The sequence below is a fragment of the Aquarana catesbeiana genome, linkage group LG01, assembly GCF_042186555.1.
Source record: "Aquarana catesbeiana isolate 2022-GZ linkage group LG01, ASM4218655v1, whole genome shotgun sequence".
Taxonomy (NCBI): domain Eukaryota; kingdom Metazoa; phylum Chordata; class Amphibia; order Anura; family Ranidae; genus Aquarana; species Aquarana catesbeiana.
This window is the reverse complement of record NC_133324.1, coordinates 611,820,796-612,109,153: the sequence shown is the minus strand read 5'-3', so window position 1 is coordinate 612,109,153 and position 288,358 is coordinate 611,820,796. Positions and strand designations below refer to the sequence as shown.

Sequence of the window (288,358 nt, the reverse complement as noted above, 5' to 3'; positions counted from 1 at the left end):
ACTGAACATATTAAATACCATATTTATCGGTGTATAACACGCGCCGGTGTATAACACGCACCCCAAGTTTAGGAGGGAATTTTAAGGAAAAAACTTTTAGGAGGGAGATTTAAGGAAAAAAACCTCACATTTAAATACCCATCAATGCAGCCCTGTCAGTGTCAATCTGCAGCCTTGCAGCCTTGTCCGTGTCATTTGCAGCCTTGCAGCCTTATCAGTGTCCATCTGCAGCCTTGTCCATCATTGCATCCTTGTCAGTGTCAATTGCAGCCTTGCCCCTGTGTCATTTGCAGACAGTCTGTACACTGTCAGTACCTTGCCATTTAAAAATGGCGCCGCCGAGATACAGAGGATATACAGGATGTCCTGTATATCTCGGCGGCGCTCGGCCGCTCTTGGTGGCTTTCGTCGGCCCTCGGCCGCTCCCGGCTGTTCTCGGTGGCTTTCGCCAGCTCACGCGGGACTGGGAGAGGTGCCGAGAGCGGGCGAAAGCCGCCGAGAGCGGCCAAAAGCCGCCGAGAGGCTCACAATCAGCGGGGGATCAGCATATAACATGCACCCACGATTTTCCCCTGATTTTAAGGGGAAAAAAGTGCGTGTTATACGCCGATAAATATGGTATGAATATAAATATATATATATATATATATATATATATACGTATACAGTATCTCACAAAAGTGAGTACACCGCTCACATATTTGTAAATATTTTATTATATCTTTTGATGTGACAACACTGAAGAAATGACACTTTTATACAATGTAAAGTAGTGAGTGTACAGCTTGTATAACAGTGTAAATTTGCTGACCCCTCAAAATAACTCAACACACAGCCATTAATGTCTAAACCGCCGGCAAAAAAAGTGAGTACACCCCTAAGTGAAAATGTCCAAATTGGGCACAAAGTGTCAATATTTTGTGTGGCCACCATTATTTTCCAGCACTGAATTAACCCTCTTGGGCATGGAGTTCACCAGAGCTTCACAGGTTGCCACTGGAGTCCTCTTCCACTCCTTCTGGACGACATCATGGAGCTGGTGGATGTTAGAGACCTTACGCTCCTCCACCTTCCATTTGAGGATGCCCCACAGATGCTTACTAGGGATGAGGTCTGGAGACATACTTGACCAGTCCATCACCTTTACCCTCAGCTTCTTTAGCAAGGCAGTGGTCGTCTTGGAGGCGTGTTTGGGGTCGTTATCATATTGGAATACTGCCCTGCGGCCCAGTCTCTGAAAGTAGGGGATCATGCTCTGGCTTCAGTATGTCACAGTCATAGGCGTGCGCACGGGGTGTGCCGGGTGTGCCTGGGCACACCCTAATCACCCCGTGCTGTCTCCAGAGATTTGCCCCAAAATGCTGCATCCAAGATAGTGTGTGGCCCGCGCTGCCTGTGAAACAGTTTCACAGGCAGCAGATCGTGAGAATTGCCAGAGCTGATCAGTGTATGAAACTGTCAGATAATGACACTGCATGCAGGAAGTGAGACCAGCTGTCTTAATGTCAGGGTGATGTCGGGGGTGGGCGGGACTGAACGGCCATCAAACACCAGCCAATGGGATGGGGTCTGGGCGGGCCGCTACATTTACGTGGCCCCGCCCCCTCTCTAAAGCAGCTCAAACATTGGCTGGTGTTTATAGCACTTGGTCCCGCCCACCCCCGACATCGCGGCTCAGTTGTAAGTCATCACAACTCAGCCGTGATGTCGGGGGTGGGCGGGACCAAGCGCCAACACCAGCCAATGATTGGGCTGCTTCAGAGAGAGGGCGGAGCCATAGAAATGTAGCGGCACGCCCAGACCTATCCTATTGGCTGCTGTTTGGTAACTGTTCCGTCCTGCCCACCACCAGCATCACCGCTGACTTTTAACAGCTGGTCTCTCCCCCTGCATGCAGTGTCATTATCTGACAGTTTCATACACTGATCAGCTCTGGCAATTCTCACGATCTCCTGAATGTGAAACTCCCCCTCTCCCCTATCTGTGCCACCCAATGCTGCCTATCAGTGCCAACCAATGATGCCAATCAATCAGTGCCAACCAATGCTGCCAATCAGTGCCAACCAATGCTGCCAGTGCCAACCAATGCTGCCAATCAGTGCCAACCAGTACTGCCTATCCATGCCAGTGCTGCTTATCAGTGCTAACCAATTCTGCCTATCAGTGCCAACCAGTGCTGTCTATCAGTGCAAACCAGTGCTGCCTATCAGTGCCAACCAATGCTGCCAATCAGTGCCAACCAATGCTGCCAATCAGTGCCAACCAATGCTGCCAATCAGTGCCAACCAGTACTGCCAATCAGTGCCAACCAGTACTGCCTATCCATGCCAGTGCTGCTTATCAGTGCCAACCAATTCTGCCTTTCAGTGCCAACCAGTGCAAACCAGTGCTGCCTATCAGTGCAAATCAGTGCTGATTATTAGTGCCGACCAATGCTGCCTATTAGTGCCAGTGTTGCTTATCAGTGCCAGTGCCAACCAATGCTGCCTATCAGTGCCAGTGCTGCTTATCAGTGCCAACCAGTGCTGCCTATCCGTGCCAGAGCTGCTTATCAGTGCCAACCAATTCTGCCTATCAGTGCCAACCAGTGCCAACCAATGCTGCTTATCAGTGCCAACCAATGCTGCCTATTAGTGCCAACCAATGCTGCCTATCAGTGGCAACCAGTCCCAGTCAGTGCACCCTATCAGTGCCAACCAATGCTGTAAATCAGTGCCAACCAATGCTGTCAATCAGTGTCAACCAATGCTGCCTATCAGTGCAGCAAATCAGAGCCTATCAGTGGCCATAAGTGCTACCAATCAGTGCCAATCAGTGCTGACAATAAGCGCCCATCAGTGCCGCCCATCAGTGCCACCTATCAGTGCTGCCTATCATTGCCACCTATCAGTGCACATCAGTGCTACCAATTAGTGCCCATCAATGCTGCCAATCAGTGCAGCCTATTAGTGCCCATCAGTGCTGCCTATCAGTGCCCATCAGTGCTGCCTTAGCAGGGATGGTGGAAACCCCTCTTCAGATAATTGCAATACAAATTACCTTAAAGTGCAACAACTTTTTAGTTGGGAGGTTCACACCATTATAGGACTTTGGAATTTTTATTTTTTAGAGTGATTTTTTAGAGTGTTACACTTAATTGTATATGTTTTAGTTACGGTTATAATGTGAATGATTGCACTTGAAGTTAATTTCCCACCACCCCTGCTAAGTCCATGTCTTTATGGACCTTGCTTTGTGCACTGGTGGGCAGTCATGTTGGAACAGGAAGGGGAGATCCCCAAACTGTTCTCACAAAGTTGGGAGCATGAAATTGTCCAAAATGTCTTGGTATGCTGACGACAGAAGAGTTCCCTTTACGGCACTAAGGTGCCAAGCCCAACCCCTGAATAACAACCCCACACCATAATCCCCCCTCCACCAAATGATTTGGACCAGTGCACAAAGCAAGATCCGTAAAGACATGGATGAGCGAGTTTGGGGTAGAGGAACTTGACTGACCTGCACAGAGTCCTGACCTCAAAAAATGCCCTTCTGGAAGAATGGTCAAACATTCCCATAGACACACTCCTAAACCTTGTGGACGGCCTTCCCAGAAGAGTTGAAGCTGTTATAGCTGCAAAGGGTGGGCCAACTCTATATTGAACCCTACGGACTAAGACTGGGATGTCATTAAAGGTCATGTGTGTGTAAAGGCAGGTGTCCCAATACTTTTGACTATATATATATATATATACACACGTATGTGTGCTTGAGCTTTCGGTGCACACCCTAATGTAATAGGCTGCGCACGCCTATGGTCACAGTACATGTTGGCATTCATGGTTCCCTCAATGAACTGTAACTCTCCAGTGCCAGCAGCACTCATGCAGCCTCAGACCATGACACTCCCACCACCATGCTTGACTGTAGGCAAGACACACTTGTCTTTGTACTCCTCACCTGGTTACTGCGACACACGCTTGACACCATCTGAAACAAATACGTTTATCTTGGTCTCATCAGACCACAGGACATGGTTCCAGTAATCCATGACCTTAGTCTGTTTGTCTTCAGTAAACTGTTTGCGGGCTTTCTTGTGCATCATCTTTAAAAGAGGCTTCCTTCTGGGACGACAGCCATGCAGACCAATTTGATGCAGTATGCTGCGTATAATCTGAGCATTGACAGGCTGACCCCCCACCCCTTCAACCTCTGCAGCAATGCTGGCAGCACTTATACCTCTATTTCTCAAAGACAACTTCTGGATATGACTCTGAGCACGTGCACTCAACTTCTTTGGTCAACCATGTCGAGGCCTGTTCTGAGTGGAAACTGTCTTGTTAAACCTCTGTATGGTATTGGCCACCATTCTGCAGCTCATTTTTAGGGTCTTGGCAATCTTCTTATAGTCTAGGCCATCTTTATGTAGAGCAACAATTCTTTTTTCAGATCCTCAGAGAGTTCTTTGCCATGAGCTACCATGTTGAACTTCCAGTGACCAGTATGAGAGAGTGAGAACGATAACACCAAATTTAACACACCTGCTCCCCATTCACACCTGAGACCTTGTAAACACTAACGAGTCACATGACACCGGGGAGGGAAAATGGCTAATTGGGCCCCATGTGGACATTTTCACTTAGGGGTGTACTCACTTTTGTTGCCAGCGGTTTAGACATTAATGGCTGTGTGTTGAGTTATTTTGACAGGACAGCAAATTTACACTGTTATACAAGCTGTACACTCACTACTTTACATTGTAGCAAAGTGTCATTTCTTCAGTGTTGTCACATAAAATATTTACAAAAATGTGAGGGGTGTACTCACTTTTGTGAGATACTGTATATACACACACACACACACACACACACTTTTTTTATTTTTGAGGTTGGGGTTGAATCTTGTGCGAGTTCCCACGCTGTTTTTCCCAGGACTTGACCCCTGTGTTCAGGTACATGGTACCCCTACTCATTTACCAAAAATAACTGTCAAAGCTAATAAAAACACAACAACAGTTTTTGACAAGTCCTTTATTAAAAATAAAAACACTGACCCGAAAGAAAAAAAAAAAAAAACACCACCTGACGAAACACGACTGTTCCCCACCAGGAAGACAGTCGAATGACAGGTAAACATAAGAGCGGGGGTTACCCAGTGATATAACTGGGTGAACCCACCCCATGTCTACCTCTCATTGGGGGAGTGTCATTATGTGGCAGGATCTCCTGGTGACATCACTGGGTAACCCGTCTCCATGTTTATCTGTCCTTTGGGAATGACACTCGCCCAATAAAAGGTGGACATGGGGGCTCGCCTCTCATCACAGGGTAACCTCTGCCCCTATGTTTACCTGTCAATCGGCTTTGTCAGTCGTGTTCGATGGGCAGCGTTTTTTTTGTTTTGTTTTGTTCTGGTCAGAGTTTTTTTTAATAAAGGTCTTGTCAAAAACTGTTGTTATTAACTCTTTAAAGTGGTGTTCCACCCAAAAAAAAATGCATGAATGTGCCTAAAAAAAAAAAATAAAAAAAATTTGGAAATTTTTTTTTTTAACTCACCTCTGAATGCCTGTTGCTAGGGGTACTCTCGTAGTCTGCCTCTTTCAGTGCCTGGGCTGGTGACATCACTTCCCCTCGGAACAGGAAGGGCTCAGCTCTGCTCCCTCCCTCTTATCAATCATCTGGGACACATTACAGGTCCCAGATGACTGAGTGGCCAATCACGGCGCCGCTAATGCATGTGCAGTAGGTGCCCGGCTGTGAAGGCACAGCCCGGCGCCCACAATTGCAATTCCGTCGCCGCCGAACGGAGAGGGGGGGGGATGAGCAGGGCTTCTATCCCCCGCATCGCTGAACCGTAGGACAGATAGGTGTCCGATTATTAAAAGTCAACAGCTGCAGTATTTCTAGCTGCTGACTTTTAATTTTTTTCTTAAATGGGAACTCCTCTTTAACCACTTTTTGGTGAATGAGTATGTACATCTGAGTGTTTGAATGCATACAGGGAAGGATGAGCAGCCTTGTATGCAAACTGCCACTCATTCGTCCCTGTATGCATGCAAACCTTCAGAAGTATGGTGATACGTGTACAGCTACAGCCTTCTGTCGATTTGTACAGGTGGATTAGAGGCCCGGACTGGGACAAAAAATAGCCCATGCCATGTTAACTGGCCCCTTCCACACTCTCCACCCTGATGGTTCCCTGGGAGAGGGGAGGGGGGAACCCGGCAGAGGTGCAGAGGGTGAGGGGGACTGAGAAAGAGCACAGGGAAGAACCTTGAGAACACGGGGTGGGGCAAGAGCACAGGGGGGCTGGAGTGCACTGTGGAGGGAGGCGGAGAAAATGGGGGGGCGGAGAGCACAGGGGAGAGGCAGAGAACACAGGGAGGAAGAGGAGAGCACAAGGGGGCCAGAGAGCACAAGGGGAGGGGGGTTGGAGAGCACAGGGAGAAGCAAAAACGTGGGGTGGGGCGGAGAGCACAGAGCGGGCAGGAGAGCACGGGGGGGCAGAGAGCACAGGGGGAGGCGGAGATCACGGGGGGGGGCTAAAGAACACTGGGGTAGAGGCGAAGGGCATAGGGGGCAGCGGAGAGCATGGAGGGAGGTGGAGAGCACAGGGGGGAGGCAGAGATCACTGCGGGGCTGGATAGCACTGGGGGGGCTGCAGAGAGCACTGGGGGAAAGGCGGAGGGCACAGGGGGGCAGCGGAGAGCATGGGGGGGTGGAGAGCACAGGGGGAGGTAGAGAGCACAGGGGGGCTGGAGAGCACTGGGGGGAGAGGCGGAGGGCACAGGGGGGCAGCGGTGAGCATGGGAGGAGGTGGAGAGCACAGGGGTGAGGTGGAGAGCACGGAGGGAGGTGGAGATCACAGGGGGGAGGTGGAGAGCACAGGGGGAGGTGGAGAGCACAGGGGGAGGTGGAGAGCACTGAGGGAGAGGCGAAGGGGGGAGGTGGAGAGCACAGGAGGGGGTGGAGAGCACTGGTGGGGCTAGAGGGCACAGGGAGGGGGGCTGGAAAGCACTGGGGGGGCAGCAGGATAGGAGGAGCGGCGGGGGTGGCTGCATATAGAAGACTCATTCTCTCCACCTTCCTCCCGTAGTCTCTGAAAACCTGTGAGAGGGAAAGGAGCAGAAGCAGGTATTCAGAGACTTTGGCAGGAAGATGGAGAGAATGATTCTTCTATATGCAGCCACCCCCACCGCTCCTCCTATCCAAGTTACAGGGGGCTGCACTCACGTTCTCTCTGATCCGGCTCCATGGTGTCTGCAGCAGGTGTCTCCTCTAGCAACTCCCTCTTTGTGGTCACGCCTCCTGGCACAGACGGCTGAACTACACTGGCGGCCGCGGAGAGACCAAAGGTGTCTCCTCTAGCTCCTCCCCCTTCAGGTTTTCGTTCCCCTGGTGCCGATGGCTGAGCTAAACTGGGAACCGGGCGGCCGCGGAGAGTCCTGGTGAGCGGCGGGCTCAAAGAGCAGCCCAGCTGCCTTGGGCCCACAAGCAAATGCGGCCCCGGCCCACCGGGCAAGTGCCTGGGTTGCCCTATGGCCAATCCATGCCTGGATGGATATATGCAAGCACTACTGGGCACTTCCCAGCTACCTAAACACATGCCTCTTCATGCAGTAGGGACCCTATGTCCAATGTCAATAAGCCCTCAGAAAGATAATTAGTCCTTTAGCACACTGATACCAGTCTGGACACTATATTAATTTATGTTTTTTTTTACAGTCCATGCCCTCAAGGAGCTTACAATCTAAGGTCCCTATCTAACATACAAACATGAGCCACTTTTAGACAGGAGACAATTCACCTTGCAACTTGTCCTTGGTATGGATGAGCTCAGGCGAGTTCGCAACACGTGGAGTTGCAAACACGCCTAAGCTCATCCTTAGTCTTTGGAATGGGGGGTAAAACTAGGGTAGCTGGAAGAAACCAACACAAGTGCAAAAAGAACATGTAAACTCCATGTAGATTGTGTCCTAGCTGGAATTCAGACTGGGGACCCAGAGCTGCAAGGCAGAAGTGCTAACTGCAACTGTAGCTTTGCAGTAACAAAGAATTTTAGGGTTTCAGTGGAACAGGATAACTCATGTACTTCAGGACTGTTGGCAGCAAACACACCCTTCTTGCCACTGTTATATGTGGAGACAGCCTGCTTGTAACACAATGCAATGTTATAGAGACCTTACTACTACAAAACAGCACCATCTGCTGGTCAACGAAGGCCTTGTACACAGACAGTTTAGGAGCAATGTAAAAGAGCAAGCAGTTGCAATATTTTTGTAACGTTTACAGCAGCTTTGTTGAAGCTTTTCAAGCAATCTCTACCTCCGGTTTGTGGATATTAAACACAGATCTTAACGGGGGTGCTAGTTATCATTTTAAGCAGGCTTCTACAGGATTTCAAGAAGAAATGAAACTTACTAAAAGGTTGTTGAAGTCTCCTAGTAGCCATTCTTAAGTGACAACCTTCTAATTAACATATGCTTAATTATCCACAACTTTAACACAATTGGGCGCCTTAAAGGATAAGAAGGTGCAAATCAGTGTTCTTTGGCCCCATAACCCGACAATTCTTTGTTTTGGCAGGAGGTTTTGGCATGATTACAACACAAGTTTCAGAAATAAGAAGGTAAGTAACTTGTACACAATATCTTTATTTCTTCAATATAATAACTAAGAATGAAAGTTTTAAGAAAAAATCCTCTTTTTAACCAAGTAAATATGAATATAGCATACTCATATTTTGCCACCTGCTTTTTGAAACAGCAGGTGGTGCTTTAGACTTCCTCTCAAATATAAAAAACTCTGTTTGCTTCTTTGATGGAAGAACATAAAAACAATGCAGGGTACACCAATTGGGTTTAGTTTATAAGATTTTGTATAATAGTTTGTATGTAGAATAATGCCTCAATTTAGGTAGTTAAGAAAGTAGGGCCGGGTACCATCATCCTTGAAGTTAGGATAGTGGAAAGGGGTGTGTCAGGGGCTACTCCAAAAATATTGCCCCACGGCACGGTCGCTGTACTGACACACACACTGCTTCAATATTTGTCTGTTTAAACTGTTTCCTCTTGTTGCATATCATATTGTCAGGCATTACTTGCCATGGGATTAACAGCGGCCTAAGGTGACCCCCCCCCCCCCAGCGGCGACATGAGTCTCTCCATTAGGAGGAGGGCCCCCAATCTGTGGTTGCCCTCCCCTTCTCCCCTTGATGACGGCCTTTGGCCGTTCTGCATGTGAGGGTTACGCACGTACGCATCTTGCGCATGCACAGTGGGCGAGATGGACCCGGTGATGTCAGACGCCAGCGTCAGCCTGGTGCGTCTTGACGTCGGCCGGGTTGGAGGCTCTAAAAGGGTGCTTTGGGCGACCCTCATTCAGATGGCTGCCACCTGGGGATAGACTCTTTCACAGGCATCTAAAGGCAAGATGGATTTGTTCAGATTTGTCATCCCAATGCGAGATCGCTCCGGCTGCCGCTTAGATCAGCCATTGGCACCTGTGTTTTTATGACAGGAAGCCTTTGGCTTGGGCACCTGCTGATATTTTATGTGGCCTATGGCCTATGATGTGGACCAAAAGTCCATATCTTCATATGTACTCACCACACTTGTCTTTAGCCTAACGGCTACAGGGGACCTATTGCTGGCTACACCGGATCACTGAACATCGCTTCTTACATACAAGTCTACCTGCCTGTGCCTTTGGAATATGGCTGTGGTTTGAGTCCTGCATTGACCCCCGGGTGTTACACTACTTGAATGCTATCTATTGGGTAGGTTCGTTTTTTGATTGGGTCAATATTTTTCCTGTATTTCCCACTTTCTTTCCTCCCCCCATCCTCTTCCCCCTTCCTTCCCTTTCCTCCCCTCCTTCCCTATCCTTTTCCCTCTTCCTCCCCCCTTCCCCCTTCCCTCCCCTTTTTTTCCCTCCCCCCTCCCCCTTTCTTCCCTCCTTTCCTTTCCAACCCCCCCTTCCCCTTCCCCCCTTCTCTACCCTCCCCCCCCCTTTTTTTATCCTCTCCTCTCTTTCCTCCCCTCCCCCCCCCCCCACATCTTTTTCCCCCTTCCCCACTGGTCTTGTGTTTGTTCCCGTTCCATAGACTATATAGACCCACATTAGAATATCTTCTATATTCTTTGATTTCAGTTATTGCACTTACTAGTGCCTCCCGTGTTGTCCGCGGGGGGATTACCCGTATAGGGTGACTTTAATTGTGTCATCTGGTGCCCAACCTGGGCTTTCACTGGTAAGCTATGCTTGACACTAACACTCCAAAATTATTTTATTTACTGTATTTTTGCTTTTTTTAATTGTTTTCAATATTTGTGATTATGTAATTATGAGACTGTATTTTTCTATAGATGTTTATGGTCGATTCCTCCTGAAGAAGCGAATTATGTAGTGAAACATGTAGATAATTCCATCTGGACCTACATCTTTACTCCCCATTTACCAGTGGGGTTTACCTGTTCTTTCTGAACCACCTGTAACTGTATGCAATAATCATTCTATGTACTGTTGTACTTAATGGTTTATATTGATGTCTTTTCTTTAATAAATTTATATTTTTGTATCTACCTTGTCCAAATCCCTGGGTACCCAGATAGTCCACAACACTTTGTTGTCTTGAGACAATATTTTTGGAGTAGCCCCTGACACACCCCTTTCCACTAATAGTTTGTATGTAAATCTTTATAAGATTCACATACAAACATGGCAATGCACTCACAATTAAACAGAATAGCAAGCTTTGGATTGGTACTGTGAAGAGCTCACCAGATCATGGCCAACATCAAGGCTCCTTCAGTCTGAAGCACAACATTCACACTCACAACCTGGCATGGATATCACAGGTCCTGCACATAAGTCTTACTGCTCCACGTATGTAGCTCCACCCTCTTCAACAACTGCTGTAGGTCACTGATCTTGATAAACCTCTCCTTCTTTAAAAGGGATTGTAAACCCTTGTGTTTTTTCACCTTAACGCATCCTATGCATTAAGGTGAAAAAACACCTGGCAGTCACCGGCCCCCCAGCCACCCATTTTACTTACCTGAGCCCTGGAAATTCACCTGGTGAAGATGCGCTCTTCCTTTGCCCGGGGTTCTCGGGTCTTGATTGGATAGATTGATAGCAGCGCAGCCATTGGCACCCGCTGCTGTCAATCAAATCCAATGACGCGGGTGTTGGGGGCCGAGTTCCGCATTCGTGTCTATGGACGCAAATGCTGGACTTGGGAGCACCCCCACAAGGTAACCCCCCAGGGGTGCGCTTCTCCTAGGGAGTTATCTGATAAGAAGAGGAGTAGGGAGAGCCGCCAAAGGAACCCCAGAAGTCGTGCTCAGGGCCACTTTGTGCAAAACGAACTACACAGGGGAGGTAAGTATGACATGTTTGTTATTTAAAAAAAAAACGCGAACCTTTACAATCGCTTTAACTCTTAAAAAGTTGTTGACTCATTTATATTTTTCTATACATTTAACCATTCTCGTCTGGGCCAATTTTTTTTAATTTTTCACACACACGTTAAAATTAGAATTTTTGCTAGAAAATTACTCAGGACTAAACATTCTATATCTTCTGAAAGCAGAGGCACTGGAGAATAAAATGTTGGCTGGTTGCAATTTTTAATGTCTCACAATATTTGCGCAGCTGTTTATCAAACACATATTTTCAGGAAAAATAAACTGTAAAATGAATTTTAGTGCATAAAAACACAATATAATCCACATTTTTTAGTATATTATTAAAAATAGGTTTTCATTGAGTAAACAGATATCAAACATGTCAAGATTCAAAATTGTGCACCCATGAAATGGTGAAAAACTACAGTACCAAAATGTTTTTACAGGCAACATTTTTTCATAGGTATAAGGTTATCAATTTATACAAACCCATGAATTTTGGCTCTATGGCACATTTGTGGGCCAATCACTGTTTACATACACACGCGGGACCTATGCATTTGCGTGTTTGCAAGGGGGGGTGCATTTACATTTCTGTATTAATATTTTTCTTTATTTTATTACAATTTGATTTTTTTTTTTTTACACTTAACTTTGTGGCTATCACAAGAGGGCTAACAAGCCTAATGTGATAGCATGGGCAGGTGACAGGTACTCTTTATGGAGACATCAGGGGTCTCTTAGACCCCCATGCCCCCCCCCCCAGCCCCCACTCCAGATAATCAAGCACAAATCATTGTTTCCAAGGTCAGAGATAAAATTAGGGTACAGATATTCCTTGTTCTTGTTCTCTCTCTGTCTGGCCTGTTTACTGTGGCCCTGGGCTCCCTGGAGGAACGGGAGAGCCTGGGAACCAATGCGGCGATCACTTTTGCTGTATAGCTGATTGCTAGCTGAAACAAATTTGACCACTTCAAGTCCAGGACATTTTTAAACTGCCTAAGAACATGAAATGGTTAATATAATTAAAATCATTTTTCTGTTTCATTCTGAAGAAACAATACTATAACTGTCCAAAACTTAAAATGTATCTGTGCTATGTTGCGGTGCTTAAAGCAGAACTCAACTGCTCCTGCATAACCACCTCCACCCCTCTTTTGCACTGCCATTTTAAAAAAATGGCATATGCGAAGATCAGTGCTGGTTTATTCCAGGCATTTGGGGGCTTGTAGAGACCGACGGCACATCTGCTCACGCACATTGGGTTTCCCATGCATGCGCACAAATGCCACCAGCTTCTATAAATGGGCACTAAAGTGCTCCGCATGCGTACATGCTGCAGCTTAGTAACACACTGCCTCCTGGGATAGCTGTGATGTGGCAATCTCAGGAGGAGGCAGGGCCTGGCCCAGACTGTAAACCCAGAAGTGCTGTCCAGCAACCCAAAGATAGCAATACATTATTTGAATGAGTTAAGTTCAATGTCAAATGGCAGTCCTCTATGTAATTTTAAATTAATGCCAGTAGTGTAGTGTTTCTTTTTACAGCACTTGGTCAAATCATGCAGGAAATTCTCACACATTTTATGCTGAAACATTTTTTTAGCAAGTGCATTGAAACCTATCCCAATATCTAGGATACAAAACTAGATAAAGATCTTTAGTAAAATTGCAGATCTCAATGACATCCTCACAAAGGCCCCTTTCACACTGGGTGCGTAGGCGGTAAAGCGCCGCTATTTTTGGCGGCGCTTTACCGTCAATTTCGCTGCGCGCTTTTACCCCCCCGCTAGTGGCCGAGAAAAGGTTAAAACCAGCCGAGAAAGGGTTAAAACCACCCACAAAGCGCTGCTGCAGCAGCGCTTTGCCGGCGGTATAGCCGCGCTGCCCATTGATTTCAATGGACAGGAGCGGTGGAGGAGCGATATACACACCGCTCCTTCACCGCTCCAAAGATGCTGCTAGCAGGATTTTTTTTAGCGTCCTGCCAGTGCACCGCTCCAGCGTGAAAGCCCAAGGGCTTTCACATTGGAGAGACAGGAGCGGCTCTTTCAGGGCGCTTTGCAAGAGCTATTTTTAGCGCTGTAGTGCCTGCAAAGCGCCCCAGTGTGAAAGGGGTCTAAGAGAAACATTTTAGCATATGTACACATACGTGCCGAGTTTTTCAGCCCATTTTTTCGGCTGAAACACCCCCCCCACTCCCCCACCGGCCTATACTCGAGTAAGCCGTACCTTTCATTACTGAAACAGCGTGTATCTCATTTAAAGTCCCAAACCCCTTTGCTATTATGCCTTTCATTACTAAAACAGCGTGTCTCCCGCTGTGTTATGCAGTCTGTTCGGCCGTCTATTGTAACAAAGCCCCGCCTCCTCCTCATCTGTGATAGAGGAACACTGATACAATGCTGGGAAACTGTATCAGTGTTCCTCTACCACAGACGAGGAGGAGGCGGGGCTTTGTTACAATAGACGGCCGAACAGACTGCATAACACAGCGGGAGACACGCTGTTTTAGTAATGAAAGGCATAATAGCAAAGGGGTTTGGGACTTTAAATGAGGCAGATGATTAATGGTCAGATACAGAGTTGATTTATTCAAATGGTAAATCGTCTTTTAATACTTTTTTACATTTCTTGTAATGTGACATGTTTACCATTTGAATAAATCAACTCTGTATCTTACCATTGATGATCTGCCTCATTTAAAGTCCCAAACCCCTTTGCTATTGTATCGAATTAGGGATGGAGGCCTGTGTTCACATGGGCTTCATTTAAAGTCCCAAACTTTTGTTTTGATAGTAATGAAAGGTACGGCTGCAGATTGGCACAGTGAGACTAAAGACGGGCACAATTAGGCTGCAAATGGTCACAGTGAGACTGCAAATGGGCACAATTAAACTGCAAATGGGCACAATTAGACTGCAAATGGGCACAGTGAGACTGCAAATGGGCACAGTGAGACTGCAAATGGGCACAGTGAGACTGCAAATGGGCACAATTAGACTGCAAATGGGCACAGTGAGGCTGCAGATGGGCATTGTTTACCCAGTAGCTGCTGCATTTTCCCACCCTAGGCCTATTCTCGAGTCAATATGTTTTCCCATTTTTTTTGTGGTAAAATTAGGTGCCTCGGCTTATATTCGGGTCGGCCTATACTCAAGTATATACGGTAAATCATGAAAAAGATGAACAGACATCAAACTGCTTTATACTGTATAAATTATACTCTATGACGTATATTTTAGGATAGCTATTTTTTAATTCAGGGCTATTTGCAATCCCTCTCCCTCTCTATCAATGACTATGCTTTTCTAAATGACATGGCCTAGACTAGGCCAGATTATTTTTCATTTAATTTGAGCCAATGGACCATGCACTACTACATATGCAAGGATTTTCCTTCACAGGTTATAAAAGAAAGCCTGCAAGGATACAGGATCTCCATTAGATCCAGCGAGCGCAGCCTTATCTGGGGAATAAACATACGGTGCCACATCTCGCATACATAGATCCAAAAATTAGAAAGTATGACAGTTCTATTCATGGAGTGATGCAACTTTACATTCTCTAGCACTCAAGTAGCATCAAAGAAGCATCAAAGTAGTGCAGGAACCCTTATGTGTCCAAAGTCGCATGTTAGGGTTAAGGCTAAGGGTAATGATTAAGGTTAGGGTTAAGGTTAGCAGTAAGGGTTAGGGTAAGCCCTTAACCCTAACATGCCACTTTGGTTACATTAAGGTTCCTGCACTAATTTGATGTGACTTTGATGCTACTTGAGTTCCAGATAGTGTAAAGTCACATCAATGTCGCACTCCATGAACAGAACTGTCATACTTCCCTATTAGCAAAAAACAAACAAATGCAAAATGCATCAAAAACGTTTCAAAACGCATGTTCAAAAACGCACTGAAAAACATGACAGAAAGCACATCAACTGCAACCTGCATAGAAATGAACCTTACCTTACCCTTTGGAAAAAAAAAAACGAAACAGTTTAGAACGCACAGATGTGAACTAGATTCATAGGAAATCATGTTAAATGAACTGTAGTGTGTTTCTGGAAAACACACTAAAAACCACATTGTGTGAACCAAGGGTAAGGCCTCTTTCACACGGACTGTCCGTTCAGGTCCACCTGTCAGTTTTTTAGGCGGACCTGAATGGACACTCCATGGAGGTCTATGGAGCGTCGGATGTCAGCGGTGACATGTTCGCTGACATCCGACCTGCTCCAATCCGAAAAAGTGTAACGGAGGAAAAACCTACTTTTCCATCCGTGATCGGATCGGGTGACCACGGACTCTACGGTCCGTCATCACCCGATCCCCCATAGGGGAGAGTGGCACTCTGACAGGTCCATCGCTGCACAGTGTGCAGCGACGGACCTGTCATCTTCCTGCTCAGCGGGGATCGGCGGAGCGATCCCCGCTGAGCAAGCGGATGTTCACGGGGCGGATCATCACTGGTCCGCCCCGTGTGAAAGAGCCCTAAGCGTATTACAGTGCAAATGGGTGCGAGTCATTGTGGCCAAGTGTATATGCTGTTGTTGGTCAGGTTATATTTTATATGGACAATGGTTTTTATGAGTTGTACTTGTCCTTGTTGTATGGCCATCTGGTGATGTTGCACCTGTTTCGGCTTTGGTCTCCTTCCTGTATGATCCAGTGTTTCAAAGCCATTCCCCACTTTAGGTTAGGAAGTAGTTGGAACCACTCATGCCTTGGTAGTGACTTGGAGTGTGTGACATATCTATGATCTCATATGTTCTTAGGAATGTGGTAATACTCAATGTAAAGATGTGGCTAATGTTATATATTTTATATAATTACACAGGTTCTGTAGCTACCCTGTTTCCCCGAAAATAAGATCTAGCGTGATTGTCGGTGATGGCTGCAATATAAGCCCTACCCCCCAAATAAGCCCTAGTTAAAGTCCTTGTAGGTCTTCTTTTCAGGGTAGGGCTTAGTTTCGGGGAAACAGGGTAGGGCTTATTTGGGGGGTAGGGCTTATATTGCAGCCATCACCAACAAGCACGCTAGGTCTTATTTTTGGGGAAACAGGGTAGTAATGTGGAGGAAGAGCAAGTTACTTTACTATAGATATCCTTAAAGCATAATGCTTAGCTAGTTTTCTAAACAGATGCTAGATGGCGCTATTGCAGCATGATTGTCTGCTCTTTTGGAAACTCTTGATTATTTTAAGTTTTATCTATCCCTGCCTGACTCTTCTTTATATTTTAAGCTGGTCTAAAATAAAGAATCAGTGAGTATATTTTCAGAATCTTCCAAAATATAGCCCAATAATGGACAAACTGTGTTGCATCAGGTAATGTGCAATCTGAATAAATTTGTAAAAAGTAGGCCTTGGCCAGGACTGTGATTATTAACACACACATAAACAATAAGGTTTTCACATAGAGTGAGCGATATAGTCATCAGAGAAATAATGAACCCATGTTTGTTCTGATTTTTTAAGGCTGAGAGAAATCCAGAGGCTGGGATGAAAGCGTTCATTGGTGTTATATGATTGCTTTCATTGTTCCTAAAAATTATACGGGTGTACTCAATATTTTGCAAACAACAATGCCATGTAAGTACCCAAAGAAACCATATTTCAGCAGCTTCAACAAGTGAATTATGGTTTAGATTTGCTGTTCATGTTTGCTACACTTTGCACATACAAGAAACTATGAACAAAATGTTTGCCTTTGTTAGAAACATGTTGCTCACAGAGAGCAAAAACAATAGCATCTTTGAAACATTTCAGGCTAAATGAAAAGGACACTGTTCACTTGAGAATGGGCACGACACCAAGACCCCCAGCAGGGGGGGTTTCCAGCGATAAGCTGCAGGAGGCAGCCTCGTTAAAAGCAATTGGAGACTGCAAGCTCCCATAGCTAATCATGGCAGCTCAGACATAATCGCTCATGCAGCAATCACCTGTGAGTGATCACCCTTGGATACAGACTATCTTTGAATGGGGCTGCCTCCCACAGCTAATAAATGCAAACATCCACTGGGGCTCTCACACATAATCAGTGTCAGGCCCATTCACAAATGTGAATGTGGCCTGAAAAGGAACCAGACAGTTCCTATCAGGAAACCCGCTCGTCTGAATGCTGTTCCAACGTACCACAAACGACGCATGCTCTGAAGCAAGTACAAGGCGGAAGCTATTGGCTACTGGCTATTGCACTTCCTTTTTCTAGTCCCGTCATACGTGTTGTACGTCACCGCATTCTGGACGGTCGGACTTTGGTGTGACCGTGTGTATGCAAGACTGCTTGAGCGGAATTCCGTCGGAGTTCCGCCGGAGAAACCTTCGGAGTTTATTCCAATGGCAAAACCGGTCGTGTGTACAGGGCATTAGTAGCTGAGACTATCAGTAAGAGCATTGTTGTTAGTCATATATTGAAAAAGTACGAATGATATAATATCAAAATGTCAAAATGGTGAACCCACATAAAAGACATATATCTCAAAAAACTAAATTACTTTATATAGTCTTTGTGCCCATAATTTAGTGTACATAAACTAAAAATGCTAACAATTCCTTGTGAGTATTCCTTCTAACCCTTGAATCATGTACCTATTATTATTATTATTATTATTCATTTATTAATATACACTCGTCGGCCACTCTATAAGGTACACCTGTTCAATTGCTTGGTATAACACAAATTGCTAATCAGCCAATCACATGGCAGCAACTCAATGCATTTAGTTATCTAGATGTGGTGAAGACGACTTGCTGAAGTTCAAACTGAGCATCTGAATGGGGAAGAAAGGGGATTTAAGTGACTTTGAACGTGGCACGGTTATTGGTGCCAGCGGGGCTGGTCTGAGTATTTCAAAAACTGCTGATCTACTGGGATTTTCAGGCACAACCATCTCTAGGGTTTACAGAGAATGATCAGAAAAAGAGAAAATATCCAGTGAGCGGCAGTTGTGTGGACGAAAATGCCTTGTTGATGTCAGAGGTCAGAGGAGAAAGGGCAGATTGGTTTGAGATGATAGAAAGGCAACATTAACTCAAATAACCACCCTTTACAACCAAGGTATGCAGAATACCATCTCTGAAACCACAACACATCGAACCTTGAAGCAGAAGGGCTACAGCAGCAGAAGACCACACCGGGTGTCACTCCTGTCTGCTACTGTAGGAACAAGAAACTGAGGATGTGCAGCCGACAAATCTGCAGCAACTGCCTGATGCTATCATGTCAATATGGACCAAAATCTCTGAGGAATGTTTCCAACACCTTGTTGAATCCATGCCACAAAGAATTAAGGTGGTTCTGAAAGCAAAAGGGGGTCCAACTCGGTATTAGCCAGGTGTACCTCATAAAGTGGTTGGTGAGTGTACATACCTCCCAACTTTTCAAGATGGGACCAAGGAACACCTATTAGCAAAAGTTTGTAGGGAAAGGCAACCCCCCCCCCCCTGCCATTTCCCCTTAAAGGAGAATTATACAAAAAAAATAAATAAATAAAAGGATTAGTTAAACCCCAAATTATTTCTTTTTTCCCACTACTATTCCTTTATATTGGCTTTTGAAATTTACAAATGCATCAATTTAGAAATTGGAAGAAAGGTTTAGCTCCGGGAAACACTTTTTAATAGATAAAAAGTGAATTTTATATACAACTATATAGATCAGACCAAAATGAGGGACAAATGAGGAGGATTGAGGAACATTGCTCCTATAGCAATAACTCTCGGTGGAGCTGCTGATTTAAGCGGGCTTGTTACCTTCACTCTCCTTCCCTCTGTTTCACCGGCACCGGGTCTAGGGTTCCGTTGAGTTTACCTCTGGACGACACACGCACCAACACTTGAGTACGTTTTCAATGCTTTATTAAACAATTTACTCAGGAAGTAGCAGGAAAGAGGCAGAAAGGAAACTGTAGAAGAAACTCAAATATCTTCTTGTAGGGTTCTTTACAAATACGTCCTCCAACCGAGTCACCAGGCCCCTCTCCAGACCAGCACGTTGCATGATCCTTCCCTGACGGATTCTCCCCTGGGATCTCCTCGGTTGTCCAGCTTCTTCACATGGGATAGACAGCTCAGGACCATTCCTCGGCCGCTGTGGTAGGCCCCAGACAAGCTTCTGGGCCCACCCCTGCGCCGCAGCAACGTGGGCCTCCGGAACGGAACCCTCTAACGCATACCTGTCGGTCAGGAGGGCCAGCAGGTGGCTGTAAAATGAACCCCAAAATATGGCGTCTGGCCCATATATACCCTCGCCCAGAATGCAACTCGGAGGACCACCTCCACCGAGTTGTCTCCGGGACAGAAGAGCATCCATACGATTCGACACGTTGCCTTTCCAACACTAACCAGTGATAACAGCGACACCCACCGGTCAGCATGGAAACACACACAACGTCAGCCAAGCTGGAACAGAGGCAAACCTAACCTTCTTAACGAACAAATTACTAAATTTACCTAACATATGGTAGATTGCAAATCTACCAGCTCTACACTCCAAATCAGGGACAGTCCCTCGAAATTAGGGACAGTTGGGAGGTATGATGTGTATAATTCTTTCAATTCTTCATTGGTAATGGCATGTGTTGTAAGAGGTACCTTCTATTATGACCACTAGATGGGGGTTTTGATTTGTTTGCTGATTGTAATATAGCAGTGGCAATGAGGTCTTATAATTTCACATTTTTACATTCATGCCGTTATAGAACATTGCGGGATGTGAAATTTACAACTTAAGTCTGTTTTTAGCCTTTGTTTTGTGGGCTTTTGTTATTACTAAGGACAATGTGAAAGTGAGGGTGGGAAGCTAAGGGTGGAAAAGGCATATAAAAAGATCAAAATCATAGGATTGCGCTAATCAAACAAACGTGATAAATTCTGATTGAAATTAATAAACAGTCCACAAGTGTTGTAATAATATATTCCTGGTGTCGATCTCCACCATCCACCACCTTGTAGGGATCTTAAACATCAGTGCCTCCACCAACAGCTGAAAAACTAGCTTACCAGCTCCTGTGGACCCCTCATTACAGGGGGTCGTTAGTACTTGTGGCTGTAGCCCAGCCAAGGCCTTTTTCCAAATCAAATTACTCTCCTGCACAGGATCACCACTTGGCACTGTGTTACATGTAAGGATTTCTTATTCCTGCAGCGTTGTTGTGTGGTCACATGATCTTTCTCTGTTCTGTGGCATCTTCATACATCAGCTACCCAGCTTTCCTCATTCTTTAACATCCAGAAATGCACTAGTGTTTCACCCTCTCCCAATGTGACACCTACATCCTTTCGATAAAGTCCATGTGACAAAATACATTGAGGAAGTGATATCAGACGCCAAACTGGAAGTGGGATATCCACCATATTGCATAATTTGTCCTCCATATGCATTGCTTTTCCTGTATGTAAAATTTTGGCTGAATTTTAAGAGAATACTGAACTATGAGCTTTGCCTTTGGTTTTTCCTGTGACATCTTTTGGGAACAATTAAGGGCGTTGGTGGAGGCTCAAGAGCAGACTTGAAGGAGAAGAGAAGTGCCTGGGGACCCTTGAGATCCAGGAGCTTTATTGTCTGGTGAAAGTTAATTTGCATGCAGTGCATTGCATGTTGGTGAAGTGGATTCGTGGGAAGATTTATCTGCACCTTATTTGGTTTACTGGTTATTAAAGCTGTTGCATAATATATTTATGTAAGCATATTTGCATATTTATGATTTTGTTGTAAGCATTACTACGCTGTGGATATGGTTTCTTTGTTTCCGTTATTATACATCTTGGCATGACCCAGGATACAGATGAATGATTAGAAGGGGGATCTGGGAGAAGGAGAGACATTTGATTAATGTGTTATTTTGCATCATGCGTTATATGACAAATTAATCCCTAAGGATCTTATTAACTGATGAGAGTCTATTTTATTTGGTTTACAGCACAGAGGGCATATTAAAGGACTGGAAGAAATACTATCAAGAAGATGTGACAATTTTTAAATTATGTACACTATATTATGGACATAAGGACTATATAAAACATTTTTTGTTGGTTTGAGATATACAGTGCATCCAGAAAGTATTCACAACACTTCACTTTGAAGTCCAAGGAATTGTCTGTAGACCTCTGAGACAGGATTGTATCGAGACACAGATCTGGGGAAGGGTACAGAAACATTTCTGCAGCATTGAAGGTCCCAATGAGCACAGTGGCCTCCATCATCCGTAAATGGAAGAAGTTTGGAACCACCAGGACCCTTCCTAGAGCAGGCCGCCTGGCCAAATTGAGTGATCGGGGGAGAAGGGCCTTAGTCAGTTAGGTGACCAAGAACCCGATGGTCACTCTGACAGAGCTCCAGCGTTTCTCTGTGGAGAGAGGAGAACCTTCCAGAAGAACAACTATCTCTGCAGCACTCCACCAATCAGGCCTGTATGGTAGAGTGGCCAGATGGAAGCCACTCCTCAGTAAAAGGCACATGACAGCTCACCTGGAGTTTGCCAAAACTCACCTGAAGGACTCTCAGACCATGCAAAACAAAATTCTCAGGTCTGATGAAATAAAGATTGAACTCTTTGGCCTGAATAGCAAGCATCGTGTCTGGAGGAAACCTGGCACCGCTCATCACCTGGTCAATACCATCCCTACAGTGAAGCATGGTGGTGGCAGCATCATGCTGTGGGCATGTTTTTCAGCAGCAGGAACTGGGAGACTAGTCAGGATCGAGGGAAAGATGAATACAGCAATGTACAGAGACACCCTTGATGAAAACCTGCTCCAGAGGGCTCTGGATCTCAGGCTGGGGCGAAGTTTGATCTTTCAACAAGACAACGACCCTGAGCACACAGTCAAGATAACAAAGGAGTGGCTACGGGACAACTCTGTGAATGTCCTTGAGTTGCCCAGCCAGAGCCCAGACTTGAACCCGATTGAACATCTCTGGAGAGATCGGAAAATTACTGTGCACCGAGGCTCCCCATCAAACCTGATGGAGCTTGAGAGGTCCTGCAAAGAAGAATGGGAGAAACTGCCCAAAAATAGTTGTGCCAAACTTGTAGCATCATACTCCAAAAGACTTGAGGCTGTAATTGGTGCCAAAGGTGCTTCAACAAAGTATTGAGCAAAGGCTGTGAATACTTATGGACATGGGATTTTTTTATTTTTAATAAATTTGCAAAGATTTCAAACAAACTTTTTTCACGTTGTCATTATGGAATATTGTTTGGAGAATTTTGAGGAAAATAATGAATTTAATCCATTTTGGAACAAGGCTGTAACGTAACAAAATGTGGAAAACGTGAAGCACTGTGAATTCTTTCCAGATGCACTGTATGTTTTTTATATGGGTTCACTGTTTTGATATTTTAGCACTGGTACTTTTTTAATCATATGTATTTATTTGTAATATTATTGGGCAGCAGTCCTTGTGGCGGTAAGGTGGTTGTTCACTCCATCATGCAGTAACCCAGCGGTTTATTTGGAAACTTCCCTGTTGGGATCATATGCGGACCTGAGCGATCTAGTATTTAGAGGACCTGATCCAATCCCAATATCACTACCTCGATGAATACTACAATCATGGTTTGGAGACAGATAACTAAATTTATAGGAGGGCCCGATTCAGTTTCTCTACACACACGACACTCCCTCTCTTCCCCATCTCTGTACTGTTTAGGGGCGGCCCATCCATTAAGGGCACAAGGGCGCCGCCTCCCCTACCCCATGCATCCGGCCCCTTTTAGACGGCTGTTTTTTGTTTTTTTTGAAGCACCAATTAGAGCCATAGGCTTCAAAATAGGGTGGACTCCAGGTGCAGACCATTGCGCTCGGTGCCCACCCAGGTGTGTTAGAATAGCGAATTAATATTCACTATTCTCACACTGAATTGCCTCTCTCTTGTTTCCCACAGCGTGCCAGTACAAATAGCGAGATGACACAAGATGTAAAGTTTTTTTTTTTTTTTTTTTTTTTTTTTTTACAAGAAGAAATGTATTCAGCATAACAAGACGTAAAGTTTACTCTAATGCCCCGTACACACGGTCAGACATTGATCGGACATTCCGACAACAAAATCCATGGTTTTTTTCCAATGGATGTTGGCTCAAACTTGTCTTGCATACACATGGTCACACAAAGTTGTCGGAAAAAACGATCGTTCTAAACGCGGTGACGTAAATCACGTATGTCGGGACTATAAACAAGGCAGTAGCCAATAGCTTTCTTCTCTTAATTTACTCTGAGCATGCGTGGGACTTTGTACGTCGGATTTGTGTACACACGATCGGAATTTCCGACAACAGATTTTGTTGTCAGAAAATTTTATAGCCTGCTCTCAAACTTTGTGTGTCGGAAATTTCGATGGAAAATGTGTGATGGAGCCCACACACGGTCGGAATTTCCAACAACAAGGTCCTCTCACACATTTTCCGTTGGAAAATCCTATCGTGTGTACAGGGCATTAGGATGAAGGACAAAGGCAGGATCATCCAGGTATTATTCAACACAGGCAGCACCGAATAAAATAGCAATGTTACAAAGCGTATTATTTTGCTTTAAAAAGGCAGTAACATCTTTTTTTTTTTTTACAAACACTTTAAATCCTTTGCATCCTGGGCATTTTTTTAATTTTTCACATACATGTTAAAATTAGCATTTTTTGCTAACAAATTACTTAGAACCCACAATAAAAGTGTAAAGGCCCTGTAGAATACAATAGTGGCAGTTGCAGTTTTTTATGTTGCATGATATTTCCACAACTGTTTAGTAAATGCATTTTTTTAGGGAAAATATTAATACACACAAAGACTTTATAATAACCATTTTTGATAAATAAACAAGGGTCTGCAATGAGTAAAATACCAATAAATCAGAAACCAAACGTGTCAAGATTTATAATTGTGCGCTCCCTTGAAACTTTGAAAACCTGCGGTCCCTTTAAGGCCTTATGCACGTTATAAAAACGCTAGTAGCTTTAGCTGTAGAATGCCACTTTTGCAGTGGTTTTGCATTAGCGTTTTTTTAGCGTTTGCAGGTCATGGCTGGTGAGTAGAGCTTGAAAGTTAGGTGCTGTGATCATATTACCAGAGTGCCATAGAAATGTGACAGATGAAATGGCCAACTAAAATACATTTGTATTAAATTTTTCATTTTTTTTTTTTTACTGACAGAGCCTCAAAATATGGCATTCCTAGCAAGATCTCCAAGCACCAGTCCCAAGTACCCACCGCTGCCTGTCAAGAAGCTGGAAGTAGAGATTAACAAAAGAATTGCAGATAATAATCCATTCCTGGAAGAGTTTAATGCAAGTCTTAAAAATCTCTCCACGTAAACCGTACTGGACCAGTTCAAAAGCAAGCTCACTTGTGCAAGAATTGCCTTATGTGTAAGGATACCCCAGTGAATAGACCCATTTAAAATGGATGTCTCAGTTTTTTGGTTGTAAAGGGCAGAGTTGATCCCCACAAAGCTTCTCTGGAGCCCTGGTGGAAATATCGTAGCATACCTTTGGAATACCACTCACGGTCTTAGGCTGGCCATAGATTATGCAGGTTTCCTTCAACCACAGGTTGAAGGAAAGAAAGTCGCTCGATTCCCACATCAACACAGTTTGTGTTGACAGGGGAATCCCTCCCACTGCACTATTCTATTCTGACAGCAGGAGGTTTTCCCTCTGTCAGAATACGATCGCTGCTGGCAGCTATAGCCACCAGCAGTGATCACAAAAAAAGAAAATAGGCTGGTTGTGCTGAAATTGATCTATAGATAAACATCTTGCCAACCAGCTTGCCTTTAGATGGATTGAAATTCGTCCAGTTCCTGCTGAACCTTTAGCGTTATGCCCTGTACACACGACCATTTTTCCCGCCGGAATAAACTCTAAAGTTTTTTCCGATGAAATTCCGCTCAAGCTGTCTTGCATAAACACGGTCACACCAAATTCCGACCGTCCAGAACGCGGTGACGTTCAATACGTAGGACGGGACTAGAAAACGGAAGTTCAATAGCCGGTAGCCAATAGCTACTGACTTTTTCTGTCGGACATTCCGCTCATGTGTACACGGCATTACTTTTTAAAGTCCAACTTTTATGTTACACCCATATTTAGGCTGCTACATGAAATATGGTCACAGTCCCCCATGACCAAACTACCTCCCCCCCTTAATCCAGGGATCTTTCTCCCTGCAGGCTCCTGGTGTTTTTTGAATTTCGTGTGGGTGTGCATGGCTCTGCCTGCAGAGCCGCCTAATTCATTCACAGAGATATGTGAATGGAGAGACTTCAAGTTCAAATCTACCACTGCAGCAGAGGGACTCCTAGATCTCCATTGAGCACAAGTATTGTAGCATTATCATTGATAATTCCTTCAGCCCTGCAACTGAAGGTCTATACCTGACCTGTGAGTAAAGAGATAGTCTATGGTTGCAATGCTTTTCAGACTCCAATGCAGAAAATTAAAGCGTATCACATAGCGTCACGCAAATGGGTAATCACAGATTCTCTTTATTAGGCACAGCCTAGGTTTAAAGTTAAAGATCAAGTTTTTATCTCGATCTGTAACCTTTAACCTGTAAATCTTTGATTCCCTATGTATGCCGCTATGTGATACTATACTGGAAGAATGGCTATGAGGAGCTGGTTGCGACCACCGTATATCTGCACTGAAGTTACTTTGAGTCGAGCAGCAGTGAGTGTTTTCTTACATAAAGAAAATTAAAGTGGTTTTAAACCCAAAACCCAAAATGTATTATATTGCAGCTCACCAATGATTAGATGTAGTGGCTAAATTAGATTTATTTTTTTAGGCTTTTTTCCCCCCCTGTTTTTTTTTACCTAGTGATCTGCCAGTAACACAAATGTACTAGGAGTCCCTCTACTCTGGATAAATGAGCACAGGGGCACATTTGGACAGCAACATTGTTAATCTGGGGGGAGGGGATCATTAGATGGACTTGCAGATTTAGATTTAGACACTAACAAACACCATTTTACATAAATAAAAGCTGCCTATTGTAGGCACCCCTGTCAGTGGTAAATGGTTCGGCTCATCCCTCTGATATATCTGCAAGAAAGATTGTTCTTTTGAAAAACAGACTTAGTGGCCATATTAGCAGATGAAAATAGAAGAAAGAGAGCCTGAAAAAAAAAACAAAAAACTAATAGAACCATCTAAGACTTGGTAAGCTGAAATACTGTATAATAAATGTATGCTTTTGGATTTAAATGAGAATTATAGGCTTTGTTTTTTTCCAAGAATCATACTTACCTAGTTGGATGCAGCATCAGTCTGACGCTGCATCTGTCCCCCACTGGCTCTAAGACTGAGAACCGAGCGATCAAACACTGCTGATTGCTCGGTTCTCAGAGCTCCGTGAGCAGAGAGCTGGTGACTGTCAGTCACCGCTTTCTGCTCTGCCCCTCCCTGTGCTCACTGGAGCGCTGGGCTGTGGAGGGGATGGGAGCGAATGCCTCAGGCTCTCAGCGGCTTGCTGAGAGGCTGAACCAGGTGTTGGTCCAGGGTTGTGGGTGGATCCGACCATATTGTCGAGATCTTTTCTCGGCCTGAACCAGCTCTGTGATTTCAGCCGACAGCAGCCTTCAGCCCTCTGTCTGCTAAAAACGGGTCACAAGCATGTAGAATGAACTGCACTCCTGTAATCCACAAATGAGCTTTGGTTCAACTTCTCCTTTAATATCACTTTAATTAATGCTAATTTTTTAACCACTTTAGTACTGCGCTATAGCCAAAAGCACTACATACACTGACAATCAGGCCATATCTCCCAACCATCCCGGATCTGGCCTGGAGTCCTGGAGCCCAGTGCAGAAACAAGTTCCAGCACTGGGCTCCACTCAGTAGTATTATCCTCAATGGGTGCAATGTGTGCTCTCACACGTAGCACCAAGTGAGGATTCCTGTCAGAAGAGTTTTCCGGAAATCTCTGCTCCCTCACCCCCTTCAATGCAGTCATTGGTTGCTACGACCGCCGACGTCCTAGCAACCAATGACATACTTTGCAGGCCACCTCCTAGCTCTACTCCTGCTTCCTGTCTCTCAGCGCCTCGCTCCTGGTAAGAAGAGTCCTTAAGCCCTGCACTTTTCAGCTTATCACACAGAAGCACTCCACCAGCTTCTGTGTGCTAGCGCCAGGCACCAACGGCATTTGCCCCACATTTGCTGGTGGGTGATGTCATGATTTGCATGGTTATGGACACGCCACTCCCTTTGCTTCTCCTAACTATGAGGATGCTGCATTTTGTTGCTATCTTCTGATGATAGACTATGAACAATTCCTCCTCTGGCCTGGATCACTTTATATATCTTTAAAACTATAGTCCACCCTGTTTTTTTTTTTTTTTTTCAGTACAAGAGCCTCTCTGATTGCACAAGGTGGAGATTGCAACATCAGCTATACATCTCCCCACCTCCTCCACCTTGTTCTTTCAGAGAATACCTTCTATCTTTATTTCTTTTTTTAAAGACACATTTCCTTTTAAAACAGTGTTTGCAGTCATTATTCAGACTCAGGCTGGGTTCATACTAGCCGCGACTCACAGTAGGGTGTCCAGTGCGTGTCTGTTCACTGTTTCAGGTGCAAAGGAGGTCTGAATTTTTGGCTGAATTTGCACCTGAAATGAACCAGAAGACCTACAGGACACTTCTGCACTTCGGACGACAGCCACCCTGGAGGTGGGTGAACCGGCTCCATTGAAAGCCAGTCGCACTCGCCTGTCATGTGAAACCCGCATCCAATTCGCGTAAGTGTTACCCTACTAATGAACCCACTAATGTGACAGCATGTTAATGCATTTAAATGATGATAAATGATTAGCCTTCTGTTCACTTTTTTTTTTCATTGTCTGAAGTCTCTATTTTCGTGTGACTGTACAGCCACATTTTTTGGTGTACGCTCCAGCATGCTAGTATTTCTATATGTAGGCTCTGACAGCCTGCCCTATCCAAGCTACATGTGAAGCTGCCTCAAAAGAAGAGAATAACGAAAAGAACAGATATGTCAACACACTGCCCTGCAAGTGCTCAGTTCTCATCCACATTGTGCATAGTCATTTCTGAAAGAAAAACCGACCACCTGACAATACTTACATGTATACTTTTATATATAGTAGGCTTTATTCATTAAAAAAAGTTATTCTTTTCAAGTGCAATAACTAATTGCAACTAATCAGAATCTAACGAAACGCATCAGTCAAGGCTCTTCGTTCCTACATTGCTTTTATATTTTATACATTTTTTATGTGATCACTTTTTATACTACTGTACATTGGTTGGTTCCAATAAATCTACCCTTTTGATCTGCACCATCGGAGCATTCTATATTTTTTTTCTCCCATACCTTTTAGTTTCACGAGAGATTTGGATGTTCCCATTGGATGTGTCGTTTTTTCAGTCCGGTGGATATCAGTACAGCCGTTCCAGTCTAGAGGAGATATCTTTGGAGATCTGGGGCCCATATTACCACCTGGGAGAACCATTCATCTGGATTTCTAAGCCTGTTTGATTCGGTGTCATTGGCATTCAAATCCATCTGCTCCGGTAAGAGTGTTTACACCAGGGCTGTGTTTTGGCCTAGGCCCCATCAAACGCAGTCACTGTGCCCATATATCTTTGGAGATCTGGGGCCCATATTACCACCTGGGAGAACCATTCATCTGGATTTCTAAGCCTGTTTGATTCGGTGTCATTGGCATTCAAATCCATCTGCTCCGGTAAGAGTGTTTACACCAGGGCTGTGTTTTGGCCTAGGCCAACAAGGCCTAGGCCTAGGGCGGCACTTTGCGGGGGGCGGCGTGTGTCACTCGCGTCCCCCATAAGCAACAGGTGACAGGTGGAGCCTTAAGCTCCGCCTACCCTCCCCTGCACTGCTTTCCTGCAGTGAATCGTCTCCTCGGCCCTGGGGCTGTGACGTCAGGAGGAGAGAGAGGAGCACGAGGGAAACCCCCAGGACAGCAGGTACAATGATTTAATAAAGTATATCAGTATTATGGGCACTGGCAGCATTTGATGGGCACAGTGGCTGCATTTGATGGGCACAGTGGCTGCGTTTGAGAGCACAGTGGCTGCGTTTGAGGGCACAGTGGCTGCGTTTGATGGGGCACAGTGGCTGCGTTTGATGGGGCACAGTGGCTGCGTTTGATGGGGCACAGTGGCTGCGTTTGATGGGGCACAGTGGCTGCGTTTGATGGGGCACAGTGGCTGCGTTTGATGGGGCACAGTGGCTGCATTTGATGGGCACAGTGGCTGCATTTGATGGGCACAGTGACTGCGTTTGATGGGCACAGTGACTGCGTTTGATGGGGCACAGTGAGACACCCCCCCCCCCCCCCCCCCCCCGTGATAGCATTAAAACTCAGCAGCTAAAAATACTGTAGCTGCTGACTTTTAATAGTAGGACACTTACCTGTCCAGGGATCCAGCGATGTCGACACCTCAGCCGATTTTCGGATTGGCTCTCGGGTTTTGCCACTATCATTCATGGTAAGGGAAACCGACCGGTTCCCTACTGCACATGTGCGAAGCGCGTTGCACTTTCTGAATGGCCCAGCGGAGGAAGGAGGAGGGGGGGCAAACTTCAGAGGGGACAGCGCAGTCTCCCGGAAGTGGGGAAGGGTACCTGTCAGAAACAGGTACCCGTTCCCCCCTGAAAGGTGCCAAATGAGCCTAAAGAGGAAGGGGTGTTGTTTACAGATGATAGGGTGGGTCTTAAACAGGAAGGGGTGTGGCCTCAGCAGGATGGGGTGGGTCGTATTTAAATTAGGGGGGTGCATGCGTTTAGTCAGGCCTAGGGCAGCACAAAACCTAAATACACCACTGGTTTACACCTTCCTCACTTCAGGAGTTATTATCAGACGAATTACATGTCGGAAGATTTCCTTACTTCCATTGGATTTGTCACCTATTTCATTGTTTGGATTTGATTATTTTTATATGTTTTCTCACATATATATTGCACTGGGTTAATACCCATTTATCACTGAACTTTGTTAGTCCACACATATGTGTTTTATATACATATACAGTTTTAGCGCTGCATTTTTCACTTCATCCTATTGGAATCTTAGTCACATTCTTGTGTAGCTGCTTGCCGATTTATTCCATTGGGTTAGCGCAGTTATATCAATTGCACTTATTTACTGCCCATATACTACCCTAGCCTATCTATATACTACCCTGCCCCTTGGAATTGAACCTAATGGTATTTCAAATAATTTTGCATATAGACAAGGTGCATGTTGCATGTAAAGCTAACTTTCTGGCAAATGTAATTTTAGGTTTAATTATCAAGATATAAAATGATGAATGTGGGCTTTTGGTGGGCATGATTTTTTTTTTTTGGGGGGGGGGGGGGGGTCGGGAAGCATTCCATTCTTGAACCCAGGTAGCACAATGCCTTGGCCAAGCCTTGCATGGAGTCATAATCAATGTGGAACTAAAGGCAAATCGTGAGGAAGTAAGTAAGATTATAGCCCCTGACATTTTTTCTTTTGCCAGCTGCATCCCTTTGGGGAGATTTCCTTTCACTTCCTGTCCCATAGCCAAAACAAGAAGAACGAGAGAATACTTGGTTGTCACTAGGGTCAACATAACTAATATCCCCCATGGGAAGATTTCTCCTCTATTCCTGCTCTGGTGACAACTCATAATTTGGTATTGTCTTTCAATTTAATGCTCAGGGACAACAGTAAACGTGACAAATAGAGAAGGTGAATCTTCCCAATGGTGACACAGACAGCAATAAAAACCGGAATAGTGTTCTAATCCCTCTCCACTCTATCCAAAACTAAAAAAAGCATGTTTCCCCTTTAGTTATACTTTAATGCAATGCTTTCAGTTTTGTATGTATAGCAAAAACATATATTTTTTGTGTTTTGGATAGAGTAGGGAAGATTCCTTTTGCATTTTCATTGTTGCTAGTGTGCCCACTGTTTGGACTCTGGAACCTCTTTTTCTATCCTGGTGACCACTGAAAAAGTGAAAGTATGCAATGTGAAATCAAAAAAGTGTACAATTGTCACCAGACGAAGAAGTGAGGGGGAATCTTCCAATAGGGACCCACAGTATGTTCTCGTGACAGCTGTCTAAAAGAGGAACTCCCATCACGTTGAAGAGATTTCCCCTCACTTCTTTACATATCTAGGACAGGAGTAAAGAAAAATCTTTCCAATAGGATACAGCAAAAATTAACCTGACAGGGGTCTAATCCCCCTACTCTATCCAAACCAAATAAAAAATATATAATGCATATTCGCTTTTATTAACAATAGACATAGAGGCCTTAATTGTCCTTCTTCCGAAGTCCACCATTATTAGGGCCTCTGGGTCCATGCTGTAGTGCCTCAGGAAGGTGTATGTAATGACCAGCTTACTGCCTTGTAGATGATCTCCACGGACACTCTCACATGAACTGCCCAGGAAGTAAAGACAGACCTCATGGAGTGAGCTTGTACCACTCCCAGAGGATCTCGCCCAGCCCTGTACAATCTCTGGATGGCCTTGATTATCCAGGGCGATGAGGCCCTAAATTAAGCAGTGGTTTCAAAGTAGGGGTTCAAGACTTAAGGAACATCCAGTTCCTACAGGCTGGGATCTGTCTCTGCGAGGAAAGATGGAGCCACCCATTCCTTGGTAAGATGAAAGTCAGTGTTTAAAGGGGTTGTAAACCCTCGTGTGTGAAAAACCTCTTGTAGTGCACCAGCCCCCCAGAGCCCCCCTTTTCCTTACCTGAGTCCGATCGTTCCTGCGCCGGGGATGAGCACACCCGCTGCAGCCGGTGTCTGGGGTCCTGATTGGCAGCCATTGGCTCCCGCTGCTGTCAACCAAATCCAATGACGCTGGAGCCGGGGGGCAGAGCCGACTCCTGCTGTCTGTGTCAATGGACGCAGCAGCAGGACACGGGCGCGTGCCCGCACGGGTGCCCCGAGGGAGAGCGCTTCTACGATGGGTCCAGGAGCGCCGCTGAGGGAACCCAGAAAAGGAGGATCGGGGCCACTTTGTGCAAAACCAAATGCACAGAAGAGGTAAGTATGACATGTTATTTTTTTTTTAAAAACTGAACCTTTAGTTATCCTTTAAGTATGGCCCAGTTTGGCAAAAGAACACGACATAAGGTTCTGTTGCCCCCAGAACTTGCAGTTAAAATACTCTGCCTCTTGATGTTATGGCCCCTGAAAATACAGCTTTCTGTCGGTGCAAAAGGACCAGTAATAAATAACACTGGGGAGTATTTGGGTAACATTTGGACTGCAAGTGTCAAATTCTCACCTTGCAGCAAAGACTGTGAACTTGTCCAAGATTTCAGAATGAATATTATTAGTTGACAAATCCTGGGAACCTTGCAGAGTATTTCTGGTGAACAGCCTAGCTTCTGTAATCCTTGCCATTTAACTTCCAGGCTGCTAAGGCCAGATGAGGATGGAGTGTTTCCCCTTGAGACAACAGATGAGGAGTTACTGACAGCCGAAGAGGCGGGCATACACTGAAAATCATTACAAGTGCAAACCACGGTCTGCGGGGCCAGTAAGGAATAAATGTGACGACTGTAAGATTACTTACAGATTCTTCAGGAACTTCATGATTAGCAGAAGAGGAGGGAATGCGTATGCCATATTGCAGTTCCAAGGATGTGCAAGAGCGTCTTCTCCCTCTGCCATTGGGTGAGGGTGGCGAGAGAGAAATCTGGGCACTTTGAAATTGGTTGGGAATGGAAACAGATCTGGTTGGACTGGAGAGAGGCCCAAACCTGACTAATCTGGATAAAGGTCAGGGATCTGGGAGGAGTCTGGAAAGTCATTCCGCCTTGATGTTTTGAGGCCCTGGAAGATTCAGTGCACAAAGTTCCTGTAGGTTCCATTTGGCGAAGATCATACTTGGATCTACCTCTCTTAGGAAGACATGCTGTGTGTTCCCCCTTGTCTCTGTATGTATGACACTGCTGTATTATCCATGCTCAGACTGACTGGGCAACCCCAAATGTGCCGCAACATCACAATCAGTGCCATGAGTGCTGCACAGACATCCAGCACGTTGGAGACTATGCCTTCTGTTGGGAAGCTCCAAGTTAGGGAGGACGGATTGTGCTGCCACGCTGTTGCTTGGAGTGCTGTCTCTATAACACTGCATACTACTTTGGCTTGCATTAAATGGCTAGTAAATTCAGACAGGCAGTCCTGTGCTACTTGTCTGAGAGTCAGCAGGTCTCAACCCTGCTCAAAGTCCCTGTCCCTGGAGAGGTCCTAGAGGCAGTTTTTACAGACAAAGTTGCCTGGCATGTGGTCCACTCCACCCACTTTTTCCCTTTAGGTTGCTCAGGAGTGCATAAGTATTTGTGTTTACAAGAGCTTTTGTGGTATATCAGATGGGACTTGCTTGGGCTGGCAGAGGCACTGTCCCTCATCGATCTGTCATGTTGAGCTGATGACCTCTTCAATTTTCTTGACTGAGAGTGAGAGCAGCCCAGACTTAAAGGCAAAAAACACAAGACCATGCTTATGAACAAAACACACTCTTTTTTCTTTGGATTTTCCTACTTACTATCTGGTGCTCCTTACCTGAGCACATGGAGGTCTTGGTCATGTGGCTGAAGACGCCTATTGGAGCAGGGTTCCAGAAAGCTGTGCAGGAAAGAAAGCTTAAAGACACTTAACAAAACTTAAAGTCATCCAGCCTGTTCTAGGTTAGAGACGCGCATTCGTGTGCCCAATGCTAACCCACTTTGTCATTGGCTACAGCAGGATTTTGACAGTAGGTCCTGGCCAGTGATTTATAGCTGAGACATGCTGATCAGCTGTAGCCAATCACAGCACAAAGTCCTGTGTTTACAAACACCGTGCTCCATACTGGCTATTGCTTCGCAGGGAGAAAAAAAACAGCCAGATCTGTTAGTAAAAGCAGCACATGTTACACACATGACACTTGTTAGGCACACAGTTAACCCCTTCATGCCCCTTGATATTAACTCAGCCATTGCCATTAACCTCTTCCCGCCCAAGGTACGTCATATGACGTCCTTGACTTTGTGCGGGTATATCTGAATGATGCCTGCAGCTACAAGCATCATTCAGATATCGGCTTTTTCAGCCGGCGATTCCCTACACCATAAGAATGATTATAGTGGCTGTTCCGCTGCTTGATCATTCTTATGGGCAGCATGCTTCTACCGTCTCACCGCTTCCATCAGTGAGTCGGAGACAGGATCCGCCGGCCCCGGATGGTGACCATAGAGATTTCCGGCGGACCAGATGGCGCCGCCTCGGCTGGGAAGCCGAGATCGTTTTATTTATTTTTTTTAATTCAGGCTTCCCAGCCTAGAGGTGAGATATGAGGTCCCACCCTCATATGAAAATGGTGTTCAAACCACACATGTGAGGTATCGCCACGAATGTTAGAGCGAGAGCAATAATTCTAGCCCTAGACCTCCTCTGTAACTCAAAGCATGTAACCAGTAAAAAAATGCAAAGTGTTGCCTATGGGAATTTTTAAGTACTGAAAATTGGCACCATTCCACAAGCGTGTACAATTTTGAAGCGTGACATGTTAGGTATCTATTTACTCGGCATAACTTCATCTTTCACATTATGCAAAAAAATTGGGCTAACTTTAATGTTTTGTTTGTTTTTGTTTTTTTAAGCATGAAGCAGTTTTTTTTTTCCAAAAAAAGCGCATTTGAAAAATTTCTGCGCAAATACCGCAAGATATGCGAATATGCAAGATAAAAATGTATGTAAAATGATCTATGTAATTTTCTAGCAAAAAAGATGATGAATTTTACATGTAGGAGAGAAATGTCAGAATTGGCCTGGATGGGAAGTGGTAAATATAGTGTACGCTATACTGTATTTTAGCTAATCAGTGTATTAGTGTCACTATTAATGTCAGTGTCAGTTAAGCCAGCCATAGATGGTTAGAATCTTGCCCAGTTTAGCAGGGACCAGCTAGGATTTTGAACCATCTATGGGCAAGCGGATTGTACCCAAGTAATAGATCGACTTGGCTACAACCAGCCTGTTCGAATTTTACATGCGATTATCGTTTCAAGGAGGAGTCTGGGGAGGGGCCAGGGGTGAGGTTGGGGTGGGCCTTAAAGGGACCCCATCAGGTAGGCTGTACGGGGCCCCATGATTTATTCGGCTTCGCTTCAAAAATATATCCCATGTAGCTTTAGTGGTGCTTCAAAGCATCTTCAAAGCCTCCATAGAAGTCTATGTCAAAGCTCGCTTGAAGCCCCACTAAAGCCCCACCCAAGCTTCATCGAAGCCCCACCAAAGGCTCATCGAAGTCCCATCGAAGATCCACCAAAGCCTCATTGTAACCCCACCAAAGCCTCATCGAAGCACCAAGCAAAAGCAAGCGTAAACTAGCCCTTACACTTGCTTCTGCTTCAATACACATTATGGCTAGTTTACGCTTGCTTCAAAACAAGACTTCGGACACGCTTTGTTTAAGTTCTCTGAACGCCAGTCAAAAAATCTCATGCCACTAAATAAAATGGTTAGCTTACAGTCCTGTTTACACTTTGCTTTTGCTTTGCTTCGAAAAATTATACCCCATGTAGCTTTAGTTGTGCTTCAAAGTGTCTTCAAAGCCTCCATAGAAATCTATGGGAAAGCTCGCTTGAAGCCTCACTGAAGCCTCATTGAAGCCTCACTAAAGCCCCACCAAAGCCCCACCAAAGGCTCATCAAAGCCTCACCGAAGCCCCACCGAAGCCTCACCGAAGCCCCACCGAAGCCTCACCAAAGCCCCACCGAAGCCTCACCAAAGCCCCACCGAAGCCTCACCGAAGCCTCACCGAAGCCCCACCGAAGCCTCACCGAAGCCCCACCGAAGCCTCATCGAAGCACCAAGCAAAAGCAAGATGTAAACAGGACTGTAAGGTAACCATTTTATTTATTGACAAGGACTTTGAATGACGTTCAGAGAGCTTTAACGAAGCGTGTCTGAAGCCATGTTTTGAAGCAAGTGTAAACTAGCCCTTAGCCCAGGTTCACACTGAGCTGCGGGAATGAAGCCGTGCGAGTTCAGCTGAACTGGTACGATTTCACTCCCGCATGTCAGTCCCGATTTCGGCCTTGATTTCAGAGGCATCTGTGCAGGTTTCTGCACAGATGTCAATGTAAATCGCACCCCAAAATCGCAAAAAGCAGTACAGAAACTACTTTTTGAAATGCAGCGTCGCACCGATTAGGACGGTGCCCTTGCCGGCAATCGCCGCCGATTTGGCATGTGATTTGACATGTCAAATCGCAGGTCAAATCGTACCAATGTGAACCAGAGCTTAACACAGAAAAAGGCAGACATGTCATATTTTTTTCAAACATGCTGAGCTAAGATGGGAATGAACAAATCTTTATTATAGTGAACTACGACACATGAATTTTTGCATGCATTAAATACAACAGTATCAATTAGCCCAGGTATTATAACATAGTAACAAATTAACATAATCAGTCTAATAGCACGCACATGACATCTAGTGGTGAAGTGAGTAAACCAGTTCAACATATAAAACAAATTCTGTATAAATAACAAGAGGAAAAGTAGGAAAATAAGGGGAGAAAAGAGAAAAAGAAAAACAAAACATACGACAGATAATGAACAAGGTCCATCTAAACTTGTAAAAGGCAACTGTATCAGAGCTGGCAAAACTGAGGATGAGGTCAAATGAGTCACTGGAATAGGGAATGGGCATAAAGCTAGGTTCACATCTATGCGGTTTCCCTGCGGCGGCATTTGTGCAGGCATAGCATCCCATTCATTTGAATGGGCTGCTGTACTTGCAGGAAATGCAGGGAAAAGGTCCCTGAACCTTTACTAAAATTGCAGCCGCACAGAAACACTATGGTGCTATGCATTTCCACGCACAGGAAAACGTGCTGCACTTTCCAATGCATAAGGGTGCAATTAAGAATTAAGGCTATCCTCACACGTCTGCTAAACAGCACATTTTTTGGTGCGGGAACGTCTCGCACCTGCAGATGTGTGAACCTAGCCTAACTCTAATATTACTCATAGAAATAAGATGAGTAACAATGTGCTTTCCTTGTTTTTTTTTTTTTGTTTGTTTTAAATGTAAATTTATATAAAACTTCCCACTTAGGGTCGGTTCACACTGGGGCGACTTGGGATCCGACTTGTACGCCCTCAAGTCGCCCCAAGTCGCCCCAAGTCGCTTTGCATTTAGATTATCATGGTAGGCAATGGGAGCGTCTTAATTGACACTACTGAAGTCGCTCCGACTTCAGAAAAAATTCCTGTACTACTTCTATCCGACTTGTACCCATTCAACTCAATGTAAGTCGCCTGCAAGTCTGATCTCTCAAGCGACTTTGCAGAGAAAACCCTTCCCTCCTCCCTCCCTCCCAGAGAGGTGATTGGCCACAGGCGAAGTCGCCTGTCATGGAGGCGACTTCAAGTCGCCTCGTAATTTGCCGAAGTCGCGCTGAAGTCGCGCTAAAGTCGCGCTGAAGTCGCGGTACAAAGTCGCGCTAAAGTCGTGTTGCCCATGTGTGAACCGACCCTTACAGAGCCTCCTAAAGACACCCCCCCTACTTATGCAAGTTCAATTCTCCATACTGGGAGGAACCTTTTATCTCTGTAGCAAGTATCAAAATATTGGGCCATATTTGTAGGTTTGTTATTTCTGATATACCTGTACAACCCCAATTCCAAAAGGAAGCTGTGTAAAATCTACATAAAAACATAATAAAATTAATTGCAAATCTCACAAATCCATATTTTATTCACAATAGAGAGCAAACAACATATCAAATGTTTAAGTGTTTGAAAAAAAGTGGGGACAGGGCCAAGTATACCACGATGTAGCATCCCTTCTTCGTTTAACAACACTCTGTAAACATTTGGGAACTGAGAAGACCGTTGACAGTTACTGGAGTTTTGGAAGAGGAATGTTGTCCCATTCTTGCCTGATACAGGATTCTAACTGCTCAACAGTCTTCTTTTTTTTATCAAGAGATTATTGGTCTGGACTGCAGGCAGGCCAGACAATACTTTGTCCCATGTGAACAGAGATTTCTCCAGATTCTTGTAATCTCTTAATGATGTTATGTACTCTAGATGATGATGCCGTATATACTTGAGTATAAGTCGAGATTTTCAGACTTTTTTTTTAGGCTGAAAGTGCCCCCCTCGACTTATACTCGAGTCACCGCCGTCTGCCTACATGATCAGCGTGTCATGCAGGCAGACGGCGGCCAGTGTGTGATAATAAAGTTCGGAGGCTATTCCAGCTTTCAAAAGTCGCGCCTCCTCCTTGTCTGTGATAGGCTGAACACTCCATTTCCCAGCAGTGAGTGTACAGCCTATCACGGACATTCTCTCATCCTCATCCCTGGTATGAGAATGAGAGAATGTCCGTGATAGGCTGACCGCTGACTGCTAAGTGTTCTGCCTATCACAGACGAGGAGGAGGTGCGGCTTTTGAACAGTGGAATGGCCGCCGTACTGTATTATCATACGCTGATCGGAGGATGGAGATCGCCACACGGAGGTTGCACAGGACACAGGTCACATACACATGTACAGGACACATGCACATACACAGGACACAGGACACAGGACACATGTACAGGACACATGTACAGGACACATGCACATGTACTGACACAGGGACACAGGACACATGCACATGTACAGGACACAGGACACAGGCACATGTACAGGATACAGGTAGGCTGCACAGGACACATGCACAGGACACAGGGAGGCATGCAGCTGCAGATGGGCATTGTTGACCCTCTTTTTCCACTTACAGTAGCTGCTGCATTTCTCACCCTCGTCTTATACTCGGGTCAATAAGTTTTTCCCAGTTTTTTGTGGTAAATTAGGGGCCTTGACTTATACTCGGGTCGACTTATACTCGAGTATATACGGTATGTATTTAAAGTCTTTGGAATTGTAACCTCTGCCCATCTTTGCTTCTGAGACACTTTGGCTCTAAGTTGCTTTTTTTTATACCCAATCATGTTACTGACCTGTTGCCAATTAGTTGTAAAATGTTCTTCCAGCTTTTCCTTGTTAGTACCATTTAGGCCCCTTTCACACGCCGCCTCCATGGAACTGAATCCGCTTGCTTAGTGGGGGATCGCTCCGCTGATCCCCACTGAGCAGGCAGATGACAGGTCCATCTCTGCTCACTGTGCAGAGCAGAGACTGATACAGTCCTGCTCTCCTCTATGGGGAAATTTGGTGAAAACGGACCACCTATCTGTTTTCATCTGATCCGATCCGCCAGACGGATGGAAAATACGACCACCATCCGTCTGGATTATGCGGACAGAATAGGATCGATAGTGGCGGATGTCAGCGGACATGTCACTGCTGACATCCCCTGCTCCATAGTGGAGACTGGAGGGTCCGATCGGGTCCGCCTGAAAAACTGACAGGCAGACCTGATTGGACAGCCCATGTGAAAAGGCCCTAACTTTGTCAGCTTTTTGTTGCTATGTCTCATCTTTTTTTTAAATGTGTTGCTGCCATCAATTTCAAAATGACCTTATTTTTTTCTTAAAATGGTATATCTTCTCAGTTTTAACATTTCATGTGTTTTCTATTGTGAATAAAATATGGGTTTATGAGATTTGCAAATCATTGCATTCTGTTCTTGTGTAGAATTTATACAGCGTCCTAACTATTTTGGAATTGGGGTTGTAACTAAGTGATTATCTAGTATCTTTAAAGTGACATTAAGGCAAACAAAACCCAAAATGTAATATTTGCTGGATGGCAGCACTGTCAATCTGGGGGGAGGGGAGTCTTAGATGTACTAGCAGATTTAATTACACTAACAAATTGAAGCCAAATTCCAGTTACAGTGCAGTTACACAAGCAGTTACAGCAACATTTGTTTTTCTTTTGGCATAAAGGTTTTACAGGAATAAATAAAAGCTGATCACTGATCACTGTAAGCACCCAAAAGGATCGTATAGATCTACATGATTCTCTGCAATTCTGCCAACAGAGGGCTGATTGGATGGGATAAAACTTAGAGAGTTTGTAGGGAGTGAAGTACCAAGTGTACAACCTTCTGGAAACGTTCCCAATGATTTAAACATCTGAATTATGACGAGTACGTGGTCAAGAGGGCTTTAGTCCAGCAAATGTCTGAAAACGTCCTACCCAGGGTTTTTTTCCATTTGATAATAGTGGAAGTCTTGGAGAAGGATTTTTGACCATTATAGAGGTTGTAAATAAGGAATTTCCTCTTATAGAAGAAGTAGGTTCCTGGAAGAATGCATATATTGAGGCTGGTAGCTCTAAATATAAGGATAGGAGGTGTTTCTGCAGAAAGAATCGAATTTGTAAGTGGGGGAAGCATGCCAAAGGAGGAAGATTAATATGTGAAGAAAAATATTCAAAATTGTGGAGGGAGGTGTCCTGATATAGGTCTTTTAAGAGGGTAAGACCTTTGGTTGTCCAAAGTTTTAGGTCAAGACAAGGTATGAAGTATTGGAGCACTGAAATTGGAGTAGGAATTTTGCAAAATGACTCACTAGGTGAGGAGGAAAAAAGGATCTCTGACCATAGTTTTGTGGAGACCTGGACTGTTGGGAAAAGGGAGGTTGGTACTGGGGCTCCTATTTTTATAGCAATGAGTGCAAATTTAAGATCTTTTTGCGGAATAGTAGTGGATTTCATGAGTGTTCAAGATTTATTTGGAGGGGGTCCACCAATATTTAATCTGGTTCATTACACGCGCTTTATAATAGGCCAGAACATTGGAGACTCCCATTCGGCCTTGCCTTCTATGCATAATAGTGAGGGAGCATCTACGAGGTTTGTGGTTCCATATGTATTATGTAAAGAGTTTTTGAACCGAGGAGGTGAATTTACATGGCAGTGGGATTATTAGGGTGCGAAATAAGTAGAGGAGCTTAGGAAGGATCAGTATTTTTAGGGTTGCTATTTTCCCTGCTGTTGATAATTCCTGTGATTTTTAGATGGGATAGTTGTTGGGGTAGAGATTCTAAGAAGGGCTTAAAGTTGTGCTTATAAAGTTGTGAGGTATTTGGAGTCAATTGAATTCCCAGAAAATGACAGAGAGTGAGGAGACCATTCAAAAGGGAATTTTTTGGTTACGTAGTTCTGCATAGAAGTAGGGATAGTGATGCCTAAGATTTGGGATTTGGTGGTGTTTAGTTTATATGATACAGCACTAAATTTGTTTAGGAGTTTGTGTCTCAGATAATTACTTCTTAGGATTGGAAAGCATGAGCATGACATTGTCTGCGAAGAGACTTCTTTTATGTTCTTTACCGGATATTGAGAGGCCTGTAATGTTAGGGTGGGACCTGATGCTCTCCGCCAATGGTTCCATAAGGAGTGTAAAAATGATTGGTGATAAGGGGCATCCCTGTCTTGTCCCATTGGTTATGTGTATTGGTTTGGAGGTGATCCCTGAAGTGAGAACGATGGCTGACGGGGTGGAGTAGGGGGAGAGGATGGCGGTCTGTATCCAACCGGTTATGCCAAATTTACTAAGTACTGTCTGAAGGTATCCCCAATGGACTCTGTTGAACGCTTTCCCAGCATCTAAAGAGAGAAGCAGAGAAGGCGCTTGAGAGGGTCCAATCTGTGAGATTAGGTTGATAAGACGTCTAGTACTGTCAGGGGCTTGGTGGCCAGGGACAAAGCCCACTTGGTCTGGGTGGATGAGGTATGGCAGAACCTTCTGTAGTCGAGGTGCTAACAGTTAGGCAAATAGTTTTACATCTTTATTGAGAAGGAATATGGGTCTATAGGTTGCAGGATTGGTAGGATCCTTGTTAGGTTTTGGAATTATCACTATCACCGCTCTCAACATTTCATATGTAAATGTGCTAGAGGATGAAGCAAAATTAAAGACTGATTGCAAATATGGGCAGTTTCTGTGGAGAGGTGTTTGTAGTACTCATTTGAAAAACCATCATCTCCTGGGGATTTGCGAATGGGTATTTATTGATTGCCAAACAGATTTCCTGGATTGCAAACGGTCGGGAGATGGAGTCAACTTGTCTCTCAGTAAGCTTAGGGAGTTTTGCTTTACGTAAAAAGACATTAATAAGCGCAGATGAAGGTTTGGGGGTGGAGGCGTCATTATGAAGGTCATAGCGGGACTAGTAAAAATCTGCGAAAGTATCTTTTGGACTAAATAGAGTATTGTGGGTAAGCAGGTGGGTAAGGGAAGCTATTTTTTGCTTTACCTGTTTTGCTTTCACTTTTCTAGCTAACCAAGCTCCTGCTTTATTATGTAGGCCGTAATAACTGGCTTTAAGGAATTTAAGGTGGTTTTCGTGCTTATAAAGGAGTAGAGACCTTAGCTGCTGTCTATCCTGGTGAATGTCTTGTGAAAGGTGAGGGTCTGGTTTGATTTTGTTATCTCGGTCTTTTAGGGTTATGGAGTGGAGCAAGTCTGCAATCTGCTTCATCCTCCATTTTTTAACATACAAGGCCATTTTTATCAATACTTCCCTCATATACACCCTTTAAGCATTCCACAAAGTGAATCTATTCATTTCAGGGGTGTCATTGTAAGTAAAAAAGTTGAGATGTTCTTGCACAATCTTTTGGAACAGTAGCTTGTCCTGTAAAAGGGAGGTGTTTAGTTAGTGCGGGGGGGGGGGGGGGGATTTACAGAGTGTCATCAAATTCTAGGATGATCGGGGCATGATCTGACATAGATGTTGTGTGAATGTTCAAGCTCAGAACATTTTGGAGCGACCTTTTACCAGTAAAGAAAAAATCGATGTGAGAATAAGAAGAGTGTGCAGCCGATAAGAAAGTAAAGTATTTTTCGGGACAGTGGAAGCATCGTCAGATATCATACAGTTCATATTTTTGGAGCAGAGGAACCATGGAGTAGATGGGTCTCTTGGCAGAGGTGGTGGAATCCAAAGAGGGGTCCAAAACTGTATTGAAGTCTCCACCCATAATAAGAGTGCCTTGCATTACTTCCGCAACTTTGGTGAACAACAGGGCAAGAAACTTCCACTGTTTAGTGTTAGGAACGTATAGGTTGACGAGCGTAAAGAGTACCTGGTTGAGTTTGTAGATGAGGATAATGTACCTTCCTTGGGGATCTTTAATGGTTCGAATGTGGTGAAATGTGACTGAATCCTTAATGGCAATAAAGACTCCACAGGCTTTTTTGGGACCATTAACCATATATAGGGGAGGGTATTGTTGGAAGTTTAGTCGAACGCATTTGTGGGTGGCAAAATGGGCTTCCTGGGTACAAATTACATCCGCCTTGAGGGAGGGGGTTTCTTTTAACAACGCTGTGCGTTTAAAGGGGCTATTGAGGCCCTTCAAGTTTAACGACATAAACTTCAGAGGCATAGTAGGAATCGGTTATTGGCTGAGATACTGCAAAGTACACTTACATTATAATTATAGAGATGAGGAACAGAGTACCTGTGAGGTGGAGACTTAGGATTCCAACGAATAGATCCGTGTATGGCAGTGGTAGTTGAGTAGCTCAGAGTTGTCACGATGGGTAGTGAATCTTTGATGTCATTGGTTATCATATGTAGCATGGTCAGTAAACCAGATCCGTTCATGGTAGGTGAGGTATCATAGGTGGTAACTGGATAAGCAGAAAATACCAAAAAATAAAAAAGAAGAATAAGAAACAAAGACAGCATGTCCTTAAAAAAAAAACTGTCAAAACGCAGGTACAATGGGCAGCTGGAGCTGCTGTGGTACCTGGGGTAATCAACCGATAGTGCAATGTACTAGGTACCAGGAGGGAGAAACAAACTGACTGATTGGGCGTGCCTGGGATCACCTCAGAAGTGCCCCTGAAAAGCGAGAAAAGGGTTTGGACTATCTCTGTACCTCAAGGACAAAAGTATGTATAATTTGTGTAAAAACAGTTTAATAGTATATAGAATATACTAGTATGGTGGAACAAAACCACATTGACAGGATTAATACAGTTGATAGTTACAGCCTTACGTGCTGCTTCAAACAATTCTACGAACAATAGGATGAAAATGACCCCCAAGGTTGAGGTGGGGTGTAAAGTATGATGCGTTTTGGCTAGTGTCCTTTACTAGTTTTGCAGCAAAAGCTGCTTCTTCAGAAGGAGCCAGTTATGCATCTAGTAAAATACATTGCAATTGTGATTACAAATTCAAACCATCCTTAATGATGTTGATACATATTTCAAAACATGAGAATTAGTTTCTTTAATATTGTATACATTCAATTTCAATTCATTTGAAGGGTTTAAAAACACTGCTTACCTAGACAGTATGGAAGCTGGGGCAATGTGGCAGCATATGCAGAGGCACCTGAAGGCAGATGTCCCCCACGGTGGACACGGGAGGCATCTAGGACCACTGAATATTAAGTACTGTATAATTTAAATAATATAGTTCAGCTTCTGACATTCATCTATAGAATGTGTGTGATACAACCAGATAGATTGAGTAGAAAGAATAAGAAAAAAGTGTAGGGGGCAAGGACATAAAGGGGGGAAGAAGAAGAAGGGCGGAGTAAGGGGACCAGGGATAGAGGGGGGGGGAGGGAAGGGGGAAAGAGGAAAAGGGGGAAGGAGGGAAGGGAGAGGGAAGTGAAGGAGGGAAAGGGAAAGAGTGAGAACAGAGGAATGGGGAAGGAGAAAGGGGGGGGGGGAATTGGTGGGGGAGAGGGGAAAGAAGAAGAGGGGGAGAGAAGAAAAGGGGGGTAAAGGGAAGGAGAAGGGGGGGAGAGGGGAAAAAAGGGAAAAGGATATAAAGCGGAGTGTAGGTTTGATATTTTAGAATAGACAATAGAGCTAGCTTAGAATGAAACATTCGTAGAGCTGAAGTAATTAGAAAGTAAGTATATTAGATTACCGACCTTTTAGGTCAGAAGATCCAATGTGGCACCCCGGGATTAGGGAATAAAGGAGTAATGCTGCTAGTGTGTTCTTAAGCAGTCTATTGTCAGTGAGTTGTTTCTTTCGGCAGGAGTCTATTGGTGCAGTAGATGTAGCGAAAGACAGCTCCACCTGATAAATAATTGTAATTAAAGTAGTTAAGGGTCAATAGGAAAGAAGGGAAGGTAGGTGGAATTTGTTATGCCGCATTTACAAAGCAGTACATGTCTATGACAATGTGTCCATCCCCGGCACTCGGACCCGGCACTCAGTACATGGTTGGTATGTATGCATATACAATACTGTATTAAAGTCACCTCAAAAGACCACTTGGATGCAAAAAGAAATGGCTTGATCCTTGTAAAAATGCATTTCCTGTCCCACTTTGTGTGTGGCCCATAAACATTAATTAGGCGCAGGTCCTGCCCTCCCACAAGGACGTCTAAGACCATACATCTCCCAATTTCCACCTCACTAACCCGCCGGACAGTTACCATGCCGAGTTTAAACAACACCGCCACATCCACTCAGCTGCAAGAGACCAGTAAGATGAACCATACCTCTACTCTCTCTTGGCCATATGAATATCTGCCAAGGAGGTGAGTCTAGTCTCTTGCAAAAATAAAATTTCAGCATCTAATTGGCTGAACAAAAAGAAGGCCATAGAATGAGCTCTTACTGACTTAATGCTGGCGACATTTATTGTCACCACTTTTAACGGAGGGGAAACCGCCATTTGGGTTATTGGGTGGATTGCTTCTTAGCTCCCCTCTGCTGCTCAACACCAGAAGCCTCTCTCTTTCTTGAGGCCACCTCAAACTCCATTTCAGAATCAGAACTTTGCTTTGAAGAAGCCCCAGATGAGGAAATATCCCACTTAGAGGACCTATGAAGGTTGGAGACAGGCACTGGAGCTTCCTGACCCCGTTCCGTCCTCACCACCTGCCTCTTCCTTCTCTCATCCAGGTACTGCAGGTCAGCTTCAGAGATGCCCTCATCCCTTTTGATTCTCTCTATCACTCCTGGTTGGGGGGGGGCTTTCTTTAAGTCAGACTTAGGAGGGGTAGACTTCTGGGGGGCACCTGACTCGGGGGGCACAGACTTAGAAGGTTCTGACACAAGAGGAGAGGGTACAGTAGGCTGGGGACATCTGGTATAGGGGTGGCCAAGGCGCAGGCACAGGCTGCACCTGATCATCTGGGTGCAGTCCTTGGCCATATGACCCTGACCCGACACACTGAACATATCAAGGCTGAACAGGAGGAGCTCAAATGCAGACCTGACACCGTGCGTTCCAAGTGAAATAACGGACTACTAGGCTAACTAGAAAAAGTGTATCTAAACAAAAAACCCCACCAGTATTGAATGCTCCATACACCCACTCAGCATAACCCAGCCTGGAGAGGAAAGGAACACCGAGGGCCCGCCCCACCTGTTTGTACACCTCTATGTTAAAAGGGCAATGAAGCAGAAAATGGTCCATAGTCTCCTCCTCACCTGCACACTCCTCCCGAGGACAGCTACGATCCACCCCACTGCGGAATTTCAAATTGCCCCGAACATAGAGTCTCCCATGGAAGCACAACCAGGCCAGATCCCTGAATTTAGGAGGTACTCTGTCCAAATTAATAAGTCTTAACCCTGCCCTCAAAACTGGGCCTGGGCAATCCCTTAAGGCCAGTGGGTCATGAAAGACTTCGCTCAAGACTCGACTCATAAGGACTTTCCTCGGAACCGATCTGAGATCTTCAGCCGACAATCGCCACTGCCGTAGTAACTTCAGGCACGGAGCGACATAGGCTGGTAGCTGACCACGATGACCCCTGAGATTCTTCACTTGGCCACCTTCTTCCCAAAGTCGTAGAAAAGGCCTAAACCAAGATCTAAATATGCCTGCCCATCCAGGAGGTTCCACTGCAAGCATATTACCAATATTAACCTTGAGAAAAAGCAGTGAAAAGAAAAGAACTGGGTTGACCATACCTAAGCCACCCTCCCTCCTGGATAGATAGGTGACATTCCTCTTGATGGGGTTCAGTCTGTTCCCCCACAACATCTGGAAGAACACACTACTGACCCTAGCATAGAGAGACACTGGCAAGATGCAGACAAAGCTGACATACAAGAAGATCGGAATCAGGTAAGTCTTAATCAGATCAACCCTTTCCCTCATAGATAACTTCCATCTCTTCCAGCTGACCACCTTAGTATTGGCAATTTCCAGTCTGCCTTCCCAGTTTTTGAGGCCATAATCGCCGGGTCCAAATTCAATGCCTAAAATCTTAATTCTTTCCTGGGGCACTGGAAAGGTGTCCGGGAGATCAAACCCCTCACCTTCCTTTCCCATCCAGAAAACTTCACTCTTTTCCTGATTGATCTTGGAGCCTGATGCTTCAGAATACCGTGATGTCAGAGAGACCACCTCCTCCGCTTCACCCGGCAGACTTACTAAGGAGCAACCACAAGTACTCATGGTTAACACGATCAAAAGCCTTTGCCTGATCCAATGTCAGCAAATACTTTCCCCAGCCTGCAGCCCTGCATCGCTCCAAGGCCTCCCGGACAGCTAAAACCACTGTGAAGGTACTCCTACCCTTGACCGAACAGTGCTGATGGCGAGAAAGCAAAGACTCTGCTACTGACGATAGGCGCCAGAAAAATATCTTTGCCAGTATCTTTCTATCGACATTAAGAAGGCTGATGGGGCGCCAGTTCTCAATCATCGAAGGATCTTTACCCTTTGAAAGAAGAATCACAGCCAAGTGCCTCATGGAAGGGGGAAGTACCCCTTCTGCAAGGCAACTGTTAAAAACCTCTACCAAATGTGGGGCCAGAATAGGCTTAAAAGCTTTGTAAAACTCAGCCGTCAAGCCATCCGGTCCAGGTGACTTTTTGATGGCAAGCTGTTCAATTGCCCTCATCACCTCTTCAACTGTGATCTCCTCTGTCAAATTCATCAATGGGACATCCTCATCATTTAGACCTGGAGTAGAGTCCAAAAAGCTTTCCATCTTGTCACGGTCAAGCTCTTTCCTCCCAAGAAGGTCAGCATAAAAGGACCTCGCGACCTCCAGAATCCCTGACCTGGACTTTGTCAAGGAACCTGTACGGTCCTTAAGGCCAACGACAGTTTTAACAGCTACACCTTGTTTGCAGTTCTGGTAAGGGTCAGGTGAGTGGTACTTCCCATAGTCCCTCTCCAGAACCAAAGAGGCATGCCGGTCATATTGACACTTCCTGAGAAGGAGTTTCACTTCGGAGATTGCCCCAGGATCTCCTCCTCTCGAGACAAGAATATCCAGCTTCCTCCGTAAACGTTGGTAGGTCATGTATTTATTAAACTGCTTTCTATTGACTAGGCCCCTGAAGAATCCAGCGATCCTCTTTTTGGTCAGCTCCCACCACTCAGCCTTGCTGCTACAAAAGTCCAGGATGGTCACCTGTGCCTGAAAGAATTCCTCAAAGGATTGTCTAACATGTTCTTCCTTGAGTAGAGTCGAATTCAATCTCCAGATGCCCTTACCCCTCTGAGGGGGTCTGAAGCATTCAGGACCACAGATAGCATACAGTGATCAGAGAACTCTACTGCCTGCACCACTGGGGGCGAGAAAGCAGAGGTCTCCTTAAAAAAAAAACCTATCTATCCTACTCTGACTATTACCTCGATGAAAGGTGAACCCAGTGTCATCCGGGAGGTGCTTAATGTGCACATCCACAAGACCAGCATCCCTAACCATACTATTTAAAAAAACGCTATCATATCCCAGCCTGTCCTTGAAGTCCTTCCTGTCCTTGGGCCTAGTTACTGTATTAAAGTCACCCTCCAAAGACCACTTGCCAGGATGTAAAAAGAAATGGCTTGATCCTTGTAAAAAGGTGTTTCCTGTCCCACTTTGTGTGCGGCCCATAAACATTAATTAGGCGCAGGTCCTGCCCTCCCACAAGGACGTCTAAGACCATACATCTCCCAATCTCCACCTCAATAACCCGCCGGACAGTTACCATGCCGGTTTTAAACAACACTGCCACACCGCCGTAAGGCTCGGCCGCAAGAGACCAGTAAGATGGACCATACCTCCACTCTCTCTTGGCCATATGAATATCTGCCAAGGAGGTGAGCCTAGTCTCTTGCAAAAATAAAATTTCAGCGTCTAATTGGCTGAACAAAAAGAAAGGCCATAGAACGAGCTCTTACTGACTTAATGCTGGCGACATTTATTGTCACCACTTTTAACGGAGGGGGAACCGCCATTTGGGTTATTGGGTGGAGTGCTTCTTAGCTCCCCTCTGCTGCTCATCACCAGAAGCCTCTCTTTTTCTTGAGGCCGCCTCAAACTCCATCTCAGAATCGGAACTTCACTCCAAAGAAGCTCCAGATGAGGAAATATCCCAATTAGAGGACCTATAACGGTTGGAGACACCACCTGCACCACCGTCCTCACCACCTGCTTCTTCCGCTTTCCAACCTTCCTTCTCTTCTCCAGGTACTGCAGGTCCGCTTCAGAGATACCCTCATCTCTTTTTTTTTTCTTTGAAGTCTTTACAGAAGACTCCTTTAGAGAGGAAGAAACGACCTTTTTAGTACACACTACCAATCCTGGTGGGGGGGGTGCTCACTCTGAATCAGACTTAGGAGGGGTAGACTCCTGGGGGGTAACTGACTCAGGGGGCACAGACTTGGAAGGTTCTGACACAAGAGGAGAGGGTACAGTAGGCTGGGGGGACACAGAGACAGATACAGAAGGAATACTTACAGATACAGGAGGGGTGGCCACAGGAACTGGGGAGGGATCCTGAGCAGGACCAGGGGAGTCGGTCACTGCAGAGGAGGATGGTACACCAGGGGCCTCACCCTCCATCCCGTCCAGCCTTGACATGTCATCAATTACCTCCTTCTCCATATTGTGCCAGGCTTCAGGACATCTGCTGTAGGGGTGGCCAGGGCGCAGGCACAGGTTGCACCTGATCATCTCAGTGCAGTCCTTAGCCATATGACCCTGACCCCGACACACTGAACATATCAAGGCTGAACAGGAAGAGCTCAAATGCCGCTTTTCTCCACAGCGGTGACACAGCTTCGGCTGACCAGGGTAGAAAATAGTCATCCTATCCCTCCCTATAAAAGCTGAGGAGGGCAGGTGACGGACAACATTCCCATCCCTGGCCAACCTGACTGTTACTGACCAACCCCCAGTCCAGATGTTACGCTCATCAAGGATTTTGCTGGGCTTAGTCAAAACCTCACCATAGTTCCTTAACCAGACCTCTAGGTCCCGAGCAGGAACACTCTCATTGGTGAGTATTATGGTTATCTTTTTCACCATTGACCTTTGCAAAACCTCAACTGGGGCCAGACCTTCCCATTCAGGTCATGACCTGCACCGAGCCCTCATATCGCTCCCAGAACAGGTCAAGACCCTCTGATCTGGTGAAGCTAATGGTATAATCCCGTGTCCCAGCTACATGTATTAGAGCATACAGGTCATTTGCCCCAAAACCCATCTCCAAAATCAAATCCACCACTGCACGCCGTGCTGGAGGGATTACACCACCTTCCCATTTAAGAATCGCTACATTTCTTCTCGGACCCCCAGCAGAAGCCAGAGACCCAAGACCAGATCCCGGGGTGCCCAAAGTGGTAGGCTGCAGGGGAAAAACCCTCTTGGGGGCGGAGCTACCAGGAGCAGAGCGTACCACCTGAGCAAATGTAGGTTTATCAGGGCCAATGCCCCACACTGAAGTCACAGTAGTCTGTACATTACTATTATTATTCACTGCTTGAACGGAGTTGGTAGGACTGTCCATCACACTTGAACTGGGACCATTGTTCATCACACTTGTACTGGGATGATTTTTATCAGTCACACAAACATTCACATTCCCATCAGGAAAAGTCACAGTTTCTGCTGCAATACCAGCTGTCTCCTGAAGCTGTGCTGTAGAGTCTTCAGCAGGTTTGGGGCAAACAGCTTTAGACTCAGATAAAGGGGGGTTAATTGGTTCTGCTGAATCTTGCAGTTCCTCTGCAGGAATGTCATTTTTTAAATGCAAACTTTGCTGTACTGCAGCATCAGCAGGTACAGCATTGCTACACATGGTATTAGCAGCCTGATTGTCACTGGGCATATTGTCAGTGGTGGACATGATTTTGGAGATGGGTTTTGGGGCAAACGATCTGTATGCCCTAATACATGTTGCTAGGAGCCGGGAATATACTATTAGTTTCACCAGGCCAGAGGGTCTTGACCTGTTCTGGGAGAGATATGAGGCTCGGTGCAGGTCAAGACCCGAATGGGAAGGTCTGGCCCCAGTGGCGGTTTCACAAAGGTCTACAGTGAAAAAAAATCACAATTATTCTCACTAATGAGAGTGTTCCTGCTCGAGATTTAGAGGTCTGGTTAAAGAATTATGGTGAGGTATTGACTAAGCCCAGCAAAATCCTTGATGAGCGTAACATCTGGACTGGGGGTTGGTCGGTTACAGTCAGGTTGGCCAGGGATGGGAATGTTGTCCGTCACCTGCCCTCCTCAGCTTTTATAGGGAGGGATAGGATGACTATTTTCTACCCTGGTCAGCCGAAGCTGTGTCACCGCTGTGGAGAAAAGGGGCATTTGAGTTCCTCCTGTTCAGCCTTGATATGTTCAGTGTGTCGGGGTCAGGGTCATATGGCCAAGGACTGCACCGAGATGATCAGGTGCAACCTGTGCCTGCGCCTTGGCCACCCCTACAGCAGATGTCCTGAAGCCTGGCACAATATGGAGAAGGAGGTAATTGATGACATGTCAAGGCTGGACAGGATGGAGGGTGAGGCCCCTGGTGTACCATCCTCCTCTGCGGTGACTGACTCCCCTGGTCCTGCTCAGGATCCCTCTCCAGTTCCTGTGGCCACCCCTCCTGTATCTGTAAGTATTCCTTCTGTATCTGTATCTGTCTCCCCCCAGCCTACTGTACCCTCTCCTCATGTGTCAGAACCTTCCAAGTCTGTGCCCCCCGAGTCAGTTCCCCCCCAGGAGTCTACCCCTCCTAAGTCTGACTCAAAGGGAGCACCCCCCCCCACCAGGAGTGGTAACATGTACTAAAAAGGTTGCTTCTTCCTCTGTAAAGAAGTCTTGTGGAAAGACTTCACAGAAAAAAGTAACAGATGTGGGCATCTCTGAAGCTGACCTGCAGTACCTGGAGGAGAGAAGGAAGGTTGGGAAGCGGAAGAAGCAGGTGGTGAGGGCGGAACAGGCTCCAGTGCCTGTCTCCAACCGTTATAGGTCCTCTAATTGGGATATCTCTTCATCTGGAGCTTCTTCGAAGTTCTGATTCCGAAATGGAGTTTGAGGCGGCCTCAAGAAAGAGAGAGGCATCTGGTGATGAGCAGCAGAGGGGAGCTAAGAAGCAATCCACCCAATAACCCAAATGGCGGTTCCCCCTCCGTTAAAAGTGGTGACAATAAATGTCGCCAGCATTAAGTCAGTAAGAGCTCGTTCTATGGCCTTCTTTTTGTTCAGCCAATTAGATGCTGAAATTTTATTTTTGCAAGAGACTAGGCTCACCTCCTTGGCAGATATTCATATGGCCAAGAGAGAGTGGAGGTATGGTCCATCTTACTGGTCTCTTGCGGCCGAGCCTTACGGCGGTGTGGCGGTGTTGTTTAAAACCATGGTAACTGTCCGGCGGGTTATTGAGTTGGAGATTGGGAGATGTATGGTCTTAGACGTCCTTGTGGGAGGGCAGGACCTGCGCCTAATTAATGTTTATGGGCCACACACAAAGTGGGACAGGAAATGCCTTTTTACAAGGATCAAGCCATTTCTTTTTACATCCCGGCAAGTGGTCTTTGGAGGTGACTTTAATACAGTAACTAGGCCCAAGGACAGGAAGGACTTCAAGGACAGGCTGGGATATGATAGCGTTTTTTTAAATAGTATGGTTAGGGATGCTGGTCTTGTGGATGTGCACATTAAGCACCTCCCGGATGACACCGGGTTCACCTTTCATCGAGGTAATAGTCAGAGTAGAATAGATAGGTTTTTTTTTAAGGAGACCTCTGCTTTCTCACCCCCAGTGGTGCAGGCAGTAGAGTGTCAGGCACATTATCTGTAATGTCCTCCTCATGAAATACCAGCTGATCACCCCGCATAGGAGACTCCATTGCTTGGATTACCCTGAGCATGCCTCCTGAGTCCTGGGAAGGCATGGGACTGCTTACCTCTCCCTGAGGGGGCAGGGGGTCTGAACTGGGGGTCTCCTCCTCCACCTCCATCTTTGTCATCCTCGCAAACCTTTTATCATTACAAAACTTTTCTTTAAATGGCCCATCTCTGCCTTCCATCATGGACACAATGGTTTCTTGGTGTTCCACCCGGACCTTGGCCAGTTGGATCTCCGGATCCATGGACCCACGTCTCTGGCTATGCAAGCCCTCACGCTGTCTTCTCAAGCGCTTCACCTCCGCTCTCAGTTAATAGAGCTTGTCTCTCTCCTTATTCAGGACCTTAATCCCGGCCACCACTCGCTCCCGGATGGCCCCGGAACCTTCATCCTCACCAGAGGTAGAGAGATCACCAGCCATGGCATGTACAGGGGCAGGTATGTTACCTGATGGCCCAGGAGATGGCTGAGAGCTTCCAGAAGGAGAGGCCCTGCTGGCCTCCATGGCTTCCCCAGAAAGGGGCCAGGAGAGCTGGGAGAGATTTCACCACCACTCCCCTCTCACACGGATCACCTGCAGCAGCTCCAGAGACACCTTCCTCCTGACACACCTGTGCTCCAATGATGGGTGGTGCACTATTCCTCCCACTGACACCAATGAAGGAACACTATTCTATCCACTGACACCAATGATGGGGTGCTATTCCTCCCACTAATATCAATGATGGGGCACTATTCCACCCACTGACACTAATGATGGGACACTATTCCTTACACTGACACCAACAATGTGGCACTATTCCATCCACTGACACTAATGATGGGGCACTATTCCTCCCACTGACACTAATGATGGAGATCTATTCCTCCTACTAATATCAATGATGGGGCACTATTCCTCCTACTGACACTAATGATCGGACACTATTCCTCCTACTAATATCAATGATGGGACACTATTCCTCCTACTAATGTCAATGATGGGGCACTATTCCTCCTACTAATGTCAATGATGGGGCACTATTCCTCCTACTAATGTCAATGATGGGACACTATTCCTCCTACTAATGTCAATGATGGGACACTATTCCTCCTACTAATGTCAATGATGGGATACTATTCCTCCTACTAATATCAATGATGAGGCACTATTCCTCCTACTAGTATCAATGATGAGGCACTATTCCTCCTACTAATGTCAATGATGGGACACTATTCCTCCTACTAATATCAATGATGGGACACTATTCCTCCTACTAATATCAATGATGGGACACTATTCCTCCTACTAATATCAATGATGTGGCACTATTCCTCCTACTAATGTCAATGATGGGACACTATTCCTCCTACTAATATCAATGATGGGACACTATTCCTCCTACTAATATCAATGATGGGGCACTATTCCTCCTACTAATGTCAATGATAGGACACTATTCCTCCTACTAATATCAATGATGGGACACTATTCCTCCTACTAATATCAATGACAGGGCACTATTCCTCCTACTAATGTCAATGATGGGACACTATTCCGCCTACTAATGTCAATGATGGAGCACTATTCCTCCTACTAATGTCAATGATGTGGCACTATTCCTCCTACTGACACTAATGATAGGACACTAATCCTCTCACTATCATCAATGATGGGACACTATTCCATCCACCGACACTAATGATGGGGCGCTATTGCTCCCACTAATATCAATGATGGCGCACTATTCCTCCCACTGACACCAATGATGGGACACTATTCCATCCACTGACACCAATGATGGGGTGCTATTCCTCCCACTAATATCAGTGATGGGGCACTATTCCACCCACTGACACTAATGATGGGACACTATTCCTTACACTGACACCAACAATGGGCACTATTGATCTTTTATTAAAAGAATCAAGCAACCAATTTTATACAAAAGTAAAAAACAAAACCATAGTACAAAACGTCAACAGAAATCCAAGGAATACACATCCATGTTCAGAATATATACAAAATATACATAATCCACTACCAAAACATTTTTAGAAAACTATTTACATAAAGCAGCAGAGAGGGCCTAAGAGGCACAACCCATCACCTATGTACGCAGCCATTTATCAAAAATTAATCCAAAATAATAATCTAGGGTGATAAGAGACAGACAGCCACACACCCAGGAAAGAGACTCCTGGCAATCAGGGAGGCCTGAAACCCCTCCACGCCTTCAACCAAGCCCCCTGACTCCGCTTGTCTCTCTCAAGCACCCGAATCTTCTCCACCTCATGCAAAATGTCATACACCACCACCTGAACAGGAAGGATTTTACGCCGAATGCTGACCTGACACCGTGCATTCCAAGTGAAATAACGGACTACTAGGCTAACTAAAAAAAGTGTATCCAAACAAAAAACACCACCGGTATTGAATGCTCCATACACCCACTCAGCATAACCCATAACCCAGCCTGGAGAAGAAAGGAACACCGAAGGCCCGTACACCTCTATGTTAAAAGGGCAATGAAGGAGAAAATGGTCCATAGTCTCCTCCTCACCTGCACACTCCTCCCGAGGACAGCTACGATCCATCCCACTGCGGAATTTCAAATTGCCCCTAACATAGAGCCTCCCATGGAAGCACAACCAGGCCAGATCCCTAAATTTAGGAGGCACTCTGTCCAAATTAATAAGTCTTAACCCTGCCCTCAAAACTGGGCCTGGGCAATCCCTTAAGGCCAGTGGGTCATGAAAGACTTCGCTCAAGACTCGACTCATAAGGACTTTCCTCAGAACCGATCTGAGATCTTCAGCCGACAATCACCACTGCCGTAATAACTTCAGGCACGGAGCGACATAGGCTGGTAGCTGACCACGATGACCCCTGAGATTCTTCACTTGGCCACCTTCTTCCCAAAGTCGCAAAAAAGGCCTAAACCAAGATCTAAATATGCCTACCCATCCAGGAGGTTCCACTGCAAGCATATTACCAATATTAAACTTGAGAAAAAGCAGTGAAAAGAAAAGAACTGGGTTGACCATACCTAAGCCACCCTCCCTCCTGGATAGATAGGTGACATTCCTCTTGATGGGGTTCAGTCTGTTCCCCCACAACATCTGGAAGAACACACTACTGACCCTAGTATAGAGAGACACTGGCAAGATGCAGACAAAGCTGACATACAAGAAGATCGGAATCAGGTAAGTCTTAATCAGATCAACCCTTTCCCTCATAGATAACTTCCATCTCTTCCAGCTGACCACATTAGTATTGGCAATTTCCAGTCTGCCTTCCCAGTTTTTGAGGCCATAATCGCCAGGTCCAAATTCAATGCCTAGAATCTTAATTCTTTCCTGGGGCACTGGAAAGGTGTCCGGGAGATCAAACTCCTCACCTTCCTTTGCCATCCAGAAAACTTCACTCTTTTCCTGATTGATCTTGGAGCCTGATGCTTCAGAATACCGTGATGTCAGAGAGACCACCTCCTCTGCTTCATCCGCCCCGGTGACAATCACTGACACATCGTCCGCATAGGCAACAACCCTCAAAGGCGGCTCACCCGGGAGCCCCACTGGCACCCCACACAACATGCCGCTCTCTAGCCTCCTGATGAAAGGGTCGATTGCAAAAACATAGAGCAGGGGACTCAGGGGACAACCTTGACGCACTCCAGAGCCAACCTCAAAGGACTGCCCAACCCAACCATTAACAAGAGGAAAGCTTTCTGCCCCCTTATACAAGACTTTCAACCAATCAACAAAACCACCCAGCAGACTGTACTTACTAAGGAGCAACCACAGGTACTCATGGTTAACACGATCAAAAGCCTTTGCCTGATCCAGTGTCAGCAAATACTTTCCCCAGCCTGCAGCCCTGCATCGCTCCAAGGCCTCCCGGACAGCTGAAACCGCTGTGAAGGTGCTCCTACCCTGGACCGAACAGTGCTGATGGCGAGAAAGCAAAGACTCTGCTACTGACGATAGGCGCCAGAAAAATATCTTTGCCAGTATCTTTCTATCGACATTAAGAAGGCTGATGGGGCGCCAATTCTCAATCATCGAAGGATCTTTACCCTTTGAAAGAAGAATCACAGCCGAGTGCCTCATGGAAGGGGGAAGTACCCCCTCTGCAAGGCAACTGTTAAAAACCTCTACCAAATGTGGGGCCAGAATAGGCTTAAAAGCTTTGTAAAACTCAGCCGTCAAGCCATCCGGTCCAGGTGACTTTTTGATGGCAAGCTGTTCAATTGCCCTCATCACCTCTTCAACTGTGATCTCCTCTGTCAAACTCATCAATGGGACATCTTCATCATTTAGACCTGGAGTAGAGTCCAAAAAGCTTTCCATCTTGTCACGGTCAAGCTCTTTCCTCCCAAGAAGGTCAGCATAAAAGGACCTCCTGACCTCCAGAATCCCTGACCTGGACTTTGTCAAGGAACCTGTACTGTCCTTAAGGCCAACTACCGTTTTAACTGCTACACCTTGTTTGCAGTTCTGGTAAGGGTCAGGTGAGTGGTACTTCCCATAGTCCCTCTCCAGAACCAAAGAGGCATGCCGGTCATATTGACACTTCCTGAGAAGGAGTTTCACTTCAGGGATTGCCCCAGTATCTCCTCCTCTCGAGACAAGAATATCCAGCTTCCTTCATAAACGTTGGTAGGTCATGTATTTATTAAACTGCTTTCTATTGGCTAGGCCCCTGAAGAATCCAGCAATCCTCTTTTTGGTCAGCTCCCACCACTCAGCCTTGCTGCTACAAAAGTCCAGGATGGTCACCTGTGCCTGAAAGAATTCCTCAAAGGATTGTCTAACATGTTCTTCCTTGAGTAGAGTCGAATTCAATCTCCAGATGCCCTTACCCCTCTGAGGGGCGTCTAAAGCATTCAGGACCACAGATAGCATACAGTGATCAGAGAACTCTACTGCCTGCACCACTGGGGGCGAGAAAGCAGAGATCTCCTTAAAAAAAAAAAACCTATCTATCCTACTCTGACTATTACCTCGATGAAAGGTGAACCCAGTGTCATCTGGGAGGTGCTTAATGTGCACATCCACAAGACCAGCATCCCTAACCATACTATTTAAAAAAACGCTATCATATCCCAGCCTGTCCTTGAAGTCCTTCCTGTCCTTGGGCCTAGTTACTGTATTAAAGTCACCTCCAAAGACCACTTGCCAGGATGTAAAAAGAAATGGCTTGATCCTTGTAAAAAGGCACTTCCTGTCCCACTTTGTGTGCGGCCCATAGACATTAATTAGGCGCAGGTGCTGCCCTCCCACAAGGACGTCTAAGACCATACATCTCCCAATCTCCACCTCAATAACCCGCCGGACAGTTACAATGCCGGTTTTAAACAACACCGCCACACCGCCGTAAGGCTCGGCCGCAAGAGACCAGTAAGATGGACCATACCTCCACTCTCTCTTGGCCATATGAATATCTGCCAAGGAGGTGAGCCTAGTCTCTTGCAAAAATAAAATTTCAGCGTCTAATTGGCTGAACAAAAAGAAGGCCATAGAACGAGCTCTTACTGACTTAATGCTGGCGACATTTATTGTCACCACTTTTAACGGAGGGGGAACCGCCATTTGGGTTATTGGGTGGATTGCTTCTTAGCTCCCCTCTGCTGCTCATCACCAGAAGCCTCTCTCTTTCTTGAGGCCGCCTCAAACTCCATCTCAGAATCGGAACTTCGCTCCGAAGAAGCTCCAGATGAGGAAATATCCCACTTAGAGGACCTATAACGGTTGGAGACAGGCACTGGAGCCTGTTCCGTCCTCACCACCTGCTTGTTCCGCTTTCCAACCTTCCTTCTCTCCTCCAGGCACTGCAGGTCCGCTTCAGAGATGCCCTCATCTCTTGTTTTTTTCTTTGAAGTCTTTACAGAAGACTCCTTTAGAGAGGAAGAAGCGACCTTTTTAGTACCCACTACCACTCCTGGTGGGGGGGTGCTCCCTTTGAGTCAGACTTAGGAGGGGTAGACTCCTGGGGGGTAACTGACTCAGGGGGCACAGACTTGGAAGGTTCTGACACAAGAGGAGGGGATGCAGTAGGCGGGGGGGACACAGAGACAGATACAGAAGGAATACTTACAGACACAGGGGGGTGACCACAGGAACTGGGGAGGGATCCTGAGCAGGACCAGGGGAGTCAGTCACCGCAGAGGAGGATGGTACACCAGGGGCCTCACCCTCCATCCTGTCCAGCCTTGACATGTCATCAATTACCTCCTTCTCCATATTGTGCCAGGCTTCAGGACAACTGCTGTAGGGGTGGCCAAGGCGCAGGCACAGGTTGCACCTGATCATCTCGGTGCAGTCCTTAGCCATATGACCCTGACCCCGACACACTGAACATATCAAGGCTGAACAGGAAGAGCTCAAATGCCCCTTTTCTCCACAGCGGTGACACAGCTTCGGCTGACCAGGGTAGAAAATAGTCATCCTATCCCTCCCTATAAAAGCTGAGGAGGGCAGGTGACAGACAACATTCCCATCCCTGGCCAACCTGACTGTTACTGACCAACCCCCAGTCCAGATGTTACGCTCATCAAAGATTTTGCTGGGCTTAGTCAAAACCTCACCATAGTTCCTTAACCAGACCTCTAGGTCCCGAGCAGGAACACTCTCATTGGTGAGTATGATGGTTATCTTTTTCACCGTTGACCTTTGCGAAACCGCAACTGGGGCCAGACCTTCCCATTCAGGTCTTGACCTGCACCGAGCCTCATATCGCTCCCAGAACAGGTCAAGACCCTCTGGCCTGGTGAAGCTAATGGTATAATCCCGTGTCCCAGCTACATGTATTAGAGCATACAGGTCATTTGCCCCAAAACCCATCTCCAAAATCAAATCTACCACTGCACGCCGTGCTGGAGGGATTGCACCACCTTCCCATTTGAGAATTACCACATTTCTTCTCGGACCCCCAGCAGAAGCCAGAGACCCAAGACCAGATCCCGGGGTGCCCAAAGTGGTAGGCTGCAGGGGGAACCCTGCTTGGGAGCGGAGCTACCAGGGGCAGAGCGTACCACCTGAGCAAATGTAGGTTTATCAGGGCCAAGGCCCCACACTGAAGTCACAGTAGTCTGTACAATACTATTATTATTCACTGCTTGAACGGAGTTGGTAGGACTGTCCATCACACTTGAACTGGGACCATTGTTCATCACACTTGTACTGGGATGATTTTTATCAGTCACACAAACATTCACATTCCCATCAGGAAAAGTCACAGTTTCTGCTGCAATACTAGCTGTCTCCTGAAGCTGTGCTGTAGAGGCTTCAGCAGGTTTGGGGCAAACAGCTTCAGACTCAGATAAAGGGGGGTTAATTGGCTCTGCTGAATCTTGCAGTTCATCTGCAGGAATGTCATTTTTTAAATGCAAACTTTGCTGTACTGCAGCATCAGCAGGTACAGCATTGCTACACATGGTATTAGCTGCCTGATTGTCACTGGGCACATTGTCAGTATCAGTCACAGTGTTGAATGGCACAAAAATTGTTTTATCCACAATATGGGACTTGACAGGCTTTACCTTGTCAGGCACATTATCTGTTATGTCCTCTTCATTAAATGCCAGCTGATCCCCCCCGCATAGGAGACTCCATTACCTGGATGGCCCTGAGCATACCTCCTGAGTCCTGGGAAGGCATGGGGCTGCTTACCTCTCCCTGAGGGGGCAGGGGGTCTTAACTGGGGGTCTCCTCCTCCACCTCCATCTTTGTCATCCTCGCAAACCTTTTATCATTACAAAACTTTTCTTTAAATGGCCCATCTCTGCCTTCCATCATGGACACAATGGTTTCTTGGTGTTCCACCCGGACCTTGGCCAGTTGGATCTCCGGATCCATGGACCCACGTCTCTGGCTATGCAAGCCCTCACGCTGCCTTCTCAGGTGCTTCAGCTCCGCTCTGAGCTTGTAGAGCTTGTCTCCCTCCTTATTCAGGACCTTAATCCCGGCCACCACTCGCTCCCGGATGGCCCCGGAACCTTCATCCTCACCAGGGGTTGAGAGATCACCAGCCATGGCATGTACAGGGGCAGGTATGTTACCTGATGGCCCAGGAGATGGCTGAGAGCTTCCAGCAGGAGAGGCCCTGCTGGCCTCCATGGCTTCCCCAGAAAGGGGCCAGGAGAGCTGGGAGAGATTTCACCACCACTCCCCTCTCACACGGATCACCTGCAGCAGCTCCAGAGACACCTTCCTCCTGACACACCTGTGCTCCAATGATGGGTGGTGCACTATTCCTCCCACTGACACCAATGATGGAACACTATTCTATTCACTGACACCAATGATGGGGTGCTATTCCTCCCACTGACACTAATGATGGGACACTATTCCTTACACTGACACCAACAATGTGGCACTATTCTATCCACTGACACTAATGATGGGGCACTATTGATCTTTTATTAAAAGAATCAAGCAACCAATTTTATACAAAAGTAAAAAACAAAACCATAGTACAAAACTTCAACAGAAATCCAAGGAATACACATCCATGTTCAGAATATATACAATATATACATAATCCACTACCAAAATTATTTACATAAAGCAGCAGAGAGGGCCTAAGAGGCACAACCCATCACCTATGTACGCAGCCATTTATCAAAAATTAATCCAAAAAAAAAAAATAATAATCTAGGGTGATAAGAGACAGACAGCCACACCCGGGAAAGAGACTCCTGGCAGTCAGGGAGGCTTGAAACCCCTCCACGCCTTCAACCAAGCCCCCTGACTCCGCTTGTCTCTCTCGAGCACCCGAATCTTCTCCACCTCATGCAGAATGTCATACACCACCACCTGAACAGGAAGGATTTTACGCCGAATGCAGACCTGACACCGTGCGTTCCAAGTGAAATAACGGACTACTAGGCTAACTAGAAAAAGTGTATCTAAACAAAAAACCCCACCAGTATTGAATGCTCCGTACACCCACTCAGCATAACCCAGCCTGGAGAGGAAAGGGACACCGAGGGCCCGTCCCACCTGTTTGTACACCTCTATGTTAAAAGGGCAATGAAGCAGAAAATGGTCCATAGTCTCCTCCTCACCTGCACACTCCTCCCGAGGACAGCTACGATCCACCCCACTGCGGAATTTCAAATTGCCCCTAACATAGAGTCTCCCATGGAAGCACAACCAGGCCAGATCCCTGAATTTAGGGGGTACTCTGTCCAAATTAATAAGTCTTAACCCTGCCCTCAAAACTGGGCCTGGGCAATCCCTTAAGGCCAGTGGGTCATGAAAGACTTCGCTCAAGACTCGACTCATAAGGACTTTCCTCGGAACCGATCTGAGATCTTCAGCCGACAATCGCCACTGCCGTAGTAACTTCAGGCACGGAGCGACATAGGCTGGTAGCTGACCACGATGACCCCTGAGATTCTTCACTTGGCCACCTTCTTCCCAAAGTCGTAGAAAAGGCCTAAACCAAGATCTAAATATGCCTGCCCATCCAGGAGGTTCCACTGCAAGCATATTACCAATATTAAACTTGAGAAAAAGCAGTGAAAAGAAAAGAACTGGGTTGACCATACCTAAGCCACCCTCCCTCCTGGATAGATAGGTGACATTCCTCTTGATGGGGTTCAGTCTGTTCCCCCACAACATCTGGAAGAACACACTACTGACCCTAGCATAGAGAGACACTGGCAAGATGCAGACAAAGCTGACATACAAGAAGATCGGAATCAGGTAAGTCTTAATCAGATCAACCCTTTCCCTCATAGATAACTTCCATCTCTTCCAGCTGACCACCTTAGTATTGGCAATTTCCAGTCTGCCTTCCCAGTTTTTGAGGCCATAATCGCCAGGTCCAAATTCAATGCCTAAAATCTTAATTCTTTCCTGGGGCACTGGAAAGGTGTCCGGGAGATCAAACCCCTCACCTTCCTTTCCCATCCAGAAAACTTCACTCTTTTCCTGATTGATCTTGGAGCCTGATGCTTCAGAATACCGTGATGTCAGAGAGACCACCTCCTCTGCTTCATCCGCCCCAGTGACAATCACCGACACATCGTCCGCATAGGCAACAACCCTCAAAGGCGGCTCACCCGGAAGCCCCACTGGCACCCCACACAACATGCCGCTCTCTAGCCTCCTGATGAAGGGGTCGATTGCAAACACATAGAGCAGGGGACTCAGGGGACAACCCTGGCGCACCCCGGAGCCAACCTCAAAGGACTGCCCAACCCAACCATTAACAAGAGGAAAGCTCTCTGCCCCCTCATACAAGACTTTTAACCAATCGACAAAACCACCCGGCAGACCGTACTTACTAAGGAGCAACCACAGGTACTCATGGTTAACACGATCAAAAGCCTTTGCCTGATCCAATGTCAGCAAATACTTTCCCCAGCCTGCAGCCCTGCACCGCTCCAAGGCCTCCCGGACAGCTAAAACTGCTGTGAAGGTGCACCTACCCTGGACCGAACAGTGCTGATGGCGAGAAAGCAAAGACTCTGCTACTGACGATAAGCGCCAGAAAATGATCTTTGCCAGTATCTTTCTATCGACATTAAGAAGGCTGATGGGGCGCCAATTCTCAATCATCGAAGGATCTTTACCCTTTGAAAGAAGAATCACAGCTGAGTGCCTCATGGAAGAGGGAAGTACCCCCTCAGCAAGGCAACTGTTAAAAACCTCTACCAAAAGTGGGGCCAGAATAGACTTAAAAGCTTTGTAAAACTCAGCCGTCAAGCCATCCGGTCCAGGTGACTTTTTGATGGCAAGCTGTTCAATTGCCCTTATCACCTCTTCAACTGTGATCTCCTCTGTCAAATTCATCAATGGGACATCTTCATCATTTAGACCTGGAGTAGAGTCCAAAAAGCTTTCCATCTTGTCACGGTCAAGCTCTTTCCTCCCAAGAAGGTCAGCATAAAAGGACCTCACGACCTCCAGAATCCCTGACCTGGACTTTGTCAAGGAACCTGTACTGTCCTTAAGGCCAACGACCGTTTTAACAGCTACACCTTGTTTGCAGTTCTGGTAAGGGTCAGGCGAGTGGTACTTCCCATAGTCCCTCTCCAGAACCAAAGAGGCATGCCGGTCATATTGACACTTCCTGAGAAGGAGTTTCACTTCGGAGATTGCCCCAGGATCTCCTCCTCTCGAGACAAGAATATCCAGCTTCCTCCGTAAACGTTGGTAGGTCATGTATTTATTAAACTGCTTTCTATTGGCTAGGCCCCTGAAGAATCCAGCAATCCTCTTTTTGGTCAGCTCCCACCACTCAGCCTTGCTGCTACAAAAGTCCAGGATGGTCACCTGTGCCTGAAAGAATTCCTCAAAGGATTGTCTAACATGTTCTTCCTTGAGTAGAGTCGAATTCAATCTCCAGATGCCCTTGCCCCTCTGAGGGGCGTCTGAAGCATTCAGGACCACAGATAGCATACAGTGATCAGAGAACTCTACTGCCTGCACCACTGGGGGTGAGAAAGCAGAGGTCTCCTTAAAAAAAAACCTATCTATTCTACTCTGACTATTACCTCGATGAAAGGTGAACCCAGTGTCATCCGGGAGGTGCTTAATGTGCACATCCACAAGACCAGCATCCCTAACCATACTATTTAAAAAAACGCTATCATATCCCAGCCTGTCCTTGAAGTCCTTCCTGTCCTTGGGCCTAGTTACTGTATTAAAGTCACCTCCAAAGACCACTTGCCGGGATGTAAAAAGAAATGGCTTGATCCTTGTAAAAAGGCATTTCCTGTCCCACTTTGTGTGCGGTCCATAAACATTAATTAGGCGCAGGTCCTGCCCTCCCACAAGGACGTCTAAGACCATACATCTCCCAATCTCCACCTCAATAACCCGCCGGACAGTTACCATGCCGGTTTTAAACAACACCGCCACACCGCCGTAAGGCTCGGCCGCAAGAGACCAGTAAGATGGACCATACCTCCACTCTCTCTTGGCCATATGAATATCTGCCAAGGAGGTGAGCCTAGTCTCTTGCAAAAATAAAATTTCAGCATCTAATTGGCTGAACAAAAAGAAGGCCATAGAACGAGCTCTTACTGACTTAATGCTGGCGACATTTATTGTCACCACTTTTAACGGAGGGGGAACCGCCATTTGGGTTATTGGGTGGTTTGCTTCTTAGCTCCCCTCTGCTGCTCATCACCAGAAGCCTCTCTCTTTCTTGAGGCCGCCTCAAACTCCATCTCAGAATCAGAACTTCGCTCTGAAGAAGCTCCAGATGAAGAGATATCCCAATTAGAGGACCTATACCGGTTGGAGACAGGCACTGGAGCCGTCCTCACCACCTGCTTCTTCCGCTTCCCAACCTTCCTTCTCTCCTCCAGGTACTGCAGGTCAGCTTCAGAGATGCCCTCATCTCTTACTTTTTTCTGTGAAGTCTTTCCACAAGACTTCTTTACAGAGGAAGAAGCAACCTTTTTAGTACCCACTACCACTCCTGGTGGGGGGGGTGCTCCCTTTGAATCAGACTTAGGAGGGGTAGACTCCTGGGGGGTAACTGACTCAGGGGGCACAGACTTGGAAGGTTCTGACACAAGAGGAGGGGATACAGTAGGCTGGGGGGAGACAGATACAGATACAGAAGGAATACTTACAGACACATGAGGGGTGGCCACAGGAACTGGAGAGGGATCCTGAGCAGGACCAGGGGAGTCAGTCACCGCAGAGGAGGATGGTACACCAGGGGCATCACCCTCCATCCTGTCCAGCCTTGACAAGTCATCAAGTACCTCCTTCTCCATATTGTGCCAGGCTTCAGGACATCTGCTGTAGGGGTGGCCAAGGCACAGGCACAGGTTGCACCTGATCATTTCGGTGCAGTCCTTAGCCATATGACCCTGACCCCGACACACTGAACATATCAAGGCTGAACAGGAGGAGCTCAAATGCCCCTTTTCTCCACAGCGGTGACACAGCTTCGGCTGACCAGGGTAAAAAACAGTCATCCTATCCCTCCCTATAAAAGCTGAGGAGGGCAGGTGACGGACAACATTCCCATCCCTGGCCAACCTGACTGTAACCGACCAACCCCCAGTCCAGATGTTACGCTCATCAAGGATTTTATTGGGCTTGGTCAAAACCTCCCCATAGTTCCTTAACCAAACCTCTAGATCCCGGGCAGGGACACTCTCATTAGTGAGGATAATTGTGATTTTTTTTACTGTAGACCTCTGAGAAACTGCAACTGGGGCCAGACCTTCCCATTCAGGTCTTGACCTGCAACGAGCCTCATATCTCTCCCAGAACAGGTCAAGACCCTCTGGCCTGGTGAAGCTAACTGTATAATCCCGTGTCCCAGCTACATGTATAAAGGCATACAGATCATTTGCCCCAAAACCCATCTCTAAAATCAAATCCACCACTGCACGCCGTGCTGGAGGGATCGCACCACCTTCCCATTTCAGAATAACAACATTACGTCTGGGACCCCCAGCAGAAGCCAGAGACCCAAGACCAGATCCTGGGGTGCTCAAAGTGGTAACCTGTAGGGGAAAACCCCGCTTGGGAGCAGAGCTACCAGGAGCAGAGCGTACCACCTGAGCAAAGGTAAGTTTATCAGGGCCAAGGCCCCACACTGAAGTCACAGCAGTCTGTACATTACTATTATTATTCACTGCTTGAACGGAGTTGGTAGGACTGTCCACACTTGAACTGGGACCATTGTTCATCACACTTGTACTGGGATGATTTTTATCAGTCACACAAACATTCACATTCCCATCAGGAATAATCACAGTTTCTGCTGCAATATCAGCTCTCTCCTGAAGCTGTGCTGTAGAGTCCTCAGCAGCTGTGGGGCAAACAGCTTCAGCCAAAGGGGGGTTAATAGGCTCTGCTGAATCTTGTAGTTCATCTGCAGGAATGTCATTTTTTAAAAGCAAACTTTGCTGTACTGCAGTATCAGCAGGCACAGCATTGCTACAGATAGGACTAGCAGCCTGATTGTCACTGGGTACATTGTCAGTATCAGTCACAGTGTTGAATGCCACAAAAATTGTTTTATCCACAATATGGGACTTGACAGGCTTTACCTTGTCAGGCACATTGTCTGTAATGTCCTCATCATTAAATGCCAGCTGATCCCCCCGCATAGGAAACTCCATTACCTGGATGGCCCTGAGCATGCCTCCTGAGTCCTGGGAAGGCATGGGGCTGCTTACCTCTACCTGAGGGGGCAGGGGGTCAGAACTGGGGGTCTCCTCCTCCACCTCCATCTTTGTCATCCTCGCAAACCTTTTATCATTGTAAAACTTTTCCTTAAATGGCCCATCTCTTCCTTCCATGATGGACACAATGGTCTCCTGATGTTCCACCCGGACCTTGGCCAGTTGGATCTCCGGATCCATGGACCCTCGTTTCTGGCTATGCAAGCCCTCACGTTGCCTTCTCAGGCGCTTCAGCTCCGCTCTCAGTTTATAGAGCTTGTCTCTTTCCCTATTCAGGGCTTTAATCCCGGCCACCACTCGCTCCTGAATTGCCTCTGAGCCTTCATCCTTACCAGGGGCAGAAAGATCACAAGCCATGGTTTGTACAGAGGAAGGTATGTCACCTGATGGCCCAGGAGATGGCTGGGAGCTTCCAGCAGGAGAGGCCCTGCTGGCCTCCATGGCTTCCCCAGAAAGGGGCCAGGAGAGCTGGGATAGATTTCCTCACCAGTCCCCTCTCACACGGATCTGCAGCAGCTCCAGAGAGACAGCCTCCTCCTGACACACCTGTGCTCCAATGATGGGTGGGGCACTATTCCTCCCACTGACACTAATGATGGAGATCTATTCCTCCTACTAATATCAATGATGGGGCACTATTCCTCCTACTGACACTAATGATGGGACACTATTCCTCCTACTAATATCAATGATGGGACACTATTCCTCCTACTAATGTCAATGATGTGACACTATTCCTCCTACTAATATCAATGATGGGACACTATTCCTCCTACTAATATCAATGATGTGGCACTATTCCTCCTACTAATGTGAACGATGGGACACTATTCCTCCTACTAATATCAATGATGGGACACTATTCCTCCTACTAATATCAATGATAGGACACTATTCCTCCTACTAATATCAATGACGGGGCACTATTCCTCCTACTAATGTCAATGATGGGACACTATTCCTCCTACTGTCAATGATGGAGCACTATTCCTCCTACTAATGTCAATGATGTGGCACTATTCCTCCTACTGACACTAATGATGGGACACTATTCCTCCAACTGACACTAATGATAGGACACTATTCCTCTCACTATCATCAATGATGGGACACTATTCCATCCACCGACACTAATGATGAGGCGCTATTGCTCCCACTAATATCAATGATGGCGCACTATTCCTCCCACTGACACCAATGATGGGACACTATTGATCTTTTATTAAAAGAATCAAGCAACCAATTTTATACAAAAGTAAAAAACAAAACCATAGTACAAAACGTCAACAGAAATCCAAGGAATACACATCCATGTTCAGAATATATACAATATATACATAATCCACTACCAAAATTGTTTACATAAAGCAGCAGAGGGGGCCTAAGAGGCACAACCCATCACCTATGTACGCAGCCATTTATCAAAAATTAATCCAAAAAATAATAATCTAGGGTGTTAAGAGACAGACAGCCACACCCGGGAAAGAGACTCCTGGCAGTCAGGGAGGCTTGAAACCCCTCCACACCTTCAACCAAGCCCCCTGACTCCGCTTGTCTCTCTCAAGTACCCGAATCTTCTCCACCTCATGCAGAATGTCATACACCACCACCTGAACAGGAAGGATTTTATGCCGAATGCTGACCTGACACCGTGCGTTCCAAGTGAAATAACGGACTACTAGGCTAACTAGAAAAAGTGTATCTAAACAAAAAACCCCACCAGTATTGAATGCTCCATACACCCACTCAGCATAACCCAGCCTGGAGAGGAAAGGGACACCGAGGGCCCGTCCCACCTGTTTGTACACCTCTATGTTAAAAGGGCAATGAAGCAGAAAATGGTCCATAGTCTCCTCCTCACCTGCACACTCCTCCCGAGCTACGATCCATCCCACTGCGGAGTTTCAAATTGCCCCTAACATAGAGCCTCCCATGGAAGCACAACCAGGCCAGATCCCTGAATTTAGGGGGTACTCTGTCCAAATTAATAAGTCTTAACCCTGCCCTCAAAACTGGGCCTGGGCAATCCCTTAAGGCCAGTGGGTCATGAAAGACTTCGCTCAAGACTCGACTCATAAGGACTTTCCTCGGAACCGATCTGAGATCTTCAGCCGACAATCGCCACTGCCGTAGTAACTTCAGGCACGGAGCGACATAGGCTGGTAGCTGACCACGATGACCCCTGAGATTCTTCACTTGGCCACCTTCTTCCTAAAGTCGTAGAAAAGGCCTAAACCAAGATCTAAATATGCCTGCCCATCCAGGAGGTTCCACTGCAAGCATATTACCAATATTAAACTTGAGAAAAAGCAGTGAAAAGAAAAGAACTGGGTTGACCATACCTAAGCCACCCTCCCTCCTGGATAGATAGGTGACATTCCTCTTGATGGGGTTCAGTCTGTTCCCCCACAACATCTGGAAGAACACACTACTGACCCTAGCATAGAGAGACACTGGCAAGATGCAGACAAAGCTGACATACAAGAAGATCGGAATCAGGTAAGTCTTAATCAGATCAACCCTTTCCCTCATAGATAACTTCCATCTCTTCCAGCTGACCACCTTAGTATTGGCAATTTCCAGTCTGCCTTCCCAGTTTTTGAGGCCATAATCGCCAGGTCCAAATTCAATGCCTAAAATCTTAATTCTTTCCTGGGGCACTGGAAAGGTGTCCGGGAGATCAAACCCCTCACCTTCCTTTCCCATCCAGAAAACTTCACTCTTTTCCTGATTGATCTTGGAGCCTGATGCTTCAGAATACCGTGATGTCAGAGAGACCACCTCCTCTGCTTTATCCGCCCCAGTGACAATCACCGACACATCGTCCGCATAGGCAACAACCCTCAAAGGCGGCTCACCCGGGAGCCCCACTGGCACCCCACACAACATGATGCTCTCTAGCCTCCTGATGAAGGGGTTGAAGGCAAACACATAGAGCAAGGGATTCAGGGGACAACACTGGCGCACCCCGGAGCCAACCTCAAAGGACTGCCCAACCCAACCATTAACAAGAGGAAAGCTCTCTGCCCCCTTATACAAGACTTTTCACCAATCGACAAAACCACCCGGCAGACCGTACTTACTAAGGAGCAACCACAGGTACTCATGGTTAACACGATCAAAAGCCTTTGCCTGATCCAATGTCAGCAAATACTTTCCCCAGCCTGCAGCCCTGCACCGCTCCAAGGCCTCCCGGACAGCTAAAACTGCTGTGAAGGTGCACCTACCCTGGACCGAACAGTGTTGATGGCGAGAAAGCAAAGACTCTGCTACTGACGATAGGCGCCAGAAAAATATCTTTGCCAGTATCTTTCTATCGACATTAAGAAGGCTGATGGGGCGCCAATTCTCAATCATTGAAGGATCTTTACCCTTTGAAAGAAGAATCACAGCCGAGTGCCTCAAGGAAGGGGGAAGTACCCCTTCTGCAAGGCAACTGTTAAAAACCTCTACCAAATGTGGGGCCAGAATAGGCTTAAAAGCTTTGTAAAACTCAGCCATCAAGCCATCCGGTCCAGGTGACTTTTTGATGGCAAGCTGTTCAATTGCCCTTATCACCTCTTCAACTGTGATCCCCTCTGTCAAATTCATCAATGGGACATCTTCATCATTTAGACCTGGAGTAGAGTCCAAAAAGCTTTCCATCTTGTCACGGTCAAGCTCTTTCCTCCCAAGAAGGTCAGCATAAAAGGACCTCACGACCTCCAGAATCCCTGACCTGGACTTTGTCAAGGAACCTGTACTGTCCTTAAGGCCAACGACCGTTTTAACAGCTACACCTTGTTTGCAGTTCTGGTAAGGGTCAGGCGAGTGGTACTTCCCATAGTCCCTCTCCAGAACCAAAGAGGCATGCCGGTCATATTGACACTTCCTGAGAAGGAGTTTCACTTCGGAGATTGCCCCAGGATCTCCTCCTCTTGAGACAAGAATATCCAGCTTCCTCCGTAAACGTTGGTAGGTCATGTATTTATTAAACTGTTTTCTATTGGCTAGGCCCCTGAAGAATCCAGCGATCCTCTTTTTGGTCAGCTCCCACCACTCAGCCTTGCTGCTACAAAAGTCCAGGATGGTCACCTGTGCCTGAAAGAATTCCTCAAAGGATTGTCTAACATGTTCTTCCTTGAGTAGAGTCGAATTCAATCTCCAGATGCCCTTACCCCTCTGAGGGGCGTCTGAAGCATTCAGGACCACAGATAGCATACAGTGATCAGAGAACTCTACTGCCTGCACCACTGGGGGTGAGAAAGCAGAGGTCTCCTTAAAAAAAAAAAACCTATCTATTCTACTCTGACTATTACCTCGATGAAAGGTGAACCCGGTGTCATCCGGGAGGTGCTTAATGTGCACATCCACAAGACCAGCATCCCTAACCATACTATTTAAAAAAACGCTATCATATCCCAGCCTGTCCTTGAAGTCCTTCCTGTCCTTGGGCCTAGTTACGGTATTAAAGTCACCTCCAAAGACCACTTGTCGGGATGTAAAAAGAAATGGCTTGATCCTTGTAAAAGGGCATTTCCTGTCCCACTTTGTGTGCGGCCCATAAACATTAATTAGGCGCAGGTCCTGCCCTCCCACAAGGACGTCTAAGACCATACATCTCCCAATCTCCACCTCAATAACCCGCCGGACAGTTACCATGCCGGTTTTTTTTTTGAAAATTTTTGTTTATTAACATTTTAACAGCTCATACAGTACAACGTGTACCAAAATTCCCCCCCTCTCCCTCCCTTCCCTCCCCCCTAACCCTTACCCTTGTGCAGCCCTTCACTGTTGCTGAATCTCTTGCACAGCCTTTGAATATTGCTTTCACTATGGCTAAATCACATTCCATACTCATAAAATATTTAGTTTGCTAGAGATCCAATGGTACACCCAATCCTCACACAGTCAAATAATTATCTAACCAGGATTACATCATCATTTTACCCAATACTTAGAGTGCTTGCTGAAGCACTCCCCCACCGTAGCAGATCAATTCAAAGTGTCCTTGTTATCCAGCCAACATTGCCATACTTTTTCAAATTTTTTTGGACAACCCCTGCTTAAGTATGTTGCTTTGTAAAAAGGTAATGCTTTATTGATTATGCCTTTCCAATAAGACACTGTGGGCGGTTCAGGTTTTTTCCAACACAATAAAATAGCTTTACGTGCATAAAAAAGGAGAGAGAAATCATAGTTCTTTGAGCCCTCCGGGGCGCCAGCTCCTCCACTAGACCAAGCAAACAGACTGCGACCGTAACAGGAATCGGTACCGAAAGTACCTTCTGTATAGTGCGTGATACCCCCTTCCAGAACTCCCTTATCGGCTGACACTGCCAAAATATGTGGTCAAAATCAGCATGGCTAACCGTGCATCGCCAGCATTCTGTTGCACCTGTACCATATATCCCGGCTATCCTTGCAGGAGTATAATACACCCTGTGGAGTATTTTAAATTGAATGAGCCTATCCCGGGCCGACACCAGAGTCCGGAACGGGTGATCCCACATGTCGTCCCAATCTTCCCCCCCAAAATCTGTTACTAATGCACTCCATGTATCTTTACATTTGTTAAGCATTTTGGGTCTTTCCACAAATAGTTCTTTGTAGACTGTTGATAGCGGTTTTGGTAGGTCCTCAGCCCTGAGCATGTTCTCCAATGGGGATGTGCCCAGCTCTAGTGTGTCAGAACTGAACTGAGTAAGAAAAGCATGTCTCAACTGGAGGTATCTAAATAGATACCAGTTAGGAAGATTATATTTATCTTTAAGTTGGTCAAATGTGAGTAATTTCCCCCCCCCACTATGTGCTTCAGTTGTTTAATGCCAACCCTGGCCCAAATCACCGGGTCAGGGATCGCACCAAAGTGTGTTAGTCTAGGGTTGAACCATAGGGGGGTGTCCTGTGACCAGCTCCCATCTTCGACTTTCATCAAAACTCGTGCCCTGTCCCATGCGCGGACAGTGACACGCATTGAGGCAGTCAGGGATGGGGAGGCCTGGGGTCCCCTGTAAACTAAATAGGATAGGCTCTCATATGATCCCATGAGAGCTGCTTCTAATACTGTTGCTGAGTCCCCATCGTCCCTCATCAACCAGCGTCTGGCAATCACCATTTGTCCCGCTATAAAGTATTTGAAAAGATCTGGCATCGCCAGTCCACCTTGACCCCATGGCTCCTGTAAAGTATGGAGACCAATTCTGGGGTGTGCAGTGGCCCATATAAAGGAGCTAAATAAGCTGTTTACCCTCCTAAAAAAAGAACAGGGGATCCAAATTGGTGTGTTCCGTAGGAAGTACAAGAAAACTGGGAGAATCTTCATTTTAAGTAGGTTGACCCTACCAATTAGGGACAATGGGAGATGTTTCCAGGCATCAAGCTGCGATTTGACCTTGACCAATGCAGGGAGTAAATTTATGGACATAAAATCACCAACCCTGGGCAATATACGTATGCCCAGGTACTTAAACTCCGTTACCCATGAAATGGGAACCCGTTTGGTTGCCGAGGCCTGGGTGTCTGCGTCAATAGCCATAGCACTGGATTTCTCCCAGTTAACCTGCAGTCCTGAAAAGATGGCAAATTTATCCAGTATTTCAAACACTGCCTCTAGCGACGGCCCTGCGTCTTTTAGGAAAAGTAGCATGTCATCTGCATAGAGTGCAATGCATTCCCGTATACCTCCCACCTCCAATGCTCCCACGTCAGGGGATCTCCTCAGTACTATGGCCAGAGGTTCTAGCGCTAGGGCGAATAGAGATGGTGACAACGGGCACCCCTGACGTGTGCCTCTACCCACTGTAAATTGGGAGGAGACCGAGGTGCCCAGCTTTATGACCGCTTTGGGATTGCTATACAATAATGAGATCCAGGTCATGAACACGTCCCCAAACCCCATGTGGCGCAGTACCGCAGCATATATTTCCAGTCCACAGAGTCAAAAGCTTTGGCCATGTCGAGAGACACTACCACCCTAGTTCCTGACTTATCATGTTCAATCTGCAAATGAGTAAACAGTCTGCGTAAGTTAGTGTCTGTCGATTTTTGAGGCATGAAACCCGTCTGGTCTAGGTCTACTAAGGTAGTAATAACTTGGGACAGTCTTGTAGCTAAGATCTTTGTTAGAATTTTTAGATCCTGATTTAATAGTGCTATGGGTCTGTAGGCGGAGCAAGTCAAAAGGTCCTTGCCTGGTTTTGGCAATAGAATCACCTGTGCTTCTAAGAATGAGTCTGGGAGGCATTTATGTTTAAGACAATGATGAAACAGAGCTCTCAGTCTGGGAACCATGTCCTCTATATGTAGTCTATACCACTCAATACAAAAACCATCTGGTCCGGGTGATTTATGAGGAGGGAAGGCCCTGATAGCCGTTTCAATTTCTTTGTCAGTTATGTCAGCTTCCAAAACGTCCCTATCCGTCTCAGTCAGTACCGGCACATTCAGTGACGTCAATAATGCATCCAATTCTTGATTATCATAGACTGGTATAGGAGCATACAAGGCCTTGTAGTACTCCACAAACGTATCCATAATATCAGTTGGGTTTGTGAGAATGTCTCCCCGGTCGTTTTTGATACACGGTATGTTTATTTGTTTCCTCTGTTCTGCCACTAACATTGCCAACAACTTTCCATTCTTATCTCCCTGCTCAAAAATGGATTTAGCTCTTTTTGCCCTGGATGTATGTGTTAATTCGGTAAAGTGAAGTGCCAGCACGCGTCTTGCCTCTAGCAGCTCTTCATATGTTATATCGGACTGATCATTTGCGTGAGCAAGTTCACAGACCCTTTCTTTTTCCTGCAATTCCTGTTCTTTTTTATTGTGAGACCTGCGGGCCTGCTTAATGGCCGAGATATAATGTCCACGCATACAAGCCTTGAACGCATCCCATACTGTGGTGGGGTCTGCCGAGCCTATATTATCTTTCCAGTAGTCAGTGAAATGTGGCGCCACTTGGGAGGACACCTCTTCCACCTCCAACCAGCCAGGGTTTAACCTCCATGCCCCCCCTCTAAGAGCCGAGGGAATACTAATATTCACCGATAGTGGTGTGTGATCTGAAATGCCCCCAGCTAGGTAACTAGCTCCTCCCACTAATTGTAACATTGGCGCGTTAGCGAATGCCAAATCTATTCTCGAGGAGGACCTGTGTGTTTTTGATAAGTGTGAATAGCTTTTGGTGGTGGGATTTTTCCATCGCCATAATTCTGTCAGGGAGGCCACAGCCGCCCAGGCAGAAAGGTCAGCACATGCCACCCTAGCTACATTCGATGAGTCTAGAGCGGCAGAGAGTATGGCATTGAAATCTCCTGCTATAATAAGAGGAAGATGCATGTAAGGGGCTAATTTACCAAGGAGATCATAAAGAATCTGTACCTGAAAAGGAGGAGGTATATAGACATTAACTAAGACCATCTTGCATGTACTAATGTCAGCTATAACTATCAGGAACCTGCCGCCCGGGTCTGAGATGACATGGTGTATGGTGCAGGGTACCGCCCTGCTAATCAGGATTGACACTCCCCTCGCATAGGTGGAGTATGTTGCGTGCATCGCCCTCTGTATCCAGGCTCTACGCAATGCCAGTACCCTGCTCCCATCCAGATGTGTCTCCTGTAAAAACACCACATGCGGTGATATCATCTTTAAATATTGAAACATTAAGGCTCTGCGAAATTTGTTGTTTAGGCCTCGGACGTTCCAAGATATCACATTAACCTTTGATCCTGCCATATTCACATTTTAACTCAACATATATTATATAGTGTACCTGTATCAAAGAGAAAAAACAAAGTAGATTATGCAAATCATGTGTGTACCACACCATCTGCATAACGAAGGGACCACAGTGAAAGGCTGCACCTGCTAGGTAGAAACATCCCAAAACCCCATTAACTCCCTGCTGCTGTGTAGCAAACTGAAACAAAAAGTACACGCAGCTTTTCCCAAAACTTGTCCAAAAAAATTCCTGGAAGGCATGAAAATTAAAAAATTAAAATAAAAAAAATGCAAAAAAAACCCACAAAAAAACTGTTCTAAGGTCCATCTTTCTGAAGACGGTGTCTGTATCTGTAGGGCTCCATGGCTCTGCAAGGATATCCGTCAGTTGTTCACATGGATACGTTGTTGGTTAGCGCCCCTTCCCTACCCCCATGAATGGTAAATGTTCCCAGAAAAAAAAAGGAGGGGGGATACATGGCGCAAACAGAGGCCAGGTTGGAGAAGTCCTGCACTGTACAAAAAAGCCCAGAACAGTATTAACCAATGATAGTGAGTAATATGCTAGGTTAATCAAACCGCCACAGAACTAGAACAGATGAGCCTTGGGACAGGAACAGCAGCCAGGATTGCAGACTGGAGAGAAGGCTCAAAAATTACTGTAATGATAGTAACCAGGTGTTGGCCTCGTCAGGGGAGTCAAAAAACTTCACCGAACCGCCATGCTGAACTCGTAGGCGGCTTGGGTAGAGCATTGAATATTTAATATCACGTTCCCGAAGTCGTCTTCTAATATCGGTGAAAGTTTTGCACGTCTTTGTAGGTCTGCAGAGAAGTCAGGATAGAGATGCACCACTGTGTGCTCAAAAGGAAGGGTGGCATGTTTACGGGCCTCATGGAGGATGCAGTCACGGTCTCTGAAATTGAGGAATCTCACCAAGAAAGGCCTTGGGGGAGCTCCAGGGATGCTCTGGCCCTTCGGGACTCTATGGGCCCTTTCAACCACATAAGTCAGGGTGACCTCAGTCAAGTTAAGAAGTTTCTTAAAGAATGCTTCCGCGAATTCAGCTGGATGGTCCCCCTCCGCCCCCTCCGGGAGACCCAGGACCCTCACATTATTTCTCCGAAGACGATTTTCGGCGTTGTCCGATTTAGCCACCAGGGATTGGACAGTGCGCTGCAATGTGTGGATGGCATCATCATGGCGGGTAGTGAGGTCCTCTGTGGCGGAAATTCGCGACTCAGTCTCAGAAAGTCTGCCCCTGAATTTGTCCAGGTCTGCCCTGATGAGGTTACATTCCGCAGCCAAATGGTCAATGCGGACCAGTAAGGAGGTTCTGCTCTGTTCTATGGCTGCAAGGATGACAGTGGTATCACTTACTGGTGCAGGTGCTTGAGGAGATGTAGAGGCCGTTGGAATCGCTGCCTGTTCCATGTCCACTAAAAGCGCTTTAAATTGATCCAAAATGGCACTGGGACACTGGGCGAGCTGGGCAGGCTGTGCTGGCGCCTTTTTAGTCGCTGTTTTGCTCTTTGATGGCATGAGCAAGCAATCTGGAGTTACGCAGAGTAGAAATTCAGGATGGATGGTTTGTTCCCTTTAAGAGCCTGCAGTAGCAGTGAGAGAGACTGTCATGCAGGGGCAATAAACATCTGTGGCTGGTGCAATACTGAGCTCTCCCACTGAGGCCTAATGATGCTGGCCCAAAGTCCCCAGATGAAGCAGTCACCACCTGTCCCCCCAGAGTTGTCACAAAGGGGGGTGGTGTACACTGGCCGCCCCTCCACTAGTCACAGTACCTGGCTGAGGAGAATAGTGCAGGCCTCGTAGGCCGCAAGATGGCGGCGGTCCGTGGGTGTGTGCGGCTGGACGTGTGGGGTCCCTCGGGCACCTCTGGAGCTGGCCGCCGATCGGTAAGCTGCCGTGGATGCGCTGGCGTGGGGCGATCGCTCGTTCCGCGGATCGCGGCACCTGAGCGCAGAGGGTTCAGGAGGCTTTGTAGGCCTCAAGATGGCGGCGGGTCTTTGCTGAGGGGTGGAAGGCCGGAGGCCGTGTATCCACACAATCGGGCTGCCGGACTCCTAAATGAAGGGCGATATCGCTGCAGGAGTCAAGCTGGGACAGGCAGGGCAGCTGTGTGTGCTCACCGGGCCTTTCTGTGCAGAGGATGGCGAAGGATTCTTTTCAGGATGGACGGAGCTCTACAGGGACACGTCCTCCTCGGCTTACATCCGGACATGCCCCCCTACCATGCCGGTTTTAAACAACACCGCCACACCGCCGTAAGGCTCGGCCGCAAGAGACCAGTAAGATGGACCATACCTCCACTCTCTCTTGGCCATATGAATATCTGCCAAGGAGGTGAGCCTAGTCTCTTGCAAAAATAAAATTTCAGCATCTAATTGGCTGAACAAAAAGAAGGCCATAGAACGAGCTCTTACTGACTTAATGCTGGCGACATTTATTGTCACCACTTTTAACGGAGGGGGAACCGCTATTTGGGTTATTGGGTGGATTGCTTCTTAGCTCCCCTCTGCTGCTCATCACCAGATGCCTCTCTCTTTCTTGAGGCCGCCTCAAACTCCATTTCAGAATTAGAACTTCGCTCTGAAGAAGCTCCAGATGAAGAAATATCCCAATTAGAGGACCTATAACGGTTGGACACAGGCACTGGAGCCTGTTCCGTCCTCACCACCTGCTTCTTCCGCTTCCCAACCTTCCTTCTCTCCTCCAGGTACTGCAGGTCAGCTTCAGAGATGCCCTCATCTCTTACTTTTTTCTGTGAAGTCTTTCCACAAGACTTCTTTACAGAGGAAGAAGCAACCTTTTTAGTACATGTTACCACTCCTGGTGGGGGGGGTGCTCCCTTTGAGTCAGACTTAAAAGGGGTAGACTCCTGGGGGGGAACTGACTCGGGGGGCACAGACTTGCAAGGTTCTGACACAAGAGGAGGGGATACAGTAGGCTGGGGGGACACAGAGACAGATACAGAAGGAATACTTACAGACACAGGAGGGGTGGCCACAGGAACTGGAGAGGGATCCTGAGCAGGACCAGGGGAGTCGGTCACCGCAGAGGAGGATGGTACACCAGGGGCATCACCCTCCATCCTATCCAGCCTTGACAAGTCATCTAGTACCTCCTTCGCCATATTGTGCCAGGTTTCAGGACATCTGCTATAGGGGTGGCCAAGGCGCAGGCACAGGTTGCACCTGATCATCTCGGTGCAGTCCTTGGCCATATGACCCTGACCCCGACACACTGAACATATCAAGGCTGAACAGGAGGAACTCAAATGCCCCTTTTCCTATCCCTCCCTAAAAGCTGAGGAGGGCAGGTGACGGACAACATTCCCATCCCTGGCCAACCTGACTGTAACCGACCAACCCCCAGTCCAGATGTTACGCTCATCAAGTATTTTATTGGGCTTAGTCAATACCTCACCATAATTCTTTAACCAGACCTCTAAATCTCGAGCAGGAACACTCTCATTAGTGAGGATAATTGTGATTTTTTTCACTGTAGACCTTTGTGAAACTGCAACTGGGGTCAGACCTTCCCATTCGGGTCTTGACCTGCACCGAGCCTCATATCTCTCCCAGAACAGGTCAAGACCCTCTGGCCTGGTGAAACTAATAGTATATTCCCGGCTCCCAGCAACATGTATTAGGGCATACAGATCGTTTGCCCCAAAACCCATCTCCAAAATCATGTCCACCACTGCACGCCGTGCTGGAGGGATTGCACCACCTTCCCATTTAAGAATCACTACATTTCGTCTCAGACCCCCAGCAGAAGCCAGAGACCCAAGACCAGATCCCGGGGTGCTTAAGGTGGTAGGTCGCAGGGGGAAAACCCTCTTGGGGGCGGAGCTACCAGGAGCAGAGTGTACCACCTGAGCAAATGTAGGCTTATCAGGGCCAAGGCCCCACACTGAAGTCACATTAGTCTGTACATTACAATTATTATTATCTGCTGTAACATTAGTCTGTACATTACAATTATTATTATTATTATCTGCTGGAATGGAGTTGGTAGGACTGTCCATCACACTTGTACTGGGATGATTTTTAATAGTCACACAAACATTCACATTCCCATCAGGAATAGTCACAGTTTCTGATGTAATACCAGCTGTCTCCTGAAGCTGTGCTGTAGAGTCCTCAGCAGCTGTGGGGCAAACAGCTTTAGACTCAGCTAAAGGGGGGTTAATTGGTTCTGTTGAATCTTGTAGTTCCTCTGCAGGAATGTCATTTTTTAAATGCATTTTTTTCTGCACTGCAGCATCAGCAGGCACAGCATTGCTACACATGGGACTAGCAGCCTGATTGTCACTGGGCACATTGTCAGTATCAGTCACAGTGTTCACAAAAACAGTTTTATGCACCACATGAGGCTTGACAGGCTTTACCTTGTCAGGCACATTATCAGCAATGTCCTCCTCATGAAACACCAGCTGATCACCCCGCATAGGAGACTCCATTGCTTGGATTACCCTGAGCATGCCTCCTGAGTCCTGGGAAGGCATGGGGCTGCTTACCTCTCCCTGAGGGGGCAGGGGGTCTGAACTGGGGGTCTCCTCCTCCACCTCCATTTTTGTCATCCTGGCAAACCTTCGGTCATTGCAGAATTTTTCCTTAAAGGGCCCATCTCTGCCTTCCATCATGGCCACAATGGTTTCTTGGTGTTCCACCCGGACCTTGGCCAGTTGGATCTCCGGATCCATGGACCCACGTCTCTGGCTATGCAAGCCCTCACGCGCTTCACCTCCGCTCTCAGTTTATAGAGCTTGTCTCTTTCTCTATTCAGGACCTTAATCCCGGCCACCACTCGCTCCTGAATTGCCTCTGAGCCTTCATTCTCACCAGGGGCAGAGAGATCACAAGCCATGGTTTGTACAGGGGCAAGTATGTTACCTGATGGCCCAGAGCTTCCAGCAGGAGAGGCCCTGCTGGCCTCCATGGCTTCCCCAGAAAGGGGCCAGGAGAGCTGGGAGAGATTTCACCACCACTCCCCTCTCACACGGATCACCTGGAGGAGCTTCAGAGAGACACCTTCCTCCTGACACACCTGTGCTCCAATGATGGGTGGTGCACTATTCCTCCCACTGACACCAATGATGGAACACTATTCTATTCACTGACACCAATGATGGGGTGCTATTCCTCCCACTAATATCAATGATGGGGCACTATTCCACCCACTGACACTAATGATGGGACACTATTCCTTACACTGACACCAACAATGGGGCACTATCCCTCCCACTGACACTAATGATAGGGCACGATTCCTCCCCCTAATACCAATGATGGGGTTCTATTCCTTCTCCTAATGATCACCAACCACTGTGATGCTGGGCCTGGGACATTTTCCTCCCCCAACTGGCCACAATCCAGCCCCCTTGAAGTTCAACGGACAGCAAATTGGCCCTTTGAAAAGTTTGGAGACCCCTGTTGTACAGGGTCTTTAACACCTTCCTGCCGGCCTATAGCATATTGATTTTCCTACTTCAGAGTGGATGTCACATGACATCCCCTCAGAAGGCGCAGCCTGCATGGTACGCTGCCAGTACCATGTGATTTCTGTAACCAATCACACCAGATCACATGACAGTTGTAAACAATGGATGGCTTTCTTTCATGCCACCCATTGTGTAAAATTGTGTTGCTAGCTGTGATTGGTCAGTGTGATCACACTTTACAGACAAGGCCAATCACAGCCCATCTGTAACATGTGATTAGCTCTGACCAATCACAGCTAATTACAACAAAACAAACTGAATGAATCAGAATACATTTTGGCCTAAATTTATGAAGAACCATTATTTATTTGCAAAATTTTATAACACATATTTATAAAGCATTTTTTCCCCAAAATGTTTGGTCTTTTTTTGTTTATTTAGTAAGATTTAAAAACCCCAGTGGTGAGTAAATACTACCAAAGGAAAGCTCTATTTGTGTGAAGAAAAATGATTTAAAAAATGTAGTTTGGGTACAGTGCATGACGGCGCAATTGTCAAAGTATGAGAGTGCTGAAAGCTGAAACATGGCCTGGGCAAGAAGGGGGTGAAAGTATCCGGTATTGAAGTGGTTACGTTTTTCAGTGAATGGAACGTTTGTACAGAATTTCCCAGGAAATCAGAGGAAGGATACTGGTGATGGGCGGAAGGATATGACTGAGTCACTGTCAGATTCTCTATACAGTCCACAATTCGGGGCCCCATTGAAGAGTGTGAGGATGCTGTGTGCCGAGTTGTAGTAAGTAGAGAGAAGTCTATGGGCAGCGAGCAATCTATGAGGTGTTGTGACACGTCTTAGCACAGAACACATTTTCCCGCCTTCTTGTGTTGTTTTTTAGCGAGTGAGCGGGGACATGGAGCTCCGTACAGCTGTTTGGCTTCTAGTTTTAACCCCTTGCGGCCATTCTATAGCTGACGTCGCAGGCTGCTTCAGCTCGCTGCACATCACATGCCTCCCTCCCGCGAGGGGTGCCGGGAAATGTAGTGCGCCTCTGCCAGAACAACTCCTGTCCCTGGCCAATCCCATCGTGCCTTGTGCAGAGGGTGACGGCATGGTCCTGCGGTGCTGGAGGGGCAGAATTTGGTGAGCTCAGCAAATAACGGTTCATGTGTTCATGATATGTACTACGTGCAGAATTGGGAGCTGTGTGCATACAAGGGGTGTAATGAGCGATACCTGTATGTGCTACTACAGCCGGCTGCCTTTACTTTTCTTTCCAACGTATCTCTTACATACAGTGTCTGCTTCATTACTGCTTCACTTCACCACTTTATTAGAGTTTTTATTTACGTGTGCTTTGTTTTACCATGTGTGACTACTCTATACTGCTAGAGGATCACCAATGTATGCTCCTTGGAGCCGATTTATATAGAAAGTCATCAGAATAGCATTCACTAATGTGTGTATATATAAAGCTAACCTTCACCTCAAAGGGAAAGTACATCCCTCTCCTCAACACCACGTGTTGTGTTTATTTTATATTTTTTGTTTATTTTACATGTGGAGCAGATATCATTTTTTGCTCTTACCGCTCTTCCCTTCCCCTGCCCTTACCGCTCTTCCCTTCCCCTGCCCTTACCGCTCTTCCCTTCCCCTGCCCTTACTGCTTTTCCCCTGCCCATAGTCTAGGTTCAGACCTATGCAGGTTCCAGTTGACGCATTTTCCTGGTGGGTTTTTTGTTCCTTACATGCGTTTTGTGTTTTTGGGATGCATCGTGCAGGAGAAACCAGCAAAAACACATAAAAATCGCAGTGCTTCTATTCGTCTCTATTGAAGTCTATAGAACCAAAAATGCAACACATTGCGGGCAAGAAAAGTCACTGACCCTTTCCAAAAGACTCTCGGTTTGAAAACACACAGATGTAAACGTGACCCATAGGAAATCATGCTAAATGGACTGTATTGTGTTTCTGAAAAAACTGAAAAGGCTCTGCAAAATGCATAGGTGTAAAACTAGCCTCGCCGCTCTTTTCCTGCCCTTACCAATCTTCTCTGATTTTACCACTTTTCTTTCCACTTGCCATTCTTGCTTTGTTTTACCATGTGTGACTACTCTATACTACTAGAGGATCACCAATGTATGCTCCTTGGAGCCGGTTTATATAGAAAGTCATCAGAATAGCATTCACTAATGTATATATAAAGCTAACCTTCACCTCAAAGGGAAAGTACATCCCTCTCCCCAACACCACGTGTTGTGTTTATTTTATATTTTTTGTTTATTTTACATGTGGAGCAGATATAATTTTTTGCCCTTACCGCTTTTCTCCTGCCCTTACCGCCCTTACCGCTCTACCCCCCCCTGCCCTTACCGCTCTACCCCCCCCTGCCCTTACCGCTCTTCCCCTGCCCTTACCGCTCTTCCCCTGCCTCTACCACTTTACCCGCACTTACTAATCTTCTGCTGCCAACACCACACTAACTGCCCTTAACCACTAATTTACTGTCTTCACAATTTTTCCACTTTCCTCACCACGGTTCCCTGCCTTTACCACCCTTCCCTACCCTTCCTATTCTACCCTTGCCTTCACTCTTTCCTGCCCTCACCATTCTTGCTCTTTGCCTCACCTGCCACCTGCCTTCACCGCATTCCCTTGCCCTCACCACTCTTCCATGGCCTTCAGCACTTCTCCCTGATGAGGACAGGGAAGATAGTTGCTCCCACTTCCTCAGTTCGTGAATAGGCGATCATTATGTAATTTGTCCCCACATGTCACACATCCCAGGAAAATGCAAAACTAGTCTCGCTGCACCGCACATGCCACACAATCTCGCCAAAAGTCACAAGAATTTACAGTTAGCTCCCAAATGCAACATGGCAGGACCAGGGGCCCACAGCAGTGAGAAGAATCGGCTGCGGGAAGATAGAGCTGGACTCCATATACTGGTAAGTACCTGATTTTTAAAAGTCAGCTGCTGCAGTATTAGTAGTTGCTGACTTATATTCCAGGTATGGATATTTTTGCATAGTTCCTTTGGGCCATCTTGGACCAATATAAGTATGTATGTGTCATACTTGGCCAATCCCCATGGAACCTGGAAATTGCTCTCGTAGGCACTGCTACTTCAGTGACTGCCACTGGCTCCCGGGTCTCCTGACGAGTGGGCACCATGGGCGTTGTTCAGGGAGCGCTTTGTGTTATGCCAATGCGTGAAGTGTTCTTGGGATGGACCAGGTAACGATTGTGACATCACAGCCCCGCCTCTTGAGAGGTTGGACTTGATGGACTTGTGTCTTTTTTCAACCTCACCTACTCTGTAACTATGTAACTATGAATATGCAAAAAGTTCTCTGAATGGAGCCTGTGACGAGCAAGTGATCTCCTGTTTTAACTAAGCATCTGGACAGCCATTAGGCACAGGATCTGTAGGCTAGCTGCAATCACTGTAGCAGCGGTATCTGATACAGTGATTTCCAGCTTCCACAGGGATTCGACAGGTATGGCACATGCATGCTAGCATTGGTCCAAGCTGTACCAATGTAACTATGCAAAAATATGCATTCTTGGAATTCAGTAAATGCTCCACCTTAAAGCAGTCGAACTTCACACTTTTTATTTTCTTTATCGTACATCATAGGACACAGGCCCTCAAGTAATTACTTGGTGGGTTATGGGCCTACCTTCAGGTGTTGACACTGGTATAACCAATACAGGAAGTTGACTCCCCTATATAACCCCTACTCCTTCCAGGAATCCTCAGTTTTTTCGCCAGTGTCGGTCACGAGTGAAGATGTGCTCTGAGGAGCTCCAGGGAGGCATCCATGCTGGATTTAAAAAACCTCCACAACGGGATCCATCCTTGCCACTGAGGCCATAGGATGGTACCTGGGCCTCGCATTGAAGAACGCGGTTTTGCCTGTAAGCTTCTCTTTAAGAGCTGGACCCTAGGAACCAGGACGCTTTTTGTTTTTTCATATTACCTAAAGTTCCTGAGGGGTGCCATACAGGTCCAAAGGAGCGGAACCCCTTTAAAAAGAGGCCCAGTCTTTGAAGGTTTAACTACGCTTCCCGCCGTGATGGGTGAAAGTTGGATCTGTCTGTTAAATCAGCAGTATCCTGCAGCAAGGATAAGGTAAGGGGAGAAGCCTAGGAACTGTAAAAAGTCCACCTATGCCTTTTTCTCCAAAAAATACACACAGCAGTAGTTTATGAACATACAAAACCAGCCATTTGCATTTTTTTGTATAAAGTGAAGTCTTCCTTTAAAACTAGGAGCTTAACAAGCACTGCTGATAAAAATTCCCCTCCCCTCTCCTGGAGAGTTGTGGCAGCTGACAGCTGACACTTATGTGTAATCAGGTTCTCACCTGTGGCTTAACACAGACACTCTCAGTTCATATGCTGAAGACAGAAGTCTGTCACACTAAGACACAGGAGCGCTGGGCATATAAAGGTCTGTAAACAGGCATTTCCAGCACAGGAAATGTGGTACTCAGCATCAAAGGCTGATCCTTATGGTGACATTGTTTTCTTTTGCTAAAACTATTGTTTAGCAAATACCATAATTTGTTAAAGTGCCTCTGCTGTTGTGCTTAGCACATTTGATTTCCAGTGTACCACAAAGGTACCAAGGATTCCACCCCCAGGCACTGGGAACTCCAGTCATGCCTCCACACTGTCATCCTCTCTGGAGATACCTGACATGGCAAGCCAGGGTGAGTCATTGGAAGCAATTGGGGGTGCAACTGCTTCTCACACTTCAGCCCCTGTGTATGTGACTGAAGATGCATTCTCCTCTGCCCTGTTGGGCTTAGAAGGAAGATTAGCGGCTTTAATCGCATTCTCCATCCAAGAGGATAGGAAGCATGCTAGATCCCCCTACCCCCACCTCAAACCCCCTTTTTCCAAGGGAACAGTGGGCACAGGGTGAGGTGATATCCTCAGGTGATCACGGGGAAAAACAAGCCAAATTTTCCTCTGCGGAGGAAACAACAGTTGATGAACCTTATGCAACCTCACAATCTGACAGATTGATGATACAAACTCTTACAGAGATGGTTCATTCCACTTTTTATACTACTCCTAACAGAGTAAGCTGAAAGTCCAGGTCCCTTCTTTGTTTTTTTTAAGAAAAAAAAAACCTTTTACAGCGCTTATTTATGCTGAATGGGATCATCTGGATAAGCATTTTTTCCCTCCAAAGAGTTTCTCAGTTCTCTATCATGGAGAAAAAATTCACAAGGGTTGGAAATACCAGCAGTAGATGCTGCGATTTCCAGCATCAATAAAGATGCATAATTGCTTAAGCATCCAACAGATAAGAAGTTGGAAATTTTTTGTTAAAATCCTCCTACCAATGGCGCTATGTTTCGCCATAGATGCCATAAAAGACCCTATCCACCAGGCGTCTCGCCTTGCGCTTGTGCTAAAACACATGCTTAGGACCCTGTGGTTAAAAGGGTTGGTCAGCCGAAGCATCTTGCAAAAAAGGGTGTCTGACTAGTTTCCCTTTTCATTGGGGAAGGTTTGGTGAAATACATCCAAATGATTTCTAGCAGTAAAGCTCTTTTTTTGTCCAGTAGAAGGTATAAATGTCCTTTTATTTAAAGTGAAGCCACAACAGCTTACAGGTTAACCACTTGACGACCGCCTCACACTGATGTACGTCAGCAGAATGGCATGGGCAGGCAAAATCACGTACCTGGTACGTGATTGCCTTCCCGCAGGCGGGGGGATCCGATCGGCACACAATCCCCCCCCCCGGTGCCTGAGGTGGTCGTCTTTGGTCTGGCAGCAATCAGAGATGAGGGGGAGGCCATCCGATCGTGGCCCCCCCCCCCCCCCTTGCGATTGCTCCCAGCCAATGAGATTCTTCCCCTGCCTCTGTGTAGTACACAGAGGCAGGGGATGTGATGTCATCTCTCCTCGGCTCGGCAGTTTCTGTTCCGGCGCCGAGGAGAGAAGACATCAATGTGAGTGCACAACACACACACACACATCACAGTAGAACATGCCAGGCACACATAACACCCCCCTTTACCCCCCCGATTTCACCCCCCCCCCCCCCATCACCTCCTAATCACACGCACACCGAACCCCCCCCCACCCCCCGGGCACACTGACACCAAGCAGTTTTTTTTTTTTTTTTTTTCTGATTACTGCATGGTGTCGGTTTGTGACAGTTATTGTGGTAGGGCAGTTAGTATTAGTCCCCTGTAGGTCTAGGGTACCCCCCTAACCCCCCCCTAATAAAGTTTTAACCCCTTGATCACCCCCTGTCACCAGTGTCACTAAGCGATAATTTTTCTGATCGCTGTATTAGTGTCACTGGTGACGCTAGTTAGGGAGGTAAATATTTAGGTTCGCCGTCAGCGTTTTATAGCGACAGGGACCCCCATATACTACCTAATAAATGTTTTAACCCCTTGATTGCCCCCTAGTTAACCCTTTCACCACTGATCACCGTATAACCGTTATGGGTGACGCTGGTTAGTTCGTTTATTTTTTATAGTGTCAGGGCACCCGCCGTTTATTACCGAATAAAGGTTTAGCCCCCTGATCGCCCGGCGGTGATATGCGTCGCCCCAGGCAGCGTCAGATTAGTGCCAGTACCGCTAACACCCACGCACGCAGCATACGCCTCCCTTAGTGGTATAGTATCTGAACGCATCAATATCTGATCTGATCAGATCTATACTAGCGTCCCCAGCAGTTTAGGGTTCCCAAAAACACAGTGTTAGCGGGATCAGCCCAGATACCTGCTAGCACCTGCGTTTTGCCCGTCCCAGCCCAGCCCACCCAAGTTCAGTATCGATCGATCACTGACACTTACAAAACACTAAACGCATAACTGCAGCGTTCGCAGAGTCAGGCCTGATCCCTGCGATCGCTAACAGTTTTTTTGGTAGCGTTTTGGTGAACTGGCAAGCACCAGCGGCCTAGTACACCCCTGTTGTATTCAAACCAGCACTGCATTAACACTTGGTGACGTGGCGAGTCCCATAAGTGCAGTTCAAGCTGGTGAGGTGGCAAGCACAAGTAGTGTCCCGCTGCCACCAAGAAAAAGACAAACACAGGCATCGTGCCCATAATGCCCTTCCTGCTGCATTCGCCAATCCTAATTGGGAACCCACCACTTCTGCAGCGCCCGTACTTCCCCCATTCACATCCCCAACCAAATGCAGTCGGCTGCATGAGAGGCATTTTCTTTATGTCCTCCCGAGTACCCCTACCCAACGAACCCCCCCCCCCCCCCAAAAAAAAGATGTGTCTGCAGCAAGCGCGGATATAGGCATGACACCCGCTATTATTGTCCCTCCTGTCCTGACAATCCTGGTCTTTGCATTGGTGAATGTTTTGAACGCTACCATGCACTAGTTATTAGCGTAGAGTACAGCATTGCACAGACTAGGACACACTTTCACAGGGTCTCCCAAGATTCCATTGCATTTTGAGAGACCCGAACCTGGAACCGGTTACCGTTATAAAAGTTACAGTTACAAAAACAGTGTAAAAAATATATATATAAAATTAAAAAAATAGTTGTCGTTTTATTGTTCTCTCTCTCTCTCTATTCTCTCTCTATTGTTCTGCTCTTTTTTACTGTATTCTATTCTGCAATGTTTTATTGTTATGTTTTATCATGTTTGCTTTTCAGGTATGCAATTTTTTATACTTTACTGTTTACTGTGCTTTATTGTTAACCATTTTTTTGTCTTCAGGTACGCCATTCACGACTTTGAGTGGTTATACCAGAAAGATGCCTGCAGGTTTAGGTATCATCTTGGTATCATTCTTTTCAGCCAGCGGTCGGATTTCATGTAAAAGCAATCCTAGCGGCTAATTAGACTCTAGACTGCTTTTACAAGCAGTGGGAGGGAATGCCCCCCCACCGTCTTCCGTGTTTTTCTCTGGCTCTCCTGTCTCAACAGGGAACCTGAGAATGCAGCCGGTGATTCAGCCAGCTGACCATAGAGCTGATCAGAGACCAGAGTGGCTCCAAACATCTCTATGGCCTAAGAAACCGGAAGCTACGAGCATTTTATGACTTAGATTTCGCCGGATGTAAACAGCGCCATTGGGAGATTGGGAAAGTATTTTATCACACCGATCTTGGTGTGGTCAGATGCTTTGAGGGCAGAGGAGAGATCTAGGGTCTAATAGACACCAATTTTTTCAAAAAAGAGTACCTGTCACTACCTATTGCTATCATAGGGGATATTTACATTCCCTGAGATAACAATAAAAATGATTTTAAAAAAATGAAAGGAACAGTTTAAAAATAAGATAAAAAAGAAAAAAAATAATAAAGAAAAAAAAAAAAAAAAAAGCACCCCTGTCCCCCCCTGCTCTCGCGCTAAGGCGAACGCAAGCGTCGGTCTGGCGTCAAATGTAAACAGCAATTGCACCATGCATGTGAGGTATCACCGTGAAGGTCAGAGCGAGGGCAGTAAGTTTAGCAGTAGACCTCCTCTGTAAATCTAAAGTGGTAACCTGTAAAGGCTTTTAAAAATGTATTTATTTTGTTGCCACTGCACGTTTGTGCGCAATTTTAAAGCATGTCATGTTTGGTATCCATGTACTCGGCCTAAGATCATCTTTTTTATTCCATCAAACATTTGGGCAATATAGTGTGTTTTAGTGCATTAAAATTTAAAAAAAGTGTGTTTTTTCCCCAAAAAATGCGTTTGAAAAATCGCTGCGCAAATACTGTGTGAAAAAAAAAAAAATGAAACGCCCACCATTTTAATCTGTAGGGCATTTGCTTTAAAAAAATATAATGTTTGGGGGTTCAAAGTAATTTTCTTGCAAAAAAAAAATAATTTTTTCATGTAAACAAAAAGTGTCAGAAGGGGCTTTGTCTTCAAGTGGTTAGAAGAGTGGGTGATGTGTGACATAAGCTTCTAAATGTTGTGCATAAAATGCCAGGACAGTTCAAAACCCCCCCCAAATGACCCCATTTTGGAACGTAGACACCCCAAGCTATTTGCTGAGAGGCATGTCGAGTCCATGGAATATTTTATATTGTGACACAAGTTGCGGGAAAGAGGCAATTTTTAAAAATTTTTTTGCACAAAGTTGTCACTAAATGATATATTGCTCAAACATGCCATGGGAATATGTGAAATTACACCCCAAAATGCATTCTGTTGCTTCTCCTGAGTACGGGGATACCACATGTGTGAGACTTTTTGGGAGCCTAGCCGCATACGGGACACCGAAAACCAAGCACCGCCTTCAGGCTTTCTAAGTGCGTAAATTTTTGATTTCACTCTTCACTGCCTATCACAGTTTCGGAGGCCATGGAATGCCCAGGTGGCACAACCCCCCCCCCCCCCCCCCCAAATGACCCCATTTTGGAAAGTAGACACCCCAAGCTATTTGCTGAGAGGTATAGTGAGTATTTTGCAGACCCCACTTTTTGTCACAAAGTTTTGAAAATTGAAAAAAGAAAAAAAAAATGTTTTTTCTTGTCTTTCTTCATTTTCAAAAACAAATGAGAGCTGAAAAATACTCACCATGCCTCTCAGCAAATAGCTTGGGGTATCTACTTTCCAAAATGGGGTCATTTGGGGGGGTTTTGTGCCATCTGGGCATTCCATGGCCTCCGAAACTGTGATAGGCAGTGAAGAGTGAAATCAAAAATTTACACCCTTAGAAATCCTGAAGGCGGTGATTGGTTTTCGGGGCCCCGTACGCGGCTAGGCTCCCAAAAACTCCCACAAATGTCGTATCCCCATACTCAGGAGAAGCAGCTAAACGTATTTTGGGGTGCAATTCCACATATGCCCATGGCCTGTGTGAGCAATATATCATTTAGTGACAACTTTGTGCAAAAAAAAAAAAATTGTCACTTTCCCGCAACTTGTGTCAAAATATAAAATATTCCATGGACTCAACATGCCTCAAAGCAAATAGCTTGGGGTGTCTACTTTCCAAAATGGGGTCATTTGGGGGGGTTTTGTGCCATCTGGGCATTTTATGGCCTTCAAAACTGTGATAGGTAGAGAGGAGTAAAATCAAAAATTTACGCCCTTAGAAATCCTAAAGGCGGTGATTGGTTTTCGGGGCCCCGTACGCGGCTAGGCTCCCAAAAAGTCCCACACATGTGGTATCCCCGTACTCAGGAGAAGCAGCTGAATATATTTTGGGGTGCAATTCCACATATGCCCATGGCCTGTGTGAGCAATATATCATTTAGTGACAACTTTTTGTAATTTTTTTTTTTCTTTTTTTTCATTATTCAATCACTTGGGACAAAAAAAATTAATATTCAATGGGCTCAACATGCCTCTCAGCAATCTCCTTGGGGTGTCTACTTTCCAAAATGGGGTCATTTGGGGGGGTTTTGTACCGCCCTGCCATTTTAGCACCTCAAGAAATGACATAGGCAGTCATAAACTAAAAGCTGTGTAAATTCCAGAAAATGTACCCTAGTTTGTAGACGCTATAACTTTTGCGCAAACCAATAAATATACGCTTATTGACATTTTTTTTACTAAAGACATTCGGCCAAATACATTTTGGCCTAAATATATGACTAAAATTGAGTTTATTGGATTTTTTTTATAACAAAAATTAGAAAATATCATTTTTTTTTCAAAATTTTCGGTCTTTTTCCGTTTATAGCGCAAATAATAAAAACGACAGAGGTGATCAAATACCATCAAAAGAAAGCTCTATTTGTGGGAAGAAAAGGACGCAAATTTCGTTTGGGTACAGCATTGCATGACCGCACAATCATCAGTTAAAGCAGCGCAGTGCCAAATTGTAAAAAGTCCTCTGGTCTTTAGGCGGCCAAATGGTCCGGGGCTGAAGTGGTTAAGTACTTTGACGGCCAGTGCAGCCATGGGAGACTTCCTGACAGACATGGGTTCAGATCCACATGTCGGCGTTCACTAGTGAAGGAGCCACTCCTCACAGGTTAACTACTCTGACAGCCAACGTAGCCATGGGAGACTTCCTGAAAGACGTGGGCCCTCGTCCTCCCGTTGGCTCCTTGTGACCTTGGACAAGTCACTTAAACAGATTCCTTCCCCTGCGCAGGGGCAGCTGCCTCTAGGCAGCGGTGATGGCCTCCACCGTCAGACTCTAGGGCATGATTTCCAAGAAATACTGTTCAGATCTGTGCGACTTCAAGGTAGTCCCTGCACTACTTTGGTACCATTTTGATGCGACTTGAGGTCCATAAACCTCTAGAATACACAGGCATTGTTTCCTGTCGCATCAAAATCGCGCCCCGAAGTATTCTCGGCGGCAAAGGATCACAGTAAGTCCTCATGCACACGGACGTTTTTACAGCTGCTTTTTTGAGCTTTTTTTGCAGCTTAAAAAGGCCTGTCTATGTTAGTCTATGGCTTCATGCCCACCTAGGCGTTTTTGAGCTGCAAGTGGCATAGGCGTTTTTAAGCTGTAAAAAAAACCCAGGATCAGTGGGTTCTGAAAGACGTTTTTCAGCTGTAAAAACGCTCTAACACTGAAAAACGCTCAAAAACGTCATTCACCAACGTTTTTTAGCGTTTTTGATCCATTGAAAAAAAAAAAAAAATTTGAAAAAAAAAAAAAATGCGGAAAAACGCTCAAAAACGCTAAAAACGCTATTGCAAAAACGCTGAAAAAAGTTTAAAAAAAGTCACTGCAAAGATACTGGCGTTTTCATAACGTTTTTTTTAACAGCCTGTGTGCATGAGGGCTAAAATCACGCAACTTTGGGGTTGCAATAGTGGAAACTGAACCTAAGAGGAGAAAATATTCAGCCCCTGTATACATGATTGAAAATGTGTTTTTCCTCCGCCCTGCAGGGCCTAGAAGGAAAATTAGCGACTTTAATCGCATCCGCTAGCCAAGGATGAGAAGCGTGTTAGACCCCCCTCCCCCACCTGAGATCCCTTATCAAGGGAACAGTGGGTAGAGGATGGAGGATTACCCTCAGGTAATCGGGAAGAAAGGCAAGCCGAGTACTCCTCTGCAGAGGAGACAACTAGAGTTGAACTTTTTTTCAGCCTCGCAATCTGAGAAATTGCTGGTACAAACCTCTTACAGAGATGATTTGTGCCTCTTTCAAGCTACCTCCAGTAGAGTCAGCTGATCTGTTTTTTCTTAGGTTCCTTGGAACCTTCACTGCCTTTTTCATGCGTTTCCTGTACATGTACAGAGCCACGCAGAAATTCAACAGATCCATTCTAGATCTAAAAGAATCTAAATCAGTTCCTGAAGATCCGCTCCTTTCTATGGAGTCGATCAAGTCAGTCGTTTCTATCCTGCAGGGAGGAAAACTTCTGGCGCCTATCGGCATCAGGGATGCATGTCCATATATTTCCCGCTCACCAAAGGTTTCTGCGGTTCGAAGTAGAACAGCAGCATTTCAGTTTATAGCCTTGCTCTTCGGGCTAGCTACAGCACCTCGAGTGTTCACAAAGGTGCTAGCCCCACCTGTAGCCAGGTCAAGGGCACAGGGCTTAAACAGTCTTGGTATACCTAGACGATCTATTGCTAATAGACCAATCGCTGTTCGGAGTAAGGTGTACGCATTACAACCAGTTACCTGGAAAGGACTGGGTTGCATTCTCAACCTAGTAAAGTCTCCATTAAAATCGCTAAAAAAGGGCTTCAGTATTTGGGTCTGATCATAGATACAGCCCAGAAAAAGGGTCTTCTTGCCCAGAAAAACAAACAAAAAAAAAAAAACACCACTCTATAAAAGAGTTGGTGCGGATGGTCAGGTCAAAAGGAGGTCCCTCCATTCACTCTTGCATGAGGTTGTTATAAAGGATGGTGGCTTCATTCGCAGCAGTTCCCTTTGCCCAGTTCCATTCGAGACTGTTGCAAAACAGTATTCTATTTTCTTGGAACAAAACGATCCAAGCTTTGGACTTGCCAATGCGGCTGTCCCCAAGGGTGTCCCAAAGCCTCAATTGGTGGTTACTAAATGTCCTAAAGGGTAAATACTTCAAACCACTTTTCTGGAAAGTGGTAATGACAGAGAAGACAACTGTCCAAGGACAGTGTTCAAGAACTGAAAGAGCCTTGCCCATCAACATCCTAGAGATTCGGGCAGTGCATCTGGCTCTAAAAGCCTGGACTTCCAGGTTAAGGGATTGTCTCGACAGGATCCAATCCGTCAGTGCCACAGCTGTGGCCTATATAAATCACCAAAAGGGGGCACCAAGAATCTCTCAGTGCAGAGAGAAGTGAACTATATTCTAACTTGGGCAGAAAGAAATATTCCGTGCCCATCGGCAGTCTTCATTCCGGGAATAGAGAATTGGCACGCGCACTACATGTGCCGCCAGCAGATTATTCCCAGGGGAATGATCTATTCACCCCAACATGTTTCGGGCTGTTTGTCAAGGATGGGGGACTCCAGATGTAGATCTTCTAGCATCCAGTGCAACATAAAGTTAATCAACTTTGTGTCCACAACAAAGGATCCATTTGCATGCAGAACAGATGTGTTGATACTGTGGGATCAGCTTTTACTGATCTATGCATTTCCCCCTATTCAGTTGCTGCCTTGACTTCTTTGCAGGATCAAGCTGTAAAGAAAACCGGTAATTCTGGCAGCACCTGCATGGCCCAGAAGGTCTTGGTATGCAGAGGTCGTAAAGATGGCAGTGGAGGATCTGTGGTCCCTTCCACTAAGGCCAGACCTGCTCTCACAGGGGCCAATATTCCATCCTACTTTACGAATGCTAAATTTAACGGCCTGGCTATTGAGACCCACATTCTGAAAAGACGTGGGCTTTCCAGGGCAGTTATTTCTACTTTAATTAATGCTAGGAAGCCAGCTTCTAGAGCTATATATTATAGAGTCTGGAAAGCTTATGTAGAGGTAGAATTCTTGCCTTTCTACAAGTAGGCGTAGAGATGAAGTTGGCCCTGAGTACTATTAAGCATCTAGTCAGTAACCTTCCCTCCTTTGTCCGTGATAGTCGAGATGTCCTTGCCAGACTGTCGCAGTTTGTACTCCCAGAGGATACTCTGTTGGTGGGGATTGATGTGGAGAGTTTATACACCTCAATACCCCATCATTGGGGTCTTAGGGCCACACTGTCCTTGGACTATCATCACCCAGCACAGGGTGCACAAAATGAATTTATCTGTGAACTGCTGGAGTTTATGCTTAAAAACAATTTCTTTCAATTCTTGGGTCATTACTACCAACAGGTGTGAGGTACAAGTATGGGAGCTCCTTGAGCGCCCTCCTATGCGTGCCTCCACCTGGGTTTGTGGGAGGAGGAGGTTGTCTATAAGTCCTCGCTATACCTTGGCCACTCTTTACTGTGACTAGGGTACATCGATGACGTCTTTACGGTGTGGAAGGGATCAGCGGAACAACTTATTGAATTCATATCTGAACTAAACACTAATGACAGGAATATTCGTCTGACCTTTTCCCACCATACTGAGACGCTCCCCTTCCTCGACCTTCAGATTGGTAGATCCTAAAATAGATTCTGCACTAGCACTTTTAGGAAATAGACCGCAGCAAATACGCTACTCCTGGCCCAAAGTCATCACCCTAAGTCACTGATTAACGGGATTCCCACAGGACAGTTCCTACGGATCAGGTGAAACTGTTCTGATGAGAAAGATTATCACAGGGAGGCACGTGATATGTACAAGAGGTTCAGACAGAGAGGCTATTCTCATCGTTCCCTCAGGAAGGCACAAGCCAAAGCCTCTCTTAGAGGGCGCAATGAACTCCTTACCACATCTAAACCTCCCTGTCAGGGAAACAAGACACAGGATTTCCCTAGAATTATTACAAGGTATGGCTCTCAGTTGAATGCAGTACAACGGGTTCTTGATAAACACTGGCATATCCTTAAATCTGCTCCACTGATTGCCAACCTTGTGAGCCCCAGACCACTTATGACAGCGAGAAGGTCACGTAACCTTGGTGACCTATTGGTCCACTCTGAATACACACGGACAATAAGTGATAACTGGCTCACCAGCTCTAAGCCTCCTTCTGGTATGCACGCTTGTGGACACTGCAAAATCTGTAAATATGTTCACCAGACTAATCAGTTCGCCAATCCACGCGGTGGAATAGACTTTAAAATCAAACAATTTATAAATTGGTCAACAAAGCGTTTGATTTATATGTTGACGTGTCCATGTAATAAAAACTACATTAGCAAAACAAAACGTGCGTTACGCATAAGGATTGGCGAGCATATAGCGGGCATTAAAAAGAAGGATGATGAACGTCCTATCTCTTTACATTTTGCGAAATTCCACAATCGTGACCCCAAGTTAACACCCCAAGGTGATTACATTTTTTTACTCAATTTTTTGGAAACAAAGAAACATGATGGTATTGAGGTAGTTAAGGTGCCCAGTGATGGTCTTTTTTCAGCTGTCACTGTTTTTCTTTTTTTTTTTTTTTTTTTTAACCTGATCACACTTCTGGCAGACACTCTGTGGACTCTTCCATCCCAAGGACTGGTTTACTAACCTGATAATACGAGAGAGAGAGTAAAATCTGTCCCTCAAAGAGTGATGGGATTTTCACGGATGCATATTTCTGTCACTAAGGTAAACACAACCACAGAGGAATAAATCAAAAGATATCATTTATTATATCCATACACACAAGCATCTCTTCAAGCTCTTGGAACTGAGTATCAATTTTGGTCACAAACATATATGACCGAATGTTGTTATTTTAAATCATGTACATTTTATAATAAATTATATCTTTTGATTTATCCCTCTGTGGTTGTGTTTACCTTAGTGACAGAAATATGCATCCGTGAAAATGCCATCACTCTTTGAGGGACAGATTTCCTCTCTCTCTAATTCTCTCTTGGTTTTATCTACACAACAGGGATGCGGATGCAATATTCTGTCCCTAGAATCCGTTCAACAAAATTATCTACATATTGTCATGGTTCTGCAATAGAGTTTGTCTGTCAGCTTACCTCTCACCATGTTTTCATCTTTAGAGACCAGCCACTCTCACCTGACTACTTTTATAATCTCTCCTCTAAGCATGGCTCCACTCCAGCTCCTATCAGAGAACTCTATATTAACCTGTGCACTGCAGTCCAGCCCCGCTGATCAACATTGTGTGTTTTGGCTTCTTGTTTCCTGCGTGCCGTGTGCTCTTCGTTTGTCTCTGTTACCAACCTTGGCGTGTTCTCGACTATTCCTGTCTGCTCATGACCCTGACCTTTTGGCGTGTCCCCGACTATCCCTGTTTGCCTGTGACCCTGAACCTTTGGCGTGTACGCTGTTGTCCTAGTCTGCTAGTCGCCCTGACCTTGGCTTATTCCCTTACTATCCCTATCCTCCTGTTGCCTACTGTGGGCGTGAGCTAGGGGACCCTGGGGGTCGCGACCTGGAGCCAGTTGCAGCCCAGTCCATCCTCACCACTAGAGGCTCTGGTGAACACCTGCTGGCACTTAGACTTGCAAGCACTGCTTCCTTTAGCAAGACTGACTCTTTTTGTCATACCTAATGTATGAAGCTTATGGTATTAATGATCAGATTCCACCCTTTACTGTTAAAATTGACTTTGCTAGATCTGTTTGTGCTTCTTAGTGCCATTTTAGGCCACTGTTTCCCAGATTTGCTAGGCTGCTTCCTGGTCTTTCTACAGACGTTTCCTGAAATTTAACAGGTGGATGTTCATGTATCAACCAATGCCATCTTGTGGCATAAGATCCTTCAGACAGCCCTCTAAGCTGTATGCAGCCCCCAGTTTTTGTTTGGTGAGCCTGTTAGTGTTTTGTTACTGTTGCTCCTTCCCCAGTTGGAACGCTTTTGGACATCACAATTGTCTCTGAATCCTGTGTCTCTTAAAGTGTCATTTAACCCAAAATGTTGAAAAGTGTCTTTTATATGCAAATTTTCATTGTGTCCATAATGACTTGGGTATTATAGCATTTGTTTCTTGTAAAGAATAAAAAAAACCTGGTTGATCCTGCCATTCACTGGCACTCCATCCTTGCCTGTGTCCCCACTGCAGCATGAGATCTTATTGATAGCCCTTTGCTACCATTATTGCGCATGCTTTGTTTTCAGTTACCATATAAGCCATTCATTTCCTCCTTTTTCCTTTCTAGGCAGATAGTGTGACTATAGAGTCATAGTTGTGGCTATGTACACAGTATTGATAGACAAAGCCCCCCCCCCCTCAGTCCTGATGTGTAGCTATTCACTGGAGGGGGGGGGGGGTATAACATTTATGATTGATGAAGGCATCACCTCCCTGTTAGGCTGGCCATACATGGATTCAAATTCCTCTGGTTCAGCAGGATGGATGGATGGTCAGATGGATAAATAAGCTGTTGTCCTGCTGCTCTATATACAGACATTGGTAAAGCAGCTCTGCAGAGCCTAGGGGATCATTAACCAAGAGCAATCTCTGCTTCATGATCCGAAGCAGTATTGGCACATTTGAACAAAGTACTTTTCGCTTATTGCTAAGGTACTCACGGAGAAAGATATAAAAATCTTTTCCATTTTTATAACCTATGGTACAAATAGAAAAGTTAAAATTTTCTTTCAGATGTGAAAAAAAAAGCATGGCCAGAGGTTTTTTTGACCATGCTTTTTATCTGGGTCACAGGAGTGCACTTACTTTTGCATTCCTGTGTGACCCGGAATTAGCTGACAGCGGGCCAAAGCCCTCTGTCAACTGACGTTACAGAGCCGCTCCAGGCTCTGGAAGGATCCTAAGCATATTATCAAGATCCGCACAGATGCCTGATAAGCAGTTGGCTCAGCCTCTTAGCTTAAGGCTGAGAGCTGGAGCAAGCTGCTTGCACTCCCTCCCCAGCCTGGCACCCCAGTGAGCTCTGAAGGGGCAGAGCAAAGACCAGTTACTAACTTCTCCTTTAACTCCAGTTAATGTGTTCTGGCAACATGTGAAACTGTGGAAAGGCAGCATATATTGGCTTTGTTTTTAAGAAGTGGAGTTTCATTGAATTCTCAGTCCTTACGATCCTGGCAATCCCACAAATGAAAATAGTTATGGTATTAACAGGCTGCCAATCCTTTTCTTTGGATACCCTATTCAGTTTTTAGGGGTGCTTCCACTGTTGAAACGCAAAGATGTCTGTTCAGCAGTTATTGAGTTACAGCACAACGTGTGCATGGAGATTTCCCATAGTAGAAACAACTGCAGACTGTTCACTAGTGCAGTGTCCTAAATGGTGAAGCACAAAATTAGATACAGTGGGAACGGAAAGCTTTCAGACCCCCTTAAATGTTTCACTCTTTGTTATATTGCAGCCATTTGCTAAAATCATTTAAGTTCATTTTTTCCTCATTAATGTACACACAGCACCCCATATTGACAGAAAAACACAGAATTGTTGACATTTTTGCAGATTTATTAAAAAAGAAAAACTAAAATATCACATGGTCCTAAGTATTCAGACCCTTTGCTGTGACACTCATATATTTAACTCAGGTGCTGTCCATTTCTTCTGATCATCCTTGAGATGGTTCTACACCTTCATTTGAGTCCAGCTGTGTTTGATTATACTGATTGGACTTGATTAGGAAAGCCACACACCTGTCTATATAAGACCTTACAGCTCACAGTGCATGTCAGAGCAAATGAGAATCATGAGGTCAAAGGAACTGCCTGAAGAGCTCAGAGACAGAATTGTGGCAAGGCACAGATCTGGCAAAGGTTACAAAAAAATTTCTGCTGCACTTAAGGTTCCTAAGAGCAGAGTGGCCTCCATAATCCTTAAATGGAAGACGTTTGGGACGACCAGAACCCTTCCTAGAGCTGGCTGTCTGGCCAAACTGAGCTATCGGGGGAGAAGAGCCTTGGTGAGAGAGGTAAAGAAGAACCCAAAGATCACTGTGGTTGAGCTCCAGAGATGGAGATGGGAGAAAGTTGTAGAAAGTCAACCATCACTGCAGCCCTCCACCAGTTGGGGCTTAATGGCAGAGTGGCCCGACGGAAGCCTCTCCTCATTGCAAGACACATGAAAGCCTGCATGGAATTTGCTAAAAAACACCTGAAGGACGCCAAGATGGTGAGAAATAAGATTCTCTGGTCTGATGAGACCAAGATAGAACTTTTTGGCCTTAAAGGGGTTGTAAAGGTAAAAATTTTTTCACCTTAATGCATTATATGCATTAAGGTGAAAAAACTTTTGACAGTACCGCCGCCCCCAGCCCCCCCATTTTACTTACCTGACACCTCAAATCTCTGCTGCTCGTTCCCGTCATCTCTATTGCAGCTCAGCCTGGTCGCTGATTGGCTGCAGTGGATGGATTGAAAGCAGCGCAGCCATTGGCTCGCGCTGCTGTCAATCACATCCGATGATGCGGCGCGCCGGGGGGCAGGGCCGAGTGATACAGTGAGCGGCTATAGCCGCCGGCTGTATCACGGGAGCGCGCCCGCAAGAACTAACCACCATGCGAGGGAGCTCGCATTAAGGTGGATAGTTCTTGCGGGGAGGAGCTGAAATAGCCGCCGAGGGACCCCAGAAAAGCAGGTTCGGGGCCACTCTGTGCAGAACGAGCTGCACAGTGAAGGTAAGTATAACATGTTTGTTATTTTTAAACAATAAAAAAATTACCTTTACAACCCCTTTAATTCTAAGCGGTATGTGTGGAGAAAACCAGGCACTGCTCATCACCTGTCCAGTACAGTCGCAACAGTGAAGCATGGTGGTGGCAGCATCATGCTGTGGGGGTGTTTTTCAGCTGCAGGGACAGGACGACTGGTTGTAATCAAGGGAAAGATGAATGTGGCCAAGTACAGGGATATCCTGGACGAAAACCTTCTCCAGGAGTGCTCAGGACCTCAGACTGGGCCGAAGGTTTACCTTCCAACAAGACAATGACCCTAAACACACAGCTAAAATAACGAAGGAATGGCTTCACAACAACTCTGTGACTGTTCTTGAATGGCCCAGCCAGAGCCCTGACTTAAACCCAATTGAGCATCTTTGGAGAGACCTAAAAATGGCTGTCCACCAATGTTTATCATCCAACCTGACAGAACTGGAGAGGATCTGCAAGGAGGAATGGCAGAGGATCCCCAAATCCAGGTGTGAAAAAACGTGTTGCATCTTTCCCAAAGAGACTCATGGCTGTATTAGATCAAAAGGGTGCGTCTACTAAATACTGAGCAAAGGGTCTGAATACTTAGGACCATGTGATATTTCAGTTTTTCTTTTTTAATAAATCTGCAAAAATGTCAACAATTCTGTGTTTTTCTGTCAATATGGGGTGCTGTGTATACATTTAATGAGGAAAAAATGAACTTAAATGATTTTAGCAAATGGCTGCAATATAACAAAAAATGAAAAATTTAAGGGGGTCTAAATACTTTCCGTCCCCACTGTATATGTATATATATTTTTTTTTCGTTCAACCCAGCGGGCTGAACAAACAAAAACCTGAGGTGCTATACTAACTATGCAATGTTAGTACAGTGATATGCCCCGCTGTGCTATTGTTTTCTGTTGGGGACCCGTTACCTGGCCAAAACACATCGGTCAGCGTTCACAGCCATTGGCTGCAAGTGCTGATCGGATCCCTATTGGCTGTTGGTTTTCAAGCATGCTTGTTCAACAGAAGCCAATCGTGAGATTGACTTCTGTGGGACAGGCAGCTGTACACACGGGCCAAAAGTCGGACACTTTCTGTAACGTCACTACTGTAACATCACTATTCAGCCCGTGTGTACGGGGTTTAAGTGGTACTAACAATGATGAGCTTGAAGAATATTTTGCAACTAATTAGATTAATTGGCAACAGGTCAGTTATGTGCTTGGGTATAAAAAGAGCTTCTTAGAGAGTCACAGTGTCTCAGAAGTAAAGATGGGCAAGGTTCACCAATCTGAAAAGCTTCATCTAAAAATTGTAGAACAATTTCAGAGTAATGTTTCTCAATGTAATTGTGGAGACTTTAAGTATCAATTAAATAAAAAATGGAATCAACCAAAAGTGTTTTTCTAAACTCTGCAATCATCCTAGGAAGTGCTCACTAAAGAGTGATCATGGGGGGGGAATTAAACAAGCTGAAGTTAGAAACTGATTGGCTACCATGCACCGCTGCACCAGATTCTGAATGCTCACATTTCAGTAAATCTCCCCCAGTGTTCTTATGTATGTATGCATCAAAGGCCTGTTATCCCTACTATGCTGTTAGGCATATCTGGTTAGAGAAGAAATGGTTCTCGATTTGTATATTTTTATTTTTTGTATGTAAATAATTTAGACAAACTATATTCTCACTGTGTTAATTGTACAGCTTTTTTAAGATTGTTTAAAAGAGAACAGAAATGAATGTACAATGTTGTGTGTTTTCTAGATGTTCCAGTTAACCAGGTCAGGTCACGTCTAGAAGAATGGGAGGTATTTGTGTTTGTAATGTTCCTATTTATTTTTATTATTTTATTTAATTTTTAATGCTTTCACTGCCAGAACCTCCTTCTTTTTTTTTTTTTTTTTTTTTTTCATTTTGCGCACATATATGAAAATGCATTTTAAATAATTTTTCTGTAGAATATATTGGTGGTAGCTGCAATATTTGCATGGCACATATTTGTGCTACTATTTATCAAAAATATATATTTTCAATGAAAAATATGCCCATGTTTATTTTAGTGCTCATAAACACAATATAATACACATTTTTGGGTAAAATATTAAAGATGAGGTTACGCAGAATAAATAGATGCCGAATGTGTCAAGGGCTTGTGAAAGATCAAAAGACTACAGTACACTAAATTGTCCATAGACAATGCTTTAAAAGCCTTTATGGGTCATCAGTTTAGAGTTCACCATGAATGATGGCTCTAGAATTATTGCTCTCACTTTAGCCTGGTGATACCTATTATGTTTAGCACAACCGTTTTCTCACGTATGCACCCAATGTATTCAAATGACTCTAAAAGCAGCAATTGTGAGGTCCTGTATGCATGAAGCCTATAAGTTACTGACCCAGAACAAGCATGTGCATTTGCACACCTTTACCTGTGTCAACATCCTGGAAAGTAGTACAACTGATGGATTAATTTGACTACAAGGCAAATAGCATTTTAGAAAGAAAGTTCTGCAGTGGCTGAGTACATGTTTATTTTATTTTTCGCGTGTAAGCTTTTTTTATCTGCCCTATTAACAACTTGCTGACCAGCGACGTACCCGTATGTCGCTGGACTTGAAGTGGTTACACCTGGGGGATGCCAGTTGCAGGCTGCACTCAAGTACTGTTTTTTTTTTTTTTTTTTTTTTTTTTTTTTTTTGAGCCAGCGGTCGGCTCTCTTGTAAGGGCAATCCTACAGGCTAACTAGCCGCTGGATTGCTTTAAGGGTCCTCCCCTGCTGCTTCCTTCCATGGCTTTCTTGGGCTCTAATGTCCCATCAAGAGACCTGAGCGACCAGCAGGCGTTTCCGCCAGCTGATTAGAGAGCTGAACAAAGTTGGGATCGACTTTGATTGGCTGTTGGCTATGGAAACCAGGAAGCCTGACATCACTTCCGGTTTACCCGGATGTCAACGTTGCCATTTTTTAAAAATCAAAAGCATTCGAAAACACAGATCTTGGTGTTTTAAATGCTTTTAAAGGCAGAGGAGGGATTTGGAGTCTTATAAACCCCAGATCTCTCCATAAAGAGCACCTGTCACATGCCCAGTGCTGTCACAAAGATGTTTACATTCCTTGTGACGGCAATAAAAGTGATCCAAAAAAAAATTAAAACTAAAGCAACAGTGTAAAAATAATAAAAAAAAAAAAAAAAAAAATTGAAAGTGCCCCGTCCACCCATGCTCCCACACAAAGGTGAACGCAGGCATCGGTCCCGCATGCATACAAACAGTGATTGTCTCACATGTGAGGTATTGCCGCGAACGTCAGACATGGACACTAATTTTAGGACTAGACCTCTGTAAATCTAAAGTGGTAACCTGTAAAGGCTTTTAAAGCGTCACCTATGGATAGTAAAATTTGCGTTGTTAGGCGCCGTTGCAATGTGCAATTTTAAAGCATGGCATTTTTGGTATCTATTTACTCGGCTTATCATCTTTTATATTTTACAGAAAAAACGGGTTATATTTTTTGCATTAGAATTCAAAAAAGTGTATCCCCCCCCCATTGCATTTTAAAAACCGCTGCGCAAATACCGTGTGACATTAAAAAATTGCAAAACCCACCAATTTATTCCTTAGGGCCTCTGTTTTAAAAATATATAATGTTTGGGGGTTCTAAGTAATTTTCTACCAAATACCAAAAAATACTGATTGTTATATGTAAATAAGAAGCGACAGAAAGGGCCTGGAGCTAGAGTGGTTAATATCAATGATTTTATCTATTCTCTGGATGTAAATGATAATATGCAAACTAGAGTAAATATTCACCTTATTAAAAAAAAAGAATCAATAACTACTAAAAATACTCCCGTTAAATGAGGAGATTATCAGAATATTATAAATACTTGTTTATGTATCCAAGCAAATATTTCAACAGTCATTGATTCCTTATAAAATCTTAATGTATTATATTTTATTATTCATATGTTTTAAATGGATTTAGAACCTTCGATAATACAGAGTGCTGCGCTACTAAGTTCCCTTTCACATGGTGTGGACCCGTCAGTGGATCCGCCTGCTTAGTGGGGAATCTGTCCGCTGATCATAGGTCTGTGTCCGCTCAGCTTATGCAGAGTGAACACGGACACAGCCTGCTGATCCCGTTTCCATGCGACTGTTATTCATTCCGATCCACCGGACAGGTGGGGAATGCATCCCCATTTGTCTGTTTTTAGTGGACAGGATCGGATGCTTGCGGGTGTCAGTGGACACATGTCCACTGACATCTTCCACACCATAGAGGACAATGAGTGGTCCTATCGATCCACTGGTGTGAAAGGGGCCTAAAAAATACATCACACATGACAAAATAAACAGAACAAAATAAAAGTCCACATTTGATGCATTAGTTCATAAAAATACACTTCTGTCAAACACAAAGATCAATGTTGTGTATCCCACGCCAAATATCCCTCCACCACTGTGCAGACACAGCAAAAGGCTTAACAGAAATATATGACTCTAATTATGGAGAAGTCATATAATGCACAATGTAGCAGCGATCCAGGGTTGCCAACTGTCAGTAAATTCATGGAGAGTTTGTAAAAATGTTTTTACATCTGTCTGTGAATGTCCTTTACAAGCATGAAGTCTGCATTCATGGACAGATGTAAAAATCACAGATTTCACAAACTGAATTTACTGACAGCTGGCAACCCTGCTACGATTACTAATATGCAAGGCTTCTGGCTTCCATCAACTGAATTAGCATCCAGGAAGAAACACCACTTCATATTACCATCTCTGGTCATCTCACCATATCTACATGTATGTCAAAATAGAAAAGGAACCAAGCACTCCAAATAATGTGAAACCCAACAAGCTATTTTATTGAAATAGCTAAAATACACTTACAATACAATATGTCAGTGCTGTCTATAAAACGATCTCAGATGGCTGGAACGCACTTCCTGGGACACTTTCAGGAACACAATGATGTCACAGCATGAAGCTCAGTCTATTTTATTGCTAAATGAATCAGAGGAGTCACTCCCCCCAACACCCCATCCCTTCCCATACTGGCTGCTCTGTTCTTTTCTTCAGCGTTATAGAACAAGTCCAGTTGAATGTGACTATTTACTAGTAGATTTTAGTCACATTAGTCTGCTGTTTTTTTTTTTTTTTTTTATGGGACATATACTAGTTACATATTAGTTGATGAACCGTCCTCAACGAATGATATAGGCATCTGATACATTAGAAAGAAAGATGCATGGTTTGACTTGTTATTTTGACGTGTACTTTTCTTACCCTAGAACGTGAAAATAATTTCCCTCCATTGCCTAAATTCATCCGCCTGCGTCCCTGTTTCTACCAGAATTTTGAGGATGAAATTCCTTCACAGCACAGAACATTGGTACGGAGGATCTACCATTTGTGGATATGTAAGTACTTCAAAAGGGCTATCAAATATTATTGCCTCATACAGTTGCACATTGTAGTCAACATGCAATATTGGCCAAAGACTACAGGTGGCAAATCTTGCTACAATTTGGGATCGTTTTGGCTTGGTTCGCCCATAATGTAAGAAGAATGACTAACATATCAAAATCCATGTCAAGCAGATAAAACCCTGCGGTACAGTTAGGCCCTGAACGTTAAGACTTTTTATATGTAGTCAACCAATTTCATATAGATGTGTTAAAAAAAACAACCTCTCTGGTTGAGAGTTTGCATGTACCTATATATCCTCTAGTATTATAAATTTTGTTAATTCATTTAAAGATTTGTGTGTGTGTGTATCTGTCTTGGAGCCCATCCTGCTGTTTTGGAGTAGTTGACTTCATCCTAAGCCCTATTGCCTCTCTGGGTCAGATGCCTCAGCCATTTAAAAGCATAGTGTGAGTGTCTCAGTGACCTGTAGAAGTTCTCGTATTGGACAATACTTTTTTTGTTCAGTATTTCCCACCTGCCTTCTTGCTAAGACAGTTGATTGCAAGCAAATATTGGAATTCTAACTGTATGGCAGATTGGGACCCTTACTCTTAAAGGTTGATTTACTAAAGGCAAACGGACTGTGCGCTTTGCAAAGTGCAGTTTAAGGCTGAGTTCACACTGATGCAAATTGGATGCGGGTTAGGGTTGCATCGATACCACTTTTTTATGACTGAGTACAAGTACCGATACTTTTTTTTTTTTTTCAAGTTCTCCCCGATATCGATTACTTTTTTTATAATGTCATGTGACAGTGGCACCAATATGCAGCACTGATGAGGCGCGGACTGTGTCAGGTTTTTTTTTTTTTTTCTTTTTTTTTTTTTTTTATTATTTTTTACAATTCATATATTTTATTTATTTATTTTTTTCATTTTACTTTTAAATGTTTATTACAATTTTTTTTTACTTTTTTTTTTGTTTTTTTGTTTTTTTTTTATCAACCCTGTGGGAGGGGGGCTTTGGTGGAGTTTTCATGGGTCTAAAAAGACCACGGACATCTCCGTTTTGAGACAGGGAAAAGGACCGAGGACACAGATTCCCCAGTCCCTTTCTCAGCAGCCTCAGCTGCACTGAAGATGAATGGACAGGAGACAGATGCTCCTGTTCATTCATAAACTGAAGCATCGTAAACACAGTTTACAATTCTCAGTTATGAATGGACAGTCAGTGATCACTGACTCTCTGCATTCAGGAAAGGAAGGAGCCAGTAAATGACAGATTTACCGGCTCCTTCCTCCACTCTCCATCCTGACCACTCCAGGATGAGGGGGGAGTCGGAGGAGGACACAGGGAGGACACAGAGGATAATCGGGGCTGATCGGTGCGGTGGTGGGGTTACAAGCACAGATCCCCCTGACAGCTGCAGGACGGAAAGGAGGAGAATTGTCTGTCAGAAAAGCTATACAGGGAGATTGGTGCTTGTAACTGCCCCCACTGCCGCACTGATCATCTGTGAGGCTGCCTGATTCGCCTTCCCTGCTACACTGAGGACACCGGGTGTACCAGCCTCCTGCCAGGTATCGGGTCAAGCATGATACTCGTGCAAATGTTCGGTATTGGCACCGATACTAGTATCAGTATCGGTGCAACCCTAATGCGGGTTTCACTGCATCCAATCCAATGGAGCCGGTTCACACAGCTCCGGGGGGGCCGCAGATCCGCATTGGAAAAGGGTCCTGTGTGTCTTTGGCTCGGTTTCAGGTACAAATTCAGGCAAAAATTCAGCCCTGAATCGGTAAACGGGGATGCACCAGAGACCCCCTGCTGTGACCCGTGGCCGCATCAGTGTGAACCCAGTCTTACTCTGCAAGTGCAGTTGCTCCAGACCTTAGTAAATGAGCAGAAGCACTGCTAACTTCCATCATCCAATCATGTCAAAGCAAAAATGCTATGTTTTTTTTGTTTTTGTTTTTTTTTTTCTTCTCTTTTTTTTCTTGCACGTGATTGGGTATTCTTTGCAAAGTGCACAGACTATTTGCCTTTAGTAAAACAACCCCTTTGTGTGGAAGCAGTGGTCTATCCGCAGAGGTTCAACACGCAGCCAAAGCTGCCCATTCAGCAGGGGGAATGGGGTTTGCTGGTTGCAGCAATATAAACAGGGGTGTAATTTGCAACATGTTTTGATAGCCATGTGTTACTATTTAGGTGTAAGATGCAAGCATCCATCTAGGGTTCACTATTGTTACAGTGCATTATGTTCCATTAATAACAGAATACACATAATTAAAACACCCAAGTATAACAAATATTATGCTTTCTGATTAACACAGTTCTCCTGTTTTCCACAGTTTATTGCCTGTCCCTTACAGTAAACTTGGTCGCTTGCCTTGCTTGGTGGATTGCAGGAGGTTCTGGGGTGAATTTTGGATTATCTTTGCTATGGCTGGTCATGTTCAGTCCTTGTGGTTATGTATGTTGGTTTCGTCCAGCATACAAAGCTTTCAGGTAAGCCCTGTCTCTGACTTTTTGGGGAATACTGAGGGGTGTAGGATATGGCATCCTAGTCTCATCTCACAAAAGCATAATGCATACTGTGTTTTTATTACTGTGAATAATTTGCTTTTGTTTATGAGCAAAAATTGATATATAAAGTAGAACTAAAGGCAAAACTTTTTTTTTTCATTGCAGATAAAGTAAGGGAGGGTAAAAACCCCTGTCAGTTTTTTTGCCATCTGTATCCCACTGGGGGGATTTTTCTTCTTTTCCTGTCCCTGGAAGTGAAATTGCCCCCCAAAGTGAGGCAATCCTGGTGTTTCACCAGGGTCACCAGAACTAATGTCCCCATTGGAAGATTTCCCCTTTTTTACTGTTGTGGTGTCAATCCAAAAATTTGGATTTTCCTTTACTCTCACATTCGATGATAATGGTAAACATGACAAATAGAGTCGGTGAAACTCTCAGATGGGGGCGCAGACAACAGGTGCCCTAATCCCTCTGCAATCTATCCAAACTAAAAGAAAAGTTGAGCAAAGACATTGTTGCACTGATCAGGTTGATATACTGAACCTATGTTATTTGCCAATGTTTTAGACATTTTTTCTGTCAAAGTCAGTTCACAATTAATTTCAGTTTGTGAAATTGCAATCAAATTACACACTATGGCATATGACACCAGTTAGGCTCCACTCTATTTATCCCTCAGTTTCCCCATCTTGTTTTCGTGGCTGCCCGGACCATGGATTCTTTATCCAAATTTTTCAACCACTATGGCGACATGCTGCCACGAAATCTACACTAATAGCAGGATGCCCCATATCACTCTAACAATACAAATGTGCCTTTTTTTTTTTTTTTTTTTTTTTTTTATACCTGACATTCCCACCCCTTGTGAAGGATTGCCACACACACTTTTTGTTTCCATTCATTGGGTAACAGCATTAAACTGGCATGCCTCCTCTGTCTCCTGGTTGCAGGTGTTAGCCAGAATGGAAATGATCAAACTCTCAGAACGTATTCACCACACGTTGTATGATGCTTTTCATCCCTATAACAAGAAATGGGATAACTGGGACACCCCCTTTTTTGTAGTACATGGTAGTTTCCTTTATAATGCTATACTTGATTGATGCTCTACCTGATATAGTGGAGCCTTGTTGATTCCACTCTGTGCTTTTGTCTATCACCCAGACTATATCTCCTTTACCCTATATTTGTTACCACCTATTAACAAGCCAATTGTAACCAGTTTTCATATACCGTTCTATTTTATATAATATTTCTGTGTACTTAATATATCTTTTATATTGTCGGTTGGTACTTTTATAGTATCTTGATTGTAACATGATCTTCCAAATAAAACGTTTGTAATATTAAAAAAAAGTCAGTTCACAAACAATTTTGCATGGGTTATCTCTCCATACATGCTGCTAGAATAAAGCGTTTGTTACCCCAACATTTCATATTCCTGATATGTGCCTGTTGTACCATGTACTTGTATGAGACTTTTGTTCTCTTGGTATTGCTTACTTTGTGTGAAATCCCTGGTGTTCCTGCCAGTCCTTCTGGCTTCCTATTAAAAACTGCTTACTAAGCAGGAGAGCACAGCATGGTCAGTTCTCTAGCTATGCTGGGAACTCTGCCTGCTCTCCTCCAATGATCAGACTTGTTCTGACACGCCCCTCCTGCACAGCCTTTCACTGGGAAGATCAGTGTACTGCTGCTTCTCTTCCTCCCCCCAGCTCTTATTCAGCTGAGAACAGAGGGAATGTGATCACTTTTAACCACTTCAATACAGGGCACTTAGACATCTTCCCGCCCAGACCAATTTTCAGCTTTCAGCGCTGTCGCAATTTGAATGACAATTGCGCGGTCATACAACACTGTACCCAAACAAATTTTTTATCATTTTGTTCCCACAAATAGAGCTTTCTTTTGGTGGTATTTGATCACCTCTGTGTTTTTTTTATTTTTTGCACAACAAATAAAAAAAGACTGAAAATTTTGGAAAAAAAAAAAGTTTTTCTTTGTTTCTGTTAAAATTTTTTGTAACTAAGTATGTTTTCTTCTTCAATGACGGGCACTGATATGGCAGCACTGACGGGCACTGATATGGCGGCACTGACGGGCACTGATATGGCGGCACTGACGGGCACCGATGAGGTGGCACTGACGGACACTGATGATGGGCACTCATGGGTGGCACTGATGGGCACTGGTATGTGGCACTGATGGGCACTGGTATGTGGCACTGATGGGAACTCATAGGCAGCACTGATGGGTACTTATGGGTGGCATTGATAGGTGGCACGGATGGGCACTGATAGGTTGGCACTGACAGGTGGCACCGATGGACACTGGGTGGCACTGATGACACTGATTGTTGGCACTGATGCCCCTAAAGGTGGCATTGCTGGGCATCACTGCAGTATACTGGTGCCATCAGTGCCCATTTGTGGGCACTGATTGGCACAGATTGGGCACATGTGGATGGCCATGGGGTACAAACCTGGCCATCCACATGTTGCCCCTCTCCCTGGTGGTCCTAGTGGTGATCCCTGGTGGTCCAGTGTGGTGATCTGAGGGGGGGCTGCGCTGATAAACAATCAGCGCAGACCCCCCCTGTCAGGAGAGCCGCCGATCGGCTCTCCTCTACTCGCGTCTTGTCAGATGCGAGTGAGGAAAAGCCGATCAGTGGCTCTTCCTATTGACATCGTGATCAGCCGTGATTGGACGCGGCTGATCCGCCGGAGGCTCTTTACCAAGATCGGTGGAGCGGTGTGTCAGACTGACTCATATGACGCCCAGTCAGGATAACTGAACCACCGCCCGGCCGTCATCTGCTATGGGCCGGGCGGGAAGTGGTTAAAAAAGAGGAAAAAAGGTATTAATAATTTTTTTTTAAATCTATACACAAACGTTCTGCCTTTCATTTCTATTTCAAACTGAATAAGTTGTTTTACAAGGTGATCGTTTACAACCACTTTAAGGTTGATTATAAGTGTGACGTATGGGGAATATGTGAAGTACTTATTGTGGAGAGCAGGGAAAGGGATCATATAAAATAAGCAACATTTATGATATTCAAACCCAAGCAAGACATGTAATATATTGTACTTGGTCCTTATATGAAATGATTGCATAAGTTTTCATGAGTCAAGCTTAGATGATTTTCAGCAAGTACAGCAAATATCTGTTGATCTTCCCAGAAATGCAGTGTTTTTACCACTTCCTGTTTGCAAAACCGAAAGAATAAATAATGTTTATTCCTTCTGTAAGCTACTAACCCTAACGCACCCTTGTAATGGAAAGTGCATAAACAGGAATTGACCTACTAACCATTGGTCATGTTAAAGCGTAACTAACCCAAAACCAAACATTTATTTTATTGCATCTTTCCAATTCTTAGATGTTGTGGCTGCATTTGTTTTCTTTTTCGATATTTATTTATTTCTTTTTTTTTCTTTCTTTTATTTTCATCTGGTGATCCAGCCAGTAAGCCTGTTGTTTTTCTACAGAACAAGCTGTGCTGCAGATGTAGCAGCTAGAAAGTAGAGACAAACCATTTAACACTGACAGGGGTGCTTACAAAGATCACTTTTTTTCTTTTTAAATGTAAAACCTTTATCCTGAAAGTAAAACTATTTTTTATTGTAGCGTGATGAACCGCTCGGGGTGGCGATTGCATCTTCACCCCCCCCCGCGCTAGAAGATAGGGTGTTGGTTCAGTTTACATTAGGGGTGCAACGGATCAAAAAACTCACGGTTCGGATCGTTCGTCGGATCAGGAGTCACGGTTCGGATCATTTTCGGATCAACAAAAAAAAATCTCCCCCACTGTAATAATATCCACAATTTCCCCCACTGTAATAATATCCACAATCTGCCCCACTGTAATAATATCCACAATCTGCCCCACTGTAATAATATCCACAATCTCCCCCACTGTAATAATATCCACAATCTCCCCCACTGTAATAATATCCACAATCTGCCCCACTGTAATAATATCCTCATACTAACCCACACTTTTGAGTGGAACTCCGCTTTAAGTTTATGCAAAGAGTCAATATTTGCAGTGTTGACCCTTCTTTTTCAAGACCTCTGCAATTCGCCCCGGCATGCTGTCAATCAACATCTGGGCCTCATCCTGGCTGATGGCAGTCTATTCTTGCATAATCAATGCTTGGAGTTTGTCAGAATTTGTGGGGGGTTTTTTGTTCACCCGTCTCCTGAGGATTGACCACAAGTTCTCAATGGGATTAAGGTCTGGGGAGTTTCCTGACCATGGTCCCAAAATGTTGAGGTTTTGTTCCCCAATCCACTTGTGAGTGAGCCCACTCCCTTGGCTGAGAAGCAACCCCACACATGAATGGTCTCAGGATGCTTTACTATTGGCATGACACAGGACTGATGGTAGTGCTCACCTTTTCTTCTCCGGACAAGGTTTTTTCTGTATGCACCAAACTATTGGAAAGGGGATTCATCAGAGATCATGACCTCACTGTGCGTGCAGATGTACTCACACCTGCCTGCTGCCATTCCTGAGCAAGCTCTGCACTGGTGGGGCCCCGATCCAGCAGCTGAATCAACTGAAGGAGATGGTCCTGGCGCTTGCTGGACTTTCTTGGGTGTCCTGAAGCCTTCTTCACAAATGCAGTGGAAATGTTTTTTTATGAGATTAAGTATATTTTAAAGACTTTGCAATTCATTTGATCACTCTCCATAACATTCTGGAGTATATGCAAATTGCCATCATAAAAACTGAGGCAGCAGACTTTGTGAAAATTAACATTTGTGTCATTCTCAAAACTTTTGGCCATGGCTATACATGAGGTGTGTTACTGGCCAGATCACCAGGTGAAAATAGAGGTACGTAGCCTAAAATAAAAATAATGCAGCTACCCCATCTAATGATTGGTAATCTACAAGAACGTGGTCTATGAGTTTAAATTGGGCTGTGAAAAGGCCAGTGGGTTTGACAAATCAAAAAATGTTTTTTAAACGAGAAAACTATTAAGAGTTCGGAAATGTTCTTGAGCAAGCATAGGTCTACTTTTTTTCATTGTTGGATGTTTTCTTCAAAAAATCCAATTTGTTTGAAGGGACTGTATAGTGGTTCTGTTTCCTTCCTTGTTCATTAAAATAATGCTAAAGTTTTTTTCTTTTTTGCCTTAAAACAAAGTTTTTATTCATACCTGCTCTGTGCAACAATTTTTGCACCTCCTTATCTCCTCTTTGTTGGTCCGTGTGACAGACCTAGCCGGGACAGAGGCTGTTGGAGAGGACTGAATGCAAGCCTGTTGCCTTTTGATTATGGGCCCTAGCATTTGGGGGAATGGTGCTCTCTGTGAGCTGTATGCCTGGGGACCCTGGGGTTGGTGTTACTTTGGATTCAGCTCCATGTCCCCCCAAAACACACAGACTCTGGGAACCCTTTATATGCCATATTAGAATGATAAGACTGAATTATACTGTTGGGACACATCCTGTGAGGAGATGCTGGTGTCATCAACTCCAACTACCTGTGTTTATGTTAATTGAATGAGCTGATCACATTGTCCTCTATACAATGTAGGAGACGGGATGACTCCTATTGGAGCTGCTGCTATTGTGAGAAGGTGTCCTGTGATAATTAACGCAGTCTGGGCAATAGGTCATGTCTCAGTCACCTAGGCTGTATAAAGGATTAGTTAATTAGCTCATGTTAATTATGTTAATTAGGTTACGTTTGTATTGTTAGAGTAATATTTTCTCCTGTATATAAGACTGTATTCTGGTTCTGAATAAAGTGAGTTCATGTTAGCAACAAGCAAGTGTCGCCTTGTTTTGTGCTCAGAGAGGTTGGAATATCTGATATCTGTATACAGACTGGGAGGAAGTGGTATACGACGGAAGCACTCAAGCGGAGTGTGGGACGTTCCGTGACAGTCCGCCACTGGAGCTGTTCGCACCTCCTTTGCTCCAGATTCCCCCTCTGCAATCGCAGTTCTAAGGGTGCACCTCAGTGTCTCCTGTGAGACCTGGAAGAGAGAGGAGCAGTGCTGCAGATGGGACAGTGCTGAATAGGCGAGAGGAGGTCAGGTAAGTGTTTAGGGATGCCCCTGAACTTGTCACACAAACAAAAGGTGGGCTGCAGGGTGGGAAGTTAGAAAAGCGGCCATGTGTCTCAAAAGGTCAATTTTTAGTGAGGAATGGATATCTTGGATTTGTTAGACTGTAGAAGAATAAAGTATATGCAAATATGTTGTCTTATTTTAGTAGGTCAGTTCTTTCAAGTAATTTATCTTCATTCATTAACAGGAAATTCTTAATATGTATTTGATTCTCCTCAGGTCTGACAGCTCATTCAACTTCATGACTTTCTTTTTCATATGCGGGGTGCAGTTTGTCCTGTCTGTTGTTCAGGCCATCGGTATTTCCGGATGGGGTGCTTGGTGAGAATCTCAACATATAACTAATCCATGTGGCAAATTTTCTAGTTGTTAAACTTCAATAAGGGTGCCTTCACATTGCCCTGCTACGTTTGGCCACAGCGTGGGTGCAGCGCAGTGTACCCGACGGTTTTGGTGCAGGTTAGCTGCGCTTTGCTATGGACTTCTATTATGTCCCATGGTTTCGGTGCATTTTCTGAAAGTGCACCACAATTCTTTCATGCAAGTCATATGTCACAAAGTATAAAACTGACATTATGATCTAATTACCAGCAGATATAAGAATCTTGTTTACCTGACCTATGTTTATTCATATACAGTACTTTCTTTATTTTATCTGACAGGTTTTAATGTAACTCATTTAATGGATTGCAGATGCTATTTTAAAGTCAAAGGAATGCATTCCATGGCATTTCTTAGCTCACTACTACATTTTTTAGGTGCTGCTTGTATTGCTTGCACCTGCAGGCTATAAAAAATCTAATTAAAAGCTACTCCCTGTTTTTTCATGATACAGTGGGTATATAGAACAAAAATCACCCTCCTTTTTAAAATCAATATTTTTTTGCTTTGCAGCCTGAAATGAAGACAGACACTGTTTTTGTTTTATCCAGCTGTATTTACTAGTGCAACTTCTAACATCCAAGTGAAAGATAGATATAATACCAACATCTCAGAAAAAACAAAAACAAATTCGAAAACAGAATCACTGAGTTGGAAAAAGGATCACCTTCCTTATGTCAGTTTTTTGCAGGACCAGATTGTGCTTTAATTACAGCCTTTTAGTCTGTTGGGATATGTCTCTACTACGTTTCACATCTAGACTTTGTTGGTGTTTTATATCTTTCACTTGGATGCTATACTTGAATGTTATAAGTTGTACTAGTAAATACAGCTGGATGAAACAAAAACTGTGACTGTATTAATTTCAGGCTGTAAAGCAACAAAATGTGATTATTTAAATGGAGTGATTCTTTTCTATGCCCACTGTATATTCTATAGCTTATGGGAGGAATTTTTATGTACTTATTATTACTTATACTTATTATTTTAATTTTTTTTAACTTTGAAGTGGCTGGCTGGCTGCAGTGACATTTTTCAGCTACAATGTAGGGGCTGCCATCGTGATGCTTTTCCCAGCTGTGATGTTTACCGTCAGTGCGATTGCAACTGCTCTAGCATTGGTCAAGGTAGGCAAATAGATATTATAATATTTAATATTTAAAGTGTTCTGTGTCAGTGTTGGAAACTTAAAGGCTAAACATTTTTTTTAGTTTTGTATAGAGTGGGGAGGGATTAGAACACTTGTTAGTTTTTATTGCTATCTGTGTCCCCATTAGGGAGATTCACCCTCTTGATTTGTCTTGTTTACCATTATCATTGGAAATGAAATTAAAAGACAAACCCAAACTTTGGGTTATCCCCAAAAAGTAATAGAGGGGAAGTTTTCCAAAGGGGACACTAGTTCTGGTGACCTGGGGGTCCCCAAGGAATTCTATTAATTTGCTGGGATTTCCTCTCACTTCCTGTTTGGCTATGGGGCAGGAAGTGAAGGGAAATCTTTGCAATGGAACACAGATGGCAAAAACTATTCTGACAGGGGTTATAACCCTCCCTTGCTCTATCCAAAATGCAAAAAAAGGTTTTGCATATAGTTCTATTTTAAAAGCTATGTCCACCTTTTTGATAAGAACTAATAAATCCACATATATTTGTGGATGTGCATTTATTTTTTTCCTGCAGGAGCCTGCAACACATTACACTAATGATCAGTAGGTCTCGGGTGCAGTGTCAGGCTCCTGCACTCTCCTTCCAGCTTTGTGGTCGTACCTCTTTGTGGGCTTTCAGTTACAAAGCTGGAGGAAGGGTCAATGGCCTACAAGGGTCCTCATCAGCACCCTTGCAGTCCATTGAAAGCTCCCAGCCCGTCTCCTGTGGTGGCGGACAGTAGTTTTCTCATTCACAGATCCCTGTGAATGAATGACACGACTGTGCGGACAGAGCCCTGAACAGCTGTGCCTTTTTTAAAAATGTGACAGCGGGTGTTGGGAGAGGATCCTTGCTTACTGTCACAGTGGAAGGGGATGAGCAGGGCATTAGCTAGAATTTTTCATGTTACGCCCAAAATACATTTTATAACCTGTTCCAAGGGTGAACTTATCCTTTAAATAATTTCAATTACCCTGTTTAAAAAAAAACAGACAAACTGAACAAAAAGAGATCAGCACTTTGATTTTGCAACTGGGAGTGTCTAACTGGTAGTACACAACAGTTTGCATTAGGGATTTCCAATGTTTGTGTCACAACAGGACCCGTGATTAGGTATTTGTACAACAGCTTGAGGCAAGATAGGGGTTTTAGTTTACGTAATGTTTAATTCCTTCGATTAAAGCAGAGTTCCACCCAAAAATTGAAGCCCCGCTTTAAGTGCTGGTGACCCTCTGACATGCCACATTTGGCATGTCATTTTTTTGAGGGGGGAGCGGGTACCCAGTTTTTACAGGCACCCATCTCCCACTTCCTTCCCTTCCGCCGCCAGAAGGAAGATCACTTCTCCCGCCTCCCTCCCTGCAATCCAATCTTCTGGGACACGTCACAGGTCCCAGAAGATTGCCCGGCCATAGATAGCGCGCAGCTTGTTAATGCGCAGTGCGCCCTCAGTTAGAATGCCGGAGGAGAGGAGAACAGAGGCTTCGTGCACCCGCATCGCTGGACCGTGGGACAGGTGAGTGTCTGATTATTAAAAGTCAGCAGCTACACTTTTTTTTGTAGCTGCTGACTTTTAAATGGGTGGATCTACGCTTTAAAACTTATACCACTCACTTTCACTTTCATTTCCCCAGCCTATATTATTATGAGGAAGTTTCCACCATCAGTTCATAGGTAACACATGACAAACAGAGCAGGAGAAGAACGGGACAATTGTAAAATGTATTCATGTAGGGATTCATGGTGCCAACTAAAGGACACAAAGTAAGATACTTGAAAAATGATGGTCTTCTCTGTAAATGTTTTCAACCATTTACCTGTAATGCTTTTTTTCTTAAAGGTGCACAGACTGTACAGAAGTGCTGGTTGCAGTTTCCAGAAAGCCCAAGATGAGTGGGTCTCTGGGACCTGGAAGAGTCCACCTACCCATGAGGAACAGTACTCCAATTTTACTGGGCCCAGTCTACCCCAGTACCCTACAGTGCCAAATTATCCTGCAGAACGACAGTGGCCATAAACATTAGCAGACTTTTATAGCTTCTGGGTTTCTATTGGAGAGTTCTATGAAACCTACAAGTTTCATGTGAAGATACCACATACAGCATCTGGCTCCTATAGACTGGTTATTCTATAATCTAGTCTAATTAGCCAGACTTATTATAATTGTTAATATGAATATTGCACCCTTAGCCAAAAATAAAATTAAGACTGAAGTGATGTGTTGATAAAACTGATCAAGTTGCAGAGGTTTAAACATGTACTAAAGGGTCTGACCTGGTCTTTTAGACTCGGTTCACACGTATGCAGATTGCTTTTGATCAATTTTCTGCAGTGCTTTTTGCTTTGCGCTTTGCATTTTTGCACACGCAATTTTACGGCGATTTGGTCGTAAATTGCTGTTTGCATTTTTTACGGGTTTTTTTGGTCAATTTGTTGTTGGGCAGATTAAAAAAACAACATTGCGGCAAAAACGCACTACATGCTTTTCTGCAGCATCTCCATATATGTCTATTAAACCAAAAAAGCAAAAGCACTGTTTTGCTTTTCAAAAAGTCCCTGACCCTTTCCAAAAACGCAGCTGCTGAAAAAAAGCATATATATAAACGTGTTCCAAACCATTGTAAGTGAACTGTAGTGCTTTCTGCAAAAAACGCATAGGTGTGAAGCAGGCTTTAATATGCCTTAGAGATGTGAAATGGAAATTCAAACAGAGTTACTATTTACAAGTTGATTTAATTTCTCAAGCTTTTTTAGACAATGTACACCTCTAACATGTTATGTTATTAATTTTTAAGGCCCAGTTCACACTGGATGCAGTGCAGGGACCACATGCGGTTTGAACAGGAATCACATTGCATTCCCATTCAAATCACGGGGAATTCTGCAGCAGTGCAATTTGAGCCATTCATTCTGTATAGCTCTAATCACACCACATCCGCACCTAAATCACGCAGAAATATTTTTATTTTTTTTGCCGCACCCTAATTGGATCGCATGGGTGTTCACATCTATGTGATCTTATTATGCGAATCACACTGCGCTTTGCAAACAGATTTTGGGGTGTCGTTAATATAAAATACACACCCTCAGCGATTTACATGCACGGGGTGAGGTTTTTGATTCGGTGCGGAAACCGCACAGAATTTGCTGCAAAGTCCGCACTGCATCAGTGTGAACTGGGCCTAAGCCTTTTTAATCTCCAGAAAATCTTTTAGCCCTGGTTTCACACTAATGCGTTTCCCGCACCGCATTGCAATCACACGGCGTCCATGCGATCCACTGTGGTTGTCAATGTTAGCTTAACGACATGCCAAAACAGATTGCAGAACGCAGTGCGATTGCTTGAATCGGATCGCATGGGTGTAAACATCCATGTGATCCGATTCAAGTACGGATAAAAAAAAAGACTCCTGCACCGCTTTGGTGCGGATGCGATATGATAAATCAAATCACATCGCACAGGCATCGCATGTAATGTGCACAGGAATCCGGTGTGATTCCTGTGTGAATCACATGCAGTGTCCAGCAACGCACAAGTGTATACCCAGGCTGAAATGTTCAAAACGTTGGTTCCTTACAGCTGAATTTCAGGCAAACTGCTTAATATATTATTAAAATACATACATGGGAGCTGTTTTACCTGCAAAGGATTTCTGACCATTCAGTTTGAGTTTATACTCAACCCATCCAGAGAGCAGATCCAGGTTAGTGACCTGACTTTTTTTTTCTACTGCATTTAAGCAATACAGCTCGCTACCCTTATCTTGCGATTAAAAAGTAAAGGCACAGCAATAAATTATTATTTTATAAGAGTGTCCTTGCTAGCTCAGGTGCACTATAGCACACCTGATTGGCTGCTGCTACCATATATATATATATATATATATATATATATATATATATATATATATATATATATATATATATATATATATATATATATATACCATTATACCATATACCATTATATATAAATTATTTTTTTTTTTTTTTTTTTTTTTATCTACCTGAAGTTCAGCTTTAATGCCAAAATATATGCATTAACCAAAAAGAATTTATAAGCTTTACAACTCTTTTTCAGTAGTATTCATCTGGCATACTTATTTGCATTTTGAAAATTTTAATGTATATGCACCTAATGTATTTATAATGTAATTTAATTATATGTATTGGATATAGACCTCATATTAGTGATCTAGGATTATATATCTATTATGATATTATTATGTATGATGCATTATGAAAATCAAATCTTACAGAAGTGCCTTACAGCAAGAAAACAATTTTGTACATAGTAAATCTTTTTCTGTTTTGTATACATTTCACATTCTCACAATGATTTGAATTTTTTTTCTGAGGTTTATTTATAAAGTGATGATTTGGCTGTAGATGGTTTAATTTGTTTTATATATGTATATCAACCTCTCTGTTTATCATGGTGAGCAATGCACAAAGACACAACAATGAGAAATTCAAAATTTCTAAACAAACATTTTTATCAAAACACTAGAGGGGGAATCTTCTGATTGTCACACCTTTTCCAATCACAACTGTCTTAAGAGGGGATTCCCCCCTCCCTTTTTTTTTTTTTTTTTTAAGAGAGAGATTTCTTAATTTTACTTCGCTCTTTAGGACAGAAAGTTAGGGGAATTGTCCCCAACAGGACAACGCCAAAAAAACAACCTGGCAGTGAGTTTAAATATTCTATACTCTATACAAAAGTTTAAAAAATATATATATTTTAGATTCACTTTAAGCCAAATGCACAACAGATAATTGAAATTTACATGACTCTTTTTACCATGTGTATAATGTGTTGCCAAAATTTGTATGGTTTGCTTCACATTAGCTTTAAATTGGTACATTTTTTTTAAAGCCTGTCTTTGATAGTTTACTAAAAGTGGACCAAAGAAAATTATAAGTGGATGTTATTTAACACAACATTGAACAGTCGGCTTCCAGGTTGCTGTGGCCAAAAGCCAACGTTTGTCCTTTGCTCCAGTTTAAGGGCCTGTTCACACTGAACCGGACACCTGCTGCACAATAAACTGCAGTAGTTTAGTGTCCAGCAGCTGTCTGTTCTGGCTGCTGTGAGCCAGCAGTAGGGGGCGGTGTACACATCACACAGCTCCTTTTTTTCCCCCAAATAAACTTTATTTGAAGTGCACAAAAATGACACTTTATTTATGTGACTGTACACATAATGTGTTGTGCTGCTGTACAGTGACATGGGATCATGTCTAGTGCACTGTGATAAAGTGCAGCACATCTCAGATCACTGCAGCACAGCTCCAGGCTATGTTTCAGTGTGAACGCTAGCAGTGGCTGGCGTTCTTCTAGTGCGGAAAAACACAAGTCACCACACTGGCGCATGTGTGAAATGGCTCCTAGAGTCCTTCCGCACTGAAAGCGCCCGGGCGTCGGCGGTAAAGCAGCGCTATTTTTAGCAGCGCTATTCGGCCACTAGCGGGGTGGTTTTAACCCCAGCTAGTGGCCGAAAAAGGGTTAAATCCGCTCACAAAACACCGCTGTAGCGGCACTTTGGCGGCAGTTCGGCGGCGCTGCCCATTGATTTCAATGGGCATGAGCGGTGTATTCACCGCTCCTACACAGCTGTAAAGAAGCTGCTGGCAGGACTTTTTGTGACGCCCTGCCAGCACAACGCCCCAGTGTGAAAGCACCTTTTACACTGGGTTTGCAGCTGAAGCTTTTTTTCAGGCGCTATGCAGGCACTATTTTTAGTGCTGTAGCGCCTGAAAAACACCTCCAGTGTGAAAGGAGTCTTAGTAAAGAGCCACAATGCTTTTGTCTCTGGCTAATGCTACAACATAAAAACTAAAATCATTACAATGAAGATCGGGTCCAGCAGCTGGAATGCACCCTACAGTGCCAAGAAGGATGTTGCAAATTTAAGATGTAAGAAGCATATCATTATCAATACTGTCTAATTCTACTCATGTTAAGGAAAAAACTGTCAATTATATAATTTGCCAAAATATTAAGATGCCCCTTTTCAGAAACTTCTTTTTTTTTTTTTTTTTTTCCTTTTTTACTCACTAGATGCTACAATAAGTCATTTAACTCCTACTAAAGTTTTGGACCAAAAGTTTTGGACTTTTGTAAAGTACCCTGCATTAGAGCTTTTCTGCAACCAGTGAAACTTTTTCTGTCTAATTTAATAATATCCGTTTACACAGAGTATTGCAAGGAGCTGTGGAGTGTCGGAAAAAGAATATGTACTGGAAATATAATAAATTCTAGCTCTAATCTAAAGCTGAATGTTTGTGGATTTATAAGGGTGATGAATTGTAACCGAAAAAAATATATATAATGAAAATAAAAGGCTACTACATGATGTTTTTGTTCTGTGCACACTCAGCGGCGCACCCAAAATATTAACGGAGAATCAGCAGTGTCTGAATCATTGCATTTTGTGGTGGAGGGAGGAAACAGCATGCTGTTTTAAATGTTTAAAAAATAATATAATATAATATCAAAAATAATATATAAATATGTTAGGCATGCTTTACTTTTAGGTAGAAATAAAGCAAACTCACCTGTGTGGTTGCAGCATTGATCTGATGCTGCATCTGTCCCCATAAGACCAAGAACTGAGTGATCAAACACTGCTGATTGCTTAATTCTTAGTCTTCAGTCTGTCACAGGTTCTTGCAGTGCTTCATGTTTGCTATCCCTTAGCAGGGTTAGAAGTGCTTTGAGTTTGCTAGATCTGGCTTCAGATTTGCTACACCTCAAATGTTGCTCTGGAGTCTAGGAAAATCCTCTGCCCCAAGCAGCTCTAGAAACCCCAGCTCCGGCTTCAGAGATGCTCCAAAACTACTTAGGAACACCTACATTTCCATTGGTGCTTCAGCAGGATTCTAGAGATCGCCATGTGAAAGTAAAGCTGGCTATGCAGGGGTCTGTTTTTTCAATCAGCCAGAGGGCTGACCAAGAAACTGGACAGATTGCCTCATCCACAAACACTCAAGGTGGATGAGGGAATCTTCCCTGCTGTGCTATTTTTTTTTTTTTTTTTTTTTTTTGACAGCGGGACTCATCTGCTGTCAGAATACACTGATTAGCGCTGTAGCAAGTGCTGATTGAGCAAAAATGTGCCGGCATTCCCATTTGGCAGAAGTCAATCATTAGAACGGCCATAGATGGATCGAAATTTGGCTGGTCCCTACTGAACTTAAAGGTTTGTCCTGGCACCTTATGGAACCTCTATCCTGTAACGAAGTTAGCACAGAATGATTTATTTTACTACAGGTTTACATTAAGGTTTCATGCACACAGCGTTTTTACAGCTGCTTTGACCAGCGTCAGACATTTTATTTTTTGCAGCAAGACGGTTTTCACAAGTCCTTTATTAAAAATCTTCCTCCATTCTTCTCTCTCCATTCTTCTCCCTCTGGTGTTTTCCCTACAGTCTTCTTCCTATGGTCTTCTCCGCCGCTGACCCTGTCCTCCCCTGATGCTGTCTTCCGTCATTGTGCCAGCTCTGCTCTCGGTTCTAATATAGCTCTGTGGCATTCGGGCGTGGCCATCCAGTGGCGTCACGGTGAGACCCACCCTTGTGACGTCACAAGGGGCGGGGTCTTGTGACGCCACCAGATGGCCATGCTCCATGGCTATACAAGAATGGTCAGAGCGGAGCTGGCACATTGATGGGAAACGGCATCGGAGGAGGACTGGGTTGGAGGCAGAGAAGGCAGCAGCAAAGAAGAACGGAGGAAGATTTTTAATACAGGACTTGTAAAAACCGTCTCTTGTTTTTATTTACACTACACTGCCCCAAAGCACCCACCCCCCCATGTTGAGGGCATGTGGCCTGGTATGGACCAGGAGAGGGAGGAGTGCTTGCTAGTCCCCCCGTCCCCCCCGTTTCCTGACCTGCTGGACTGCATGTTTGGATAAGGGTCTGGAATGGATTTTTTTTTTTTGGGGGGGGGGGGGGGGGACATAAGCCGTCCTTTTTTTATTTTTTTGGCATGAGGTTTCCACTAAAGATCCATACCAGACCAAAGGGGAGCCCCACGCCTTTTATTTATTTTAGCATGGGGTTTCCTTTCAACATTCATACCAGACTCAAAGGGCCTGGAATGGATCTTGGGGGGGGGGGGGGGGGGGGGGAGGGACCGCACACTGTTTCTTTTTTTTGTTAGTTTGTTTTGTTTTTTTATTTTTTTTTGGCATGGGGTTCTCCTTCAAGATCCTCAGATCACAAATCGGATCATGATGTGATGATCTGGATACGACTTCTATTTAACTCAATGGGCTGAAAGTCTGATCAGTTAAGATGGCTTTTTTTTGTTTAATTTTTATTAAGAAAGAGAAGAAGCATACAATATATGTTGAGGCAAATAACAACCAGTACACATACAGAATGGGTTGGAGTATATGTAACACAGTAGGACTAAACTGTCCAGATGAACGATATATATGGTATGTAAACCATGTCACTTACTCTGTAGTTGATTCTTGATACAGTATACTTCCTCAAAAATTATATTTGAATTAAAAGGAAGAGAGAATGAAAAAATGGAGAAGGAAAGAAAGAAAGGGAGGTAGGAGGGGGGGGGGGGGGTGTAAGTCTTCCTAGGCCCACAGTCCCTTACTCACTAGTATTGTCTATTAACATGTTACATGGGTTGAGACATAATGTTCGCGTACGCGGTAGTGTATTTGAAGGCAAACCAGCAGGACCATATTTTCTTTGCAAGATCTGATTTGTTTCTTAAGGAGAGGGTCATATCTTCCATGTAGTAAACATAGTCTACTTTCAGCAACCATTTAAGTAGTGTCGTAATGGTTGTTTTTTTCCAATGTAAAGGGATGAGTGCCTTTGCGGCATTAAGTAAGTGTGGTGTTATTGAATTTTTATAAGGTCCTGCTGGTTTACCTGTACAGTGAAATAAGACAAACCACGGATCATTAGGAACTTCCCAACCTTGAATTTCCTTGATCCAATATAAAATGGCCAGCCATAACGGGCGGATCAATGGACGGAACCACCAGATGTGGGCGTGTGTTGCCCTCTCACCACAACCCCTCCAACACAATGGGGATGTTTGTGGGAAGAACTTATGTAGCATCACAGGCGTATAATGCCACCTTGTCAATAGCTTGTAGTTTACTTCTGCCATTCTAGAAGCCCCAGAGGACATGTGTGCTAAGGTAAGAATGGTGGACTTTTGGGTTGACGATAACTTTTTTTTTGCAAGTCTTGTTCCCAGTTATGAATAACAGTGGGGACATTTGAAGAGGCCAACGCAATCAGAGCATGATAAAAGTAGGAAACAGGTTTCTCCATTAGTAGGTCTTCGGAGAAAGCAATTTCCAGGGGAGAGAGCTCCGAAAAGGATCTCAGGGGTTTCGGAAGGGAGTGTACAAAGGCTGCTAATTGTCTATGTCTCCAGTTATCCATAGTAGAGATGCTGGAATTGGGTAGTAGTGTAGACAGAGGTAGTATTCCTGTAGTATTGGTAACATGGTGTAGTAGAATTTGAGATCCAAGATTCCAGGCGTGGATCCCAGGATCAGAATTTCCAGATGGGAAGTAGTTATGACCGGTTAGAGGTAAAAGTGGAGAATTATATGGCCATTTGTGTATCTTACATAATGAGTCCCATGACATGAGGGAGGAGCGAGATAGCGGCGATGTGGCCTTGGACAAGCTTCTGTATTTTCCCGGTATCCATATTTGTGTGAAAAGATCTGTGCCGCTAAGTTCCATTTCCAAAGACACCCAGAGTTTGGAACCTTCCAATCAGAGATTCTATTCAACACAGTGGCCCTGAAGTATGTCTTAAAGTCAGGAAGTGCTAGGCCTCCATCCCTTTTGGATCTAATAATAAGGGACCTAGGAAGTCTGGGTCTTCTTCTATTCCAAACATATTTACCAATAACAGAGTTTAATATTTTAAAAAAGCCTATCGGTATACCATATGGCATCATCTGAAACAAAAATAACACCCTGGGTAGAATATTCATCTTTACAACTCCAATTCTTCCCAACCAGGAGTGGGCAATCTGGGACCATTTCTGAAGGTCTGATCTAATCGTATTCAGTAGGGGGATATAGTTCATACAGAATAATGAAGCCGGATTCGGAGTAAGAAAAATACCTAAGTATTTCATTTTCCTCCCCTACCGACTAAAAGGAAAGGCTTGTTTTAATTGGGTCACAGTAGAGTTGGGAGTAGATAGATTTAAAATTTCTGATTTTGTCATATAAATTTTGCAATTAGATACTGTTCTAAATTGTGAAAATTCCGACATGAGATTGGCCAGGGTTATCAGGAGCTGTTGTACATAAAACAGGATATCGTCTGCATATGCAGCGTACTTATGTTCTGATTCACCTACGACTATTCCATGAATATTTGGATTTTGTCTTATAATAGAAAAGAAGGGTTTTAGCGATAGGGCAAATAGAATCGGTGAAAGGGGGCAGCCTTAGAGCGTACAATTGTGTAGAGTAAAGGAGTCACTTAAGGTACCATTTATGCGTAATTGTGCTGTAGGATGGTTGTATAGCGCGGAGATTTGGGATAACAGAGATGACCCAATGCCTAGATAGGACAATGTGGCCATTAGGAACTCCCAGTCCACCCTATCAAACGCCTTCTCAGCATCAGTTGAAAGCAGAAGGGTGGGCTGGGAGACTCCACGAACATGTGACATTAGCAGAAGAGTACGAAGGGAGTTGTCCCTAGCTTCCCTACCTGGGATAAAGCCCGTTTGGTCCTTAGAAATCCATTGCGGAATCAGGGGAAGGAGTCTATTTGCAATGGTTTTAGCATATAATTTAGCGTCAATATTGAGTAACGAGATGGGGCGGTAGCTTCCACAGTTGGTGGGATCCTTACCGGGTTTGGGGATGACTGTAATATGTGCGTGGATTGTCTCGGGGCGGAGGCCACCACCTGTGGAGATCGTGTTAACGTAATCTGACAAATGAGGTAAAAGTGTGTCTGCAAATAAATGGTAATAAGCAACCGTAAATTCGTCAGGACCTGGTGCTTTGCCTTTAGCCATTGCTTTTAAGGCGATGCATAACTCCGAGGTGGTAACCTCCCCCTCCAGCAAGGCCAGTATATCAGGTGAAAGTCTAGGTAAGTTTGCACGTGTTAGATATTTCCCAATGAGTCGTTTCTTGTCTTCTCTATCCTTAATCGTGTGCTGGACATGATACAAGTGTTGATAAAACTCTTGGAATTCTTTGGCTATATTAGGGGTGTCATGCAACAAAGTGGATGAAGAATTTTTAATTTTTGCTATGAAAGAGGCGGACTTCTTTTGTTGCAGAGATCGGGCCAGCAAACGGCTCGGTCTGTTGCCCCTTTCGTAAAAACGTTGGGCCACTATGCGTGTCTTTTGCTTTTGTTCTAAGTGAAAGAGTGATTTCAATTCCTCTCTCTTTGCGGTCAAGGTGTGGAATATAGCTATCGACTGTCTTGCTTTATGTTGTTGTTCGAGTAATCTAATTTCGCTGAGCAATTTAGATTGTTGGAATACGCGTTTCCTTTTTTTCCTGGCTCCCAGTTCTATTAGTTTGCCCCATATATGGGCCTTATGGGCCTCCCACAATGTCCCTGCGGAGATGTCGGGATGGGAATTTTCTTTAAAGTATAGAGAGAGTTCTTTACCTATCATGTGTTTATCGATCTCATCAGCAATAAGTTCCTCATTAAGTTTCCAATTAGTAGATTTAAAGGGAAGGGACGGAATTTTAATAGTGATCATAGCATGATCAGAGATGGGGGAGGTTTCAATTGCAGACTTCACCAGTAAGGGTCCTTTCACACTGGGGCGGTTTGCAGGCGCTATTGCACTAAAAATAGCGCCTGCAAACCGACCCGAAAGTGCCGCTGCTTTCATTCCAGTGTGAAAGCCCCGAGGGCTTTCACACTGGAGCGATGCGCTGGCAGGACGGTAAAAAAAGTCCTGCTAGCAGCATCTTCGGAGCACTGAAGGAGCGGAGTGTATACCGCTCCTTCACCACTCCTGCCCATTGAAATCAATGGGACGGCGCGGCTATACCGCCGGCAAAGCGCCTCTGCAGAGGCGCTTTGCGGTGGCTTTTAACCATTTCTCGGCCGCTAGCGGGGGGTAAAACCGCCCCGCTAGCAGCCGCATACCGACGGTAAAGCGCCGCTTACAATAGCGGCACTTTACCGCAGACGCCTGCCCCAGTGTGAAAGGGCTCTTAGGGTAAATGATGGTGATCACTAAAAACAGATCAATTCTGGAGTAGGTCTGGTGGACCTGAGAGTAATGAGTAAAATCCCGTTCCCCTGGGTGCATAATCCTCCAGACATCTATTAATTGGGAATCATGCAAGTGTTTGCGAATGTATCTTAAATGAGTATGAGACATGCTAGAGCTCCCTCTGGAGGTGTCTATGACAGGTTCCAGAGGTGTGTTAAAATCACCGGCGAGAAGAATGCACCCATGGGAAAAATCCCTCAGTTTCTTTAGTGTAGAAGATATGAAGCCTGCCTGATCACGATTGGGGGAATATAGAGCTGCCAAGGTACAAGGCATGCCACCCAGGGTGCCTTTCAGAAACAAAAAAACGTCCTGATGGATCGCTTAACATGGAGTCTAGTGTAAACGCAAACCCTCTGCGGAACCCAATGGCCACGCCTTTTGCCTTATGTACATCAGAAAGGCTATAATACCACGTGGGGTACTGTTGTGAATTAAGTTTTACAGTTGTGGTATGTGTAAGGTGGGTCTCCTGCAGGAAAATCACATCTCCCCGCAGACGACCCAGCTCTCTATACAAACTATGTCTCTTTCCAGGAGCATGTAGCCCCCTTACATTAAGCGAAAGTAAGTTTACCGTAGCCATGGAGACCGTGAGAGGGGTTTCGTGGGCACCGATATCCTGTGGGGATGGACCTGAGGCAGAGGGAAAAGGAATAGGGTGAGGAGATAAAAGGAGACAGGGAAGAGAAGAAGGAAGATAGTAAGGGGAGAAGAGAAAAAATAGTAACACATAATGAGAAAAAAACACATCACCGTGGGCGGGGGTGACTACAAGTGCACGCATATCATTGCGGTGCAAAAACAGGATGCACATGAGGCTCAGCAGCACCACATCCACGCCCCATGAAGGGGCAGGAACATGAGGACGCAAAGCCACATGGCCCCTATTAAAGGGGGGATGATAGATCCTGGGCATCCAAACACAGACACCAAGAAAAGAGTGAGCAGCGTCTCGATGCCCTGGCGCCAACACCATGCGTTGGAAAGAATAAAAACAAATAAAAATAACCATAGTTATAAAAGAAAAAGTAAGACCGTACTAAGTAATCACCTATAAGATATTTTAAAACAACTAGCAAGATTACATAGCTAAAGACCCCAACCTGAACTCGGAGCGGTATGTGTCAAACGTAAGTAAATAAGGCTAGTAACTAATAGACACAAGTTCCCTGTTAACAAAACTAACTCAGGGCTAAACTAGGCCGAATGTACTCGCTAGTAAAGGATTTCTATTTCCGTCAGGAGATGGGAAGATGTTGTTTAGGACTGCAGGCCCGAGACTTAGGTTGGCTGTGGAAAAGATCTGGTTGCAGAGGTTCGGTGTTTGCGATCGACTTTCTGCCATTTTGGTTCAGAATTAGGAGGTAAAGGCGGAATTTGATCTTGCCAGCCAGGAAGCTGGGGGGCATATATTCATGTCCAAGCAGAACTTTTCCAGGTCCTCTGGGAATCAAAGTATGGCCGTTTTGCCATCCCTGCTGGCTATTAGGGCGGCTGGGAAACCCCATCTGTAGTTGATAGATACGTCCTTTAGTTTTTTCTGTGACAGAACGCAGGGCTCTGCGTCTCTCCAGAGTCTCCCTTGCCAGATCCGGATAGAAGGAGAGATTCGCACCGTCAAAGTCAAGTGAGGCGGCTTCCCTAGCCTTTTTCATGATAAATTCCTTTTCAGGATAGTGATGCACTCTGCATATAACATCCTGTGGGGTATCAGAAGAAAGATTGCGTGGGCGAAGAGCTCGGTGAGCACGATCTATTTGCAGGGGATGGTCTGCAGCACGGTCCAGGAGGCCGTTAAAGATACAGCGGATGGAGGGGAGTAGGTCATCGTCTCTTGTCGCCTCAGGGAGACCCCGAATCCTGATATTGTTAGGCCTGTTGCGATTTTCCTGATCCTCTATTTTATAGAGGGCCATTCTGTGTGCAACAGCAAGTTGGCAATTAGATGATTGTAAAGCCCTAATGGCGGTCGCGTGGCGATCTAGGCGCTGCTCAGTTTCCTCCACCCTCACCAGGACCTGGGAGAGGTCCGACCGCACTGCAGAAACCTCCTCCCTGATAACCCGCTCAAAGCCCAACAGCATGGATGCCAGATCTGTCTTAGTAGGTAGGTCACTCACCAGGGCAGTGACCCCCGAGCGTGTATGTGTGCTCACCTCCTCATCCGATCCGGCAGACGAAGCGGGAGAGCGGCGTCTGAGCTCAGGCCTGGTGCGGGAGGCGGAGCCTGCTCTCGAAGTCACGCTGCAGGGCGAGCGGCCTAGACCGTCTGTATCCTCCATGTCCTCGGGTTTTGTGGATAACAACCGGTTAATCGAGCCCGCCGAGGTGCCCTTCTTAGGCAGGGACTTGCCAGATCTCTTCCGCATCATTAGTGAGATAGCAGCAGTGATGGGATTTCAATAAAAGGTCGTTTGTGCTGTGTCGGCTCCGGAGAGATGCGTCCGCTCTACAGCATGCTGAAACCACGCCCCCCTGGGAACCATTGATTTTTGAATAGAGGTAGAGAAATGCTGCTAAAAGCTAAGGCGGCTAAACGTGCATTAATGCCAATGCAAAAAGCTACTAAAAGCGTGTTTTTACAGTTGCTTTTTCCTGGCCATCCATTGTTTTCTGTAAGGAAGAAAATGTAAATGGACATGTGTCCTTTTACCCCCACCTGCATCGGATCGAGATGCCAAAAGCAGACGGATGGGGATCCATTCCCCATCTGTCTAGCGATACGGATGACAGTCAGATGGAAACAGACAGATGGTCCTTTTCCATCCAACCGCCCCTTAGAGAATAGCGGGCTGTGTCTGCTCTGCATAGGTGGTGCAGACATGGACCTGTCATTCGCCTGCTCAGCAGACAGATTCCCCGCTGAGCAGGCAGATCCACTTGACAGAGTCCACCCCTTTTGTAAAGGGGCCTTAGAGATTTATGAATGAAAAGTTAGATTAGTTCAGTTTCTGGCAACAAAACCAACTCCATGTGCCAGAGCCTTACCAACCACAGATTAGGATACATATTCAAAAACATTTTCAGAAGCAAGGCAGGGCTGGCAATATTTCTTGCAATGTCACTGCAGCAACGGTGCTATATTGTCAACCCACAACAGGAAATTAGGAGTGCATTTCTGCTAAGATCAACAGGTACTGTTCTGCACTTTAAGTGCAACCAAAGGGATTTTTTTTTTTAGTTTTGGATAGAGTGCAGAGGGATTAAAACCCATGATGGGTTTTTATTGTTGTCTTTTCCCCCATTAGGTAGATTTACCTTCTCTGTTTGTCCTGTTACCATTAATATCAAAAGCAAAATAAAAACCAAATTTTGGGTTAACACCTGAACACTAATAGAGGGGAAATAGGGGGGATTGTGCTATCTTGGGATTTCATGCCCTCCAACCTGTGATAGCTAGTGGGGAGTGAAATAAAAAATGTGTGCCCTTAGAAATCCTGAAGCCAATGATTGGTTTTCGGGGTCTTGTGCGCGGCTAGGCTCCCAAAAAGTCTCACACATGTGGTATCCCTGTGCTCAGGAGAAGCAGCAGAATGTATTTTGGGGTGTAATTTCACATATACCCATGGCATGTTTGAGCAATATATAATTTAGTGACAAGTTTGTGTAAAAATAAAAATAATTTCCCGAAACTTGTGGCAAAATATAAAATATTCCATGGACTCAACATGCCTCTCAGCAAATAGCTTGGGGTGTCTACTTTCCAAAATTGGGTCATTTGGGGGGTTTTGTGTTATCTTGGGATTTCATGGCCTCGGAAACTGTGATAGGTAGTGAGGGAGTGAAATAAAAAAACGTATGCCCTTAGAAATTCTGAAGTTGGTGATTTTCGGGGACCTGTACATGGCTAGGCTTCCAAAAAGTCTCACACATGTGGTATCTCCATACTTGGGAGAAGCAGAAGAATGTATTTTGGGGTGTAATTTCACATATACCCATGGCATGTGTGAGCAATATATCATTTTTTTTTGTAATTTTTCAATCACTTGTGACAGAAAAATAAAATATTCAATAGGCTCAACAATACCTTGGGATGTCTGCCTAAATGTATGACTAAAAAATAGTTTATTGGAATTTTATAATAACAAAAAGTATAAAATTGTTTTTTTTTCCACAATTCGCAGTCTTTTTTTGTTTATATCACATAAAATAAAAATACCAGAGGTGATCATTTACCACCAAAAAAAAGCTCTATTTGTAGGGAAAAAAAGGACGCAAATTTTGTTTGTGTACAGTATTGCATAACCGTGCAATTACCAGTTAAATCAGTGCAGTGCCAAACTGTAAAAAGTGCTCTGATCATTAAGGGTGTAAAACCTTCCGGAGCTGAAGTGGTTAAATGATAGAGACAGAGTATTAACCAAAAATACAGAAAAAACACATGATACAAATGTTAAAAATTGATTTGTAGTGTAGTGAGTATTTGATCCCCTACCAACCAACAATAAGTATGGCTCCCACAGATTGGCTACAGTATGTGCTCATGTGGTAGACAGATAAGTCCTATCAATTTAAGACGTTGCTTCTAACAACAACTTGTTATGTCTATAAAAGACATCTGACCACAGAATCTCTTGCTTCCATTAAAACCTCACCATCATGGGCAAGACCAAAGAGCTGTCAAAGAATCTCAGGGACAAGATTGTAGACCTGCACAAAGCTGGAATGGGCTACAAGACCATCAGCAAGAAGCTTGGTGAGAAGGAGACAACTGTTGGACAATTTCTAGTTGTCAAGCAACAGCCAAGAAACCTTACAGATTTAGAAAAGATCTGTAAAGAAGAGGAGACCAAAATCCCTCCTGAGATGTGTGCAAACCTGGTAACCGACTACAAGAAAGCACCTCTGTGCTTGCCAACAAGTGTTTTTCCACCAAGTACCAAGTCATGTTTTGCTTGAGAATAAACACCTATTTCTCCAATCATCTTCCAGGGCAGCATCCGAGAGATAGGCTCCTCCTTCCTGCAACAGGAAACACATTAGTTCACCATTATAAATTTGTTAGTCTCACCTGTGTGCCTCAATTGTTTTGTGTTTCCTCCGCACCCACAGGAGCTGCAAACGTTTGTTATTTTATCCAGTCTCTGTGCTTTCTGCAGGGGACTCCCTGTCCAGCATCCCATTCAGCTCAGGGGGCCTTGGGAGGGTGAGCAGGGGCAGCAATCTGAGCCTCAAAGCTCTGCCTGAAGTTTCGCCCCTACAGAGGGGTATGCAACTATTCCCCCCCAGCTGCACTACATGCCGCCGGCATTTTTCCCCACAGCTACTGCTCCTCGATGGTGGAGGGCCATCCAGCTGAGCCCCGCACTCCAGGTGTTTTAGAGGTTCCGTCGCTGTGCAGGCGACCTGGCCGCCGACCCTCCTGCTCACCGATGGTATTCCGCTCGCATCCCACAAGCATCTCTGCAAGATCCCCTCCTTTGTGGTCCTGGGAGGTATGGCAAGAGTGGCCAGACGCATCATTTCCGATTGTGCGGTCTGGTCGGCGGCCATCTTGGTGGAGGCTGGAGCCTCCAGGGAAAATGCCTTTAATGTGCCCCCTCCCTATTGGAAACCCAGGAAGGAGGATGCCAGAGAGGACATGGCAGGTGCAGGTGTGTCCCCCAACCCGCACGGGGTCAACTGGGGGCGGGGCTGGAGCTGGGGCAGGAAGCAGAAAGGGCTCTCTAAACAGAGGATCCCGGTGGCTGGCCAGGTCGGATGCTTCTCCACCCTGCCCTGCAGATCCTGCATGTCAGGACAGCTCCAAGGTAAGCCAGAGCACTCTGGAGTCACCTCTGTCTTTACCTCCCTACAAACCGTACAATTGCATTGTACACCGCCAACCCCACTCAGGCCCTTTGTGCTTACTTGCAGGCAAAGGCCCCAGAGGAAAAAAGGGCGCAGACCAGAGCAAGGCATGCGCCTCCTGCGGTCACCGGTTTTTCCCTGAGTGAAAAAAGCCACTATGCCAAAAATGCATTAATTGGTGGCTAAGGAGTCAAAAGGCTTCCTTAAGGGCATGCTTAACTCCTTTACAAAGGACATAAAGAGCACTATTGGGCCAATACGCTCAAAAGTAGAGAGGCTCGAGGTGCCAGCAAGCTCTAGCCAAGCCAGTACCCTATCTAGTGGATTTGGATAACTCCAAACAAAACTCAGAGGGCAGCTTACGCTGGGTTTCCGATGAGGATGACTCGGCATCAGAGGGCACCCTATTTCCCTCAGAAGACACAAATAATCTTCCAAGGCTTGGTCTCATCTGGTGTGACTTTTCATGCAACTTGGGACTGCAGAGTTGCATGACAAGTTGTACCCATGACTTCCAATGAGTACCATTCATATCTGTGCGACTTCAGGTCGCAGCGACTTCAAAGTGGTCCCTGCACTACTTCGGTCCCACTTTGATGTGACTTAAGGTCCATAGACCTCAAGAATACACAGACATGGTTTCAAGACATGACATCAAAATCGTGGCAAAATTGCATAAAAAAAATGTGCAACTTTCAGGTTGCAATAGTGGAACCTAGCCTAAAGGCTATAGCAGACACACTGGGTATTAAAGAGCAAAAAGCTGCAGGGCTTTCCCTGCACGACAAAATATACAAGGGGTTGCAGCCCAGAAAACCCAGGAGAAGCGCTTCATACCAGGTGCGGTCAAGCGCAGGTATCCATTTGCAGAGGAAGACACCAAGACTTGGGCGAAAATGTCCCAAAGTGGATGCCTCCCTCGTGAGAGTCGCAAACAAATCCGACTTAGTTTTTGATAATGCGGAGCATGAGAAGCAGGGGAGGCGATTTTTGAATCCGGCAATGGCTTCCACCTGTACAGCTCGCACCCTATTAGCTGGCTGTCTCAACTGCAAGCGTTGCTAGGAGAAACGCCAAGGGAAGAAATGGTGAGGACCATTCCCACACTAACCAGAGTGGCAGCTTTTCTAGCAGATGCCTTGGCTGAAATGGTATGATATCTTCTAGGGCCACGGCCATAGGGAAGAGAGCCCTGTGGCTGAAAGTCATAGGAGGGGACATCGCCTCCAAGAATAGGCTGTGTGGGATCCCATTCACAGGAAATGTTCTGGTCGGGCCAGACCTGTAAAACGGTCCTTGACAGGACTGCAGCGAAGAACAAAGGGTTCCCCCCAAGCAAAAAACAAGCAGGGGAAGGCACCCTTTTGTCATTCCAGGAGATTTAAGCCGCTCAACAGAAGAACAGAGGTATGCATGGCCACAATAGACTTGCAAGATGCATACTTGTATGTACCCATAAAGAAAAGTAATCAAAGATACCTAAGGTTCACGATCCATCGGCCAGTGGCCACCCTGCATCTGCAGTACACATCTTTTGCCTTTCGGCATCTCTTCTGTGCCCAGAATCTTCTCAAAGATTATAGCAAAAGCTTAGAAATCATCCTTAGAAATGTCCATTCCTGTCCCTCGGTTGAACAAACAATCTCTTCAGTGGTGGCTCAATCCGCTCCGTTACGCCGAGGGGCGCAGATGGGCACAAGCCAACCCTGTGAGGATTACCACAGACGCCAGTACCCTAGTATGGGGGGCACACATGGGGGATCTCTGTACACAAGGGAGATGTAACTCCAGATGGTCTTGAGCCTCCTTGTATATGAGGGAATTAAAAGCCATAGAGAAAGCGCGAAGAGCATTGAAACCAGCTATCCAGGGGAGAGATGTCCGAATTCAGTCAGACAACACCACAACAGTGGCATACCTGGACAGGCAAGGAGAGACAAAATCTCGTTTGAGCCTGACAGAAGCAATTCTGTCATTGGCTAAGACAAACATCCGATCAACCTCGAGAATCCACTTGAAAGGGACAGACAGCACGCTGGCAGACTTTCTAAGTCGAAAGACCATAAAACAGACAGAGTGGTCTCTAAACCAAGCAACCTTCTTGTGGATCACGCAAACCTGGAGAGTGCCCCAGGTAGATCTGTTTGTCTCAAGGACAAATGCGAAACTGCCAAGGTTCTTCTCGCTGGATACCACAGATTGCAACATCAGAGTGGACACGTTCAATCAAAGCTGGGCACACCAGCCATGTTATACATTCAATCTGACCGCCCTAATACCAAAGGTGAGCCAAAGAATCATGGAAGAGAGGGTAACAGTGATACTCGTAGCACCTCACTGGCCCCAGGGAACATGGTTCAATCACTCGAAGAAACTGTCTCCAGCCACACCAGATACAGCAAGACCTACTGGACCCTCCTATCACAAGGGTCAGTGAACCACCCGAATCGCAAACTCATGAAGCTTTCGGCTTGGTTACTGAGAGGGTGAGGCTGCAAAAGAAAGAACTGTCGGACAGAGTGATCAACCCCATTCTAGCCAGCAGAAAACCCCATAACTAGAGTGAGAAGGAAGTTTGTCTCCTGGTACGGAAACAAACAGGATTCCCACAGAGAATCATCCTAGCGATTCGGGATTTCCTGCAGGAGGGAGCAGACTTGAACCTCTCTCGTAGCACGCTGAAGGTACAAGTGTAGCACTTTCCCCCTGTCTGGACACCAGATTAGCAGAGGACCCATTTACAAAGAGATTCCTGATCTCGTTAAATAGAGCCAGACCCGCTAAAGTCGGCAGAACTCCGACATGGAACCCCTCCACGGTGCTCAGAGGATTCCTCTCTCTGCCATATGAACCACTGGGAGAGTGCTCAGATAAAAATCTTACACTAAAAAGCGCACACTTAGTGGCCCTAGCATCGGCCAGGGGAGTAGGTGAAAGTCTCAAGATTTTTTACACGATGGAACCCTACTGATTGATCCAGGCAGATAAAATCTTCCTCTCGCCAAACCAAGTTTTTCTACCAAAAGTCTCTTCAACCTTTCACAGGATGCAGAATGTGGTTATCACATCTCTTCCTAAGTCAATGGATAGAAGGGAAAAAAACATTACTCATAGCGTATCTCGAGAGAACTAAGGGCTGGCAAAGAACTGCCATGTCATTTGTCCTCTATGCAGGAGTCAATAAGGCAAAGCGGGCATCGAGACTCATGATGGCCAGATGGATAAACCTTGCCATACAGATGGCCATTTGGGGACAAAACCTTGCCCCCCAAGTAGGGTCAAAGCCCACTCGACCAAAGCCTGGGCAACCTCGTTTGCAGAAAAGGCAGGGGAAACTCTGGAGCAGATCTACAGGGCAATGACATGGTCGAACTTCAGTACCTTCGCGAGACACTACCGCAGCGACCAGCTGTCAAGACCAGACATTGGTCACAAGGTGCTCCAGACCTTATCCCCACCCTAGTATGTATTGCTTGATACATCCTCTCTGATGCTGCCCTGGAAGACGATTGGAGAATACAGAGTTAGGTACCTGGTAACTCTTTTTCTAAGAAGTCTTCCAGGGCAGCACTAGTTCCCACCCTAAGCGATGATACCAGGTATTGTGGGGACTCATTGGCTTACTGAGAGTTCCTTCAGTGCTTTAATACTACTGAGGCACACAGGTGAGACTAACAAATTTATAATGGTGGACTAATGTGTTTCCTGTTGCAGGAAGGAGGAGCCTATCTCTCGGATGCTGCCCTGGAAGACTTCTTAGAAAAAGAGTTACCAGGTACCTAACTCTGTTTTTACTCACTGAACTGCAACTCAGGTTATAATATTTGTATCATGTTTTTTCTGGATTTTTTGATTGATATTCTGCCATCATTTAAAATACACCTATGATAAAAAAATTATAGACCCTTAATTTCTTTGTAAGTGGGCAAACTTAGAAAATCTGCAGGGGATCAAATAATAATTTTCCCAACTGTATATAATGTTCACGTACTTTCCTAATGCAAGCCATGCCAAAAAGCTATAGTTCTGATAATTTTTGAAAAATTCTGTATTTGGAGACACGGCAAGGGGATGCAGTATACCTGCGGTGAAGGTGTGCGGTACTTTATAAGCCCAGTGGTTTTCATTTTTTTTTTCCCAAAGGATGCAGTAAGATGTTATAAAAAAAAAGGCAGCTCTTGAACAAACTGTCAGCAACAGTTTTAATCGCCCAAGCTAAATGTTGTTAAAAATAAAAGAAAAAAGACCCTCAATTAATAGAAAAATGTACAGTAGGGAAAAAAAAGTATGGAAGAAAATGTAATTTGCCATAAAATGTGATCTGTTTCAATGGTTTTTATTGAAAGTTTTCAAAACCTTTTTAACATTTTAAGTTTAAACTGTATACCATATCTCAGTATTATTATACAGTGTGCCTTTCTAGAAAAATAAATTGTTATCTTCCGGCCTGCACAGCTTATTGCTCAAATTCAGAAAAGGATAAAATATAAAAACAACCAAATAATATTTCTGTAGTCTAAAAGATAACTATGAATATCCCCTGGTTTCCCCGTCCCTCCACTACTCTCCATATAGGAGGGGAAGGAAGGGGGAAGACCAAGGCCATAGGCGATTCTAGAAAAAGAAAAGGAGAAGAATGAAGGTAAGAAAAAAATAATATCAGAGAGAGAAGTGCACTCCCTAAGATTAATTTGGTCAATTCCTGAGATTCACAAGGGGTCAGACGAGTATTTAATCCATGGTTCCCAGATCCTATCAAATAGGGCTCATTTGTCCTGTAGGATCATAAAATGTGATCTGATCCTCATCTAAGTCTCAATAGACAAACACAAGGTGCTTAAAGGATTAGTTCATCTTTGGGAACATGTTACATGTTCCACCCGTTTTTTAGGGTGTAACATGTTCCTAATGCTGCAGCTGCTCGCAGATCCCCTTGCTGCACGTCTGAAGTTTGTTAAAGAGCACCTTGGCTACTGGGAAAAGTTTTTTTGTGAACTAATGAAACAAAAGTTGAATTGTTCCAGAAGAATACTCAACACTATGTATGGCGCAAAAGGCACAGCTTACCAACATCAAAACATCTTGCCAACGGTGAAGTATGATGGAGAGAGCATCATGATTTGAGCTTGCTTTGCTGCCTCAGGGCCTGGACCACTTGCCATCAATCGAGGGGAAAATAAATTCCCAAGTTTACCAAAATATCCTACTGAATAATGTCAGGGTGGCTGTCTGCAAGCTGAAGCTTAATAGAAGTTGGGTGATGCAGCAGGACAATGACCCAAAGCATCTAAGTAAATCCACCACAGGCTGGCTTCAGAAAACAATGTGCCTTTTGGAGTGGCCCAGTCAGAGCCCAGACCTTAACCACATAAAGATGCTGTGGAATGACATCAAGAGAGCCATTCACTGCAGACATTCTACAAATGTGTCTGAGCTAAATAAGTTTTGTAAATGAATGGTCAAAATTTCCTCCTAAACGCTATGCAGGTCTGAGACACAGCTACCAAAAGCACTTGCTTGAAGTCATTGCTAGCAAAGGAGGTTCGACCAGCTATTAATTAATAGGAAATTAAATTAATGTTATCAGCCTAAGCATAAGGGGGGATTTACTAAAACTGAAGCACTCAGAATCAGATTGGTAGCCAATCAGTTTCTTTAGCTTGTTTAAGCTTTGACAATAAAAATCCCCCCTGGGGGTTATTTACGAAAGGCAAATCCATTTTGCACTACAAGTGCAGTCACTGTAAATCTGAGGGGTAGATCTGAAATTAGGGGAAGCTCTGTTGATTTTATCATCCAATAATGTGCAAGCTAAAATGCTGTTTTTTATTTTCCTTGCATGTCCCCCTCGGATCTACAGCGACCGCACTTCCAAGTGCACTTTGCACTTGTAGTGCAAAGTGGATTTGCCTTTTATAAATAACCCCCTCAGTTGATAGATGCAGAGTGTATGTGCTAATGAGGTCAGCTGGTAAACTCCTTCTTGTGTCTTACTGAATTCCCCATTCCAAATCTAAATATCAGGAAGTGATGAGGCTTTCTAAGAAATACAGCAGGGGCTAAGGTAAGGCCTAGTTCTCAAAATCAAAGAAAGCTTATATTTTTCTGCAACAGAGGTGCATTAATGGCATATTGGTACATAGGGGAGCTGTAATTTAGAAAAAAGGTAAACTTAGCCTTTAAACCATTAGAAGTAAGTTATACCTTTTACAGTTTTTATTTCTTGATGAAAAGAAACATGAATCTAATCAAGTCTATAAGTCCTCTATGCTACACTTTTATACTCTGACTTGTATAAAGATATTATAACTGATGAGATGCCCCCTTCACTTCTTGTACTGGATATACCCAGAACATTGCTCATTGCTGTGAACTTTCTATCTCTGTAATAATGGATTAGTGGAGACAAACTGCAATCAAAAATTGCATATATGCCTATACTGACTCTTTTATGTTGCTTAATGGTAAACTCTATGAAAACACGCATACCTTATTTTACTCTCCTTATTTATAATTCTCACTTCGTAATATATTGGTTTGGCAGTTTTCTGCTTGTTTGTGTGATTGGTCAACAATAAACCCCTCCAGTTTTTGTATAAATCACACCAAGCCTACTTGTATCATTTTTGTAGAATACTGAAGCAATATGGAGACAACTGAAAATGTCATAATAAAAACAGGTATCTTGGTTGACATATTATATATATATTTATTTATTATACAGGATTTATATAGCACCAACAGTTTGTGCAGCGATTTATAAAAGAAAGACAGTACAGTTATAATACAATTCAAAACGAGGGTTGGAAGAACCCTGCTAGCGAGAGTTTACAGTATAAAAGGGAAGGGCACAGGGTAATAGAAAAGGTAGTAACTATGTGGGGATGAGTTGATGGAAAAAGTAACATTTTCAGAGATGGGTTTTCGGGGATCGCATGAAGGCTGATAGAGTAAGAGAGAGCCAACAAATTGGGCACAGGAGGAGGTGATGAGGGAGCTAAAGAATCGAAGGTCTTGGGAGGCGCAAAGTTATGATGTAGCTGGTGACAGAGTTGTTGGATTTTATTTGTTGGGTGAGCAAAATCAGTGGAGGGATTGGCAGAAAGGGATGGAAGATGTGAGTGGTTTGTAAGATAAACGAGTCTGGCAGCAACATTCATGATAGAATGAAGAGGGAAAGGCCTGTGTAGGCCAATGAAGAAGGAGTTGAAATAATCAAGGCAGGGATAACAAAGGAATAAATTAGTAGCTTGGTGAACGTGGCAAGATTTGGACAGTGATTGGATATAGGGGCTACAACAAAGGAGATGTCAGAGCCCATGATCACACAAGTAGTGTAGCACTCTGGCATGAAAGAAAGAAGGACATATATTTGTGGTATTCATCTTGATGGAAATGTTGGGGAGGGGACATTGGAGGGGGATATGTTGGTGTATATGTACAGTATATATATTAAATATCCATCATTACCTTATACAGATATTGAATCTTCACAAACACCTAAAAAAGCAACATTTTCTTTTAAATCAGCTTCTGTTGTCAAGTCATCATCTTCCAGTTTTTTGATCTCCTGAATCAGTGCTTCCTTTCCAGTAACTGGTGTCATAGAAACCACTTGCTTCTTGTATGCAAATTGGAGATCTGTCTCAGCTTCAGCAACTAAAAAGACATCATTGTCAAATATTTCGCTGGTTACAACCACTTGCTTGATCTCAGGGTCCTTGAAAATCATATTGGTGTCGTTTATAGCCACATTGGTTTCTATCTTTAAGAAGTCTGTTTGTTGGTTTTCAGAGCTTGCCTCAATTAGATATTTTGGGCATAAAATCTAAAATATATTAGTAAAATGGCATTAGAATCATGCTACTTAAAGATTTGTAAACCTTGATAATAGTGTTCACAATGGTGTTATGTAATGATTGAATGTATCTCCTAGTTGATCAGAATGTGGATGTGCACCATTTCAAACACGGCTGGAGCACCCCAAAATCATTTTTTGAAGGCATTTCTATATGCTTAGTCATGCCTTCTTCGCCCAGACACACACATTGTAGAATTAATAAAAATAATGTCTACTCTCCCCTAACCTGGAAGACAGGGAAGTACAGGGGGAAAAAATGAAATTGCTGCATATACATAGCCTTGAAAAAGCATTCATACCCCTTGAAATTTTTTCACATTTTGTCATGTTACAAGAAAAACATGTAAATGTATTTTATTGGGATTTCATGTAGTAGACCAGGGGTGTCCAAACTACGGCCCTCCAGCTGTTGCAGAACTACACTTCCCATGAGGCATTGTAAAACTCTGACATTCACAGACATGACTAGGCATGATGGGAGTTGTAGTTCCTTAACAACTGGAGGGCCATAGTTTGGACACCCCTGTAGTAGACCAACACAAAGTGGCACATAATTGTGAAGTGGAAGGGAAATGATAAATGGTTTTCATTTTTTTTTTACAAATAAATATCTGAAAAGTGTGGCGTGTATTTGTATTCAGCCCCCTGACCTTTACTTTGTAGAACCACCTTTAGCTGCAATTACAGCTGCAAGTCTTTTTGATGATGCCTCTACCAGCTTTACACATCTAGTGACATTTTTGCCCATTATTCTTTGCAAAATAGCTCAAGCTCTGTCAGATTGGATGGAGTGTGTCTGTGAACCGCAATTTCCAAGTCTTGCCACAGATTCTCAATTGGATTTAGGTCTGGACTTTGACTAGGCCATTCTAACACATGAATATTCTTTGATCTAAACCATTCCATTGTAGCTCTGGCTGTATGTTTAGGGTCATTGTCCTGCTTAAAGGTGAACCTCTGTCCCAATCTCAAGTTTTTTGCAGACTCTAACAGGTTTTCTGCTAAGATTGCTCTGTATTTGGCTTCATCAGTCTTCCCATCAACTCTGACCAGCTTCCCTGTCCCTGCTGAAGAAAAGCATCCCCACAACATGATGCTGCCACCACCATGTTTCACGGTGGGGATGGTGTGTTCAGGGTAATGTGCAGTGTTAGTTTTCTGCCACACATAGCGTTTTGCTTTTAGGCCAAAAAGTTAAATTTTGGTCTCATCTGACCAGAGCATCTTCTTCCCATGTTTTCTGTGTCCCCCACATGCATAGCTCCCAACTGTCCCTGATTTTTATGGACTGTCCCTGATTTGGAGCAATGTCCCTCTGTCCCTTTATATAGTTGTATATAAAATGCACGTTTTATCTATCAAAAAGTGTTTTCCAGTGCTAAACCTTTCATCTGATCTCTAAATTGCTGCATTTGTAAATTTCAAAAGCCAATATAAAGGAATATTAGTGGTAAAAAAAGCATTTGTGGGTTTAACAAATCTTTTTTTTATGTACAGTTTTCCTTTAAGGGGGCGAGGCAAGGGGTGTGTCCTATGTCTGCATATTTTTGCTGATAGGTGTCCCTCATTCCCATTTCAAAAAGTTGGAAGGTATGCACATGGCTTCTTGCAAACTGCAAACGGGACTTCTTATAGCTTTCTTTCAACAATGGCTTTCTTCTTGCCACTCTTCCATAAAGGCCAGATTTGTGGAATGCACGACTAATAGTTATCCTGTGGACAGATTCTCCCACCTGAGCTGTGGATCTCCTCCAGAATTACCGTGGGCCTCTTGGCTGCTTCTCTGATTAATGCTCTCCTTGCCCAGCTTGTCAGTTTAGGGGGACGGCCATGTCTTAGTAGGCTTGCAGTTGTGCCATACTCTTGACATTTTTGGATGATGGATTGAACAGTGCTCTGTGAGATGTTCAAAGCTTGGCATATTTTTTATACCCTAACCCTGCTTTAAACTTAATAGAACAAAAATAGGGTAGAAAGTATGGGACTTAATGGTACACCATATAGAAAGGAACACAATTAATAATATAAAAATATACAAATATTTATTGAAAAAAAACACTTAAAAAAGGTAAGGAATACAGTTTACAGTCATAGTCATAGGTATACACATATTGCCTATCACTGACAAATGAGAGTACTGTAGTTGCATGCAAATCTAGCCATGTCCAAAAATTCCGACATGTTTCGCCGGAAGGGCTTCATCAGGAAAAGGACAAGGATATTTAATTAATAAAAACACATGGTATATTCAACCTTAGATGTATAAACCAAAAGAACAAAAGAAAAATTAATTGATATATCACATTTCACAAGGGGTTACCACAAATATATAACTTGCACAAACATGGCTCCACCATACTCACAAAGCAGACAAAAAAAAGGGGGGCCTCAACACCCCCCCCCAAAAAAAACAAAACCACCACAAAAAATCCCCCCACACACAGACCCCCCAACAATGCGGACTCCATACCTTAAGAATGAATTCCGGAGACAGCGCAACTGAGAGATTACCCAAAAGCCTGCATCCAGACCGGTCCAAAAAAGGGTGCCAGATCTCCCGTAGGGAGGGATGTGTGTTTTGTGTTATTCAATCAGTCATGTAGAGGTATGAAAATACCTACAATATATATCGTATGTTATAAAAGCAATGTGTAGATTAAGGATAGAGAGATCACAAGTCCATAACACTTACTGGTAAATGAACTGTACTCACCATAGTCCTATTATGTGGAATTAGAGATATGTGGAATTATCTCTTAATAGGACTATGGTGAGTACAGTTCATTTACCAGTAAGTGTTATGGATTTGTGTTCTCTCTATCCTTAATCTACACATTGCTTTTATAACATACGATATATATTGTAGGTATTTTCATACATCTACCTGACTGATTGAATAACACAAAACACACATCCCTCCTTACGGGAGATCTGGCACCCTTTTTTGGACCGGTCTGGATGCAGGCTTTTGGGTAATCTCCCAGTTGAGCTCTCTCCGGAACTCATTCTTGAGGTATGGAGTCCGCGTGGTTGGGGTGTCTGTGTGGTTGGGGGGATTTTTTGTGGTGGTTTTTTTTTTTTTTTTGGGGGGGGTGTTGAGGCCCCCCGTTTTTTTTTTTCTACTTTGTGAGTATGGTGGAGCCATGTTTGTGCAAGTTATATATTTGTGTTAACCCCTTGTGAAATGTGATATATCAATTAATTTTTCTTCTGTTCTTTTTGTTTACATATCTATTGAATAAACCATGTGTTTTTATTAAATATCCTCGTCCTTTTCCTGATGAAGCCCTTTCGGCGAAACATGTCAAAATTTTTGGACGTGGCTAGATTTGTATGCGACTACAGTACTCTCATTTGTCAGTGATAGGCAATATGTGTATACCTATAACTATGACTGTAAACTGTATTCCTTACCTTTTTAAGTGTGTTTTTTCAATAAATATTTGTATATTTTTATATTATTAATTGTGTTCCTTTCTATATGGTGTACCCTAAAGTCCCATACTTTCTACCCTTTTTTAGGGATGTTGGTTCTATTATTCTTTGTGTCTATTTGGAGCTGACCTCTACCCTACTTACATGACCTGCTTTAAACTTCTCCACAACTTTATCCCTGACCTGTCTGGTATTTTCCTTGGGCTTCATGATGCTGTTTGTTCGCTAGGGTTCTCTAACAAACCTCTGATGGCTTCACAGAACAGCTGTATTTATACTGAGATTAAATTACACACAGGTGGACTCTATTTACTAATTAGGTGACTTCTGAAGGCAATTGACTCCACTAGATTTTAGTTAGGGGTATCAGAGTAAAGGGGGCTGAATACAAATGCATGCCACACTTTTCAGATATTTATTTGTAAAAAAAATTTGAAAACTCATTTTTCTTCCACTTCACAATTATGTGCCACTGTGTGTTGGTCTATCACATAAAATCTATTTACGTTTTTGGTTGTAATATGACAAAATAGGAAAAATTCCAAGGGGTATGAATACTTTTTCAAGGCACTGTAATATAAATATTAGGAAACTTTGGCACAAACTTATTACCTAGTGCAGTAACATACTGCTACAAAATAGTATAATGCTGACCACTAAAAGTAACATTTGTTAGTTTGAGTATAATTTCTATTCTCCTAAGGATAAAGCCTTGATGAAGCATTAGCAGGATATCCTTAAACAAAACCTATTCAGGGGAATTCATAAAGAATATCTAAAACACTCTTAAGAGTTCCAACATGCCTCTGTACAACACATATCCGTGCAGGCGACAGATATATATGTGTTGTAGACACGTTGGAGGCGCATTGAAACTAGAATGTCCATATGGACACTCTGCCCTCAGTGCAACTCTACTTATTCCCTGCTGCTGTCCCTGTCAGACAGGCTGCATCAGGGAGTTTTACACCTAGTGGATGAAGCCTGATGTAGATTCACAGATACTAGCTCCCCATCAGATCTGCTCCCCTTGTGATTGACAGTAGGCAGTGGGTAGATCCTTAGCCAACAGTCTGCTGTTGGCTATAGAATCTTCCCACTGCCTGCTGTCAATTACAATGTGAAAGCATTATAATGGACAACTTGTAAAAGTGGCACTAATAAGAACTACCTGCATTTGCCACAGGTGTCAGTATAGATACTGATACAAGTGGTAGGGATTTTTGAATCTGGTTAAGGGCATTTTAAAGGGTCGTGGCACCAGAAAACTGTTGGTAGTGTTTTATTGACATCCCATATTGTGCATTCTCTATTTCTCCTGGATAGGTAATATATTAAAACAAAAAAAAAAAAAGCAGGTGGCGCCTCTATCTGAGTGTGGAAACAGCTATTTGGTAATGATGAATAAATATAGCACTCACATTTGATGGAGGAAATATTGGCTTGTCATCTGTGGAAGTCCTAAAATCTCTAGCAGAAATCTACAGGCAAATGGCTGGTGTTGTGCAGAGATTGGCCAGGAAGCTGCTGGGTGGTGAGAAGGAAAGTGCTGGAGAATGGAATGGGCAGCAGTGTGTTGTGCATCGGCGTCTGGGTGTCCTTGGCTTGCTTGACACTCTTCTGAAATGCAGAGTTTGGCCAGGAAGTGGCTGGGCAGAAATGGATAGCTACACTGTGGCTGGGGAAGCTAAACTGCGTGCAATGCTGTAGAGCTTTCCCTATGGTTTGACAAGGGGGTGGAGCCCCGGGGCGCGTAGCCATGCCCACTTGTGGAGAGACATCACCTCATCCCAGCGGAGATTGCCAAGCCAGCCGAGGACACCAAGAAGCCGCCGCTCTACAGCATTGTACACGGTTTAGTTTCCCCAGCCACAGCGCTCCTGTCTGTTTCTGCCCAGCTGCTTTCTGTCCGAACGCTGCATTTCAGAAGAGTGTCAAGCTAGCCAAGGACACCCAGATGCTAATGCACACCAAGCTGCTGGCCTCTCCATTCTCCAGCACTTCCTTCTCACCACCCAGCAACTTCCTGGCCAATCACTGCACAACACTGGCCATTTGCCTGTCGATCTCTGCTAGAGATGTTAAGACTTCCACAGATAACAAGCCAATATTTCCTCCATCAAATGTGAGTGCTATGATTATTCATCACCACCAAATAACAGTTTCCAATACTCCACACTCAGCTAAAGGCGTCCCCTGCTTTTTTTTTTTTCTGTTTTCACACACTAGGTTTACTTAGAACCTATATAGAGGAGCTGCCTCTTCCCTCCAAATGTTGATCTTTTTTAACTGTTTACCCCCCTTTTCATCACTCGCATCCACCCTGCTACATTACTGGTCTGGCTACAGCAGCTTCATAGGTTTTTCCTACTGAACAGGTAATATATTACTTTATAGAGTAGAAACATCATAAGTAGGGAGGAAAAAGTCTGCCTGTGTTTAGTTTGTAAACGGTTTTGCAAATCATGCTCAAATTTCAAAGTCGAACACTAATGAGGTCTATAGGTGGTGAATCAAAAGGCACAGGAAGCCAGGCACTGCCATGGGGGCATATATCCATGCCAAAATTTTTAAATAAATTAAAGATTAAAAGAAAAGATTAGCGTTTCTCCCTAACAGCTCCAACAAACACTGACCATATTGCTCTTGCAAGTCCACCCTTTTATAGAAAGCGGTCTGGGTTATCTGTTCCTTCAAATTATTGGCTCTTGTGACTCAGCTACCCAGAGAATTTGCTGATGAAAATAGTATCAATAATAGTAACCAACATGGATTTATGAAAGACCAGAGCAACCTTTTAACAATCTACAAGAAGGTGAGCTACAATTTGGATAGAGGAAGGCCTATGGATGTAGTATGCAGTACCTATTGTGAATTTCACTAAGGCATTTGATACAGTACCCCATAAACACTTAATTTACAAATTAAGATCTTTTGGCATCGATGATATTGCATGTACCTGGATAGAAGACTGGTTGCAAGAGTGGGTTCAGAGGGGGGTGATTAATGGCTTATTTCCTGAATGGCCTAGAGTTGTGAGCGGAGGTGCCCCAGGGCTCTGTCCTGGGACCATTTATGTTTGATTTGTTCATAAACGATAAAGAGTTTGGAATAAGTAGTTCAATCACTGTGTTTACTGGTAATAAAAAGCTAAGCAGGGCAATAACTTCACTGGATATAGAAACTTTGCAAGAAGACCTAGTTAAAATAGAAGGGTGGAAAACTATATGACAGATGTGGTTTAACATTGAAAAATGCAAATGAATGCACTTGGAACTAAAAATATGCATGCAAGTTACTCACTAGTGGCAAATCTCTGGGGGAATCGAGAATGGAAAAGGAACTGGGGGTTTTAGTAGATGACAGACTCGGCAACAGCAAGTGATGCTAAGCTGCAGCTAGCAAGGCCCGCAGACTATTAGCATGCATTAACCACTTGAGGTCCAGGCCATAGCCGAATGACGGCTACAGCGCGGACCTCAATCTCCGGGAGGACGTCATATGACGTCCTCCCCTATGCACATGCACCGCGCGCACCCTGCAGGGTGCGCGGCGTGCGCGCTGTGATCACCGAGTCACGGAGACTCGGATGATCACAGATCCGCGTAAGGGGCCGGTCCCGGCCCCTTACCATGTGATCAGCTGTCAGCCAATGACAGCTGGTCACATGATGTAAACAAAAGCTCGGTGATCGGTTTCGTTTTCTCCTCACACTGACAGCGTGAGGAGGAAAAAAAAGCCAATCACCGGCTTATGTTAAAGGGACATCGGTCCCGAAGAGGAAGGAGGCACAGATGCCTCATCTGTGCCTCCAAGTGCCATCTGCCAGTGCCCACAAGTGCCACCTATTAAAGCCCACAAGTGCCACCTATCAATGCCCACAAGTGCCACCTATCAATGCCACCTAGCAGTGCTGCCATCAATCAGTGCCCAATCAGTGCCCAATACTGCTACCCATCAGTGCCCATAACCGCCACCCATCAGTGCCCATCACTGCCACCTATCGGTGCTCATCAGTGCCGCCTCATCAGCGTACATCAACGAAGGAGAAAAATTAACTGTTTGCAAAAATTGATAACAAAATATAAAAAAAATATAATTTTTTAAAAAAAATTCTGTCTTTTTCAATTTTTTTAACAAAAAATAAAAACCGTAGAGGTGATCAAATACCATCAAAAGAAAGCTCTATTTGTGGGGAAAAAATGATAAAAATTTCTTTTGGGTACCGTGTTGTATGACCGCGCAATTGTCATTCAAAGTGCGACAGCGCTGAAAGCTGAAAATTGGTCTGGACAGGAGGGGGGTTTAAGTGCCCAGTAAGCAAGTGGTTAAAATACTGTAACTATAATTCTACCACTTTACAAAAGCACTGGTTGGCCACATCTTGAGTATGCAGTCCAGTTTTGGTCACCGATCCATACGAAAGATGTCCTTGAACTGAAGAAAGTCCAGAGAATGGCAACAAAACTATGCTGTAATAAGGGGACTGCAAGACCTCATTTAAGACAAAGGACTACAAACATTAAAGTTATTCTACTAGGAGAAGAGGTGCTTAAGAGGGGATACGATTGCAATATTACAGTGAAACTTTGGTTTATGAGTAACGCGGTTTACGAGAGTTTTGAAAGATGAGCAACTTTTTTTTTTAAAAATTGCCTTGATCTGCGAGAGCCGTCTTGATATATGAGGTGTTTTTTTTTAGTAAAAAAAATTAATGACACAATGTAAAGGAGTCTTCTGCTCATCCATATAAAGCCGCTGGTGTACAGCATACAGTACAGCTTTGAATGTGGTCAGAAATTTGCGGGTTCCTGGAGACACTCTGACACTCCCAGCAGGAGTGGGTGTACCCGGAAGTGATGTCAACAGTTCCTGAGTTCGCTTGGAAGCGCTGTGAGCTGAACCTGTGGCCACATGCAGCATTGTACTGTACACCAGCAGCTTTACTGAACATAGAGTACTGTATACAGAGTGGCTTTAAATAGATGAGCACCAACCTGTGGCCACATACAGAGCTGTGTACACCAGTGGCTCTACTCTACATACAGTATACACAGCGGCTTTAAATAGGTGAGCACCAGACTCCTTAACATTGTCACTGTGCACATTCTTTTTTTTTTTACCTTAAAACTTTTGCAACATAGAGGTACATTACAGTATTCCTACTACTGTATAGTACTGTATTTTGAATTGCAGTTTTATTTGTTTTATGTTTACAGTACACTTTATGCCGTAATCATTTTTTTATGAATAATTGGTTGTGGAACGAATCAGAGTTTCCATTATTTCCTATGGGCAAATTCACTTTGATATAAGAGTGCTTTGGATTACAAGCATGCTTCTGGAACTAATTATGCTCGCAAACCAAGGTTTCACTGTATATCTCTTTACATGGGGACTGTATTATTGAGAGAAGACTGTTTGATCTAAGGTCTCTAAAGCAGACACATGGCCACACAATGAAGTTGGACAAGAAGCAGTTCAATCTTAAACTGCATAAGGGGCTCTTTACTGTTATGCCATGTACACATGACTGGACTTTGACAGCAAAGGTCCGACAGAACGAATCCGCCGGACAATTCGATCGTGTGTGGGCTTCATCGGACCTTTGCTGTCGAAAATCAGACAGACTTTAGAAATAGAACATGTTTCAAATCTTTCCGACGGACTTGAGTCCGGTCGAAATATCCATTTGTCTGTATGCTAGTCCGACGGACGAACGACTCAAGGGCAGCTATTGGCTATTGGCTATGAACTTCCTTATTCTAGTCCGGTCGTACGTCATCACGTACGAATCAGTCGGACTTTGGTGTGATCGTGTGTAGGGAAGCCCATTGCGTTAAAACTCCGTCAAAAGTCCATCAAAAAGTGTAGCTAAATTTAAAATAACTTTTAGATGTGTTTATCAAACACTATGTACAGGGATATTAAAAATGGTTGGGACATAAACACAGATACACTCAGGTTGAACTGGTTGGACAGGTGTCTTTATACAACCTTATCACCCACTATGTAACAAGTAGGGGTGAACAAATCTGCCTGGACTCTGTTTGCAAGCCATTTTACAAATCTTGCTCATAGTTTGCAAACATTGCAGCAAACCCCAATGAAGTATTTGAATGGCGAACATTTTTATTTAATTCTGTCCATTTGTAGGACTAATAAGCAATTTCTTTTTTTAACAAAGGCATATGGGAAGCTGGAAACTGCCATGGGGACGTGTATCAATGCCAAAATGAATACATTAGAATTAAAAGACAGTATCTTTCCCTACACAGAATTGTCAGCTCTCTGTAACAGCTCAAGCACACACTAATGCCCTGTACACACGGTCGGACATTGATCGGACATTCCGACAACAAAATCCTAGGATTTTTTCCAACAGATGTTGGCGCAAACTTGTCTTGCATACACACGGTCACACAAAGTTGTCGGAAAATCTGATCGTTCTAAACGCGGTGACATAAAACACGTACGTCGGGACTATAAACGGGGCAGCAGCCAATAGCTTTCATCTCTTAATTTATTCTGAGCATGCGTGGCACTTTGTGTGTTGGATTTGTGTACACACGATCGGAATTTCCGACAATGGATTTTGTTGTCGGAAAATTTTATAGCAAGCTCTCAAACTTTGTGTGTCGGAAATTCTGATGGAAAATGTGATGGAGCCTACACACGGTCGGAATTTCCGACAACAAGGTCCTATCACACATTTTCCGTCGGAAAATCCGACCGTGTGTACAGGGCATAAAAATATTGCTGCTGTGACCCCACCCTTTTATAGAAATGGGGTCTGGGTTATCCATATGTTCAAATTATTGTTTTTTTGGACTCCAGGGACAAAGCCTACACACTGTAAGATAGATTGTTCTTTAATTCTGTTGACACACCTGCAAACATTGGGAATCCTGAGGATGTGTCATGAACTCATGGTAATGGTGAGCCTCGTCTCTATTCACAGGTTAAAAAATATATATATATTATTTGGCTGCCAGGGTATGCCATTCATTATTGGCAAGCTCATGAAGCAGTCTGACCTAGAAGGGCTGCTGCTGCTGAACATTGCATGTGTTACCATGTCAGCAGGTCCAATCCAGTGCCAGCATTACTGATGACAGCTGCATAGAAATCCCAGGTTGATGTGGTCACGTTACACTGGAGATATCATGTCCCTGTATACAGATGTTTGGGGAACTGTCAGATTGTTTTGACTATTAAATCCTTCCGTTAATCCACATACAGTCTCCATACCTTTCTTTCTGTCATCATTCAAACATTACTGTCTGCTTGCTAAGCAGATACTGTATATCAAACTACATTTGGTGATTGATTCCATAATGTGTACATCAGTTGTAGTTTTTAGTGATGTTTGGCATCCTACACTGCCTTGCATACCCTCTTGTCTGCTCTCATGCCCTTTGCTATTAACTGACATTTGCGCGGTCGTGCGACGCTATACCCAAACAAAATTGACGTCCTTTTTTTCCCACAAATAGAGCTTTCTTTTGGTGGTATTTGATCACCTCTGTGGTTTTTATTTTTTGTGCTATAAACAAAAAAAGAGCGACAATTCTGTCAGTGTAGAAATCCCTCTTTTCTATTGGTGGGTGGCGTAAAATCCCCCCCGTTACATGGTGGCTAGTGCGAATTCCCCCTCACATTGATGTTCAGTGTAAATCCACTATATACTTGCCAAAAATTTCCAGCTTTGCTCTACATGATTCAGAATTTGCCACCATGCACTGCCTCCTAACTAATCCCATCCCCCACCGCTGTTACTGATCCCATCAACCACCCCAGCATTGCCACTGATCACACCCCCCCTCCCCCAGCATTGCCACTGATCTCAGGAGTCCTAGGATTCCTAGGAGTTTTCTGTCTATTGATGGGCCCCCTTACCTCCCCAGACCATGGTGTGCAGGGAGTGAGGAGAGGATGTGCTGTAACCTTTAGCAACCAATCACTGAGCAGTAATAATGTGCAGTAACCTCTAGCAACCAATTAGTGAATGATATAAATGTCCAGTAACCTCTAGCAATCAATCAGCAGTATTGATGTACAGTAATCTCTAGCAACCAATCAACAAGCAGAAGTCATGTGCTGTAACCTCTAGAAAATAAACAGTGAGCCATAGTGTGTGCTGTAACCTCTAGCAGCCAGTCAGTGAGCGGTAATAATACTGGTTCAGTAAACTGATTTTGAGTCTAGCTGCTACTTATTGTATGTCTCAGAGCATGTAGAGAGAGCAATTGCATGGAGGGGGGGGCAAGAAAATGTTTGCCCAGGGTCCAGTCAATATTAAAGACAGCCTTGAAGACAGCAGTTGCTAAGCTACTTGCCTGAAGTCTGTCATGTGTTGAATCTTAAGCCTCGTACACACAATCAGATTTTACGACGGGAATTGTGTGATGACAGGCTGTTGGCGGAAAAACCGTTTGTACGCTCCATTGGACAATTGTTGTCGGATTATCCGCGGACAAATGTTGGATGGCAGGCTTTAACATTTTCCGTAAATAACGGTCTGAACACATGAGGAGAAGGAAGTGGTCGAACACTGGATAGCCAAAAGTCGCATTGCTATTGAGCAAGCTAGATTGCTGACACTGAGAGCAGCCAAAGCCATAGACACAGTCGGCAGTGCCCGGGCTCGAAAAGAGCACCGGAGCGGCCATCTGGGGATATTTCGCCTTATACCCTAAATCGCTATGTGACCTGTTTCAGGTCGAGTTTGTGAGGTGAGAGGCCATCCTGTGTGTGGTGGAGGGGTCACTGTCACTGGATTTGACACCGTCTACCTCATATAACTGTGTGCACCAGCTGGGATCTATCATCATGATTTTTAATATTGTTATTCTATGGACTTTTTAGAATTGTGCAACACTTTTATTTTTATGCTTATTTGAGGTGTTTCTTGAATTAACCTAACCTTAACCTTTTAACTAACCTCTGCTAGCAGTTCATTGTTTACTGTTTCCGTTTACGTCAGCGCTGAATATCTTTTTTCAATATATATGACATAATTGGTCATGATTAATAAAGCAACCAAGTTTTGGTCCAAGAAATCCTCCTCCTCCTGTTCCTAGACTGGACTTGGGTCAAAGCAATCACTCCAAGGCCAATAATAAATAACACGTTATCTCCTCCGATTCTGCAACATGTCTGGCATTTCTAATTCTCACTAGCTGGTAATACAATGGATTCTTATCTGCTAAGAATCCAACTTTAAATAAGTACTTACCTGTCCTGGGTGCCCGCGATGTCGGCCGCCCAAGGTCCCGGCACCGCCATCCTAAGTAAGGGAAACAGGCAGTGGAGCCTTGCGGCTTCACTGCCAGTTTCCTACTGCGCACGCGCGAGCGGCGCTTTGTGAATGGGACGCGATGTGTTGTGGGACACACACAGTTCCCATAACACACCATGCCCCATTCCCCAGAAGACAACACGGGGAGCAGAAGACTGAAGATCACCGCGGTGTAGGAAAAGGCAGATTAGGAAGACTGCCTAGCAACAGCCATTTCACGTAAGTAAAAAAAAAAAATTTTTTTTCTTTTCCTCCATTTTTTTAGGTATTTTTTTGTGCAATTTTTTTTTTCAGGGTGGACCTCCACTTTAAGTATTACTCCATGATGCTGATATAATTGATGCTTTTCTCATGGATTTTACTTTTATTCAACAGATCCAATATCATTTATTGTGTATAGGCAATCTGCTTATATAAGTTTTGGCCTAAACATTTAATTGTGCAATGCCTACAATATGATGACCAGACATCCCCGGTTTCCGGGGACAGTCCCCAGACTGAGGACATGGTCCCCGGTCCAAGACCGTCCCCACTTTTGTCCCCGGGTTGCAGGCAGGGGCCCCCCGGGTCCAACTCCGAGGCTGCGGTCACTGCTTTTCTCCCCCTGCTGTGCCAATCCTGCCCTGATCCCCCCCGAGCGGCGCGCAGCTGATTGCACACAGACACACACAGCTTTTCTGGCCGCTCTGCTGAATGAAAGGAAAGAGCAGGGAGGAGGCCACACTACACCCCACCATTGGCTGCAGCCTGCAGAGAGACTACACATGATGGACAGCCAGAACCACACTGTCGAGGTACAGTTACAGTATACAGGGGGTTACAGTATACAGAGAGGGAGAGGGGGGTTACAGTATAAAGAGAGGGAGGGGGGAGTTACAGTATACAGAGAGGGGGTTAGAGTATACAGAGAGGGAGAGGGGGGTTACAGTACACAGGGTGGTTTGCAGTATTTATAGAGAGAGAGGGGAGATACAGTATACAGAGAGAGAGGGGAGATACAGTATACAGAGAGAGAGGGGGTACAGTATATACAGAGAGAGAGAGGGGGAATACATTAAATACAGAGAGAGGGTGAGATACAGTATACAGTATATACAGAGAGGGGAGATACAGTATATACACAGAGAGAGGAGGTACAGTATATACAGAGAGAGGGGGGATATAGTATATACAGAGAGAGAGAGGGGGGGATACAGTATATACAGAGATAGAGGGTGTACAGTATATAGAGAGAGGAGGTACAGTATATACAGAGAGAGGGGGTACAGTATATACAGAGAGAGGGGGGATACAATATATACAGAGAGAGAGAGGGGGAACAGTATATACAGAGAGAGAGAGGGGGGTACAAACAGAGCGAGAGGAGGAGATTTAGTGTATACAGAGAGAGAGGGGGAACAGTATATACAGAGAGAAGGGAATACAGTATTTACAGAGAGAGAGAGGGGGGTACAGTATATACAGAGAGAGAGGAGGAGATTCAGTGTATACAGAGAGAGAGGGGTGCAGTCAGAGCCGATCCGCCCTATATGCTCACTATGCAAGCTGCGTAGGGCCCCGCCACTGTGGGGGGCCCCCAAGGGCGGATCGGCTCTGCTCAGGGCCAGACTGACCTACCAGGATACCGGGACATTTCCCATTAGGCTGCCTGCCCTGGGGCCACTTTCAGCTATGCTGTGGCTGCAGCGGAGCTCAGTGTGAAGTCGCGCTGTGACAAAGGTCCCGCCCTCCCCCTAGACCAGCCTGTGTGATAGATGCAGTGTTCTGTCTATCACACGAGTTGGTTTAGGAGGAGGGCGGGACTTTTGTCACAGCACGACTGAACCTTTCACACTGAGCTCCGTGACACAGCGTGAGATACGCGCTGTGCCTGTACATAATCCGCTGGCACTAACTGGTGAGGTGGCAATGATTGGCACGGTAAGACAGCAATGATAGGCACAGTAAGGCTACATTGATTGGCACAGTAAGGCGGAAATGATTGGCACGGTAAGGCGGCAATGATGCGCACAGTAAGGCGGTAATGATTGGCACGGTGAGGTGGCACTGATGGGCACAGTATGGCTGCAATGATGGGCATAGTAAGACTGCAATGATGGGCATGGTGAGGCGGCAATGATGGGCACAATAAGGCTGCAATGATGGGCACGGTGATGTGGCAATGATGGGCACGGTGATGCTACATTGATTGGCACGGCGAGGCGGCAATGATTGGCACGGTAAGGTGGCAATGATGGGCACGGTGAGGCTACATGATTGGCACGGTGAGGCGGCAATGATGGGCACAGTAAGGCTGAAATGATGGGCATGGTGAGGCGGCAATGATGGGCATAGTAAGGCTGCAATGATGGGCATGGTGAGGTGGCAATGATGGGCACAATAAGGCTGCAATGATGGGCACGGTGATGCAGCAATGATGGGCACGTTGATGCTACATTGATTGGCACGGTGAGGCAGCAATGATTGGCACGGTAAGGTGGCAATGATGGGCAAAGTAAGGCTGCAATGATGGGCACGGTGAGGCGGCAATGATTGGCAAGGCGAGGCGGCAATGATTGGCAAGGCGAGGCTACATTGATTGACATGGTGAGGCAGCAATGATCAGGACACTGATTTAAGGGGGGGCTTTCTGGGGACCCTGATGTAGGGGGAGACTCTCTGGGGACCCTGATGTAAGTAGGGAGGCTCTCTGGGGACCCTGATGTAAGGAGGGACTCTCTAAGGACACTGATGTAAGGGGGGCTCTCTGGGGATCCTGATGTAAGGAGGGGCTTTCTGGGGACCCTGATGTAAGGGGAGGCTCTCTGGGGACCCTGATGTAAGGGGAGGCTCTCTGGGGACCCTGATGTAAGGGGAGGCTCTCTGGGGACCCTGAAGTAAGGGGAGGCTCTCTGGGGACCCTGAAGTAAGGGGAGACTCTCTGGGGACCCTGATGTAAGGAGGGACTCTCTAAGGACACTGATGTAAGGGGGCTCTCTGGGGATCCTGATGTAAGGAGGGGCTTTCTGGGGACCCTGATGTAAGGGGAGGCTCTCTGGGGACCCTGATGTAAGGGGAGGCTCTCTGGGGACCCTGATGTAAGGGGAGGCTCTCTAAGGACACTGATGTAAGGGGGGCTCTCTGGGGATCCTGATGTAAGGAGGGGCTTTCTGGGGACCCTGATGTAAGGGGAGGCTCTCTGGGGACCCTGATGTAAGGGGAGGCTCTCTGGGGACCCTGATGTAAGGGGAGGCTCTCTGGGGACCCTGATGTAAGGGGAGGCTCTCTGGGGACCCTGATGTAAGGAGGGGCTCTCTGGGGATCCTGATGTAAGTGAGGGATCTCTGGGGACCCTGATGTAAGTGGGGGATCCACACTCAGATATGTAATTGTATATATATTATATACATGTCTGTTCTATATTGTTGTACTTATTCTTTGACTGTTTTGTTTAAAGGAGGGAGGATTGTATTGGGAGAACTGAAGTGTCAGGTGTTACTGTGTGGCAATGGCAAATGGTTTACATAGCTCACGGCATAACAGGTCAGGTAGAGGGCCCCTTAGCAGAATTTTGCTTAGGGCCCCAGGGAGGTCAGGATCGGCACTGGGTACAGTATATACAGAGAGAGAGGGTGGTACAGTATATACCGAGAGAGGGGAGATACAGTATATACAGTGAGAGAGGAGATACAGTATATACAGAGAGAAATTGGGGGATACAGTATATACAGAGAGAGTGCGTACAGTATATACAGAGAGAGAGAGGGGGAGACTCAGTGTATACAGAGAGAGCGAGGGGGTACAGTATATGATGGACACAATAAGGCTGCAATGTTGGGCATGGTGATGCAGCAATGATGGGCACGGTGATGCTGCATTGATTGGCACGGTGAGGTGGCAATGATGTGCAAAGTAAGGCTCCAATGATGGGCACGGTGAGGCTACATTGATTGGCACAGTGAGGTGGCAATGATTGGCACGGTGAGGCGGCAATGAAGGGCACAGTAAGGCTGCAATGAAGGGCACAGTAAGGCTGCAATGATGGGCATGGTGAGGCGGCAATGATGGGTACAGTAAGGCTACAATGATGGGCATGGTGAGGCGGCAATGATGGGCATAGTAAGGCTGCAATGATGGGCATGGTGAGGCGGCAATGATGGGCACAATAAGGCTGCAAAGATGGGCATGGTGATGCGGCACTGATGGGCACGTTGATGCTACATTGATTGGCACAGTGAGGCAGCAATGATGGGCAAAGTAAGGCTGCAATGATGGGCACGGTGAGGCTACATTGATTGGCACGGTGAGGCGGCAATGATCAGGACACTGATTTAAGGGGAGCTTTCTGGGGACCCTGATGTAGAGGGAGACTCTCTGGGGACCCTGATGTAAGTAGGGAGGCTCTCTGGGGACCCTGATGTAAGGAGGGACTCTCTGAGGACACTGATGTAAGGGGGGCTCTCTGTGGACCCTGATGTAAGGGGGGGCTTTCTGGGGACCCTGATGTAAGGGGAGGCTCTCTGGGGACCCTAATGTAGGGGGAGGCTCTCTGGGGACCCTAATGTAGGGGGAGGCTCTCTGGGGACCCTAATGTAGGGGGAGGCTCTCTGGGGACCCTAATGTAGGGGGAGACTCTCTGAGAACACTGATTTAAGGTGGGCTCTCTGGGGACCCTTATGTAAGGGGAGGCTCTCTGGGGAACGGGAGAGAAGGAAAAAAGGGGCACACCAGCCATGTGCATTATCTTTTGTAAAAATATTTATTGAATAAAATGATAAAAAGAAATTACTCACAAGCAGTTGTAGAAAGAGGCACAGCGTAAAAATGCACCGACTAGCAGCATACGGTCTAGGATGAGCGAAACCTTCCAAAGGTCGTGGAGGAAAGCACAAGCATCACTACCAGCTGACTCGTTTCGAAGGGAACGTCCCTTCTTCATCAGAGCTCAGCAGTGAACACTCCTTCAGCAGTCCCTATTTATGTATGCCTGAAAACATTATCAGTGGATCGGGGAGGGCGCTTGGGGCCCCTCCCCCTCAATACATCCCTCCCTCTCACGCCCCTCAATCATATGGGGGAAAAAATAGATAAATAAATGAAACAGATATTAAATGAGAAAATAAATAATGCTAATAGAGAACTGCCCGTGATGGGAGCAAAACGAACCCTTGGTTGTAAGTCGTGGCATGCTGCGCACATGAAGCGCAGAGATGACATTAGCATGAGGTGTGTGAACCTAGTAGGTAGGGGAACCCCCCCATTACACACAGATGATCGTATCAGAGTAAAAAGTGTACCTTCAATAGCCTCTCAGCCCATACGTGTGGGAAGCCGCACCGTCAGGTATGCAATGCGCTGATCATTTCCGAATAGCAATCCCGTCCTGGAACGCATGCCTATGCGTTTGCGCTCCAGGCAGGAGAAAGAGGCGGGATACAGGGACCCTGATGTAAGGAGGAAGAGTCTCTCTGGGGACCCTGATGTAAGGAGGGGCTCTCTGGGGATCCTGATGTAAGGAGGGGCTCTTTGGGGCCCTGATGTAAGTGGGGGAAATCTGGGGACACTGATGTAAGTGGGGGATAAGCACTCAGATATGTAACTATATATATATATATTATATATTATATACATGTCTGTTCTATATTGTTGTAATTCTTTGACTGTTTTGTTTAAAGGAGGGAGGATTGTATTGGGAGAACTGAAGTGTCAGGTGTTACTGTGTGGCAATGGCAAATGGTTTACATAGCTCACGGCATAACAGGTCAGGTAGAGGGCCCCTTAGCAGAATTTTGCTTAGGGCCCCAGGGAGGTCAGGATCGGCACTGGGTACGGTATATACAGAGAGAGAGGGGGTACAGTATATACAGAGAGAGGGGAGATACAGTATATACAGAGAGAGAGGGGGAGACTCAGTGTATACAGAGAGAGCGAGGGGGTACAGTATATACAGAGAGAGGGGGGATTAGGGTTGCCACCTGTATGGTTTTCTTCCGGACAGTCCGGTTTTTGAATGATGTGTTCGAGTTTACTTCTGCCCCATACCCGGACACATCATTCACACGGACTGCACCGGGAGTGACATGTCTCCCCTCTCCCTGACAGCAGCTTGTTTGAGCAGAGCAGAGTGTCAATGTATCAAAGCTCCTCCCCTCCTCCTTCTCCGTTCTGTACACACACGAGGAGGAGGGGGGAGCAGGGACACGCCGATATCAGGTCTGTAGAAAATGTTTATTATGCTCTGTAGATGAAGGAGGGAGGGGGAGAAAGCAGCTGGAAAGAGGACAAGGTAGAAAATATGTGGAGTGATAGAGGGATTAGGAGGATATGTGCTGGGGGGGGGGGCTTTGGCAGCGGGGAAGACAATTCTAGAAGTGTGGATTAGTTTGAAATCTGACAACTCCTCCTTGCACTCTCCTCTCTCTTCCTTCCCAAAGGACCCCTCCAGCACATATCCTACCCCCCTACCCCTCCCCCTCCCCCTTGCACTGCCCCTATTCTCTTACAAAGCGCACCCCAGCACATATCCGAACCCCCCCCCCCCCCCGGGCACAGGCTGCATATGATGGGCACAGAGGCTGTATGATTGTCACAGAGGCTGCATATGATGGGCACAGTGGCTGTATGATGGTCACAGAGGCTGCATAGGATGGGCACAGTGGCTGTATGATGGGCACAGTGGCTGCATATGATGGGCACAGGCTGCATATGATGGACACAGAGGCTGCATATGATGCACACAGTGGTTGTATGATGGGCACAGAGGCTGCATTTTATGGGCACAGTGGCTGCATTTTATGGGCACAGTGGCTGCATTTTATGGGCACAGTGGCTGCATTTTATGGGCACAATGGCTGCATTTTATGGGGCACAGTGGCTGCATTTTATGGGGCACAGTGGCTGCATTTTATGGGGCACAATGGCTGCATTTTATGAGGCACAGTGAGGCTGCAATTGATGTTTTTTTGTCAGAATTTTTTAGTTTGTTTGCGCCCCCCCCAAAAAATTTTGAGCACCAGCTGCCACTGCCCCCCAGCACATATCTAATTCTCCCCACCCCCTGCTCTCACTAGCCCTCTCCCCAGGACATATTTGACCCCTGTATTCCGTGCAGAACACTCACAATTCAGCCACGCGCACTGTTTGCTGCAGCGAGCTATGCGCCACATTACTACTCTCTTTCAGGCCACCAAAAGTGTCTCAGGTCTTTTACAATCTTATATCTGCATATATCAGTTGAGGAAAATATGCTTATAAAATAGTTTACCATTTTCCAATAAAAAAAGAAAATGTCCCCGGATTTCATTTTAAAAATCTGGTCACCTTAGCCTACAATAAAATTATTGTTGTGTTAACTTTGTCATTTAAAAAATGCATTGGTATTACATACAATACTTACATAGTTGCTATTGTTTGGAACAAGTGTTAATACATTGCTCTTTGAAGGATCAGGCAGAACAGGAAATAAATACACTCGGAGTCTGAAATATTTTAAGTAGAACTAGTTAACACTAATTTCAAAAAACTGACTAGAAATTATTGCATCATTGTGGCAGGTATCAAAATACTTTAACTTTTCAGATTAATAAAAAGTGCATTCCAGATGAAAAACAAATACTGTATATGAATACATTTATTTTTAGCTATACAAACTGATTTTTGTTTTTGATTGCTTTATTTAGCAGAGCAACCAATATGTATTCTATATTTTGGCTTCTTTCAATTACAAGAACTGTGGACATGACTAGCCATTGCTTGATTGCAAATATACAAAGCTACTGGAAGTATTTTCATCTTCTGTAAACTTAAAATGTATGATATGTAAAAGGAATATTATTAACATAAAACTTATACGTTATAGGTGACTGAATTTTTTATAATGAAATGACTTAATTGCATAACTAAAACATTTTGTACTATATGCGACATCGTCTCAACCAACAGTACTACCAATAGGTAGAGGTTTAGTAAAATGCTAAGACAGAACTGCAATTAAAATAACAGTCTGTGAAAATTAAAAGAGTAGGAGAAGTATGGGATTGAAAAAAAAAACAATTATACTCTCCTAGGTGGATGCAGCATCTGATCCCCGCTGCCTCAAAGACCGAAAGAACTGAGTGATCAAAGACCGTTGACCCCTCAGTTCTCAGTCTTCAGTGAGCAGAGAGCAGATGACTGTCAGTCATGGGGTCTCTGCTCTGCCCCTCCAGTGCTCAATGAAGCACCAGCCTCTGTGGGGGGGTTATATGGCTTAGGCTCTTAGCAGTGCGCCGAGATGCTGAGCCAGCTGCGGGTCAAGCATCTGGGTGGATCCTGACATTAATGTCCATCCAGAGCCTGGACCAGCTGAGTGACGTCAGCCTACAGCCGTCAGACGTTTAGCCTGCTGTCGGCTGAATACAGGTCACAGGAGTGCAGCTCTAAGTGCACTCTTGTGACCCGCAGGAGAAGTAGGGCCAAAAGGAGTTTTGGCTCTACTTCTCCTTTATGTAGAATTGACACAGGGTATTAAAGTGAGAAAAAATAAAGTAGAAAAATGGGTTGTAGTATGGGAGAAGGAAAAGTTAGAGGTAAGAACGACCATAAAATCTGGTAGTGGTTTAGAAAGTCCCTCATCTGGTGTGTCAAATATAATTATCACTCTTAGTTCAAAAGTTTTCCTTTCCTAAGTGGAAGTGAAATCCAAGACGTTCATGTCTCCACAGAGTGATTTAGTTATTTAGAAATTGTGTCCAATAGGTGTCATTAATCACCTCCCTTATGTCCTGAGGTTTCCTGCTAATTAGTTAATGTCAGAGTTTGGGTAGATGTCCGAAGACCAGAATTAAGAGATCGTTTGAAGAGATTATGCAGAGTTTCATGCTATATTCTGATAGCTTGCGGCTGTTTGATTTTATTTCATATACCTTCTAATGCTGGATTGTATGTAGATACTAGATGTATTCCATTTTTCTCTTTGAACTGTAGGAGATTTCCCTTTGGGTTTTTAATGCAGTGCTTGTACTGATAGTTTTATTGATATGCCTTCCCTTAGGAAGAATTCTGCAAGTACTCAGATGTTTATTTTGTTCTTCTCGGTCAGAGTGTGGTGGCAACTGGTGGCCTTGTTATGTATAAAGGATTGTTTGGTGTGTTGGAGGTGAAACCTGGAACTGTGGAGATACAGTATTTGCATTGGTCAGAGGGTTTCCTGTAGAATACAGTTTGGCATTCTTGATGGACACTGTGCTGTCCAGGAAGTTCAAAGTGGTGCCCATATAGTCCATTTAAGACTAAGTAAAGAGTGGAATGTATTACTTAATAGAGATTCTCTTCTGCTTTTGTCCATATGATAAGAATAGTATAGTAATTGTAAACATATGGTTTTGTTGTACGCTATACTTCCTATAACACTAACCATATACTGAATTTTATGTCATAATCAAAAGTGAAATCATTACGTTTGAGTACGAATTCAATGAGCGGTGTAACATCCTAAGCACTTTATTTGAAGTTTAGGAAGGTAATGGGAATATGTGACATGCCTTAATCCCACCTTTCTGAGATATGCATTTACACAGATTCTACATCCATAGTCACTAGCCTTGTATTTGGTTGTGGATGCTTTATACTGTGTAGTTTGGTAAGTAAATCATTAGTATCAAGAGGGTAGACCCTAAAGGCCTGTATAAGAATACCTCTTAAAAATAAAAAATCAATAACATAGAGTATTCATCTGTGTTGATTCAAGTGCATTAAGATAACTACAATCACCTTACTTATAGCTAACAAATAACATTTTTGTCTTTCCTGTAAATCCTTTCTTTGAGTATGTTCTGAGACACGAGGTATAAGTCTGAAACACTGGGATGCCCAAAAGCAGTCCAACTGAAGGGTGGGTAACAGCAAACAAAAGGCTAACAGGCCCACAAGAAAAAAACAATAGGTTGATAAGGTTGGCTCAAGGGATCCTACAGCATGGCCTGAAGAACCTCACGACCAAAACCAGCATCAGCCGAGGCCTGAACATCCACCTGGGAAAACACAACTGTGTAAGCAGATAACCAGGTGGCAGACAAATCTAAAAAAAATATTCCTGATGCTAAAAAACCCATGAAGCACTAACTGATCTAATCAATCAGACTGATTAAAGGGAGCTGTAGCTGAAAGATAAACTCAAATGACAGGATCCACATCCAGACAATGGAACAAAATCTTTTTAGGATATGTAGAAGTAGAACAGAGGCAGTAGGAAGAAACCACCTCAGAAAGAAGTCTCTGGGCCTCAAAGCAACCTTATCCTTCTGTGGCATAAGAAAAGATTTTTTACAGATTAAGGATGCCAACTAAGAATATCACCCTGCAGAAGTGATGGCAATACCAAAAGCAACCATGTGAGTATGGATAGACAGAATATCTGGACACTCTGGGAGTGTTAACAAGTGAGGAGCACTTCCCTCCAGACTGGGCGGATTTTGGACTTACTGCTCAGCTGAATTCCAGTCTTGGCCTTGGAAGCCTGAAAGAAACTTTGTTTTGTTTCAGGAGCCGGGGCCTTATCCACCCAGTTTTTTGCATTCTTTTCTGGGGCCAAAGTGGGTACTCCCTACCCCCCAGTTTTATTCTTAAAGCTATCAAGGGATTCCTTAAAAATCAATTTTCTGGTGAAAGGCATCCTCAAAAGGCACTTCTTCCAATCAAGTTCCGCAGATTAATATTTAAGCCAAAGGGTTTTTCACATATGCACCGATATGGTGCCCATTCTGAATATTTGGTGGATTGTATCCGCAATCCCATCCAAACAATAAGCAAAAAAAATACAGGTAGGAGCTCCAGATGTTGGAGGACAGAGGTATTCGTAAGTATAGAACCAGGATCTTCAGACATGGCCTTGAACTAGACAAGCAGATGAAGCATGGCCACAGCATGAACATGGCCACAGCAGCAAGATGGATGGCAAGGCCCGCAAGGCACAACAGAGCTTTAGAAAGATTTTTAATTTGTTTATCCATAGGGTCCATTAACACCAGGATATCCTCTACAGGGACAGTTAACATCTGAGTCACAAAATAGGTGGGCCCATGACAGGTACTGCCTATTTTTTGAGAAACACTGTTTAATAATGTAATGCTTCTTCTCCCCTATTGATCAGTGTGACTGCTGTCCCATTATGCACACACTGCTCAGGATACATTTTTAGGAGGGGGTCACTCCTCACTTACACTTGTATTTGATATACTGTTGGGCAACTGAGTATTGGATGAAACTCTGTGGTTTTGCTATATGTATAACCTAATTCATAACCTCATATCTTTCTCCTTTTCAGGAGATAGGACGAGTCGTGCACGGGAAGAAAAGTATAGCAAATCACTCGTTAACCTGCCTCAAAAAGGCCTTTTGACGTGCGCGTGGGCATGTACAATAGGACCTGCTCTTTTCAAATAAAAAAAGATACTCAAAAACAAACCACTAGAATCATCACAATCTACAACAAACAACACAAGGCATTCAAAAAAATTATAGAAAAATATTGGCACCTCCTGCAAATTGACCCCACTCTCAGTCCACATATACGAACAACTCCGGCTATCACCTACCATAGAGCCAAGTCCTTGAAGGACCAACTAGTCAGAAGCGAATATGTAGGAACATTCAGATCAGACCCATGTAAAAGATTGGGTACCTTCACACGTGGAGGCTGTCCATATTGTAGATATATGAACACACAATCAAATACAACTCTGCCGAATGGCAAACTGTACAAACCTAAACATTTTGCTAACTGCAAAACTCTAGGGGTAATTCACCTACTGACATCCCGATGCAATAGCTTATACGTAGAGAAAACCAAACTCGAGTTCTGGAAGAGGGCATCTAGACACATCATCAGCATGGCCAATGCTAATCCCGACCTCCCCCTTGGAAGACACGTCAGAGATTGCCATCAGGGCATCTCACCCCATATCCAATTCACCATCCTGGATCAGGATCATCCCGATAATAGGGGGGATATTGGAGCAAACTTCTACTCCAACGAGAAGTACGATGGATTGCAGAATTAGGTGCCACTACACCACCGGGCCTTAACACCCTACTGAGCTATCGTCCTGTTTATATCAGGGGGAGGGGGATGGGAAAAAGAATGACAATATGCTAACTAGAGACTGACCTGCCACGGAATGAGGTATTTTTTATTAACCATACTTCATTCTACGTAGGCGTCTATAATCGAATAGAAATTTTCAGCCACATCCTCTTCTATGGCAACTGTCATCACAATTGACAAATACATTAACATTGTGCCATATTGATATTCTATGAAAGTGGTTATTCTGTTTTGCTTCTATGAGGAGTGTAATGTTGGTGTTTTTTGCTAATGTTGTTCTTCCATATGTTCCTGTTTTGCCATTTCTTTTCAGATGACATCTCCTCATTCCCCATGACCTTGTTACTACTCTAGATGCTCATCTTGTGCACTGTCCCAGCCATGGTTTTTTTGTTACATGCATGCCAACCCATGATCTTCTAAAGTTTGTCCAATTCCATATAATATTGGTGTACACGTGGAACTTTGGAGTATCATTACGATTTTATTTCATATTTAACCATACCCTTTTATGGGTGCTTTTATCCTCCTATATATACCCTATTGGTGTTCAAGCTCCCAGCTTGATGCTGATGAGTGATTTATTTATTTTTTTTCACCTTGTTGGCCCCGTCATGCCCCCGCCTGGTGCACAAAGGCCTACCATCTGAGATGGACGGCCTGTGTTTTGCAGCATTGCGGGGTATCGCCCATGCCCAACCCCTTTGTGCATTGCCCCCTTCCCATGCATTTGCTGCTATCATTGTGCGCCGGTGGGCTATGGATGCATGGCATCCTTCCACCCCAGGGTGGGGGAGCGCCGTGTACTCGCAGCTCTTGGGATCTATATGTGGCCTCTTGGTACAGCGATGATCTGATCAGATTGGCCCTTAATCTCTCACAAACTCACAGCCTCCCATCAAGCATCATCGCATCTGTGATGATGCGGAGCAACATGATGGAGCAACAAGACCACGTGATCACGTCTGGAGCAACAAAGGGACGTGACCACGTCTGAAACGGCCGCAAGGCGCATGCGCTGGCGCCCATATACAGTTAAAAGCAGCCTGTTTGCAAGATGCAGACGCTGCTGCTGCTTCAGAGGACTATACACAGGAGGGGATCCGCGTGATGCATAGGAAGCAATCATAAGGTAGGCTCCTTAGAACCCTCACTGGACATTTTTGGGAGGCACAAACTTTAGGTCTCTAATACACTGATCTGACTGATCATTGCAATAAAGTGCATGTGAAAATATCTATATTATGATCTTGTTTTTGGCCAGTCTCTAGTACACTTGGACAATTTTAACAAATACATGTCCTATAATAAGCTTATATATAGGAAATACTCAGGATATTCTTATCCTATTATTTCAAGTTAATGATTTTCTTTTATTTGACGTATTAACTCCCTTATCTACCACTGCATATTTATGTTTCTTATAGGTTGAGCCACACTACCTATATCCACACTGACTTCCAATATCTCCTCCTCTGGAACCTACTTTATCCTTGAAGCTTCCACCTCTCGCTGGCTGAGTCGGCTGCAATTTTTGTGGATCCTTGTGAGGGACATTTCGGGCCTCAGGGGTTCCCCCATACAACTGGGTGATACACCTCTAGGGAAATTCTCACCTGATGCAGCTATATCATCTTTCTTTTTAATTACTTTTCATATGATACGGCATTGGTATGTACATTTCACTGTGTATTGGTTGTGCACATTTCATGTCCTGCTATATGTTCTTAATCTATGCTATGTTCTGTTTTAGAATGTCTTCAAGTTATGATCTTCTCCATTCCCCTGAAGAAGGGATATACTTCTACATTCCCGAAACGCATTGGACTTAATGAGAAGCAATTTCTACGCCTATTCATTAGCTCTTTACGAGCTTGGTATACGGTAACATATACTGTATTTTGTATTATGTACTCTTATCGTGATGTTTGCACCAATACAATTTTAATACTTTATTAAATTTTGCTAAACTTTTTAATCAGTATAGTGTTCATTCCAGTTTGCCCATAAAGTCCCACAGAGGGGTACTCTCTTTTCTTCAGTATAGCAAATCAGTGCGCAGGTAAAGCAGGAACCAATTGAAGACCACTCAGCAATCTGTTCAAGTCAGATAGGCCATTTGGTGCTGGACATGAGTGTGCATATGCGCATGTGTACGCTCCGTTTTGCGCACACGCTAATACAATTGCGGCTGAGCTGAGTCCATGGGCGAGTTTCAAAATAGTGTGCACATGTGCAGTGAGCTCGACCTAGAAGGTGGCTGCACTGGCTTAGTGAAGGCGCCTGAGTCGAAGCCTGGGAAACAGAGAAATGGCACCAGATTCAAACAGTAAACTGTCCTCTTCCACTGCCCAATTGTGACTGAATGTATCAAAGCCGACACTCTGCAACTATACCCCTAGGTGACCAAAGCAGCACACCTGGGCTTCCATTTAAAGAGTCCTTCCATCCTGCGGCTCCCCCAGGTACATAGGCAGTGTGTTAGAGACAAACCCTATGCAGAAATCTTCAATCATCCAACTAGCATACGTACTAGGGAATCTTTAGGGATTGGGTTCTGCCAGATGGGTGTATTTTAGCCTTTGACCTGTGGAGAAACCTGCGGTTAACTCAGTGTCTTACACCATGTACCTAAGTGAAAACCAAACACAGGATCCAGTGCCCAGTGAGCAGCATTAAAGGCCAGCCCCACATCTTCTTCCTGGCGGTTTCTAGGTACAGTACCTCAGGGCAAAGCTGAGAGGTAAACAATCCAGAAGCTGCAAAAAAGAGCCCCAGTGGCTCTGCAGCAACTGAAGAATTTTACTTGAAGAAAAAAATGTCTTGAAAGGTGAAAAGGTTTTGCTTCTATCAGAGCAGAGAGAAAACTCATTCTTCTAAGCACATTAGCAAAAAAGGCATGCTTGGAGCAGGAGAGGCTATACTGGACTGTCCTTTACAGCATTGCTTCCCAGTGTCCAATTCTCTTGAAGGTGGCAGTATATCCAGTGTTAAAGAATATTCTTTTGTGTCCTGTTATGTAAGACTAACACATAACAATTTTCACATTCACACAATGTGCAAATGAAGCATGCAAACAGTGTAGTAACATTAACCAGATATTTAATCCTAAATGTCAGTCATTCACCAAATACCCCAAAAGACATGTAGGATAAATATGAGGCGCTCTAAACAACTTAAACATCAACGTGTTAATAACACAATAGTGGTGTCACCCTCTTATTGTGATCTTTACACACTCGTGTAATCTACAATCATATAACAAATGACAATGAAAATTTTTTATATATATATATATATATATATATATATATATATGACACTCAAGTGAAAGAAAGTGTGTACAATCACTTCACTCCATGCTGTGAAATATCAGAACCTCACATCAAAGTCCATATATTTCAAATCAATCAGCCCAAAAGGAACTGTTTGTGACAAAATATATTTAGTGACGAAATATAAATCAAGTGTCCCACAAAAAATATATTCTCAATCTTTGATGAACACGAACGAGTGATTCCGTGTGTCTTCCACCTCACCACCGTGTTCAGTGAATCACACCCTCCAGAAATGCACTCACCGATTTATATTGCCAGCACTCTCATGCAAGGCAATAAACGCATATTTTACCACACTCCAAGGCAAATAAATCATTCGATGTCCCCGGTGATTGTTATTCAATGGATCCACATAAAAGAAAATAAAGTGCTCCAATAGTGTGAGTGTGTGAGTGCATTTCTGGACGGTGTGATTCACTGAACACGGTGGTGAGGTGGAAGACACACGGAATCACTCGTTCGTGTTCATCAAAGATTGAGAATATATTTTTTGTGGGACACTTGATTTATATTTCGTCACTAAATATATTTTGTCACAAACAGTTCCTTTTGGGCTGATTGATTTGAAATATATTGACTTTGATGTGAGGTTCTGATATTTCACAGCATGGAGTGAAGTGTCATATATATATATATATATATATATATATATATATATATATATATATATATATATATAATTTTCATTGTCATTTGTTATATGATTTATAGGTTGTTTACAACAGTAGATTACACGAGGGTGTAAAGATCACAATAAGAGGGTGACACCACTATTGTGTTATTAACACGTTGATGTTTAAGTTGTTTAGAGCACCTCATATTTATCCTACGTGTCTTTTGGGGTATTTGGTGAATGACTGACATTTAGGATTAAATATCTGGTTCATGTATTTTTAAAGGGGCAGCTCAACATTATTTAAATTTTTTTTGGAGTTAAAAAATTAGCAATTTTTTGGGGTTAATTTAGGGTTTAGTGGCACGGTGGAGGTGTTTTCTGTTTGAAGGGCACTATATCATCCAGGATACCTGTACAGTAGTGTAGTAACATTGCCCTACTCCCAGGGGCGTAACTATAGTTGTCACAATTGTGACGCGACCCCCTGAACACCTGAATAGAGGCGGGGTGGCGGCATATAGAGGAACCAATCCCCTCCATTTTCTTCCTGCAGTCTCTGAAAGCCTGCTTCTCCTCCTATCCCTCCCGCAGGCATTCAGCAGCTACAGGAGGAAAATGGATGGGATTGGTTCTTTTATATGCTGCCTCATCACCCCTCCTATCCAGGCTACTGCTGCCCCTAAGCCTCAGTGTGCTCCCCTGGTCCCTCCTCCCCCAACCCCCGCAGTGCTGCTGGCCTCCCCCCTCTCCTCTACCACCGGCTGCTGCGGAGAATGTGTAAGGATGGAGAGCGGGAAATGGGCCATTAAATATATAATTTACTGGCCTCTTCCTTTTCTGAATGGACACAGTGAGTGATCGGTACCGATTGCGTCTGTGTCCATTCATAAGAGAAGCATAATAAAATATGTTTACTATGCTTCCATTTGTAAATGAAAGGGACGCTCTGTACAGAGCCCTTCCTGTTCATTTATTCTTTGCAGCTGAGGCTGCAGAGATGCAGATTGAGGGTTGTGTCCTCAATCTCCTTTCTCTGTCTCAGAGGTGAAACATTGAAGGTCTGAAATTACACCAAAGTGCTTGTTTGAAAGAAAAATGGTAAAAATTTTTTTTTTTAAATAAAATACCAAAAATAAAAAAGCTACTAACACCAATAGTACCAATACCAAGCTATAACAGGGTCGCAAAGGTGAGACTTTCTTCCTAATACGTGCAATTGTATAGAATCTGCCTTTCTGTGAAAATGTAAACTTGCAATAAAGAGGATATTCATTAAAAAAAAAAAAAAAAAGTGAAAATTAATCTGGAGCAAACTTTATCTGAATTTTGGGTAAAAACATTAGAAAATTGACCCCCCCTAGATGTTTGTCTATAGAGATACATGGTTCTTCCAATGAATATGTTATATTTAACTGGTTCCCACCAGGTCTATGGCAAGATGACGCTGGCAGGAACCTCATTCGGGTGGACATAAAATGACGTCCTCCCAGATTGCGCTTCAAGGCGGCACATTGTCACCGGCTGCATCCACCAGACACAGCCAATGACTGATCACTGTACCAGCCCGCTGCCGGTACCATGTGACCGTTGTAACCAATCACAGCAGGTCACATGACAGTTGTAAACAATGGATGGCTTCCTTTCAAACCATCCATTGTATACAATTGTGTTGCTAGCTGTGATTGGTCAGTGTGATCACATGGTACAGACTGGGCCAATCACAGTCTATCTGTACCATGTGATTAGCTCTGACCAATCACAGCTAATCACAACAAAACAAACTGAACGAATTGATTTCATTCAGTAAAATGCTTGCATATAGCAATGTAATGCACTGTAATATGCGAACATAATGTGTAAAAAAAAAAAAAAAAATACTGATCACTTCCCCAGAGTAGTACAATGTTATTATGGTAACATTATATTTCTCTGGACAAAGTGTGTTAAAAAAAAATTGTAAAAAAAGAAAAATATATAATAAGAAATTAAAAATAAATAAAATTTTTTTTTTTATATTATTATTTTTTTTTTCTGTACTGTCTGTACCGTTTTTTCCGTGGTGTCCCTGATCACCGCCAAACCCGTTACATGATGACGCTGTACTGTAGGCAGTACGTTAAAAAAAAAAAGTCTTCATTTTCCAAAAACTTATGACAAAAAATGCTTGCATTTTTGGGCCTCAAGAAATGAGATAGGCCATCACTCTGTACATCAGGATTGATCAGTTTTCAGATATATACCATAGTATATGGCCTCTATAACTTTCCTACAGACTAACATAGAATGCATATAGGTAAAAAACCTTGAGTCTTTACAACCATTGTAAAGCTTAAAATAAGCTTCTTAAACCCCAAATTAAAGTTAAAGAACTAGCAATACTATGAAGTTACTTTTCTATGGAAAAAAAGACACTACACTTTGATTGCTACTAAAAAATTTGTAGCATATACAACCCAGTTCAGCAACATGTTTTCATTCTTAGGTGGTAATTCTTGAGAACAGTAAATCATTGCAAAAAATTTGGGTAATATTGATTTGTTGCTATGGGTTACTGCACTTTAGTACTAGCACTTCAGAGTAAGGATGGGTTCACACTAAGACCCCCTTTCACACTAGGGCGTTTTTCAGGCGGTTTAGCGTTAAAAAAAGTGCCTGAAAGAAGCCTCATCTGCAATCTCAATGTGAAAGCCTGAGCCCTTTCACACTGCCAGCACCCAAAAAACGCTGGCAAGGCGCCGCTTAAGACCCTTTTCACACTGGGGCGTTTTTCAGGCGTTTTTCTGGCGCTGGCAGTGTGAAAGGGCTCGGGCCGTTGGCGCACCCAGCCCGGTGGCAAAAACACGAAAGTACTGCAAAGAAGCTGCTTGCAGGACTTTTGACGCCCTGCCCATGCAGCTCGCCAGTGTGAAAGCACTCGGGCTTTCACATTGGGATTGCAGATGAGGCTTCTTTCAGGGACTTTTTTTAACGCTAAAGCACATGAAAAACATCCCAGTGTGAAAGGGGTCTCAGTGTGAAAACATTCAGGCTTACACATTGGGATTGCAGATGAGGCTTCTTTCAGGCGCTTTACAGGCGCTTTTTTTAACGCTAAATCACCTGAAAAACTCCCCAGTGTGAAAGGGGTCTTATGCGATTGCAGACATTGCATGTTATTTGCACCGCATTCCTGTGCACATCACATGCAATGTCTATGCTATGCAAATTCAGCCATACAGTTTGTATGGCTGAAATCGCATCAAAATGGTGCAGGACCCTTTTTTTGGTCCGCACTGGAATCGGATCACATGGTGTTCAGATCCATGCAATTTGATTCCATCCAATTCCACATATCGCACAGTGTTCTGCGAACCAATTTGGGTGTATCATTAACTTTATACTGACACCCGCAGCGGTTTGCAGAGAGCAGTGTGAACCGCCTGTGATTCAGATGCGATGCAGGAACCTGCACAGGAATAGCTGTGGTTCCCGCGTCGCACCCGTATGAACCAAGCCTAAGAACCTGAACTAATAAGAAGTTAGAACTGCCACACTGAAAAGCAAGCACTGGCTTCACTTGGGTTATCATGATGGTTTGATTGCTTTTGACCAATAAATAGGACATACTGTATGTCACTGTGATATGAACAGTCATTTTTACTAAGTTAAGGGCCTCTCATTTACAATTTAAAAGTATTATCTAGCCAAAACATTTTCTTCTTTTGGATAGAGTGGAAAAGGGTGAGACCTTTTTTTTACTGTTTACTGCTCTGTGTGGCTCCACTGGGTAGACTTTCCTTTACTTTCTTTGCCAGTATCTATGCGTGTTAAGGGAAATCTCCAATAAGAATGTAAGAACGCAACTTAATTGTTCTTACCTTGTTTGTTTGTCTTTGGTAGTGGAGAGGTAAGACTTGAACATTATCGCTAGCACAGGAAATGTGGGGAAATCTCCCCAGTGAAAGCAATAAAAAATCTTCCAGAGGTTATAATTTTTCCACATTTTGTGCAAAACTACACTCTTTATGAATCTATATAAATCATATTTGGTAGAATTAACTTACCTTGTTCCAGCCACATATATGACAACTCCCAAAAGCAAACAAATAGCGATCACAACAAATACAATCCATTGGTTATTGGTGTCTGTAGATACAAAAACCAGATGGAGGAAAACAAATATTATTAAAGTATGATAAACCCTGTATTTTTAGTCACCTAAAATATTTGCCTAATCATTTTAATCAACTACTGCAGCCTTTACCTAACTTACTATCTAGTAAGATACTTCTTTAACCATCAACCATTAAATGCATTTATATTTCAGACCCTGGCTAAGTCATTAGCATATCCTGTTGGTTGTAATGCCACGTACAGACGATCGAAATATGCGACAACAAATGTTCGATGGGAGCTTGTTGTCGGAAATTCCGACCATGTGTAGGCTCCATCGAACATTTTTTGTCTGAATTTCCGACAAACAAAATTTGAGAGCTGGTTCTTAAATTTTCCGACAACAAAATCCGTTGTTGGAAATTCCAAGCGTGTGTAGACAATTCCGATGCACAAAATTCCACGTATGCTCTGAATCAAGCACGAGACGGACACGCTCGGTCTGGTAAAACTAGCGTTCGTAATGGAGATAGCACATTCGTCACGCTGCAAAGTTTTTAATCTTTTAATGTAGAACATTCTCTTCTTCTTTATAATGCTAGAATAATGAAGTTGTTTTGCTGCTGATATTCACACAGAGTTCTGACAAACTGATTTCTTTATTATTTCTCATGATCTCATAAATCTTTTTTTTTTTTTTTTTTTTGCCAGATCTCCAGAATAATGTTTTTTTGTTTTTTTTTATAGTGATCTAATTTTTAAAATTTTTTTTATCAAGATCTCCTGATTTTTTTTTTTTTTATCGTAATCTCCATAATATTTTTTCTCGTTTTGTGTGTCAAGTTACCACAGCACCATTATTATCTTGTATTTTTTTAACCTCAAAGAGATTGGTTGGTGTTGGTGTCCCTTGTTAATTTGACATTGTCTTTTTGAAATGTACCTGCCTACTAACAAACTGTCCTTTTTGAACTAAAACACATAGCCAAGTATTTGTGAAAATAAAATAGGCATTTATTGGGGGTCATAACAAAATAAAGAGGAAGGCAACGCTGGATAAACTGGTGAAGTTGGCAAAGCCTTTGTACCCCAGGGCAGACTTCAATTATTTGACAGGCAAAATTGGTAGCCTGAGGAGTCCATTTAATAGGGAGCACAATACGGTCCAGATGACATGTATGTCCTGAGGCTGTGGTTTTACCACAGCCTGGGTCTTTTGTTAGACCAGACTGAACCCAGACCATCACTCTCTTGTCTTCCTTCCACGCTTGCTTCCACGCTTGCTTCCAAGCTGTGGCTCTGGTGTTGGAGTTGTGGCAGGAGTTGGAGGAGGATGGTCCAACTCACACAGGTGGGTTTTGCTTGTGAGTTCACCCCTCAACCCCTTATTTAGGGCCAGATAGATCACTTCCTCACAAAAGAGGCGTTGGCCCAACTCCATTTCCTGCATTTTGCTGGCTACCAGGCAGGCATAGGCCTCTTGAAGATTGGGGGTGGTTCTGAGGGCCGCAGTAGCCTCCGGATCAAAGAAAGCGCTGACTCCTGCACGTTCCTCCCCTTCCTGGTACTTTTTGTTGGAAGGCGGAGGGGAGGAACCTGGAGGCTACTGGGCCTGGCCACCTCCTGGCTGCCACTTTCCCGCGCCACCTCCTGGCTGCCACTTTCCCCCGCCACCTCCTGGCTGCCACTTTGCACAGCCTCCCCCTGTCTGAGGCTTTCCTGTGTATGAAAACGGGACATAGTTTTAGTTTATTGTTCATCAATAAACACAATTTTGAGAAATATGTTAAACAGTGCTATACCTGACTCAAGCTGGGCTCCTCCACATCTTCTTCCTGGGTGGAAGGACCAGGTTGGACTTCTGAAGCCTCATCTGAGGTGGAAGGAAGAGTGGAAGGAAGTGTGGGAGGAAGGGCTGAGAGTGATGGCCTGATTTCACTCTGGTCTGACAGAAATCGCAGTCTGTCGTAGTACCAGAGCCTGGGGACATAAACGTCATCTGCTGCTGCTCCTGATCTCATGGAATCCTGAACCTTCTTGCGCTCCCTATTATATGTGCTCCTCAGGCCACCAATTTTGGCCTTCAGATAGTTGATGTTTGCCGTAGGGATTTGCGGCTTCACCAACTCCAGCAATTGATCCAGCACTGCCTGCCTCTTTCTTTTATTAGTATAAAAGGGGTGTTTTACCTGCCACAAACAGGGCAGCTCTCTGTACATATCAATGAATTGTGGGAGGAAGTCGTGATCATTGAATCGATCCATTTTATCTGCAAGACAAACCCTAATGTCAGGCTAAACTCTCCTAATCTTGTCCCAATATAGGCCTCAATCTATAAGCAGTATAGACCACTGATGCCCCAAGTTCAAATTGTACCTTCGTTATCATAATCGGCACTTACTCTAATCCCTCCGCTCACAGATTGTACGTACGACGCACGTGAGTTATGCTTTATATACACTGCACATGCGTGAAACTCCGCCCGCCCCTGACCTTCTTTATAGTATATTCCCCGCCCCTTCTCTTTTGGTGCAGTGGGAGAGCACATGGCGAAGAAAGAGCAAGTGCATGCAGAGGAGAGCAGCAACGAGGAGGACGACGAAAGCCCGGAGCCACAAACGTCCCGATCCAGGAGATTTAAGGCCTCAAATATGTCCTTTGTATAGGTGGTGGAGATGGTGGACATCTTGAAGTGGGCAGACTATGATGGGAAACATGGACCTTACCCAAACGTGAGAAAGGTCAAGATCATGGCTAAAGTTGTGAAAAGTCTGCAGAAGAAGTTTGGGGTACGGCAATCCAAGGATCAACCGAGGAAACGATGGTCAGACCTCAAATTGGGGAAGCAGGATCAGTACAGAAGAATCAAGAAAGTGCTGCAAAAAGGTAAGTATTTAGTCATGTGTTCCTATTATTATTATTACATTCGTGCTGCTCCATGTGCTTTTCTTTACTGTTGAACAGTTTAAAATGGCAAGTTTCAGGGTCGTGTACACAGTAATCGTTCATAGTAAACATCCTTTGTTCACTCACTAATACAACGTATTGAAAAGAAAAGATTTCCTCTAAGTGGGACTTTGGATAGGGCAGATGGCAAATGAAGTATAGAAAAAGTATAAAAAAGTATATAAATTTATTAAGGAAAAATATTTAAAATGATGAGCACATACACAATATACAAAACAATATCAAAATGGTATTCTGGAGATGAATGATCATACAATACAGTACAATTTGTACAAACAATAGCTGCAGAGGTCAGTTGAATTAAAGGTAAACACAACAGAAATACCCAACGCGTTTCAAAATTTGCCTGCGTTGCTATTTCTTCATCAGGGGTATATGCGATTTGTCGCAGAACGTAAAAACGTCTGCAAATAAATAAACACAGATTCAATACATATTAATGGATGTACAATGAAAATGCAGCTTAGAATGTAAACACGCATATCATCACATCTTAATTTTCTTAATTTATATATGAATATTTAAAGACTAATCGTACAAAGTGTATGGCTCTTGGGATTATCTCATATCCAAAATGCTAAAACTGTGTTGCAGCTGTTGGCCCAAAAGGCCCTCGACCCGGTAAGGTGGATCAGTACATCACCACAGGGTGGCAGGTCCCATGGCAGCAGGAGGGGGGGAGACAGAGGTCCCACACAAAGGACAACCCAATATGGCCCTCCGAAATTAACCCCTTTCTGTGGATTTATAAAGAAAAAAGGGGAAAAGAGGAAGGAGTTATCCAACTGGTACATGAAATTCATAGAGACCACAAAAACACCCAACATTATATGTGGATAGCTCCTGGGTCCTATCTAAACAGCAATATTAGTATGTATGTGTGTATAACAATCATATGTATTGCTGAATGGCAGGGAAAGAAACCAAAAAAAAAACCATTAACTGGAAGGAGAGCCCACAATGAAGAGGAGGGAGAGGGGGTTACCTTCTGTCAACGACAGATTGGAATCCTAGGTCCTATATTTATAGAGCACTGAAATATCTCCCCCCAACAAAAACAAACCAAGGCATGCATCTAAGCATCCGAACTTGTGGGAAAAGAAAAGGTTAAGTGGATGGTATCTACCTTGCCAGAAGGGAGCCGAGGAGAGGGGTGGAGCGAGGACCTGCCGGTTAGAGCCCGAACAGACAGGTATGAATACCAGGAAACTTGACAGGGTTTCTTGACAGGGAATCAGTCAGCCAGTAAATCTACAATGAAGTACCAGAAACAAGTACAATGAAGTTTTTGAGTAAGCCTGGTGGCTGGCTGGAGGAGAGCGCCCAGGTCAAATACCTGAGCGCGATCCCCCAGAGTTCAACAAACTAGGAAGGAAATGAGCAAAGGGCTCTCAATGTGTTTACCTGGCAAGTATGCAGGCACAGTGTGACAGGTCCTCACCTCAATCCACCCACACAGCTACAAACATCAGCTGAAGGGTGAAGGGGTTTTAAATACAAGGGTGACTGGCGACAGCCAATCATTCCATGCATACAATCGGAGGGGCGGGGCTTACCAGGCATCCCCCGAGACGGAGGAGCACAGATGGCGCCTCACAACACACCTGGGGGCGTGGATGGTGACGGGCTGCATCGGAAAAGGACGCAGTGACGTCACGCCCTGAATCTCACTGGCCAAAGGGGAACAAGTGTGTAGGCTGCACAGCCACGCGTCGTCCTCCCACGGCGCACAAACACAGGTCACGTGACCCGGAGGGAACCCGGCCACGTGACACAGTGTAAACAAAAGGCCGCCCGTGCTAGAGGAGCAACGAGTGGCCCCCGTGTGCCGAGTGTGGGATCCAGAAGCCAGAGGGCCTACAGTGATGATGCAGGAGCACACCACCACGTACAGGACAGAGAGTCAAAAGGCAACCATGGAACATGTAGCCATATGGGAACACAAATGTATAGGGAAGGTAATCATATTTTGCACAGTAGGGGAAAGAAAAGGATCATAGTGATACAATAAAAATATATAATTACAATCAAAAATAGGAGGGGAAGGGGGGGTGGGGAAGGGGAAGAAAAAGGAGTATAGTCATAATCATTGGAGGGATGAACAGTGTGTATACATCGTAACCACAAACTGCATATAATATAGTTCATGACAGTATTGCAATATACAGCACAACACAAAAAAACGTACATGATGGTTACTGGAAAAAAACAGCCTAGGGTTGTCATAAAGGAGAACTGTATACATTCAGGTGCAGCAGTGTTCACTCAGGGAGAGATCAGAGAGGAGGAAACTGAATACTTGTAGGGGGTTTGAAAGACCCAAATGTACATGCATGTATAATGTATAGAGATGGGTGAGTTTTGGTATGGTCTAGTGGTTCCCATTCAGACCCTCCAGAGGAGAAACCCTCTAGGAAGGGCCTGAAGGAGATTGACCCATTGAGGCCAGGTGGTGAGGTGGCATTTAGGCGGAATATCCACCTCTGTTCACGCTGGAGCAGAGTTCTATTCCAGTCCCCGCATCCCAGGGTGGATGCGGTCAAGGATCAGGAAAGACACTCTGGCGAAGACTCCATCATGAACATTGGTGACATGTCTTACCAGAGGAAGACTGGGATTACACGTCCGCATGGATGCAGGATGACGGTAGGCTCGTCGCCAAAATTCTTGGACGGTTTTGCCTACGTAGAAGCACCCACAATCGCATGAGAGGAGATAGACTACACCGGGCGTATTACAATTTGCGAAATGCTCACTAATACAATGTTTTTGGCAGTTGCAGGTTAACTACATTTGTTCATGCCTATTTGTATTAAAAGAAGTTTATTACATTGTTGTCTTGATGGGTTTGTAACTAGAATGAAATGCAAACTTGATTCAGTGTAAGGAGAGAACACTCAGCAGCTGTTTACACATCTGGACGCAGGAGCACTAGTGTGGGACACCAGAACAAACTTTTTAGGGTGTCCCACACAGGTGCTCCAGTGGATACTAGGGGTCTCTACATGTGTGAAACTTGCACAAAACAGGTAATTATTCCAGCTTTAGAAAGGCAAAAAAATCATGTTTTCAGCTTGGAACCCTGCCAAAACAGACAATTGTACGACACTTCAAGCAATGTTTTATATTCCTATTTCTGGCCTCAAATATCTGTGTGCTAAGTATGCCTATTTTTTAATTCACATAGGGGAGAAAAGACTCGGGACGTCTGAGACCAGGGACCCCCAACCTCCTAAAGAAGGGGAAATCACAACACCACAACCTCATAATGTGGGGGAAGGAGAGGTTTATGAAGTGGGTGAAATAGTGACCACAACAGGTGAGTCTCTGAGACCACAGCTTCAGTTAATAGATGTATGCCTGCATATTTATAATACATGGTATGTTTTTTTTTATTTTAGGTGATGTGGATGTTGTGGAAGAAGAATCTCATTTCACAAGTGCAAGTGTACACGTCCTCATCAGGGAGATCATGGTGTGCAATCGTGATTTATAGAAGATCAAGGAAGACATCAATGATGTGGAAAAAAGACTCAAAAACATCATTGATGTTTTAGGCAGAATCTAAAACACCCCAAAATTATTCAAGTTTGTTTGTATTTTTCTGATTTTCACAGATTTTAAAAATTTTTTAGAAAGCCAAATTTTGAAGATGCACACAGTTTGTCAACATGTGCTATCTGCCATCACAGACTATCAAGGTACGCGTTTTGTGGGTGCAACCCCTTCCTCACAACTAAAGTAGATGAGCGGAAGGGGTTTCACCCCCGAAACACGTCAATTGATCCCCCATGATGGTAGCTAGCACATGTTGACATTAGGCATGGGATCAGGAGTGAAATCCACATTTTGACTCCCGATTTGTGTGCATCTTCAAAATTTGGCTTTCACAGGGGTGACATCACCCCATCTGATGACGGCAATATCAACACAGTTTGGACATATTAATGTATGATATTGCCTTCACTTTGTCAAAGTTGAACTTTGTAAGTTTCTGAATTGTGTATGTTTATGGTTTTAAACATGCCTGTTTAACCCAAAAAAGGCTATTTGTACTGTCAAACTTAAAAATGTTATACAACAAATATGTTGGTTTGTTCAAAAACCCCTTTCTAACGCACATGTGAATGTGCTTTGAGTAAAATGTTTTCTACTCAACAAAGTGTGGCTTCTTCTTTCAATACTCAATACAAGTTTTTGTAGTAATTTGGTGTTTACAGTGGCAATGGGTGTTATTTACTAAAGGCAACTCCACTTTGCACTACAAATGCACTTTCAGTGCTGTTTCATTGCACTTTCAAGTGCACTTTCAGTGCACTTGTAGTGCAAAGTGGATTTGCCTTTAGTAAATAACCCCCACAGTGCTCTAAAATTTACCCCAATCAGGCCAGTTTAGGGACTCAAAACAATTCATGGTGCTGAAAAGGATGTGTTTTTTCAATATCATTAATGCATTACATACATTAACAACAAAAACATTGTGCGTGTGTAGCAGACACACAACATAATAGTTAGCTGAAGAAGAGATTGTCACCTCATGTATCAACTAAATTACATTTGCACTATTTAAGAAAATGGCCAAAAAGAAAACCCCATTGGAGAACCTAGGAAACAGCTAAAAGAAACAAGCAGTAAATAAAATGAAATATTATTTCATTTTAACAAAAAAAAAATTTTAAAAATGTTTATCAAACATTTGCTGGCATATCAATGGCCCCCCTACCCGCAAAGTATTCCATATATTTTTGACAGACCCCGCGGGCACTTTGGGGGGGGGCAAGCCAGGATGGCCAGCTTCAAGTGCCATCAGGGTTGTTGTTTGTTCTGGAAATCTGGCCTCAGGCCCAATTGAGGCCACATAGTTTGTAGCATTTCTCCTGAGAAAGTTGTGTAGAATGCAGCATGCAAGTATTATATGAATAGTTTATATTCCGCCATGTTGATTGGCATCAGGAATAGGCGGAACCGGCTGGTCATTATCCCAAAAGCATTCGCCACCACTCTTCTGGCTCTGGCCAGCCGGTAGTTAAAAACTCTCTGCTCCGGGGTGAGGGTCCTCATCGGGAACGGCCGCATCAGGTGATCACCCAGCCCAAATGCTTCATCAGCAACAAAGACACGGTAGACAAGCCACGTTGTCTTCTGCAGGAGGCAAGCCCAAGCCACCACTCTGGAGCCGTCCGTAGAACTCGGTCTGGGCGATGACTCCACCATCCGACATCTGGCCATTCTTCCCCACGTCCACATAGAGAAACTCATATGTCGCCAACACCACCACCAACATCACAATACTATTAAACCCCTTGTAATTATAATAGTATGACCCCGAGTTGGGGGGGTGGCACAATGTGGATGTGTTTCCCATCAATTGCCCCATAGCAGTTGGGAAAGTCCCACCGCTGGGCTAATTGGGAAGCCACATTCTGACATTCCTGTGGCGTTGAAGGAAACTTTGGAGTCAAACAAGAAAAAAAAAATTGTACTTTTGCACATAACACTGCAAGCAGATTAGACACAAACATTATTGGCCAACATAAGTATAAAACATTTATTTTAAGGAGTATTAAAAGACAAAAATATAAGGTCCACTTATAAGATTCCTCACCCCCTCTGATGTCCCATTTAAAAATGTTAGGGGGGGTAGATGTTTTGGACAGGTAACCCTCTCCACTTCATTGAGAGCTGAATGCATAAATAATGTGTGTTACTTTAGCCAGCCTCTCCTTACTTACACTATTGGCAGCCCACTGGACAGGTAAGAAGTGTCATAATACAAAAATATGAATACACACTGTCCAAATTGAAGCACATTTTTACATTCTGCAATTACCTATCAAGATAATAGGAGAACAAAACTTTATAAGTACCATTTGAAAGTATTCAGGCAGGACCTTTCACTACATGCTTTGGTGAATTCATATAAAGAGATCTATCTCTAGGGAGGTCCAAAGATTGGGCGTCCCTGAGACAAAACAGACAGCTACTCTAGGTCAGAAAGGGCACTTTGCGAGATAATATATGAAAACAATGTATCAAATTTTATTGTGGTTAAATTAACCGATTACATTAATATAAAAACATTATGTTGCTTTCCTATGCGGTTAGCAACCTCAAATCTGACAACACATCATTAAAAGAAATGATACCTTAATTGCAAGACCTTGCAAACAAAGTATCAAATAGACAGATGACAAACATACTGTCACATGCAGGGCTGCCATGTCAGTGATCCTTGAAGTACCGCTCGGTAGCAGGGGAGTGGTGTAATGAAGATTTACCGTTCGTGAAATGACGGTACGAGTGGAGTGAATAGTACGCTACCTGTAAGCTTATACTGAACGGGAGTGCGGTGGATTAGCGACTGGTTAATCGCCTTGACGATCATCCGATCCACTTGTATATGGCCAATGATACAGCGCAGTGGGACAAGCGTGAGTCTGACCACAGTAAATGAACATCGATCAACAGCTGCTTCACTACCTAAGCGCTAAAAGCCGGGAAAGGCAAGGAGTCTGCCATAGCCTGGAAACATCAGAGCCTATACAAGAAGGGAAGCCGGTAATGTAAAGACCAATATCAGTTTTTGTAAAACTCCACAATATTCAGTCTCTATCAAAGTGACGGTTGTACATAGTAAACCCTATATAATCTATGAGCTATATCAAGCTTTGGCAAGATCAAAGGGAAAAAAAGGAACTATTAACACAGTGTCCTTACTATCACTGAACACTCGTATGCACACAAGTGCCTTAAAAGCTACTTAATGAATCTGACTTTGAATACAATATGATTAGAATCTAAAGCAATTCCACGTAATTTCTATATTTAAATTACATCAATATTTCTGGAATAGCCCAGGAGGACTGTTTAACCAATTTTTTGATGAATCTATATAGATTGAACTGCTTTAGTTTAATATTTTTTTCTTCAATTACCGCCCCCCCTTTTACCGTCCCCTGCCCCATTATAAGATCATAGGTATCTAGCATTTTTGTCAATTTTATCCCCGGGGACCACCTCTGCCTAGCACTCCCGGCTTAGATTTCATAATCAGGTTTTGATTTAATTCCATTAACCATAGAGGCAATTATGCCATCAGGACTGCCAGGCAGAAGAGGATCACTTAAGGCGCCTGCATTGCATGTTTATTGTTGAGTGTTTATGTTAGTATCGTCAGTCTGTATGTTTGTCATCTGTCTATTTGATACTTTGTTTGCAAGGTCTTGCAATTAAGGTATCATTTCTTTTAATGATGTGTTGTCAGATTTGAGGTTGCTAACCGCATAGGAAAGCAACATAATGTTTTTATATTAGTGTAATCGGTTAATTTAACCACAATAAAATTTGATACATTGTTTTCATATATTATCTTGCAAAGTGCCCTTTCTGACCTAGAGTAGCTGTCTGTTTTGTCTCAGGGACGCCCAATCTTTGGACCTCCCTAGAGATAGATCTCTTTATATGTATATGCATTTGGCTACGGCCAGAGCCTCCAAAGTGGAGGAGTGGTAGCGAGTGAACTATTATGTTATTATTTAATAGAGAGTGAACTATTATTTTTCTGTTCATCTTTGCAGCTATTGCAGCTTCTAGTTACAAGTTTGGTGAATTCATCCATAAATATGAGCACAAAAGAGGTAGGTATAGTGTGTATGGGTTTGGCAAAGTCAGCAGATGGAGTATTGGTATCGGTTTACTTAGCGGTTGGCGGGGAGGGAGGGTTCCAAATGAGTTTTAGCCCCCGCCAAAAAAAGCTTCTTGCACTCTGCCTGAATTTAAGGACAAAAATAACATTTGTACACATTTTAGGGTATGTTTAGGGTAAGCACTACAATGGAGCTGACAAAATACATTGTTAAGTGACTAGGCTAGGTGTGTATGGGCCCAGGATAGCATGCTGGGGAGGTTAGTGAAGGCAAATATGCATGAAGGACAAAAAAAGAGCATTAAAAAATTCAAGCATGCATGAGGATAAAGGGGACATTCACAGCATATTACAATCATGGTAATTATGGAATGATGAAAGAAATACAATACATTAGCAAACATTAAATACATAGAATTTGATGTTAAAGGATAAAACTTACCTTAATATAGTCCTTCTGCAGGACCTGTATGATGGCAGAACAGGTCTCTGGAATAATGATTCCCAGAGCCTGGGGGGAGATGCCTATCGAGAACTTGATGTCCTGCAGACTTCCCCGTCACCAAGTACCGCAAGGTGGCGACGAGCCTCTGCACAGAAGTGATGGCTTGCCGCATGCAGGTGTCCTGCTTCGTAATATAAGGGGACAGCAAAGCCAACAAATGGTGAAAAACGGGGTCCGTCATCCGGAGATAATTCCTGAAATCATCAGGATTATTCTCCTGGATCTCCCACAACAAAGGCATGTGCGAGAATTGGTCACGCTGGAGCAACCAATTCTTCGTCCATGAACTCCTCCCCGCCCTGTTCATGGACTGGACTTGGGTTCAAAGTAACAACCCCAACACCAAGCCCCCGCATAGCATAAACTCTATGACGAGTATGTAACCACAACATGGCTTCAAAATGGTCGGCTGGTCAGAACGAACTAACAGAACGCACTGAAAATCAGAAAGAACCTGATAAGAATGAGCTGAAAATCAGAAACGAGTGGACAAGAACACACTGTGAATCAAATACGTACTAGAAATAGCACGCACTGAAAACCAGATGCGAACTGACTACACGCACTGAAAACCAGATACGAACCTACAAGCACAAACTGAAGAGCAGTAAGGACCGGAAAAGCACGAGGCTGAAAAACGCGAATCGTCTCTCACCAAACTTCTACTAACACGAGATTAGCAGAAGGAGCCCAAAGGGTGGCGCACTGGCTATTGAACTTCCTTTTTCTAGTCCCGTCGTACGTGTTGTACGTCAGCACGTTCTAGCCAATCAAAATTTCCAAAAACATCTATGCAACTGTGTGTATGCAAGACAAGTTTCAGCCAACATCCGTCAGAAATAAATCCACGGTTTGTTTGTCGGAAATTCCGATCGTCTGTACGCGGCAAAAGAGAACGTGCTCGAGAATCATGGGCCGTACACACAATAGGATTTTCTGACAGCAAATGTTGGATGTGAGCTTGTTGTCGGAAAGTCCGACCGTGTGTATGCTCCATAGAACATTTGTCAGAATTTCCTGCCAACAAATGTTTGAGAGCAGGTTCTCAAATTTTCTAACAAGACTTGTCGGAAATTCCGAGCGTGTGTACACAATTCCGACGCACAAAAGTTCACGCATACTCGGAATCAAGCAGAAGAGCCACACTGGCTATTGAACTTCATTTTCCTCGGCTCGTTGTACGTGTTGTACTTCACCGTGTTCTTGATGTTCGGAATTTCCAACAACATTTGTGTCACCGTGTACATGCAAGACAAGTTTGAGCCAACATCCACGGTTTTGTTGGAAAATCCTATCGTGTGTACATAGCTTTAGAGTTCTGATATCCAACCAAAGTAATGCCAACATAATGTGACAGAATAGGGTTTTTTATTTGATACTGCTATCTTGCATTTTTTTTTTTTTTTTTTTTTTACATATGCAAGGTCTGGGCAATAGTTCAGGTTTTATAACAACTACAGACATGGACAGGTTAGAGTTTGAACAGAAAGTAATCAGTGAACTAGTAGGGCTAAAAGGCAGCTGGGAATTAAAACCTGACATCAAAACATGTGTGAAAAGAAATATGTAGTCAGGTATTACAGCAAGGTCAGGGTAAGGGTCAAGGGTAATTAAGTCAGCAACAAAGGTCTATCCAAAAAAATAGCAAGAGAGCAATATCCATAAAGTAAAAACCTCTGACAGGTTATTCAAGAATGGAAAAAGTGAAAAGAAAGCCAAACCAATCAGAACATGTGCCAAAGCACATCCAGGTGGGGGGGAGTGTCAACTAAAGAGGCATTAGGAGCAATGGGTTAATTTTATTTTATTTTTATTTTTTTAACATGTATTTATTGCATTTATTGCTGGTAATGAGAGATTTATATATCATCATTATAGGTGTCACTCAGGCAAAGTGTGAAAAAGCAAATCCAATTTAAAAAATATGTATAAGTGAAAAAACTGAAATGTGTGTGTGGGTAAAAGGAAAACAGCTAGTTACCCACTGCTAGGATGCTGCAGCATTAAAGGTAAATTGTACCCTTTTACTGGTGTTTTGCTGCACTTCCTAATGAATCCTATTAGATAAAGTGCTAATGTGCCATATCACTTAATAAACATGTGCATCAATTCATATACCATGAGCAAAAAACTCATCAATATACAGAAAATAATAAATATAAAAAACAAATCAATATAAAGACATGAAATCAAGATAAAAAACGACATGCAGTCGATAAATTCAAAAGTAAGCATGTTGCCAGTGAAAAAAGTGCATATAAGTTCATCAGCCTAGGTGCATGTAAAGTTCATCAGATATCAAACTAGAAAGTGCCCTGTGCTTGTGCAAACTCATTGCAAGACAAAACGTGCAGACTCCAACCAGAGTGCACATTCACCCACAGGTATGGACCCCCTGAGCGTATGCAGAGGTGGGTGAACAAGGCTTAAATGGATATGTATCCACCAGATGGCATGGGGATCCTCTCATGTGCTCCAGATCATGAAAGGGAAGCAATCACAAAGCTGACATAGTGCGATACAGTTTATTAAAAGCAATCTTTAAAAACATGTGGAATATCACACACATATTATGGTGCCGTGTCCCGGCACTAGGAATGACCTGCCAGCTGTACAGTGTGTGTCTGCCGCTAGCAGCGGCAGATCATTGAGGATTTCAATGTTCATCGATCACCGAATGAACGCATTGACTCACTGTGGAAGGGAATAAGAATCTCCACTGTACAGGAATACAAGTCCTGGCCACATCAAGGAGATGTCCCACCAGTGAGTGGTGGTATTTCTGTTTAAATAGCTAGTTAAAATGCAAGCGATAAACAGCTGAATCATGTTCAAGGGATAGCCCTACGAAGTCCTGAATTAGGGCACAAAAAAGGGTGAATCCATTGAAAAGACCAGCTGATGTGAACTAAAGAACCCCTGGTCATTCCACATCTCCAGCAGTTGAGGTTCATATCGGGAAAGATGCAGTGTAATCTCTCTAGAACCCTATACCACCTAGTAAGTAATTTTATATCCGGATTCCTGTAATCTTGAGGAAAGGGATAATTTATATGTGAAAGACAGAATGTACTCCCTTTGTTTGGGAGCCATGTTTTTTGGCCTTTAGTCTTTCTCCTCTTTGGCAAGAAAGGTGGTGGTGGTGGTGGTGGTGGTGGGGGGTGATCAGTGTAGCATATGCAATAGAAAGGCCATGCCTAAGAGTAAGAGACAAAGTGGTTAAACATCTTTTTTCAAAGGAGGTAGGAGGCTCATTGATTTGAGATAGAAAGAAGATAGTGTCTAATTTTGGTAGGCCTGCCATATTGGTGGGGAGGAGGGAGAGCATGGATTGAATGGCAGGTACAGATTCCCATTCACCATCATCCTAGAATTCCAGCAATCTAAATTTGCTTGCCACTAAAAATGAAAATGGGTGAAACCTGGCATCACAGAGCCCAGGTGGGAAATCTGGTGACATAAGGGAGTGCGACACTGAATTGATTGCTGTATGGCAAGTCTTAAGGACAAATTTGTGTGTAGTACCCAGGATAAGGTAATCTTTCACAGAGACTGGACAAGTACTAAGCAACCATGGGAGTGCTGTCAAGGGCACAGGGGACATAGCTTGCTCCAATGACACCCAAAGCTTGGTAGTCACATGTTTGCACCAGTCCAACACTTTGGCCAAAGCAGGTGAGTACTTTTGTTGCAGATTCTATGGATGTCAGGTTTATTAAGTATGTAGTGATTGTTTACAAAATGTATTGCCAATCATACACCAATTTTGTGCCACCAATAAAAATGAATTTATTTTCTTTAATAAAAAGGAAACAACTTGCACCTCTCCTTTTTTGTCTCCGAACATTGCCATGCTTCGGAAACCCAACAAAGATCCTTCAGGTATCTTCAGCTATCACCCTATATCTTTACTAAACAGGGACATCAAATTATTAGAAGAACATATACTGGCAACTTGTCTCAACCGCTTTCTCTCTTCCCTGATTGATAGGGATCAGGTTAGCTTTGTTCCCTCCCATTAGGTCAGAAGTAATGTTTGCAAAGTCTCACTCTTGAATCTCATGAATCAGAGACATATTCCAGGGTTTTTGTTGTCACTTAAAGTGGAGGGCCACCCTGAACAAAAAAAAATCACCAAAAATCCTAAAAAAAAAAAAAAAAAAAAAACATTTGAAAAAAAATGTAAACTTACCTAAACCCTTGTTGCTAGGCAGTCTTCCTAATCTGCCTCTTCCTATTCCGCGGTGTGTTCTTCTCCTCGGTGAGCGGCCCCGTTGTCTTCTGGGAACTGTGTGTGTTCCCAGAACACGACGGGGCCATTCACAGAGCGGAGCGCCGCTCGCGCGTGCGCAGCAGGAAACTGGCAGTGAAGCCGCACGGCTCCACTGCCTGTTTCCCTTACCTAGGATGGCGGTGCTGGGACCCGAGAGCCGAGGGATGGGTCGGCCTCGGGCGCCCGACATCGCGGGCACCCAGGACAGGTAAGTACTTATTTAAAGTCAGCAGCTACAGTGTTTGTAGCTGCTGACTTTTACATTTTTTTTTTTCAGGCCGGAATCCCGCTTTAACATCTTCAAAACATTTGATACAGTAATGTGGGACTACCTACACTATGGGGTTGATTTACTAAAACTTGAGAGTGCAAAATCTGGTGCAGCTGTACATGGTAGCCAATCAACTTCTAAACTCAACTTGTTCAATTAAGCTTTGACAATAAAACCTGGAAGCTGATTGGTTTCTATGCAGAGCTGCACCAGATTTTGCACTCTTCAGTTTTAGTAAATAACCTCCTATGTCCTGACATGACAAAAATAAAGGGAATGGAGCTTGCCAGCCTTCACTGTAAACAACAGGCATTTGACTATCACCCAGCCTTGACATCCCTTCACTCTCTTTTCCAACCTTTTAGATGATTTTCTACTATCTAAGTTTTGTGCATCAATCACTCTGGATCAGTGGCTTTAAACATTACGCTTCCCAATGACAAGTCTCCTGAAGCTTGATTTCCCATTCCATTGGTATTTCAAAGCCCTGGATTAACTGGGAGTAAAACTATTGCACACACAGCATTCATTCTACTCAACTAGTTATCCCCTGTTCTTTCAGAGACTAAAAATAATGTGATCTTCCTGGAATTCTCTTTTTATCTTGTGGTTTGGTTGAATTCACTCAGGTAAAATTGCTTTATTGTTGGAGCTGTTATAGGTATTTTGCTCATTAACAGTAAGGCTACTTTCACACTGAGGTGTTTAACAGGCGTTTTTGCGCTAAAAGCACCTGTAAACTGCCTCTTCTGCAGCCCCAGTGTGAAAGCCTGAGTGCTTTCACACTGTGGTGGTGCGCTTGCAGGACGGGAAAAAAAGTCCTGCAAGCAGCATCTTTGGGGCGGCGTGGATGTGGTGTATACACCACTCCTAAACTGCCCATGCCATTGAAATCAATGGGCACCGCTGCCGAAGCGCCTGCAAAGTGCTTCGGCAGTGATGCTTTTCGGGTGCTTTTAACCCTTTCCTCGGCCGCTAGCAGGGCTTAAAAGTGCCCCACTAGCGACTGAAAAAGTGACGCTATAACAGCTGTAAAACGCCGCTAAAACTAGCGGCGCTTTACCACTAACCCCCCCCCCCCGCCCCAGTGTGAAAGTAGCCTTCCTGTCCTATACTTCAAGCTTAAGGCTATGCAAAATAGTGTCATGTATTTTATCTGGGGTAAAAAATCCCTTTCATATGTGGAAAACAAAGGTGGTATCTGGTCCATGTTGTACGGGTCACCCTAGCAGTGTGGAATCAGAGCCTGGTTTTGCTTCACACTTTTGACCAGCAGCATGTGAGAAAGAGAAGGAAGAGCTGGAGCAAGTGCTCTGGCCTGGGACTCAGGAAAGCTACCTGAGAGAGAGCTACATATGGAAATCACTGCAAGAAAAAGAAAATATCTGCAAAATGCTTGTTTTATTGGCTACCGGGAGAAGCCCTTCACCTGTCAGAGAGGTATCTGTCCTGTTTAGTTAGTGCCCGGATGGCAAGGATTTATTTTCTATTATGTTCTGTTTGTTTTATTTTAAACCTTTTCAAATGAAACTGACTAAAGTCAGAAAGACCTGTCATTTGGATTGCCTTTTTCCCAGGGAATGTGATCCTCACTTGAACTGACCCCCGCAATATCCAGGAATACTATGTTCATCCACAAATGTGGATGGAGGTTTGGGTGTCGATAATTTGAACTATCTTTTCTAGTCATGGTCAATTCTCTCCCCTGGATTCCATCTCTTCACAAGCCACCCTCAATTAGTCCTGTTCTGCAACACACTACAAGTTTGGCATTCCCTCAAGTTTTTTGGCTCCCTACTCTCTTCTCACCTTCCTTTATATATTTTTCTGGGAAATCATATGTTTCTGTCTGCTCTGGAAAGCTCCTCATCCGTCCAATGGTGGTCTGACAGTGGTTTCACTGTTGTACACCAGTTCATTTTCTTTTCAGACCTTATATCTCGGGAGTCTTTGAGAGACCACCACAAAATCACCCCTAGGGAGATTTTTTGCTACATGCAAATAAGGTACTGGGTCAGGTCTCTTATCTTCTGACCTCTTATCAAAAGTCTCCTCACTCAATTTGCATGCGTTTGCTCTGATGTTCCCTGTTCTACCAAATAAATGACTACTTGATAGTGCTCTCATTTACCTGAAGGCCCATTCCTATGTTGATGAACAGCTCTTAGATTACCCTGCCTCCAAAAATGATGAGGTCTGGGTATATGGCTGATTGGATATCGCTGAAATGCTCTTCCAATATTACTTCTCAGGAGTCAGCGTATAAGGTGCTAATATGTTGGTATCTGGTCCTGTTTAGGGTAACTCATTTTTATCTAACTGCCTCAATAGGTTCCTTGGGGGTTGGTCTGAAGTTGGCGATGTTAAGCATATTTAGTGGACATGTTTTTTGACTCATACATACAATATTCCATGTAAAAATACAACGTAATCCATGAATAGCTCTCCTGCATGATCAGATAGACTGTTTATTCAAATACCAGCGCACATTGGCCATGTTTACATATTTTGACACAAAACAAACTGTAGCTTCAGCATGGAAATCACAGGCCCTCCTCTTCCATAAACTTAAAACCCATCTCCATGGCTTTATTAACAACAAAAAGTTGTCTAGCTGCTAGTATTAGACACCCATGATATATTTCTTAAGGTTTTGGGTCCCTTGGGTAATTTACAAGCTCACCTCCATGGATCCAGTTGCCCTCACTGCACTAAAAACATCTTTAGGGAGCTTGGCTTGCAGCTTGTGCTAACTAAGGCTCTTTTGTCCCTTCTTTCTCTCTGTGTTCCTTCACTTCCCCTCACCTTTCTTATCCTCTTGCTTCTCTGTCTAAGCTCTTTTTTTTGCTTTCATTCAAAGTTTTTTTGTCATTTTATCTATGTTACTGTTCTATAAATTTACCATATACTGTATTCTCTCCTTTCTATTTTTTGAGTGAAATGATACCCCGCTTACCATTTGACCATTGTTAGGAAGGGTTGGTAGTGTAGCAACCAAAGACTCCAGGCCTTAGTAACGTAAACCCACTTTGCATGCACGTGTCCCTCATTTTTGAGCTGGACCAGCTGTAATGTTCCCACACTGTAAGGATGTATTTTCTATGCTGTGATCCTTTGTATATTTGTTTGCGCCCTGTGCCTTTCTGCCCTTTTTATGAATTACACCTGCAACAATGTTCTTCTCCTTTTTGCTGTTTACTTTGCTTCAAAACAAATAAAAATAATTGAAATGGAAAATTTCAGTGTTGAGCCTCTTCAAAAGACCATCACACTCGAATGGCTTTAGCTTTCAGGAATTTGGGATTTTTGTATCACTGAATGTAAAAATGGTAATATTTTACTAATTTTATCTGGTGATTGAGAATGAGAATTGGATTGGCAGAGGGGGTTATTTTGGATTGGCAGTGATGTGTTTTGATGGTTATTTGCATAAAATATGTGTGAAAAAAGTACAGCTGTAAAAATGCACAATATTGATGGATTAGCAGATTACCTTTCAATCCTGTCTGTGTGTTGGAAACAAATGTTACACTTTTTCCTGTGTATTCTCCATAGGTAGTGACCCCTCTAACCTCAAAGGTGCAGTGAAATCCCAAAGACAGGTGCTCTACAAGGTGTTGAGTCACAGAGGAATTTTCTCCTTAAAATAATTTCACAAAATGTTTTAGAACAATAAAAAAAGAACATGTTTCATTCATGATTTAAAACTCATTAATGTATTGCATTTTTGTCTGACAATAAGAAAGATTCTTTGAATGTTTCTTGCGTACATGCTGATGCATAAATGGTGTAAGCCAGAAGTGTAGCACTATGATTAATTAGGCCTATATACTGTCTGATAGGGGGTCAGCTGTGAAGGATGAGGAATATAATGGATGGAAAAAAAGAAATACATCAATAAGGAGAATTGCAAATATTTCCAATTACTACAAAAAAAGTTGGTGGTGGGGGTCTACATCTATGCAGAACAGAGAATAATTAGTAAAAGTGTCCTTCACTAAATTTCCAAAACAAAAGTTTTGTGCACTTATAGCACAATATACAAATTCATTATCCAGTGATACAACTTACTATGGCACCTATAGTCCACATTCTTTTTTTAGTCAACCAGCACAGCTGCTCTAACAGAAAAGCATAGGTAAGACTATGAAAACTGTCTGAATGTGTATTTCTTTGGATTCCATTTGGCTTTAAACAACAGCCAATTACATTATTAGACTAACCAGGAATATATCAACTTACTCCTTGAGATGCTCGTGTTATGTTCTGTAATCGTGATTTCCCAGTTTTTCAGAAGACCATGGCACTTTTGAAGATCAAAACTATTCCACTGCAAGAGGACAGACTGGGAAGTGATGTTTACAACTGTGAGATTTCCTGGTCCTATGAACATTGAAGCTGAGAAACAACAATCAAGACTTCAGTGGACAGCTTAGAATGAGTACAGGGCAATAAGGTAAACTAATCTACAGTGATGGATTTTGATTAAAGAGTATGAAAACTCAGGTATATGGAAATCAGGCAAAAAATGAATTCTTCTGTTTAAATGCCTTATTCTTGATGGTAGAAAATACATTTATTAATGCTTTGCAAGGTCTGTTCACATAAAAGCAAGTTGCACACAAATACACAGGTTTTCCAGATCATCCTTTTATTATGGAAATTCATGATCTCCACAGTTCCTGTGACTGACTAGACATAGTCAGTGCAGTGACAGAATTTAACAAGCCAAGGAGCCTGTAATTAAGGGAATGAGTTGACAACCTAGCAGATGCATAGTAGACACACCACATCAATAACAGGCGCGTGCCCTAAAAAGAGCATTTTATTTTTTAGTTACAAGTTCACCCACCATAAAATCCTTTTCCTTGGTAGTCATTTGGAGGACACAGGACTCTATCTTTCCACATGTGAGTATAGGTCCTGCCTCTATTCTTGGAGCGTTTATTGGAGGACATGGGACTTTATTCTTTAATGTGTGGTACACCCAAAAGCAATACTCCATATTCCCATCGCACACACTTCTGGATAAACTCTCAAATGTTTGGGTGCTGCAGCAACAACCAGCAGGAAAGTGGTACAGAAAGTCACAAAGGAGATATTTGCCAGCACACCATGGATCAACAAAGTAGCGTTCAATTTTGTTGATCTATGGAGTGCTGGCAAATATTAATTTTGTACACCCAAAAGCAGTCCCTAAAATGAAGAGCATTGCAAGAGCACCACACACAAAACAGGGGCAAAGAAAAAGTCCTTGCAACCCTCAAGGAAAATCATGTGACTAAATGCCACTGTTGCCTACAGGACCTTATGTTTGAGGCTATCCTTCGCTCATACAGTCGCACTGAACCTGTAGAATCTAGTAAAGGTGTGGACTGAGGACTAGGGGGCAGCCTTACAAACCTGAAAGACGGAGCCAGATTTGCCATTTTGCCTAGGTTGCCAGAACTGCTAAGAGCTATACATGGCACATTGCAATTGCACCCATCACTCAGCCTACTATGTTGCTGATAAGCTCATGGAGCCAAATTATTTATTACAATGCAGATGTCACCACCCACCTAACTCTGTTACCTAAATGTAGTAATTGTAGCAGTGTTAGCAGTTCCCACTAGTCTTATCCTCTTCCCGCACAAACTTCCTTCACCCAGCAAGCAATGACATAATCCATTGCACATTCTGCTGCTGGGACAGGGCATGTATGTGTGCAGGAAGAGACTGTGGCTTGCTTGGAGGATCAGTCAGGTCTGTCTAGGCCGCTGTTTGCTGTCTGTGTACAGCCTAGCATGAATTGAATAAACCGAGTAAGTCCCTGTGAGTTTGCATATTCTCCACTGATCACCATTGTAAGGGGGGATTTCACTAAATGTACCCTTATATATTGGTAGTCAGAAAAGTACCCTCCCCTATTGGTGATCAGTGGTCATGTGTCCCTTTACATAGGGTCCAACAATGTAGGGGGACACTTTACCACAGTCCACCAATGTAAGGGAGCTTTTCTTACCGGGACTGCACCAATCTATAGTACATTCTATGCTGTATGTTACATTCTCTAAATCTCTCTGCTATGTTTACTGAGCTATACCTTGCATGCTCTAAGCCCCTGAACCCTGTTATACATTAAATATTGTAGGCCAATGCACTACATGCTGTGCAATACATTACATTCTCCTTACCACTGCACTCCACTATGACGCATATTACATTCTCCAGATCACCTCGTTCTGTACACTATGATGCATGTTACATAATAAAAAACACTGCACATTGTGCTGCACATCAGATATTGCAGATCCCTGCACAAATGTACGCTGTTTTGTATTTTTCACAGACCAGAGTGATGCTCTTTGTACGTTTGCACCTGCACAATACTATACGCCCAGTTATGTGTTGCTTTGGACTTCAATGATTGTTTGCATGTAAGCTTCAGAGATGGAAATCCAACTCTGATTGGTGGTCAGGATAGGGTAACTTAAGTGTTTATCGGTTCAAGAACACTAAGAAATTTATTAGAATACCGTTTTTTTTTTTTTTTTTTGTAAGGAAATTAATAGTGCTAAAATGGATACACACTGAACATATTGGTATTGGGGCCTGGAAAAAAATTATTAATGCTGATATTCCATTATATAAAGTGACCTAAGAGACTTTTTTTCAGATATAGTAGCTAAAGGCTAGGCAATATAGACAGGGTGCATTGTGGGTATACAGACAGAAAATAGAAGTCACAGGACATTGCTATCAATTATGAAGGCACACAAACCACTCCAAGACATTCCTTTCTTTTCTAGCTTTATTGGTTTGATTTAAAATGGTAAGTTACATAGAATACCAAAAGATTGCTGTATGATGATAAGAAAACCCTCACTATATGATAAAAGACTTGTCAATGTATACCCAAAATCTCAAGGTGTTTGGTAATGAAACATTTGCTATTTTTCCTGTAACAGCAGTTGTCTTATTGGAGCATTTTTTTGTTATGTCCCTTTTTACTGTATATTGGCATGATGTAAATGACTTCTATATGGCAATAAAAAATCGTTTAAAAAGAAAAGTGTCCATTGGTGTTAGTAGGTACCTCAATGACTACTTGTACTTTGCCTCTGGTTCTGCTTTGTAAACATGTACTCTATATTGTTTACCTGGAAACAAAGCAGAAAACAGCAATTTTTTTCGGAAAACTGTGCATTGGGTATGTCCAAATCACTAATGCCTCATACACACGATCGGATTGTTGGTCAACAAAACCATGAACTTTTGTCCGAAGGGCGTTGGCCCAAACTTGTCTAACATACACATGGCCACACAATTGTTGGCCAACAATTACGAACATAGTGACGTACTATGTTGTTTTTCAGCTCTTTAGCGCCACCCTTTGGGCTTCTTCTGCTAATTTCATGTTAGTAGAAGTTTGGTGAGTGTTGATTCGCGCTTTTCATTTCTCACTTTTCGTTTCAAGTTTTCATTTCTCACTTTTCATTTCGTACTTTTAATTTTGTGCTTTTCAGTTCGTTTCTGAATGGCCGTTCTTCAACCAGCCATGTTGCGGAATCGGAGGAGATAACGTGGTATTTATTATTGGCCTTGGAGTTATTGCTTTGACATTATTTTTTGGTTGAATAATGTTCTAAATAAAGTTCTATTGGCAGTCAGCTTGTCTAATTTTATTTGTTTTCTTTTTTAATGCACAATAAAAAAATTGTGGAGAATAATACTTGGCTATGTGTTTTACTTCAAATGACAATTTGGGAGTAGGCAGTTACATTTTAAAAAATACAATGTAAAATTGACAAGGGACACCAACATAGTTGTATCTTTTGTCTTAAAAACTACAGGATAATGGTGTTGTGGTAACTTGCCCAAATAAAAAAAAAAGCATAATAATATTATTTTTGATATCACTAGTAAAAAAAAGCCTTAGAAAATTTGTTTGCAATAACTCCATCAGTATCACCAGCAAAGCAGCTTCATTATTATCCCATTAAAGAAGAAGAGAATGTGCGCTGCATTTCGAGATTTCATAATTTGCCACGTCACGAATGTTAATTCTCCATTACGAAGGCTAGTTTACAAGACCGACTGCTTCTGGCTCGTCCTTGCTTCCAAGCATGCATGTTTGTACTTTGGAGTTTTGTCCAATGGACTTGTGTACACACGCTTGGAAAATCTGACAACACACATTTGTCCGCGGAAAAATTTGAAAACCTGCCATCCAAAATTTGTTGGCGGAAAGTCCGACAACAATTGTCCTATGGGGCATACACGCGGTCGGATTTACTGCCAACAGCCTGTCATCGAACATTTCCCGTCGGAAAGTCCGATCGTGTGTACGCGGCTTAAGACTTGTGGCTAGAAAGTGAAGAGTTATAACTAAGCAAACATTAGCTCTCATTTCCTGGGTTTTAGTTTTAATATAGGTAGGAAAAATTCAGGTTGAGGTTTGCGATAGGTTTACTTAATGCAGTCTGCTGCACAAATACTCATAACAAACATACAAATTGTGTCTCCAAGGTCTTGTTTCTGGAGGCATAAGTATGGTACTGACTGTGTCTCTACAGACATGTTTCTGGTTATGTTAGAATCATAGGGTGTGCCCAGGCACACCCTAATCCCCCTTTGCAGCACAGGTTCCCCCTACTGCCCTGGATCCCCCTCCTTCCCTCTGCAGCACCGCCGGTTTACCTCTTCTGTTGCTGTGGGGATGTTTTAGGATGAGTGAGGGAAGGGGCTGGTAAATATGTATTTATCAGCCCCTTCCCTTTCTGAATGAACATCGTGAGTGATCGGTCGTGTGTATTTGAGCTTTGGGGTGCACACCCTATGGTTAGAATTGTAGTCATTCTATTTTTGCAGATATGTTGCTGGCCATGTCAGTACTGTACTGTTTTTCTGTGGATGCATTTGTGGCTCTGTCAGTACAGTATAGTCTCTGGGAATATGTTTCTAGCTTGTAACAGGGTGTTAGTCTCCCATTATTATCTCATTGTTAGTCTCCCACTGTATCCCTTTAGTGATATTTCTTGTGTAGTCCCCACTTTCTACCGCTATATGTCCCCACCTATTCCTAGTTCCTTAATTGGAATTATATTTAAGAGAAGTACTTCCCCTTTGTTCTGTCTTTTAGAGGTAATCCTCTGCCATGGGCTCTGGGTGACATCTTGGGGGAGCATGTGTCTGATTGGACATGGAATTCTTTTGACCTTTGGCAGCCATTTTTGTGAGGGGATATATGGTCAATGCAGTGTGGTTTTTGAGGAGCCCATGCACTGTGAGGAAATGAGGTAGGGATAAAGACATGCTTCCGAGGGAGAGATAAGCTCAGCCTAGGGACTTTCCATGGAAGAGACAGTCTAGGGACACCTCCTGTTTGTATCAGTGAGTAGATGGTAAGAGGGAACTTCTCTGCATGAGCCAGCACACTAGTGGGAAAGTGGAGCATTCCTCTTAGCAGGTCACAGTGATCGTCCACAAGTAAATCTGTTTATCGAAACAGGCCTCTGACAACCTACTAAGTGTAAGCACTGTAAGCCTCTACTTAAACTACTTTCTGCTTGACATGGATAAGTGCCTAGTTACTAAAGTTGATTCAGGAAAAATGTTTAACATTTTTTTTCCACTGCTCATTACTCAGGACAGTAAAATATAGTTTTGAAACTCATTCAGATGGGTGATCAGACCCATCCTCCATGCTGAGCTGCTTTTTGCTGCATGTGTTTAATGAACTGTGTGTGGGTGATTATCGTCTCATGTTTATGTGAAACAGCACGTGTTGTGGGAGAAAGAAGCCTGGTGTCAGGTCACTATGCTTCTAACTAAATACAGTGGGGGGTCTACTTTCCAAAATGGGGTCATTTTGTGAGTATTTCTCCTGTCCTTGCACTTAAAGGCCTCAATAAATGTGCATTACTTCCATTGAAATGCTGAAGGAGTTCCTTGGATTTTTGGCCCCTCTATGCATTTGGGCAGCAAAAAAGTCTCACACATGTGGTATTCCAATACTCGGAAGGAGTAGACAAATGTGTTTTGGGGTGTAATTGTAAGTGTGCCCATACTGTGTGTAAGAAATACATTGTTAAAATGAAAACTCTGTGAAATAAAATCGTATTTCAGGGAGGAGCAGTGTGCTGACGTCACCGTAAACAACGCAAAGTCCCGGAAGCAATGGGCAGCTATCGAGAGCCGGCAGGCTCCAATCTAATTGACACGCTATTTTATTTTCTGCTAAGTGTAAGTGCATTCTTGTTTTTTAACTTAATAAAAGATTTATGGAATTACACTATGGAAGCCCTTTTCATCCTTATATGGGGAATTATTGACTGTTGGTAATACCGAGGACCATGGGAGTGGATGATCTGGGATACCTGGCTGCTAAGCACAGAGACCCAAGGCTGGGGTACAAGCCACAGGCGAATGTGATCTTCCTAAAAGGAGATCTATCTATCTGGTAAGCAGCAGTGTTTTTAAAGGTGGAGGACCCTGTCTATCATATCCTGTCTTGGGTGTTTTTTTTGTCATAAGTCACCGTGGAGCAGTTGGTTGAGGAACTTCTATATGAACTATAGTCTTAAGCCTTTTGTATGTTGTGGAACATTTTCCTCTCTAGTAATTAGACAGAGTGAAAAGGACACTTAGAGAACACTCCAGTTCCCTTGACTTGTGATTCATTTGCATACTTACGAGCTTTATCACTGGTTATTCAAAGGGTTTGTAGCCCTCATTGATATCGGTGTATGCCTTAGGATTTATATGTCATCGTATACAATGTTTTTCACTATTAATATAGCGCAGCCTATTTTTTATTTTAGTTCATTTATAGCGTGTATCTCACATAAAGTTGCAGCAGTTCACCGTTTATTTACATCACTTGGTTAACCGACTTAGAGTGATTTACAGACAGCGCAGTAACCCATTTTTGACGTATTTCATTTACTTCCTTAATTTCCCCCAAAAAATTGTTTAAAAAAATTACAATTTCAAAAAACTCTCCATGCTTCCTGGACTGTCTAGAAACATAGGTCATTTTGTAAGTGTTTGTACTGTCCTAATATTGTAGGGTTTCAAGAAATCAGGCAGGCAGTGAGAAAATCTGGGTTAATAAATTTCATGTATACATATGTACCATAGATTTTAGAACTCTTTAACTTACATATGGTCTAAATAAAATACACTTACTTGTTTTCCTTTACCAAAGAAATGCGAGGCAGAGCCAAGTGCAGGCTTCTGGGCACATACCGACCATATTATTGAGATCTTTCCTGAGCCTGGACTGGCTGAGTGATGTCAAAATGGGTCACAGGACTGCAGAGCAAACTGCAATCCTGTGATCCATAGGAGAAGTATGGCCAAATAAGCTTCGGCCATACTTCTCCCTTAATTACCCAAAAACCATTAGACTAAAGGATTCTGCTGTTTTAAGGGAGAATTCCTTTTTATATGGTACATTTAGGGCCCATTCACATTTAAGTGTTCCATTGTGGTGCATTTACACCCATCAAGGCATGCATTAATGTGTGTTGTGTTAGGGCAGCCAATTCTTCATTGCGACACAATACAACAGATGGAAAAACATACAGGATCCTTTTGTGGTGATGCAGAGCCCCACAACAGCATTATGGGTGTTGTGGTGCACTGCAGTGCATTATGCTCTAATGTGCAATGCTTTGTGGTGCCAAGAATGGCACCACAACGCATCCCACATTGGGCAGTTGTGTTACCATGCATTGCTGAAATTCCATTCACACTTATGTGTTGTAGCAACACGTGTTACTGTGCATTTCTGCAGCATACAGCAATGCAGCTGCTCTATGTGCAGTGTGTTCGGGAGATATTCCTGGTAAATAGCACCCCATGGGCTGCCTTGCAAATTAATGTGCATGCGATAACTCACCAGAACAGATCACTAAAGTGTGAATGTTCATACAAATTGCATTCTGCTTAAAAATATCTATGAGTACCTGACATTGTTTACCTATTACTACTTCCATTCTAAACTCTTTTTTTTCCCTTTCTCTTGTTAGAACTATTAAGAATGTGCAGAAAATAAAATAGAAAATCAAACTTACGTCGAAAGTAGTATGCTGTTTTCACAGTTCTGTGCTGGCTGTTGTTAAATGTATGTATGCGAATTCTGTAACACTGCATAATCTCAAAATTATCTAAAAAAAAAAAAAAAAAAGGGAAGAGAATACATTTTAAGCATTTTTTTACATTTTAAGCCAATGAAAGTATTATTTATTGCTAATTTTTGTACATATTTAATTACAGCTACGTTTTAATTTCCCAGGTGAGTAAAGTGTTATATTTGTTATAATGCAAAGTATTAGGTCCCCTTTACATTACGGCATTCAGTTATGGTGTTTTAACGCAGCTCAATTCACTGCATGGTACCTGCATTTTAATGTGCTGTGTTCTGTTGGCACCAACTGTAAATGAATAGCACTGCCATATAGCACAATGCCTTTCAGCAACTCACAGTACAATGAATGCGTTTCCCATATGTTACTGCAATGTATGGGCCTAAATGAAATTTGCGGCGAGAGCTGTTGCTCTTGTTCACATCGTTGGATCGGATTGGACTCAGGTAAGTATAAGTGGGGGATTTTGCAGCACAGAAGGTTTTTCACCTTAATGAATTCAATGCAAAAACCTTAAAGTGGTTGTAAACCCTTACAGACCACTTTGTGCTACAGGTAAGCCTATAATAATGCTTATCGGTAGCTACCCAGGATATCTACTAAACCTGAACGGTTTAGGAGGTATCCCCTGTATTTGCATGTGCCGACGTCATCGGCACATGCGCACTGATACAAACTGAAGCAATGGCATGTATGTGCCGTTGCCTCAGTAAGTGTGCCGTTACCATGCGCATGCATGGGAGTGACGTCATCGCGGCTCCGGCCAATCACAGCACCGGAGCCGTGATACCCAGAAGTAACCCCTGGGAGTGATGCTAGCTCGTTATGCCTTTGTCTTGCAGGTGTTAGTTTTTTTTTTTTTAAGTGGGTTTACAACCACTTTAAGGCTTTCAAACTACTTTAACAGCAAGCTGCCACTCGGTCATAACAATTGCCCATTACTACACAGGTCCTAATAGAGAAACAGTTTACCTTCAGGCTTTTACATAGACAGCTTTTCCACCAAGCTTTGAGCTATGCATACACAGTACTGATTGGCCCCACAGGCAGTGGCACCTGATCCACTTTGCTCACTAATCTAAGGCCCCTTTCACACTGGGGCAGGAAGTACATCGGCGTTAAAGCGCCGCTATTATTAGCGGCGCTTTACCGTCGTTTTAGCAGCGGTATTCGGCCGCTAGCAGGGCGGTTTTACCCCCGCTAGCGGCCGAGAAAGGGTTAAAAACCACCGCAAAGCGCCTCTGCAGAGGCGCTTTGCCGGCGGTATAGCTGCGCTGCCCCTTTGATTTCAATGGGCAGGAGCGGTGAAGGAGTGGTGTATACACTGCTCCTTCACCGCTCCGAAGATGCTGCTAGCAGGACTTTTTTTCCCGTCCTGCTAGCGCACTGATCCAGTGTGAAAGCCCTCAGGCTTTCACACTGAAGACACAGCAGCGGCTGTTTCGGGTTGGTTTGCAGACACTATTTTTAGCGCAACAGCACCTGCAAAACGCCCCAGTGTGAAAGGGGTCTAAGGCATGTATAAGGGGGTATACATAAGTGGAAATTTAAAACTTTAGTAGAATTTGTGAAAATGCAGTTACAGTATGTGCCATATCTACAATATACCAGATAATAATTACTCTTTGCATAGACCAGATGGCAAAACATTTTCTGTTTACATTGGGAATTGGGACAAGGCCTGGACATTGCAGAGACTGACAACAGATGTGAAACTATAGAGCTCTGTTCCCAGGAGGTTACTTTATATATCATGGGCTGTTTAATCTATCAGATGCACATTCATTTTTAGATACAGATTCATAGATGCACATCCTTTTAGATACAGAGAGTACTTAGTGGTGTTTTTTTCTAACAGGTGCTATTGTTTTTGATGACTGAGAAGCATAGCTGTGCGCAGCCTATTGCATTATGGTGTGTACCCCAAAGCTCAAACACACATGCCTTTCTCTGCAGCCTCAGCTGTATTGGACAGTGAATGAATGGGAAGTGCTCTGTGCTGAGTGGCTTCCTGTTAATTCAGAAAAGGAAGCATAGCAAATAAAGTACAAATAATAAAGTGCAGCGCTAAGTTATGCAAAAAATGACCTCATGTATGAATAACATGTGTCAATAAAGTGCAAATGTGCAGTTCAGTGTAATAAATGTGCAATAGTACAAACAACCAAAAAAACATATAAATCAATGCAAATGTGCAATTCTATGCAATTAATGTGCAATAATACAAACAACAAAATGCATATATGACAATGCACAGGCGTGCGTTAAGGTGCAATATAAGTGAAAAAAAACAGAGCTGATATCAAAAGTTCATGTGTAGCTGAAATCCAATGGAAGGGATCTCAAGTGCAATATGGAGAATAGACCAAGTGCTTGACACTGTGATACCCGTCACCTCATTAGGATAAAAGGCTTACCAGAGAATCTGCGACCTCCCTTACTTGGGGGGGTCAAACTGCGCATAGTAGGATCGAGGATCCACTGATGAAATACTCAGGGGTCCCCCACCGAAAGAATCCGTGCACATCAGATGGTAGCCAGATAGCATCAATGTCAGGAAATGAGAATATGCAAAGAGGGAAAAAAAACTCCAAATAGTGTAGAATGTCTCTTAAGGTGTTTTATTGTAAAAATGCTGCATACATAAAAGAGACTGGAAAAAGTTCTCCAATGCAAGTGAGCAAAATGTAGTTCCTTACAGGAAAAAAATCCATACAGATCTGTAAAATCAAATCACGCATGTGCAAAGCGTGTGTGCGTATCGTCCCGACAATCGTTTCATCACATGTGACGTCACCAGGGGTTCGCCCACACGTCTTCGCCTGCGTATATATATTAGATTGGCAAAACAGGGGAGCGCTGCTTCTGGTCACACAAAATGATCGAGAAGCGTTCATTGGATAGACAGAATGAATGGATGAGCAAAGAAAAAGGCTTTACAATCAACTAATAAGTTTGTCTGCCCGTTAACCCGGGAAGGCATGGAAATAGCTTTATTTCCAAATCAAAGGGAAAGGGGGCATACTGCCATCTTGTGGCAAAATTAAATATCCACATGAGCAATTACAAAGGCTTGCTGCCCTGTGTTACCAACAGACCTTACACTGTTCAGCAATACATGCATAATTATTTATTTTAATAAAAGAAAGAACGAAAAAAATAGAAACAAAAAATCAAAGGATCCATTGATTTTTTGTTTCTATTTTTTTATTATGCATGTATTACTGAACAGTGTAAAGTCTGTTGGCAACACAGGGCAGCAAGCATTTGTAATTGCTCATGTGGATATTTAATTTCACCACAAGATGGCAGTATGTGCCCTTTTCCACAGCTTTGGAAATTAAGCTATGTCTGTGCCTTCCCGGGTTAACGGGCAAACAAACTCATTACTTGATTGTAAAGCCTTTTTCTTTCCTCATCCATGATAGGTTCATTCTGTCTATCCAATGAGCGCTTCTGGATCATTTTGTGTGACCAGTAGCAGCGCTCCCCTGTTTTGCCAATCTAGTATATAAAGTGCAGGCGAAGACGCGTGGGCGTACCCCTGATGATGTCACATATGACGAAACGATTGTCGGGACTCTATGCACACACGTTCTGCCCATGTGCGATTTGATTTTACAGATCTGTATGGATTTTTACCTGTAAGGAACTACATTTTGCTCACTTGCATTGGAGAACTTTTCTAGTCTCTTTTATGTATGCAGCATTGCAGCATTTTTACCAATAAAACGCCTTAAGAGACATTCTACACTATTTGGAGTTTTTTTTCCTTCTTTGCATATTCTCATTTCCTGCCATTGATGCTGTCTGGCTACCATCTGATGTGCACGGATTCTTCTGGTGGGGGACGCCTGAGTATTTCATCAGTGGATCCTCGATCCTACTATGCGCAGTTTGACCCCACTGAGTAAGGGAGGTCGCAGGCTCTCTGGTAAGCCTTTTATCCTAATGAGGTGATGGGTATCACAGTGTCAAGCACTTGGGCTACGCTCCATATTGCACTTGAGATTCCTTCCACTGGATTTCAGCTACACATGAACTTTTGATATCAGCTCTGTTTTTTTGTACTTATATTGCACTTTAATGCACGCCTGTGCATTGCCCTATATGCATTTTGTTGTTATTGCACATTAGTTGCATAGAATTGCAAATTTGCATTGCTCTATATGTTTTTTTGGTTGTTTGTACTATTGGACATTTATTACACTGAATTGCACATTTGCACTTTATTGACACATGTTATTATTATTTGTATTGTTGTTTGGTGCCCAATATCTGGATTATAGTGTTCAGCTGCAGGTCACATTTCATTATTTAATATTATTTTATCTTTTACTCACCAAGCGCAGATATTACTTATAGTAAATACAGTGTACTATGCTTTTATGAGTGAACACAGTGACTGAGTGTGTTCACTGTGTTCGATTAGAAAAGACAGGGGCCAGTGAATGAAATGTTTATTAGCCCCCTCCCCTGTTCTCCATTCTGAAACATCCCCGCAGCAGCCGGAGGAAGAGGAGAGGAGAGAAGCCAACACGGGGGGGGGGGGGGGGGGGGTGCCTGGCCAGGAGGGGGAATCATCACTGCACATAGTGATTAGGGTGTGCCCAGGCACACCTGGCACACCCCCTACATACACCTATGCTGAGAAGGGGGAAAATTACATGTGGATATGACTTACCTGTTGATATCTTTATATGATTACTCTTATAATGTCTTGTAATATTGCTGAAGATTTCTTTCCCTGCAGAAGTCTGCCACTCAGTGCAATAGTGTGCAGACTTTTTTCTTTTCTTTTCCCAACTTAGAATCAGTTGTCTTTCTGATAGTGTGACATTTTCAAAATCGGATCCTAAAATGTGAATTGTAATGCTGTAAAATTAAGTCGCATTAGTCATAAAGGAAAATTCTCTGGAATTAAATTTCAAGTTCCAGGGCAGTGAAGCTGCAGTAAAATTGGTTTATATTTACTGGCCTGAAAACAGTAGATACCTTGAGAAAGAGAATTGCTAAGTACAAATACACAGATATTTTGCTTTGTCACAGATTCATTTTAACTACCGTAATGAGGAATGCATATTTTGCTATACAACATGTGTCTGCTAAACAAATTGCTAAATGCCGATATTTAACCCTTTGGCTGCAACCAATGTAACTTTTATAGAGGGGCAGTAAAATGCATTACAAGTGCCTGCTGCAATAGCAGTCATGAACTTGTTTTCAAATTTTAATTCTACATGCTGACAATAGCCTCCCCCTTCCTTCTGTGGTCTCAGGGTTTACCTGTCTGCTCTGGAAACCCAACAAAACTGAGGGGGGGGGATTGGTGAACTTCTGTTTGATTAATGAATCCTAAGGGGCTCAGATCTGAGCACTTCCAGGTTCACAGGTTCAGTAGCATAGCAGCTGCTGGCTGAGCTGCACATAGGGGACTCCTTATCTGTTTGGGCTAGATCCATGGGCGACATTAGGGGTCTTAATGGATCACTGTGGTCTCCCCAAACAGTACCTTCAACTACCTCAATACAATTACATAGGGGGCTAAAATTAAAAACATATTATAAAAACAAAATAATACATTATACACAACATATAAATAAACATTTTAGGGCCCACTGTAAAGTGATTAACTGTAAAGGTTTTTACAATCATTTAAGTAACTATAATTTAAGGTTTGAATGTTCTTATGGTTTCACAAGCATGATTTTGAGGATGGGTTTAGTTGGTATTCATGAACTCAACACTGTCCCGTCTATAATATCAATTAGATATTTTGAACATTATATTGTGTTTGGTGAGACCTGGGGTACATTGCGCCCCATAGCACCCTCATTGGACGGCTCAGTACGTGTCTCTGTCAGCCAGTTCATCCACTAAAAAAAGTTGTGTGTTTTTTGCTGAAAATACATATTTCATAAAAATTTGCACAAATATTGTGCAACAAATAAAAATGGAGACTACCCATTTTTATTTTGTTATTCTGTTTCGGGGTTATTTAGTACCTGTTTAAGTTAATAATTTGCATTTTAGGAAGTGTGTTAAAAATGGACTGGGTTAAAGTGTGAAAGGGGCAAATTTTCTTTTACATAAAATAATATTAAGTCAAAAATGGAAACACTATTATATTGTACTTACTTTCATCTTCATCTTCATCAATCAATAAAGACCATGGAGGTGTATTTTCAGCTTGATTAAAGGCTACAATAGTTGCATTGTAGGATGCACCTGATATGGTTGCATTAAACCAATTATCTTTTGTACGGGTATGTAATTTGGCATCTGGGCATGGAAGTAAGGTGAGGGTAATATCATAATTTATATCTCTTTGGTTTTCTCTGCCAAGCTGTGAAAATAAAAGAATAACAATCATTAAGAAAACTTGAACTTTTTTATTACAGTGATTAATTTCCTCTCTCCTAATGTGATGTTTGTGAAGTTGCTATTTCCAGCCTTTCAATCAACAAGGAACTGACATTTTAAAAGTAATTTCAGCTCAACTTGATATTTCATTTTGTCAGTGAGACTCCAACACCTACCTTCCATTATGAAGGGGTGTCACTTCTTATTTAAGGTTATGGAAACCATGCTAGGAGTGTTGAGTCACCTTTATTTGGCTTTACAGAGTTTTTTGTAGGAGATGAGGCTGCATATTAACCAGCATTGAAAAACATACCTTCCAATCTAATGTCAGGGTTCGAGTTCCATTATTTTTTAATTTCCCTGCTTTGTAACTTGCATGTGGATTATAATCAATATCTGCAAAACAGTAACAGGAGCATTATACCAGTCTAACACATTCTTTGCTGCATAGTTAGATTGCGTGTGAGCTTGCTGCGGGTTAGTAATGAGCAAATTGGCCAAAATTATATTCTGTCTGAAGGAGCAAACAAAAATTATTATAAGGCAACCTATGAAATCAGTGGAAGGCAAATTTTGGTGGACAATTTGATCCTTTGGGGGGATTGGGGAAGCTATTGCCAAATAAATAGCCTTGGAATCTGGGCACTGTTCTAGGGGACCATTGCCAATCAAAAGGCAAAAAAAACAAAACAAAAAAAAAAAGCAGGGGGAGAAGCCTTATCATATAGCTTTTAGGGTGACATGAAAATTGCACAAATCCTTTAACATATAGATTTCAGGCAAAGTGATAGCATTGTGGAATTACATTTTAAGATAGCAGGTAGGAAGGTCACTCCAAACTATAAGTTATTAATATTGATTAAAAAAGGCTTTTTCTAGTAATTTAATAAGTGACACTTTTGTGTTTTTGGTAAGCAGTACTAGGCCTGCTTTGGTCAGAAATAGCAGCTGCAACAGACATAAATGCAAAGTGAGAAGCCACAGGAAGGTGTCTTCCCAAAAAAATTCACTTGAATGGGTCATGCTTGGCAGGTGCTACCCCACCAACCATGATAGGGCGTATAATTCCTGCTGCAACTGTGACATGTGTACACCCCTGGCCATTGCAGCTAAAGGAGGTGCAGTTAGGGCAGGGGTGCTAACAACCCAACTTAACTAGGGTTTTTTACCACCCCCCAAAATTCAAATGGTAAAAGCTTGTCAGTGTCAGTACTGTCAGAGCAGTGCAGACTACAGTCGTGGGTGCTAGAAGCACCGGCCATCCAGCCATCCAGGATTCTTCCAGGCTCCCCAGCTCCCAGCGGACCTCAGCTGACTGACCGGGTTTCCCCAGCTGCCCTAGCAACATCAGGAACGGTAGCGGCTCACCTCGGCCCCCTCTCTCCATCGCGCCGGCCACTACCGCCGCCGCTGCCTCGGCTCCCCAGCAGTTTCTCAGCCGTCTGACTGGGTCCCCAGCAGCCCCAAGCTCCATCCAGGAATGGTAGCGGATCAACCCGGCCCCCCCTCCATCTCGCCGGCCGCTACCGCCGCCACTGCCTCTGGACGTCTGTCCAGCCATCCAGCCTCCAGTCCAGGACTCACCGCGGCTCCGGCCTAGCGCGCTGCCCTAGCCCAGCCTGGTTGCCTTCCTCCCTTGCTGCCCCCTGCCTCCACCCGATCAGCAGCCCCCCCTCTCCTTACCCTAGCCACCAGTGCTGACGCGATCGTTGTCGCGTCTGGGATCATCACCTAGGATAGACCGCGGCTCAGGCCTAGTCCGGCGGCCATCTTGGGACACGCAGACGCGGCGGCAGCACCCCCCAGCTACCCTGAGCGCTCCTCGCACTCACAGAAGGACCCACCGGGACCCCGGCCCACCTCACCCCCTCCCAAATCTCTAACCTCAGTGCTCCTCCACAGCATTGATCCCACCACGGCTCGCCATCTTGGTACTCCCAGTTGCGTCGTAGCTCCCTACCGGCCGCCCGGAGCCCTCCCGATCCCACAGCAGTACTCCACAGGGACCCACTAGCCCTCCCTCCTCAGCTCACCCCTCTCTCTATGCGGGCAGCGTGCCATCCATACCCCTAACACCACCTCCGACACACCGGACCTCACCGCAGAGCACGGGGTGATACTGAGAGCAGGACAATCCTCAGCTCAGGCCTTGCACCGGCGTTCTTCATGATCCTTCCAGACGTGGCGCAATACCAGTAAGTACTAGCCTAGGTCAACCCTAGTGCCTGCTCTTGCCCTAACATCCACCCCCCTCCCCTCTCTCATCACCGACCAACCCGGGTCAGGTAAGTTCGCGGGGCCCTCCAGCAGTTGACCCAGGGACCACGGTCCGATCGCCTCCGGGGGTCGGGAAGGAATTTTTTCCTCTGCTGTAGCAATTGGCTAGCTCAGCTAGGGTTTTTTCGCCTTCCTCTGGATCAACAGGAGAGCGGTAGGCCCGCGTGGCCCCCTTCACCACCACAGTCCCATTCGCACCATCATCTACGCCACCCTGAAGCAGCGGCATTCTTCAGACCATCATCTTCTCAGCAACAGAAGCAGCGGCACCCATCAGGACCACCAATTCCTAAACAACCTCACCATCGCCATTTCAGTATCATCACCGAATCATCCTACCATCAGCAATTTTCTCACCATGTGCAACTTCAAGTACTCAGCGGACACTCTCCACAAGCTAAGAAATACCACCTCAACATTAACAACTTCCGTACATAAAATACTACAGAAAGAACAACTTCTAAGGAACAACCTACAATCAACCATCAAATATATGAAGACAACAATTCAACCACAACAATTAGCATGCGCATTGATCAACACCAGATCTGCAGTCAAGCACAGACTGGAGGTACACGACTTCATCACCCAAAACAACATAGATTGCATCTTCATTACGGAAAGTTGGCTAACACCCGACTGCAACGCCATCCTAACCGAATTAGTACCTGAGAACTACAGGATCCTAACGGAGCACAGAACAGGAAAAAAAGGAGGAGGCCTAGCAGTGATCTTCAAATCTCACCTCGCGCTCACCAAACCAACTGTACAGAATTCAGTGCCTTCAAACAACACCCCAAGACACTATCCACATACTTCTATGTTACAGACCACCAGGACCGAAGACCAATCTCCATACACCCCTCACAGAATTCATGTCAACGCACACCCTGAAAGCCAGAAACTTTTTGGCACTTGGAGATTTCAACCTCTGGGCAAACTCCACCCAAGACCCTATCGCCACCGCCTGCATTAACCAACTGAAAGAACTAGGTCTTCAGCAACTGATAAATGCTCCCACACATAGTTCAGGACACATTCTGGACCTCATCTTCAAACAAAATATGGACGTCAACATATTCGACAACCTACCGCTACCATGGACGGATCACCACGCTATCAAATTTGAATTCGCCCCCAACACCACTCTCCAAAAATGGAAACAGGCAAATACAACACGCTGGACAAGATCTCAGAAGAAACTACACTCCGAATTCTTCAAAACCACACTATCAAACAAAATAGCAATGCTAAACTTAAACCACTCAACGGAACAAACACTCAACTCCTTAAACAAGGCATTACTACAAACAGCGGACTCAGTGGCTCCAATCGGGAACTCTTCAAAATAGTCACTAAGACTATGAACCCTACCTGCCTAGAGCCCCCAGGAAACGAAACCCAAGAATTCTGCAATGAGTTATCAGATTTTTTTATCAACAAAATCGACAACATCCGGAAATCAATTAAACAGAAAAAAACAACCAACCTCATCCAACTAAAGCAAAAAGAAAAAATCGACACGATCATCACACAAGCACCGAATTTTTCGCTGAACCCAATCACCACTGACACCACCAAAAATATCATCAGAAGCCTCAAAGACAGCACATCACCAAACAACATAATTCCCACAAAACTCCTTAAAGAATGTTCCGACATCTTGGCTCCTACTATAACTCACCTCATAAACCAGTCATTCAAAGAAAGGACTGTCCCAACTGCCTTCAAACATGGCATCGTCAAACCCCTCTTAAAGAAACCCAAAGGACCCTAACCATCGCAGACCGATAACAAGCCTCAACACCATCTCCAAAATCATGGAGAAAGTAGTAGTACAACAGCTACAACACCACCTGGACACACACAATCTCCTGGATCCTCTGCAATCAGGCTTCCGCCCAGGCCATGGAACAGAAACGGCACTCCTCAAAATATGGGACGACGCCCTCGAAGCAGCTGATGATGGAGAATCTTGTCTCCTGGTACTGTTGGACCTCAGTGCAGCGTTCGATACAGTGGACCACAATACTCTACTCATCCGCCTCACAGAGGTAGCAGGAGTCACAGGGTCAGATCTACAATGGTTCGTATCCTTCTTAGGGAATCGCTCTCAGACAGTGAAACTAGGAGAATTCTACTCTGAAACCCGCGCAATCACTTGTGGAGTTCCTCAAGGATCACCCTTGTCACCAGTGCTCTTCAACATCTACATCTGCCCACTCCTCAAAATCATCAGAAAATCGGACCTCTGCTTCCACTCATACACTGATGTTACCCAACTCTACCTCCGCATCACCGGAGAAAAAGTCCACCTTCAGCAACTAGAAAAATGCCTCACTCTGATAGACCACTGGATGACTACTAGCTCTCTCAAACTCAACGGATCAAAAACAGAGCTTCTTCTCCTACACGGAAACCAAAATTCCAAAATTAAGACCCCATGGACACCTCCCACCATCTTTGGACAGACCATCTCACCAAGCACCAAAGCCAAGAGTCTCGGAGTCATCTTTGACTCAGAAATGTCAATGGATGCAAAAATAGGATCAGTAGTTAGCAGATCTCACCATCTCCTCCGCCTGCTACGTAGACTCATCCCATTCGTGCCAGAAGAGGACAAAGCAGCAGTAGTTGGAACAATCATCAATTCCAGACTCGACTACGCAAACTCCCTCTACATAGGACTACCCCAATATCAGCTTGCGCGCTTACAACTCATCCAAAACACGGCGGCAAGACTGTTAACAGGAAAAAAACCCTGGGAATCCATCTCCCCTTCCCTGAGGAGCCTACATTGGCTAACCGTAAAGAATCGGATCACCTTCAAGACCCTCTGCTTCACCCACAAATGCATATACGGAAATGCTCCTCAATACCTATGCGAGAAAATAAAACGCTACACACCGAATCGCAGTCTTCGATCTTCTAACCATAACCTCCTCCTTATTCCAAAAACCCGCTACAAAACAAAGGGAGAACGAAAATTCGCAGTCCAAGGACCACGGCTATGGAACGCTCTACCTACTCACATTCGCATGGAAGAAAACCATCAGGCCTTCAGAAAGAAACTCAACACCTACCTCTTCTGAGAAGCTTGACAACACAGGACGGATCCAGCGCCTTGAGGCGATTCAGTTCGCAACTGCAGCGCTATACAAATCATTCATTCATTCATAAAACTATGCGGTTTTACCTCCTCCTTTAGCTGCTGAGGCAGCAGACAAAGGTATACACATGACGCAGCAGGAATTAAACCCCCTGATGCTTTTTGTAGGCGTTACTGCCTGCCAATCAGGACCCATTCAAGTAAATGGGGCCACACTGCAAACGCCCTGCAACTGCATGCTTCTGTGGGGTTCAAGGGGTTAAAGAAGGTGGTGAGAAAGCAACACAATGATGCCTGCTTTAACCCCTTGTTTGTTGTACTGCACAAGGTTGCAAGGCACTTGCAGAGCGTCTTCATTCACTTGAATGGGTCATGCTTGGCAGGTGCTACCCCCACCAACCATGACAATGCGTATAATTCCTGCTGCAGCTGTGACCTGTGTACACCCCTGGCCACGGCAGCTAAAGGGGGTGCAGTTGGGGCAGGGGTGGTAAAAAACAGAATTAACTAGGGGGTTTTACCACCCCCAAAAATTCAAATGTAAATTAACTTTTACTGTTTTGAGCCCCCTATAAGGCTGCTTTCACACTGATGTCTTGTGGTTTACCTGCACCGCGGGTGCAGTACAGGGCATCTGTGAGTTTCCTGGGTTAGCTGCGGTTTGCCATAGACTTCTATTATATCCTGCAGGTGTGGTGTACTTTCTGAAAGCACACCAAAACTCCGGAGTTTTGGTGTGCTTTCAGAAAGTGCACCAAACCTGCTGGATATAATAAAAGTTTATGGCTAAGTGCAGTAAACCTGCAGGAAAGCTGAAGGTACACTGCACTACACCCCCGAGGTGGGTAAACAGCAGCACATCAGTGTAAAAAGCAGCCCTATACTATCATACCCAGTGTATTGCTTCACACTAACCTGAAGATTTTTTCTTTCCTGCTGCTGGCACCACTCTGGAGATCGCTAGCCAGGATAAGAGATGGAGTGCAGTTGGTATCACTCCGCATGGGACAGGAGCCAGCACTACAGAGGAGGCATCATATTATGTGGCTCTTGCTCCCTACTACAGCTCCAACTATACAAGTAGTCCCTCTGCATTGCACTCTGTTTGATGTTCTGGGATGGTGGGTCAGCAAGCCCAGACTGGGATCTACCTGTCAACTGGCCACAATCTACAGGTTGCTGACCCCTGCCATAAGCTAAGAACAATGAACAAAAAGAAATAATATGGGGGAGACTTTTGCACTGTAAACTAAGGGGTAGGTTTATAAAGAATTTGCATTGCCATTGCCAAGTTAAAGTGGTTGTAAAACCTAGAAAAAAAAACAAAAAAAAACTGCAAAACAAAGGCATTATGAGCTAGTATGCATAGCATACTAGCTCATTATGTAATACTCACCTTAGATTGAAGCCCCCGCAGTGGTCCCAGCGCACTGCTCTTCCCAGTGACATGTCTCCCGGAGTTATTTCCAGGTATATGCTGTTGCTTCAGTGTGCATGTGCTGAAGACGTCGGCACATGCTGATACAGGGGATTTCAACAGCAGCTATGGGTAAGCCTTATTATAAGCTTACCTGTAGTGAAAAGTGGTCTGTAAGGGTTTACAACCACTTTAAAGTGCATGCACATTAATTTCTGTGCAAATAGGGCTAAAAAAACAAAATATGTACTTAGACTATATCTTGTGCTGTTTCAAATAATAATAATAATAATAATAAAAATAATTATAATAATTAATTCTTTTGAAATGGAAAATACCAAATTTTTCCACTAGATGGAGCTAAGTATTAGTATAAAAGAGCATTGCTGTGCTCGCCACCGACTTCAGCTGCTGTAAACTGTTATAACAGAACTGAAGCAATGGGGTTGATTTACTTAAGGCAAGTATACTGTGCACTGCAAATGCACTTGCTCCACAGCTTAGTAAATGAGGTAAAACTTCACTTTGTAAAGAATACTCAATCACATGCAAGGAAAATAAAAAAAACAGCATTTTTGTTAGAAAGATAATAGAAACCAGCAGAGCTTCCCCTCATTTTAGAGCTTCCCATCAGTGCTAGAGAAAATGTACTTAAAGTGCACAGTATATTTGCCTTTAGTAAATCAACTTGCCCGTTGCAGAGAAGGAATTCCATTGTTTAACGAGTTTAGGAACTGAAACCCTTTACAAACAAGGAAAAGATCACCTAAGGTAAACAACGGTGTTCTGTCTCTGCAACATTGTATCAGTTTTGTATATTAGTTCACTCTTTGAAATAGCTGTTTATTGCTGAAGTAGCTTTATGCTGTCAGTGGTGAGGACACGAATCTCCATACCGCACAGTACAGATGTCTCCCTCATATTTTCTCTTCTGGTCACATGTTCGTAGTCTCTAAAGTTATGCCATTTTCTTTATAGGTTGAATGTTGTTTAATTTTTCTGGTCAAATTATAGTCCCCATTTAAATGAAAATGATCCAGGGTTTCTTCATTGTTATTTCTGGTGAAGGAAGCTGAAAGACTCTCCATTGATTGTTTAATATTTGAGCCTATCTTATTTGTAAAGATCCAGGTTTGTTACTGGTAAGAACCATTTTTTGGGATTGATTCATTCTTCTGTTGATTGACTTATTTCTATCTTTCATAGTTTTGAACCCCTACTCTCTTATTTTTTTGCACCCCTTAACTGAGTCCCTTTCTGGGGATTTCCCTTCCCCTTCCCTCTGCTTTTTGTGCAGAGAGGTCTAGCTCACTATTCGGAGAAAGACTCTCCCCAATGGGAGTTATCAATCCAGACATTCAGGTATTTATTACACTTTGAGGGTATCACAAAGTCCCATTTCTCCCCTTTCTTGCCCTTTGTGGGTTTGAATATTGTTCTGGTCAAATGTTCTTAAGGGCTTTTTTTCTTAGGATTAAATCCTAGTGAATGTTTCATTCACCCTGCAAACAGCAATAATAGAACCTGACATTTCACATATCACAAACATTACGGGTATTATTTGTAACTTTTTGTGAATGCTAAAACATTCGCAAAACAATTTTTTATGCATAGACCCCTTAGCTACAGCCATAAAACACTAAACACCAATCTATATCTATACATCTATATTTTTGTGGGGTTTTTTTGTTTGTTTTTTACCTTCACGAACAGAAAAAAATATATAACATGAAAAAAAATCAAAGAAACAAAGAACAAAACCATTAAAAAGAAACTGCAAGGGAAGACACAGCAGCTAAACAGCAACTGAAGTTGTTGCTAACAAACACAAAAAGGTAGTCTAAAGAAGGACACAATATAGAAAAAGTGAACACAAGGGGGCACAGATTAGCAGTACTGTTAGGCATAGTTTACACATGCAGCAGCCTTTGCTACCAATCTGAAAAGTGATCCACGGTGAATAGCTTTTCAGAGATGTTTGACAGGTGGCTCCAAGGCAATATATTGCCTCTGTGTTTTTTTAACCCCTAAAAAGCCCCCAGCACCGCAGGGTGGTTTGCAGCATGGCCCTATTACTTTAAATGGGTCTTGTTTGGCAGTGGTACTGCCTGCAGAATGTGATGGGGGTAAAATTGTTGCTGCTGCTATGGCATGTGTACAACCACGTCTTCTAGAGAGGGGACCGCTAGTGTAATTAAGTCATAAAACAACAAATATCTCTACCTGCAAGCAACACCCTATCAGCTGCCCCTATCTATTCCAATGCTGCACACACTGATATAAGGCTTGAAACCCTGACTTTTATAAGAAAGGGGCTGGCACATAGGAAAACCTTCTCATTGGCCATTCTAAGCCACCTGACCTCAGTTCAAAAGCCAAGAAGTGCATGATTTGAAATTGGTTGCTATAGCAGTGAACAGTCGCATTAGTTCACTGTTTTCCAGAACTATGAATGAGTTTGGGTCAAATTTATGGTTGATCTAAACCCGAAGCTCTATATTAGTTAAGAGCTAGATTCAAGAAACTGTAATCGTTTTATTCAACTTCACCTATTAATAAAAGATACAAAATATACTAGAGAAGTGGAACAGACATCTGATGTCTATTTTATATCTGTATTTTACAATGAAGGCTTATTCATGATAGATGAAAAAAGTAAGAGACTAGATACCCATAGTCACAATTATTTGGATTTCATAAGGTAATAGTTACTGTAGTCAAAACAAAAAACCCTCCAGGTACATCTCTGCAATACATGCTCAACCGCAGCACCCTCTTTCCCCATAACAAAATGTTTCAACTACTGAAAAATGCCAATAGATTCACCAGAAAACCAGAAATCAACAACAGAAAGACTGACAGCTAATTACAGAAAACAAGTACTGAGAGGGTATCTACATGTATTTTCTTTCTGTGATATTTTATGTTCAGTTCAGACATTATGTTTTGTTCTATGCTTTTTTCACATTCAACAGAACCAGTACCTTGACCACAGGCCCTCAGACATTGCAATAAGGCCTTGTTCACATGGAGCATGCTACAGTGTGTGCCTGTGCAAGGACCCAGTTTATCTGCACAGGTGTTCCATGCAGGCAGTCCCATTGGGATGCAGCAGCTGCATGGACACAGCTGCTACTCTCAATTTGACATCCATGCGGGTGCATGGCCTTGAGCGCATACAGTGGGGTTGATTTACTAAAACTGCAGAGTGCAAAATCGAATGCAGCTGTGCATGGTAACCACTCAGCTTCTAACTTCAGCTTGTTCAATTAAGCTTTGACAAAAAAAAATGGAAGCTAATTTTGCACTCTCTAGTTTAGTAAATCAACCCCAATGTGTCATCAGGATCACTGCATCATCGGGAAATACAGATCACATTCTCAAAGTGGGGCTCCCTCTGGGATGGTGGCACGAGATCACAGATTTTGCCTTTGTATCAGAAAGGGTGAAACATCCTTCCTGAAGCTATCCCAAATTCCCCCCTCTTACTAAATGCCAGCATCTCAACCTTCCTCCTCACCACCCGCAATGCAGCACTTCTCCTTTTCCTCAACACCAACACCCTAACCCTCCTCACTGCCATCACCTCAACACTCCTCCTCACGCTCATCACCAGCACTCCAACCTTCCCCCTTCTCCTAATTGTCAGTACCCAAACACTCCTCCTTCTCACCACCATCACCTCAACCCGCCTTCTCATCACCAGCACCCAAACCTCCTTCTCCTCATATTCTCCTTCTACTTCATGGTATTCCACATGCTTGTCGAGCTTTGGGGTGAGTGTTGAGGAGCATCTGTGATAAAAGTTCATGACAGTTCAGTAATTTTTGAACAAATTTTTATTGACACAGAGTATCAAGAAAATGCAATGCATTTTGGGGGCACTACCTCGTCAAATACAATTGGGATAGCAGTGAGATTGAATTAAGATACCAGAAATTGGGTTGGATCTGAGCTGTCAGATCAGTTATCTTACAATGTTTGCATCCTAAAGCCTGGTACACACTATTACATCAACACAATGGCTGGAACTACGGTCCTTATGCCCCAAAACAGACCTAGGATGGGTAATCCTAATCACTTAGACAACACTCCAGATTGTCACTCATGACAACAGTAAATTCTAAATTTCAGCAGCCAATTAAGAAGTTACTAACAACACCGGTATCTTGCAAAACAATGCTGATGTTCATCAGTTCATAGACTGTTGGACTGTTCAGAATCTAAATTACTACCTGCTTCAGTAAATGAAACAGAATATCCCAGATTTGTCAAGACGTTCCTTCGACCTACTAGAGATACTATCCCGCTGCCAGCCCCAAGGGATCTTGCAACTTCTCCTACATTGGAGAAATGACCCGATACAAGGACTGGTTCGGGATGTCAAGTCCAGGACATCAAGGACTTAACTGGATGGCATTATCCATTTCATTCACTCAATTTATCATATTGAGTCAGATGAGGTTTCACATCTTGTGGCCCCACTGATTCAAAAATGGGGTTCAAGAATCATCTTTATCCTTTTATAAACTTACATTTTAACATTTAAATGTTTTCTTTCTCAGGTCTAAGGACAAGTCTTCTTTTATGGACTAAAGTTGAGTTATGGCTCAATAGTGACATCTGATGATTTCAGATGGGGGAGTGTTTTGGAACACTTATCATGTATCCATCGCCTTTGCATTGTATTTCATTATGTATTGCAGGGTTTCTTAACTGAGGTTCCATGGAACCGCAGGGTTCCACAAGAAGTTCCCAGGGGTTCTGCCATTATCTACCTGTCAATCACAGGCAGGTGACGGTTAAATCATACCCCCACCTAGCTGGCACTAGGAAATGCTCCTCCCTCGTATTTAGAGCAGTTCAGGAAAGCTGCTGTGAGTCCTCTTATGGCACACTTTTCCCCATCGGCCCTCCCTCTTCCCTCTCGTCCACCCCATGTGATATCACATACAAGCACCTGAGATGGACAGAAGAAGAGGGTTGGCAAGGAGCAGTGTGCCATAAGAGGACTCACAGCAGGTTTCCTGCACCACTCTGCATATGAAGGAAACCACTACCATAATGTGCCCTGCTGTGCCCCCCCCCCATGTAATGTACCCTGCTGTTCCCCATATAATGCACCCTGCTGTGCCCCCCATGTAATGTTCCCTGTTGTGCCCCCCCAAGCAATGTGCTCTGCTGCCCTGATGCAATGTGTTCTGCTGTGCCCCCTTTAAGGTGTCATGCCCTGCTGTGCCCCCCATGTACTGTGCCCTGCTGTTCCTCCCCTGTAACATGCCCTACAGTGCCCTCCATATAATGTGCCTTGCCCTGTTCCCCATGTAACATGCCCTGCTGTGCCCCAGTGTGAAAGGGGCCTAAGAAAAAAGGGAGAGAGATGCTGCACTGCTGACAATGAGTAATCAAACACAAAATACTACAATCTGTGTATAGTGTGTGATTCTAAGGTGTCAGTACTCAGAAGCATATGAGAATATATAATATTCCACAGCTAAGCAAATGGTGTAAACGAATAAACTTTAAGTCGAGAAAACAAAATACTGAACACTGTGCGATATACTGTGATCAATATCTTCTTAGAATTCCATTACATTTAGTAGTAATAATTCAAATGTATACCATTGCACATCTTTAATGACGCAAAGATTGTAACATATATATTTTATCGATTTGTACAATAAATAGATAACTTTTATGAATTTTTTTTGCATATTATTGTGTTTGGCTGCAACAAAGTCCCATGGGAGATACTTTCTGTCTATGTACTATTTGGGGATGGAGCAGCCTTGAACGCACAAATCTTCACTCTATTCTCTGGTTCTGCTACCCAGATTTTGCTTTATGTGAACATTTGTTATAATTGTTTGCGATTGAGTTTCTCTCTTTCATTTAGTACAGGGTTAACCCATAAAACAACTGATCCTTTTCTAAAGCCTAATTTTAAAGCACTATTAAACCCAAAAGCAAACATTTAATATATAGCAGCTTACCAATTCTTAGATGTGATGGCTGCATTCATTTTATTTTTCAGGATTTAATTCTTCTATTTTCAGCTCGTGATCCAGCCAGTAAGTCTGTTTTTTAAAAGAACAAGCTGCCCTGCAGGTTGTATCAGTTACAGGGAAGAGACAAACCATTTACCAATGACAGGGTGCTAACAATGATCAGCTTTTATTTATTAATCCCAAAAGCATAGGTGTGCGCAGCCTATTGCATTAGGGTCTGTGCCTCAGAGCTCAAACACATATGTATGTATGTGCATGTGTACGGGGGCGTACCTAGAGCATTTGGCACCCGGGGCGAGTCCTATATCTGGCACAACCCCACGTTAAAATGTAAAAACACTCCACTGTACCCCATGCATACCTCTGCATCCTTCAATATCTCTTTGTCACTAATGTGTACCCCCTCTCCATAACTGCACCTCTGAACCCCTATACATTAAACAGCGCCCTGCACCTCTGGACCCCTTTACATTTACACAGCACCCGGCACCTCTGGACCCCTTTACTTTTACACAGCACCCTGCATCTCTGGATCCCTTTACATTACACAGCCCCCTGCACCTCTGGGCCCCTTTACATTACACATCCCCATGCAACTCTGGACCCCTTTACATTAGACAGCAACCTGCATCTCTGGACCCCTTTACACTACACAGCACCCTGCACCTCTGGACTCCTTTACATTACACAGCACTCTGGACCCCTTTACATTACACAGCCCCCTGCACATCTGGACCCCTTTACATTACACAGCACCCTGCATCTCTGGACCCCTTTACATTACACAGCACCCTGCACCTCTGGACCCCTTTACATTACACAGCACCCTGCACCTCTGGACCCCTTTACATTGTACAGCACCCTGCACCTCTGGACCCTTTTACATTACCCAGCCCCCTGCACCTCTGGACCCCTTTACATTGCACTTCACCCACCACCTCTGGACCCCTTTACATTACACAGCACCCTACACCTCTGGACCCCTTTACATTACACAGCACCCTGCACCTCTGGACCCCTTTACATTACACAGCCCCCTGCACCTTTTTACATTACACAGCCCCCTGCACCTCTGGACCCCTTTACATTGCACTGCAACCTGCACCTCTGGACCCTTTTACATTGCACAGCCCCCTGCACCTCTGGACCCCTTTACATAGCACTGCACCCTGCACCTCTGGACCCCTTTACATTACACAGCACCCTGCACCTCTGGACCCCTTTAAATTACACAAACCCCCCACAGCTCTGGACCCCTGCATGTTACACAGACCCCCCTCCTAACAGTTCTGTACCCCCTGCATGTTACACAGACCCCCTCCCTAACAGGTTTTGGACACCATGCATGTTACACAGACCCCCCTAACAGTTCTGGACCCCCTGCTGGTTACAAAGATCCCCCCCTTCAGTACAAACTCCCCCATTTAGTACAGAGACGCCTATTCAGTGAAGACCCCCCATTCAGTACAGACCCCCCTACAGTGCAGACCCCCCATTCAGTAAAGACCCTCCATTCAGTACAGACCCCCCATTCAGTACAGACCCCCATTAAGTACAGACCCCCCTTTTGTACAGACCCCCCAGTGCAGACCCCTCCCCCATTCAGTACAGACCGCCCATTCAGTACAAACCCCCCCTTCAGTACAAACTCCCCCATTCAGTACAGACCACCCCTTCAGTACAGACCCCCCTATTCAGTACAGACCCCCCCTCACTACAGATCCCCCCTCATTCAGTACCTCAGATCAGCGCGGGACATGCACAGCAGGTCCCCTCCCCCTGTGTAACCATAAACAGAGAGGAGGGGGAGGCGGATTCACTCTGCTCAGCTGTGTGAGACAGCTGGGACTACTCAGAGCTGCTCAGACAGCCCGCAGCCATGAGAGAAGGGGATCGTTGGGGCAGTAGTGTTGCCCTGGGCCCAGCCGACGGGCATCATCCGGGTGTGTCCCACACCCCCCTTCCCCCTCTTGCAACGCCACTGCAGCTCACCTCTCCATGCTCTAACTTGTCCTGTCACTGCGCGGCTGTCTAAACCTGCCCGCTGTCACCCCTTTAGTCACAGAGGGGGGCGCCGAGCTGACACCTTTCCAGTGTGTGGCACCCGAGGCGGCTCGCCCCCCACTTGGTATGCCACTGCATGTGTATGTATACTGACAATATCGGTAGAGCAGTGGACAGTGTTAGTAGGTCAGAGGCTGGTGTCAGTAGGGCAGAGATTGGTGTCAGTAGGGCAGTAGATGGTATTGGTAGTTTTTATTTGTATTATTTAATTTTTTTTTACAATTTTCTTTTTTTTACAAATTTTTTAGAAGCCCCGTTAGGGGACTTTAGTGAAATATCAGGGGTTTAAATAGGGGAATTTGCACCACACAGGGTGTGCCCAGGCACACCTGGCACACCCTGTGCAAACGCCTATGCCCAAAAGGAAAAACTGTTGCTGTAACTACCATATTTATCAGAGTATAACACACACAGGTGTATAACACGCACCCTAATTTTAAGAGGGAAGTTTCAGGAAAAAAGCTTTCCACAGCCCCCTGCACAGCACACGGACCGCTGCAAGGCACATGGACCCCCTGCACAGCACATGGACCCCCGCACAGCACACGGACCCCTTGCAAAGCACATCGCCCCTTTCCCTGCACAGTTCACAGCTCCCTTTCATTATAATGTCCCCCTGCACTCCCAGGAGATCCCCAGTCTCCTGGGACAGCATTGCCAGCATACTCTAAAGTTGAGAAAACATCACTGCCAGCTCCTTCTCATACACCGCTCCTCCTGTGTCACTCTCATTGTAAATCAAAGCTTCTAAATACCTCTTAATACCCCATTAACGCCGCTGTCTCATGGGCACGGTCATGTGACTATCCTCTGCTTTTCATTGATGGTCACATGACCGCTCTCCTCCTCCAATCAAAAGCTACACTCGAGGAGGAGGCAAAGCGGGGGGAGGAGAGCGTCCAGAACGAGGAGGTGTGTTACTGGCCAGATCACCAGGTGAAAACAGAGCAAAAAACATAAAAACATCTAAATAAATAAATAAAACAAATGCAGCCATCGCCTCTATATATTGGTTTTGGGTTTAATACCGCTTTAGCCTATAATGAGCTGTATGAACAGGGCATAAAAAAAAAGGGAAGTATGTCCCCTCCTTTAAATCATTCACATGTGTGTGGAATACAAATTCTAGCTATGCAGTTCTGTAAACAATACAGGCTTTACATAGCAAACAGAAAGCTAGCATGGTGCTACTTATACCTTTTGTTGGTTGCACATGTTAAAAATAAAAATTATTAATATGCAATGTTTCATATTAATCTAACATTAAAACTTTTTGTATTTTGTATTTTTTTTTTGGATATAGTACATTTATAACATACAGCATATATACAAAAAAAGTTATACCTTCCCTTTTAATCAAGTTTACCTGCAGGAATATATACTGATCGACTCCATTCACTCCAAACACTTTCTTTATACTTCTGGCGGATTTTAATGTAGTGCTCTTTGTCACCATCAAGATTAATTGTGCAACTTTCTGTAGAGAGATCATTTTATGTTGTAAATAAACATCATCCTGACAAATCGTCTTTCACATTGAAAAAAAAAAAGGTTAGTTGAATCAATTACAAATAAAACAAAAGATAAAAACAAAACAAAAGGTAAATTATGATTGTACAAGTACATAGTGCTCATTTTCAATAATCGCTGATTAGTGCTCCAAATTTATATAGGAGCTTTGGGTGTGGTGATGCAGAACATTAGAGCCAAAAAGAAGAATACTGCAGATTATCAGAGTGCATCCCCCCACCAAAAAAACTCCAATGATTGGGTGGCCTGAGATGGGAGAAAGAGTCTCCTCATGAAGTGTAAACATTAAGATGGCATAGTAGATAACTTGCAGGTTTCTGGATGTACTGTCCATTGATTCCAGATCTTTTGATATTTAGTAGGACAGCCTCTGCAGCTACTGTATATATGAGTTGTGGAGGAGAGGCATTGACATGAAGCAGCCAAGAATCCAACATAGTAGGAGAAAAGGCTTGGAAACAAGTGAGTTCTATCTGTTTACTAGCAATAAATAGTCAGTAACCTTGGGGCATCATGGGGAAAGCCCAAAGTTGGAGATTAAACATGCCTGAGACATTTGAGCATATTGGGCACAGAGGGCTATAGTTGGGCTTAAATCTAGATAGCCGAACTGGTGGCAAATAGGACCTGTGTAGAATATATAACTGTATGACTCAGTCTAGTTGTGAGAAACTTGTTTGCAGGCTTCCAACACTTCTTCTCACCACTCCTCCTCATCCAAACCTCCAACATTCCTGACAAATAATTTTTATTACTGTATTCACATACATTTTGGTGGGGTTTTTTTTATTGATTTAACTCATTTTCTATTCCATTTGTCACCTAGTCAACCAGTGAAAGTAAATCTGCCCATTTTATATTTGGTTTTATATTTCACTGCCCCAACTCTAATTCTAGCGACAGATGTTATAACTGATTTTTAACTCAACTGTATTTTAAGCTACATTTTGTTTATTCCTCTCACAAAAATGCCTTTTTACGTTTTATTTTAGACAACACAATCAAATTGCTCAATTATATATAAAAAAAATCATAAAAATATAAAACCAAAAATGGTAACATGATATTTACTGTAATTTTTGGAAACTGATTTTACTGAAGCAAAATGCCTTTTTTTCTGTATCAATCATTTTTATTAAAATTTCAGGTAATAACAAAAACATTATAAAGTAGCTAAATTAAGTACAAAATGGAACGGTCGTCATAGTCAATATATAAGAAAATGGCGACAATAACATAAATGAAGGAAGGGGGGTTCAGCCAAGATCCCATGGAAAGTCCGTAAGTAGGTATGAGAAACTACGCCAAGATGGTCAACTATAAAGAGTCTCATGTAGTAATACTGTATAATATATACATGGCCAAATATTGGCCATGTTTTTAAAAAAGGCCAAGCGACAGATGGGCCTTGCATCAGACCAATGTTGCCGGCCCGATGGAGGGGTCAAACAGGACTACACCTGCCCACCCTACCACCTGGGCAGGTGATAACTATATTAGTGCAAATGAACTATAACAAATATAGGAGCCACAATGGCACCAAACAATAGGCTTATACGTCTATCATGAGATCATCAAAAAAAGGAATGTATTGAAATCATCATCATATCCTTTAAGTTAACTTGTCACATATAAAAGCTAGACAGAAACCTTAAATTGGGAATAGAGGTTCGACCAGAGAACTGAAATGGCACCAGAGTAAACTGATAGAAAAAGCGATAAAAGAAAAGGGAAAGAAAGAAAAGAAGGGAAAGGAGTGGAGAAGTGAGAATACGCCCATCCGGGAATCCACCAGGCCATCAATCCAGTACCAACCTTTGGTGTACAGTACTTGTAAGTAAGAAAGACAGGCCTTTTTTTTTTTAAACATATTTTATACCTGTTTCTACCCCATAGTACCTAGCTACTTTTGACAGTGCAACAAAAATGTGTACCTTTAAACACTACCTACCTTTTGTGACATTTGAAAAACAACATATTAACGAATATGTAAGCCCACCATTTCATATTCCTGATATGCGCCTGCTGTACAATGTACTTGTATGAAATAGTATCCTGTTCTCATTGTATTCCTTAAAAAAACGTACCACATCTGTGATATTTGAGGTTACAGGAAGTAGTTTTGTTTCCTGGCCCAGGGGTACTGTTGCAAGCCACAGAGATTTTCGGTTCCCCTTTTGCTATAAGAGCTATGGATATGACCCCGTGAGCTGAGCTCCAATCCTAGTTGAAGTCTTCAGAGGGGAAACGCGTCGGTTGGAGAAAGCCATGATGTCAGCGTGCATGGACTGCAATGCAGGCGGCCACGCCACTACGAGTACCTGTGCTTTTATCTCTTTTTAAATAAACAGCATGTTTTAGCAATAATACACTATTAGTCCTCTTTTCATCCCTATATCCATCCGTGATCCCGGAGCCGGAGACAGTTTGGAGCTTTATATGGGCAGCAACACTGATTGATCTTTTAGCTGTGAACAATTCAATCATCATTTGGAATTTACTTGGGACTATTTTTTTTACAATATTTGTACACTAGATTTCACCTTATTGGTATCTAGCACATTGTTTCATATAGTCAGATATTTTCTTTTTAAATGTTTTATTGTTTTTTGTTTTATGCAATGTTGTTATATATATGATTCTATTAGTGCATATGTTTATATCCTTATCTTATTTTATGTACTATATTTTGTTCATTTTGGGCATTGACTCATTGACACTTACTGAGACAGCGCACTATATATATTTTTTCCTGTTCAAACATGACTGTGCACCAGTGCACAAAGCAAGGTCCATAAAGACATGGATGAGCAAATTTGGGGTGGAGGAACAAACTGAACCGGGGGGTGTTAGGCCCATCCCTATTCCTGACCTCAAGCCCATAGAACACATTTGGAATGAATTAGAGTGGAGACTGCGAGCCAGACCTTCTCGTCCACATCAGTGCATGACCTCACAATTGCGCTTCTGGAAAAACGGTCAAACATTCCTATAGACACACTCCTAAACCTTGTGGACAGCCTTCCCAGAAGAGTTGAAGCTGTTATAGCTGCAAAGGGTGGGCCAACTCAATATTGAACCCTATGGACTAAGATTGGGATGCCATCAAATTTCATGTGCGTGTAAGGGCAGGCGTCCCAATACTTTTGGTAATATAGCGTATTCACATCAGTCCCTGCCCTCAAGGAGCTTACAATCTAAGGTCCCTAACTCACATTCATACATACACATACTAGACAGGACAGGAGCCAATTAACCTATCAGCATGTCCTTGGAGTGTGTGTGAAAACCCTTGCAGGCACAGAAAGAAAATACAAGCTTCAGGCAGGTAGTGCCGTGGGTTGATTCAAACGGACCACCCCTTGTACTGCCATTTATTTATTTTTACTTTTATCTTTTATTATTTAACAAGAGTTTTCTGTGCTGGTAGGGTTAAGTTGTGCAACGTTTTGTGTGCAATGTGTTTTATATTCAGTGTGCAGTTGTGATGGCTCACTGACTTCCCGCTACCACTTGTAAACACAGAAGCCACATAGGAAGTTTTTCACTACTCGATTTTTTTCAACACTACTCAATTCTTGGGCATGCTTTGATCCTATTCCGAACCCACCCGAGCAAGCCTGTCAAGAATCTGTCATGTGGGTTCCAAATAGGAACTAAACATGGCCGAGCTCATCCCTACTCACTTCCTCTACCACACACTGCATCAGAAAATGTCATCTGTTAGAACATTGAGGAAATGCATATTGGAAGACTTCCTCTGATGGCTTATGATTCCTTGATGTTTGGTTCGCCTTTTTCAAAAGCAGGTTTCATAAGTTAAGCATGACCATGATCTTTACATCTGTGAAAGGTTCCAAGTTTGCAGGCAAGGATTCCTTTTATCTCTTATACAGACCTCTCTGCATTACCATTATATTTACCCTTAAAACTCACTTAGCATATCCTCAATCAAGTCAATAGTTTTCCAGATCTTCTTCTTCCTACCTTCCAGAAGTAGGAGATTTATGTGCTGTAATGTCAATGAAACACTAAATGTCCCTTTTAAATAACTAAATAAAAAATGTATTTAAAGTTGATGGGAATCAGACTAGAATATTTTACATGCCAAATCATGTGTGAGTACCAGAGACTAGAGAAGGTACTCCTCCATTCTCTAATAATTTTTTTTTTTTTTTACTTGTCACAGGTTAACGATATAAAAAACACAAAACTTAAAGGAGAACTTCAGTCAATACAAATAATCCTAGACGTAAACGTAAAGTGTTTGTTATCCCAACGTTTCATATTCCTGATATGTGCCTTTTGTAGCATGTACTCCTATGAAAAAGTATCCTGTTTTCTTTATATTGCTTCCTTTGTGTGAAATCCCTGAGGTTCCTGTCAGTCCCTCTACTTTCCAATTAAAAACTGACCACACTAAGCAGGGGAACACACCATGGTCAGTTCTTTAGCTATGCTGGGAACTCAGCCTGCTCACCTCTAATGATCAGACTTGTCCTTACACGCCTTCCCTGCACAGCCTTTCATTGGGCAGCTCAGTGTACTGTTTCTCCCCCCCCCCCAGCTCTTATGCAGCTGAGAGTCCCCCCACTGCAAAAGTGATCTAAAAAGGCTAAGTATTTATCTCAACACAGCTTCCAGTGTCTCAAGGAGGCGCAGGTGACATCACTGTGCCTCACCTCTGCCTTCTGTGATACCTGGAAGTTTAAAATCCCTCAGTAATATGCTCCAGCCAAAGGCAGGGGTGTATTCTCAAGAATTTCGAGCTATCCAAGGAGGCAGTGGTGAAGCACCTTGATGTCACTCATGTCTACGGAATGCTTCAGAAGGCAGAGCTCAGGTAAGTATATATATTGTATATACAGTATCTCACAAAAGAGAGTACAACCCCTCATATTTTTGTAAATATTTTATTACAGGCAGTCCCCGAGTTACGAACGGGCTGGGGACCGTAGGTTTGTTCTTAAGTTGAATATGTTCGTAAGTCAGAACAGCATGGGCAGAACGTCAGATACGTCGTTTTCCGATGTTCCGTAGAATGTGCCCTCCGTCAAAAAGGGTCCGTCATCGAAAAGATTCCGTCGAATGTGCCCGCTGTCGAAAAGGTTCCGTCGAATGTGCCCGCCGTCCTGTTTGTAAGTAGGAGTCGTTCGCAACTCGGGGACTTCCTGTATATCTTTTAATGTGACCACACTGAAGAAATTATACTTTACTACAATGTAAAGCAGTGAGTGTACAGCTTGTATAACAGTGTCAATTTGCTGCCCCTCAAAATACTGTATATATTGTACATTCACATCATTCCCTGTACTCAAGGAGCTTACAATCTAAGGTCCTTAACTCACATTCATACATACAAGGGGCAATTTAGACAGAATCCATCCAATTAACCTACTATCATGTCTTTGGAGTGTGGGAGGAAACCAGAGTACCCGGAGGAAACCCACGCAGACACAGGGAGAACATTCATACCTCAAGCAGGTATTGTCATGGTTGGGATTTGAACCAGCGACCCTAGTGCTACTAGGCAGAAGTGTTAGCCACTGCACAACTTTGCTGTTGGTGTGATTTCAGACAGACTGACTATGTTAGGAATTAGAGCACATCCATCTCAGTGCCGTCAGTTTCTCTGACTGTCCGCCAATGATCAGATTTGTGCTGACACCCCCCCCGCACAGCCATTCACTGGGAAGTGTTTAGCGTACTTCTAAGAACCCACTTGTTTATATTGAGGGGGCTGGTTTATCTAAAAGCCTCCATAATGACCCTTCTAAGTGAGCTGACATAAAGGCCAGGTAGCACATACTTGAATCCCTGCATTATTTTGTTGGGGCCCCAAACCTCAAATGTGCTCGATTTTTTGTGAACCCATGAAAGCAACAAACCTGGACCTCATCCTTACTAGGATACACTAAATTACTTCATAATTCTAACATTCATAACAATAGTACCTTTGCAAATAGGCAACTTGGTGTGATCGTTTTCAATTAGGAAACAGTTGGACGTATTGCTGGTTTCAGATGTATTACACTGAACCTAGAGAAAATAAAAGACACATTTCAATGTTTTCTTTGCGTACATAAAACATACAGCACAGAATAAAGAGATACTTAAAATGCATACAGCACAGTTTTGGATATACGGTATTCATTGTTGCATGAGAACAACGTTGAACTGGTTGATTAAAACTTTTAAAATAAATGAAAAACTCTCAATAAAGTGGAATTCCGGGCCAAAGCTAACTAATCTTAAAACTATTCCCACCCACCTTCTAACACCTACAGTATACAAACTACCCTGAGTAAGAAAGATCTGTATATTTACCTATTTTCAGGCCACTCCAGTTTAGTCACGTAATCAACTCACTGTGTCCAACAATGGATGGGCCATAGTAAGCCTATGGGCGACTTCACGGCCCAGGCATTCCAGCCATTGTTGAGCACTCTCTCCACTCCTCTGTAGCTGGCGCCAGCTGACATAGGGGAGATCACGTGACCAGACTGGATCACCCTCAAAATAGGTAGGGTTTTAGATCTTTCTTCCACAGGGTAGTTAGCATAGGTGCTAGTTTTGGCCTTAATGAATCGAGCGGAAGCTGCTTTTACCTGTTAACCACAGAGGTGGTGACAGCTGGGCTATCTCTTCCTATTTCTACAGCATAGTTTCAAGATTAGTTTGCTTTAGACGGGAATTCCACATATGGACTCTTGGTTTGAGTACAAGAGCACGTAATTTCCCTCAAAGTCCTAGTCAATACATAGAGCACTGTGCTTTCAGGGCCCTTGAGTGCCAAGCCTAAGGTGGGGTAGTCTAATACTACCCTGTGTAGCAGCTTTGGCGATCCCTTCACTAGCCCACTTGGACTACCAGAAACGCCCTTCCTTGACATGAGAGGGGTGTTGTCCTATGGGCAACAGAAGTATCCATTAGTAGTGACTGCTGCCACCTAGCAACCCTTTAGGGAATTTGCTCCAGGGCAGCCATGTTATTGCAAACTTTTCATTCTCTGTTGTATATTTTATTGTTATGTACATCTCACTTTGCTATTCTCATTCTGTTGGCATTGTCAGTTTCTATGCATCTATTTCTATTCAATAAATTTCAAGTTAAAGCTACCTTCTGTCTGACCAATTGGCCGATCACAAATCCTGTTGCACTACAGTAGTACCCTGCAAGTAACACAACTACAATTTCCATAATGGCTTCTAAGCTTTCTCCCCTTTCTAGATCTTCACACAACAAGCCTGCACATGCATATTGCATGCACATTATATTTGCAGTGGTCATTATGTTTCAATTTTCCGAAACAAATAAGTTGCTTGTTTGATGGTGTGGTGTGTTTTTCAAAGTGCTTTCTTAACAAAATAAAGCGTGGTGACTTAGTTGGATGGGAGAGTTTGCTTTGAATAAGCTATCTAGCGTTTTTAGTTTGTGGAGCTCAGATACAATTAAGTTCCGCTTTAAAGTATGAGGCCTCACACACATGGGCAGAGAAATCGCTGAAGCATTTTTTGCAACAACAAAAAAAGACTCTGAAAGCAGCTCTATATTACACGTTCAAGTTCATGCACATTGTGGCATTTGGATTCATATTTTAGAGCAATGTTTAGCAGAAAAAATGCCCCAAGCCTGCATTCAGAGAGCAACTTTACAGAAAAGGCCAGCAGTTGAAGCCCCTGTATACCTTTGATGAAGGGTTTCTTTAAAGTACAACTGTAGTTTAACTTTTTTTTTTTTATAGTTCACATATTTTTAATTCATGGTTAAAAAAGGTATATGATACATGTGAGCAATGGTTGATGTCATTTCAGGTGCAGAAAGTAGTGAAATGCTTTTGAGAGTGATTTTTCAGTGCAATCTTCTGCAATCATTACAATCATTCTGGATGAAGTGGGGAAACATTCAGTTCCCATTGCCAAATGCAATAGGGGAAATGGCCAGAGAAGGTTTCTCAGAAGTCCCTGTAATATCAGAGATCACGAAGAAGAATTGGTCCCAGGAAGAGCAAAGGTATTTGTAGATTCATTTTTTTTTTTTTTTTACTTAGGTCCCCCATCCTCCTGAGTGCTGTCCAGCTGGTCTTATACTTGCCTTTAGCCCCAATTCAGCAAACTTCATTGTGTGGCCCCTCTTCAAGCTGCATAGCCTTTCCTCTGAAAATGCCCGTTTCATACTGCACAAACACACTCAAGCCCTATTCATCCCTTTGGTAAAGCCTCTTGAGGCTGCCATAAGTAAGTTTTCCACAGAAATAAATGGGTTCAGCGCAAAGCCACACAGTGAAGATCACCGGATCAAGGCTAAAGAATGTATAAGTATTAGCTACAGTTGCCCTTTAAGGAGGTTAGAATATGAACCTACATAATATCATAGAAAGCATTTAGGGGTGCCATAATAATACAAAGGTTCCTAATGACCTGTCGTTTCTGGACGTTCAAAACCATCAAGGAAATGATTCACTGCCAACAACTTGCTAATAAGAGGTGATCTGCTGACTGGTCTTTTTCAAGACAGGCACTATAATTGATATTATAATATTAAAGATGCAGTTTAAGAGTGCAGTTGGGTGATATGATGAAGCCAATGCAAGATCCTTAGTGTTTCAGCAGCACAGACTATGTTTTACTTACATTATGCAGGCCTCAGGTTCTGCAGGTGACCTGAAAGTGTTTTGAAGTTTTAGGCTGGCCATACATGGGTCGAATTTCAAAAGAATTTTCTTTCAAAAATCTTATCTAAGAATTTTCGTTCGTATTTCACACCATTAGTGGGCTGCAGCAACAGCCGATTTGAGTAATCGGACATGTTGGAAATTTTTTGAAAAACAAACGATTTTCTAATCAATGATGGGAGAATTGTGCAAGAAATGTGATCGAAAAAGAAATGTGCAAGAAAAGAAAATTCCCAGAAAGAAAAGAAGATTCCCAGCCATGAAAATTCTTTTCTGTAGCAACATGAGGTGAAATTGAAGGCTTGGTTGGCCGAATTTTGAAATCAATGGTGGCACCATCGGATCACAAAACACACAAATTTTATGATTTTCAAAGGAAAATTCTTTCGAAATTCGACCATGTATGGCCAGCCTAATGCCGCGTACACACGATCAGATTTTCCGACAACAAATGTTGGATGTGAGCTTGTTGGTGGAAAGTCCGACCGTGTGTATTCTCCATCAAACATTTGTTGTCGGACTTTCCCGCCAACAAATGTTGGCTAGCAGGTTCTCAAATTTTCCACCAACAAATTTTTGTTGTCGGATTTTCCGATCGTGTACACAAGTCTGTTGCAAAAAGTCCACTTATGCTCGGAATCAAGTACGAGCTGGAAGCGCTCGGTCTTGTAAAACTAGCGTTCGTAATGGAGACATCACGTACGTCTTGTACGTCACTACGTTTGTAATTGTTGGCTAACATTTGTGTGACCGTGTGAATGCAAGACAAGTTGGAGCCAACACCCTTCGAACAAAAATCCACGGTTTTGTTGTCGGAAAGTCCAATTGTGTGTACGGGGAATAAGTCTGACCGTTGGTCATCAGGTGGGAAACCCCATACTTCCACAGCCGTCAACTGACTTACTGGTTAGTAGAAGAGTCTTGGATGAAGAATTAGGGAGCCATCCACAGCTGCAAAATGGATGTGGAGCTCTGTCAGTGAATCTGCATCCACTGGCACAATTATGGCTTGTTTAAACTTGTGGTTGGAGGGTGTTGTAAACATGTAGCTTAGCTGCATTGTTATTGCCCCCCAAACGACCCCACCTTAACCACTTGCCGACCGCCTCACGCATATATACGTGAGCAGAGCGGCACGGGCAGGCAAAATCACGTACCTGGTACGTGATTGCCTTCCCGCGGGCGGGGGGTCCCATCGGACCCCCCCCCGGTGCCAGCGGCGGTCTGCGTTTGGCTGGGAGAGTTGAGAGACGAGGGGGAGACCATCCGATCGTGGCCCCCCCCTCGCGATCGCTCCCAGCCAATGAGAAACATCCCCTGCCTCTGTATAGTACACAGAGGCAGAGGATGTGATGTCATCTCTCCTCGGCTGGCCAGTTTCCGTTCCAGCACCGAGGAGAGAAGACATGTAAGTGCACCAACACACACACAACACAGTAGAACATGCCAGGCACACTAAACACCCCCGATCCCCCCCCGATCGCCCCCCGATCCCCCCCCAATCACCCCCCCCCCCTGTCACAAACTGACAGCAAGCAGGTTTTTTTGTTTTGTTTTGTTTTTTTCCTGATTACTGCATAGTGTCAGTTTGTGACAGTTAGCAGTGGTAGGACAGTTAGTATTAGCCCCCTGTAGGTCTAGGGTACCCCCCTAACCCCCCCTAATAAAGTTTTAACCCCTTGATCACCCCCTGTCACCAGTGTCGCTAAGCGATCATTTTTCTGATCGCTGTATTAGTGTCGCTGGTGACGCTAGTTAGGAACGTAAATATTTAGGTTCGCTGTCAGCGTTTTATAGCGACAGGGACCCCGATATACTACCTAATAAATGTTTTAACCCCTTGATTGCCCCCTAGTTAACCCTTTCACCACTGATCACCGTATAACTGTTACGGGTGACGCTGGTTAGTTCGTTTATTTTTTTTAGTGTCAGGGCACCCGCCGTTTATTACCGAATAAAGGTTTAGCCCCCTGATCGCCCGGCGGTGATATGCGTCGCCCCAGGCAGCGTCAGATTAGCGCCAGTACCGCGAACACCTACGCACGCACCGTACACCTCCCTTAGTGGTATAGTATCTGAACACATCAATATCTGATCCGATCAGATCTATACTAGCGTCCCCAGCAGTTTAGGGTTCCCAAAAACGCAGTGTTAGCGGGATCAGCCCAGATACCTGCTAGCACCTGCGTTCTTCCCCTCCGCCCAGCCCACCCAAGTGCAGTATCGATCGATCACTGTCACTTACAAAACACTAAACGCATAACTGCAGCGTTCGCAGAGTCAGGCCTGATCCCTGCGATCGCTAACAGTTTTTTTGGTAGCATTTTGGTGAACTGGCAAGCACCAGCCCCAAGCAGCGTCAGATTAGCGCCAGTACCACTAACACCCACGCACGCACCGTACACCTCCCTTAGTGGTATAGTATCTGATCGGATCAATATCTGATCCGATCAGATCTATACTAGCGTCCCCAGCAGTTTAGGGTTCCCAAAAACGCAGTGTTAGTGGGATCAGCCCAGATACCTGCTAGCACCTGCGTTTTGCCCCTCCGCCCGGCCCAGCCCAGCCCACCCAAGTGCAGTATCGATCGATCACTGTCACTTTTTTTTGTAGCGTTTTGGTGAACTGGCAAGCACCAGCGGCCTAGTACACCCCAGTCGTAGTCATACCAGCACTGCAGTAACACTTGGTGACGTGGCGAGTCCCATAAGTGCAGTTCAAGCTGGTGAGGTGGCAAGCACAAGTAGTGTCCCGCTGCCACCAAAAAGACAAACACAGGCCCGTCGTGCCCATAATGCCCTTCCTGCTGCATTCGCCAATCCTAATTGGGAACCCACCACTTCTGCAGCGCCCGTATTTCCCCCATTCACATCCCCAACCAAATGCAGTCGGCTGCATGAGAGGCATTTATATGTCCTCCCGAGTACCCCTACCCAACGAACCCCCCCAAAAAAGATGTGTCTGCAGCAAGCGCGTATATAGACGTGACACCCGCTATTATTGTCCCTCCTGTCCTGATAATCCTGGTCTTTGCATTGGTGAATGTTTTGAACGCTACCATTCACTAGTTGAGTATTAGCGTAGGGTACAGCATTGCACAGACTAGGACACACTTTCACAGGGTCTCCCAAGATGCCATCGCATTTTGAGAGACCCGAACCTGGAACCGGTTACAGTTATAAAAGTTACAGTTACAAAAAAAAAGTGTAAAAAAAAAAAAAAAACACAAACAAAAATAAAAAAAAATAGTTGTCGTTTTATTGTTCTCTCTCTCTCTATTCTCTCTCTGGTGTTCTGCTCTTTTTTACTGTATTCTATTCTGCAATGTTTTATTGTTATTATGTTTTATCATGTTTGCTTTTCAGGTATGCAATTTTTTATACTTTACCGTTTACTGTGCTTTATTGTTAACCATTTTTTTGTCTTCAGGTACGCCATTCACGACTTTGAGTGGTTATACCAGAATGATGCCTGCAGGTTTAGGTATCATCTTGGTATCATTCTTTTCAGCCAGCGGTCGGCTTTCATGTAAAAGCAATCCTAGTGGCTAATTAGCCTCTAGACTGCTTTTACAAGCAGTGGGAGGGAATGCCCCCCCCCCCCACCGTCTTCCGTGTTTTTCTCTGGCTCTCCTGTCTCAACAGGGAACCTGAGAATGCAGCCGGTGATTCAGCCAGCTGACCATAGAGCTGATCAGAGACCAGAGTGGCTCCAAACATCTCTATGGCCTAAGAAACCGGAAGCTACGAGCATTTTAGGACTTAGATTTCGCCGGATGTAAACAGCGCCATTGGGAAATTGGGAAAGCATTTTATCACACCGATCTTGGTGTGGTCAGATGCTTTGAGGGCAGAGGAGAAATCTAGGGTCTAATAGACCCCAATTTTTTCAAAAAAGAGTACCTGTCACTACCTATTGCTATCATAGGGGATATTTACATTCCCTGAGATAACAATAAAAATGATTTAAAAAAAATATGAAAGGAACAGTTTAAAAATAAGATAAAAAAGCAAAAAAAAATAAAGAAAAAAAAAAAAAAAAAAAAAAAAAGCACCCCTGTCCCCCCTGCTCTCGCGCTAAGGCGAACGCAAGCGTCGGTCTGGCGTCAAATGTAAACAGCAATTGCACCATGCATGTGAGGTATCACCGCGAAGGTCAGATCGACGGCAGTAATTTTAGCAGTAGACCTCCTCTGTAAATCTAAAGTGGTAACCTGTAAAGGCTTTTAAAGGCTTTTAAAAATGTATTAATTTTGTTGCCACTGCACGTTTGTGCGCAATTGTAAAGCATGTCATGTTTGGTATCCATGTACTCGGCCTAAGATCATCTTTTTTATTTCATCAAACATTTGGGCAATATAGTGTGTTTTAGTGCATTAAAATTTAAAAAAGTGTGTTTTTTCCACAAAAAATGCGTTTGAAAAATCGCTGCGCAATTACTGTGTGAAAAAAAAAAATGAAACACCCACCATTTTAATCTGTAGGGCATTTGCTTTAAAATAATATATAATGTTTGGGGGTTCAAAGTAATTTTCTTGCAAAAAAAAATAATTTTTTCATGTAATCAAAAAGTGTCAGAAAGGGCTTTGTCTTCAAGTGGTGAGAAGAGTGGGTGATGTGTGACGTAAGCTTCTAAATGTTGTGCATAAAATGCCAGGACAGTTCAAACCCCCCCAAATGACCCCATTTTGGAAAGTAGACACCCCAAGCTATTTGCTGAGAGGCATGTCGAGTCCATGGAATATTTTATATTGTGACACAAGTTGCGGGAAAGAGACAAATTTTTTTTTTTTTTTTTTTTTTTGCACAAAGTTGTCACTAAATGTTATATTGCTCAAACACGCCATGGGGATTTGTGAAATTACACCCCAAAATAAATTCTGTTGCTTCTCCTGAGTACGGGGATACCACATGTGTGAGACTTTTTGGGAGCCTAGCCGCGTACGGGACCCCGAAAACCAAGAACCGCCTTCAGGCTTTCTAAGGCCGTAAATTTTTGATTTCACTCTTCACTGCCTATCACAGTTTCGGAGGCCATGGAAAGCCCAGGTGGCACAAAACCCCCCCAAATGACCCCATTTTGGAAAGTAGACACCCCAAGCTATTTGCTGAGAGGTATAGTGAGTATTTTGCAGACCTCACTTTTTGTCACAAGGTTTTGAAAATTGAAAAAAGAAAAAAAAAAAAATTTTTTTCTGGTCTTTCTTCATTTTCAAAAACAAATGAGAGCTGCAAAATACTCACCATGCCTCTCAGCAAATAGCTTGGGATGTCTACTTTCCAAAATGGGGTCATTTGGGGGGGGGTTGTGCCATCTTGGCATTTTATGGCCTTCAAAACTGTGATAGGTAGTGAGGAGTGAAATCAAAAATGTATGCCCTTAGAAATCCTGAAGGTGGTGCTGGGTTTTCGGGGCCCCGTACGCGGCTAGGCTCCCAAAAAGTGCCACACATGTGGTATCCCCGTACTCAGGAGAAGCAGCTGAATGTATTTTGGGGTGCAATTCCACATATGCCCATGGCCTATGTGAGCAATATATCATTTAGTGACAACTTTTTGTTAATTTTTTTTTTTTTTTTTTTTTTTGTCATTATTCAATCACTTGGGACAAAAAAAATAAATATTCAATGGGTTCAACATGCCTCTCAGCAATTTCCTTGGGGTGTCTACTTTCCAAAATGGGGTCATTTGGGGGGGGGTTTGTACTGCCCTGCCATTTTAGCACCTCAAGAAATGACATAGGCAGTCATAAACTAAAAGCTGTGTAAATTCCAGAAAATGTACCCTAGTTTGTAGACGCTATAACTTTTGCGCAAACCAATAAATATACGCTTATTGACATTTTTTTTACCAAAGACATGTGGCCGAATACATTTTGGCCTAAATGTATGACTAAAATTTAGTTTATTGGATTTTTTTTATAACAAAAAGTAGAAAATATCATTTTTTTTCAAAATTTTCAGTCTTTTTCCGTTTATAGCGCAAAAAATAAAAACGGCAGAGGTGATCAAATACCATCAAAAGAAAGCTCTATTTGTGGGAAGAAAAGGACGCAAATTTCGTTTGGGTAGAGCATTGCATGACCGCGCAATTAGCAGTTAAAGCGACGCAGTGCCGAATTGTAAAAAGTGCTCTGGTCAGGAAGGGGGTAAATCCTTCCGGGGCTGAAGTGGTTAAGCAGCTAAGGCAGCAGATGGAGGTGTTTACATGCCATTGTTGTGGTGCTTTACTTCGCACCCACGGCAAAAAACTATTTCTCCTGTCACGTTCAAGTGATTAGGGAAGCGCTACAAACCACCTGCAACTGCCTATAGTGCACCTATTTGCAGCATACTAGTGCACCAAAAACGGGGTTAAAACAGGCTTTAAGTAAGCCTCACTTTTCTTCTTAAATAGGTGCTGATGATCATTGTAGAACAACACTATTACCACCTCCAAAACATCAAATTTATATACACAGATCACAAACAACAGTAACAATATTGTCACTGACTTTTATTTTAAAGTGAGTGTTGCAATCTCTGTAGCGAGGTTATGGGCTATAATGGGCTATGGTATCTTCACTTATTTTAATTTAAAAACTATTTATGCCATTACTAATAGGTGAAGAAGAAGAAGAAGAGGATCGGAGCTGCTCTGTGCAAAACTCCTGCACAGACCAGGTAAGTATAGACATGTTTGTTATTTAAAAAAAAAAAAAAAAAATCCTTTAGGAGTGTGTCTATGGGAATGTTTGACCATTCTTCCAGAAGCGTATTTGTGAGGTCAGGCACTGATGTTGGACGAGAAGGCCTGGCTCGCAGTCTCCGATCTCATTCATTCAAAAGGTGTTCTATTGGCTTGAGGTCAGGAATAGGGATGAGCTGAACACCCCCCGGTTCGGTTCGCACCAGAACATACAGAACAGGCAAAAAAATTGGCAGAACACACGAACACCGTTAAAGTCTATGGGACACGAACATGAATAATCAAAAGTGCTCATTTTAAAGGCTTATATGCAAGTTATTGTCATAAAAATTGTTTGGGGACCTGGGTCCTGCCCCAGGGGACATGTATCAATGCAAAAAATCTTTTTAAAAATGGGAGCAGTGATTTTTTTTAATGCCTAAAGTGAAACAATAAACATTCCTTTAAATATTGTGCCTGGGGGGTGTCTATAGTATGCCTGTAAAGTGGCGCATTTTTCCCATGTTTATAACAGTACCACAGCAAAATGACTCTCGTTCCCCCCTCTTTTCCTGCGACCTGCCAGGTTACGTGCTCAGATAAGAGTCTGGTATGGATTTTGAGGGGGACCACTACACCATTTTTTAAAAAAATTTGACGCAGGGTTCCCCTTAGAATCCTTAGAATTCCCCTTATGGATTTTGAGGGGGACCCCTACGCCATTTTTTTAAAAATTTGGTGCAGGGTTCCCCTTAATTTCCATATCAGACCCGAAGGGCCTGGTATGGATTTTAGGGGGACCCCCACGCATTTTTTTTTTTTAATTTTGGTTCGGGGTTCCCCTTAATATTCATACCAGACCCAAAGGGCCTGGTAATGGACTGGGGATGGGGGCCCATGCTCTTTTTTTCAATGATTTTTATCTATAGTGTCGAGACCTGACAATTTATTACAGATCAGTTTTAAATGACAATTTTCTTTTAGGAAATGTCATTTTGCTGTGGTACTGTTCTAAACACGGGAAAAATGCACCACTTTACAGGCATACTATAGACACCCCCCAGGCACAATATTTAAAGGAATGTTTCATTTTTATTGTTTCACTTTAAGCATTAAAAAAATCACTGCTCCCGAAAAAAACGGCTGTTTTTAAATTTTTTTTTTTTATTGATACATGTCCCCTGGGGCAGGACCCAGGTCCCCAAATACTTTTTATGACAATAAATTGCATATAAGCCTTTAAAATGAACACTTTTGATTTTTCATGTTAATGTCCCATAGACTTTAACGGTGTTCCGGTGGCTTTCGATTTGCCCCGAAAACACTGCATATTGTTCGGTGTTTGCAGGACATCAGAACAAACGAAGTTCGGCCCAAACTTATGCTCGGGCCGAACCGTTCGCCCATCCCTAGTCAGGAATCTGAGCAGGTCAGTGAAGTTCCTCCACCCCAAACTCGCTCATCAATTTCTTTATGGACCTTGCTTTGTCACACAGGAACAAAGCTGTGGCTGTCAATCTGCTGGGGGTCCCTCCCCTGTCACCATTTTTCTCTTGGTTTCAGGAAAACTTGTCAGAAGTGATCCATGCTGATAGCAGAAGAACAGTACACACTCTAGAGGGATATGCTTTGTTCATATTTCATGTCTGAGGTTTACAAACACTTTGAGATCTCTGCCCGCTTAGTTTTCCTAACTGCTTGCTGATCAGCTATTATACTGTGGCCGGTCAGCTCTCCTGCGCAAACCACCATAGATGTACATCGGTCTTTGCATAGAAGATAGCATAGAAGATCGCCACCATTATCAGTAAAAACAATTAAAAAAAAATCCCTAAGTCCCTAAATCTATCCCATAGTTTGTAGACGCGATGCGCAAACCAATCAATATATGCCTATTGTGATTTTATTACCAAAAATATATATATTGACCTAAACTGATCAATAAATTTGTTTTTTATATATTTTTTGGGGATATATATTATAGCAAGAAAGTAAAAAAACTGTTTTTTTTTTCCAAAAAATTTCAAAATTGATGGTCTTTTTTGTTTATAGTGCAAAAAATAAAAACCGCAGAGGTGAACAAATACCACCAAAAGGAAGCTCTATTTGTGAGAAAAAAAAGGAGGTCAATTTTGTTTGGGTACAGCATCGCACGGCCGCGCAATTGTCAGTTGAAGCGACGCATTGCTGTATCGCAAAAAAAATGGCCTGGTCATTAAGGGGTCACATCCTTCTGGGGCTGGTTAAACAGGGCAAGAACAGCCTTACAAGGAAAACAAAATGAAGAACTACTAGATAAAAAAGATTAAAATGCTAATCTGTAGATGGTAAAGAAATGAAAAACACAAAAAATTGTAGTGGAGTATAGGAAAATAGCCGGGACTGGATCGGTGTGTGGCTCTCGGCAGTATCAAAGCTCAGCTTTCTGTCCTTTCTATCTTGTTTAAAAGACTATTGGCCACTGCCTCCTTTTATTAGGACCTAATATGTTTCACAGATCAGCAGTAAAGCAAGTCTGCTACTTGTGGTTCTATTAGCAAGTGGTCCCGCCTTGCTTGCTACAGCATGCGCTGTCCAGGAGCTGGAAGTGATAGGCATCTTCGGAAACCCTTCTTCTATGGCAGAATTAGCAGATGAGGAGGAGAAAAAGTGCATTAGCAGTTGGCCAAAAAATAGCACCTATGCACTTTTGAGAGGGAGGAGGATGTGCAAAAGGGCGCATTAGCATCCTCAAGATAAAATTTCTGCTTTGTGACCTGTCGGAGGAAGAAGAAATGGTGTATTAGCAACACTCTAAAAGAAAGTGGCTACTTTGCACCCTTCAGAAGGAGGAGGAAAATGGACCATTCGCAGCACACTAAAATAAAGTTGCTTCTATGCTCTTTTGATGTGTCTTTTGCTGCCAGCTTGTCTCATGAGGTGTTGCTCACACCAAGCAGCATGGCTGACACTTTTACCACAGCTGATACACTGGAGGTAGAGCCTGCAGACCACAAGGCACCGTTGTTAGCAAAGTATGTAAAAAAGACCAACATTGCAGAGCTCTTTCTATTTTTTGCCTATACAAATGCTTGCATAATGCTCGGACGCCAAACACCTACCTGATGTGATATAGCTGGTATATTTTTTAAATTCTTGGGGACGGAGGGATGCTATGGGGTCAAGTGATAGTGGGGTTGTGCTTTTAAAGTTTTTTTTTGTGCACTCTTTTTAACATTTTATTACACTTTTAAAGTGCAGTATGGTAATGCAAAAAAAGGAAGCTCAAAACTATACTATCCCACTTTTGTGTCCCTGGCCAATTTGTACGAAGTTGAGGGCTTTAGATGTGTTGTGGCTCCAACTTCCACTATTCAATTCAGGCCTATTACTTCTGAAAAAAAGCTAAAACAACCTATAAAAAGCCATTGCTTTCAAGCTGTATTGAACCAGATTGAGTTGCTGCTGTTTTATTCAAGCCAAACAAGAACGAAAAAGTAAAAAGATCAGTTACCCATGCAAAATATGTGATGCAGTATATGGTGTCACTAACTAATTGTGTTGTTCCATAACAATATATGCAGCTTATACATATGTAATTGAAATGATTGGTATTTTTTTTTTCATTTCACCCTAAAGTCTTATTAAAAGTTGAACCCCCTCCCCACTGTACAGTATTTTTTTTAAATATTTTTTGCATTGGTACATGTCCCTCATGACAGTGTCCAGATTCATATGACCTCTTTTTTACAAGCCCTTTCCTATTAGCCTTAAAGATTGGCAAAATTAATTTTCAAGATTAATTCACCCCACTCTTGATTTAAATGGGGTTCAGATTTACATTTGCAATGTCTGGCCTTTATCATTGGTTTAATGAACGCCTCCTGTTATTACTAGTAAGGGCCTGTTTTAAGGTCTCCATTTTATATCCGTTTTTCCAAAATGTTTTAATCAGGACATCCCATAGTTCTATATAGTCCTCTACTCTACTACTGTTCTCCCAAACTCACCCTGGCTTGAAAAGTTCAAAGCGGCTTGTATACTAAATTTGTGTAAAAATGCAAGTATGAAGCAAACTTACACCCAAGCTAGCCATAACAAAATCTTTCAATTATTTAAAGAATTATAAAAAGAATTCAATATATTGGAAGAGTAGAAAACAAAGGCTGGTAACTGGTGATTATTGTTGAAATTCAAATTCAGGTCAAACTCAAACTATTTGCTACAGCCAAATATTAAACATTTTGAGTCATCAGTCCAGAGAACCTGATGCCATTTTTCTGCACCTCAGTACCTATGTTTTTGTGTATATTTGAATTGCTTAGCCCGGTTTCCTTGGTTCCTTCAAAAACTGTGTGCAAGTGTACCTAGAAGAATTGAAGAATTGATGCCGTTTTGAAGGCAAAGGGTGGTCACACCAAATATTGATTTGATATGGATTTCTCTTCTGTTCATTTACTTCCCATTTGATTAATTGATAAAAATAACTATTAACACTTCTATTTCTTAAAGCATTCTTCATTTACAGCATTTTTTTCACACCTGCTGAAACCTTTTGCACAGTACTATTTATATATATACAGTATATGCACATGCATGGAAAACACATAGATGCATACATAGATCGGACATGCTGTATATGCTGCATATGTTCTCTATATTCTTGGTGAATTCATGAAAGGAAGAATTCAGTATTCTAAAGGAACTCATAGGGTTTCTGGTAATAGTATTATTTTGTACAAATGGTACTCTGTTGGACTTGTCATCTGTTTCTGAGATCCAAAAGATGCTACACTCCTTGAAAAGGAAGCACGATTTCCTTAAACTTACTTGAAGGATTCATTCTACACTTCCTTTTCCATTTCATGTACAGTACAACCTTGGGCTGAGAGTAACTTGGTTTGAGAGCATGTTGCAAGACAAGCACACTTTTTTTATAAACATTGAATTGATATACAAGCGATGTCTTGCTATACAAGTTGTGTCTTGTCACAACTGAGTATAATAAAAGAGAAGAGAGGAGCCTCTAAGTGTAGCAAGATGGTTACATAGACCATCCTCCATATCGCCATCGACATCATCCCTTCCACGCTGTGCTCCATGAGCGCTTCAAGCCACTCTTTCAGATTGCTCTACTGCAGGGTAGTCTTCCCGGTCACATTGCAAACTGACAACAGTGGGAACCGGTGGTGCAGAGGACAGTCCATGTGGACAGCTTTACCCCGGATGCCTGTTTTAATCATCAACCATGTGAGTTGCTAAATGTTGTACCTTCATTAACCGCATGCCGACCAGCCACCGCAGCTGTACTGCGGCAAAATGGCTCGGCTGCGCGAATCGCCACTAGGGGGCTCGTGCGTGCCGATGCGGGTGCCCAGCGGTTGCGATCACCGCCGGGATCCCGCAATCACTTGGGGCACACCGAGAACCGGGACCTGTGTGTGTAAACACACAGTTTCTGGTTCTCTGAGGGGAGAACAGACAGATCATCTGTTCATACAGACACAATCTGTCATCTCTCCTGCACAGTCCCATCCCCCCTTCAGTTAGAACACTCCCTAGGACACACTTAACCCCTTCGCTGCCCCCTAGTGGTTAACCCCTTCACTGCCAGTGACATTTTTACAGTAATCAATGCAATTTTATAGCATTGATCGCTGTAAAATGCCAATGGTCCCAAAAATGTGTCAAAATTGTCCAACGTGTCTGCCATAATGTCGCAGTTCCAATAAAAATCGCAGATCACCGCCATTACTAGTAAAAAAAAAAAATGAATATTAAAAAAGCCATAAAACTATCCCCTATTTTGTAGACGCTATAACTTTTGTGCAAACCAATCAATATACGCTTATTGCGATTTTTTTTTTTACCAAAAATATGTAGAAGAATACATATCTGCCTAAACTGAGGAAAAAAATGTTTTTTTATATATTTTTGGGGGATATTTATTATAGCAAAAAGTAAAAAATATTGAGTTCTTTTCAAAATTGTCGCTCTTTTTTTGTTTATAGCGCAAAAATTAAAAACTGCAGAGGCGATCAAATACCACCAAAAGAAAGCTCTATTTGTGGGAAAAAAAGGACGTCAATTTTGTTTGGGTGCAACGTCGCCGACCGTGCAATTGTCAGTTAAAGCGACGCAGTGCTGAATCGCACAAAGTGTTCTGGTCAGGAAGAGGGTAAAATCTTCCGGGGCTGAAGCAGTTAAATGTAACCATATTGCAACACTTAGAGGCGCCTCTCTTCTCTTTTATACTCTGTAGCTCCTGCTGGATTTTTCCAACTGTCCAGAATGCGGTGACGTACAGCACGTACGACGGGACTAGAAAAAGGAAGTTCAATAGCCAGTAGCCAATAGCTTTCGTCTCGTACTTGCTTCAGAGCATGCATCGTTTTTGGTCCGTCGGAACAGCATACAGATGAGCGGTTTTTCCGATAGGAATTGGTTCCGTCGGAAATATTTAGAACATGTTCTATTTCTAGGTCCGTCAGAATTTAAAAAAAAAAAAAAAAAAGTCCGATAAGGCCTACACATGATCAGAATAGATGATGAAAAGCTTCCATCTGACTTTTTCTGTCGGACATTCCGCTCGTGTGTACGCGGCTTTAGGAGTCTTGTTTAAATCATTGCTGCCTCCAAGAGGAAGTGTAACAAATATCTCTTTTACTCACATCATAAGTGCGCTTTCATTCCAGCAAGTTGATAGCTGTGACTACCCCAACTCACCTACCCTTCATACCCAGACTCTATCCCATTACTTATGTTTATGCTAAATTGCTTCCCTAACTGACAAACTAGTAGAGAATCCAGGATGGTGCAGCTCCCATTGTTTAAATGGTCCTTACATGTTCACTCCTCCATTGCTGCCTTTGTTCATCTCCATTGCATGGAGGTTGATGGGATTAGTAGTTTACAGAAGAAAGATAACTTTGTTTTGCTTTCAGTGCATCTCAGGAAATGCTAAAGAACCTGCAAACCTGAAAAATGGAAATCAATGCAGTCACCACAGCTAAGAACTGGCAAGCTGCAAAATATTTCAGTTGGGTTTTTAGGTTTAGCTATACTTTAAAGCTGTAATTTCAGAAAGTCATGTCACCACAGAGTGGTACTGTGGACATGGAGGGGTATATACTGTGCCTCGTCCCTGAATCAAGATATAGCATAGAGGGAGGGGATTTAGGACTTTAATGGCACCACACTCAAAGTAAGTTTATAGAAAGATATATATTTAATTGAAAATGAAAAATAAAGAATAAAAAATACAACAAATAAGGAAAAAAAACAAGAATTTGTTTAATTTATGTTATTAAAAAGCCAAATATTTAACTGGTATCACCAAAAAATCCACAGATTATGGGTTAGGAGGCCCCAGGTGGTTACAGTACATACACAATGCTACGAACAACTAGAATTCCTAGTTATCAGGTATCAAGAGGTGGCTAACTGAGGGATGGTGATGTCCAGCTAAAATAGTTCCTCATTGCTCGACCAGTTTCTCATGTCATACGCTTCTTCAGGAGCTTTTGAACATTAAAATTGATTTAAGTAAAAATACAGTAATGATCGATCTCATATGGAGAGAGTGGGAGTAGTGGTCCAAGCCCCCCAAAAGGTAGATTTGGGCGCACATTGGGGTATAAGAAGTGTCCCAGCCAGGGGTAGAAAGGTACGCACCCTACTTTTAACCAACTACGGGTATAGTAACCTTAATTTAATTCCTTACACCCAGTATAATGCATCTCTTCCCTAATAGGTATCCGGTAGGCAGAGACCCTTGTGGGGAAACATTATCCCATATAGTAATATTGCATGCTATTCGACAATATTGCACACTCAGGGCTCCTTGTTCTCAGATGTTCCATCAATAGACATGTCTCTGCCTCTCCATTCCTTATACAGTCAGGTCCATAAATATTGGGAAATCGACACAATTCTAATCTTTTTGCCTTTATACACCACCACAACGGATTTGAAATGAAACGAACAAGATGTGCTTTAACTGCAGACTTTCAGCTTTAATTCAAGGGTATTTACATCCAAATCAGGTGAACGGTGTAGGAATTACAACAGTTTGTATATGTTCCTCCCACTTTTTAAGGGATCAAAAGTAATGGGACAGATTAACAATCATCCATCAAACTTTCACTTTTTAATACTTGGTTGCAAATCCTTTGCAGTCAATTACAGCCTGAAGTCTGGAACGCATAGACATCACCAGACGCTGGGTTTCATCCCTGGTGATGCTCTGCCAGGTCTCTACTGCAACTGTCTTCAGTTCCTGCTTGTTCTTGGGGCATTTTCCCTTCAGTTTTGTCTTCAGCAAGTGAAATGCATGCTCAATAGGATTCAGGTCAGGTGATTGACGTGGCCATTGCATAACGTTCCACTTCTTTCCCTTAAAAAACTCTTTGGTTGCTTTCGCAGTATGCTTCGGGTCATTGTCCATCTGTACTGTGAAGTGCCGTCCAACGAGTTCTGAAGCATTTTGCTGAATATGAGCAGATAATATTGCCAAAAACACTTCAGAATTCATCTTGCTGCTTTTGTCAGCAGTCACATCATCAATAAATACAAGAGAACCAGTTCCATTGGCAGCCATACATGCCCACGCCATGACACTACCACCACCATGCTTCACTGATGAGGTGGTATGCTTTGGATCATGAGCAGTTCCTTTCCTTCTCCATACTCTTCTCTTCCCATCACTCTGGTACAAGTTGATCTCGGTCTCCTCTGTCCATAGGATGTTGTTCCAGAACTGTGAAGGCTTTTTTAGATGTGGTTTGGCAAACTCTAATCTGGCCTTCCTGGTTTGAGGCTCACCAATGGTTCACATCTTGTGGTGAACCCTCTGTATTCACTCTGGTGAAGTCTTCTCTTGATTGTTGACTTTGACACACATACACCTACCTCCTGGAGAGTGTTCTTGATCTGGCCAACTGTTGTGAAGGGTTTTTTCTTCACCAGGGAAAGAATTCTTCGGTCATCCACCACAGTTGTTTTCCGTGGTCTTCCGGGTCTTTTGGTGTTGCTGAGCTCTCATTGTCCCAGTGAAAATGGTTTCACCAGACAGAAAGTGAGGGGAAATTCTCCAACAATAACACAGAATGAAAAAAAATATGCACAGAAGATTAGAACCCCTGTTAGGTTTTTTTTTCATACTGTGTCTCTTTTGCAGATTTTCCCTCACTTTCTGTTTTTTAAAACCATTGTCACTATGACAGTAATGAGGAGAAACAGAGCCCCAGACAGCAGTAAAAACACAACAAGGCTTGTATTTCTCACTCAATTCGTAACAAAAACATTTGCACAAGGGTTGTATTGCAGAAAAAAATGATCCACAACTTCTGTATGAAAACATACTATCAATCTTAAAATCTGCCATCACTTTGGAATAGAATAATACAAAAACAAAGAAGTGCAAGACTATATAAATCGCCATGCCTCTATGCCATGTGATTAGAATAAAACCCCTGAGATCTTACCGTAACAAATGAATGTTCCCTAAGTTTGTACTGTATTTCTTTTATCGTTTCCATAGAATCTGAAAATCGATCAGTTCTTGTCCAGTGAACAGTCACAGATTTGCCATGTTTTTCCATTGATACATTTTTCAAGTCTGGTGGGTCCAGCTTTACTAATATATAGAGGGGAAATTTTTCAATGTTATTATTCTGTTTTTATTTTTTGCAAAATATTCATCATGCCTTTATGCTCAAAAAGAATATTACTACAATGCTAACATACTGTAGTGTATGTATCCTATGAAAATTGTGAGCTCTGAAAACTAGAAACCTGTACCATTAATGACTTGAACAGACGTAAAAACTACAAAAATGTAATAAAAAATTACTACATCTAAGTGTACAAAATGAAAAATGTACCTACCAAAATCGAATGGCTGTAGCTAAATTTGTATTTAGGAAAAATGGGAAAATATGGTGTAGGGAATGTGGGTTGGTGTTTTTGTGCTCCCTGTTTTTACACTTTTTTTTACCATTTTATATATACAGTGCACTGAAATGTCCCCTGTTAAGCTTGTCCCCCCCCCCCCCCAGCTCCCAACCCTCCCTCTTCTCCTGTCTTCTCTGTGTAAGTAGGGGAACCAGTGGACAGAGAGAAAGGGAGGTTGCCCTAAATGTTCCTCCTCCATTTCCTGCTGCCTGATCCTCCCTTTACATTATCCAATGGGCAGCTGTCGGCTGTGAGAAACCGGCATCAGGTGCCTAAAGCTCCACATAACAAGTCTGCAAATAAGACTAAGGGGATGGTGTCACTTATTCCAACCTGCTCATAGATCACTATTCTTGCAACCTACTCAAAGGAGGACAAAATAGAGCAGATAACCAGCAGTCACTGCTGGGAAGGGGGACACCAACCTCCCTAAGCCTGGCCCTCAACTTGTAGTGTGACAAGTAATTATTTATGGCTCACTGTTGCTGGTAAAACCTCTGTAGCATATACCACTATAGTGCTACCCCCTGTGAGGGCCTCTTAAAGGATTTGTACCCCACTGGTTGCCCCGACCTTGCAAGTCCTCTGACACCACTGACGCCCTGGGTTCCGACATTCTTGTTGTGACCGAAAACACTTAGAGACACACACAATCAAGTGAAACAGTTGAATTTTGTTTACTGAGATATTAAGAGCATTAGAATCCAGTGACATAAACTTGTCACTTGCAGAAAATTTACTATGACAAATAACCTTGATGGCAGAACTGTCAAAAAGAAACAATAACTGATTGCAATATTTTACTGAACACTTACACAAGATCAACAGACTCTGTTTCAGTTGAGATCTATGGGTACAGGCTGAAGAAGGGCAGGGGAATGACCCTATTTATGTCAGACCACTCCCCTCTATATCCCAGCACCACAGTCGCAAGAACCATATGGATACGGTATTCAATTCAGTTTAAACAATATGACCCTTAAGTCTTAAAACTTGCTCTTTCAGTGAGTAGGGACCTGAGTGTAAACTTGGGCCTTCACGGCGCCAATGGCACTTATCCCTTTTGGGGGGGGGGGGGTGTGTTGTAGTCTCTCAAAAAGAGAAGATGTCTTGTGTCTTCAGCTAGCTCTTTAATGATTCACTTGAAGCGGTTTGACAAGCAGGATGAGATAGAGTAGGCTTGCAGTGTCTGGGTGAGCAGGGTGAACACTGTGGCTGCTCATCTGGAAGTAAGTGTAGCACAAAGTTCTCCTACAGATTACTCAGAGAAACAACTATGGTGCCTGCATGCAGTGTCCCTTTGTAGAGAAAAATGGGCAGGTGCCCGCTCACCCATCACAGCGATCTTCCGTGATGAGAAGTGGTGTGATTACTCCACAGCAGGTCTCTGCAGAGCCTAGCTCAAGGGGTGGCGCACGATCTCGTGTCAAGCTGAGCTACAGCCCAGCAGGATCTGGTGTAGATGTGACGAGAGCGGCTTCCAGGGTACTGCTGGATGACCAGAGGTGGCTGGAAGTGGATGCTACTGTATGACTCTCTTTCTCCCTGTAGCACAGGTCGTGACTCTGTGTCTACTGTTAAAGCAGGCAATATTAGCCAGCTCCTGGATACACAACATAGAATTGCAGCATGTGGGATGTCAAATATCTGTTGGTGGCAGTTAATTAAAGTCACTGCATTCCACTGTGTGAGCTGTGGCAAGGTAGGAGCAGTAAAGACATTTGCAAACCCTCCTGGTCTAGCGTACCAGGTCGCGCCATCCTGATTACTTGCCTTGAAATTGCTGAACAAACAAGTTGAAGCCATGGGCCAGGTAAGGCACATGTGTAATCTTCTCCACGTGTAGGGCAGCCAGCAAGTTTGAACAGTTTTCCCATATAACCTTGTCTTGCTGAAGGTGGCAAGAGACAACCACTTCTCATTCTGGGCCTGCAGAGTCACCAACAGCTCTAAGCCAGGCAGATGATTTAAATGTTTGGTTTGAGAAGTGGCATAGGCCCTTGTTGCGCTTGTGAGGGCTCGCAGGCAATGACATAGAGGAGATGTCCCTGGAGATGCAGTCATAGGATGAGGATGGGGACAATGTAGGGGTTGAGCTGGTGGAATTTACCAGTAAATGAAGCAGCTCCAGTGGTATTCTCCTTGCTACATCCTTCCTTGAAGCCAAAAGCTTCACCCAGTGCGCAGTGGGTACTATACTGCCCTTTCCCATGTTTGATTAACCAGGTGTTGGTGGTCATGTGGGACCTGCCCCTAAAATCGTGTTCTGGTGACAGGGACATGTTTCATTCCAAGTGTTCCTGGAGGGCCAGGACAGCCATATGGGAAAAATATTAGAGACTGGGTATCTGCTACTGTTGGGCTGTTCAGAACACGAACCAGAGAAAGGGGGCTGTTTCCATTAGCTGTTATTGGGTAGTAGTTGCAGTAGAAGAAACCTAGCTAATATCTGGTAACAATTGAGGAGGGACTTTCCACAGTAGCTGGGTTTTCTGGAGAAGCTGCTATTCGGCTACTGCCTGAATGCCCATACGCTGGTTCTGACAGGAAAGGGCCTCCCACCTGGCAGCCCAGCTACCTCTGCCTCATTAGGTGTGGATTATCTGAGCTGCTGAGAGAGGGAAGCAGAGGTATTCACCTGCTCCTGATCATGGTAGGCAAACGGGTACTTTGGTACAATAATACTGCTTTTAAAAAATGGGTGACATTTTTTTCTTGCTTGTGGCCAATGTACAGTAAATAAATAGGTAATTTGAAAGATGCACTTCCCCCACAGCAACAGTAAGAATGTCCAATATAATCAATTCATCCAGTTTCAGGCATAATGAAAAGTTGGTTGAAATTCTCTCAAATTTCTATTAGTCATGGGGAAAAACATTATTGAAAGAATGGGTTAAAACAACTTCTGCTTGTTGCCTTATGAGTTTATGTGAAATCTCCATTAATAGCTGTAAAATATTGTAATTAGGAATATATATATAATTTAGCTTGTATCTATGCAGGCCAGAAGATAGTATCTTCACACATATCTGTGAGAAGACCAGACAAGATGGGGCCCAGGCTTTTGTGTACAAACAATGGGATTCAAACCTCATTGTTTTACACAAACTCACTTCAAAGGATCCCATGCTGGGATATGCAATGAAGGGAGACCAATTTTTAATTTCTCTGGAAAATTCAAGTCAATCTCTGGCTCACAAGGATTTGCATTAAAGGGGGCTGACTTAGGCAAAGTATAGGGAAGCTAACCAATCAGAAGTCACGCTATGCCAACCAATGAGGCATCAGCCTGTATTGATATACACAGACTAGATGGGAGGAAACTCTCTCTTTATGGTAGAGCAGCCATCAGAATGGGACCTTGGTGAGAAATGGGTAATTATGGGAACGGTCTGCCCTTTTACTTGTAACTAAATATGCTTGTAGATTAATGTTTTAAGGAATATACTCTGCATTCCTTCATGTAATCCTCTTATTTTAGCCTAATATTTTCTTCCTTGGTGTAGACTATAGATAGATTTTTGTATTAGACTTTCAACTACCGGTACTTACCAATAAATATTGTTATTGTGTTAAAGTTTTCACTCTTGGTCAAAGAACTCTCATTTAACCCACATCATATGTTTGAGATATTAAATCTTAAATATAATAAACGGGTAACATGCTGAGGAAATACTATCATTTCAAAAGTCACTGCTGATTGCTGTCTGTTGCTGAGGTGATCATCTATAAGTCACCCCCTTCGTTAGGCTAACCAGTACAGGTTTAAGAAAGAGGTGGACTATTAATCAATCAATGTTTGTAGCCTGTTAATTTTATTGGTTAATTACTAAACTACTACTGTTTGCTGTTGTTTGATTCTTCACAGATGTAGTATATCTTTAACCACTTACGGATCGCCCGCCGTTGTTATACGTTGCTATTTTGAAGAGGGATATCGTTGTTATGGCAGCAGCTAGCTACCATAACCCTGGTATCCTCTTCTTCAGCGGGTGGTCCGCTTTCAGATAAAAGTGGTCTCTGCGGCGGACTCGCTGCGAGATCACTTTTATCGGCGGCGGGAGAGGGGCCCTCCCGCCGCGCTCCGGTGTCCTTCCGTGTGTGGTATAGAGATGAGTGAAGGGAAGATGGCCCCCACCCGTCTAAATACCATTGCAGGGCAGAAGCGACGTCAAACCGTCACTACCGCTCATAGCTCTTAAAGCGGTGTTTCAGCCGCAAAAAAAAAAAATTAAAAGTCAGCAGCTACAAACAATGTAGCTGCTGACTTTTAATAAGGACACTTACCTGTCCAGGGAGCCCACAATGTCTGCCCCCCCCGAGGCCGATTCGTCCATTGGATTGGGTGCACGAGCCGCCATTCCAACTAAGGGAAAACGGCAGTGGAGCCATATATATATATATATATATATATATATATGGTATATATATATATGGTATATATATATATATATATATATATATATATATATACACACAGTATACATACAGATATTTGCAACTGTTTCCTCAGCCCAACCTGATGAATCAGAAAGTGAAGAATTGTGGACACAGGAACAGAGGACCCAACACATCAGCAGCTCCTTCGGGGGTAATAGTGTATAGCACCGATGCACCAAAACATTACTTTGTCCAAACCAAGTTTTAGCCCTAAATAGACAGATTTACATGTATTGGAGAAAAGGTTTTCTTTGGACTCCCACTTTTTTGAGAGGCTATGCAGAGGGAATCAGTAAATATACCCTGTTTATTTATTTGACAGTTGCCTGTGACATGGTTATAGTAGTTATTTATTGCTTAAATAACATAATGCTAAGACATAATTATATCAATATATTTATATCATATACAGCCATACTTTAGACCGAGCTTAAGGGTGTTCAACCTGTGGCCCTCCAGCTGTTGCGGAACTACAAGTCCCATGATGCTTAGACACTGGCCTATCACAGAACTGGTGTAAAAACCAGTGAAATCCATTTGTTTCATATGCTTACAGAGTAACCTGTTTTGTGCTATGATTTACCTGCTTTGTTCAAAAGTATAGTAATATTTGCAGAGCGGTAGATTTTATCTTCTTCATTTGCCTCCACCCAGACATAAATCATTTTCTTGAAATGTATTTCACTGCTATCAGTAATATAATATGTTTGGTGTCCTGCTTCAAAACTGTCACCTGCGTCATCTTCTAAAGTGCTGAATAAAGAAAAATAGTCAGTTATTGAAACCAATAAAATGCATCCTACAGCATTAACTTGGATAATTCAATGTTCCTGTTTTGTTGAACCCCATGGGAACAAGCAAACTGCTATAAAGTTTAAAAAAAAAATGTTTTCTGTTATACGGGCTATCAAAATATCCGATTAATGTTCATATCTGTTCATATCATTAGATGTAAGGATGAAAAGTACAGCTTAAAGTGCCACATATTGTAGTCCATTATCCAGTAGTAATGGCGGGTCCCACAACTGGAGCAATGTGTTTTAGTGTAAGCAGGTATGTCCCTGCTAGTTGTTCATGAGGAGACATCTGCGTATCTCTAGATAGTCTACGGTTGCACTCTACAAAGCAATTCATTCTTCAGGTTGCTTGCATAGAGGCTAAAGCTGAAGTTTAGTCAATAAATATTTTTGCTCCTAAAACTGAAGTCACATCACTTACCTAAAGTGAAGTAAGTCCCACATCTGTCAGGCAGCTGGATCCTGTACAAATCCCCTGTGGAAGGATGACAAGTTCTCTTCCTGTCATTGAACTTCCAGCACCAAGGCATTTAATAGATCCAGATAATCAATTCACAGGCTTTCCTCAATCTAGAAAAGAGTGAGGAGGGGATGATCCCTGTTGAAAACTTTTATACTGTAGCTCACAGAAGATCAGAGCTATTGACTCCCTCCCTCAGTGCTGGAAGTTCAGCAGCAGGAGGAGGACTGCTACGCATTTATTGCCACTCAATGCCATCTGAAAAGCATCATAAGCCCCTGGTCAAAGTAATGCACTTGGGCACCTACCAGCCTGCATCAGGTGTCCACATCACAGTGCTCCCATACATCAGGTGTTCTCATTACAGTGCCCCTATACATCAGGTGTACCCATACATTAAGTTCGCCTATCACATTGCCCATATACATCAGGTGTCCCTATCACATATACTATACATCAGGTGTCCCCATCACATTGTCCCCATACATCAGGTATCCCCATCACAGTGTCCCCATACATCAGGTTCCTACCACCACAGTTTTCCTATACATCAGGTTCCCTCATCACAGTGTCCTCATACATCAGGTGTTCCCATCACAGTGCCCATATACTGTACATCAGGTGTCCCCAACACAGTGCCCCTTTACATCAGGTTCCCTCATCACTGTGTCCTCATACAGCCTGAACAGCCTGGAAGCACCACCGTGGGAGTGTTGTGTGCTCTGGAGCTGTTTATCTATACACACACCAGGCTATCCAATCCTCCCTGCATGGCAGATTCCACCAGTGCAGATTTGGTTCTCTAAATCTCACTGTTGACACCCGTGGCTGTGGCTTCGGCTTCGGCTTCTGGCTCTCCAATGGCTTTGTTTACTGCTCCCAGAGGTGGCTCTTCTTCCCACACCTCCAGCGGCTCTCTCCCCCCAGCCTACAGCGATTTGAGCTATCCACCTTCCTGCGGATATGGACTAATCCCATTGTGACATGCCTTTCGTTGCTTCACCCATGTAAGTGTATAATTATACAGTTTTTATTATTTTCTTTCCAATAAATCAACTTACTACACTATACTGGGTTCCTTGGCGCCTCTCTCGGAGGGCACTGTCCTGAAGTCCTGGCCTGGAGAAGGATCTTTTATGTCCCTCATTGAGGATCTACCTGTGCCTGCTAGGTGGCAGACAGCTCCTGAGACATTGCAAGTAAGACCTGATCTGGTACTGTAGTGTGTTCGTGCTCCTGTGAGGATTTACTACTAAGAAATCTGTCTGTGCTATTAACATTTTGGAGTATCCTGTGACCATAAGCCTTTCTCTTGTTCTAGATATTCCGCAATAAATTTTAAAAAGACATTCCCTAGACTGAGCCTGAATTGTTGGTGTGCATAGAACTGTCCTTGTGACTGGCAGCCTCTATACTATCGTGGGAGACCTGGGTATATTATCAGTGGCCCCTCCAGGGGTAAGCGTTACACCAGTGTATTATGAATCGCTCATAACCCAAAAATCATTCATACTTAATTAACCCATTCAGGATGGGCACATATTTGCTAGTTTGTAAAAAAAGAAAGTACACACTCTGTACACTGATGTTATATTGGATTATGTTTCATAGCATTATTACATGACATGCATGTATGCACAATGGGTTATATAGTAATTCATATATCCTGTGTGCTATATATACACAGATAGGAAAAGTGTGCTTTCCAGTAAAAAAAAGGAACAGTCTCCCCGACCTCCAAGGGCCTGATCGTGACCCCCAGAGGCAGGGAGAACTGACATTCTTCCTCAGGGTGCAGGTTACTAGGCATAGTGGGTGTGGTGCAAGGTAAAAAGATTGGGAGCCAGTCACTTTTTGTAAAAATGAACAAAGAGAGTTTTATTTCTCTTAACAGGAACGGTGGGAGGCAAATGCTATAGCAATTAGGCAAACTCTGTAGACAAAAAAATAACTAGGCAGACAGCAATACAGATAAAGGGCCTTTAAGCTGCATGCAGCAATCTGTATCTTGTAGCAACTGCTGTCTCCTATAGCAACAACTTCTCTCACAGTATCCTACTGTAGATCTTTCAGTTTAACTCACAGTATCCCACTGTAGATTCTTAAGCTCAACTCGCTGTCTCTCTCACTAGACTTCTTGGACTCTCAGCTACCTGTTGGATCCATCGAGCTTTACCCACAGCTAACCGCTGTACTTATCTGCAAACTTTACTTACAGCTACCCGCCGTACACCTTCAAGTTTTACTCACAGCTACCTGCTGTCTTCCTGGATGAGTCTCCACTGAAGCTTTCCCACTTACTTCACCGTCCCCGGCTAGTATAGTGTCTGCTCTGGTACTCCTTCAGAACTTCATCCCTTCCAAGCTTGCCTCTGGTAACAGGAGTGGTCGTCCCTTTGCAGCAACTGCTTTTCCTTTACCTCAGGCTACCCTCGGGCTGAGCCTCTAACACACGCGGTTCCACCCCAGGCTTTGGGCTTAACCTTTGCTGCTCCTCTTTTGCGGAACCCTGAACTACTGGATAGGCCTTAGATAGACCTAGCAGCCAGTATGACTCCTGGATAGGCCTCAGGCTTCAGGCCTAGCAACCAGGAGTTACTCGACACACATCCACCCAGGCCGCAGCCAAGGGCGAGAAGAACTCTGATCACCTGACTCCTTCTGAATAAATAGACTATCCCAGCATGCTTAGCTGCCGAAGAAACTCCTGCTGATTGGCTGAGATGACTTATTTACCCATCACCTGAATTCACTGTAATCCATCATCCTAATGCCAAAGGCAACAGTGCTACCTATTGACAGAAGAGAGAGACCACAAACTAAACTCAGACTTAGGACAGTCTGATCAAAACTACCAATTAGCCAGGCTAGTTACCACCTAGCATAACACAACTAGATTTATTAGCAGTCCTGTTTAGGACCAGGGTGTTACATAAGAACAAAGTGAAAAAACAATGGTTAAAAATTATCGGAGAACCAGTCAATTTATAGTGAGAAGAGTGCAAAAGAACCAAAAGGTTAGCAACTAAATCACTGTAAAAGACAGCATTGGTTTTCTAAAACGGAAGTCATCACTGGGTTAAATTGGAACTCCAGGCAAACAGCTAACTACATGCTTAAGCAACATATACTGTATATGTGGTAACAAATGATTTGGTATTCTGTATATCCAGTTTAATGACCACACATCTGCTATCTTGCACAGTCCAGGGAGTGACTCGTCTCTCATGGTATACCAATGTAGTTTCCTATATCACCTCTCAACCATCAGCTAGTCCTCTGGGCAGGGACTCATCATTACCACCACATTCATCCATTGACTAGGGAGGTGACCAATAAAATGTAAAACTAACAAGCAAATATAGAAGTGTGGGGCCCTTGTGTTTCCTTCTGAGGAATGCAGGTAGACCGACTCTGCTGCTTATCTGGGACATCACATTCAAGTGTTTACTTCACTTTAGCTGGATCTCTGTGTTCATTCACATACTGTATAAGATAAAACTTCAAAAGCAATGTTCAAAGGGAGCTCACAAGTTGAGTTCCCTTTATTCAGTAATTTTACCTAGGTTATACAGGGATACGTGTTTGAATGGTTTGAATGGAAAACATTTGTTGACCAATGTTTTAATCTTATTATTCATATGGAAGTTGGTGATTAAATGAAATCACACCTGAGTGCCTTCTGAAACCCCTCTTTTGAAATAGTAAAGTTAAACTAGAAAGTAGCTGATTTGGGATGCAGGGAACAAATGTAGCGCTACCCCTGCAGAAGCTGCTGGATTTTTCAGGCCTTCCCCTTACACACAGCCAGTCAACAGGAATTTTGCAACTTTCTCACAGGCCCAATAATCAGTCCAGGTGATTTTTTATCTTATTTTTTTTTTATTAAAGGGATACACTTGGATAGGGAATAGGAAGGCATGGGATGCCCAGAACTGTAGAACTGCCAATTTCTCTGGCTGCTAAGTACTAACTTGAACAGTACTGCCCTCCCATGAGATGGCAGTTAAATTGATGGCACAGCTAAAACAAAGAGTTCCAACTGAAGTTGCTGCTCCTTGCAGGAATGCTAAAGCACCTGGCTGCTTCTGTCCCAAGCTAGAGATGTAGAGTGGCTTCTGGCACTAAGCTGCCCCTTAAAGTGTTACTAAACCCACAACAGTAAAATCAGTCTGTATATGCAGTAAACCTAAGGGGTTAATTCTCCGCATTGTGTATGTAGCACTACCCTCGTGAGAGCCGCTGATAGAATCTATACCCCACTGGTTTCCCCGACTCTGCAAATCCTCCATCACCTCTCACGCCCTGGGTTCAATCATTTTTAGCAACCGTCACTAATAATAAGAAATTTACACAATACCAGTGAAACAGTTCAAATTTGTTTACTGTGGTAAAAGGGACATGTGAAAGTGTAAAACATAACACTAAATCACAAAGGTATTTTTATCTGAAAAATATAGCACTGTTTATTAATACTATTTGCAGTTGGTAACCCTTTTGGTAGAGAAATGCAAAGCATACAAATGATCCAAAATGTGCCAGACCCTGTTTCTGTCACAGTAACCTATGTAACCTATGTGAACAGCAGAAGGGTAGGAAACTGACATTTAATTTACTATGTCAGGTTCACTCCCCTCTGTTTTCTCAATCCACAGGCCATTAACGTCAGTACAACATGACAAACATTATGCAAATTATTGTGTTTCAATTGCAGATAAATAAATAAATCATGTGCTGCGCTATCCCCTTAATGATCTGCTGAACCTGCAGCAAAAACCTAAAAAACAAAATTGTTCATTAAAGTGATGTGCCTATAAATCAAATCCAAGAATATAATAATAATATACAAGGGACTAAAATCGTCATTCAGCTTACAACATCATATAGCGTAAATATACACACATTTCATAAAATATAAATATTGATACAAAAGTGATCCATAAAGATCTCAAGTGCATATAAGTCCGTGATACTCTGACCATCCAGGGTCAGTTTACAGTGTCCTTAATACAACAATAATAAATGTGACTTGATAGGTGACTGTGAATATAGCGATCTGCAGCAGTGATTACACTCAGGTGTAACCCCACCCCAAGGTAATGGCCGCTCACCTCAGAGCGTGTGACCTCGCAATTAAGTTGGTCAATACACGCTTTTGAATCATCAAAACGGATTCCAGGTCAGGTTTCAAACACTGCTCAAAGATGTAGCCTCCTTATATATAAATATCAAAAAGAAACTCCATAGGGTTATACCATTTTAAAAGATTTTATTTACTGCAAACAAGGTCCTATTATAGGGTACTCACGTGGGTCTGGTGTGTTAGTGCACCACTCTATAGCTGGTCAACCTTATGGAGTAGGAGCACACAATCTCATCCACAGCTTGGCGCTATTAAGACATGCTATAGAGCGGTGGACTCCTTTCGGCCCCAAATCCAATCCCTTTCCAAAGTTTGTCGCCTCAACCTCCGCAACATCTCCACACTACGTCCCTTTCTAACCAATGAAACCACAAAGCTCCTGATTCACTCCCTGTTTTTTTCTCGCCTACTGCAACTCCCTCCTCATTGGCTTACCTTTAACCACTTGCCAACCGCGCTATAGCCGAATGATGGCTGCAACGCGGTCGGATAACTCTGGGAGGGCGTACTATGAAGTCCTCCCAGAATCGCGCTCCCGCATGCCCCCGGGGCACGCACCCGGGAGTATCCATGACCGCCGGGTCCTGCATCACGAATCACGGTTAAATGGCCGCTAACAGCGGCCGTTTACCACGTGATCTCGCCGTCAAATGACGGAGTGATCACTTGTAAACAAACCGGTGTCACATCCAGTTCCTCTCTCCCCTCTGTGTCGATCGGTACAGAAAGGAGAGAGGTCAGAGGCAGCAGCGCTGTGGGCTGGATGTGCAGTGCCCACAGAGATGATATGTGACAACTCGAGCCATCCATCCAATGCTCAGCCATCCACCCTCATCAATACCCAGCCATCCATCCTCAGCAATATTTATCCATCCATCCATCCTCAGCAATACTCATCCATCCATCCATCCTCAGCAATACTCATCCATCCATCCATACTCATCAATACACATCCATCCTCAGCAATACTCATCCATCCATCCATCCATACTCATCAATACTCATCCATGCTGAGCCGTCTATCCATACTCAGCAATACTCATCCATCCATCCATGCTCAGCCATCCCATCCGTACCCAGCCGCACTCAGCCGCACTCAGCTGCACCCAGCCGCACTCAGCTGCACCCAGCCGTACTCAGCTGTACTCAGCCTTACCCAGCCGTATCCAGCTGTACCCAACCGCACTCAGCCGTACCCAGTTGTACTCAGCCGTACCCAGCCACACTCAGCCTTACCCAGCCACACTCAGCCGTACTCAGCCGCACTCAGCCATACTCACCACACTCAGCCGCACTCAGCTGTACCCAGCTGTACTCAGCCATACTCAGCCGCACTCAGCCGTACCCAACCGTACTCAGCCATATTCACCCGTACTCAGCCACACTCAGCCGTACCCAGCCTTACCCAGCCGTACTCAGCCATACCCAGCCGCACCCAGTCATACCCAGCCGTACCCAGCTGTACTCAGGCATACTCATTCATGCTCAGCCACCCCCATCCACGAGTCATCCATCCCCATTCATGCTCATCCATGCCACATCAGTTCTCATCCATGCCACATCCATGTCACTAGACTGCCTCACAAAAGTGTAATAGGTAGTCAAATTAGATTTGACATTCATGCCCCTAGAACACCTGATGGTGCTCCCTGCATGTTGGGCCTCTGTATGTGGCCAGGCTGTGTAAAAGTCTCCCACATGTGGTATTGCTGTACTCGGGAGAAGTAGGAGAATCTATTTTGGGGTGTAATTTTTGGTATGCACATGCCATGTGTTAGAAATATTGTATAAATGGACAGCTTTGTGTAAAAAAAAAAAAAAAAAAATGCGGCTTCATTTTCTTTACACATTTTCCAAAAACTTGTAGAAAAAAATGACATGTTCAAAAAACTCATTATGCTTCATAGATTATACGTTGGGGTGTTTTCTTTCCAAAATGGGGTCATTTTTGGGCGTTTCCATTGTCCTGGTGCTACAGGACCTTCAAAAGTGTAAGAGATAGTCAAGAAATTATATGTATAATTTATGCTCCAAGAATGCCTGACAGTGCTCCTTGCATGTTGGGCCTCTGTATGTGGCCAGGCTGTGTAAAAGTCTCACACATGTGGTATTGCCGTACTCAGGAGGAGTAGCAGAATGTGTTTTGGGGTGTAATTTGTGCTATGCATATGCTGTGTGTGAGAAATAACCTGATAATATAACAATTTTGTGAAAAAAAAAGAAAAAAAAATTGTTTTTGAAAGAATTGTGGGAAAAGAATTATAGCTTCAAAACTCAAAACTCATCATGCCTCTTACTAAATACCTTGGAATGTCTACTTTCCAAAAAGGGGTAATTTGTGGGGTATTTGTACTTTCCTGGCTTGTTAGGGTCTCAAGAAATGAGATAGTACATCAGGTGTGATTGGGCACCATAGTGGACTCTATAACTTTCACAAAGACCAAATAATATACACCGATTTGGGTTATTTGTACCAAAGATATGTAGCAGTATAAATTTTGGCCAATTTTATAACAGAAACCAAGAAAAAATCTTTTTTTTTACAGACTTTTCGGTCTTTTTTCTTTTATAGCGCAAAAAAAACAAAAAAAAAAACAGCGGTGATTAAATACCACCAAAAGAAAGCTCTATTTGTGTGAAAAAAGGACAAACATTTCATATAGGTACAGTGTTGCATGAGTAACTGTCATTCAAAATGTGAGAGCACCGAAAACTGAAAATTGGTCTGGCTAGGAAGGGGGTTTAAGTGCCCAGTGGGTAAGAGGTTAAATAGACTATCCCCCCATCATGAATACCGCTGCCAGACTCATCCACCTTACAAACCGCTCAGTGTCTGCTACCCCTCTCTGCCAATCCCTCCATTGGCTGCCAATCACCCAACAAATGAAATTCAAAATACTAACAATAAGTTACAAAGCCATCCACAACTCTGCCCAAAGCTACATCACTAGCCTAGTCTCAAAATACCAACCTAATCGTCCTCTTCATTCCTCCCAAGACCTCCTGCTCTCTAGCTCCCTCATCACCTCCTCCCATATTCACCTCCAGGACTTCTCCTGAGCCTTGCCCATCCTCTGGAATTCCCTACCCCAATCTGTCAGACTATCTCCAAATCTATCTACTTTTAAGCTATCCCTGAAAACTTTTCTCTTCGGAGAAGCTTACCCTGCCTCCACCTAACAACAGTTCTTTTATTTTCTTCATCAGCTCATCCCCCACAGTTATTACCCTTTCGTATCAATTGACCCTTCCTCCTAGATTGTAAGCTCTAATGAGCAGGGCCCACTGATTCCTCCTGTATTGAATTGTATTGTAATTGTACTGTCTGCCCCACTGTTGTAAAGTGCTGCGCAAACTGTCGGCTCTATATAAATCCCATATAATAATAATAATAATAATAAAAACACTGTACACTGTCCCTGAATGGCAGGCATTATAGCCAGCTCCTGGCTACATGTAAAAAGGCTGTTTGATCCTGGCTTCTCTGATCCTCCCCTTTTTCCACTGTCCCCGGATAATTTCCTGAAAACACAGAGTCTGGAGTCAGGCTGCACATGCTCAGTTTGGTGTGTATTAGAGCTAGAGAGGTTTTAATTTTTTTCTTGGGAGAGTGCATGTAATCAGCACAGGGCCAACAGCACTGTCCAGACAGAGGGTCGGGGGTCCTGCAGTCTTATAGGACAGTCAGCAAACTCCTCCTACAAGCTTTAACCAGTGCTTGGCTGGACACTGATAGAAGCCACAAGATTACTATAACTGCTAATGAGAAAAAATATTTAGCAGTTTATATTTACTAAAACTATTGTATTTCCAATTTCTGTGTACTGTGTGAGACCAGATAGAGTGAATGCAGGGTCCTGGGTTAAGTAACACTTTAAGCCTAGCACACACCGCTAGGTTAGTGTCAGTTTGACTACAGATGTGTAAGGGTTATTCTCAGAAATAAAAGGTAAAAACCACCAAGACTACGAGAAAGGAAAAATGAAACCTTAATCATATAACCACTTCCTCCCATACTAGCCCGCGATTTCAATCAGCAGCATCATTTTAACTGTTTAGCTTATACGACCTTCCGTTATTTGTGGCTGCTTTGACTATTGTTTCTTTATGTTTATCATCACCAAACTTCAGAGGAAATCTATCTGTATCTTATCTATAGGTTGTATCAGGAAAGTGAAAATATATACAGGGCACCTGTCATGGCTAACTGGAGCAAATAGCAACAATAATGGGATCACAGGTTGTGACTAGATGGGACACAATTCTCCACCTGCACCACCAAACCATTAATCTACCTTTGCTGTATTGTTTATATTCTGGTCTTTTGGAGTGTGAGAATAAAACAGGAGGATTATCCTGAAGTAGAACTTTGGGCAAAAATTCAACATCTGCAAGCAGGAAGAGTTTTTTTCTTAATTGCAGAAGAGACATACTATCAAGGGAATTCAAAATAGCCCTATTGACAATTTTATGGCATTAATTGCCTTAAAGTAAAACTACACTACATCTGAGCACCACAAACCAAAAAAAAGTTTTTAAAAAATTTAATTCATTTTTAATACTCAAAGCAAACTCTCCCATACATCCATGTCTCCATGCTTTATTTTTCTGAGAGTTTAAAACAAGTGTAGCAGCCTCCAGTACCTCTAGAGGCCTGATGGTGACCTCCAGAGTCAGGGAGAGCTGACATCCATCTTTGTAGAGTGGGTTACCAGGCATGGCGGGTGCAATGAAAGATGAAATGATGGGCGCCGGTCACTTTTGAACGCTAGTAAAAAGATTTATTGTCTCTTAACAAGAACTGTGGGAGAGGGGGTTAGGGCCTGGACACCCTTAGGTAGATGAAATGACAATTAGCAGACTCTGAGACACAATAGGCCGACAGCTATACAGTTCAAAACCTTCCAGCCGGATGCAACTTCTGTATTGGCAGGACCGCTGTCTCCTATGGCAACTAAGCTTTTAACAGTTTCCAAATATCTTCACACATAGCACTTGGCAACACAGTAAAGTTCTTCTCTTATCTCACAGTTTCCCACTGTAGGACTTCACTCACTGAGCTCCCAGTCTCTCACTAGACTTCCAGATCCCAGCTGCCCGCTGGATCCCTTGAGCTCTTCCACAGCTAACCCGCTTGGCACTTTCCCACTTCTTCACCGTCCCCGGCTGGCGAGAAGACTGCTCTGGTACTTCTTCAGGCTTACTCACAGTAGTCTCTGGTAATAATGTGGATGGTCCCTTAGTGACCATGACTGGTTCCCCCGCCCAGCGGAACCTCAGTAACTTGACTGGACTCCAATCCTGCAGTCCTAACCCTACGCTGCTTCTCCTACTCCTGGATAGGCCTCAGGCAGCCTAATGTCCCCAGGATAGGCCGCAACTTCAGGCCTAGCAGCCCAGGAAGATATAACACATGTCCACTCAGACAGCAGTCCAGGTGGCACAGAACCCGATCACCTGACTCCACCCAAATAAATAGGCTCTCCCAGCAGGCCAAGGGACTAAAGAAACCCCTGCCAATTGGCTGAGACATCCCATCCATTCATAATCTGACGTTGCTATGCCCTTGTCGATCTAATGTCACCAGCAACAGTGACACCTAGTGACAGAAGAGAAAAGGTGCAGCAACTCCAGAATTAGAGAGGGGTCAGTGGATCTTCTAACAATTAACCAGAACATTTACTATCTGGCAAAATAAATTTGTGAGCAACCCTGCCTACACACCAGGGTGCTAAACAAGTAAATATGATATAAATCTTATCTATTTACTAATGGAAGCAGCATATGGATTAAAAATAGTCAATGCTGTATGAGAGAGTGAAGTTCTACTTTAGGATCTGCCTGTCACCAATGCAGGCAAGGATTTGCACAAATGTCCATAACATTACCAACACGTGTGGCAAATTCAGGTAGTTCTTACTACTGCCACTTTAAAAACCTGTCACTATGGCAGCAACAGATTCTTGCAGAAATACTGCCAGTTAGCTAGATAGGAAACTAGTGGTAATTAAAACCAGCTCTGAGCTGGCATACAGAGGTACACCAGTTCTCAGAATGCGGCATGGCTGTGCTGGAAAGCTGTAAAAATGTAACATACTCCTGCAAAGTATTGTGTACTTTGGTCCCATTGAACTGTCCTTCAGAAGTATCCCTGACCAAAAGCTAAATTTAACCACTTCAATACAGGGCACTTTCACCCCCCTTCCTGCCCAGGCTAATTTTCAGCTTTTAGCGCTGTCACACTTTGAATGACAATTGCACAGTTATGCAACACTGCACACCAATGATATTTGCATCATTTTTTTCCACACAGATAGAGCTTTCTTTAGTTGGTATTTAATCATTGCTGGTTTTTTTTTTTTTGCCAAAAAAAAAGAATAAAGACCAAAAATTTTGAAAAAAAAAAAAAAGCTTTTCTTAGTAACTGTCAGTATATTTTGTTAACCACTTGCCTACAGGGCACTTTCACTCCTTTCCTTCCCAGGCCAATTTTCAGCTTTCAGCGCTCTTGCACTTTCAATAAGAATTGCGCGGTCATGCAACACTGTACCCAAATGAAATTTTTATCATTTTGTTCACACAAATAGAGCTTTCTTTTGGTGATATTTATTCACAAATCAATTTTTTATTTTTTGCGATATAAGCAAAAAAAAAGATCTGAAATTTTGAAAAAAAAAAATATTTTCTACTTTCTGTTTTAAAAGAAATCCAATAAAATCAAATTTTGTCAGAAATTTAAGCCAAAATGTATTCTGCTACGTGTGTTTGTTAAAAAACAAAATCCTGTTAAGTGTATAATAATTGGTTTGTATGATCACGGACATATGTATGCAGATGATCATGTACAGATGTGCGCAGATGATCACTGACATATGTGTGTAGATGATCACGGATATATGTGTGCAGATGATAATTGGGACATATGATTTTAGTGTTACATATGTGGGGACAGGTGTTTTTTCCTATGTGGGGACATGTGTTTTGGGGACACTATTTAGGGGACACTATGTGTTTACATGTGTGGGGACATTGTGCCGGTGATCAGTGTGTAAAAAAGCTGTAATAAACAGCTCATACTCACTGATCACCGGATGGCTGCAGTGATCTGCTCTCCTCTCCTCACTGACAACTTCCGTGTGAGGAGAGGAGAACCGATCGCCTAGCAACCAGCTCTCTTTACATCACATGACGTCTCTGATTGGACACTGCCGTCATGTGATCAGGAGGGCCAATCACAGAGCCCTCCTGCTGATCAGAGATGCGCCGTGTGCGGGTGACACAATCGCATCGGGAACGCGCCGCTGCGAGGGCACGCGCGTGTGCAATCCCCTACCTTCTGAGGGACGTTCCTGAACATCCACTCAGAAGGAGGAAGCTCCTACCCGGCCGTATATTTGCAGTGGCCGGGTGGGAGGTGGTTAATAAGTAATTTTTCTCCTTCACTGATGTGCATTGATGAGGTGGCACTGATGGGTACTAGAAGACTGCATTGATGGAACTGATGAGGCGGCACTTATGGGCACTGATGACACGCACTGAAGGTCACTGATTAGGTGACATTGATGAGGAGGCACGAGTATGCTGCATTAATGGGCACTGATAGGTGGCACTGATATGCGGCAATCATGAGCACTAATAGGTGGCACTGATGAGCAGGCACTGATGGGCACTGAATGGTGCCACTGATGGGCACTGATTGGTGTCACTTCTGGGCACTGCTGGGGCTGCCCTGATTATCTGTACAGTCTCTCCTGCGAGGAGATGCCGCTGATCGGCTCTCCATGCCTCACACTCTGTCAGGCGAGGAGAGTCAATAATGGTACTTCCGTATTTACATGCGATCAGCTGTGATTGGACACAGCCGATCACGTGGGCAAAGAGCCGCGTCATCCTCTCTTTACTGCGATGGCCACGCTGCGCATCCCTGTAGGTGCGCTAGAGCAGTGACACTGGGGCAACGTCAAATGACAAATGAGAGGAGATGTGGCCCGCTGTCATTTTACTATACTAGTACTAGATAGTTAAACAAAGGGACCTGGGGATACAGCAATGCCTATATTTGGAAAATGACTTGTCACTGAGAGACTAGTTCCCTCCCCTACTTTTGATTAACAGCACACATCAATGGGCAGATTTGAAAGCTGCTATTGGACTGAGTATCAGCTATTGATCCATCCACTGCTGTGCACTGTCATTCAAGAGGAACTAGTTTCAACCCCCCCCCCCCACCCCAGTACAGAACTTCTCAGCCATGCACCTCTCATTGTGACAGGTGTAGTGGTTGTGGGGGGGGGAGGAATGTCCAGTATGGATAGTCTGACCTCGGTGGCTTAGACAGATTTATAAACCTGTACATGACAGGTAAATGAATCAGACGCAAGAACCATCGATTTCAGTCATGACATGATGTCATTCGCCTACCGCTCTACCTTAACCAATCAGGGGAAGCCTTGTATTCATTCAAAAAATACAAACCTTCCTGTGAATGGTCGAGCAGTACTCAACCTGACTTAATATTATTCAGGAATGGGAAAAGTTCCCTTACTGTTGCTGGTACTCAGTGCTGTAGACTGATGCTATATACAGTTTGTAGAGTGCTGATGGCAGGTGCATCAGCTTGGCCGAAAAGAATTAAGCAACCCAAATAACTTCAGCTCTACCACCTAATCAAAAAAAGGAACTGTCCTAATCTGGGATATACTGTACATATTTCCCATCCATCCTGAATATGAGGGCTGCTGTTAGAAATCACGGGGCCCCATACAGCCTACCTGACGCCCCCCCCCCACATCCCCGGGAGAAAATATGAAAACAATTTTTTCATTGAAAATACGTGAAAATAATTATTAGTGGACACAAACATTCCATACATAAAAAACAAATTCTCTCCAAACAATAATGCACATATTCCCCCATCTCCCAGTTCAAATCCCCCCTCCCAGCACTAATCTTTGCCCCACCAATCCCACTCCCCTCTTACACAAATCTCCCTTCACCCTAAAAAATAATCATATCTAGCACACATCCTCATTCATCTCAAACTTTCTATCCTAGTATAAATCTTCTCCCCCAAATCCCCCCCGCTATCCCTCCTAATAGCACAAATTATCTCACCCCCTCCTGGCACAAATTCCCAAAAATCCCTCCTCCTAGCACAACCCCCTCTAAATTACCCTTCCCAGCACAAACTCTTCCTCAATACCCAAATCCCCCACCCTCCTCCTAGCACATATCCCCCCTCCCCAAATTCCCATTACACTTCCCAACACAGATCGCCACACATCCCCCCTCCTCCACAAACATCCCAAGCACAAATGTTTATTCCCCCTTCCCCCCAACTTACAGGGGGAAACCACTACAAAGCCAGGAGGAGGTGCTCTGTGTTGTGATCTCGTCTCCTGTCAGAACAGCGCATATCTATACAGCACATGACAGGATCGCTCTTAGTGAAGAAAAGGTCATCAGCACACCAAGGATTCCACGAAAGGGTCCAAATCTTTATTTCGTGGTCACATGTTTAACATACAGCAACGTTTCGGAGCCATGCAGGGCCCCTTCGTCAAGCAAGTGGCCAGCGTTAGGATCGCTCTTAGATCGCATTGGACTGCCCACACACACAGTTTGATTACCGCCCCCTACCCCCTCCAAGGGCTGCTGGCAGCAGGAAATGTGGGTAGGGGGCGGTAATCAAACCGTGTGTGTACAGTCCAATGTGATTGGAGAGATCGGTCACATGTGCTGTATAGACAAGCGCTCTTCTGACACAAGGCAAGAGCAAGACACCTCCTCCTGGCTGTTTCCCCTCTGTCTCGTCTCCTCCCACTGCTCCAGCATCCAGGCTGTTGTCCCCTTGTCCCAGCCCTGAGTGCGGGCGGGGCCGGGGGCAGAGGGAAGAAGAGGGGCGGCCCAGGCACATGGGAATGTAGGCTGTACAAAACAAAAACTATTCAATCAAAAAATATATAAAGAAATAATCCAAAGACACACACAATTATTAATTTATATATATTTATTTAAATATTTATATATATATTGTTTTTTGGTAATACAAATTTAATTAATCTTTCTTTATTAAATTCATAAATAAATCGTAACTTCAAAACTTTAAAATATCAATCAATATCTCAGTCATAGAACTCGAGCGAGTACCCTAAATAAAAACATTCAGCAAAAGTCCCCCCTTGATCCAAGGGTGACAAACCACATAAAAATGCTGCGACAGGGTGGGAGGGAGGGGAGCTCGCCAAATCACTCCGGGTCACACTGTGACAGGAGCCTAACTTCGGGGGACTTATATAGCCCTCACTCACGTGTAATTCTTTAAAAAAAACACGTGTTTTTCCCGCCCGAAGTCACGTTGCTCCCGCCTGAAAACCTCATGATCTGTCAGGTCCACAATTAAAGATACAGTAACACATGAATTCACAGGCACCTGGCCTGCAGACATTTTTGCCGCTCACCTCTTCAGCGGACAGCAGCAGGTATAACGGGGTTGGATGGGGGCGGAAACTGCTGGAGTTAACTTTTCATATTAAACAGTAGGTGATTGGTTGCCGGGCGAGCCTAGCAACCAATCACCAGCCTGTTAATGTGAAAAAATAACTTCAGCAGTTCCCGCACCCATCCAGCCCTGTGATACTGGCCGATCTCTGCTCTGCTGTACACCTGTGTAAGGTAGAAGAGTTCTACCCACACAGTGTGTGTGTGTGTGTGGGGGGTGGGGTGCAGGGGGAGGAGGACACTATGGGGGTACAGAGGACACTGCTTTGGGGGCACAGGAAACTGCTATGGGTGAAGGGGCAGATGACTCTATGGGAGTGATGTGAAAGGGGACAGAGGACACTGCGATGGGGGTACAGAGGACACTGCAATAGGGAGGGTCCCTATTAGGGACCCCATCACCCCTGGGGACAGGGACCCCTTCTCACCCGGAGACAGGGACCCCTTCTCACCCGGAGACAGGGACCCCTTCTCACCCTAGGACAGGGACCCCTTCTCACCTTAGGACAGGGACCCCTTCTCACTTGCGGACAGAGACTCCATCACCCCTGGGGACAGGGACCACTTCTCACCTGGGGACAGGGGACCCTGTCTCCCCTGGGGACGGGAACCCCATCACCCCTTGGGACAGGGACCCCATCTCCCATTTGGGATGGGGCCCCATCTGCCCTAGGGGCAGGAACACCATTTTCCCTAGGAACAGGAACCCCATCTCCAGACCATGCTGGCTGGCAGGGCTGGCGTTAGCCACCCTTGGGTGCCAGGAGGGAACAGTAAAATCCGAATTCTAAGCCACATGCTCCCTCAGGGTTAACTGACTTTGTATTAGTGAAGCACCTTAAAGTGAAGTAAACCTGTACTGCTATTATTACTATGTTAGGATTAATATTATCTTTGTTTATTCGCAGGTGAATGCGGCCCTCCATGCATTCACATACATTGTATCTGGCCCTTAAAGCGGAGTTCCACCCAAAAATGGAACTTCCGCTTATCCAGTTCCTCCCCCCTCTGGTGTCACATTTGGCACCTTTCACGGAGGATGGGGGAGCAGATACCTGCCTAATACAGGTATTTGCTCCCACTTCCGGTGATAGATCGCCAGAGTCCATGGCGATCTACGCCATGTCCGGCCCCTCCTCCGTCCCTCCAGCTGTCTTCTGGGAGACACACAGGTCCCAGAAGACAGCAGGGACCAGTCAGGACGTGCAGCGCTACTCGCACATGCGCAGTAGAGAACCAGGCTGTGAAGCCGTAAGGCTTCACTACCTAATTCCCTTACTTAAGATGCCGGCACCTCTACCTGGAGCCAAGGGACAGGTCGACTTCCAGTGAGGACATCGCGGGCGCCCTGGATAAGTAAGTGTCCTTATTTTAAACATCAGCAGCTGCAGTATTTGTGGTTGCTGACCCCTGCCTTATAGCCTGGCTACCCCTAGCTCTCTGGTCAACCTGAGGACATAGGAAACATACTAACAGTGTTAAATTTGGCATCTGGCTGGCTCAGATAACATGAGGAAATGAGTACAGCCAAGGGAAACAAGTGCTTGCACAGACAGACACATTAACCACTTGTAGGCACCTGCCTACAGAATTAAGAATCTATGTTAACATCTGAGAAGCACTGAGATGAGTTCTCTGCTCTCTGTGTTGTTCATTCATAGGAAGCCACCCACAATTACATTGAATCAAATTATATCAAAGCACACTAAGCTGGTTCCACAAAAGCTGCGATCAAGAGCTGAATATGCAGAACCTTTGTAATAATGACAGATGCTAACATTTCAGCAATGTTCTAAAAAAAACAGTTCATTAGGATTCCAATGGGGTTGGGTTTTTTTTTTTTTAGACCCGTCACACGATTGGCTGAAAGGACAGGCATTCCTATTGGACGCCTAGGAGGAGGAGGGAGGAGACATACGGTGGAAGCCGCCATAATGCACAGGAGGAAGAGGAGATGCGATGGAAGCCGCTGCCCGTAGAAGCCTTGCCCGACCTAGATGGGATAAGTGCGAAGCTGGATTACCGACTGACAGCCCAGGGGGGGTTTGTGGACTTGGTGCGGGTGATCCGACCAACCAACCGACCGCATGGGGTGGAGATGGGGTGTGCCAGCCGACCGGGGGGGTTGTTTGTGTCCCCCCCAAAAAAAACCCCCACCAGCCGCCACTGCTGATAACCTTAATTAGTTAGTGTAATTGATTAGAGCACTATGAGCTAGGTGCTGAGGGTTACGCTCTAAGACTTATGCCCTGTACACACGATCAGACTTTCCAAAGGAAAATGTGTGATCGGAGTTTCCGACACACAAAATTTGAGAGCTGGATCTAAAATTTTCCAACAACAAAATCCGTTTGCGTAAATTCCGATCGTGTGTAGACAATTCCGACGCACAAAGTGCCACGCATGCTCAGAATCAAGCAGAAGGGCCGCACTGGCTATTGAACTTAATTTTTCTCGGTACTTGTTGTACGTCACCGCGTTCTTGACGTTCGGAATTTCCAACCAACTTAGTATGACTGTGTGTATACAAGACAAGTTTGAGCCAACATCTGTCGGAAAAAATCTGATGGATTTTGTTGTCGGAATGTGCGGTCGTGTGTACAGGGCATAAGACTGGAAAGGAACATTGTCATTAAAAAGAACACAACCTATTGTAATTTTTCAAATCAACTGTATGCAAACACGCTACAAAATAAATTCCCATGGGAAATACATTTGAAAGGCTAAAAGAAACACTAATATGGCTCATGTCAAATGTAAAAAAAAATCTATGAAAAAAATAACAAAAGGGTATTCTGTGAATGGAAGAGAGAAGGGGGGGTGGATGAACATCATAATCTCCGCTTGTCTATTCACAGAATGCCATGTATTCTGAAAAAAACAAAAAAGAACAAAACATCTTGAATAGATAGGGTGAAGTTAGTGACCTACTATCTTTCATTGTATGCACTGTATGTGAGCCAGAAGTCTCAATGCTGACAGTTCAGCACTTGCTATACCAACAGGAATACATAGAAAGTTATTAAACAAACAGTTTTAACTAATACAGTAGCTATCCACAAATTGAAAACACAGCATTGGAGTTGGCTTATTGATAAATAGCAATTGTTCAAAAATATTTTTCTAGAAGTTCAGCTTTAATATACAAGTTATATGATTTTTCAGTTATATGTATGAAAATGTGGCAGATGAAAAACACAGCTTGTGCTGCATTTTTTTTAAAAAACAGAATGAAATTAAAAGCTAAGCCATGGGAATTAAAGGGAAATGATTTGACAAAATGAAATCTTTTTAAGTGTAAAAAGTTAATTTGCTGCTGCTACATACCTGTAATTGAGAGTGAAAGTAGCATTTTCTGACTCTTCCCCAGCTTTCCAGCTACAAAAGCAGAAATTATTTTTTAGAGTATAATTCTGATAGCACATAAGATCGGTGGGGACCTTTTTGGTTAGAGCTGCAAAATATGAAGAATAAACATAATAGTTACAGGGTTAGTAAGGTTGAATAAAGACATCAGTTCATCCAGTTCAACCTGAGGGAGTGTGGGTGCGTGTCTACAATTGTCCCTATCCCTGTACATTGTGTCTCATTAAGATGCTCATCTATTATATTATTATTTATTTAATAAATTACCAGTTTACTGACCACATGCCTAATAACCCCATATTGACTGCATCTACTGTATTTCTTGGTAAGCATGCATGCCTTTCACACATCACTGCCCTAAGAAAGTCTTTGGCATGCAAAATGTCTATAAAGCAGTATTGAATAGTAGTGAAGTACACATAGTGAAAAGTTTGGGCTAAATTTTATAAAAGAAGCCAACTCATGTCTTTTAAACGCGTTGGAACTGCACTTTCTATACTTCTATGTTCATGCTGCACAAGAATTGAACTACAGGGAAATCATGAAATGATGCACCCTAATAAATAGGTTAATTGCTAAAGTGCTGCAGTCGAATGTGTGCTTTGGAAGGTTTTGGTTCTTGAAGAACTGAGTTGACTTCTCATGTGGCTACAGATTCTGTGCTGAAGGTGGGCTGACTGCTTTTGTGATTTTGTTTTTCAAAAATTATTTTTATGGCCTAATTATTTCAAGGACAAAACGAAATAAACATTTGTTTTTTGTTTTTTTTCGTTTGCATGTAAATTAGGACTACTTATGCTTATTATTACTATATAGGATTTATATAGAGCCAACAGTTTACAAAGCATCGATGGGGACAAGAGCCTCTTCATTACAACCCTGGGCGGTGGTTTTAGGGGTCTGCAGGCTGGGCGCTTATTGGAATCTGGAGATCCCCAGATCCTGCCCTCACCTATGTGAATAAGTATGGGGTACATAGTACCCCTACAAATTCACCAAACAAAGTGTAAAAAGTGAACAAAGACACAAGTTTTTGACAATTCCTTTATTAAAAAATTTAAAAAATATCCCCAAGAGTAGATCCATCATCACAATGTCCGCCGCACTAAAAAAAAAATAAAAACCCTCTGGCCTTGTCGAACGCTCCTGCCTGCTCCTCCATCTAACATTTCCTAAATAGCTAAGGGGCAGAGTCACCCAATGTCAGCGGTAACCCCACCAACTTGTGACGTCACCGACCGGGGCATGCTGGGTCGATGGCACCACAAGAGGCGGAGTCCCGAACCAGGTTTTTGTTTTTTTTGGGCTGAAGGGCCTGGTATGGATTGGGGGGGACCCCACACTGTTTTTTTCTAACTTTTTTATTGCCAGTGTTCTATCGAGAAGTGCCTCCCGTCTAAAAATGCCCTGGTCTATGCATGCGTAGTACAAAACGTCACTCAAGCTGATATGTTGATCAGCTGGTGTGAGGCCAACACAGCGAGCGCATGTGCAGATCATGTCAGTGTTGCAGGGCGGCTTTGGTGTGTTGAACGGTGGTTGTATCTAAGGGTGGGTTGCAACACACACAAAACCCACCCTTCAACACACCAACAACCCACCCCACAACAGCGAGACTGAATCTGACAACTACATTTCTCCGCTGTTTGCATAGCATCAGAGGAATTATCCGACACTTTGCAAATCTCCCAAAATGAGAGGGATTCCCCACATAGTTGCCCATGGAACAAGTGTCCTCATTGGAAGATTTCCCCTTATATCCTGCTGTGGGGAAAACTCAAAATGTTTGGATTTCCCCTTACTTGCTTTCTTGGTAATGGTTACCAATACAAATAGCATAGTAAACCTCCCCAAAGGGAAAACAGTACAAAATAAAAAATAAGACATTGCCAATGGATCTAACCCTTTTCTATCCAAAAATGAAAAACCTTGTTGTGCAGTAGTACTATATGTGGTACAGAAAACCTGTATCTATAGGCTTTTCACAGATAGGGTGAAACAATGTTAAAATTCATCAGGTTTGTATAGCTGTTGGAGTCCCCATCAGGGAGATTTCCTTTTTCTTTTATCCCTGCAACCAATGTAACCAGGACAAAGAGCGATGGAAAATCGATTGTCTCAGGAACAGAAATAGTTCCCACGATTAATTGCTACTTTGGGATTCCCCTCACACTGAAGAGATTTTCTTCCCGTTCCAGGAATACTACATTAAGTAAAATGTCCTCAATGGGACAAAGGCAGCAACAAATATTCCTGACAGGTACTTTAAGTTTTTCTTAAACCTCAAACATGAACTGTGAACAAAGCATATCCCCATATAGCGTGTACTTATCTCAATTGAGAGTCATTTCAGTCTGCTGCTTCATTCCACTGCTATCAGCATTAGTCACTTCTGACAATAAGGGCTCATTTACACTTACTTCTGCTTCAACAAGGCTTCAACAAGGCTTTGGACAGGCTTTGGTAAATGCTAGTCAAAGCTCCTGTCACTAAATAAAATGGTTAGCTTACAGTCCTCTTTACGCCTGCTTTTGCTTTGCTTCAAAAATTATACCCCATGTAGCATCAGTGGTGCTTCAAAGCATCTTCAAAGATTCCATAGAAGTCTATGGCAAAGCTCGCTTGAAGCCCCACTGAAGCCTCATCGAAGCCCCACTGAAGCCCCACCAAATCCCCGCCGAAGCCTCATCAAAGCCCTACGAAGCCCCACCGAAGCCCCATCGAAGCTGCACCAAAGTCTCATCGAAGCACCAAGCAAAAGCAGGTGTAAACAGGACTGTAAGCTAACCATTTTATTTAGTGACAGGAGCTTTGACTGGCGTTCAGAGACAGGGGAGTAACTAGAAATAGCAGGGCCCCATAGCAAAATGTTGTATGGGGCCCCCCTGCAAACAGCCCCCCCCCAACAGCTGCCCTAGTGTCAATGCAGCGTGACCTGTGCCACATACAGCGTGACCTGTGCACAATGCAGCGTGACCTGTGCCCAGTACAGCATGACCTGTGCCCAATGCAGCGTGACCTGTGCCCAATGCAGCGTGACCTGTGCCCCATACAGCGTGACCTGTGCCCCATGCAGCGTGACCTGACCTGTGCCCAATGCAGTGTGACCTGTGCCCCATACAGCGTGACCTGTGCCCCATACAGCGTGACCTGTGCCCAATGCAGCGTGACCTGTGCCCAATGCAGCGTGACCTGTGCCCAATGCAGCGTGACCTGTGACCAATGCAGCGTGACCTGTGCCCCATACAGCGTGACCTGTGCCCCATACAATGTGACCTGTTCCCAATGCAGCATGACTTGTGCCCAATACAGCGTGACCTGTGCCCAATACAGCCTGATCTGCCTGTGCCCCATACAGCATGACCTGTGCCCCATACAGCGTGACCTGTCCCCCATACAGCGTGACCTGTGCCCCATACAGCGTGACCTGTGCCCCATACAGCGTGACCTGTGCCCCATACAGCGTGACCTGTGCCCCATACAGCCTGGTCTGCCTGTGTCCCATACAGCCTCACCTATGCAGAGGAAGAGGCAAGCCACCCGGATCAGCAGAGAGCGGGATTGCCCGCTGTAATAGCTTTCATTTGAATTTCCTGTCTTCCTGGGGCTCATCGTCACATAGCCCCACCTCTTCGCCCGACGCCTTTGATGACGTCACATGTCCTGCATTGGATCGGCGTTCAGACTATCAAAGGTGCCGGGCCAAGAGGTGGAGCTATGTGACAGGAGCCCCGGGAACACTGGAAGTTCTAATGAAAGCTATTACATCGGGCAATTCAGCTCTCTGCTGATACGGATAGCTCGCCTCTTCCTCTCCTCACTCTTCCTCTGGCTGGGAGACTGTGCCGGTGGTGCTCTCATCCTCACCGGGCCCCACTCGGCTGCGGGCCCCATAGCGCCCGCGTGGGTCTCTATGGTGGTAGTTCCGCCCCTGTTCAGAGAGCTTTAACATAGCCTTTCCAAAGCCTTGTTTTGAAGCAAGTGTAAACTAGCCCTAAGAGAAAAAAAGTGAAAGGGGAGGGAGCTAAAGCTGATTGACAGGCTCAGCTCTCTTCCTGTGTGGTGTGTGGAGAGGGGCGTGTCCCTTCTCTCCAATCAACTCTCAGAGCTCTCCCCACAGAGCTCTACAGCGTGTAATTTCAGCTCTCCGCCCCCTTTTTTCTGACAGCTCAGACAAGCTTTAAAAATTCTGTGTATCGCCTGAGATCAGTCACTTCACTGAGTGTAAGTAAGGGTTTACAACCACCTTAACTTTCCCCTACTCTATCCAAAAGTAAAAAAAAAAGTTTTCGGTTTTAGATATACTTTATCTGATGGCTTGCCACTATAACAGTGTTGTCTCTTATTTCATTCATTTAAAATATTTTGTTTTTAAAACATTATATTTGGTGGTTTAAAATCCCTTTTTAAGCTTTAACACCTTTTTTTTTTTAATCAAGTTAGTCAAATGGCAAATACTATATTCATTATAACAACCTTATTCAGATGAAAAGAAATGTCAATAGAACTGCTGATTTTGCTTTCATTTTCCTCTTTAGTTGATGAGTTTACACTTTCCTAATGTGGGTGGTAATACACACATCAATTAAATATATTCATTTTTATTTGGCTTTTTAGGGCTTGCATAAATAAAAGTATATTCTGGCAAAAATGATGCAAAGCTTTAATATTTAATGTGAACTTCTCTATTCTCTAAACATGGTGGAACTTTTGGGATCTTCTCTATCAGTATATTTGAAATAAACATCTTGAGTCCATGAATTTGTTTTTTTTATATTCAAGCTTCAACTTTTTGTCAAATGTCAGTATTTAAATCTTCATTACCATATTTAATTACTCTCTGTGCATAGGTTTAATTTTTAAAGTGAACTTTTTCATTATCTAAGCACAGTGGTACCTTTGGAATCATCTCTCTCAATAATTTAAATTAAACTCCTCATGTCCTATATTCATATTTCAACTTTTTGTCAAATATCAGTGTCTAGGCACTCGTTGCCATAATTAGCTTCTCTCCACTGTGATGTAAGCAAAGAGCAGTGACCAATCATTATGCCAGGAAGAGCTAAGGTGTCCTTGACTTTAGGACTATGATCAATGGTGTAAACAGTTCATATTTGGCAGTGCTTTTTATAAAGTAAAGGTTTGTGTCAGGCTGGGTTTACACATGCGCGTCTGCGGGTTCGTGCCCTGGGTCCGGTGCATGTCTGTTCACCCGTTCAGGTGTGATTCAAGTCCGAATGTTTGCCTGAATTCGCACTTGAACCGAACCCAAACACACATCGGACCCTTTTCCTCCATTGAGAGTCGGTCACACTCGCCTGTCATGTGAATTGGATGTGGGGAAAGCTGCATCCAATTTGCATATGTGTGAACCGAGCCTCAAAAAACAGTATTTTATCCCAGCAAAGAGAAAGTGCCTTATGGCGGTAATAAACTCAAAAGCAAATATTTAATATTGCAGGTTACCAATGCTTATGCCCCGTACACACGATTGGACTTTCCGACAACAAAACCATGGTATTTTGTTCAAAGGATGTTGGCTCCAACTTGTCTTGCATACACGGTCACACAAATGTTGGCCAACAATTACGAACATAGTGACGTACAAGACGTACGTGATGTCTCCATTACAAACGCTAGTTATATCTCCGGCTCGTACTTGATTCCAAGCATGCGTGGACTTTTGTCCAATGGACTTGTGTACACACGATTGGAAAGTCCGACAACAAACATTTGTTGGTGGAAGATTTGAGAACCTGCTAGCCAACATTTGTTGGTGGAAAGTCCGCCAAAAAATGTTTGATGGAGCATACACACGGTCGTACTTTCTGCCAAAAAGCTCACATCCAACATTTTGGAAAATCCGATCGTGTGTACGGGGCATAAGATGTGATGGCTGCACTCGTTTTTTTAGGCTTTCTTTCCTTTATTTTCCCCTGGTGATCTAGCCACTAAGGCTGTTGTTTTTCAACAGAACACGCTTTTTAGAAACTAGAGGGTAAATTTACAATTTACCACTGACAAGGATGCTTACAATGATCAGCTTTTATTTATGTAAAACCTTTATCCCAAAAAAGAAAAAAAAAAATGTTGTCATAACTGCTTAAAAAGTGTTAACTGGAGCTTTGTTTCAGTTTGTCGGTGGATCTAAATCTGCTAGTGCATCTAACACTTCCCTCCCCCCAGACCAGGGGTAGGCAACCCCCCGCACCGGTGCCGCAAGTGGCACGTGAAGCAGTACAGGGAAGTGTCAGTGAGTTCCCCACAACGCACCTGCACAGGGGGGAAGGCACTGTGCCCCCACACAATGTAAACGATGGGAAACATTGGTTATCTAACTTTGTTGTAGCTGCAATCGTCAGCTTTTGTGATGGGGAAGAGAATGGGTGCAGTTCTGCTAGGGGGGCAGTCCCTGTTTACAGGAGAAGGAGTCCTGCTAGCCCCGCCCACCATCTGGAGGAAGATGACTCGCTTGGTTATCACTACCAATCTCAAAGAAGGGATTTCACTGTGATTGAGAAAACCACAATCAGGTGACAGTAGGTGGAATTACTGCTTCTGGGAACTTTGTTGAAAGAAAAAAATTTAAAAAAAAAATTAAATATATATTTAAATAATATAATTATTATTATACAGGATTTATATAGCGCCAACAGTTTGCGCTGCACTTAACAAAATTGATGTGTTTGTGTCACTTACTACTGACCCCTCAGCTCTGCATCACCTACTCTCAACCTCTGGACTCTGCATCACTTACTACTGAACCCCTGCACTCTGTGTCCCTTTAAGCCACAGCCAGAATTCAGCACAATGAAAATCGCATCCAATTTTCCTGCGGCGCTGCACTTTTTCTCAACCACGGGGGCCCAAGTTATGATCCTGCACACAGGCCCGCTGCTTTCAGAAAATGCCCCTGACCTGAGCTCATCATTGCGTATCCATTCCAGATGTTTGTATGTGATGTCACATACAAGCACGTGGGCTGGATGTAAGAGGTGGATCAGCGGGCATGAGTGTGCCAGGACAGGTAGATGTGTCTCATCTCTACTTCCTTTCACCACTTTGCATATCGTGCATATCATAGATGAGAAGAGGTACAGCAGTGGAGCAGATGAGGAGGGTACAGAGGTGGGGAAGATGAGCAGGGGGGTTTAGCTGGGGGACAGAAGAGCAGGGGGGTATGATGGTGAGGCAGATGTTCAGGGGGTACAGTAGTGGAAGAGATGAGAAGGAGGTTTAGCAGTGGGACAGAAGAGCAAGAGGGTTACGGTGATGGGGCAAATGAACATGGGGTTACAGTGGTAGGACAGAGGAGCAGGGGGGGAAGGGGGGTTCAGTGATGGGCCAGATGAGAAGGGGGATACACTGGTGGGGCAGAAGAGCAGGGAGGTACAGAGGTGGGGCAGTTGTGCAGGGGGTACAGTGGCAGGGCAGAGGAGAAAGGAGGTACATTGGTGGGACAGATGAGCAGGGGGTTACAGTGGTGAGGCAGAAGAGCAGGGGGGTACAGACGTGGAGCAGAAGAGCAGGGGGTACAGAGGTGAGACAGATGTGCAGGAGGTAAAGTGGGGGGGCAGATGAGAAAGGGGGTTACAGTAGTGGGAGCGATGAGAAGGGGGTTCAGCGGTAGGACAGAAGAACGTGTTGGGCAGAAGTGCAGGAGGTACAGTGGTGGGAGAGATGAGAAGGGGGTTCAGCGGTGGGACAGAACAAGGGGTTGGGCAGAACTGCAGGAGGTACAGTTGTGGGAGAGATGAGAAGGGGGTTCAGAGGTGAGATAGAAGAGTACAGTACAGTGATAGGGCAGATGAGCAGGGGGTTACAGTGGTGGGACAGATGAGCGGGGGGGTTCAGTGTTGTGCCAGATGAGAAGGGGGTTACAGTGGTGGAAAAGATAATCAGGGGGGTTCAGTGTTGGGGTAGATTTGAAAGGGGGGGGCAGAAGAGCAGGGGGGGTACAGAGGTGGGGCAGAAGGGCTGGAGGGTACAGAGGTGGGGAAGAGGAGAAAGGAGGTACATTGGTGGGGCAGATGAGCAGAGGGTTACAGTGGTGGGGCAGAAGAGCAGGGGGGTACAGAGGTGGGGCAGTTGTGCAGGGGGTACAGTGGCAGGGCAGAGGAGAAAGGAGGGTTCAGTGTTAAAACAGGTGAGAAAGTGGCTCAGTGGTGAGACAGAAGAGCATGGGGTACAGCAGTGGAGCAGATGTGCAGGGAGTGGTGGGGCAGATGAGAAAGGGGCTACATTGTTGGGGAAGATGAGTAGAGGGGGTTACAGTGGGGTACCATATGGGGACAGATTTGCAGAGGGTACAATGATCTGAGGTGTGAAGGTTCAGAAATTGGGGCTGATCTGAGGACTGGAGGTATAGGAATTGGGGCTGATCTAAGACATGAGAGTGCAGGATGTTACTCACTATTACTCAAGTAGTTTACAACATTTACTTTATAAAAAATCCTTTTCGTGCTTGAGAGTGTGAAATTAAAATTTTTTTGTTATAAACTGGGCATGAAATTTCTTTGAAAACATTTTTCGGCACACTATGCTCAAAAGGTTGCCTACCCCTGCCCCGGTCTGACAATGCTGCTGTCCAAAGGTGTCCCCTGTGCTCCTTCATCTAGAGTGGGGGGGGGGGGGGGGCACTCTTATACAGGAAGAGTGTTACTGGTCAGATCACCAGGTATAAACCGAGGGGAAAAAAGCCTAAAAATAAAAAACGTATGCAGCTACCACATCTAATGATTGGTAACCTGCAATATAATATTTTTTAGGTTTTGGGTTTAATATCGCTTTAAAACCTTTTAGTATCTCTCAGATAAGAAGAGTTTGTCTCAACAAAAAGGCAATTTTATTGTTTCTTAAAACAGCAAAACAAATTACATCATGCCTGTAGATACCTGTACTATTGGATCAGAAGGCAAATGTAGATAACTTTACTATTGGATCAGAAGGCAAATACAGACAGTAACATTTTACCAACTACAGCCTCTATAGTTTGCTTAAGGTGAACAAGCTTCAGTTATTCTTGGCTGAAGGGAAGTGAGTGATGTAGAGGTTGCCTGCATGAACACTAGTAGGGAAGGAAATGCTCTTTACAAGCTGTGTTGTGGTAGGGACCAAAGTATTAATAAAGAACAGAGGAAAATATATTTAAAAAAAAAAAAAAAAACTTTTGTTGCTCGTAACATGTGTGCAATGTTAGAATTCTTACATTTTCAGTTTAAACATAATCAGGTCATAATGATCGTCTCATTAGACTAGGTTTAAATTGACTTGTTGCAGTCTGACTTACCTGCCTGTTGATCAGTGCTGACAACAATGATGAGCTGAGTCCAAAGTAGTACCTTAATCCTAGCATTGTCTCTGGATCCAAAAGGTGGCAACATCATACCCCTCACCATTTAAAGTCAAACTCAAGAATGAAATGATTTCAAAAAAAAAAAATCCTTTTCACAGCGGGAAAAAACAAACTAATATTGAGAACAAAAGATCATCAAATAAAAGCAAGAGTGTGTCTCATAAACTGTGTATGAGAGAATATCATGACACATTGTAGGTCACAAAGTGCTGCTGCTCTCAAAGCAGTACACAACTGTGGTCTGCAATAAAATGTCACTGCATGCTAAAGAAGTGCCTAAAAAGAAACTGTGACATCTTGTAACCACAGCTGAGATACATACAGCAAAGGTACAGGGAAACTGTTGCACAAAACTGGTTTATGTGGGATGTGTATAACACCCAAACAGGGATGTGAAAGAGCTGCTTGAGCCTTAATAGTTCATGCTGGTCACATAACACTTCTAGGGGAGCATTAATGGTTCCCCTTTTGCTTTTGAAAGTCATAAGGGTGGGCATTTTTTTTTTTTTTATTTATATCAGGAAACTGGTCCACAGAGACCACAACAACAAAATAATAAAAATAACATAGCACAAGTAAAGGTATATATGCATGTATCACACAACATTGGCAGTATTGATGTAGCATGCAGCCTTTTCCTCATTAGGCGTGTCCGTGGATACAGTGCAGGCAGTGGAGGAACTACCGCCATAGCGACCCACGCGGGCACTATGGGGCCTGCAGCTGAGTAGGGCCCGGCGAGTCGGCGTGTAAGTGAGTGGGCGGCGGGTACTCACCCTGACTGTGTGAGCGGACTCAGCTGGGTGGCTTGGCAGGGGGGAGGGATGGACGCGAAGCTGCCAGATGGGAGGCTCGGTGGGTGGACTGGCCAATCAGCAGGTGGCGGAGCAGAGAGATGACGTCATCTCTCACCGCCCGGCGCCCGCCCTGCATCCTGGCAGTTCCACCATCACTCACTGTGCAGGCAGCAGAGAGATTACATCATCTCTCTGCTGCCTGACTCAGACTGGGACACAGGAAGTGACAATCCCCATTTCCCACCTTAGCAGGAAAGTGACTATCTGCAACTTGTGGCAGGTGACGTGGCAAGTGGACAATCCGCAATGTATGGCAGGTGACGTGGCAAGTGGACAATCCGCAACTTGTGGCAAGTGACAATCCGCAATGTGTGGCAGGTGACGTGGCAAGTGGACAATCTGCAACTTGTGGCAAGTGACATTCCGCAATGGGTGGCAGGTGACGTGGCAGGTGGACAATTTGCAACTTGTGGCAAGTGACAATCCACAACTTGTGGCAGGTGACGTGGCAAGTGGACAATCTGCAATGTGTGACAGGTGATGTGGAGGGTGACAATCTGTAACTTGTGGCAGGTGACGTGGCAAGTGGACAATCAGCAATGTGTGGCAGGTGATAGTGGACAATCTGTAATTTGTGGCAGGTGACGTGGCAAGTGACAATCCGCAACTTGTGGCAGGTGACGTGGCAAGTGGACAATCCGCAACTTGTGGCAGGTGACGTGGCAAGTGGACAATCCGCAATGTGTGGCAGGTGACGTGGCAAGTGATAATCTGCAACGTGTGACAAGTGACAATCTGCATCTGGTGGCAGGCGATGTGGCAAGTGACACACTCGGGGCTCCCACTGATTCTGCATTATGATTAAACTATTTCATTTTCTATAACAATGTAATAATAGAAATAATGTGTTTCAATCATCCTTACACTATAATAACCATGGTGCCGTAATGATTGAAGCGCCAACATCAGCCATTTCCCAGATGAATTGCCCCCCAAAAAAAGTATTTTCTGGCAGTGCCCCTGCCGAGACTAGACTCTGGACCCGCCCCTGGGTGAGGGTGGGCCCATACAACATTTTGCTATGGGGCCCTGTGATTTCTAGTTACGCCCCTGTGCAGGTGTGGTAATGTCCCTGAGTGTATCTCCGCATGGGGATGGTTCATGTGTGGACAGTGGTAGTTCCACCTATCTACAGTGGGGACGGAAAGTATTCAGACCCCCTTAAATTTTTCACTCTTTGTTGTATTGCAGCCATTTGCTAAAATCATTTAAGTTCATTTTTTTCCTCATTAATGTACACACAGCACCCCATATTGACAGAAAAACACAGAATTGTTGACATTTTTTGCAGATTTATTAAAAAAGAAAAACTGAAATATCACATGGTCCTAAGTATTCAGACCCTTTGCTCAGTATTTAGTAGAAGCACCCTTTGATCTAATACAGCCATGAGTCTTTTTGGGAAAGATGCAACAAGTTTTTCACACCTGGATTTGGGGATCCTCTGCCATTCCTCCTTGCAGATCCTCTCCAGTTCTGTCAGGTTGGATGGTAAACGTTGGTGGACAGCCATTTTTAGGTCTCTCCAGACATGCTCAATTGGGTTTAAGTCAGGGCACTGACTGGGCCATTCAAGAACAGTCACGGAGTTGTTGTGAAGCCACTCCTTCCTTATTTTAGCTGTGTGCTTAGGGTGATTGTCTTATTGGAAGGTAAACCTTCGGCCCAATCTGAGGTCCTGAGCACTCTGGAGAAGGTTTTCGTCCAGGATATCCCTGTACTTGGCCGCATTCATCTTTCCCTCGATTGTAACCAGTCGTCCTATCCCTGCAGCTGAAAAACACCCCCACAGCATGATGCTGCCACCACCATGCTTCACTGTTGGGACTGTATTGGACAGGTGATGAACAGTGCCTGGTTTTCTCCTCACATACTGCTTAGAATTAAGGCCAAAAAGTTCTATCTTGGTCTCATCATACCAAAGAGTCTTATTTCTCACCATCTTGGAGTCCTTCAGGTGTTTTTTAGCAAACTCCATGCGGGCTTTCGTGTGTCTTGCACTAAGGAGAGGCTTCCGTCGGGCCACTCTGCCATAAAGCCCCAACTG

The 288,358-nt window shown here is 43.9% G+C and overlaps 2 protein-coding genes across 4 annotated transcripts; one reads left to right on the top strand and one right to left on the bottom strand.

Moving 5' to 3' along the window:
- The first annotated feature begins 82,379 nt into the window (after positions 1 to 82,379).
- On the top strand, positions 82,380 to 123,140 carry SCAMP4 (secretory carrier membrane protein 4). 2 transcript variants are annotated; one of them, XM_073599721.1, is made up of 7 exons: positions 82,380 to 82,491; positions 102,995 to 103,038; positions 106,526 to 106,654; positions 108,995 to 109,151; positions 115,478 to 115,579; positions 116,649 to 116,766; positions 118,626 to 123,140. In XM_073599721.1, the coding sequence occupies exons 2-7, from the start codon at positions 103,032 to 103,034 to the stop codon at positions 118,800 to 118,802; spliced, it is 690 nt and encodes a 229-aa protein (XP_073455822.1). In that variant the 5' UTR covers positions 82,380 to 82,491; positions 102,995 to 103,031; the 3' UTR covers positions 118,803 to 123,140. The 2 variants fall into 2 exon arrangements, with proteins under 2 accessions (XP_073455822.1, XP_073455812.1); XM_073599711.1 differs by lacking the exon at positions 82,380 to 82,491 and adding an exon at positions 82,692 to 82,836.
- Positions 123,141 to 141,539: 18,399 nt separating this feature from the next.
- Positions 141,540 to 285,718, bottom strand: IL12RB1 (interleukin 12 receptor subunit beta 1). Of its 2 annotated transcripts, XM_073599691.1 has the most exons (15): positions 285,389 to 285,718; positions 276,061 to 276,187; positions 256,417 to 256,586; positions 250,925 to 251,076; positions 232,076 to 232,160; positions 225,958 to 226,068; positions 210,030 to 210,112; positions 209,492 to 209,699; positions 208,038 to 208,208; positions 203,282 to 203,374; positions 195,462 to 195,617; positions 194,713 to 194,859; positions 175,510 to 175,591; positions 162,827 to 162,908; positions 141,540 to 142,682 (listed from the first exon to the last, which is right to left on the bottom strand). In XM_073599691.1, exons 1-15 carry the CDS (start codon positions 285,495 to 285,497, stop codon positions 142,326 to 142,328), a joined length of 2,133 nt encoding a protein of 710 aa, XP_073455792.1. In that variant the 5' UTR covers positions 285,498 to 285,718; the 3' UTR covers positions 141,540 to 142,325. The 2 variants fall into 2 exon arrangements, with proteins under 2 accessions (XP_073455792.1, XP_073455798.1); XM_073599697.1 differs by lacking the exon at positions 162,827 to 162,908 and having other exon boundaries at positions 142,521 to 142,682.
- Positions 285,719 to 288,358: the final 2,640 nt, after the last annotated feature.

Coding starts and splice junctions, on each gene's coding strand:
- SCAMP4 (XM_073599721.1), top strand. Junction 109,152..115,477: donor CCAGCATACAAAGCTTTCAG/GTAAGCCCTGTC, acceptor GATTCTCCTCAG/GTCTGACAGCTCATTCAACT. Junction 115,580..116,648: donor ATTTCCGGATGGGGTGCTTG/GTGAGAATCTCA, acceptor TTAACTTTGAAG/TGGCTGGCTGGCTGCAGTGA.
- IL12RB1 (XM_073599691.1), bottom strand. CDS start 285,497: ATGGTGAGGGGTATGATGTTGCCACCTTTTGGATCCAGAGACAATGCT. Junction 276,188..285,388: donor CAGCACTGATCAACAGGCAG/GTAAGTCAGACT, acceptor CATATTTTGCAG/CTCTAACCAAAAAGGTCCCC. Junction 162,909..175,509: donor ATATATGTGGCTGGAACAAG/GTAAGTTAATTC, acceptor AAAATATTTCAG/ACTCCGAGTGTATTTATTTC.